This window comes from Molossus molossus, unplaced genomic scaffold, assembly GCF_014108415.1.
Source record: "Molossus molossus isolate mMolMol1 unplaced genomic scaffold, mMolMol1.p scaffold_m16_p_6, whole genome shotgun sequence".
NCBI lineage: Eukaryota > Metazoa > Chordata > Mammalia > Chiroptera > Molossidae > Molossus > Molossus molossus.
The window spans coordinates 22,174,183-22,391,365 of NW_023425399.1; the positions used below are offsets into that span (position 1 = coordinate 22,174,183).

At 50.1% G+C, this 217,183-nt stretch overlaps 6 protein-coding genes and 1 non-coding gene across 7 annotated transcripts; 2 read left to right on the forward strand and 5 right to left on the reverse strand.

Moving 5' to 3' along the window:
* Nucleotides 1-19,716: 19,716 nt before the first annotated feature.
* BPIFB4 (BPI fold containing family B member 4) lies at nt 19,717-45,610 on the reverse strand. The gene is made up of 16 exons (XM_036245730.1): nt 45,505-45,610; nt 44,507-44,578; nt 43,645-44,164; nt 42,452-42,556; nt 41,508-41,651; nt 39,665-39,728; nt 39,201-39,261; nt 37,665-37,756; nt 35,850-36,053; nt 34,528-34,581; nt 31,603-31,773; nt 29,276-29,343; nt 27,222-27,264; nt 25,821-25,884; nt 23,480-23,556; nt 19,717-19,751 (listed from the first exon to the last, which is right to left on the reverse strand). The coding sequence occupies exons 1-16, from the start codon at nt 45,608-45,610 to the stop codon at nt 19,728-19,730; spliced, it is 1,869 nt and encodes a 622-aa protein (XP_036101623.1). The 3' UTR covers nt 19,717-19,727.
* Nucleotides 45,611-53,985: 8,375 nt separating this feature from the next.
* BPIFB3 (BPI fold containing family B member 3) lies at nt 53,986-70,079 on the reverse strand. Its single transcript, XM_036245862.1, has 15 exons — nt 69,962-70,079; nt 69,089-69,245; nt 66,842-66,946; nt 66,230-66,370; nt 64,778-64,841; nt 62,923-62,983; nt 62,069-62,160; nt 61,777-61,956; nt 60,105-60,158; nt 58,001-58,171; nt 56,835-56,902; nt 56,205-56,247; nt 55,403-55,466; nt 54,800-54,876; nt 53,986-54,015 (listed from the first exon to the last, which is right to left on the reverse strand). The coding sequence occupies exons 1-15, from the start codon at nt 70,071-70,073 to the stop codon at nt 53,986-53,988; spliced, it is 1,419 nt and encodes a 472-aa protein (XP_036101755.1). The 5' UTR covers nt 70,074-70,079.
* A 7,602-nt stretch (nt 70,080-77,681) lies between these two features.
* On the reverse strand, nt 77,682-89,458 carry BPIFB6 (BPI fold containing family B member 6). The gene is made up of 15 exons (XM_036245872.1): nt 89,359-89,458; nt 88,028-88,127; nt 86,890-86,994; nt 86,276-86,425; nt 86,072-86,135; nt 85,564-85,624; nt 84,681-84,772; nt 83,710-83,886; nt 82,833-82,886; nt 82,292-82,465; nt 81,486-81,553; nt 79,961-80,006; nt 78,858-78,921; nt 78,383-78,459; nt 77,682-77,725 (listed from the first exon to the last, which is right to left on the reverse strand). The coding sequence occupies exons 1-15, from the start codon at nt 89,456-89,458 to the stop codon at nt 77,693-77,695; spliced, it is 1,365 nt and encodes a 454-aa protein (XP_036101765.1). The 3' UTR covers nt 77,682-77,692.
* Nucleotides 89,459-95,831: 6,373 nt separating this feature from the next.
* On the reverse strand, nt 95,832-117,686 carry BPIFB2 (BPI fold containing family B member 2). Its single transcript, XM_036244728.1, has 15 exons — nt 117,578-117,686; nt 115,376-115,469; nt 114,191-114,295; nt 113,343-113,489; nt 111,080-111,140; nt 109,798-109,858; nt 100,634-100,725; nt 100,232-100,417; nt 99,955-100,008; nt 99,228-99,402; nt 98,672-98,735; nt 98,476-98,521; nt 97,661-97,724; nt 97,333-97,409; nt 95,832-95,873 (listed from the first exon to the last, which is right to left on the reverse strand). The coding sequence occupies exons 1-15, from the start codon at nt 117,684-117,686 to the stop codon at nt 95,832-95,834; spliced, it is 1,377 nt and encodes a 458-aa protein (XP_036100621.1).
* A 3,989-nt stretch (nt 117,687-121,675) lies between these two features.
* On the forward strand, nt 121,676-139,592 carry SUN5 (Sad1 and UNC84 domain containing 5). The gene is made up of 13 exons (XM_036246053.1): nt 121,676-121,761; nt 122,158-122,213; nt 122,426-122,500; nt 126,041-126,107; nt 126,971-127,032; nt 130,304-130,353; nt 131,882-131,916; nt 132,511-132,619; nt 136,116-136,194; nt 137,053-137,168; nt 137,717-137,884; nt 138,411-138,497; nt 139,461-139,592. The coding sequence occupies exons 1-13, from the start codon at nt 121,676-121,678 to the stop codon at nt 139,590-139,592; spliced, it is 1,122 nt and encodes a 373-aa protein (XP_036101946.1).
* Nucleotides 139,593-151,334: 11,742 nt separating this feature from the next.
* EFCAB8 (EF-hand calcium binding domain 8) lies at nt 151,335-212,198 on the reverse strand. The gene is made up of 27 exons (XM_036244730.1): nt 212,080-212,198; nt 207,168-207,219; nt 204,579-204,720; nt 197,776-197,894; nt 195,293-195,396; nt 189,928-190,063; nt 186,219-186,324; nt 185,926-186,010; nt 185,260-185,384; nt 182,091-182,164; nt 179,732-179,862; nt 173,204-173,271; nt 172,494-172,645; nt 171,064-171,201; nt 169,577-169,690; nt 167,655-167,882; nt 166,594-166,664; nt 165,521-165,725; nt 164,461-164,673; nt 163,302-163,433; nt 160,785-161,006; nt 160,078-160,215; nt 156,983-157,151; nt 153,115-153,244; nt 152,779-152,983; nt 152,592-152,693; nt 151,335-151,616 (listed from the first exon to the last, which is right to left on the reverse strand). Exons 1-27 carry the CDS (start codon nt 212,166-212,168, stop codon nt 151,335-151,337), a joined length of 3,732 nt encoding a protein of 1,243 aa, XP_036100623.1. The 5' UTR covers nt 212,169-212,198.
* LOC118619403 lies at nt 158,039-158,145 on the forward strand. The gene has a single exon (XR_004957183.1). It is a non-coding gene; the product is annotated as a U6 spliceosomal RNA (small nuclear RNA).
* Nucleotides 212,199-217,183: the final 4,985 nt, after the last annotated feature.

The window sequence follows — 217,183 nt, forward strand, 5'->3', positions numbered from 1 at the left end:
ACCTTGTCTAATTTACATAACCTCTCTGTGCCTGCCATGGGTAACATGTAAACTAAGCTGCTGTGGAGATTCAATGAATGAAAGAAAGAGATGGGCTAGAGGACATTCAACCCATCGTTAACAGGACGTCTGCCACCTCATAAACAGGTGGTATCTTTTATATCCTTTGTGACTTGATTTAAGGCACATAGAGGGCATTTCCTCTTAGAAGCCATGTTCTAAAATAGAGGTTGCAAAACGGCAGGCTGCAGGCCAAATGATGCCCACAGGTGTGTTTTCTTTTGCAAGGACAGTCTTTTAAAATTTTCCAGTGGGCCTTCAGAATTTAAAAAGCAGGAGACTTTACATAAAAATTCCAATTCCAGTTTATCTTTAAAATACAGAAAACTGACAAGACTGCGCCCTCCTTCCCACATGGCCACTGTCAACAGGAGCCAAAGGGGCGCTGCCGTCTCCAGATGAGGCGTACGCTGCCCCGTACGCCACAGTCCCCCCACTCTCTATGGCACCCCCCAAACAGAAGCTGAAGTTGTATGTTGCAGTTCTCTTAACTGGGCCCCCTTAATAATTTATGCTAACTTCCAACCCCTCATAGGCATTGGAGTTTGTGACCTCTGTTCCAAGGCATGGAATTCCGAATCTGGGAACTAGAAAGGATTTCAGGTACCAGGCAGTTGGGTTCTCAGGCTAGCCCGCTTATCTTTTTAAACCCATATTGAAACTGGATTGGAGCACTGCTGAATTATAGCACGTACTGTGACTTACAGCACCCTTCTCAACACGAAACAATGACCTTCGAGATCGTTGATTCGGTGGTGACTGAGTTTCCAGCCCAGACTCCGGACATCTTCTGGAGGTGACCTGTTTGAAACACAGTGCTACAGAATCTGATCCACCTTCAGCTCCTTGCTCCCGAATTAAGTGAACACGCATTCCTAGACTTCATCTAGGAGCCACGCTTCGGTTTTCAGGGTAGTCCACAAAAGTCTTTGTGATCCATCAGCTTATCTTTCCCATTCATCCGTTCATCCATTCATCTCCCCAGTCACCCATTCTCCCACTCATCCTTCCATCCACCTACCCCTCCAACCATCTGCTCATCCTTCTCTTTTTTGTTCTCCAGGAACAATACTATAGTGGCGGCTCAATATTTGTTGAATAAATAAAAGAACACATGAATGACTAAACATAAGGCAGCTTCTGCTGCATCGTGCTCACGTAGGCATACGCGCGCAATTACAACACAGCGTGAGACGTGATGTGACAGAGGTCCTGCCCAGAATCTCTGCCTAGGACAGGGGCCACGCAACACTCTCTATCGGCAGGGCCACCTTCAGGGAAGACGTGTGCGTCTAGCGAGAAGCTATCCTCTTCTGTTTAGAAACCTAAGTTCCCTGGGGAGAAGCCTGGGCAGAGTTCGAAATGAGGAAAGAGATGCTATGGTGGGTCAGCTGGCATCCTGGCCGTGGTCCCCGGGGAGCCTGGGAACCCCCATGTGCCTGGCACCACCCTCGCTGTGCCCCCCAGGCGCTCAACCCTCCCTGCACAGTAGATCCTAGTGAAGACAGGCCGGCAGTTCGGCAGAGTGGATGAGACTTGGCCGGACCTGCTCTGGGGCAGTGCTAACGGCGCCTCGATGGCCACAGCCAGTGTGCAGCCTCTGAGGAAGCTGAGCAGCCGGGACACACGCGGGAAGGCCATGTGAGCGGAGTTCCCGGGGACCTCCAGAGGAGGACCAAGCTCGAGTGGCCTGGGAAGTCACCACCAGGGGGCACCTGGACCCCAGGCCAGGCCCAGTGGCAAGTACAGGAACCCTCCCTTCCTGAGCAAATGTCCTGGCTCTTCTAACAGCTTGGCCTTTGTGGGCGGGTGAGAGCTTTGTGGGCGGGTGAGAGAGGTGACTTGTACACAAAATTTAAAAAACAATGACAGCTGTTCAGCATGTATTTTTTAACTTAATTTGTTTTTGAATATATATTTTAAAAGTAAGTTAAATTAAATTCTGTGGTTTACTATATATTTTGCATAGGTAATATATTTCCATGGTTCAAGATACAAAAGAAAGAGGCAGGAGAAAAGCCTGCCTCCCACCAGTCACCCCCAGGCCCCCAGGCACCTTGCTGGATGTGTATGAACACGTCACTAAAGCTTTCTACGCCTTCCTCCGGAGATATCATGTCCACGACCGCATTCCGCACATGCAACTTAATTAACGTCTCTGAGCTTTGGCTTCCTGTTCTGTGAAATGGGCATAAGAGTGGGACCTCGGAGACCGAAAAATGGCGGCGGAGTGAACGGAGCTACACAGACCGTCTCCCAGAACCAAACTGGAATTACAACTATAACACAGACAAATCGACGGGAAAAACCAACAGAAAAGCAGCTTGCGAGGACCATACAACGAGGGGCACTGACTCCATCCCGGTAGGCTTGCGAAGGCGCGAGACGGGGCTGGGAGCGCACGGTCGGCAGCTCGGCAGCGGCCTTAGCTGTAAGCGGCGCCCGCGGGTTACACTCCCAGGCGGCCCCACAGCGCAGCCGGGACAGAGGCTGAAACAGCCACAGCCACTCACCTTGGGCTCTGGCAGAGGGAGGGCAGACTGGACTGGAACTGTGTCGGGACACTCGGGGTTTGGAGGGCTCTCGGAGCTTTGGCTGAGTGCAGCCACTCAGGACGGTGGCCACATTGCTTCTTCCCAGGGCTCTGAGAGAGGCAGCAGCCCCTCCCTCGGAGATCCAACCCCACCCTGTGGGCCATTGAAGTGTTAATTGAGGCTCACTAAGGACCAGCATCTGCCCCACCCTCGTGAAAGCCCCTTGGCTGAGCACCAGAGGGAGTTTTTCAATCAACTGACAACCCAAAACTCATCAATTAACCTAGACTGCTAGCTTCCAGGCAAAAAGCTAGAGGATAACAGTACGTTTCCTGGGCTGGCAACTTTAACCAGGAAAGTAAGACTTGACAGTGGTGTTCAACGCGGGTCCTCCCTCGCTCATCTAAACACAGGAGAGGGAGCCACAAACAGCAGAACACCAACACCCACAGGGAGAACTTGACAGGCTCCAAAGCCCAGAGTGATAGCTAAAATGGTGAAACACAGAAACAGAAGCCAAATGAAAGAGCAAACCACCTCCACCGAAGATGAGATCAATGTGGAGCAATTAGGCATGTTAACAGAGCTAGAATTCAGAGCCATGATCTTGAGGAAGCTGAACAGCATGAGTAAGGACATAGAGACACTGAAAATAAGCCAAATGGAAATTAAAAACCAACAAGAAGAGATAAAAAATGACATATCCGAAATGAAAAACACATTGGAAGGTTTAAAAAGCAGAGTAGGGGAAGCTGAGGACCGGATCAGCGAATTAGAAGACAGGGTAGAAAAAATCAACCAATCAGAAAAACAAAAGGAAAAAACTATTAAAAAACAGGAAGACAGCTTAAGAGAACTATGGGACAACTGGAAACGTAATAATATTCGCATCATAGGAGTCCCCGAAGAAGAAGAAAAGGAGCAAGGGATAGAGAATATATTCAAAAAAATAGTGAGAGAAAACTTCCCTAATTTGGTGAAGGAAGAAGGCATTCAAGTTCAAGAAGCACAGAGAGTCCCAAGTAAGAAGAACCCAAACAGGCCCACACCAAGACACATAGTAATTAAAATGCCACAAATTAAAGACAAAGAGAGAATCCTAAAAGCAGCAAGAGATAAGCAACAGGTTACCTACAAAGGGAACCCCATAAGGCTCTCAGCTGACTTCTCACAAGAAACACTACAGGCCAGAAGGGAATGGCATGAAGTAATCAAAGTCATGAAAAACAAGAATCTGAATCCAAGACTACTCTACCCAGCAAGGCTATCATTCAAAATAGAAGATCAAATAAAGAGCTTCCCAGACAAAAAAAAGCTAAGGGAATACATTAGCACCAAACCAGCACTGCAAGAAATGTTAAAAGGACTGCTGTAATTAGCAGTAGAAATGGGAACAAAAATAGAACCACACTAAACAAAAATGGCAATAAATAAGTACATATCAATAATCACCTTAAACGTAAATGGACTGAATGCTCCCATAAAGAGACACAGAGTAGCTGATTGGATAAGAAAGCATGACTCATCTATATGTTGTTTACAAGAGACCCATCTCTCAACAAAAGACTCACATAGGTTGAAAGTGAAGGGATGGAAAAAAATTTTCCAAGCAAATGGAAAGCAAAAAAAAGCTGGGGTAGCAATTCTCATATCTGATAAAATAGATTTCAAAATGAAGACCATAACTAGAGACAAAGACGGCCACTACATAATATTGAAAGGATCTATCCAACAGGAAGATATAACCTTGATAAACATATATGCACCCAATATAGGAGCACCAAAATATATTAAAAATCTTCTGGAGGACTTCCAAGGAGAAATCGACAACAATACAATCATAGCTGGGGACTTCAACACCCCGTTGACAGCACTGGATAGATCCTCTAGGCAAAAAATTAGCAAGGAAACAGAGACTCTAAATGAAGCACTAGACCAAATGGATTTAATAGATATCTACAGAGAATTACACCCCAAAACTACAGAATACACATTCTTCTCAAGTGCACATGGGACATTCTCAAAGATAGACCACATGATAGGACACAAACTAAATCTCTACAAGTTCAAGAAGATTGAAATCATATCAAGCATCTTCTCAGATCACAATGGCATGAAACTAGAAATCAACTGCAACAAGAACATGCAAAGACATTTCAACAGATGGAGGCTAAATAGCATGTTATTAAACAATGAATGGGTCACCGAGGAGATCAAGGAAGAAATCAAAAACTTCCTGGAAACCAATGAAAATGAACACACAACAACACAAAATCTATGGGATGCAGCGAAAGCAGTTCTGAGAGGGAAGTTCATAGCACTACAGGCCTACCTCAAAAAACAAGAAAAATTTCTAATTGACTGTCTAACCTCACAACTTAAAGAACTAGAGAGCAAACAGAAAGAAAACCCCAGAGCAAGTAGAAGGAAGGAAATAGTAAAGATCAGAGCAGAAATAAATGACATAGAGACCAAAAAAACAATTCAAAGGATCAATGAAACAAAGAGCTGGTTTTTCGAAAAGATAAACAAGATTGATGGACCCTTAGCTAGACTCACCAAGAAACAAAGAGAGAGAACCCAAATACACAAAATCAGAAATGAAAGAGGAGAAGTAACAACCAACACCACGGAAATACAAAAGATCGTTAACAACTACTATGAACAACTATATGGCAACAAATTCGACAATCTCAGCGAAATGGACAAATTTCTAGAAACACACAGTCTCCCAAAACTATTCCCGGAAGAGATAGAAAACTTGAACAGACCAATAACAGCTAAGGAAATTGAAGAGGTAATCAAGACTCTCCCAGCAAACAAAAGCCCAGGCCCAGATGGTTTCACGGGGGAGTTTTACCGAACATTCAAAAAAGAACTAACACCCATTCTCCTCAAACTATTTCAAAAAATTCAAGAAGAAGGAAGACTTCCAAACACGTTCTATGAGGCCAGCATAATTCTAATTCCAAAACCAGAAAAAGACACTACGAAGAAAGAAAACTACAGGCCAATATCCCTGATGAACATAGATGCCAAAATCCTGAACAAAATACTAGCAAATCGGATCCAGAAATACATCAAAAAAATTATTCACCATGACCAAGTGGGATTCATTCCAGGGATGCAAGGCTGGTACAATATTCGCAAATCAATAAACATGATACACCACATAAACAAAATGAAGAATAAAAACCACATGATCATATCAATAGATGCTGAAAAAGCATTCGACAAAATCCAGCATCCATTTCTGATAAAAACGCTCAGCAATGTAGGAATAGAGGGATCATATCTCGACATAATAAAGGCCATATATGAAAGACCTACAGCCAACATCATACTCAATGGACAGAAACTAAAAACATTTCCATTAAGAACAGGAACAAGACAGGGATGTCCACTTTCGCCACTCTTGTTTAACATTGTACTGGAAGTCTTAGCCACAGCAATCAGACATGAAGAAAAAATAAAAGGGATCCAAATTGGAAAGGAGGAATTGAAACTGTCATTATTTGCAGATGACATGATATTGTACATAGAAAACCCTAAAGACTCCATCAAAAATCTATTAGACTTAATAAATGAATTTGGCAAAGTAGCAGGATACAAAATTAACGTCAAGAAATCGACGGCATTCTTGTACATCAATGATGAACTCACAGAAAGAGAAACTGAAAAAACAATCCCATTTACCATCGCTCCAAAAAAATTACGATACCTAGGAATAAACTTAACCAAAGAAGTAAAGGACCTATTTGCAGAAAACTACAGGTCATTGAAAAAAGAAATAGAGGAAGATATAAAAAAGTGGAAGAACATACCCTGTTCATGGATTGGAAGAATTAACATAATTAAAATGTCCATACTACCCAAAGCAATCTATAGATTCAATGCAATCCCCATCAAAATACCAATGACATATTTCATAGAACTAGAACAAATACTTCAAAAGTTCATATGGAAGAGTGGGACCTCCCTTCCAAGGTTATGGTGAAGAAGGTACAGGGTAATTCATACAAGCTCTTAGCATGGTGCCTGAAATATATTTAGGACTCAATAACATCAGTTATGTTTTATCACCATCGTCATCTCCTTGGAGGACAATTTGGCAAAACTCTTCAACAGCTATGAATTATGCTCTGAGAATTGCTAATAATCAGAGATGTGAACAATAATTTATTAGTCAAGAAATTTATCACAGAGTTATTTATAATAGTGAGAATTGGGAACCACCCAAGTCTTTAACAACAGAAGAATCGTTAAAATGGACCATGGAACATCTCTGTGATGGAATATTTATTGCCATTCAAATTGGTGCTTAAAAAAGTCTGGAAAGAGGCAAGCTGCAATGTCAGTAGTCACTGTCTCTGGGCTGTGAATTTAAGTTTATACTTTAAATCCCCCCCCCCCCGAGTTTGTTACAGCAAAGCATACAAAAATAGCAGAAAAAAAGAATACATTTACTCTCATGCCCGTTTTACTGTTAGCCATGGCTAAAATGCATGCCTTAGGCAGATAGTGTTAGGAGTTCCTGGTCAATGCTAGAAGTAATCAAACAGCATTTTGCCAGTTGTTTAAAAACTACCTGCTATCTTCAGGAATTTTCTTCTACCTCTCCTTCCTAGCCATGAACAAATTACTAACCCAGGAAAATTGATAGTCAGTCTGGTATGAAAGTCCAGTTGGAGGTGGGATAAGGACGGGCCTTCAGTGAAACCTGGACAACATCAGCGTTGATGATTTTGAGCCTGCAGAATGGGGTGAGTGAGGGGAAGTGAAAAGGCAGAAATTCCCAGTCTTCTCAAAGCAACACTCAAACTGTAACATGGCTTTTCCTCCCTCCTGGCTTCTCCCATCCTTAACCCAGACTTCCATTCTGAATCTCATGCCTACTAATCCTAGACCAGGAAAGCATTAGCCAATAACTGCATTTCTTTTTTTCAGTTCATTAAGATGCTAAAGGAAAATTAAGACAGCACACGTGAAGCATCAGTTAACTGTGGTGTTGGCTTATATAACAAAGATGCTGTTTCAATCACCAGGGTCTTAAACAATAACTAAGGCAGCAGCTGGGAAGGGCTTCTGCTGTACTCTTTGCTATTTGTAATTCCTCAGAGGCTTGGACAAGCCTACGTAAATCCAAGGGATGAAGCCATAATGGGGGAATGCTGGGCAGTGAGTTGACAGTTTGGAGCAGGAAGTGGTGTCTGATGCTGCCTTCTCCATGGCAACTTTCCCAACTAGTGAGTGAGATTCTGATGCTCACAGCACCAGTGATATCTTCCAAATACTTGGCACCTTCACTAATCAATGCTTCAGGGAAACATTTTATTGCTAAAGGACACAGACTCACCAGCTGTTGAGTTTCCCAGAAGGAATTGTGCTTTTTAGAACATCATTGATGCCAACAACAGAGGCCCCCGGAGAACCCTTGCAGAGCAGGCCTTCCAGAGCCAAGGGCCCAGCTGCCTCCAGGAGGTGATCTTGCCCAGCAGGTGAGGTCCTGTTGCCCAGGAGGATCTTAAGTAGCACTTCCCTAATAAGATTCTGGTTGTTGAGAATGATGGCTCCCAGCAGCCCTGCCTGAACCAGGAGGTCTCTTTGAGGGCACCTGTTTGGTTGAGAGGGTTTCCAGGCCCCACTTGGACAGCTCCTCCTTGACCACATTGAGGAGCAGGAGGCAGTGCACTGCTGTTGACTGGACTCCTGTGTTGAGGAGCCCTGTGCTGGGGTTTTACGTAACCAAGGTCTCTAGACTGTGCTTCTCCAGTGAGACCGGAAGGGTCAGGGATGCCACGTGCAGACTGACCATGACCTAAAGATGACCTGACCTCAGACTTGCCATAATCATTATGTGACCTTTCAGAGTGACCAAAAGATACTCCAGCCCCAAATAGATCATAAATTCCAGACTGTTACCATTAGATGACTTAGCTTCAGACTGACTACAGCCAACAGATATTCCAGCCTCAAACAGACTAGAATCTATGGATGATGTAGCCCCAGAATGAGTATAATTATTAGATATCCTTTCTTCAAGCTGAACATTTCCTCCTGATGATATATCCCCAGGTCGAACATAACCAACAGCTGCTCCAACCCCAAGCTGACCATTCACCGACCCAGTCTCAGACTGACCCAAAATAGCAGATGACCCAGCTCTAGGCTGATCCAGTCCATTCATTGATCTAGTCTCAGACTGACTAAAATGACTAGATGACCCATATCCAGGCCAACCATATCCTCCAGAAGACTTACCTCAAGAAGACTGTCACCAGCAGATGTTTCAGGCCCAGGATGACCATTCATTGACCTTGCTCCAGATTGATCATTTTCTCCAGATGACTCTGCCCCAAATTGACCATACCCACTAGATGATCTATCCCCAGTCTAATCAGTCATTAATCCCACCCCACACTGACCAAAACCATCCATTTTTCCTGACCCTGGCTGGTCATCCATTAACCCCACTATAGATTGACGATAACCAGCAGATAACTGAGGCCCAGCATGACCACTTAGTGACCCTGCCCCAGACTGACCATTTAGTGACCCTACCCTAAACAGACCATAACCACTCGATGACCTATTCCCAGTTGGATCACTCATTGACCCTTCTCCAGATTGACTCACATCCCTAGATCACCCAGACTGACCATACTTTCTAAGTGATCAAGTCCCTGGCCAACCATAGCCATCAGATGACCTACCTCCAATTTGACCATAATCTCTAGAGACCTATCCCCAGTCTCACTACTCATTAACCCCACCCCAGACTAATAAAAACCACCAGTATTCCCCAACCCAGACTGACCATCCATTAACCTTGCTATGGATTGACCCTAATCACCAGATAATCCAACCCAAGACTGATGATAACTGTCAGGCATTGCTACTCCAGCACTTCCTGGAGTCACCTCTGCAGGGTGACCACTGCCTGAGACACTCACATCACCCACTCCTAGGATGCCACATTGGATTGATGCCATATGGTCAGAGTAGCCAGGGCTTTTCACACCCTCTTGACCAGACTTTCTGAGGGGAGTCACTCCTTTTTGGACTAAGGATCCTTGGCTGATCATACCGCTTTTGTCAGCAGAGCCCTGACCCTTCATCTCACTTTGACCAGGGTTACCCATATAGACCTGCTTGGTCACATGGGTTCTCCCAGCCATTCCTACTGGGGGCGTGGTCAGCAGGTTTGGGTTTCCAGGACAGAGCTGGGAGTATGCTTGATTCCTTAGGCTAGGCATTGTACTCACTGAAGTCCTCAGTGTTGAAATCCTTCAGAGGAATGTACACCTGGTGAATCTCAGGGGAGTTCTGTTTATAGAAGTGGACAGCTCGTCTGCTTCTTGAATGGCTGGTGGCCCAGCCTTCCGGATGCTCTTACTGAGAAGGCCCATGCGAACCACACCACCACTGCCAAGCAGCTGGTCATTCTTGAGCAGGCTTGTGCTCAAAACACCACCGCTGTCCAGAAGACCTCCCCTTGTACTGCCTGCTGGGCCTGAGACACATGGGTGAGTCCAAGGCCACACCCTCCCAGCAGAGACATAAGAACGAGAACTCAGCCCAGAAACAGCTCTGTGACCATGCCCCAAAAGCAGGAGAAGAATTACCCTGGCAAATTTAGAACTGAGACTCAATCTTTCGCTAGATTTTTTTGAGCACTCGACCAGAAGGAAATGACAAGTCAGACACAAGGCGGCCGTATATGGGCCATCTATTATGCAACAGAGTAAATAATGATACAGTTATGCTCTTAGAAACAGGTACTCTGGCCTCATAGCGGGTGTAGCTGCTGTGACAAGTTCCCAGGTGTTGGTTTTAGTGCTCAGGAGGCCCAGGGATTTCTGAACTTTGAAATCAGTAGGGTAATACTTCCCCTCCTTTAATACATCAATTGTTTTTGCTTAACTACTTTGTGGGATAGGTTTCTGTTCCTTGCAACCAACAATCTCTAAGGCAGAAATTAGTGCCATGAGTGGGATGCAGATAAGACAGCTTCAGGCCAGGTTGTGGACTTGAAGCATCTGAGTGGTTTCCAAAGTCCTTCATCACATGACTGGAAGCTACACCTCCGTGGTTTGTGGTTCCAAAGCCGCAGGGTAAGCCCTCACCTGCAATCTCATGGGATTTAGATCATCAGGGATTAAGGCTAAAAACATTTATTTACTCCCTTCTAAATGCAAGACGGGAAGACTATGATGAGAGAAGCGACGTGTGGTTTGTATCAAACATAAGACCTAGACAGCAGGAGGTGATCTGAAAGGGATTAGGAGCCTCTGGGAAAGGCCAAGTACCTTCTGTGTCCCTTGCAAATCTAAGCACTTCTAACGAGTCAGACTTGGTGGCAGGTGCCGGCTTGTCCAACAGAAGGATGGGATGACTTACCTGTTTGGGAGCTGGAGCCTTGAAACTGAGCATGGCTTACGCTAAGCTGGCACCAAGGGAGGAGGAGAGCCCAGCAACATGCCCCCATGTTCCTGCCAAGCACCTGTGGGGACGATGGTTGGTAAACAGGCAACACTGATCTGGGATCCAGGAGTCTGGCTTCTCGTCGGAGAAGCCATCACTTTTATGGTGGCTTAAGCAAGCCACTCGATTTCTGTGAGCTGCCGTTTCTTCATTTGTAAAACTGGTGTATCTTGGCTTGCCCTGCCTCGCCAGAGTGTGACACCAGAACGTGACACTGGAACGCTTTGTAGACAGTCGATTCCTGGACATGTAGTGCTGATAACTGCTGGTGCTTACTAAGCTGTTACGGGCCAGACATTGTGCCAAGCACCGTCTGTGTTACCCCGTCCCATCTTCATGAGACCCTTACAAGTGCTCTTTTATGACTCTGTTATTGGAGGGGCGTAAATAGCTTGCCCCAGAGCACAGAGCTGGTAAGCTGCAGTTAGAGTGTGAGGCCAGGAAGGCTGGCCCCGGAGCCCCACTGTGGTTCAGTCGTGATAGCGGTTGAAGCAGAGATGACTGTTCGCTGAGGGCCGACTCTGCGCTGGTCCCCGCGTGGGGTGCTTTCCACTCACCAGTTCACTGAATCAAGTCTTCAGAACAACCCTGAGAGGCATGCACTACCAACTTCAATGTACAGATAAAGAAATGGCCCTGGCCGGTTTGGCTCAGTGGTTAGAGCGTCGGCCTGCGGTACAGAGAGACCCGGGTTCGGTTCCCGCTAAGGGCACGTACCTCGGTTGCAGTTTGTCCCCGGCCCTGTTGGTCGTGCGGGTGGCAACCACTTGATGTGTCCCTTCACGTCGATGTTTCTCTCTCTCTCTCTTCCTCTCTCTCCCTCCCGCTCTGTCTGAACAAAAAATGCAAAAATGTCCTTGGGTGAAGATAAAAAAAAAAAAAGGAAATGGCCCTGGCTGGTTTGGCTCAGCGGTTAGAGCGTCGGCCTGCGGTCCAGAGAGACCTGGGTTCGGTTCCCGCTAAGGGCACGTACCTTGGTTGTAGTTTGTCCCCGGCCCTGGTTGGGTCGTGTGGGTGGCAGCCACTCGATGTGTCCCTTTCACGTCAGTGTTTCTCTCTTTCTCCCCCTCTCTCTCCCTCCCACTCTATCTGAACAAAAAACGAAAAAATGTCCTCGGGTGAGGATAAAAATAAATAAATAAATAAATAAATAAATAAATAAATAAATAAGAAATGGAAGTGACCTGTTTGCCCAAGGTCACTCGGTGGATAACGTCAGAGCTAGAACTATGAGAGATGGTTACTGTTTGAATTCATTCTCTTTACTATTTGGGCTGGAGGGTGAGGATGCTATGGTAGATGGCATTTTCCAAAGGTGGCCACAGCTACATATCTCTCCTGTCTTACATGTTCTCCTTACAATATTACTGATACTGCCCCCCAACTAGAGGTGGGGGTCTTTGTTCCTTTTTCTTGGGTGGGGGTTTAGGGGATAGATTCTGGTGATTGCTAAAAAGAATTCAGCACAACCAAAGTGTGACTTTGCAACAACCTCTGAGACCAGGTTATTAAAAGGATGTAGCTTCTTCTCTCTCTCTCTCTCTCTCTCTCTCTCTCTCTCTCTCTGGAGACACTTGCCCTCAGACTCCAGTCACGATGTTGTGAGGAAGCCTGACCACAGACTCTGCGGGTAGATGCTCTAACTGACGGCCCCGCTAAGGACCCAGTGAACAGGCAGCATCGCCCACTGGCCATGTAGACAAGCAAGCCTTCAGGCGACTGCAACTCCAGCCGACACCTACTCCAGCCTCATGAGGAAACCCAAGCTGGAACTGTCCAGCTGAACTCTTCCTGAATTCCTCACAGAAGTCACTGCATTTGGGGGGCAACATGTTATGCAGCTATATAACCAAATCAGATGCAAAGGACATGGTAACAAGAAGGAAGCCCAATGACATCCCTGTCATGGGCATCACAGCAACCTGCTTCCCGTGGGTGTCACCTCTTGAAGGGAGGCCCTGAGCTATATCCCTGGGTCAGTTCAGCACCAGCCAGCATGCAGTAGGCACGGATAGTGAGCATGTTCTCTGCCGGTCTCCTCCGGCTCGCTCCCATCACTGGAGGGGTGATGGGAAGCAATGGAAGGGGTACCATCCTCCTCAGCCGCAAACACAAGGATGTCCTTTTGGCAAGAACAGAAGTGAGTCAAAGTGGGGGGTTGTAGGTGGCCCAGGGTCACCTGGCAGGTCAGTGACAGAGCCAAGACTGGAACCCAGGGCTCGAGTCCTTTCTCACCAGCCCCTGGCTGCTCTCTGGGCCTCTGAGAGCGGGGAGTGTGGGGCCCATAGCTGGCACGTGGCCCTGTCACCCAGGACCTGCTGAGCTTCTCCACCAGCCCCCGGAGTGAGAGCCAGGTAAGCCCGGCTGAGGGTTGGACCTAGGACAGGGGATGGGAAGATGCCAGAGGGACTGACCAGTGCCCTTGGAGGACTGGCCACTTCTGGCTGCTACCAGGACAGAGTGGGGGGAGGGCAGGACAAGAGCTCTGCCCAGGAGGTCTGAGGATGAAGCCAACAGGTCATCTGAGCCAGCAACTTGGGCGGGGAGTTGTGACTTCCTGAAGCCACCATGAATCTGCATGTGTGTGTCTGTGGTTTGTGTGTGTGCTTTGTGTATGTGTGTGCATGTTGCATCTGTGTAAGGACTGCATGTGTGTTTGTGTGTGTGTCGGGGAGGTCTTTGTGTGTGCATCTACAAAGTTCTGGGAAGAGCCCCCAGCTTCTTTAAGGCACCCCAGTCTCCGGGAGTCCCCTGCATTCTAAGGCCGCTCCCAGTGGAGTCTCGGGGTTCTCGGGGAGCCAGTCAGCCCTCCTGTCAGCTGCGGTGCTCCTCGGAGAAAGCTCAGGGTTCCTGGGGGAACTCACACATTCCGGGGGGAACTCCGAAGTCCTGAGGCATGCTAACTGTCCTTAGGCAATCTCTTTCTGAGAGGCGTTTTATTTGTTTCTAAAGAATCCAAGGAGTGCTCAGTGTTTCCGCAGAAATACCGGTGTGCCATAGGATGGCAGCGTCTCTTAGGGAGCCACCGGGTGCTGGGGAGCTCCGGGAGCTGTCAGCATTCCCGAGGAATCTCTGCATTCCCAACCCAACTCTCCTCTGGCCAGGATTTCTCCGGAAATGCAGATAATCAGGCTCCTCCCTCCTCGCAAGGGCACCAGGAGCCCGGAGCCCGGCTGGACCTGAAGTCTGCATCGGCTTTAGCTGAAGGTCCAGCTCCGCCATCGGCCAGTGGTGGGACCTTGAATGTGTCCGTTCACATCTCGGGGTCTCAGATCCCTGCCAGGCGTTGGCTTTAGCAGTGCCTCCCTGATGGATGGGGAGGGTAACTTGCAAACTCTAAAGGGTGGTGCCCAGGGAAGGGCTGTTGTGGCCCTGAGGATGGGTCGGTCTGCCTTTCTGTCGCCATTCAGTCAACCTCAGCATGCCTCTCCTGGGGCAGAGGAATGTCTGAGCGAGAGGAGGCCTTGGCCCAGAGAGGCACAGGGGCTCAGCAAGGTCACACAGCAAGTCCGTGCTGAATGAGAAGGGACCTGGGTCCCTGAGCCCTGTGGGCCTCTCCTGATCCCAACCCTCATCCCTCCAGGCACCCAGGGTGTACCCAGTGCCCTGAAGGTGCCCCTAGTACGGAAACCTGGAGCCAGTCACAAGGTGGCCGGGCCTAGGGGCACATGGACTGGGCAGGCTGCTTGGGGAGGGCTAGCTGGTATCCTGCCCTGCCTGCAGGCTCTTTGCCCAGTTCACACCTCACTCAGCAGGAGGAAGACAAACAGCTCCGTCAGGGATGCCGGGCCCGATTCCAGGCCTGAGGGACTCAGCATGACCAGGCTGAGTCAGACCGAGAGTGCTCAGAGCCGGAGCCAAGGTGGCCCCCTCGTAAGTCCCTGCTAGTCTCGAAGCCTCAGCTTGTCCCTACCATGAAAGAGCTACGTCAGGCTGGAGATGTCCATCTGGGAGGGTTGGCAAGAGGTTCATCCACTGGGGATGGGGCAAACCAGCCTGGCTGCCGCTCTCCCCACCTGCAGCCAGCTCTTCTGCACAGTCTGGTCGTGGAACCTGCTGTGCCCTTCCTTTCTCTGACTGTTCAAGGCCTGGGGACGTATGTGGGGCATTGTCCTACAGCCTTGAAAGACACACTATGACCCTTAGTCAGAACAATCTCCACCGGAGGAAACCCCAACCCTTTTTGTACTGAGTAATAGAATTTATATAAATCCGGTGCTTCTCATGTCTTCTCCATTAAAGCAGAACATAGATACATAAAGTGCACACGTCATAAGCCCAGAGCTGGAGGAATTTGTACTGAGTGAATCTTCCCATGCTTCTGGGATGAATTGTGTCCACCCCAATATTGCTGTGTTGAAGTCCCAACCCCGAGTACCTCAGAATGTGCCTGTATTTTGGATAGGGCGTTTAAAGGAGTTAGAAGGAGGTCATGAGGGTCAGGCCTAATTCCATATGACTGGTGTCCTATAACGGGAAAAATTGAAAGGGAGGGAGTGTGGAGGGTTCAGCGAAGGGGGGGATTTTAGATACAGAGGTCAGAGAAGGCCTCACTGAGAAGGTGACTTAGAGTAAAGACTGCAGGTAAGAGAGGCAGCCATCATTATATCTAGGGGATGAGCAATGCAGGCAGCAGGGACAGCATGTGCAAAGGCCCTGGGGTGCAAGGTGCCAGTGTGTTAAAGGAATAGGTAGAAAGCCAGCAAAGATGTCGCAGAGCTAACAAATGGGGAAAGAACAGGGGATGAAGTTGAACAGGGAAGTATCAACAATATGTATTTTGATTAAAATATTTTTCAAATCTCCTTTGATTATTTACAATAATCTTTTAGGTTGTTATCATTACAATTAATAGTCATGTAAAGTCTATTAAAATTGTAATGATAATTAAAAACAGAGTAATATTTATTTGGAAATAGATGTTTTAATGAAGTGGATGGGGTTTTTTTCAGTTAGTTCTTTTATCTGTGAATTAATTTACTCGTTGCTAGAAGGAATGAATGGGAGAATGAAGCAGCAATGACGGGCCCACGTCAGTGGTCTCTTCTCTTCCTCCAAGGCCTTGGCTGAGGCTCCAGCCTTTCCACTGCAGTCCACCTTGTCCCCTCAGCATATTTAATACCAACATCAGGTTCACCTCCTCCTCAAGAACATTTCATAGCTCCCCACTGCCCACAGGAGAACATCTCAACCCTTCAGCCAGCCTTCCAGACCCCCATGTCCTGCTGCTCAGCTGCTCTAACCAGTCCTTTTCCTGTCCCCACACCCCCCGGGCTTTCCTACTTCTGAGCCTCTATCCCTGCAGTGAAGAGGATGAGAGCAGCCTCTCAAGTCAAACTCAGGCCGGTTCCTCCACTTAGCTGCTGTGTGAACTTGGGCAAGTCACTTACCATCTCTGAGCCTCCCATCCTCATCTGTGAAGTGAGGATACTACCTTTGTCCTCAGAAGGACTGTGGGGATTTCACAAGATAACCGGTGGCAAACAGCTCTCTCTGTTCCTGGCTCTTGCTAGGCAGTGATACCTGGTGCCTGCTTCCTTGTCCATCTCCTGCCTCCGTCAGACCTGACCGGCAGAAGTGGGCTTCTCCCCATCATGCTTTGCCCAACCCAAAGACCAATCCAATAACCCCAGAAGGCACAAGGTTCTTTTTACCTATGGAGCCCCAAGGTGGGGCTGTGGGTCCTGCCTCCTTCGAGATTCCCAGAGGGCTCTGAAAAGACCATGGTCAGAAGCATAAGGATGAACAAAGAAAAGGTATTGGGAAGTTTGTACTCAAACACGGGCAGGGATGGTCCAAGGCCGGAACCACCAGGCCAGATGCTGAGTCAGCAGCACACATCCCATCAGGCCTCAGGCTTCTGTTAGCACCTGTCAGCGCCCCAGAAGTCCAAGCATAGATTCCAGACCATCTGTTGCCATTAGGACTCTCAACCCCATGCTACTCTGCCTACGTTCTAACTCTGTCTTTTCCTCCTTCTCAATTTTTCCAAATACTTCCACTTTTTCACTTTGAAAGAATATCCTAGCATGTCCTCTGACTTTTAAGAAATCATAGCAAATGGAAGATGGAATGAATTATTTATAATCCAAAAATTTCCCCAAGAGTTACGAAAATTCTTTCCAAAGTTAAATAGCAGAAAAAAATTAAATGTGTAGAAGGATGTGGGTGTGTTTCGGTGTCTGAGGAAGGGGTGTGAGGAACTAAGAGGGCTGTGCTGCCCCTCGCCCAGCAGAGGACTGGGAGATAGAGCTGGAGAAGGGGGTGGGAGTAGACCAGGCTGGCGGGCAGTGGTGAGGAGGCTGGAGCAGTGGTCCAGGGAGACGTGATTGGAGAAGGAGCAGGCAAAGTAAGAAACAGAAACAAATGGGTGAATTCATGAGGGTTTTCATAGGAGGTGGTTCTAACACAGTAGGGTAGCGCAGCCATGACCCGCTGGCCTGGGAGTCGAGTTCTGAGCTCTCTGTCCAGACACTGCCCTTTCCGGTGGGATTTCCTCCCCACTAGCCTTCTCGGGGCAGGCTGGACAGGAAGTCACACTCACTTCTCTCCGAGCCCCTCAAAAGGAGCTAGGGTTTGGGCGTTACCGAGGAGACCAGGAGAGACAGAGACCCTGGAATGGGGGAAGAGAAGGGTGATTGCCTGTAAGTCCCCAGAGGGGACTGATGGTGTGTTTCCAACTCAGAAAGGTTTTCTCTGGCCACTCAGTGGTGCCTCCCTGCCCCCTTCCATCCCTGCGTATTCCCTTTATAGTCCTCAAGACAATCTGGAAAGAGCTTCTTTTTTACTTATTTACTTATTTTCTTAGACTTATTGTTTAAAGTCTGTCTTATGGATTAAAATCTAAGCTTCATGAGGGCAGAATTGATAGGCACTGAATGAATGAGTGAGTGAATGAATGAATGAGTGAATGAATGAATGAATGAGTGAGTGAATGAATGAATGAATGAACGAGTGAGTGAATGAGTGAATGAATGAACGAGTGAGTGAATGAGTGAATGAATGAACGAGTGAGTGAATGAATGAATGAGTGAGTGAATGAATGAATGAAGTGGCCAGGAATCCAATACTGAACCAAACAACCCAACAGGTTTCACTGAACAGTTACTAGGCTTTATTTCTAGAAACCAAGGATATGCTCGTAAAGAACTGATTTGGGAGCCCCCTTGCTCATTTTCGGGGCTGCGGCAGTATCTGTGCCTCTCCAGCCGGGCCCTGAAGGCATGCGGTGCCTTGTATTTCTGCAGAATTTCTATGGCAGCAGAAGCCTTGCTCCGCCTCGGCCACATGTCCAGCCTCCACCTACCCGGGAGGACACAGAAGAGTGAGGAAGACATTACTTAGCTCACCAGCATCCCTGGTTTTTCTCCCCTTCTTGGACATAGGAAAGATCACACTTCCTCCTTGAGGTCAGGCAGGGTCATGTGACTCACTTAGGCCAATGAAATGTGAGTGGAAGTGACACGCCAGCCTTCTAATAGAAGCATTGAGGTGCCTGTGTGTGACTCTTTATGGTCTCTTTGCTCTGGGACTAAACAGCTTTGAGGCCAAATTCAGCCCAGGGCTTCCTCCCGAAACCGATGAACAGAATCAATATAGCGGGTGGTCAGAGTATGGGCCCTGGAGCTAAATCACCAGGTTGAAACCCCAGCTCTGCCACTTTGCTGTGGGACCTTGGGCAAGTTGTGCATTTCTCAGTGCCTCAGTCTACCTATGTGCACGATAAGGACCATCCTGGTACCTACCTCACGGTGCTCTCATGAGGTCAAATGAGATCAAGTCCCAAAGCCTCGGTGCAGGGCAGCCGCCAGTGAGCACCCAACAAGCATGACTGTCAGGAGGACGGGGCAGAGGCTGTCTACTGTTACCTCTCCCCTGGGACCTGCGAGGCACCGACCCACCCTCTGGGCTTGGGAATACAGTAGAGGAAGGGAAGGGGCAGAGGGCCACCGAAGCTGAGCCAGGAGAGGAGACCCTGTCAGCAGGCACACAGAGCTGGGCTCTAAGGAATCCTGCTGGCAGTGTGAAGGCTGATGCTTTGGAACTTGTAGCTTCTGAATCCTGGCTCTTCCCATGGGCTGAAGAATGGCGGGGGGAACCAAGCAAGAGGGATCGGCCAAGCTGGGCGCTGAACGAAGGCAGTGAGAACTGAGTTACAGCCCCTCCTGCGCTGCCAGCGCAGGGCCCCCAGAGGGGTCTGACATTTCCAGTCATGAACCAAACCATCCTTTATCCAGTTGTAGCTACAACTGCCAGGAGCCCCCAGCACAGCCACGGGGGGAACAACACCCAGACGCAGGGAGAGGGTCCTTTGTGGAGACGTGCCCCAACTGCAGGGAAAGTGGCATCTTTTATTGAAAGGTTAAAGCACTCAGCGTGGAGTCCGACATGGAGTCCGGAAGGCCTCAGTCCTCGAGGGGACCGTCCTCTCCTGCGGGGGGCTGACCATGGACAGAATTGTTTGCCAACAGGGGCAAAGGCTGGATCCTTCCTCCGGGTGGGAGACGACTGGGAAGAGGGTCAGAGCGCTGGGGAGGAGCCTGTTGTGGGGGCTGAAGGGACGCAGGGCAGGGGACTGTCAGGCCGAGCCTTTCCAGGGCTGGTTCTGCCTTCTTCTGCGGCTGCAGCAGCATCTTTGCCTCCTGTCGCTCAGGCGCTCAGCACCAGCAGGTCCTTGGAGGGCAGACGGAACAGAGAGCCCAGTTAGTGGGTGGGGTGGCTTCTGGCTGCAGCCTCGGCAGGTAGTCACTTACTTGCCTTTGGACCAGGCCAGTCACATTCTGGGAAGCAGTAACTCTGAACAGTGGGGGCACTGGGGTCCAAGGGGCCTGAGGATCATGCTGGCCATGTCATTAGCTTGCAGGGGACCTTGGGCAAAATGCTTCCCTCCCTGCCCCTCATCTCCTTCCCCCAAATAAGAGAAGCAGGTCTGCACCCCCCTCCATATTCTTTCAAAATCCAGTTTTCATGATTAAAATGATCTATAGCAAAATAAATAAGAAAAGTAATAGATTTAACCCCTAGAACAAATAAATGCCCATAAGCTCACACTGACATCAATAATTGAGTAAATTAAAAAATGGTGGGCAAGGGACGGCCCTTCCTTCCCGCAGAATTCCAGCGAATGGGTGTAAAAGGAACTCGAGAAATCGAAAATCACCGTTAGGCAAGTACCACAGCAAGAACCTGCAGGGAAGAGCCATTGATGAATGCCAAAATTAGTGGGAGAAAGTGTGATAAAAAACCAGGATATTTGCATAACCTCGAAGGATCTCCCCAGGACGTATTTATTAGTAACAAATTGAAAAACAGTAACTTAGTGGAGAAACCTGACAGAAACCACCTTGATCACATGATCAATTCAACATCTCCAGGAATAAGCTGCTGACATCATGTGCCCCCGTCAAGCACACGGAGAAGGGCACAGCATCCCACTGGTGGCATTCTTGCCAGAAACACATAACCTCAACCTAATCATGAGAAACCAGCAGTCACATCCAAATTGAGGGACATCTCCCCAAACGGGCCTGACCCATCAGAAATGTAAAGGTGATAAAATCAAGGAAAATCAGGGAACTGTCACAGATTAGAGGACACTAAGGAGGGGTGACAACCAAATGCAAAGTGGGATCTTGAACCAGACAAAGGACATTAGTGGGAACCCCGGTGAATAAGGTTTGTAGAGTAGCTAACAGCTTTGGATCAATGATAATGTCCTGGTTTTGATCCTGCATTCTGATTATGTAAGATGCTGAGTGAAGAGTATTCTGGAACTTTCTGTACTATTTCGGCAACCTTTCAGTAAGCCTAAAATTATTTCAAAATAAAAATTTTAAATAAATGACTAGACCTATATAATAATAAGAAGAATAGCTACCATTGACAGACCTTCAAGATTCTCTGAGTCTTTCTTTAAGCTCATGGATCTCCCCTTTCAGACCCAACACCCCATTTTACATTTTATTACTGGTATTTGTGTTGTCTCTTTTATTATTCTGGAATAAAAATCCATAGATTATATAATCTACTTACACATCTATTTTAAAAAACCAGTATAATTCCCTTACTGGAATATAAAGAAGAAAAACAAGGTAAATAATTTATAATATAATAATGTTTTTTGATACAAAATACTCAAGCATGATTATTCAGGAAAGAAAAATTCATCACCATTAATTTCAAAAAGGATCTCAGGTTGGGAACGGGAGTTACAATACAGCCCCCGTTGAGAGCCACTGGTTTGAGCTGCCTCAACTGTTTCAGGACAAACTGTACCCCTCACTAGCTGGGTGACCTTGGGCATGTGGTCTACCATCTCTGATTTTCAGGTCCTTCACCTATAACGTGAGGGCAAACATCAAGCAAGGTTGTGGTGAGCCCCAAATGCACATAGAACAGTGCATGGGGCACCGTACATGCTCCGCAAATGGTAGAAATGATGATGATAGTGAATTTGTACCAATTCCATTCATATTTCCTATCCCCTTGACACTAAAATGCTGTACTAATTTAATTCTTCACCAGAAACTCCATGAAATGAGTACCGTTTTTCCGCATTTTCAGATGAGAAAACTGAGGCTCAGAGCAGTGCCGAGGTCCTGTAGGAACTCAAGAGAAGGCACCAGGACCAGCAGCCCTGTGGACTGTCCCAGAGCCTGCATCGGACCCCTGCCCACATTGCTCATCCAAGGTCACTGCACCTCCCTCGACTGTTCCCCGAAGGTGGCAGGCGGCTGCCCCCTGAGCCGAGGTCCAAGCCTGGCATGAGTGTGAGGATCTGGGCTCCCTGCACCCCGGCAAAGTACAAATGGTGCCACCTTCTGGAAAGGAAATTGTCGGTCTGGGGCAGAGGCCCTTCATTCCACTCTGTGAGTGTGTTCCAGGGAACTAAATCCTGAATCCAGAAGCAGTTTTGTGCACCAAGATGCTCACTGCAGCGTTCTGTTGGAGTGAAGACACTGATAGTGATGGGCACTTCTAGAATGCTTAGTAGGTGCCAGGGCTGTACAAGCACTTTACACACGGAATCTTATTGGATCCTAAAAGCAGCCTGAGGGGTAGGTACTGTGATTAGTCTCGTTTTGCAGAGGAGAAAACTGAGGCTCAGAGAAGTTAAGTAGCTTGCCCAGGGTCACCCGGCTGGAACTGGCAGAGTCAGGATTTGAACCCAGGCCGTTGGGCTCCAGTGCCCTCATTCTTTAACCCCAGTGCTCTCCCTGATCAAAGCCATGTTTCAAAATAAAATGCCAGGAAAACTAGAATAAAAAACAGGAAAATGTTCCCAGTGGTAATTTCTGGGTTACATATATATCTAGGAAGATGAACATGTGTTTGTCGAATCTTTTCTCTATTTTCCAAATGTCAGATACTGAGTACATGTGGTTTTTAGTTTTAATGATGGAAACAAAGCCCCTACATTTGAATTTTAAAGCACCTGCCATGATTATAATCAGCAATGACTTCAGGAATATTTACTCAAAGGCCCGTCTCCCCACTGGCGGGAGAGCTTTGTAAGGACCAGCATGATGCATGTTTTGTTCGCTGTGGTGTCCCTAGCCCCTTGCACGCTGTCTGGACACAGTAAGTGCTCAGTAAGTCTGTCCAAGGAACAGCATCACACTTCCACTTTGGGCAAACCCCTTACTGTTCTGAGCCTCAATGTTCCCATCTGTAAGATGGGGCAATGACATCTGTCTAGAGGACTAGACAAGCTTGTGCATGTGAAAAGCTTCATCTGAGGTTTTTTTTTTTAAGGAAATAAAAGGTTTATTTTACACATGTATAGCAAACTGTTAAGTGGGCAGGGGTTGTTTGTTTTTTACTGTTCTTTTTTTTTTTAATTAATTTATTTTTGTTGTAGATGTTTCTCTTTTCCCCCACCTACACACCCTCCTCCCAATCCCGCCCTCCCCTTCCCCCCTCCAGCATTGTTGTCTATGTCCATTGGTTACACACACATGCATATAAATTCTTTGGTTTATCTCATCCATCCCCCTCGCCACCCTCCTCTGAGGTTTGTCAGTCTGAACTGTACTCCTTTCTATGTCTCTGAGTCTATTTTGTCCATCAGCTTATTTTGTTCATTATATTCCACAAATAAGTGAGATCATGTGGTATTTGTCTTTCTCTGATTGGCTAATTTCGCTTAGCATAAAAGTCTCCAGGTCCCTCCATGTCATCTCAAAGGATAAGAGATCTTTCTTTTTTACAGCTGCATAGTGTTCCATTGTGAATATGTACCATAGCTTTTTTATCCACCCATCTTAACAGCTTTGTTTTGATCCCCTCAGCCCCATCCTTTGAAGGGAGAGGCCTCTGTTGCCCCACCCTTCCTTCCTTTCTCTTCCTCCTCCCGATTCCTGGGCCTGGCGGGGAAAGCAGACAGCTGTATCTCCCCTTACCTCCAAGACGTCAATGTCTGCATTGCTGAAGTCAATGTTGAGGATTTTGGGGAGAGGAACACCGGAGCCCAGCACAGCTGTGGGGGAAAACAAAGATCAGGAATAATCAGTGTGGCCAAGAGGTGTAAGCCTATGGAAAGCCACCAATATTTGCAAAAAATTCTTGTTTGTCTCGAGCCCTTCGCCCTTGCAGTTCCTCTTGCCCAGAGCACACTCCCTCACCCTTGCTGCCTGCTGAGCTCAGAGTCTTCCTGAGACACTATTTGGATGTCGCCTCCTCTTTGAGGCTTCCTCCGGCCCTGCCAAGCAACTCTGGGCTCCTGCCACGCAGAACAACTCCAGAATCCGCAAAATATTAATTCTCTGTTTCCACATCTGCCGCCTCGTCTCTGCCAGGTGTGAGTCTCTGGCAGGCAAGGACTGTGTCCCAGCATGACCCAGCCCAGGGCCAGGCACAGAGGAGAGAACAGATGTTTGCTGAAGGAAGGCGTGGGCAGGTGCACATCGGGCCCTGGCAAATGATTGCGTGGGGTGTACGATTTGCCTTTAAATGGTCAGAGCCTAACTAGACCTGCCAATTAATGTTCTAGAAAAAGAGAACGTTTTACAGACAGAAGAGAGGAAATGAGGACGGGAGGCTGGAAAGGGTCGGTGGGGAAGCTGGTAAATTGAAGTTAAACAGATTTTCTGACTCCAGCAGGATTTTCAGAGAGCTAGGACATTGTGAATGTGCCCCAGAGGAGTATATTCAGTATTTTGCAAACTTGCTTGTCCACGGAATCCTTTTCTCAGAGTATCTTTTGGACTAATTTTCCATGGGATCCACTTTGGGAATCATGGATCTAATTCAGTCTCTCACTTTTAGAATGCTAAATTGCATTCCAGTGACATCGAGGGACTTCTGCCGAGATCACACTGCCTCCCAGTGACCTGGCCGGGAAGAGAGTCCCCATCTCCTTCCTCCCCAGGCAGCCCGCCCAGCCCAGCTCCTGACATCATCCTCTCCCACTGGGGAACATGCATGGGCTTTGTGACCAGCATTTTCCTGCGATAGAGACTCAGCCTCCTCTTGTGACAGTTCCCAGAATAAGGGTCCGTTTGACATCGAGAGCTCCCAAATGAACCCCGACTGGCCCAGCTGATGCCAGCCCCCCCCCCCCTCTGCCATATAGTAGAAGTGAGGAGAGAGAGGCTGGGGCCGAGTAGCTTGATGGCTTGGGGACTGAGGTTTCCAATCCTAATGGGATTACCCAGCTGATGGCACATCTGCCCCAGCCTCCAGATGGTCCCACAGTCCAACAAGTAGCCCCAGAGGAGCAGAAGCATGTGCTGTCTATTCTATTTATGAAGTTGGGCAAGAAAACTCTCTGACTGATAATGTGGCTGCCTACAAGGCAGACTGTGGGTTAGGAAGGAGGTTGGGGATATCAGTAAGAGGGACCTTAGCTTTATCTCTAATAACTAAAATTTTTACAATAAAAATGTATGCATGTAGTCTCCATAAAGGTAAAAATAAATACACAGTTAGAAATAAGTCAGCCCTGGCCAGTGTTACTCAGTGATTGGAGCGTCGGCCCACACACCGAAGGGTCACGGGTTTGATTCCCAGTCAAGGGCATGTACCTGGGTTGCAGGTTCGATCCCGGGCCACTGTCCGGGTGCATGCAGGAGGCAACCAATGGATGTGCTTCTCTCAGGCCTGTCTCCCTCTCTCTCTCTCTCTCTCTCATTGCCCCCTCTCTCCCACCCTTTCACTCTCTCTAAAAAATCAGTGGAAAAAACATTCTCGGGTGAGGATTAACAGCAATAACAAAAAGTCAGGAACATAACAATGTGGATATACTTAATAATACTGACATACTGAACCACCCACCTAAAAATAAGGTAAATAAGATAAATTTTATGTTATGAGTATTTTGCCACAATTAAAAATAAACATATAAAAATAAATCAGGAAATATCTTGGATTGTATTGGGGGAAAAATACGAAGAAAGAAGAATGAAGGAAGTACACCCAGATGTTGAGATTAATTGCCGCGGGAGGTAAGATTTTCTTTTTTAAACTGTTCTGGGCTTCCTAAAATGTGCACACATATAATTTTTATGTACAATCAGAATTTGATGTACATGATCAGCAAAACAAAAACAATCAGCCGAACAAGAAAAAATATAGTGAAGCTGCAGATAAGGAAGTTGTTGGTCCCTGTGGCAACATCTGCATTCACAGGCTTAAATAAATCAGCTTAGAACGGAGTCCTCAGAAATGCTATGGAGGTAGACTGGCTGTGCATCAGGCATGCCCAGCGGATCAGTAGCCGCTGGCCCCCGGACCCGCTCTCACCGTTCATCGCGGGCATAAACGCCAGGTCGAAAATCTTCCCGACCAGCACCTCCATGAGGCCAACCTGCAGGGAAAGACAAGAACTCAACCCAGGCCACGGTTTACTGGGACCCCAAGGGCTGCCCTGTGGCCCAAGAGGACGGTGCAGAGCTGCTCTGGGAGCTGGTGGTCAGAGTGACTCCAGAACCACGAGCTGGACAGCTCCAAGGTGCACCTGATCCGCCCGCTCTGTGCAGGTGGGGAGGCCGAGGCCTCAGGCAGCGTGAGCTCTGGTCCAAGGTCCCTGGGCAGGCAGGGACTGAAGGAGGGCCAGTCCTTCCCCAGGAGGCACAGAGCATGGGGTCTGTGGTGGGTTGTTCTGAAACCAGGATGAGGTCATGAGGGCCCTTGGGCCCGGTAGCCAACACTCTGGTTTCCATCTCAGCTCAGCCTCCCTAGGCCTCTGAGAAGGTTCCCTTACCTCTCGGACCCTCAGTTTCCTCATCTGAAAAGTGGGCCAGCAAGCCAAGCTCATAAGGATGCTTTAGGATTATGCGCAGATCATGTAAAATGCCTAGCCTTGAGCCTCTTCATATGTGATCTCTCGTAGCTTCTCTAAGCCTTGGTTTCCACATCTGAAAATGGGAGCGAGTAGTCCTTCCCTCGTAGGGTGGTGTCAAAGCCAGGCTCAGTTCCTATATGTAGAACCCTGGCCATGGTATAGTGTCACGTGGAACTACAGTGACAAGACCACGGCACTCACCCCAGCCCTGCCTCCTACTAGCTCTGTGATCTTGGGCAAGTCACTTAACCTCTTTGTGTTTGGCTCCCTTATTTGGAAAACGGGCTAATAATTGTACCCAAATCATCAGTTTGTTGTGAGGATTAAATTTTAAAAAGCTCGTTTGCCTTTTCAAAAGTGTAACTTAGTGCCTGGTGCCAACCACTGTTGCTCCATAAATGTTCACTAATTTCACATTAAGTACTAACTTCTTTTTCTACTTGGAGCCTAGAGATTCCCGTTCTAGCCCCAGCCCTGCCAGAAACCAGTCGTGAGGCACATCACTGCCCTCCCCTGGCACCAGTCTCTCCAGCTATAAAACGAAGCTGGTGATCCCTACTCCATGGGTTGTAGTTGTTTGGGTTCGAAAAGCTCAATGAACGGGCAGCACACTGGGGATTTGACTGTCTGCACACGTGGCAATCAGCCAGCTTGTCCTCGGTCGCAAGCATCAGCTTCACTGTCAAGTTATGAAAGATTTAAAAAGAGGGACATTTCTGAAGCCTTAATTAGGGCGGGAGGCACAAGAATGAACAGAGCTGGAACAGACCAAACCCTAGAATATGAATGTCTCCGATTAGAAAAGCATGGAAATGTCATTCCCAGAAGATCCCACTCTGGGGCCTGAGCGTGGTACTTACATCAAAATTGCCCACATTTGAGGTTCTGAGGTTGAGGCTGGTCCTGTGAACAAAGTAGACAGCCTGTCAGAAGTGGTGATTGCGTGAGAATCACCGCGGGCTTGCATGTCACTACGCTATCAGAAGGCCCTCCACCAGCATCTGCGTGAGGACCTCTCTTGATCTGAGGGGATTTAATAAGAACAATGATGGTCTCCAGGTACTGAGTACTAACCACATACCAGACACGATGCCAAGGCTTTAAATACCACATTCATGAGGCTCAGACTGTAACCGCGCCACCTGCTAGCTGTGTGTCTTTGACCAAAGTACTTAACTTCTCCATGCCTCAGTTTCCTCCTCTGCAAAGTGGGTGGATGCAAGGGCTAAATGAGGCATTTCAAGTAAAACTCTCTGAACTGTGCCTTTCAGCATCCTGTGTGGGAGGAACCTGGGGCTCCAGGGCGATTCGCAGTGGCTACAGAGCTCAGGAGGAGAACCCAAGACTCACACCCTGAGCCTGTGCCCTCAGCTGCTGTTCATTCTGAGCAGGGAGGCCCGAGGCCTGGGTCCAGGGTTCCTCTCTGCACTAGGAGAATCTCAGTCTCTCTGCACCTGAATCTCACCTGCAAACCAACAGTCCTGCCTGAGAGAGGCCAGACCAGACTCGCCCATGGGGCAGAGTCAGTGGGGCATCCAGCAGGAGAGAAACAAATGTTTTTTTGTTTTAATATTTTTTAAATTGATTTTTTAAGGGAGAGAGAGAGAGAACCATCGATGTGAGAGAGAAACATTGGTTGGCTGCCTCCTGCACGCCCTCTACTGGGGACTGAGCCCTCAACCTGGGCATATGCCCTGACCAGGAATTGAGCCGGGACCTCTCAGTCCATGGATGACGCTCATTCCACTGAGCCACACTGGCCAGGCTAGAAACAAATGTTTTATTTCTTCCTGACTTCCACTCCCATCCCCCACAACACCCAAGCTCTTTCCTGCCCCTTCAAGTTCGCCCTTCCCACCCAGGCCTCACGTCGAGCATCACCTCTTACAGACTCCTGGGTGGCTCCGAGCAGTGTCATATTGTGAGTAACTCCTGTTGTTGGGCTTGACAAATATTTGTTGTAAGAAGAAAAACTTACGAACTAGGCATGTGCTGAAATTTGTACATTTAATCTATTTTCTCTTAAGTGGGAATAATCATAATACTTATATAGGATGATGTCAAGAATTAAATGAACTAAGACACACTTAGGGCTTGGCACATAGAAAGCCAATAAATAATAGTTTTTATTACTATGAGTTCTATGAGGTGGGGACAATCATCCCCGTTTTCAGATGAGAAAACTGAGTTTCAGAGAGGCAAGATCACTCGGCCTGTGTCACACAGCCCGTCAGCGGTCACAGCCCTTCTCTGTACTCATTGTGTGGCCCTGAGTAAGTAAACCCACCTCTCTGCACCCTAGTTTTCTCCTCTTTAAAATGGGAGAATAGAGCCCGGCCAGTGTGGCTCAGTGGTTGAGCACTACCCATGCACCCAGAGGTTGCGGGTTCGATTCCCGGTCAGGGCACATGCCCAGTTGTGGGCCAAACCCCAGTGTGGGGCATGCAGGAGGTGGCCAATCGATGTTCTCTCTCATTGATGTTTCTGTCTCTCTCTCCCCTTCCCTTCCTCTCTCTCTAAAAAAATCAATAAAGAAAAATAATTTTTTAAATAAAAATTAAACGGGAGAATAGAAGCCCCGCTCCACAGGACCACTGGGAGGCTCAACGAGACAACGCCGACAAGCCCCTGGTTCGGAGCCTGCACATCGTCATCACTGGCATCATTGTGATTATTGACGTTGTTATTCGTGGCGGTGGGTTCCTTCTATTAAGCTCACGGCTTCCCCATCCCTGCCTGGCTCTTGCAGTCTCCGCCCATTTTCACCTCGCAGCCTGCTGGTTTACCCAGCGCTGAGAGCCACGCCAGGAGCCCTCCGAGCCCTCCCGGTGTCCCTCCTGAGCTGGCACCCAGCATGGCAGGGCCAGAGCGGCCTTTCTGAGGGGCAGGAGCCCCAGGCCGCAAACCCCCTTACTTGTCCAGCTTGGCGTCAATCATGAGCTTATCGCCCTCCACAGAAAACATGGCCAGCAGATCTGTGTCCTGGAGGAAAGGGAAGGAGAAGGAAACGTCACTTCACCATATACTGGCCACTGCCTGCTGAGGGCTCACTGTGTGCCAGGCGCTGGCTAGGTGCTCCCTTAACACTGAGGTTTTGGTCAAACCTCCTTTTATAAGCGAGACCACCGGTAACCTCACCATGTAATGGGTTTCCCCCCTCTGGAGGGGAGGGCTTAGGAACAATAAACTGCCCTCAATTGTTGTTCACCAGTCACAGCAAGGGCTGAGTGAACACTTCTCAGAAAGACAACTGTCACAGAAGCCAACCACTGGCATGGGGTGTTTGCAAGCCTCTCCCAGCTGTCTCAGAGGGGGTGGGATGGCTGCAGCCTAGGGAACCTGCTTCAGATAAGCCATTGCAGATGGGACTGGGCATCATCACTGTCGATCATAATTGCTCCACCCCCACCCCACCTCCATGAGAGGGCATAAAAGGTCCAGATTCATCCCCCTCTGTAAGCAGAAGCCTTGTAGGAAAATCCCTCTGCTTCTCTGCCTCCTCCCTAAAATAAGATAAAATAAAATAAAATAAAATAAAATAAAATAAAATAAAATAAAATAAAATATTCTTACGAAACAAATAAAACTCCTAACAAATTCAGGTGACATTATTAGCAATAACAGTAATAACAAGCATTGGGATGCTGGAGAAGAAGCTCTGAGGACCCATGGCAGGGACTGACTGGGCATGCAAATCATTCCATCTATTCATGAGGAAATGGCTTTTGAACTGAGCCTGGAGGATAGGAAGGATTTGGCCAGATGAAGAAGAGTGTGAGAGTGGTCCAGGCAGTGGGAAGGGCATGTGCAAGACCCCGGGGCAGGAAAGAGGGTGGCATTAGAGGGACAGAGAGGAGCTCAAGGAAGGAGCCAGACCGGGCAGGGGCAGTGAGCTGGAGGACTCAGGGCTGCATCTGGGCACACTGGGTCATGGCAGTGTTCTGAGCTGGACAAACAAACATGTGGGCTGTTGATGAATACATCTCCACATAGTAGGGACGAGTCAACAAGGGACTAAATCAGGGGCAGCCATCTCCACTCAGGGTGAGAATCACCCTTTTGGATCTCTCATCTGCTGATGTAGGCCCCTCCCCCATACTGGGGCTTAGCATGCTCCCACCTCCCAGTCTAGAAGGGGCTCATTTGGTCTTCAGCCCTGGGCAGAGAGACTGGGAAGACACAGCAGACACCGAATGTCTGAGACCAAAGCTTTAACCACGGAGGGGGAAATGGCGCTTCATGCGATGCATTCCTTTAACAAATATCGACTAAACACCTAGTATGTGCCGCGCCCTATCTATGCTCGTCTCTGGGGATCCAGCAGTGAAGAAAACAATGAGCATCTTTGCCCAGCAATAAACTAACAAACAAGTGCATTTTATAATGTCAGGTTAAGGGTACAAACAAAGTCAAGCAAGGGGGAGAGCGATGGCAAGGGTGGGAATATTTTAGACAGGTGGTCAGAGAAGACCTCTCTGAGGAGGTGAGATTTGAGTGGAGACCTAAAGGGAAGCAGAGTGTGAGCCATACAGATATCTGGAGGAAGAGCATCCAGGCAGAGAGAACAGTATGTGCAAAGGCCCTGGGGTGGGACTGTGCCTGATATGTTGGAGGGAAGATTGTGGAGCTGAAAGGTCACCAGGGGGTGATCTGGAAGGACTTTGTGGGCCATTGTGAGGAGATTGATTTAACCCAGGATTGATTGAAAGCATTTTGAAAAAGGGAGCAACGTGATTTTAAGGGGATTCCTCCCTATAAAATAGTTGTGGAAATCACTTTGTATCTATTCCCTGCTATGTACCAGGGACAAGAGAGCCAATATCCTCTGTCTAGTTTCCCCTTCCTCCAGTATCTAGTAGAAAGCATACCACATAGAAGAAACACAATAAATATTGCTGAATGCATGACCAGCCTACTTTGCCACGCACTGTGGTATAAACCTGTGAGAATAATAGTAACCAACACTTTTGGAGCCCTTAAAAAATATCAGTACTGCTCTGAGCATCTTAATAATGTTCTGCTGCCTCACTCATGTGGTAGAGCTAAAAATCAAGCCCAGAGAGAGGGAGTGACTTGCCCAAGGTCTCACAGCTAGCAGTGCAAAGACAGGATTTGAATCAGATCATCTGGCCCCATAGCTAAGCTTACAGTCATTGGGGAGGGGGGGACTGTAGAGGTTTGAAGGTGTCTGTGAATTCCAAGAGACCATGCAGTCGGTCACTCCCACCCCCAGACACTCACCACATCGAGGAGGCAGATAGTGGTCTCGACGTCATTGGGTTGGGACACCACAATCTCAGAGGTGGCAAACACCTTTACCAGCGCTTTGTCCTTCTGCAGTGTCACTGAAGGTGGGTTCGGCACCTGGATCCTGATGGTGAGTGGCTGGGACTCGGGGTACTGCTGGAACACCTGTGGGTAGACACCAGGCCAGACTGAGCAGGGCCCTGGGTAGTGGGGGGTCTCACACTGGCAATTTCAGATCCAACAACATCACTTGAGTCTTACAAACCACTCGTAAAGGCTCCAACCTGCTCCTGGATTTGAGTGAGGGGCTGCCCTGTGAGAATTAAGTGATGATGGCCAGCAAAGATTCAAGCTCAATTCCTGATGCATGAAAATGCTCAAAACCTGGTACTAAGCACAGTGGAATCACCTGGACATTGACAATGTCGCTAAATTATCCCAACATCCATAGGGTATTTTTTCACCATGTTACAGATTAGAAAATTGAGGTTCAGAGGGAAACACTAAGCAAACTGTCCAAAGCCAGCAGGAGAGCTGAGACTCCAGCCCAGGTCTATGTCACTCAGAAGCCCAGGCCCTTGCTCCCTTTAGATGCCACAGTTTGGGGTGTCTCACCGTGAAGTCCTGGAGCAAGGCCACGATTTGGGGTGTCTGACCGTGAAGTCATGGAGCAAGGCACAGCCTGCCCAGGATTTGCTGGGGTCTCTGGAGACCCATAGCGAGAGGGATCTGAGCCAGTTTGTTACAAAAGCTAATTTGCTAAAGGAACAACTCATCAAATGACCAGTTCCCCATAATTGCTAAACAACTGATTTACCAAAAACTTTATTTTAAGAAACATTTTTCTTAAATATATTAAATAAGCATAAATATATGAGAAAAACCATAGTTACTTTTTAAAAAATCCACTTAACTGAAAACTGTTCCGTGTATAATGCAGTAGTGTGGGTCCTGGCCCTAAGCAGATTTCATTCATTTTCTTGAACACATTCAAGGTGAAAGTCTTTTGAACAATCCCTTGATCTATCGGCAAATTTCGTCAATTCAGCCAATTAACCACTCAGTGAATTCACCCTTTGGCAAAGTGGCTTTCCACAAATCAATAATTTGGTGAATTGGTTTTTCACAAAGGGATTTTCAGAATACTTCCTGAGGGCCTGGTGTCCGAACCACCCCCCACCCAACATACAGAGCCTAAGGGTTAGCAACAGCAGCCTTCCCAGGGACACGGAGAAGCTGCCTCGAACTCTGTCCCCGCAGCTGCAGGGGACTCGGGAGGCCCATATTAGCTCTTGTCAAGCCTCTCCTGGTGCCTTACCCCAGCCTGGGTCTCCAGGAGACACTCCTCAGTGTCTCACCTGAATCCCCCTGCTGCAGACCCAGCCCCCTTTCAAGGCCCAAGGGCCTGCACTAGCCCAGTTCTGCCATTATCACATTGTATGACTTCCCGAGCCTCTGTTTCTTTCTGTAAGATGGGCTCTCTCTTCTGGGCCCATATATGGGGGAATTCTTTTTATTTTTTTTATCCTCACCCAAGGATATTTTTCCATTTTTTGTACAGATAGAGTGGGAGGGAGAGAGAGGAAGGGAGAGAGAGAGAGAAACATCGACGTGAAGGGACACATCGAGTGGCTGCCACCCGCACGACCAACCAGGGCTGGGGACAAACTGCAACCGAAGTACGTGCCCTTAGCGGGAACCGAACCCAGGTTTCTCCGGACCGCAGGCCGACGCTCTAACCACTGAGCAAAACTGGCCAGGGCGGGAATTCTTAAAACCATTCACAAACTGAAGTGCAATGCTCATAAGAAGTGGCTCAGTAAATAAAAGTCCAGGGGTAGGGGTCCATCTGCCTCCTGGGAGCTGCCACTGCTTATGACAATAGACCCCGGTGCTCTGCCATTCAGCTTTTGACCACACGAGGGCGAGAGTAACCATTTGTTGAGTTTGGCCTCCTTTCCTGACTCCTTTGAATTCCACCCAACTAGATAAGACAGTTAAAAAAAGAGATGAGCCCTGGCTGGTTTGGCTAAGCGGTTGGACAAAAAATGGAAAAATGTCCTCGGGTGAGGATAAAAAATAAAAATAAAATAAAATAAAAAAGAGATGAAAATGTCTAACATGGCTGTAGAGTACAGCAGTGCCTCCCGCCTGTATAACACTAACTATGCTATTTGCCCCCGGGTGCAGGGTAATAGGCCTGGGACCAGGGCTGGGATGAGAACTGAGACAAGCGAGGCCTTTGCTCCAACTACCTCTGGCCGTTAATCCGACAAGCGTGCACTTGCTCTTTTATTGTTTAAATAATTTGTTATCATTAACAAGAAGAAGGGTAGTTAACATTTATCAAATACCTACTCTGTGCCTAGATTCCAATCCCAGGGCTACGGCCACCCTGTGAGGTGAGCACTGTTGCGCGTTTTCCAGATGAGAAAACAGGCTCAGAGAGAAGACATCATTTGCCAAAGGTTTTGTGGTTGGAATGTGTTGAGTTAGAATTCAGATTCATGTCTATCTGCTCCAAAGAGAGGCTTTGTCCCTTTGAAGCCACCATGCACCTACCTTTACCCTTCTAGATGAGCCTGTGGAATAGGAGTTAGCGTCCTTTTCTGACAGATGAGGAAGCTAAGGCTCAGAGATGTTAAGATGCTTACCTGAAGACACACAGCGAGGCAGCAAGGAAGGAGCCAAGGCAGGATTAGACCAGTGCAGGCCAGTCCATACCTAGAGCTTAGGATCTTTCCACCTCAACCCTCCATGCCCCTCTCTCATAAGGGTCTGGCCTCCAAGCCTTTTTTATTGCACCCCCAAGGGGGTGGAGTCAGAGCACCCCACCCCAGTGCTAAGTGTCTTCCCTTCCGACTCAGATCCTGGGAGCAGGGTGAGGCTGACATAAGGAGACACGCCCGCCTTGCATACCTTGGGAATCAGGGCTCCCAGCGTGGATGTCGTAAGTGGAGGAAGCTCTTCAAACTGCAGGACAAGAAGAGTCATGTGAGTCCCTCAGACTATGGGGACAGAAAGAAGTTGCTAACATGGTGATTAACTTCTACGTGCTCTCAAAGGACCAGGGGAGGCATCTTCTCCACCTCAAAGACCCCTGAAGGAGGTCCTACCTGTCTAGCGCAGCCACCATAGACCACAGCAGCTGTTCTGTGGTTAAGTGGACAAGGCCGGCCACTTAAGCTTACCACAGGCATGACTTAGAGGGAAGGAGGAAGACCTAGCTCTTTGTCCTCTAAAAACGTAATTCTTTATTGAAACAAAGTGGGCATCAGTGAGTCCATGTGCATAACCCAGTGTCCACTAAATGCATGATTCTGCAATACCCCTGAACCACCTGTACTTTGTCTACTTAATATCTCCTTTAAATCGGCTTACTTTTTAAAACCTCAAATACTAAAAACGTCTGTCCCTTTGACAGACATGGCAATTGTACAACTAAATGCAACATAAATAAAACAATGCCAATACCACGTGGATATTGCTGTCTGTGGAGGGCTACGGGTGTGTGTCCTGTTCTGAGTTAAAAAGAGACACTTCAAGGAACAAGAGAGGGTTAACTGTACACTGGCACCGCATGGAGCCTTTCTTCTCGATGGAATCCAAGAGTGACATAGTTCACATGGTGTCTTTTTAGAGAACATCTTGTTCTTATGAGAGACATGCTGAAGTTTATGGAGTGGAATGTCATGATGTCTCTGAAAAACTCAGATTGTTCAATGACAGACAGATAGATGGTAGGCTATTTGGGCGCTCATGTGCTGTTTTGCAATTTTTCTGAAGGCTGGAAATTTTTCAGAACAGAAGGTTGGGAGAGAAAATGAGTCTGGAGCATACCTAAGAATATTTTATTCTTACGTATCTTCTAGTTCCTTAGCATGAGTGTTTGCCAGATGAAAGGATTCTAAACATTCATATGGAGATACATATAAATGTATATATATTATGCTTTTTACAAAGGGCTGGAATAAAATGAAAGAAAATTGAATAGTGAGAAACTTTTCACCATGATCTGATGTTGTTTAATGCCATGTCTGCGTCACCTGAAACCTTCCCGGGCACCATGCTTTGGTAAACTGCCTTAACTGTTGCACATTCATGAACTGGAGATGAGCCAAGGGGTGGACTGTCTATAGTTCTCGCCTTAAAGCAATTTCCCCAAGGCCCTGGAACTACTGGATCAATTGGAAGCTGTTTGCCACCGGCCTGCCCCACCCCCGCACGGGGCCGTGACTCACCATGCCATTAGTGATGTCAATATCCAGTGCCCCTTGCTTCTGCAGGAGAGTCAGCACCGAGCCCAGGAAGTTAGCAGAAATGGCCAGTTGGGAGTTGGTGTTGTCGCCCATGGGGGGCAATTCTGGCATCTTTTGCCTGGGAGTCATGGCTGGACGCCCCAGGGGGTAGTCAACAAGTCCCCCTCCAACTTCCCCAACCAGAGTCTGGGGAAGCAGAGAGGAAAGGGGTCACAGAGAGGAGTGCAGGGAGAAGAGTTGAGGAAGGAGTCTGGAGGCTGGGTGAGGCCCTGAATCTGCCTCCAGGCAGCCTTCCTTGATTAAACTCACTGGATCTGAGTGACTCTTTCATTGATGGCCTTGAGATCTTTTTCAATCTGTGATAAAAGGGATCTCCTACAGTTCCCACTTTATGACCATTTATAATGATAGCCATGAAATATCACCACATATTTTAAATGCATGTATGACATAGATCCTTTCTCCTCAGCCCTGCTGTGAGTTAGCATGTTTATGCACCCACACCATATACATTGGTGTATCAACTCTCTAAAGACCAGACTCTTCTTCATGGCCAACAAGGCACCATATGGTCTGCCCCAGGGGCCTCTCTACCTCATTTTGAGCCACTCTGCCCCTCACCCCACCCCTGAAAAACAGCCACGAGGGAGGGCCTTGTCAGTCGCTGCTACCCCTCAGCACCCCCTCTGTGGAGACTCCCACATACTGATCCCTCTCCCACACTCTTCTCTTGTGTGTCCCAATCATCCTGAAGGTCTCATCTCGTATCACCTCCTTCAGGAAGCCCTCCATGACCTCCTTGGGTACATCAGATCCCTGCTTTAGGCTCTGATGGCCTGGGACCTTCTTTCACAGTGCTCATGATCTATACTAGTACATCTGTCTGAGTGATTCTTGTGTGGCCTGTCCCCTCCAATAGACTGCAAGCTCCATCTGGACAGAAATCTTGTCTCATGCAACACTGTACCTCCAGCCCTAGCCAAGATCCTGACACCCAGCAGGTAACCAACAAATATTTCTCAAATGGTTAGTGTTTATGAATATACTAGGTGTGCGTGTATGCAGTGCACAGGTGTGCTGTGTACATGAGAGCATGGGTGTGCACCTGTGCTCTGTTTCTGATGGAGCACATGGGGAAGCGCCCATGTTCGTGCAGCCCAGGGCAGTACGGATGTGTGTGCCCCGCGCGGTTAGGGACCAGATTCAGTGGTGCGCTGGAGCCAGCTCACACCAGCCCACAAGTGCTGAGTCCACGATCTCTTCCCAACTCTGTGTTCAGTGAGTCATGTTGGTAGCTTGAAATTGGCCAAGGTGGGAGCATTTATACCATAGAAATCAGGACTTTTTAATCATGAGAGTTGGTGGTTCATGCTTATAAGCACACCACTGGCCAGAGTCATTCCTGCAGGAAACCCAAGCCTATAGCAGTAGCTCTAGTAGTTAGAAGCCAGATTGTTTGGATTCAAATCCCAGGTTCACATTTATTAGCTGTGTGACCTTGAGCAAGTGGCTTAACCTCTCTGTGCCTCAGTTTCCTCAATAAGAGTGCCTACCTCATACAGTTGCTGTGAGGTTAGATTAGAAATGTGCTTGGTACACAGTAAGCACTTAAGAAGTGTTGGCTGTGAGTGGGTTTTTTTTTTTAACACTGCTTCTAGAAGGGCCTCCTCTAATCATAAAAGGATCCTGTTCAAATGTTGCTTCCCAGGCACTCAGCAGAAGCCTTGGGGGACCCTCGTTCCCACCCCACCTACAGGGAGAGGGCCACCTCCCCTTGTCCAAAGTTTAGGCACTCACATTGAGGTCCAGCTCCAGGAATTCCCCAGTCACAAGCGGAAGGCTGGAGAAGGTGTACTGGATGCTTCCCAGTATCCCCAGAGGAACCAGAGCTGCAGGCAAAGGTGAGAGTCACAGGGAGGTCCACTCACCCTCCCAGACACCTTCCCTCTTTGTGACCCAAGGCAGCAAGTCTCTAACTCCAGACACCATGGAAAGAGTAAGAGTTCTGGGTTCGAATTCCAACTCTGACTCTTCCTTGCTGTGTGACCTCAGGCAAGACACAGCACCTCTCTGAACTACGAATTTCTCCTCTGTAAAATAGGTTTAACATTGCCCTGGCCAGTTTGGCTCAGTGGTAAAGAGTGTCAGTCCATAGACCAAAGAGCCGCAGGTTTGATTCCGGTCTAAGGGCACGTACCTTGGTTGTAGTTTGATCCCTGGCCCTGGTCAGGGTCGTGTGGGAGGCAACCAATCAATGTGTCTCTCTCACATCGATGTTTCTCTCTCTCTCTCTCCCTCTCTTCTTCCCTCCCATTCTATCTGAAAATCAATGAAAAAATAGCCTCCAGTGAAGATTTTAAAAATAGGCTTAATATAACTCCTTAGACTATATTGTGAAGGGCAGTGAGATCCTGGGTATCTATAAGCTTTGTAAGTTATGAAGTCCTGTGCACGGGGCAAGAAGTTTTGGGGTTTTCACAGTGTGGTGCCTCATTGGAATTAGCATCTCCCTGACTGCTTGTGATGAATAGCCCCATCCTCTGGGTTCTTCCTCCCTTGTTTCTGGATACAAAGGGAGAGAATTTACCTGTCTGGGAAAGCCTTCCTCAAACTGCCTGGAATCCCAGAGACATGGGCGCACCACCAGAAAGGGCTGCCCTGTATGGCTGCAGAGGCTGTGCACCCGCTACGCTGTGGTCTGTGTGAAAGGGGGCCCTGGTGCACCCGCTACGCTGTGATCTATGTGATAGGGGGCCCTGGTGCACCTGCTACGCTGTGGTCTGTGTGAAAGGGGTGCCTGGAATCATGCAGTGCATGAACCGTCTGACCATATGGGACAGGCTGGCCTTCAGGAAGGTTCACTCAGAAATCCTGGATAGAGGATGGAGTTGCAGCCTGGCTCTGAGGACCTGGACAGTGTCCACATGTCTCCTACTACTCACTCTCCAGTCCCTCTGTGGCTTGAAGCTGACCTCCCCATTTTAGAGACAAGGAAATGGGGGACAGCCTCTTCAACTTCACACACCTGCCAAGGCAGGGCCAGGGCTCAAACCTAACTTCCCAACTCCTAGTCTAGAGCCATAGCTTTCTGGGTCCAGGCTGGCGCCTCCTACCTCTGAGACTTTGTGGAGAAATGTTGGGGGACAGGAGGAAAGTCCAGGTAGACTCTCCCTCAAGGCATCAGTCACACAGTGCTCTAAGGGTCTGAGGGTGTCTGCGCTCTCACCACCCTGAGGCCTCTTCCCTGACATTGCTGTCCCCATGCCTTTGTGGCTGGGCCCAGATCAGGCACTAGTAGATACTGGCCAATGAAACAAGGCGGGAGGAACTTACAGTCCACGAGACCCAGCTGGTCGTTGACAAGACCCAGCACGACGTCCACGATGGGGCAGAGCTGTGGGGAGAAAAAGCATGACATCCTGGTGACCGTGCAGGGGCTGCAGAGGACATGCCCGAATCACAACTGCGACGACAGCTCGTGTCTACTGACTTGCTCTGTGCTTGGCCCCGTCTTCCCCACAGATGGTAACACGCAGGCTCGGAGAGGTGACACAGCTTGGAAGTGCCGAGCTGGGGCTCCAACTCAGGCCTGTGTGATTCTCAAGCTCCATCCTTATCTCTTCACTAATCTGTCCCCTCCATGCTCCTCAGAGTCTTTCCCAGACCCCAAGAACATGCCCCAGGCCCCTGGCTCCCTCTGGGTCACCTGCATGCCCCCAGGGATGGAGGTGGGCTGTGGCCCCTCAGTCCGGAGAAAGTCTGTGCTTCTTGCTCCCCATTCCCAGATAGGTTCTTACCAGGTCAGGGAGGACATTGGCCAGGACTCGGTTCACTAAGTTGTCCACGAGGTTGGGGAGAAGCCTGAGGAGAGAGGAGCAGGTTGGGGAGGGGCTCACCAAGCTTATCTATGCTCGGGGTTCTCTCCCAGGCTCTTTCTGAAGAGTGAGAACCCGCTAGTGCTGGACAATTGTTCTGAAAGCTGGAAGGGCAGTGTACCTTCACCCTAGATATAGCCAGACAGGATATTCTGGCTTTTTGATTGACCATTCATTCACCCATCCATCCATCCATCCATCCATCCATCCATCCATTTACTCATTTACTCATTCAACAAGAAAATGCTTCCTGAGCTCTGCAATGCGCCAGGTCCAGGCTGGGACGTCCCTGATGTTTAACTGCGAATGTCATTCCCTCCTACTCACTGCCCCTCTTCTAACGGACTGTTTGCGGCAGCTTTGAGTAATCTTCCCAAAGGGAAAATGGATGTATTACTTTACCCAAGCACCAAGCACAGTATCTAGTGCATAGTAGGTGCTCAATAAATGCTTGTGAAAGGGGGGAAAGGAGAAATACTGGCTGATAACGTGTGCTCAGGTGGTCCACAAGAGAAAACAAGTTGTTGGTGCTAAGAAGATTGGGAGATATGATCCATTCTGCAGACAAGAAAACTGAGTTCCAGAGAAGAGACCCAGCCCAAGTCCTAAGTGCATCGCCCAGCTCTAACCAGTTAGTTAAGGGAGAAAGAGATTATTGATGAATAGAAAAGACACATGGATGGACAGACAGACTTACAATGCAAGTACTTGGCTCCCGAGGCCCTGTGGCGATGAGAACATGGCTATCCTAACACAAAAGTATCACTGACAACTTGACCCCTTAAGTTGGGGTCCCCCTTGACCCCAATGAACACTGCCCTACCTGTGCCCCCACTCAACTGGTAGCTAATCATCTGATGCTATGGCAGTTCGACAAAACAAAGAATTTCTTGAGATGAAATCCTAATTAGAACATGTCCCCCAAGCTTACTATGCATTTTGGTCTCCTTTTCAAGTGGAGTCACACCTCGAGGGGCCTTGCCTTGGTTCCAGTTTTCTTTGGATGACAAGGCTGGTGAGAATGCACACGTGTGTTCATGTGTGCGTGCAGGAGAATGTGTGTGTGTGTGTTGGGGGGATGGTTTGAAGTTAATCTATACACATTCAGGGCACAGAGTGTTTTCTCCTTCTGAGAAATTATCCAGTAGACCCATTGGCCCACGTGTGAAATACATGTAAAAGGCTATTCATTGTAACCAGAGGCCTCAAAGAGAAAAGCCAGAAAGGGGTCTCCCATGATGAGGGCCAGGGAGTGAAGCGAAAGGGACCCAGTTCTGAGCTGCCCCGATGTGCCCTCATCTCAGACCATCACCTGGGGACAGCGTACTGGCCAATACACAGAAACTCGAAACCTCTGTGGTTAGAGGGTGGGGACTTGGCTACTTTGTAGGGAGGATGTAATAGAAAAAACTCACCCCTGACTAAGATTGCACTGGACAGAACCAACTGGGAAATTTTCTCACGAATTGGGACACTAATGGACATAAAACCCATTAGACATATATTCAGAAACTCTTAAAATGTGTCAGATTCTGCACGAGGGCTTTACATTCATTATTTTAATTCCAAAGGGAAAAAGAATTACGCCCATTTAACAGATGAAGAGATGGAGCTCAGAGTGGGCAAGAGAATTGCTCAAAGTCACACAGCAAGGACTTGTGGAGCTGAGATTTGAACCGCAGGATGCTTCCAAAACCTCTGCTCTTAACCAAACGGTTTACCATTCCACCATCCCTCAAGGCACGCCAGGGCCGCTGGTACTCACCCTCGCAGCAGTTTGACTTTGATACCCCCCAGGAGGGTGTCACATCTTTCGATGACCAGCCTAGGGTAGCCTGTGCGGTCCATGGTCAGCCGGACCTTGGCCGTAATGTTCACCTCCACGGAGATGTCCAAGAAGCCAATGAGACTGGAGGAGACCATGAGGCCAGGGAGACAGAGAGTCAACCCCAGCTTCCAGGCAGCTCAGCCTCGCCCAGCCCTGCCTGGCATCACTCACCCTTGCTGTCCCTGCATCTATGATGCATCTATTATGCCCCTTGCTCATCTCTGGAGGTCCCAAGTCAGAAGACTTCCTTGGTCCCTCAAGTTATCTGTGAACAAATTTACGTCCCTCCTTAGTCTGTGCGAGCTTCAAAGGCTGGGAACAGGGCTTCATATATCAACTCTATGTATAAATTTTGGTTTCCAAGGTTAGCATCCAGTGACCTCACTTTACAAACACAACCTCAATCCATGGGGAGAAATCAGTGCAAAAGTCCACCCCCTGAGGTCCTCTGATCAGCACCTACAAGGAGGCAGGTGTTATTCAGGGAAGCATCTGCTTGCCTTCCTCTCTTGTGGCCACAGCCACCTGGAAAAGGAGATGTTATAATGCCCGTTGCAGGTGAAGACACTAAGGTTCAGTGACATTATGGGACTGGCCTAAGGTCACACAGCTTAAAAGAGTCAGGATTTGAACCCAGGCTGCCACCTGACTCAGCCTCCCGGATCTCAACTACCTCACAGACTGCCCTGGCTGCTGGCAGGGACCTAAAGATGACCCGAGCCCAGAGGCATAAGCCTGCACCTGCTGGTAATACATCAGAACTGTTAGTCCCCGGATTTGGGCAAAGAGGCTGAAGTGAAGGGAAGGGAAACAACCTGCCCAGGATCTCCCAGCCGGGGACATAGGGTACTGAGGTCCCCTCCAGGGCAGAGATCACACACCTCTTCCCGTTGATGGCCACACGGGTGTACAAGCTCAGGTAGACGCCCACGCCGGGCAGGAGCCGGACGGACACCCGAGGGAGGGTCAGCTCCACAATCCGCAGCCTGCAAGGACCCAGAGCGATGAGAGGGCGGTCACTTCTGCTGTGGGCCCTGCCACTCGCCTGAAAGTGCCCTCCCTCGCACCCCCCTTCTCTGCACCCCATTGAGTCCTCCTGACTCGACAGAGACCTGAGGTTCGTGGACAGAACTTAGAAAACACAGAGAACAAAGGCCAACATGCCACGACCTGTCCTCCCACCGCCCAGGGACCCACTCTTTACATTTCCATGTATTTCCTTTGATTGTTTTAAATTTAAAGGTACCATCCCTTTGGCTTGTCCCTGCCCCTCTTTGCCTGCGTCCCTCCTGCACATCATCAGATTTCAGCTCGAGGTCCTTTTCCTCCAAAAAGCCTCCCTTCTCTCCCCCACGATACACATCCTTATTTCTCCGTGAACTTCTTACCACTGTGGCAATTGTATGATTATTTCCAGGGATCTTTATCGGGAACATACGGCACCGGCCTACAAGCTCCGTTAGGACGAGAGCTATGTGTCTTCCTGGCTAATCATGGGGCCGTGTCTCCAATGCCAACACAGTGCCCAAACCAGAGTAGCAGTTCTAAATATTTTTTAATTAAACCGTGAATATGAAGAGGAAGCTAGGCAGAGTTGAAATAATATATACAGGGTTGAGCAAAAGTAGGTTTACAGCTGTTTGTATGGAAAATAATACAATAATTAATAAATAATAATGCAAGAATAAAGTCTGTCTTTCACGTACTCGTAACTGTAACCCTACTTTTTCCCCACGCTGTATGTATCATTTTAAATCCTTGGGCTTTTCCACCTAAACTGCATTACTATGATCATTGTACAGGTGGGGAAACTGAGATTCAGAGAGAGGAAAAGACTGGTCCAAAGTCACACATAAATACAAAAGGTTGAGCGGGGACTCAAATTCAAGACTGTTTAACGACAAGACCCAAAACCATGAAACAAGATTCTCAAGACATTCAGCCCTGAGGCCACGCCCTGAAGTGTACAAGGCTCGGAAAACCATCCCCCTCCAGCTCCTGGTCTAGGGGTGCTCACCCCTGTTTAGAGATTTATCACAGGGGACTTGATAGGGAAATCCTGGTCCCTACTTACCCCGTGATGCCCTGCACAGTGCTCAGGATGCCGCCCTCGCCGAGCACGCCCAAGACGCCCCCTCCTCCGAGAAGTCCTCCGTCACCAAGAAGACCACCTCCGCCGAGCAGGCCACCTTGGCCCGACAGGATGCCATCAGCTGCCAGCATGCCACCAGTGCCCAGCAAACCACCTGGGCCCAGGGCCCCAGTGGCTACCCCAGGGGGGATCTCTCCTGGCCGCAGTTCTCGCCGGTGAAGCCTGCCCACAGTTGCCACATCTTCGGCCGACTTATACGTCCGCAGGTCCCTGGGGCCACCATGTGCCCTCTCAGCACTGCGGTAGTCAACACGTCGGAGGTCTCTTACGTTTCCATCAGGCTCGAGGATTTCACCGTACCGGTATTTGCCCCCCAGCTGAGCGGTGTTGTCATTGGTTTCGATGCGACCGTACTTGTAATTACCGCCAAGCTGGTGGCCATTTGGATATTTTGGGGGAACATTTCGAACATGGAAATCATTGTAAGGAACACCACCAACACCTCGGGGGAATTCAGCGCTTCTGTAGTCATCATAATGGTGTCGGCCACCACCCAAGAGACCACCACCACTGCCACCCAAGAGACCACCACCGCTGCCACCCAACAGCCCCCCACCGCTGCCACCCAACAGCCCCCCACCACTGCTACCACTGCCACCCAACAGCCCCCCACCACTGCTACCACTGCCACCTAATAAGCCTCCTCCAACTCCACCCAACAGGTCACTGCCACCCCCTCCACCACCACCACCAAGCAGACCCCCTAGCAGACCACCTCCCCCACCACTTCCACCTCCATTTCCACCGAGCAGACCCCCCAGGAGAGGCCCGCCGCCGTCACTACGCACTTTCCCCGCGGGCACCTCTCCCAGGGCCGAGTGGAGGGCACCGCTCCGCTGCAGGGTGCCGGAGATGGCTGCGGAGAAGAGAGGAGTCAGTCAGGGTCCCTCTCTTTCTTCGCTTCCAGCCCCAGGCACCACCTTGGAGCACTGCTCGGCTCTCTGGGCCCCACTTTTCCCACAGGTGAAATGCCAACCTGGGAAGACTCTTCAGACCCAGCAGCCTGATGCCCCGGGGAGCTCATCAGCTGCTGGCTTTGACGTGCTCACACTTTAACTAGATTTCAACAGCGTTCCGCCAAACCGGGTAAATCTTCTTCCATACCCTCCCTTCCAAGTGTTCCACACTTCACAGCTGGAAAAACCTGCTTCCTCATATATTACCCCAACTGATTCCTGGGAATCAGTCAAGGCCAGAATTATTGTTCCCATTTGATGGATAAAGAAATTGAGGCCGGTGACACTCAGCCAGGAAACGGCCTCATTTTTAATTCTCATAGCAGCCTTGGCTGGGAATTGGGGCAGGGAGAGTAGAGGCAGGAATAATGACAGCCCCACTTTTGAGAGCTTTCTATGTACTGGGAGTTGTGTTACGTTTTCAAAAGGTCAACTTGTTTAATTCTCCTATCAGGCCTCTGAGATGGGGACTGTAATTACACCCATTTTGCTGATGAGTAAACTGAGGCACAGAGAACTCAAGTCATAGACTTAAGGTCACACAGTCAGTATTTGAACCCCAGGAAGACTGACTCCAAGACTCAAGCTTTTAATCCCTGCTCTCTACTGCCTCATGTCTAAAGTTCCCGTCATGGTGTTTGGCACATAGTAGGTGCTCAGGAAATAGTAATCAAAAGGAAAGGGGGAAACTAAGGCCCAGGGAAGTCACCCATCCACTCGATATAGAATCTGCCAGTGAGTAAGAGGATCCTTGGGAACTTCCGAATAGGCAGGACTGCCCTGCCCGCCCCAATGCCAACCCTACCCCCTGCAGGGATGGACTCACCATTGCTCAACACATCTTTGGTAACCCTGAGGACTGTGGTTGTTTCTTGGTGCACGCCACACACAGCGGTCACAGACAGAGCAGCCACACACCAAGCCGTCCACATGCTGGCGCTGTTTTCCTGCCGTGGAGACAGTGCTGAGGAGACAGGGTAGCAGACAGCCGCAGCCGGCCATCACCACCCTGGCCAGCAGGTGGAGCTAGGCACCGCCTTCCAAGAGTCATATCAGGATCCTGTTTATCGAGTGTCTATTATATACCTGATACAATGTGTTATGATTAGGAAGCAGAGGTTCTGGGGAAAAGGGCCCCAAGTCACACAGTGAGGCAGAGTCCAGAATTTCCGATACCACCTTCTGAGTTTTCAAACTGAACTTTAATGTGGAGATACAAGCAGACCCATTAACTAAACTGTCCCAGAACATGGATGTTTGATTATCCCTCAAGATGAAATTTTAAAATGAAGCTTCAGGGACATAGGTCATGAGGAGTCCAACCAAAGTAGCAAACTGGTAACAAGCAAGCTCTGGGGAAATCTTTCCAACATCTACCTCTTTATTTACCCACCCACCCACCCATCCTTCCATCCACCCATCCATTCATCCACTTACCCATCTACTCCAACCATCAACTCCCCCTCTTGTTCATCCATCCATTCTTCCTTTCATCCATCCTTCCAGCCATCCTACCATTCATTCACCCACTCATCCATCTACTCACCCAACCATCCATCTCCCCCTCTTCAATCATCTTATCCATCTATCCTTCCATCTATCCATGATCCAACCAGCTAACAAGCCAGTCATATATCCATCCATCCATCCTTCCATCCTTCCATTCACTCTTCCATCAATCCACCCACTTATCAACGCATTCATATAGCCACCCTTCCATGCTTCCTTCCATCTATCCATCCATTCACCCACCCACCCACCCAGAAAACACCCCTCCAGCTTCTTTGCAGGGGTCAGTTTTACACAATTTGGTTAAGATAAAGGGCTCTGGATCAGCGCTATCTGGGTGTAAGTAACCCTTAGGCAAGAGGCTACCTTTTTGAACCTAATCATAACATTGTATCATGTATATAATAGACACTCAGTACACAGCACCTATTGTTATTGTTTTGAAACTATTATTTCAGAACTTTAAGAAGTGGGTCTTCAGTTACGAGATAAGAGGCTGAGACTGGTGGGGTGAACTGCTCAGCCTCTGGGAAAGTTCATTTTGCTGCCTTATGCCAATTCCCACTTCTCTCAGTCCATCATCCCAGCCTGCCCATCACCAGCCTTGGAGAATCACCACCTCCCATCTGGGCCAAACTGTGAAATTGTTGGCTTCAGCCCCACCGCTTACTCGCCCTCTGGCCTTTTCCCTGCCTCCATTTCTCTTGAAGTTCACCAAAACCTCGAGTTTTTCTCCCCATTCCCATCTGCTCCTAGGAGAGTATCAGAGACACTCATTTACGCTAGAATATGAAGGACTAATATGTGTGAGAATGTTTTCTGTCTTCCTCATTTCATCCTAACCCCACTACCCACAGTTTTGCGTTCAAAGAGGTATCACCACCTTCAGTTAAAAAGATGGGCCTTTTAATGAGGGGCTTTCTGGAGTCAGCAAGCAGCAGACCTCAGCTTCCCCCGTCAACCTGGACACTGGAAAGGGAAGGGGCTCCTCCTTACCCCTGGGAGGTCCCTGCAGCTCAGTCTTGAGAGGTCCTGTTCACTGGGCCCTCTGCTTTGGGCCGAGTCTGGTCACAAGCCCCTTATATAGCAGCTGGAGCCTGAGTCCCAACCCAGAGAGGGAAACACCGTATAATTATGAGCGGCCGGAATCCAGATTTGCTCTGCAAATCAGGCATTGAGCCCCAAAACCACAAGGGTTTATGGTTTGTGGCTAATTCCAAGACTATGTTCAGCCCCGGATGGTGTCACATGAGCTGAGGTTTATCAGCCCCTGGTCTAGGCATATTCCTGGAGACCCCAGCTAGGCCCCAGGTGTGCAAACTGGAAACACTCCCAAAGGCATCTATCTAATTTCCAGCTCCAAGACAGGCACTGCCCACTCCAGATGTCCTGGGCAGGCAGGATGTGCCCAGACTGGACTCAGCATCTGGCTGACCCAGGTTCAAAGCCAGCTCAACCCCCAACTCACCGCATGATTTCGAGCCAGCCACTTCCCTTCTCTGTCCCTCTTGTTATTTCCATCTGTTAAATGGGCATGAACTGATCTGAGGTTCGGGGAGATGCATATGGCTCTGACTCCACATGTGGGGCTGGTGTGAAGACAGCAAGCAGCTGGGCTTCTTTTGACCTGCAGGCTTTCTCCCTGTAATTCACTCTGAGATGTTCACACATACCGCAAAGTTGAAATACTTGTACAGTGAACACATATACTTGTCACCTTACACCCACCAGCTACTTCCACCATTAAAATTGTGTTATAATTTCTTTATCACATATCTATACATCTATTGGTTAATCCATCTTTTTTATGTATTCCCTTTTTCTTTTTATCCTCACCCGAGGACATTTTTGCATTTATCTTCAGATAGAGCGGGAGGGAGAGAGGGAGGAAGAGAGAGAAACATTGATGTGAAAGAGACACATTGAGAGTCTGCCACCCACATGACCCCTACCGGGATCAGGGACAAACTGCAGCCAAAGTCTGTGCCCTTAGCGGGAACCAAACCCGGGACTCTGCGGTCCTTGGGCTGATGCTCTAACCGCCTAGCCAAACCGGCTAGGACATTTTTATGTATTTCAAAGTAAGTTGGAGACACTAGTACATGTCCCTCTAAACACTTCGACATGTATGTCATTAACAGTCTTTACTTTCCAGGTAAAATTTACATACAGTGAAATTCACAAATCTTAAATGTTTATTTGTTGAGTTTTGACAATTTTATATAGCCATGAAGCCCACACCACTGTCTCAATATAGAGCATCTCCATCACCCCAGAACGTTCCTTTCTGCCCCTTCCCAGTTGCTCCCACCCCTCAGAGGCAACCACTGCCCCCTCCAAGACCCCTGGGACACAGCTCCGACCTCTTCCTTGGCATTCAGGGTAGGTCTGCTTTCCAAACTCAGTCCTGCTTCTGCCCCAGCCTCCTGCCCCTGGGCCTTTGCACATACAATCTCTACTATCTGGACTAGCCTTCTCCAGACTCCACTGGTCACTCGTGCAGAAATGTCAGCTACTCTGGAAAGCTTTCTGTAATGACCACTAACCTCAACTCTTCCTCTGGACCACTCAGGGTCCTCTGCAGCCCGTGATGAGATGGTGTTGCTCTGGGCAAACCAAGCAGGCCTGGGCCCCACTCCTAGCCCAGCACAGGCACAGATGCCAGTGTCGTCAATGGATGGATGGATGGATGGATGGATGGATGAATGCTCTTACTTAGACTGGACAAGGAGCTCTCCGAGTCCTCCTGTTCTCAGCCCCCAGCTGCAGCCTAGGTCCTATCTCTGTGTTTATTGATACTACCTCCTCCCTGTCCCCACTAGGTCCCCCTGAGAACTCCTCTGGAGTGAGGGGGTATCTCTCTCTCTCCCTGCCAAGGCCTGCTCATGTCAGGGTGAGAATAAATGAGTTTCCTGAACTCTGTGGGGAGATCCTTCCTCCTTCTTCCCTGGAGGTGGTGGGGGCTCTGATGGCAGGAATGGTTGACATCAAGTTTGCCGACGTCACCACTGGCTCCTGGGCCAGCCCCTCTCTGGAACTCAGTTTCCCCATCTGCCATGGGCACACTAATGGGACAGGCTCAGAAGCTGGGTGCTGAGTTTGAATTCTGATGCAGGTTCTCTCCAAGCCCCTGTTTCTTTGGTATCAAGGCAGAGCCTGGAACAACCTGGGCTCAAAAGGATGTTGTGAGGGGCGAGTGACTTCATCATGCAAAGTGCAGAGAACAGGGCCTGGCACACAGTAGGCACTCAGTATTTGTGTCCTCGTCATCCCGGGTCTCCACTGGCTCCTTGTGGTAGCAAGTCTGCAAAAGCCATGAGGGCCGTGAGGGGGCGCCTCAGCCCAGGGCCTGGTCCACCTTATGCTCCACTGTCTTTAGGGTCTTGGAAGGGCTCCGGGAACAGGAACCTCAAGAGTCATGCATACCTGTGTTTCCACCTCCCGTATGCCCTATGTGACCCAGATGGCCACTTCTCCTCCAGGACCTCAGTCTGGCCATCTGAGAAGTGGGCATCATTGCACTTTCCCAGTAGGGTTTTGGCGATTACATAGGAACCTTCCAGAATGTGCCTGGAGCCTCGTGGAGGCTCAGTAAACAGCAGTCCCCTTCCAATTCCCCATCGCCTCGCACCTAGTGTGATATAAGTGCTTGTTAAACAAATATATTACCTTTTAAAACAAATGCAATGAGCCCAGCCAGTGTGGCTCAGTGGTTGAGCGTCGACCCATGCCCCAAGAGGTCACCGGTTCAATTCCCGGTCAGGGCACATGCTCAGGTTGTGGGCCCAATCCCCAGTGGGGGGCATGCAGGAGGCAGCCAATCAGTGTTCTCTCTCATTGATGTTTCTATCTCTCTCCCTCTCCCTTCCTCTCTCTCTAAAATCAATAAAGAAAAAAATGTTTAAATAAAACAAATACAATGCAAGGAGGGTGATGTGCCTCCTGCACCTCCCTCCCTCAGAGACCAATGCATACTGCAAGCTGTAGAGGGCAGTGCACACACAAAGGTGGTTATTACCAGTCATGTGAAGCTCTGTGCCCATCCTCAGTCCTGAGCCAGCCAGGCCCCGATGACCACAAGGCAGGCCTACCCCCTAGGGCTCCAAGAGGATTAGTGTAACTCTGGCGCCTCAGGGAGGTCACATGGGCTTAGCATCCAAAAGGCACCTTTGTCCAAAGCTGGAGGGACCAGGCCCTGGGAGGTGACTCACCCAAAGGTGACTCAGCCCTGCAGGGGGCCTCATGGGTGGCTCATGCAGGGGCAGCAGGAACCAGGAAACAGAATCAGTCCACTCAGCCCTCGTCTCCCTCATGAACTGTCATCCTCCAGGGCTGCAAGCTCAGCACAGGGGCTCCCTGCACATCTTGTTTCATCCCATAACCCTAAGTGGGGCGGTTCAGAGCCTGGGCTTTGAACTCGGGGGCCTGGGTTCAAATCCTAACCTCATCACTTCCTGTGTGTCCTTGGATAAGTCACTTAACCTCTCTGTGCCTGTTTCCTCCACTATAGAATGAAGGTAAAAATAGTTCCTAGAAGGGAGGGTTGGTTCAAAGAGTCAGTGACATGATGTATCTAAAGCACTTAGAACAATGTCTGGCCCTTAGTACTCACACAACAAATGCAGCAAGGGTTACTTTCATAGCATAGCAGTGAAAAGCCCAGGCTTTGGAATTAGGGTCAGAAGGATCTGGTTTGAATCCTGGCTCGGCCACCTAGGAGCTGTCAAAAGGGGGCGCTAAGCGTCGAACACAGTGTCCAGTATACAGTAAGTGCTCGAAGGAGGTTGGCTGCTCTAAAGGCTATTCTGCAGCGACAAGGCAGGTGCCACCCTGACCTTGAGGAGGTCTTGGTCAGGTGGGAGAATGGGACGGGGCAGTGACAATTCAATGTGTCAAATACAATAACAGGCCCTAGCCCTGGCCGGTTTGGCTCAGCGGTTGGAGTGTTGGCCTGCAGTCCCGAGAGACCCGGGTTCGGTTCCTGCTAAGGGCGTGTACCTTGGTTGCAGTTTGTCCCCGGCCCTGGTTGGGTCGTGGGGGTGGCAGCCACTCAATGTGTCCTTTTCACATCGATGTTTCTTTCTCTCTTTCTCTCTCCCCCTCCCACTCTACCTGAACAAAAAATAGAAAAATGTCCTCAGGTGAGGATAAAAAAAAAAATTAAAAAACAAAACAAAACAATAACAGGCCCTGCCTAGGGCACCGGGAGGTTGGAAGCTGCGTGTGCCCCGTGTATTGAGGGATGATAAGAGTTCGCCAGGCACATTCGCCAGGAAGAGGGCAGGGCTGTTCAAAGGCCTGACTACCCAGTACGCACATTCACCACATGCCAGGCACTCTCTTAATACTTCACAACTACAGTGATACCTCGGTTCTCGAACGCCTTGACTTTCGACCAAATCGGTATTCGACCAGGAGATTCGAGAAACTTTTGTCTTGGAATCCGAACAAATATTTGGAACTCGAACTTCCGAGATGAGCCGAGTTGAGCCGAATGGCGTTCATTCGGCCCAGCGCGCCTTGCTTGCGTCCTCAGTGTGAGTGCAGAGAGAGAGTCACGCTTTGTGGAGAGAGTCACGCTTTACACTGAATTGAACCCTTAGACATACTGTACACTTTTATTTCTTGTTGAGACTTATGTTTTTCTACATATTATATACAAATTAGGCCAGTAAATAGGCATTTTCTGGGGCTTGGAACGAATTAATCCAATTTCCATTATTTCCTATTGGGTTTCATTGCTTCGGCTCTCAAACAATTTGGTTCTCGACCGTCCTCCTGGAACGAATTCTGTTCGAGAACCGAGGTATCACTGTATCTCATTTAATCCTCAAATGACCTATGAGCAAGTCCTATGTTATTCCCACTTTACAGGTGAGAAGCCTGAGTGAGTCCTATGGTCCCATTTTATAGATGAGGAGCCTGAGGCACAGAGACAACTCTGCTCTGTTTCCATGCTCCAGGAGGGATTGGCTGAGGCCAGGTCATAGCAGCTGGATGCCAATCTGGGACTTTGGGTGATTTCCTGTTGGCAGTGAGAACCCACCATTGAAGGGCTGTCAGCAGTGAGACATGGTCAGATGAGGTCAAGGATGATGGGCTGGAGGAGGATGGGGGGGAAGAGAGGAGGGAGGGAGGTCAGGAGGGGCAGGTGCGGTCCTCATGAGAAATGAGGAGGGTGTGCCAGGGTCTGGCTGGAGAGGAGGCAGCAGGCGAAGTAATGGCGAACATAGACAACTAACTCGAGCCACTCATGTACCCTCAGCACTGTCCTGGATGGGAGTCAGGAGACGATGGAAGTGAGAAAGGAGTCGGAGATAAATCCTAACGTGTCACCTAGCACCTAGCACCTGGCCTGGCTGTGGCAGGTGTCAGTGATGGCAGGGTGAGTGGATGGGAGGAAAGGAGGAAGGGAGGCAGGAAAGGAGGGCGAATGGATGAGTGGGTAGATGGATGGGTGGATGGACAAATGGACGGATGGGTGGATGGGTGGATGATGGATGGATGGGTGGGTGGAGGGACATTTTTGTGTGTGCACTGCCCTCTACAGTTTGCAGTGGTCATTCTTATCAGTGGGCAAACCTCAAAATAGACTCCAACTCTCCTGTGTCCACCCAAATCCTCAGAGCCAGTTCCGAAAACTGTTGGCACCTCTTTACTCGTAAGTGCCATCCTGGAGCCATTCCTAGATCCACGGAGGCCCATCCTGAAGAGTGGGGGAGACCCCCAGTTTCCCATCACAACTCTGCCACTGTGTGGCTTTGGGCCAGCCAGGCCTCCCATCTGGCATCCAGTCCCCGTCTGCACGAGGGGTATTTGGCACAGCTTTGCTCTGAGGTCTTTCCTGCGGCCACTGTGCAGCCAGTGGGGACCCCTCTGGGACCGGGTCTCACTCATCCTTGCTTCCTGGAATGCTGGCTCCTTTTCTCTCGGGAAAACTCCTGTTCGTCTTTCAAAATTCAGCTTAGATGTCACTTCTGAGAAGGGTCCCAGAGTCAGAGAGACAGAGACAGACAGACTCAGAGACAGAATGAAAGATAGAGGTATTTAGAAAAATGAAGAGGGGAGAGAGAGGGAGAGGGACCCAGGGAGCTCGAGGCAGAGGTGGAGGAGGCACTACAAAACACAGAGGCTGGCCCTGGCCGGTTGGGCTCAGCGGTTAGAGTGTCGGCCCGTGGACTGGGGAGGCCCGGGTTCGGTTCCCACTAGGGGCACGTACCTCATTTGCAGTTCGTCCCCGGCCCCAGTTGGGGTTGTGGGGGTGGCAATCAATCGATGTGTCTCTCTCACGTTGATGTTTCTCTCTCTTCCTCCCTCTCTCCCTCCCGCTCTATCTGAAGAGAAATGCAAAAATATCCTCTGATGAAGATAAAACAAAAAGACACAGAGGCTGCCCAGGCCAACCAGGTAAGCTTGCGACACAAAGCTACAATGACTAGGGCCCAAGTCCTCTCACCTCCCTGGCGTGGGGAGGGCACCAGAGGCAGGAGCCAAGGTGGCCCCTGTGTGACTGGGGAACAGACTAGCCAGGAGATGCTGACACAGAGGAGTGGTTTATTGAAAGCCCAGGACTGGCCACTGAGGGCCCAGAGCTCTCTCCAAAGCAGAGTCCTGTGGCTGGCCCTGCAGTTCCCACCCAGGCTGGGGCGCAGCTGCAGGGCCAGAGCACCTTGGTGGATAAGGGACACTTGTACTGTCACTGACACAGGCTAGGGACTGGGAGGGAAGTTGAGGCAGAGTAGGCAGGTGGATAGGGCTCTGACAGTCAACGGGGAGGGGTAGCAGCCATCTGCCAGCCTCAGGATGCCACGGTCAGCACAACAGCATTCTGCAAAGAGCGACAGTTCTTGGTTAGGTTCTCTGAGTCCTGTGCCCACACACCTGCCACACTCCCATCTCTGCATCCACCTCTGTGCCCCTCTGTGCCCTGGGGTTAGCACTGTACCTGGAACAAGCAGGCACTCATTAAGCTGATGAATGAACAAATAAACACACGACGAATAAATGACATCCAGTGTGGGAGAGGTCACTGACTTAAGTTCAAGTGCCATTTATTCTGCTAATTTACTGGGTTGACCTTGGGCCAGAAATATGACTTCCTTCGGCCTCATCTGAGAAATGGGTCCGGAACTCTGCTCTGTCTGCCTCCCAGGACTGTTCCCAAACTCAAAGTTGGGCTGGATTGAAAAGGATTGTGAGGCTATGTCGACATTCAACGAGAAGTGGCCTGGTCTGTTAGCCACGCCGGCCACAGGCACAGGATAAGGAGGGGTAGCACATGTATTTGCCACCCCTGGACCCGGGGAACTGCGATTCTGTGAATGATCGGAGGGTCCGCCCTATGGGTGAGGCATGGGTCCGAATTCACCAGGAAAGAACTCTGAGTCATCGACATCTGCCAGGGGCTAGGAAGGAAGGAGCGATAGCACCTAGGCCATCTATCTGCCATTCCCACGTTCAGCCATTTGTAATTCCCTGAGCAGTTTAGGAAGCGCTGCAGGGCAGACCAGATGGTGAGGCCGAGCACCCCCCTCACGAGTGCCAAGCAGGGCGATCCGGAAACGAGCTGGAGGCCCATCTAGACCACACGGGCACCGCTATGGGAAACTCACCTCTATGATCTCCAGGGCCCCATTGGCAAAATTGACATTGAGAATCTTAGGCAGGGGGATTCCAGCATGCAGGCTCACTGTGAAGAGGAAGTGGTTAAAAGCAAAGATATGTGGGGGGCCAGGGTGGGGCCTGCTGATCCTATTCCACCACTTACCTTGAGCCAGCCATTTCGCTTCTTGGGGACTCAGTTTCCCTTATTGGCAGACTCCTACTCATCCTACTAAACTCAAACAAAACTGCCCCTTTTCTGTATTGTCATCAGTGGCTCCTGTCAGCGGAGCCTCCTTGGAGTTCTGTCACTCCCTTGCACACTCTGGGCCATATATTCTGACCACTTGTTTATATGACTGTTTCCCTCTGGATTGTGAGCTCAGGGAGAGGGCCCAGGTCAGATAGCTCCTGAGGCCCAGAGTCTGGCGTGATGCAGATACTAGTCAGTGTTGTTTAAATAGAAACATAGGTGCCTCAATTTCTGCATCTTAGAAATGGTGATCAACCCCCTCCAGCCTCGGTGTCTATCAGAACAAGGAAAGAGGCGATAGATTTGACAGTCCCAAGTTCAGACACTCCATGTGTCCAAAGACAGTGGAGGCCACCCATACCGTTGAGCTGCGACACGTATGCCACCCGGACCACATCACTGAGCCATTCTTCCAAGGGGGACACCTGCAAGAGCACACGGAGGGCGGGAGGTGTGGCTTCGTGGGGAGCAGTGCACCCCTTCTCAAGGAGGGAAATCCCAGGTCCAGCTGCCCCAGCCTCCCCATGCCTGAGGACACAGCTCCTGGTGGACACGGGGCCCACGGGGCTGGGATAGCCACCAGTGACCCCTGAAGGAACTCTGTGATTTAGGACAGCCTCGCCCAGGGCCCCATGAGCTTAGAAGAGCTGCCTTCCTGGAAGAAGGGTCTGTGGGGCCTGGCAGGGGCCTGTGCCCGAGAAAGAGGAGGAGGCTGTGCCCAGGTCCAGCAGAACTCCGTGCAGTCTGGTCTGAGATTCCTACCAACGTAAGGACCTTAGAACCTGAGACCGTCCTGAGATTCCAGAACCACAGAACTCTGTGAGAAGCCGGACACTAATCTGAGGGGCTCTGAAGTATTAGAACTTGCTGAGTTCAGGAGACTTATTCCTTGTGTGAAATTCCAGAATTTTGAACCTTCGTGAGATTCTAGAAGTTTACAACTTTGTAAGGTTCCAAGACCGATAGATCATGAGTTTCAGATTCACTGTCCTAAGATGACTGTTACACACACACCTGCCCCGACGGTTGTCCACTCTGCCTCGTTGGGTCAGAGCTTAGACCGGGGCCAGATCAGTCACGTGGCCCATGGCTCATCCCACCTCTTTCCAACCCACGCGAAGACGCTCACCACCGCCAAGCTGCCCGCCCTCCCAGGAACTTACATCAAAGGGGTGGGCAAAGGAAGAGGCCAGCTTGACACTGAGCCTGGTGGAGAGAAGAGAGATGTTGGGGGCCCCGGCTCCACCCACCACCCGCTGAACAGTGCTCTGCCTGCCCACCTCTAGCTCTCCAGGATCAGGAGACAGGGTGACAGGCCAATTCTGTCTCTGCCCAGCCTTGACTCAGAGACTCAGTTTTCCTACCTGTAAAATGGACCTGGAGGGACCTAACCTCCTGACAGATCATGATCACCACCTCCGACTCCGTGGTCTGGGAGCCTCAGTCTGACTCCCTGTTGTTTGACTCTGAGCAAGTGGCTGAACCTCTCTAAGGAGTGGCCCTCCATAGACTGAGCACTAGACATGAGGTGCTGATGACGCAGGAGTTGGGACTCCATATCCTGGCAGTAGTTTGTCGCCAGGGCCGGTTTTGAGCAGGGGCCGTGAAAGAAGCCTGCTCTGGGTCCTGCTTCTCTGAGCCCCAGGAGCCGCTATCCCCTCCCAGCAGGTCCTGGAGGCAAGGAGGATGCTAGTAAAACACCCGCAGCTTAGTTGGTGCACAATAAACAGAAGGAGGTTCCTGCAGATCCCTGATTCTTGTTCCTAAAGACAAGGCCCAGGACCCCATGTTACCGTTCCAGGGACAGAGAGAGGTGCAGCTTGGTAGCCGAAGGAGTCAACTGGGCATTAAAAGTCATTATCTGTAGGGGGAAAGCAGACAGAGCTTGAGGACAGGTCTACCTTGGTCAGTGGGTGAATCTCCACCATCCGCTCCCTCCACTAACCCTTATTGAGGCCCAATTGTGTGTTAGGTCCACGCTGGGCTACGAGGAGGTGACCTGAAGGTTCTGGTGTTCAAGGACTAGAGTATTAAAACTGAGGGGTGGTCTGGCCAGGTGGCTCAGTTGGTTGGAGCATTGTCCCGTACACCAAAAGGTTGTGGGGTCCCCGGTCAGGGCACATACAGGAGGCAACCCATCTATGTGTCTCTCTCACATCGATGTTTCTCTCTCTCTGTCTCTCTCCCTCCCTTCCTCCTTCCCTCTCTCCCTCCCTCCCTTACTCCCTCCCTCCCTCCCACTGTATCTAAAAAAAAATCAATGGAAAAATATTCTCAGGCTAGGATTGAAAAAAACTGAGGATGGTCCGTGTTGTATGAGAGGAAGTTTGAGGGTTGCAGGAACTTGGGGAGATCCTCAGTCCAGCCTGCAGTGGAGCAAGGGGGGCCCATGAGGTGACCCCGGGGCTGCATCCTGAAAGATGAGGAGTTAGCCAAGGGAGAGGAGAGGGCACTGCGGGTGGTGGGCCCTGAGCGAACAGAGGCAGGGCGGTGGGCCTGGTAGCCCCCAGTACCGCGGCGTAGGGCACAGGATGGGAAGGCGGGGATGCGGCAGGAGCGTAGTGAGTGGTGCTAGGCCACGGGAAGCCAAGGCACAGAGTGAGCAGGGAGGACCTGCCTCTGCCAGATATGTGCTTGGAAAACTAGTAGAGGTGGGGTGGAGAGGAGCAGACTGGAGGGTCATCCAAGAGATATCTGAGCGCAGAGAGGCTGGAGATATGGGGAGTCATTCTTGACATCCTGAGGAAGCAGACTGGACAGGCCTTGGGTCTGGTCAGATGTGCAATGAGGCAGCAGTCTAATGGGCACTTGGGGCTCAGATCAGATAATGACAAGAAAGAAGAGGGGCTTCCTGTGCTGTGCCACCCTGAGATTTGGGGAAAGGCAATCCCCCAGTGGCCTGGAAAGGGTCAGCCCTGCTCAGAGCCCAGTGCCAGACTCCCATCCCTTGGCCGCTCACCCCATTCAGCTCGAAGAGGATTTCTGGAGTCCCTGCAGGGAGGGAGTTCAGCACGTGGATGGTAGCTGGGATGGAGACTGTGGCCTTCTTGCTCTGCAGTGTGACCGTGGGTGCTTCCTTCACCCACAGTGACAGCAGGAGCTGCTGGCCCGGGGGCAACTTCCCCAGAACCTGGAGAGAGGCAGGGGCAGAGCAGGGGCATGAGGGCCGCGTAGTTGCCCCATTAATAGCATCAGCCAGTAAATCAACAAACACTCTCTGAGCACCTACTGCACCTAGGCACCATAATGGGCACTGAGGTTACAGCCTGAACCAAACAGGCCTGGTCTCAGCTCCCATGAAGCTAACAGTCAGGTGAGGAGACACCACCACCCATGGAACAGCCGAACCAGACTCCTATCTCACTCAGACTCAAAATGCCCCTGAGGCCCACCAGCCCTGCAGGATCCATCGTCTCCCCTCCTGTCGATCTCACCTCTACCACTGGTCCCTCCTCTCCAGACTCACCAATTACTCCACTGTTCCTCTAACCTGCCAGGCATGCGCCCACCTCAGGGCCTTTGCACTTGCTATTAGTTCTGCCTGGAAATGCCCTCCCCAGAGACCTGCATGGTGCCCTCCCTCATCTCCCGCTGCTCAGATGTTACCTCCTCAGTGAGACTTTGCAGAGCACCCTGTTTAAGAGCATCATCCCCATGCTGCTAATTTGTTTTTACCACTCCGTTCTCTTCCATCTCTGACACTGTCTCTTCTACTTATGTATTTGTTCAATGTCTGTCACTCCCATCAGAATGGCAGCTCCTGAAGCACAGAAACTTTTGTCTACTTTTCACCTTTGTCCATTCTGGATGCCCAGCACCTGGCACAGGGCCTGGTATGTAGTAGGTGCTCAGCGAATATTAGTTGGCTGACTGAATGAATCACACAATCAGGAAATTCTGAGTCTGATACTCACGACATCATGGAATTACAGAAGTTCTGGAAACCAGTCACAGAAGCTTGGAGTCATTTGAATGCCAGGATCTGGGGACCAGTTCCTCAAACCCAGACTCCCAGAGTTGTAGGATCAGACAGTCAGGAAACCACCAATTCCATCCTCACACATCCTCAGATTCTAAAGCCACAGAACCAGACTTGGAGCTGAGGCTACGGGGCTCTGACACTCAAGGCCAGTAACTGGAGAACAAAGGCTCTGCTTGATAGAAAAGGAGACGCAGGCCCAGGCTCCCCAAGCTGGAGGAACACGGCCCAGCTTGCTGCATCCGTGGGTCCCTGCTCCTGCCACGTGTGCCTCCTCCAAGTCCCTCTCCACCATTTATGACTCCTTCCCTCAGGAAGTGCTTCTGAATGTCTAGCTCCAATCTCATCCTTTGTCTGAGACTCCTAGGATCTTTAGCCAATGACTCCAAGAAGCAGAGGCCCCGACTATGTCCACTAAGGCTGAAATGAATCACTGCCTTCAATGATTCACAGAGTTTTTCCAAGTCTCCAAACTCAGCTTCCCTCTCCATCCTCTCTGGTGGAAACCCAGATCTTGTGGATCTCTTTCCAGTCGCTATCAGAATCTGCTATTATGTAAGGACCTTGTAGTAGTCATTTCAGCTTCAGTATAAATTCAGATTCTCACAGCTGGAAAGTGTCTGGTCCAGCCCCAGTTGAATGAACAGGAAAGCTGAGACCAGGCCCTGCAGTCTAATACTGATGTCCTCCCTGAATCTTCTCCTTTCTCTTCCCTCCCCAAGGCCAGTGCTCTGAGAATTCTCTCTGGGGACAGAAAGACCCAGACTAAGAGGAAGTAAGGCCATTGGAGGGAGGGAACCCAGTAACCTGGAAAGCATAGCCTGTCCTCTCCTTGATAGAAAAGGAGCAGCCATAGAACAAATGTCCAGTTGACTTCTGGGGCAGTTAAAATTAAAACCCTGTCCTTTCCACTCTGTTATTGGGAAAAAAAAAATACAATGTTAGCCATTCACACTTTAGTGTGAATTTAGATTCAACATTCAATTGCAGCTATCTGGAAACTGTATTGGGAAAGATTCTGGAGTCCATTCAGGCTCCTCAGGATAGAGCTACATGATCAAAGCTCATGAGAAGGGTCACTCACCTCAGGGACCAAAGCTGCCAGGTCTGTAGTTGTCCAGGGGACATTGCTGGGAACCTGGGCCCAAGACCAAATGAGAGGGGGTAGTGAACACAGAGACAGGACAGGGATCCCTCAGCACACACAAAGTAGTTTTCTCCACATCCCACCCCACCCCACCAATCACATACACATCTTTGCAAACACGCATGCTCCTTCCATTGGCCAGTGATCACCGAGTGCTCACTGCACGCCAAACACATGCGAAGGGCTTTGCGCGCCTCTGCTCAGTTCACATTTACAACAGCTCAAAGAGGTGGGTGCTCCGATTACCCTCATTTTACCAATGGGGAAGTTGAGGCTCCTCTCCAGACTCAGAAGCTGGTAAGTGGTGGCACCAGGATTTTAACCTGGGCAGGCTAATTCCAGAACCTTCAAACCACTCTGCCAGGGCTCACAATCGGAAGGCCCAGGGATCTGACCCCAGACTTTTTTTTTCATCCAAACAGTATTTTCAAAAACTATGAATGTGTTTCCAATGTTTATGAATCAGAAAATTTCATATAAATCTGCCAGTTTCTGGATGAAGTATTGGAAAATCTGATCACACTGGGCCTGTACCCTCTCCCCTAGGGAAGCTGAGTAGCAGCTGCCTGAGAGATGGAGCACAGACGCCCCGGATCACTACCGTCCTCCCAGACCTGCTTCCCTCATTCTGCTCATCGCTAATGGCCCAGGCTCCTGGGGCCCTGAGGTTTGAGACCTCTGAAGTGCACAGTCACTTCTCAGAACAGACATATTCACACAGGACAAACACAGACATACTCTGTCCTGGTCAGAGGATTCCCACACTCTCACCCAACACAAGGCCACCAACCCATGGGATAGACAGCACCTGGCCTCTGAGATCCCTCTCTCTTGTCTATTATACACACACACACACACACACACACGCTGCTCATGCACATGCATTTTCACACTCAGAGTCTCTGCCTATGACTGCCACCTCTCTCCAGCAAGAAGACACTTGCCTCCCAGCTCAGGAGCCTGTTCTAGGGCTCTCTGGACCCTAAGTGCAGAAAGTGAGTGATGGACTCCTGCACCCTCAGGCCTGGGCTGCAGATAGGGGTGGAGGGGCGGGTGGCTTAGAGCTTACTGCCTTTGGAGAGGGCTGAGACCAAGTAAATGCCTCTGGGTGAGGCTTCTGTGGGGCTGAGCCATCCAGACATTTGTGAGGTGTGAGGGGCCAGACTGGAAGCAAAGAGATCTGAGAGGCTTCAGAACAACTATCCAGGTGACCTTTGGAATAGTCCAACCCTAGTTTTCCTCTCTCCAATTCAAATCTGCTCTTGAGAAAGCAGTAGAAATATTAGTCATTCACACTTTAGTGTAAAATTGGGCTTTGACTCTGAAAGGGCTCATCTGATGCAAGGATGAAAAGTTGCCTACTTTTCACATGCCAGTTTTGTCTAATTGAAAGTAACTTCCCAGAAAGAAAGATTCAGAAGTCTCATTTAGATTTGGCCAATCAGAGGGCCAATGTTTGCCACAACAACAAAAATGGGAATGTGCATATTATATGTTTGTCTAACTGTCCAATTATAGAGAAAAGGGCTAGTGGAGGCTGATCAGTGGTGATGTATCTGCGTCATCATTAGTGCTTCTAAGACACAGCAGGGTAGGGTGCCACACTCACCAGCTCAGGGGTGATGTCTATGTCGAGGGCACCATTGGTCTGCAGGAGCCCAAATATGGTGTTGAAAAGGTACAGAGGCACGGTCACCTGAGATGTGTGGTCCTCCTTGGGAGGCACCTTGATGGGTTTGGGGGGCTTAGGGAAGTCGATGATGTCACCAGCTACGCTCTTCACAATGGGCTGCAGGGAGGGGAGACAGGGCATGGGAGGGTCTCAGAGCTGCTCACCATGTGGCTTTGACCCAGCCTCCACCCGACCCCCAACAGTGGGCAAGGCCTCGGAGAGCACTCACGTTGATGTCCAGCTCTATGTACTGGTTAGAGATGAGAGGCAGTGTGGCCAGAGAGAATTCCACAGAACCAAGAGCCCCAAAGGGCACCAGGCCTGCATCGGGAGAGGAGGAGCGAGAAAGACCCCATGAGCCCAGCCCCCAACAATCCTTACTTCCATTTATTGAGTGCCTAGCACTCCACTAAGTATTCACTTGGACATTGCCATCATCCTCATTTTACAGATAAAAGTCCTGAGGCTTAGACAGAGGAAGTCACCAGCCCAAGGCCACATAAGCCACGGCGTGGCAAAGCCAGGATTCCTGTTTTCCAGAGCTGGTGTCACTAACCACACTGCTGCCCTGCCTCTCCCACATTTAGAGACATATCTGCCCCAAGTTCTCTATCTTGATCCCTTTTATACTTTTCTAAGCCCATCTGTGAACACAAACGGCATCCATGTCTCCATAAGGCTCAGAGAGACTGGTGGCCACTGTGGCTGTGGGGCCTTGGATTCCTTATTTAAGCTCTCTGGGCCTCAGTCCTCTTGTCTGTCCAGATAATAATATCTGCCTCGTGTTTCTGACCATGCCGGACACACACAGGTGCTCAGTAAGTGGCCTGAAGTCGCCAGCAGATGAAGACCTGGTGGCTATGAGTCCCCATGCCCTGCTGAGCTGGCCTCAGCCCCGACCTCCCCCGCTAGGCCTCCTCAAAGTGGTGGCCTCGTCAGTCTGAGGAGGAAGTGAAAGGTCCCAGAATTCTGTCCCTTCTTCTTCCCTTGGTGCCCCCACCCACTGGGGTTCCTCCACCCACTGGACCCCCACCCACTGAGGTAATGGGAAGGGGTAGGAGAAGGGGGTTGGGCCCAACTTACCCAGCACAGCCCCCAGGAGCTCATTCGCCACACTCAGCACACAGTCCACCACAGGGCACAACTATGTCCGGAGGAGACAGGTGTTACAGGGACATAAGAGTGTCCCAGCCTGGCACAGGGGACAGCTGCATTTTCTATAAATGTTTTGCGATGTGGTCCCGGGGACCAGGGCAAGGCAGAATGTAGAGAATAATGGGGGGACACAGGAAGGCAGGGGAGAGGCTGGAGCTTGATGTGTTGGGAGGGCAAAGCAGGTGATGCGGAGGGCCAGTTACATGGGCTCCCACAGAAAACCTCAAAGGATGCTGGGGGAACAGGGGCAACGTACTCCAGAGGCCACTTACAGTGTATGGACAAAGCCCTCCCCTGAGGGGACAAAAGCAGCTGTTCCCTCTGAGGTCTTGGGCCCCTCCTACCATCCAGGTGGACCCCAGGAGACCTAGCGTCTGAACCCCAAAGAAGGATGCCTGCCCCCCCACCCAGAGTCAGGCCTGGGCCGGGGCATTCACTACATACACCACTGTGTGTTTACTGAAACCTCCTGCGTTATGCAAACAGGGAGAAAGGGGTTCGGCTTCCAGAATCCCAAGTCTGCGAATCACAGCATCTGAGTCCACCTGAGCAGGAACCTCAGAGGTGACCCAGTCCAACCCCTTCATTCCATATCTGGGGCTGGAGAAGAAAGGCAACCTGCCTGAGGTCACAGGTGTTCTCAAAGAGACAAAAAAGAGCTGCCTTTTCATTTAAACTTTGGGACCTCAAACCCTTTAGCCCCTGAGTCAGGCATGTCACGGAACTGAGAGACATCAAAGGGGCTATGACGGGTGGGGAAGCCAACCCGCTGGCACCAGCCATGTGACCTGCAGGAAGGAGGTACCGAGCAGCCAGGGTGGCTGATTGCACAAGAGGAGCCAGAAATCGGATTATGAAGAGACATCTCCAATCTCTAAATGTTAGTAATTAGCTCATATTTTTAAAATCTCTTCGAGGCACACAAATCCTGTCTTGCAACCAGTTGTCCCAGAGACCCTAGTTAAGGGCCACAATTTAAATGCAGCCCCCCTTGTTGAAATCCGCCTGAGATGGGCCTGGTTGGGGTCCTTGCTGTTGGGAGCGTCCCTTCTGCCCCTGAGCTTCCTTCCGATTAGCTTCTTCAAGTCCAGGGCAGTTTTTGCCCAGCTCAGGCACACACGCCCTTGCTACCTCCCAAAGGACTCACAAGAGAAGTTGTCCCATGAAGGGGGTCTGACTGCCCTGTGCTTGCTGTGTGACTCAAGCAAACCCCTTCCTTCCGTGGCCTCAATGAAATGGGCCTTTGGCCAGACCAGCTTTTCTCAAGTGTGGCTCGTGTCCCCTGGTAGACGCCAGGATGGCTGGGGCCGGCCATGGACAAGTGGCCGGAGCAGTTTAATCATAAAGTGTTTCTCTTATGAAGTAGTAATATACGTGTATGTGATCTTCTGAACATGTTTGCCGAGCACAGGGCTCCGCTGAAAATCACTGAGCGAGCCAAGTTTAATTCAAAGTTAGTTTTCAGCCAAGTTGAAAGTCAATAATAATACAGGAGCAAAGACAGAGCAGGGGATAAGAAAGGGACATGGATTTGGGAGCCAGAGAGTCAGGTCATCTGAAGCTGTAAATTTACGATTCAGAGGTCTGGGGATGGATTGTGCCAGGCCCCCTGCAGATTCACAGGTGGCACCTGGGAGGATGTGGGTAGGCCAGGACGGATTACCTGGTGGGTGTGGAAAGGAACAGCCTAATCCTGCCTGGCGCCCAGATTTACTCAAAGCTGGGGGAGGAGGGGACAGCCCTGGTAGAGCCGTCTGGCTAGCTTGGGGGCTCCCACACTCACCAGTCCCGGCAGCACCATGAAGAGTGTCTGTTCCACGACCCCAAGGAGTGGCGTAGGCAGCAGCCTGGACAGAATGGGAAGCCTGAGGGTGTGGCCATTGCACCAGGACCGCGCCAACCTGAGTCACGGGCAGGGTGGGCACTGGGGGCTCTGCATAGCTCCTATCTCCATTCTTGGTGGCGTTGGCTGGGACTTTGGAGACTGGGTTTAACTTCTGGCTCTGCCTCTGTGAGGCCCAGGGGAGGATTTCAGCTTCCCTATTTGTACAGTGCTTGCCTTACAGAGTTGTTGCTGCCAAGATTAAATGGGAGTGTATACGTATCAGGTATACAGTCTGTGCTCAATAAATATCTGTTCCTTTTGTCCCCTCCAACATTTGTAGATAAGTGAAATTTGAACCTAGAACAGCACCTGGCTTAGAGTGAGAGTTCAATGAATATTTGTCAAACGAATGAACGAATGAATGAACGAGAGGGTGGCCTGTGGGTAAGAAGTGTGTGTAGGTGGGCTCAGGTCTATTTAAAGATTATAGGGGTACAGAAGGAGCGGTAACAACCACAGAACCACAAGCAGGACACCAATGCCATCCTGGGCTCCATTCCCTCCAAGGCCCCCATAGCCACAGGAGCAGGAGAAAGCCAAGGGGATTTAAGGGCCCCAAAGACCCTGTCTAGAATCCCCTTATTAAGGCCCTTCTGGAGATGGGAACAACCCCAATTCACCCTGCTCCTGGGAGCTACAACAGAGCTGTCTAATTACTCATCACTGCTCATGGCTACCCAGCAAAGATGGGGCGGGGGTGTGCTATTAGGTCTGGAATGGAAAGCAATGGGCGAGCCACAAAGTGTGAGGTGGGGAGGAGACAGGTGCTGCCCAGGGTCGGGGTAGAGCACTGGGAAAAGTCTTGGACCTGAGTCGGGAGACCAGCCACCGCCATCCCTGCCTCCCTGCCTCAGTCTGGGTGTGTGACCTTGGGCATGCCCCGCCCCTTCCCACGGGCCTCAGTTGTCCCTGGAAGTGATCATTCAACACAAGTGTAGGGAAGGCCACTGTGCCGGAAGAGTTGGGGGAAGAGACGAATATGAAGGTGTCAGAGCCTTCCAGATCACCAAATACAGGTCCTCCTTATACAGATGGGGACCCTGAGGCCCAAAGGGAGGACGTTCCGCTGAGGATGGATCACAGAGCGAGTCAGGGCAGAGCTGGGTTTCTGGTGTGCTGACAGCAGGGACCGAGAGGCTGGCAGATCAGGAGGGGACCACAGAAGGCCCCTACTCTATCTGAGAGAGGGGACAGCAGGATCTCGGGCCTGAGAAGGGGGACACCCAGGAGTGGGTGGTACAACTGTGGGCTGAGTTGGGGGAGGCGGGACCGGCTGGAGACGGGGTGAGCTTAGGCTCCCCAGAGACCCAGGAGATGCCAACGTGCGTGGGCTCCAGCCTGAGGACTCACCCGGAGAGCAGGCTGATGTGGCCCAGGAGCGTGCTGCAGCGCTTGAGGACGAGGATCGGCGTACCCCGCGCGCTCACGCCCAGCGCCACACGCGAGGACACGTTCACTTCGGCTGCCAGCTGCAGGAGGTCCCCCAGGGGCCTGCGAGACCGACGCTGGAGGCTTGGCTAGGCCGCCAGGCCCCACCCACCGGGGCCCACCTTAACCACGCCCACCCCGGCGCTCAGACCCCATGAGCGAGTCACGTGGCCTTGCGAGTGGCCTAGTCCCCAGGTCCCCCTCTCACCCCTGCCTCCCTGTACATCCCCATCTTGCACATCCTTGTGCCTTCTTCCCCCACCTCTTAAGCGAGCCCCGAACAATGAGGTAGGGGTCTCCAGGGAACATGAAATGGAAGTCCTTGGGGGTCAGTGGGATGGAGGTCCGTGGGAAGGGGTAATGGGGTAGGATCTAGGAAGGGAGCAGTAGTGTGAGAGTCCCTTGGAGAGGAACTAGAGTGGGAGAAAACTGGGGCATTGGGGTGGGTGTGAGGGGACAGTAGAATAGGGATCCCCAGTGGGCAGTGGGGTGGGATGGGGAGCAATAGGGCAGAGGTCCCCAGGGCACACTCACCCAGAGCCACGCAGGCCCACCTTGGTGTGCAGGCTCAGCTGCACCCCAAACCCCGGCAGCAGCTTCAGCGACACCTTTGGCAGTGTGAGTTCTTCAATCTTCAACCTGGGATGGAAGTCAAGGGGAGGGCCCCCAGTGCCAGCTCCTTAGTGCCTGGGCCATCCAGACTGATAGGACCTACAGGCCCTCTTGACTGTGTCTCCCATCCCACCTCTAAGCTATAAATTCAAATGTGGGCCATTATTTCACTTATTGGGGCTTCAGTTTCTTCATCTATTGAACAGGGCAATGATACTAGGATCCACCTCGTAGCAATGCCGCAAAGACAAGTGAGATAATGTGGGTGCCAGAGCTGGCACAGCATGTGCTCAATAAAGGTAGCGTCCCCATCCTCACTGGAGGCTCAGTGAGTTAGAGTGTTCTCTCCACCCCTTCCCCGTGGCCTCAGTGCTGGTTCAGTCATTATCCCTCCACTCCCACACCCCTGGCTCAAACATGCAACCCAAGTGGATTCTCAAACACAGCTTCCATCGTCCATTATTTTCTCTGTTCCCTGGGTCTTTGCCCAGGCTCTTCCCTCTGTCTGAAACACTCTTCTCTTGAGTTTCCTTCCATTCTGCCTCCACCTGCAGCTAGCTGACACCTCTCAACTCTCCTGATTTCAGTTAGGGCATCCCCTCCTCCAGGAAGCCCTCCTGTCTGCACCTCTGACTCAGGCAGTTGCTCTCCTCTGAGCCAGTTTCCACATGCTGCCTGGGCTGCCTCCATCACTGCCCCGAGCTTACAGGATCATCACTGTTGGACTCTGCCTCCTACCGGGGGCTCTCTGAGACAAGGGCAATGTCTGGTTCATGTTTGAAGCCTCAGCCTCACCCAATGGGGGATTCTACAAAGAGAGGGGAACTGGATCTATTATTAATAACAATAATAGTTAATATTTATTGAGCATGTATTGTGTGCAAGCCTCTATTTTAGCTACTTGACACAGATTAATTCACTGGCAACAACCCCATGCAAAGCTGCTCGTAATGCAGCCAATAAAAGATAGCTGTTCAAATACCAGCTTTACTACTGACTGACAGCATGATCTTGGGCAAATCACATTGCTGCTGCGTGCCTCTGTTTCCCCATCTGTAAAATAGGGATATTGACAATACCAACCACAGTGACACGTAGTGATCCTCAAGCAACATCAATGTCAGCCCTTACCAGCTCCCTTTCCAGACATCTGTTTGCTATGTTGGGAGGTGGGCATCCATTCCCTCTTCTTCCCCGGGCAACCCATTGTCTCCTTGACAGTGACTCTTCCCCATACCCTGACTCCTGGCCGTCTGCCTTCTTCTGGGGCCCGTCATTTGACCTTCCCTTGATTCACCATCAGCCATGAACTGGTTCCCACCTGCTTGGGGCAGGCAGTATGGGCTGTGATTAAACACCCAGACCCCCACTGCCGCCACTCCCCAGCTGGGTGAGCTTGAGCAGGTCCTTTCTCTGCCCAGGGCCTTAATCTCCTCACCTGTTAAATGCACCTGATAACAGTCCTACCTCTGGATTCCACGGGAAAACTCATTTACAATCCTCAGCACAGTGCCAGTCACACAGAAAACCCTGGCTAAGCAGTATTAAGTTATAAATATTAGTTATTATGTGATTTCATCCATTCAGAAATATTTTTGATCATTTATTATGTGTGAAGCGTTATTTATGATACTGGAGACGTAGCCGTGAACAAGTCAGACAAAAGCCCTGCTCTGTAATCTAGCAGGAGAGACAGGAAACGAACCAGTGAAATACAAGGGATGAAGGGGAGTGATTTTCCCCTGGAGAACTCAAAGGAAAGGAGGGGCCAACAAAGGGTTAGTGAGGGCAGGGCTCTTTGGAGCAGACATCTGAAGAAGAGTAGGGAGGGAGCCATGCTGACCCCTGGATTTGCCCAGAGAGACTGAGCAACTTGCCCAGGTCACACAGTGAATAACTGGAATCAACCCCTGAGCTGGGACACTCAACCATAGGGGCTCGCTACCATTTCTGTCTTGCCTGACATGCAGTAGACTCATTATTTTCTGACCGGGGCCCTGGGAATCCTTATTCAGGGCTCCCCACATCACCCCCACCACCTCTCTTTAATATGCTGCCTGCCAACAAATTAAAGAGAGACCTTCTCTCCTCTATTCCCTGAACTAAGACCAGCCTTCCTATAGGGCACACAGTGGGTGGGCAGTCAAGAGGCATACTGCAGGGACTTACCCAGAGAGCTCCTTGACAACACCAAAAACCCCTCCGTAGCCCAGCAGGCCTCCTCCTCCAAGCAGTCCCCCGGAACCCAGGAGACCCTGGTTCACTGACGTGACCGTCCCCAGCACATTCTGCAGAATGGGCCCCCCGACCAGAGAGTTCTGAATTGCTGCAGAGAAGGTGGGAGAGATAGGTTCATTTTACAGATGGTGAGACTAGGACCCAGAGAGGGACAGAGACTTGCCCAAGGTTACACAGCAAATCAGGTTTGGGGCCAGTAATATGACTAAGGCTCCTGACCCTGGGACGCCGTATATCACGAAAAAGGAGGACAGAAGCAAAGGAGCAAGCACGCAGCCACCAGGGTTTGGTCACGATGGAGGAGGCAACCTCTGCTCCTCCTGGCACCCCTAGTCTAACCGAGCAGATTGTGAGACGGGCAAGACCAAAGGGACCACCTCGTGGAGGTTGGGGCAGATGGGGTGGCCTCCCTGAGGTATTTTCCATTCAGGATCGCTCTACTATTCATGAGACTATTGCCCTGGGCATTTGGACATCACAGCACAAAATGCCTAGTAGAGTTCCTGCACCCCAGAAACGTGGGACGGCTAGCACCCTCCCTCTGACCTCCTCAACCCCACTCGTCCCCATCCCTGAGGCCAACACAGCCCCACGTGGCCCCCACCCATATGCCCCAGCCCACCTCTCAGAAGAAAGTGAACTAATCACCCACGGGAGTCTGCAGGCAAACCGTTAACTCCCCGAATTCTCAGCAGTTGAGAATCACAAGCTGTTATCTGTTCCCGAAAGCGGATGCTCTAAGCGTATCGATGGGGTCATTTACACTGCAGCGGGACCCTCACAAACTATCCACTGTGGGCTCACCTTTTCCAAGTTCGTCCTTGTCAATCCGAGCGAGTGTGCCCACCGTCTCAAGCAGCCCTTGGCATGGAGTCGCCAGACCCCAGAGGAGAAGCAGGGACCACATGCCCAACATTGTTGGTGGCACACCTGTCAAGGGCAGAAGGAGGGACTCTGAGGTACTCCTTGTGCCCAAGCCTTTCCAGTCCCTGTGCCCATCACCAGCCTGGGGCCCTCCCCCTGACCTGGCACAGTTCATGTCCAGCTTCACCCCCAGAAAAGCCCTGTCCATCCAAACACAAAGTGGCTAACACATGCACAGCGCGGGACAGCTCCAGGGCACACTCCGGTCTCCGGGGCACTTTCCAAGCCTCTCCCTCATTGGACCTCGTTTCAGAGATGGGGAAACTGAGGCTAAGAGAGGGGAAGGGACTTAACCGAGGCCACAGAGCTAATCAGTGACAGGGCCAGGATTTGAGTCCAAGTTCATCTGACTTAAAATGTTTCCTTTCTCTCCTACTCTCCCACCTCCATCCTGAATGAGGTTAAAGAAAGAAATAGGACAGGACGTGAGAGCATGGTTAACTTACTAGTTTCGTAGACTAGGATTTTTCTTTATGCAGTTTCATACCTGCTCACTGAATCAAATACCCTGCTGTCCCCTCATGTCACCCTGCTTAAACCCACTGCCCACTGCTCTTGGGATAGAACACAGGCTCCTCATCAATACCCCCTAGGCCCCTGCCTTCCTCTTCGGCTTCCGGTCTTAAACATGACAGGCTCTTCCCCACCTCAGGGCCTTTGCACAGGCTGTTCCTTCTGTTAGGAAGGCTCTTCCTTTGGTTCTTTGCATGACTGACTTCACTTTTCAGGTTCCAAATACATGTCACCTCCTTGGAAAGCCCTCCCTCCTTAACCTTGTCTAGAGAAGCCCATCTGTCACTGAACCTCACTCAGAAGTTTTCCTTTTAAGGCTCATCACAATCCGCAATTAGGCACTGTGTCTGTCTTTGTTTGCCTTGTAAGCTCTCAGAGGACAGGGGCTGTGCCCAGGCCCTCCGAGCATGGGTGTGTGCTGGAGAGGGTGCCTGTGGAGGGGGTGACGATATGATGAAATCCAGCCCCACTCACTTGCCCACCGTTTGCCCTGAGAGAGCACCTTTTCTTCAGTTGCACGAAGGGATGTATGGACACACAGGGACCAGCAGCAGACCCGGCAGTGTCGTCTGCCTTCCTTAAGACTAGTGCCAGAGGGGCTCCCTGTAACCTCCGCGTCTCTCACAGAAGGAAAGGTTCTCACTGTGGGAAACCGGTTGGCTTAGAGAAAAATGGGTCCTGTCTGCAGGACAATTCTGTCTTCAGCCCACCCACCCTTGCCTTTGCCCCTCTCTAAGCCCCAGTTCTTCCATCTGTAAAATGGGCTTTTTCTCCTATCATCCTCCAGGTACCCCCATTGCCCTCCGATGGTGAATTCTTTCTGTGCCTAATATTCAGATGGGACAGCAGGCTGGTCACAGGGTCAATGGTTGGGGACCTGACCAAGGCAGGGCTGCCACAGGCTGCCTTACCTGCTCCTGCAGCTCTACGATGGGTGGGTGGGGGTTCCCAGCCTTCTGTCAGCTCCTCCACCCCCTCAGGCCTGGGGGAGGCCCTTATATGCCCACAAGGGCTCTGGAGACACAAAGGGGGCACAGCCGCCAGAAACCCGTCAATGTGTCATGTCAGAAGCAAATTGTGGTTTTCCCTGCGGGCCTGGCTAAGCCTTCCCTCTGGAGGAGTGAGAAAGGGGAGTGGGGGAGCTGGGGTCAGTGCCCAGGGGCTGCAGAGGCACCCTCCTCCCCCAAGAGCTGGGGGTGAACTTTCAGCCCACTATAGGGTCTTCCTCCAGGGTTCCCCAGGGGCCACCCCGGTAGCACAGTATCTACCCTGCCTCCCCATCTATATTGAAACTAAGGCCCAGGGAGGGACAGAAAGAGCTTAGGGCTGCTGAGTTTTCTGACCCTCTGCCCCCTACCCCAGGCCTGGCGTGGAGATGGCCCTGGTGCCCGGAGAGAGGAACTCTGGGCCAACTTGGCGGAGGGGCACCAATCCTCCCAACCCCAAGGCTCAGTGTCCCCAAAGCTCCAGGGCAGGCTGTTTTGTTCCCTTCCTGAGGCTGGTGCAGATGACAGTGGAGAGAAACGCATTCATTCCTCAGCAAGCATTTGCAGAGCAGCTGCTGTTTTGCTGGGCGCTAGGGATACAGCTGTGAACAAGAGACGAGTCCCCTGCACTGGAGGAGGAGACCAGCATAAACACAACGCAATTAAAAATTGTTCTAGCAGCCTCATTTTAATAAAAGTAGCCCAGCTGGTGGGGCTCAGTGGTTGAGCATCTACCCATGCACAAAGAGGTCACCAGTTCGATTCCCAGTCAGGGCACATGCCCAGATTGTGGGCCCGATCCCCAGTGTGGGGCATGCAGGAGGCAGCCAATCAATGTTCTCTCTCATCGATGTCTCTATCTCTCTCTCCCTCTCCCTTCCTCTCTCTCTAAAATCAATAAAGAAAAAAAAATTTTTTTAATAAATAAATAAAATAAGGTTAAAAACACAGCCACAAGTAAGTTAATTTTAATAGTATTGTTTATTTAACCCAATATATCCAAAATATTATTATATAACATTTAATCAATATAAAAGTATTAATGAGCCCTGGCCATTTGGCTCAGTGGTTGGAGCGTCAGCCTGCAGACCAGAGAGTCCTGGGTTCGATTTCCACTAGGGGCACATACCAAAAAAAAAAAAGTTTTAATGAGAAACTCTACATTTTTTTTCTCATGCTGGTCTGTGACTCCCCTGGCAGGACGAGTTTGGACTTGCCACATTGCGAGCTCTCAGTCACCTCATGTAGGTACTGGCCGTTGTGTAGGACAACATGGCTCTGGAGGGAACAGAGGAGCACATGACACAGAGGTGGTGACAGAAATAAAGTGGTGACGGGGGTGCAGTTTTCAATGTGGTGGTCAGGGGAGGCCTCAATTGGAGCAGGAGGAGAGGGAGGGGCCAGGTGGCTGTCTGGGGGAAAGCCAGACAGGCAGAGGGAAGAGCAAGTGCAAAGGCCCTGAGGCAATGTCTCCAGGAGCCCTAAGGAGGCCTGTGTGGTGGAGGGAAGTGGGGGACATGGGGCCAAGGAAGTAACAGGCTCTGCGGGTTACTATACAGACTCCCAGACTTTAGCTTTCATTTGCAACTCTTCTGTAGGTACTGGGTCAGTACCCCCGGGAAGCCCTCCTGATCCCCAATCAGGCTACGATCCCACAGCCCTCTGGGATTTTTCTCTCCCAGAATCTGTGACATGCCAGGCTGAAAGCGTGTTTCTGGGTGTTTGTGGGTCCGTCTCCTGCCGGGTGAGACAGGGAGAAGCGATGGCCTTGGCCTGGTCCCCCTCATGACCTCAGAACCCCTAAACTTGCAACGTTCATTTCAGTGACTTCAGAAACTGAGCCAGGTGCCTAAATCACACCATACTTTTAAAAAATAAACTTTGTTAAAATAGAAAGCACATACAGAGACGGGCCCAGATATCAAGTGTACAGCTCGACGAACTTTCACAAACCATGTACTCCAGAAGCCCCCTGGTGTCCCTCCAAGTCACTCCCAGCAAGGGTCACCACTGTCCTGACGGCTCACACAATGGGTCAGCCCAGTATGCTCTTGAGGGTCACAGGGGTGCAATGGCACAAGTGTGCCCCTCTGTGTACAGCTTCCCTCCCACTCGATGTCTCTGAAACCCATTCACGTGTGTGACACGATGACTCGTTCTTTGCTAAGCATAGCACTCTATTACGTGAGCACACAGGTTTGCTATCCATGCTCCTGTGTGGTCCCCTGGTTTCCCGCGGTTGGCTATGATGAGTAAAGCTTCCAAGAACATTCATGTCAAGTCTTTCTGTGGACATATATTTTTATGTTGATTTCTCTGGGCTAACGGGAGTGGGGCTGCTGGATCACAGTCGTGCGAGGACAGGTTCAGCTCTCCAAGGCAGCTCTGCCGCTGGGTCTCCACCAGCAGCGGGGAGGGTCGCTGCTGCTCCACATCCTCGCCAGCTCTGGGTGTCACAGGTATTTTTTTTTAAATATTTTTACTGATTTTTAGAGAGAGAGGGAAGGAGAGGGAGAGAGAGGAACATCGATGTGAGAGAGGAACATCCATCGGCTGCCTCCTGCAGTCCCCCTACTGGGGGATCTAGCTGGCGACCCAGGCATGTACCCTGACCAGGAATCAAACCAGCGACCTTTCGGTTCATGGGCAACACCCAACCAACGGAGCCGCATAGGTGTGTTTTTAAGGCATTTGTTTGAGGGAGGAAGAGGGAAAGCCAGCACCTAGCATTTACTGAGCACTTACTGTCTACGAGGCATTGACATGTGTGAATTCGTATAGTCACCACCATGGCTCTTGAAGTCATTATCTCCCCGTCTTACACTCAGGGAGCCGGAACTCTGCAAGGGGAAGCCACTGGTCCGAGGTCACGCAGGGGCACAGCCGGGCCATCTGACCCTAACACTCATCAGCCCGGCCTCTTGAAAGGGCACAAGACGCTATTTCAGTTCTGGTCTGCCTCGTCTTCCCCAATTCCTTCCAGATCCCACCCCAGAGGATACTCAGACCCCCACCCGCTCCCCAGCCACCTGCAAGTCTCCTCAGGTACCAAAGCTGAGTCAGGGATCCATCCTGCCCATGGGAAGGAATTCATAAAAGACACGTCTTTGCGACCCTGACTCAGCAGGCCAAGGACAGAGGGCCTGGGAACTACCGTCTTTAACAAGCCTAGAGTCTAGGGCACCCTGATGTGTAGACCTTTCGAGAGGCTCAGTGAGGGTGCAGGAAGCCAGGGAAGGGATTAGAGCAGAAGAGGGACTGGAAGAGGAGAAATACCCCTGGGCTTTAGCTCCTGGAGTGAAGGCTCTGGAGCCAAAATCCCTGCGTTCAAGTGCTGACCCTGACTCACTACCGAGTGACTTACCTTGCGGAGCTGTCGTCTCCCCATCTGCCAAACGGGCTGACATCAGAGGTGCCCGCCCTCACCTGACTAGTCTGGCTGAGAACACGCATCCTGGAAATGGACTCTGGAGCATCACGGGAGAGCACCGAGGGAGCCGAGGAGCTCGGACAGCGGTGAGGTCTCTGAGAGGCCTTCCTAGAGCACCTGAGCTGAGGGGGTGGGGCGGGGGAGGGGTGGTGATGGGTATGGATACAGATGCCAGGGATGCCGCGCGTCTTTGTGTTCCCAGGTGTGGGCTTCCTGGGAGACCCCTGGGGCTGGACAGCTGTGGGCCCAGGAGCAAAGACCTTGAGTCAGTCACTCACCCCCTCTGGACCTTGGTTTCTTTCAAGGAGGACGATGCATTCTGCTGCTGAGTGTGGTTTGACAGAGCAAGGAGGAGACTTGGATTCAGGCAAACAGGGTTCAAGTTCCAGCTCCACAGGTGTGTGTGCCCTAGGGGCTGGTCACTTCATCTCTCGAAGGTGCCGCCTCCTCATCGAAGGTTGGGAGAGTCTTAAAAGGTGACCAGTGCCCATGGGCACAGAACTTTTATCATTGCCTCCCCAGGGGGTGGGGTCACAGTGTAGGGTTCCCTTGCCAGCCTAGACCCCATGTTCTGTTCAGGGTAAATTCAAAGAGTGTCGAAAATCGAATTGGAGGCCAGAGCATCTAACCCCTCTCCCATTTTACAGACGGGAAAATTGAGGTTCAGAGAGGAACTGCAGTTTGTCCAAGGCCACAATGTGCTCCTGCTGAGAACACAGGCCTCCTGACTCTCGCAGCCTTGGGCCTTGGTTTCCCCATCTGTGCACTGAGCCTGGGGAGGTTGTGAGGAGGCTTTAGGTGGCCATGAGTGTGCTGTGTGAACAGCCACGGGTGGGATGGGGGAGTGGAAGGGGTGTCTCTGACATGCCCCAGGTCGGGCACCAGCCACTCGTGGGTTACCCAGGAGTAGGTATCTGCCAGGCCTGTCTCAAAGCTGCCATTGTCCCAGAATCGGGGAAATGATAGGTGTGGGATTAGGGCTGATGGTGAGGGACAAGGGGGTGGCCCTGGCATCTGGCCCTCCCTCCTCTGCTGCTCGGATCTGGGCCAGGCTGTACTAGGGCAGACCTGGCCACAAGGCCCCTGGCCACACCACACACCCACAGACACGTGTGCCAGACCCAGACTCCTTCCCCGCCAGGCCTACCCGGGCTCCCCACGTACAGAGACTCACCCCACAGAGACATATTTTGACAAATGCGCCCCACCCCAATACATGGCCATCACCCCAATAATTTCCAGTAGGAGGCCCCAGTGTACATTTCTCTTTCAAAGGTAAGGGTTTTTCTTTTACATTCTAGCAAATGACACAGATTTTCAGAATCCATTTATTTTAAAACGTATATTAACTGTATTATGTGTAAACACACATTTATTTACTTGTAAAAGGGGTCCATTTAAAGAACATACCAGTGTCAATCCAAGAGAGGAGATGGGGCAGATGTGACAAATATCAGAGCCGATCCTCACACGAATGTCATCTGTGAGACGTGGAAACGCACCCAGCACAGTCAACACGCAAGTGACCATGAAACACAGACCGCACCGACGAGGCCGGCACCAGAGGTCCTTCACACACACACCCACACAGCGGGGCACCTGCACCCACACAGACGCCTGCCCCGGCCCACAGGCCGTTTATACTGACACCTGCTCAAACACACACCTGGGCACACAGTCTCGCACAGCTGCCCCCCACTCTAGCACAGACACACCTGTTCACATCCCTCTTGGCCTCAAACACTCACCTGTGGCTAACATGCATGGAGCACTTACTTGGTGCTAGGCCCTGCACTACGCACTGTTCACGCTTTTATTCATTCAATCCTCATGACAACTCTGCCGAGGTTGGTACTGCCATTATTCCCATTTTACAGGTGAGGAAACTGAGGCTCAGACAGTGAAGTGGCTGAGGCAGCCTGGCACCAGATTTCCCGTCCCAGCTCTGTCCCCTGGCTTGCCAGATGGCCTTGGGCCAGTTGTCCCACTTCTCTGAGCCTTAGTCTCTGCACCTGGGAGATGAGGACAGTCTTCATCTTTCTCCACTGTTGTGAGAATGAAAGGAGGAGACAGAGGCAGCCCCCCTGGGTCTTCTACAGGTTCCCTGTGAACAGGGCCACCCTCAAGGTACCAAGATTGGGGGACGAGCAACTAAGGGGAGAGGGGAGAGGTTTGCCACTTGCTAAACTGTGCGACCTTGGGCGAGGGAGTTGACCTCGCTGTGCCTTAGTTTCCTCATCTGTAAAGTGGGGATGGCAATGTTACCTTCTTCACATAAGGCTATTGTGTGTATTAAATGAGATGGTACAAGGAAAGCCCTGAGCATAGTATCCAGCAGTTTTCAACATATGCTCAGGCTTGCCCCAAGGCTGTGACCAGCTTCCCTCAGACCTCCAGCTGGTCTTAGATCCGAAAACCCACCCAAGGGGAAGAAAAGCCACCCATCAATTTGCTACAAATAACAAAGTCAAGACATTACATGTTTGTGAGGGCCTCTCTCCTGTTTATTGCCAAGGTCTCAGCCCGGGCCTCCCCCCACCCCCACCCCACCACTTCTTGTTAAGGGAAGCAGCCAGTGTTGGTGGGGGCCAGGCCCCCTGGCTCCAATCAGGGGCTCCTCTACGCTGTGTAGCCAGTTGGTGGTGTGCTGGTGTTGGCAGCCAAATCTTGTCCCGAATCCTGTCAGTCTAGCTTCAAGTCCATCACCAGGGCGTTCTGGCAGGAGGCAAAGGGCCAGGCAGGGATGGGGGGAGCAAAGGTGGGGCCACCCAGGCACAGAATGGGATGGACCGGGCCGTGACCAGGTCATGGAAGCCAGTGTTTAAGAGGAGAGCATGAGTGAAACTTGCCCTGCGATCCTTCACCTCTCTGAACTTCAACTTTCTCAATGGCCAAGTGGGGACAAGCACCCCTACCTCCCAGAGTGGAGAGATAGAATTAGAAAAATGCACATGTAATGCTCTATGTGCAGTGCTTGGCATGCAGTGTAAAGCTCATATTTATTGAGCACTTACTATACATGCCTTTAGGTGAATTATCTCCATGAATCATCCCGACAGCTCTCTGAAGCAGGGACCCATATTATCACCCCATTTTTAGCACAGAATAATAGAGGCAGAGAGAAAGGTGAAATAATTTGCCTGAGGTGGCAGGGAAAGAGAGCCGGCAGAATTCACATTTCCTTCTGGGGATCCCCTAACCTCGGGGGGCCAGGTTCTGAAAGGCGGGGTGCTACTCAAGGGATTAGCAGGACTGTGCTGGTGGCCACTGCCCTCAGCCCCCTCCCTCCAGGTTGAGAGAGGCAGGCTTATCCTCGTCACTCATTGGCCAAAAGTGCTGACCATCACGGCCTCCCCTTGTTTCTTGCCTCACCTCTACTATGTTCAGCTCTGCCAGGTTATAATTCATGTCCAGAAAGTCCGGAAGTGGAAGTCCAACTCGTAGCACATCTGAGAAACACAGCAAGAGTCATTTCAGCCTGACTACTCTGCAGCTGACTGAGTGGCTGCCTGGAGCAGGGCAGCGGGAAATCGTGCTGTAATTGATCATGGTGTCTGCCCACTGCACAGGCCTAGACAGCATAGGCAGATTACTATGTATTAACATCCCAGGTCTGGGTTAAGATCTGACTCACGCTGTGGGGTCAAAGGTCAAAGGTTCCAAATGGTGGGAGGTGTCTTTGTCCGTAAACAGGTGACATTAAGACTCCATTAGTCTCAAAGATTCAGCAATGAATCCATTCCCTTTAGCCTCCACCATCTGGGGCCAGGGGAGGGGCTTTGAGACCACCAACTGGCATCCCTCCCTGCTGGGCACCAGCAAAACCAAAGCCTGTTGGAGTCCTCACCATTGACAGCGGGGATGTAGGCTTCTCGAAGAAAATCCGTGATAAAGCCTGTCAATTTCTTCTCCTGGGGGAGAAAGAGAAAGAGAGAAAATACCCACGTCCCATCATTCAATTCAATTCAACAAAATCTTTCAGCCTTCATTCCAACTGGGTCTGGGGACCACAGGAATGAATACTATTAGAGATATCAAATAATATGTCCAGCCTCAAAATGGCCTGACCCTGTTTAACTGTAGTCGGACGCCTTTCACCTCTGCTTAGTCCCTGTTCAGGTGACATGTGGGCCTTGGGTCATGGTGCAAGCATGGAGGAATTCAGGAGACACTGGGTGGCCTGTGGACCCCATTCCTGCTCTTATAGACAACTCAGTAGCTTTGATCAGTCATTCATTTACCACCTGTCTGTACCTCAGTTTCCTCATCTGTGAAATGGTAATATAACGGCACCTACTCACATGGCTTCAGTGAGTTTGGCTAAAGTATGCAGCACAGAGTAAGTGTTCGGTAAGTACTATTGTTAGTATTTTTAGCACCTCCTGCCTGGGTCAGGTTCTGTGTTAGGCTCTGAAGCTACAGAGATTAATAAAAAGAACAGCTAGGTTAACCAAGCCAGCTCAGGTTGCTGCTATGCATGACAATGTTGGTGTTTTCTTTAAGCCTCACCTAAGGATATCTTCCACTGATATAGAGTGGGAGGGAGGAAGAGAGAGAGAGAAACATCGATATGAGAAAGACACACTGATTTGTTGCCTCCTGCTTGACCCTGACCAGGGCCAGGGATCAAAATGCAACTGAGGTACGTGTGCTTGAACCCGCGACTCTTTGGTCCAAGGGGCAATGCTCTAACCACTGAGCGAAACGGGCCAGGGCTATGACAGTGTTTTTACAATCAATCCACGGACATGTCCAGATTCTACCCAGAAAAGAAAACAGGGAATCAGAGAGGCTAAGTGACTTTCCCAAGGTCAAACAGCAAGTCAGGATCCCCAGATTCCACATGACCTGCTCTATTTACTTTGCCTCCATTTCAGGGCCCTTCCCCGCAATCCCAAGAGAGAATAAACCTAGTCTGCCAGACTAGGCAGAAACAGCTGGGACTCTTACATCGAAGGTACCAATCGATGAGGACTTCCGGGACAGGCTCAGTAATCTGCAGAGGAGAAGGAAAAAAGGAGGGGAGAGGGCAGTCAGGTCCACTGCCCCTGGCCCTGGAGAAAGGAGATCTCAAACACTCCCACCCCACCCTGATTCAGAAGTTTCCTCTCTGCCTTCCTATCAGGTGTTTATACATCTCTGCTTGCATGCTACCTCTGATGGGGCACTCACTCTCTTTCATTATAGCTCATTCTGTTTCTCACAGCTCAAACCACTGCCTCCTCTCCTTGATTCTTGCTCTTCCCTCTGGGACCCCCATCCCCAGTCGTGTCTTTTGCTCCTGCTCAAGGCCAGGTATGTAGAGATTTGCAGCCCAACCAACTAGTTCCAGATCCTTGAAGGACACAGAGTTAGAAACCCTCACCCAGCCCTGCACAGTCTCTATCCAATAGGCACTGACTCACATTGGCACCAGAACAGGTCATGCGATGGTCATCTGGTAACTATATCATCCCAGCATCTATTCCCTATTCCAATAGCAGACTCTCCATTTTCTACTCTCATTCCAAGACAGTCAGGTGAGGCGGAATCCAGAGCCCCCAGCCTGAGCACATGACCCAGGCCTGGCCAATCAGAGTAGTTCAATCAGAACAGTCATGGTGATTAGCTTAGGGTTGGTCATGTGATCCATGGTAGACCAATGAGAAGCAGCCTTGGCATTTTGTTAGAACTATTGGATAAGAGGCCTCTCTTGTTGGGGTCACTTTGCCACCACCTGGGGAGAGGCTGCTTGAGACTTTAGCCAACAAAGTGGATAGAAAGGGCCAAGGGAAGAGTCAGACAGATTCTTGAGGGCTTCATTTGCATGCCTAGATCCAGCCATGCCTGAAAGCAAGTCTACCTCTAGAATTTTCAATTATGTAAGCCAAAAGATTCCCTTTGGCACTAAGTTAGTTAAAGTTGGAATTGTTTCTTGCAACTGAAAGAACCCTGGCCTACTACAAGCCAGATGAAAGATTAATGCAAATACAAAAATGAATGAACAACTGAAGGTGAAACTAGGATGTTGATGTGGGATAATGAATATCATGTTGGTAGCCAGAGCCTCAATGTAGACAGAGCTCTATAAATGTTAGTTGTTATTAGCATAAGAAAAGGCTACCTGGAGGAGGAATTAGTTGTGCTGGCACTGATAGGTGGCAGGCATTTGGACAGTATGGGCAAAAGCCTATTAAATGGAAAGAGGAGCGTGGGCTCACAGCCAGAGCCCACTGTGCAAGACCCTAGTGGAATAATGGCAGCAGTGGGAGAGAATTTGACAAGAGCCTTGAGTGCCAGGCTAAGACTTGAGAAAAGATCATTTAGAAAATGGGGAGCCACTGAGGGTTCTGGAGCAGGAATAGTGACCCGATCAGCCTGGCAGTGTAGGCTGGCGCTGGATGGATAAGAGAAAGACCCTGGAGCAGAAAAACAAATGGTGATGGTAATGCCCATGCAGGGGCCCAAGGATGCCAGTGTTGGCAGAGACTCCTACCTCTCCAGGGAGGTGGTCATCTGCAGCCGGTTCTCACGCACTGAGTACTGGATTTTCAGGTTGAAGTGCTGGCATGAGGGGAAGCAGGGAGAAGGCCCTCCATCAAGGCTGGTAAAACTAGAAGTGTTACCACCTCTCCAATACCACCACTGCTGCCAAGACAGCAGAGGTCTTCCTCTCTGCTCGTTCCATCTTCAGGACCTGAGCCCAACAGTATCCCCATGACCCAGCCCAGGCTCCTCATCCCTCCCTGAAGCTGGCCCAGGGCAGCACCCTCAAAAATACCTGGCACGTTTGTAGATTCCTGCACAAATCATGTAATTTCTCCAGGCCTTTGCACATCCTGTAACCTCCGCTTGGAGTGCCCTCCATCACCAGCCTCGCCAACACTAACCCCTTTCCTGGCCAGTTCCTGCTCCACCTTCAGCCTCCTGCTTAGGTATCTCCTCCTCTGGGAAGTCCTTTGTGATGTCTTCTAACTGGATTTGGGATCTCTCTGGGCTCCCATAGTCCCCTGGTTGAGCCCTTTACTGCCCTTATAAATGCTAATGGATGTCAAAGGGAGGGAGGGAGAGGGACAGAGGAGAGAAAAAGGAAGGACTAACTATTGACCCTCAGTTTGTTGATCGTCCTAGTCATTCAGTTTCAATGGCAGAGCCAAGGATCAGACATCAGGTGACAAGGTCTGGGAGGTTAGGACCACACAATTGAGATGAACTAAGAACGCTTCAGTCCATTACTTGGCTATCAACTAAAATCTCACCTTCCAAGAAGTTGGGCTTAAATGGGGAACAGATTCAACTCACAACTTTCAGGAGAAAGAGCGACACAGGAGCCTCGCCCTGCTGCTGAGCAGAGAACATCTCCAGGGTGCCACGGAGGCGCAGCAGGCTCTTGCCTGTCTTCATGGTGACCTTGGGGGGCTTGTTTATCCTAATCTGAGTCACCAAGGGCGTTGGCTTGCGATAGGCCTTAGCCACCTACAAAAACCAGGAAACTCCCCTCAGAGCCAAGCCTCAGCCCAGTGGCTTCAGTTGAAACCAGGAGTCTGTCATGAAACCAGTGATTCTCCCTTGGGCACAAGAAGTACAACATGCAAAGGCTGGGGTGGATCTATCAGGAAATAAGAGAAATGAAACAGACAACCTGGCTATTTCTATATTGGACATAGAAAGTGCAATGCACAAACACTGACCCAAAGAGTACTTTATGGAGAAGTCCAGATGATTGCCCCGGGGACCAGGGAGATGAACACTGAAAAGCTGCCTCCCCAGCTTCTTGTCCCTTTGACTAGAGGAGAACAGGACAGGGCAGGATGTGGTGATCATGGGTGGTTGGGGCACTCACTTCAGGGATGAAGCCAGACAGTGTCTCAGTAGTTTGTGGGGGCAGCTCACCAACCTACAAAATGCAAGTCAAGTTTAGGATTACTGGAGCCTCCCCTAGCCTATCCTAGCAAACATCTCCTCTGACTTAATGAGGTGTGCCCTCTGAGGGTCCCTTCATCCAAACACACCACTCGGTGAGTAAGTATATAATGAACTCCTGGGTAGCCCAGACTATGGCTTACACATTCCAATGCCCATAGCTCTTAGGACAAGGTTAAATACTAAGAAAATGTTGGATGAAAAGGTGTGCAGATAGATGAGAATGAGTGGATGTAATGGGTAGGGGTGGGGAGTGAATGGATGGATTCGTAGATGGTAGATGGATGAGGAAAATGGATAAGAGATGAGTGAGTGAGTGGATGGGAGGATCCATGGATGACAGAATGTTTATGTGGGAGAATGAAAAATAGATAAATGGGCAGGTGGATAGGTAGGTGAAAGAATGAAAAGAATAATGAATGGGGGGATTGGTGGATGCAGAGATGGTGGAAAGTTACTATAAATGGATGAGAGAATGGATGATGATGGATAAATGGGCATGGGATGGATGAAAAGGTACATAGATGGATGGTGAGCACATGGATTGGAGGATAATGGATGGATCAGTGGGGATGGATGGATGGATGGATGGATGGATGGATGGATGGATGGATGGGTAGATGGTGGTTACATGGACAGAGAGATGGTGGATGGGGGGGGGTTAATACATGATATAACCCTAAGTCAGTTCTGGCATCTCCCAGTCCTAGCATTGCCCACAACCCCAGGATAATTCTAAGAATGGACACGCCGGACAGGGGCTGCCATTACAGGGGGCGGGGCAGAGGGCAGCTCACCGTTGTGTCCTGGATGTTAAAATCCAAGGATTTCTGCAGAAGGGCAAGCTCTGCTGTGAGGAAGGCGGCCGAGAGCAGGAGCTGTGAAGAGCCTTCAACACAGTACTCAGGGAACTCGGGGGCCTCCCCAGCATCAGCGAGCTGGATGGCGTTGCCCTCTTGCTGCTGTACCACAGGCTGTGGGACCACAGAGAAGACACTCAGCCTTGGCCATGAGGGACTGTGGCTAGGGTGGGTGAGTCTCAACTCTCCAAATTAATGGCACTTAAAACAGCCCTGAGTCAGCAAGTCATCAGATGTTGGAGCCAGAGCGGGCCCCAGGGGCTCGACCCTCCCAGGGTGCCAATGGGTAGATGGAGGCCTGATAGGCTAAGGCAGCCAGTCACCAAACCACTGGTGGTTTCTCCTAGGACTGATTCCTCAAGTAACCTCAGTTCATCTGACTCTGACTGGTTGAGCCCTCATTGATGCAGAACGTGTTTTCTGTTTTATTCTCAGAAGAAAGAGGTAAGAGGAAAATAATGCAGGGCCTGTAAGAACCATGCTGGAAGAAGACTTTGCAGGGAGATAACTTCTTGCCATCCCTGGAAGATGAATCTCACCTAGTTGCCTGCAGCTCTGGAAACATGGGTGAGGTCCCCACTCTGCCACCAACTCACAGTGGGACACTAGCTAAGTCCTGCCTCCTCCCAGGCCCCAGTGTTCCCGTCTGTACAATTGTGGGGTACAACTGGGTGAGCCACACATTGGAAGAAGCAGACAGCCTTGGGGGCAGGTGTGAATGTGGAGTTGGAAAATCAGCTCAGGGATTCAGGGTTCAAGTTGCGAGAGAAAGAGGGAAAGGACCCCAGTGTTAGGAAAATACTTGCATGGGTGGGCCTGGTCTGCAAGGACCCCAGCCCCAGACAGCACCCATTACTCAAGCCAGTCAGCCTGAGACCCCAGGCCCCTGGTGACCCCCTGGTGCTTACACTGAAGTCCACTTGAATGTAGCTGGCTGTGGTGGTTGGTATGGATGTCAGGATATACTTCACAGTGCCCATCTGGCCTATGGGTATGGGGGCTGTGCGAAGAAGAGGTTCCATTTAGAGAGGTGCCAACCAAGAAGCAGCCCAGAGAAGCCAGCATCAGCCAACCTCTACCCGAGTCTGGTCTACGTGCCAGGTGTCCTGGCCCTCTGTCTGACCCAAGGCAAATTGCTTAGCATCTCTGGGCCTCGGTAATTTCATCTGTAGAATAAAGGCAGTGGTGTCTGACCTGGAAAACCATGCTCCCTCTCGTCACTCTGAAGGCATAGAGCTTGAGAGTTTGCCAAGGTTGTCACAACTCAGCTGTCACCACAGACAGGCGGAGTCAGGATTACCAGCTCTGTTTTACAGATGAGCAAACTGAGGCTTGTAAGAGTGGAGTGATCTGTCCCAGGCCACATTTTGGGCACATAAACCCGTCTTCTTCATTCCCAGCTATTGGGCTTAACTCTCCCCAACACTGGAGAGTTCTGTGAACCCCGAGACGATGGAGGTAGCAGGTGCTCTTAGCAAAGGAAAGAGGTATCACCACTATCAGGATTACTATTCAGGGTGCAAGGTGTGTGCATGAACCCATAATGGCTGCTGTCCTTGGAGTCTGGGGGGTGATGAATAGAACAATGGCTGGAGAGTTAAGAGGCAAGGACCCCAGAGTCCCTCAGGGTCTCAGGCTTCCCATCTGTACAATGGCGGGATGGACAGACCGCAGACCTCCTTTAGTCCCAAGGCTGGGCTGGGAGCAGGCACTTGAATGGGGAATGGGGCCTCAAAGTCCTCCCATCCTGATGTCCCTGTTTGGGAGCAAGGCAGAGCTAGGACTACTCACTGTTCAGGTTGGCCCACTTCCTGTTCACATACACCAGGACCGCATCAATGGCTGGACACATCTGAAAGCAGAGAAGGTGCTGGGATGAGGGAGCCCCTGCATCTCCTCACAGCTGAATGGTACTTCACGGGAATCCCAAGAGCCCTGGCGGGACAGGGACTGGAGGGGCAACTGAGGCCTCGGTCACATGGAAAGTTGATGGCAGAGCCTGGACTAGAATCCAGATCTCTTGATCCGTGAGGACCAAAATCAGTGAGGACTCATTCCCCAGTGACTGGTGATCTGGGCAGGGTTGGCAATCTGTGCATGCTATCACTTCCTAATCCCGTGCTCATGGCAGACATTACTAGATGATCACAGAACTATCTCCTGCTGAGCCAGCCACAGCCTCAGAATCCTCCTCAGCCACTGTCAGCAGATCAGGGTCAGCACCTGAGATAAATGCACCTGCCAGCCCTGGTCTAAGCTCTGCCGGGGTGAGGGGTACAGGCTTGCCCTGGGCACTCACCAGGCCAGGGAGAACTTTGTGTAGGGTGCTGTCCAGGAACTTGTTGATAACGTTAGGCATCATGCTGGACACAGAAAACGGGGACAGGGGCACAGATGGCAGGAAGTTAGGCACAGGACAAACGGGCATGGCTCAGGAAGTGGGATGCTGAGCTGGGATGGCATTGTGAGCCCAGCCTTCCTCCCCAGCTGCAGAGCCTCTCACTTGCTAGGCAGGTTGGTCTTCACGCTGACCAGGATGACCTCACAGCCCTCGCTCTTGAATGTGGGGAGACCCGTCTCCTCGTCTTGCAAAATCCGGTTGGTGGCCGTGATGTTGAAGACCACAATGATCTCCATGTTCTTACCCATGAAGCTGGAAGAGAGGGTAGGCAGGCATCATGGGCATTTCTGCCACTGTGGCCACTCTCCCTACCTCCTCTGCCCGCATTCTCCGCAGCTCTGGAAGGGGAAACGGGTCGGAGACCACCCACACAGGACAGAAGGGGGGATGGGACCTGCTTAAGGTCACAAAAGCAGTCCTTCCCCTCTTGCTTTGGTGAACTCTTACACATCCTTCAAAACCCTGCTCAGCTGTCATAGTCTCCAAAAAGCTTTTTCTGATCCCTTCACCCTACCAGTGCTCCCTCTGTCCTAGGTTAATCATTCAACCCGTGATCGCCTGTGCTCAGGTCTGGTTCCCATCCAAAGTAGGAATCAAGTTTGCATCATCTCAGACCACAGCACCCAGATGGTACACAGTAGGTACTCAATAAATGTGCATGTAAGAATGAAACAAAGACACCATTCTTTCCGCCTCTCCTCCCCTGCCATACTCACCTTTTGCCAGTGATGGTCATGCCGGTGGATACACACTGGAAGATGCCCGCCCCTGGCGTGAAGCTCAGTGTGATTACAGGTAGCTGCACATCCTTCACCTTCATACTGGGAGGGGCCAGACATCCACAGCAATGAGAACGGAGCAGGTGAGACCATGCCAGGCCCTCAACCCGCTCTTCCGCCACCTTGCTTGGGAGATCTTAGGTAAATCCCCTACCCCATGTCATAGGGATCAACTTGCCTCGTGGGGCCATCGTGAAACACAAACATGAACCAATTTGTACACAGAAAGCACTCATCATGTGTGAGTCGAGACACCTGGCTGACTGTGTGACCCTGGGCAACACCCTTCCCTTCTCTGAGCCTCAGTTTCCCCATTGGCAAAATGGGGAGGTTTGCGAGGGTCAGGGTTTCTTGCCATTGGCACTATCGACATCTTGGGCAGGATAATTGTTCTGGGGAGCTGTCCTGTGCAACTGTAGGATGTTTAGTAGCCTCTCTGGCTTCTCCCCACTAAAGACACCTCTCACCGCCCTCCAGCAAATCAAGACAACCAAAACTGTCTGCAGACGTTGCTAAATGTTCCTTGGAGGCAAAATCACCCCTGGTTGAGAGCCACCAGTCTGAGATCCAGGGTAACAGATGTGTCGCAATCTACCTTTACCTGCCCGTCCTGGGCTCTTGGCAGACCGTTCATTGGTCACAGTCCTATTTCCCGCCCAGTCCAGAGAGTGCCTCCCCAGTACATCACTCCAGGCAGCCCCTACCAATCAACCCTGTGCGGCACTGGTAATGGAACCAAGTTGCCCGACATTAGGTTGTTGATACCTTTCCAGCTCTGCCATCTGAGGATCCTTCATTCAATTGCACCTACGTTCAGTGAGCTCCTGAACCTCTCTTCCTCCCAGTAACCCTGCTCACAACAGGCAGGAACTGTCCTCACAGATGACCGTGGAGACTGAGGCCCAGGCAGGAGCGGTGACCTGCCCAGGGTCACAGGGCAAGCCAGCAACAAGGCACGGAAGAGGTCCCACATCCTGCACTAGCTGTCCCACCTGCCTTCTCGGGTCCTGGCCCGGCTCTCCCCCCCACCCTGTGCCCTCGTCATCACCCCACACACAGCCCCTCCCCTGCTCACTCAGTGATGCCCTTGATGGGTTTCACCCCCGGACGTTTCTTGCCCGCCTCAGCTGCCATCTTTTCCAGGATGTGACTCTCGTTCATAGCACTCTGGACCTCTGGAAAGGAGGGGGGTCCAGAGGGACACTCAGCTGGCCTCCTCACTGCTGTCCAGCCCTGGGCCAATTTCTGGCATCCCAGGCCCAGGCCCCTTACAAGTGGCACCACTATGTGCCCCAGAGTCACTATGCCCGCCCTCCTCCCCCGAGCTGGGGGATCCAAACACCCAGAGATGAGTCATGCCCAGTCCTCCTCCAGCTTCAAGGAGGAGACAGTCACCAGTAATGTCAATAATGAGTGACAAGGGCCATAATAAGTGCAGGCAGCTGAAGGAACAACATGGGGAGTTTGGGCCAGAAAAAGAATTGCTGGGAAGGCTTACAGGAAGAGGCGACATGTCGGTTGAGAGAGGAGTAGGGATTTTCACCAGGAAGCAAAGGGATGAAGGGGCTACTCAAGGCAGAGGGCATAGCACGTGCAAAGGTGGGGGAGTGGGGGTGCAGGGGCCTGGTGAGGGGAGTGAGAAGTACAGCATGGCTGGAGGGTGGGGAGGGACATGACAGAAACTGGAGCAGTTTGCAGGGGGCACATCATAGGGACCCCAAGCCACTCTCACACCTGGATGATTAGGGAACTCGTCTGGGATCTTGTTAAAATGCAGATTCTGTGCCTGAAGCCAAGACATTCTGATTCCCCAGGCCTGGAAGTTCCAACCCCAAATAACACTGCCCGAAACACCTCCACAGTGCTCACAGGCTAATTCCCAGAGATGGGACAAAAACTGAGCTGACAGAACTGTCATTAGCCCTTTACACCTGGATGTGACTTCATTTCCCTTGAAGTCACAGAGCTCAAAGGTGGAAAGTAAATCCCCCGGGTGATTTTAGTATATTTTATTTGATCTTGCCCGGTAAAGACTGGTCACCCCATTTTCCATTTCTTTACATTTACAGATATGCAAACAGCAGCACAGAGAGGGTAGGAGAATTGCCTGAGGTCACACAGCAAATTATTGGGTGAGCTGGTATTTGGCTTATGTCTGTCTCTCCACAGCCTACTTGTGGCCACTGACCCCTGCCATCGGAGCCAAGGAGAGGTTCCAAGGAAGCAGGATTTCCAGATGTGCCTCCAACTTTTGGAGAGAACTTGAGCAAGTCACCCTATTTTGCTTATAAGTGTATCATGAGGATCATAGGCTGCTCAAGGCCATGCAAACATGAGCCATCACTACGTACCACCTACCCTCTGATCCACCCACTCTCAACCCCCTACCTGGGCCTGCCAGCTCACCGTGGTTCATGATGTCCATGCCCAGCCGCAGCAGCGCCCGGGGTTCACCTCGTGTGCAGGTCAGTAGGCCACAGAGTGCCAGACACAGGATCTGCAGCATGGTTCTGCCTGTACCACAGGGCCTGGATTGGGTGCAGCCCGCTGGGCCCTGATTCCCCTGGAGACCTCCCATGCTCCAGGGCAGACCGGGCCCCTGGATGATCTCTGGAGGCCTCATCACTGCCTCCCAGAGCAGTCAGAGAGTGTCCAGATTAAACACAGGCCCTCTGGAGTCACCCCGGCAGGTCACTTCCCTTTCTAAGCCTCAGTTTCCTCATCTGGGGGCATGATGCATTCTGAGTAGCCTGCACTATGGGGTTGGTGGAAGGTTCAGCTGCAGTTTATCAACAGTTCAAGTGCAGCTCAGTTCCAGGCAATGCTGGGCCACAGAGGGGATTCCATCCTGGTCCTGACTAAGGAACTCCCACTCCAGTGTGGGAATGGGGGAACCCCTTTCCCCTCACCTTGACACTACAGCCAATGGCACCCCCACTTCCTCCAGCTCAGTCTCACTTCCAAAAATCTCAGCTCACAGCCCTTTAAGGCCTCTTGAGACATCCCTTCACCCACAGGGAAATTGAGGCACATACCCAAGGTCTCATTACCAGCGAGTAGAGAACTGAGTCAGGACCTCCAAACCCAGACTCTTCAAAGTTCCCATTCCACCCCTAAGCCCTAGAAATCCCTTCCTCCTACTTACCAAGACCTGAAATTCTGCCAACCAGAGCCACGTGTTTATTTCAGGTTAGAGCTGTGGATGAAAGAAACCAAGGAGGGGCCACAGGCCTGGCCTGTGTCACCCAGAAAGGCGGAGTTCCAGCTGGCCTCCTGCCGAGAGCAGGCTCCGGCCACCGAGGGCTCCACTGATCCACAAACAGAGATGGGTACCTACTTCGAGCCCAGTCATTCATTCCTTCACTTATTCGTTCATTCAACTCACACTTGTTGAGGGCCTACTATGGGACAGGCAGACCAGGCTACAAGGTAGACATGGCAGAGACAGTCCTGCTTCTCCTGAATCTTTAAGAGAAGCAATAGAAAGGGACACTGTGTGTGTGTGTGTGTGTGTGTGCGTGTGTGTGTGTGTGTGTGGTGGGGGGTGGGAGGCGAACAGAGAAGGACTCTGTGAAGAGGATATATTTAGACTGAGACCTACAGAATAAGAAGCAGACAGCTTTTAAAAAGCCAGGGCAGACCATTCGAGCCTACAATCAATTTTTGCTAAATGAAAGTATATTTCTCTCTCATCCCACTCAATGTTTAAATATCTGTCTGGGTTTGAACATAAGCAATCTTGGTGTTTCTTCAACCCCTATGAACACGCTCGTGTGCCATGGAAATGTGCCAGGCATATCCACGCCCAATTTGAAATCTCCTCAAAAATCATATCCGGAGGACTGGCCAGTTCAGTGCCGGGGTGACAGAGCTGGGAGGGGCTTGGTGGAGGTCCCCTGCAGCCCCTGACAGGTCTCCCAGTTGGAGAGGCTGAACCCTGAGACTGAGCACAGTCCTGTCCCCCCATTCCCAGGCCAGAACTGATGCCAGGTTAAGGCGATTCTGGGCAGGACTCTTTGCCCTCTTCAAATACTAAGTGGCTTAGGGTAACAGCCAGGTCGGGGTTTCTGGGACAGTCAGTGTCAGGTTTTGCTTCTGACTATGCTTGTACTTTTGCCTAAGCGCTCTCTCCCTCTTAGAATGCCCTCCCCCAACCCATCCATAACTGGCTTATCCTTCAAGTCCTAATTCCAGCCTTTGCCTCCCCACCAGGAAGCGTCCCCTCGGTCGCCAGCTGCCCCCATCCTCGAAGACCACAGTCTGAATCTGACTGGGCGCCTCCTGCTGCCCCCACTGCGTTCTTTGCTCATACATTTTTCTCCACCTGGAGTCCCTCCCTCCCCGTCTCAGCCTGGCAGGTGCTCCTGATGCTCCAACCCCTCCTTCATCCCCATATCCCGCCGGGTTGCCCCAGCTCAGCTCTGAGCTTCCGCAAATCCGGGCTTCTCTGGTCTCCCCGTGGCCTCGGATGGAGCTCAAGGAAGCTCCTCACATCTGCTCTCCTTGCTTTTGCCGAAGTCCTACAGCATCTGAAGACTGCAAGTCCAGTGGCTCCCTGTCCGGTGGGCAGCACTGGGGGGTCAGGACATAGAACGAAGCCCTGGCCCTGCCGCCCACTTGCTCACTTCCTATGTGATCTCAGCCAATTTCCTTCCCTTCCTTCTTTGGGCCTCAGTGTTCTCATCTGTATAATGACAGGCCTGGAGGAGAAACTCTCGGGAGAGTTCCACAGGTGGGGCCTGTCCTTACCTTGCTGAGCCTGGGTGCGTCCTGCAGGTGACTGACCCCTGCCTCCGGACCTGGGGACAAGGAAGTCCTTATATTTGGGAGCCTGATTAGCTGCTTGGATAATGAAGGGTTTAATAAGGCCCAGATATTATCTAGAGGCCTAAAGAACAGGAGTCCCACTGTTCACGTGATGCTCAGTCTGTTCCAACGTAAACAGCGCAGAGGATGGTGGTGGTTGGGAGACCCACGTGGCTGCACGGGGCGGATGTTGGTGGCGAGGGGAGGGCGTGGTCATCAGAGCAGGATCAGGGCTCAGGGCTCATGGTGCCCCTTCCCCTAGACCACCGCCTTCCCCAAGGCTGGGCACATAGTTGGCACTCTTGTTCCTTCCACAAACATTATTGGGCACCTGCTGGGTGCCTTTGCAGGGCTGTGGGGATGCCTCAGTGAACAGGCGGTTGAGATTCTTGTCCTGAGAGGGCTCCTGGCAGCTCCAGGGGAGGTGAGCTCTCTGAGGTCAACAACTGCAGAGCCAGGTCGTTCCTGGGAGAAAGTGGTGGAAGCCACTGAACCAGGGGGACAGGCTAGGAGGGAAGATCGGGGTTATCATCGGAGCCAAGACCTCTGGAGCGGGGATGTTGGACTGATGTCTGAGGATGAGCAGAGCCAGCTGGGCAAGGCCGGGGAAAGGAGTTTCAGGGGGACTGCCAAGTGCAAAGGGCTGGGAGATGTTGGCTGGACCATCTGAGACTCACAAGGGCCACAAAGAGCTAGATGTCCAGTGGGGTTGCTCCTGGAGGTGATTCCAGGAGATGATAAATGCTGGGGGTGGGGACTTCTCTCTATGTCCAGAGCTGGAGGGCAATGAAGGCTGGGTGGCCCCAGCGCCACACAGTGAGCTGGCCACAGAGCAGGGGCTGGAACCCGGGCCTTGGGGTGCCAGCCTCTGCTCTGCTCTCCGTGAGGCCCTTGGGAGGCCTGGCTGAGGGCACTTTGGGGAGAGACTGCTGGATGACTGAGGTTTTCCTCATCCAACCCCCAGGGAGCCCACAGGTCTGAAAGACTGAGGAAGCTACTGTGCCCATTGAGTGCGTGGGGCCACTGAGGCAGGGGTTAGGGCAAGGACTTGCCTAAGGTCAGCAGGGCTGGAGCCAGGGTTGGGACAGGGGAAGAGGACCCGGTTGGCCCAGACAGTCTCCATCCTGATCTGGGCCCTGAGCTGGAGGAAGGAGTCTACAGATAGCATGGTTTTATCCCTGCTGATCCGCCCCCAGCCAACAGGGGGCCCTGCAGGCCTCCTCTCCTCCTGCACGCACACCCACGCAGCGTGCCTCTGCTCTGGGCCCTCCTGCCTCCTCCAGAGCCGTCCTGAGGATCTGGGGGAGCCGGAAGGACAGGGGTGGGGATGGGGGGCTGGAGAAACCGCCTTGCATGGGTTCAGGGATCTGGGCCCCAGCCCAGCCACTGCCCTTACAAGCTGTGTGGCCTTGGGTGGCTCCCTCAACTTCCCGGGGCTGCTGTACTATTCTCTTTCTGATGAGGGGGCAGAATAATGATAGCAATTCTGAGCAGGAAAAGGACGGTCATACCATTCTCTGTTACCTTAAATTCAAAGTAAAGTGGTCCCAACCAAGTTTCAATGGCCAGATAGAAATAAAAATAAAATTATTTTAAGGAAACAGAGAGTCTTTCCTGAGGGCCCTTGGGAACAGAAACCAGAGCTCACACACCCGACCCCTGGCCCACCCACGCTGAATGCCTCTTGCCCCTCCAGTGCCCCACCCCCTCTGTAAGTGCCCCTGCGTGGTCACACACAGAACGGATGCTAAAACGCCCTCTTCCTAGGGCTCCTCGCCTCCCTCCCCTCCCCCCATGCTACTTGCATGTGCTACACCGAAGGTCTTTGCTGCTTGTGGTTTGCCCAGCAATTCCAGGCCAGCCCCATCCTGGCCAAAGCAGCAAGCTTCTCTGCTACCCAGGAGGCTGAACAATACCCTCTCCAGTGAGGTCTGAGCCCTTCCAAGGGTTTCCTTCCTTGGGTGCTCTCACTCAGCCGTAGAGTACTGTACCGCTTCCTTCCAGCTTACAGTTACTCTTTTCCCATAGTCCTGATTCTTCAGATTAAATGGTCCCTGTTTAAGCTACTACGTGGTTTCTACCTTCTGACTGGACCCAGACTGCCACACTCATCTGTCCCTCTCAGCAGCCAGCAGCCAGCAGGTTCCTAACTGGATGACTGACTGGTGTCCCTTAGGGATTGGGCCAATGCTCCTTCTATAGACCATCGCTTCCCTCTGGGCCCAGAGCAGGATGCAGGGACTTCATCCCCCTCCTCCTAAAAGAACATATATGATACAACAGAGTATATCATGGGTACAAACAAAGACCTAGGTGGTTGCAAAAAGTGATTGGATAAGTGGGTGGATGTGTGAATGACAGGATGGATGGATGGATGGATGGATGGATGGACAAATGGATGAGTGCATGTATGGATTGACAGGTGGGTAGATGAATAGATGGAAGGAAAATTGGATCACTGGACTGATTGCTTAATGGACCTTACATATTGAGCTCATGATCTTTTCATAGGTCATTACTACATTTATGGGCTGGGTCTGGGTCTTAAAATTTTCCAAACCACCACAGCCTTGGGCTGAGCCTATATTAAGTCCCAATAAAAGTAGGATTAATGAATTCATTAACAAGCAACCAGAAGAAATAAAGGCCATGCTGTCTCAAGCAAAATTATGAGGTTGGATTTGACAGTCTGCCCCTTTCCATTCTCTCAGCACCATCCCCATCTCCTCCTCACCACCACGACTCTGGGCTGGTTCCCAGCCTTCAGCCTGTCGCACTGAGACTTTAGGGATGAGCCTATAACCCACAGAAGGGAGAGGCTAGTGACACGCAGTACCAAAGACTTCGCTTTCTGATGGTGGAGATTTGGGCACATTTGACTCCCCAGGAAACAAAGGCAAAGCATGGATCCTATATATCTAGGCCAGAAGGAATGCTATCTCTGGCCAAGAGATTAGCTTATTGGCAGGGAGAAAATCACATGGCTTTGGTTGCCAGTGTTTGCATCCCTCAGTCTGCCCTAGGCCACCTTGTCGTGTGTGGCTCATGGGGTTTGAAGAGCTTTTGAAGGGAAAGGGAATTAGAAATGTTCAGTGAGGCATCAGGCTCAGGAGGTGGATCCTGCCTCCTTCAAACAAAAAACTCGCTCACTACCGGAGTAAACCAAAGATGGAGACGCCACATGAGAAGGTAGGAAAGTCCCTGTCACCTGAGGCTCATGACTCAAGGATAAACTCCCTGGTGGGGGTGCTGGTGAATGGAAGAGGGAACTGGACATCTTATGTTTGGATTCTAGGAAGATCGAGTCCTAGGGATCGGCTGTCATTCAGCTGTGAGACTCTGGGTGCATTTCTCTCCTTGCTGGGCCTCAGTCCTTGCATCTGTGAAATGGGACTCCGCATCCTGCCTGCCTGACTCACAGGGCTCTTATGGCCCTAGCATCAAGGTGGGCTGTGACACTGTAGAGGGGAAAAGGCATGGGGCATGCCACCAGGTAGGGCACAGTGCCTAAAGTGCCACCACCATGGCATCCGTAACTTCCAGGTCGTCTGTGTTGCTCTCCAGGGTCTTCATTCAAAATATGAGCTCCCCTGGACAAGGAGGTAATGGAGTCAACAGATAAGGTCAATAGAGATGTGGTCACGTCTTCTTCTTCTCCCATGCAGCCTCGGTGGCTCCATGGACAGACAGGACCCAAGGACTAAATGTAGGGAACTGGCCTCAGTTATACAAAGAGTTTTCTGGTTTTGGCTGGAAGTTGCAGCTCAAGAGAAGATGTTTAATGCAAGAGGGGACAGGTCTCTATAGCTTGGAGGAGCAGTTTACTCCCCACGGTGAGGGGGGTTGGAGGAAGGTGAGGAAAGAGGGAGGGGAGAAAGGAGGGAGAAGGGACAGGATGGGAGGAAGTGAAGGAGGGGAACATAGGCACACAGCAAAGATTAAACAGCCCGCCTGGGTCATCCAGCTGGCTGGAGATGACTAAGTGCGGCTTTGCCTGTTTCCTATGTGGCATGAGGCAAGAGGGTCCCCAGGCCAGGCAGCCGGTCCATCTTAGCCCTCCCAGTGGTCCTGCCTCAGTGCTGGTAGACGAGTCCACTGGATATCACCACATAGCCCTGAAAGGCAAAGAAAACCATGGGCCAAGTCAGAGGCCACTTGAGACCTGTAGGACCCCAGCTGTCCCATCAGCCTGGCTCTGAGTTCATGCTCTGTCACTCTCGATGTGTGTCTCTGGGCTCAGTTTTCTATTGACACTAACAGCACCTACCTGAAAAATGCTACCGTGAAGATGCTGTGAGACCACACAGGCAGAGCCCTCAGCATGAGGCCATCTGTTTTACGACTGGGAGTCCAGACCACTGAGTATCTTCTCCAAGTCCGAGGCTCGCCAGCAGAGCCCGGCACTATCCACCTGTCCCCTACTCTCTACAATGCTCTGCAGAAACGTCCGGGGCCTGCTGATCCTTCCTCCCTTCCTTCCTTCCTTCCTTCCTTCCTTCCTTCCTTCCTTCCTTCCTTCCTTCCTTCCTTCCTTCCTCCTTCCTTCCTTCCTTCCTCCTTCCTTCCTCCTTCCTTCCTTCCTTCCTTCCTTCCCCCTTCCTTCCTTCCTTCCTTCCTTCCTTCCTTCCTTCCTTCCTTCCTTCCTTCCTTCCTTCCTTCCTTCCTTCCTTCCTGTAGTAACTCTTCACTGAGTCTTACTGTGAGCCAAGCCCTGTGTCAGGTGCTTCAGACCCAGCTGGCTAGATTGTGGGCCAGCCACTGACCATGCCTATTTGGAGAAGTCTTAGGGGGAAATTCCTACTAATAGCCCTGGCTTCTTCGTGTTCCTTCTTGGTGGGTAGTGGGGATCACCCAAGTGCCTTGGGACCATAGTTCTTAAGTGCCAAGGAGATCCTCCCTGGAAAGACGTCAGTGGGTCTCACTGGCGGCGGGGGGGGGGGGGGGGGGGGGTTGAAGAACACACAGATGTTGGGCTTGAGGGGCCTTGGCCAAGCTTTCTGTCCTGTGCATGTCTTGTTGAGTGGATTCGGACTATAAAAGTTTAAAGTTTAAGACTATTAAACTTTTATGTCCCAGGCGAAAAAGAAAGAAGCTACAGGATCTCACCCCGGGCAGCCGTTGTGATTCAGTTTTACTCTGGGCCCACAATTTCTGGTTAGGGAAAGTGATTTTAGAAGGATCAGGGAGCCCCTTCTCCCATCCAGCTGCAGAGGTTTGTGTACAAAGCTGGAAGGAGCCCCTGTCATCCTCCCCCAGACACCAAAGGGGCTGTACCCACACAGGGCACAGAATCAAGGGACCGTAGTGGCCTGGTGTGATATATGATGAGGACTAAAGGCCGGTGAAAGCCTCCAGCAGTGTCTCTCGACATCCTGGATTCTCCATCTCATTGCAGCTAAGGGTTCATTGCGTGGTCTTGGTAGGAGCAGGGGGTACTCCCAGACCTGGCTGACCTTGAGGTCCCACCTTTTGCACTAGCAGGGAGGGAGGGAAGGAGGGGACCCCCACGTCACAGAACCCAGCCTCCCTCCAAGGGTTGAGGAGGCCCCTCTGGTCACACCCGTAGGCTCTTACCTCGCGGACAAAGACCTCAGGGGTGACGTAGTAGAGGTTGACCATGTTGGGAAGGGCAAGCCCCATGTCCAAGAGAGCTACAGGTGGGGAAAGAGAAACCGAGTTCAGCTGGAAGGCAGCAGCGGAGCACCGCCCGGGAGCAGGGGTGTGCGTGCCCCCTTTACAGAGGGAAGGTGGGAGCTTGCATGGGAAAGGAACTTAGCTAAGTCACACAGCTACTAAATAGCCATGCCAAGCTGTACTCCAGAGGTCACCCCCTTACCCTCTGAGCCCGGGAGGTAGAACGGGGCCGGGATGGAGTCTGGAGCAGGAGGAGGGCAGAGCTCACCATTGAGGTGGTCCAGCAGGGGCTCCTCAAACACGTTACCCACGACCGCCTGCACTTGATCCACCTGCAGCCGCGGAGCCAGGGAGATGGGGGACCGTAGGTCCACCCCAGCAAGGGCCCAAGAGAGATGGACAGGCAGGCCACACATAAATGCACAGTTGGACACACAGACATCAGAGGCACAGGGGGAGGGAGGAGGCAGGTCACCCTTGTCCTGGCTTCAAGCAGAGCCCAGCTACCCCCAGGGTTGGGTCAGCCTTCTGAGCATTCGGCCCCTAGGAACCGCTCGCCCTAGGGGAGGCTGAGGGACCAGCACCTGACTGACACTCGCACACGGGGTGACTGACAGCTGGCTGGCTGCCCGGCTGGCACTGACAGACAGAAGGACTGACCAGTAGATAGACTGATGGGGCATATGGACTGGCAGGCCAGCGGACAATGGGATGCATGGTGGCTAGTGTTCTAGCCATGTCACATGACTGAAGGAGCAGCCGACTCCATCTGACGCTGGCTTGTCCGATTTACCAACGGCTTCAGTGATTCTGGGGCTGATAGTTCATCCACCACCAGACAGAGAGAAAGCAGGCCATCTGACTGACCCACTGAAGAACTAAAGCTGACCGACTGGCGGACCAGCAGATAGACATCATGGGAAAGGCTGCTGATGGATGGACCACTGACCGACCACTGTCCCCAAGCACCCCAGGAGGAAGCCTGGTTATGGTGGCACATGAGTGCACAGGTACTCCTTCCCCAAGCTCGTGGCCTGCCCCACCCAGTGAGGGGGGCTCTAGAGACCCCAGCCCCACACTTACGTTAATGAAGCCCACATTGGAGGAGGCCACAGTGAGCTGGACTTCCCTGAAAGGGAAGCCGGAGGTTAGGGCGGGGGGTCCTTGTGCCACCCCCCCCATACCATGACTGCTGCATCCAAAGCTCTGTGACAGGTAGTTGTGAGCCCACTACATAGAGGAACACACTGAGGTGCAGGGTCCAGGAGGCCTCGCTTACCCCAACACAGACGTGGTCCCCTGAAGCTTCACCTTCGACACAGAGAGCTGGAGGCTCAGGTTCACTGACTGGATGAGTGGGGACAGCAGGGACAGAGGGCACAGGGCCATGTGGAACCTTTCAGCTGGCCACCAGCAATCCCACCTCCCGCTCATGCAGGTGTTTGTGGGGCACAGGCCAGCGGGGGAGGTGAACAATAACAAAAGTAACCAGATGGGGTCCTCTCGGAGAGTAGTGGGTGCCCTGAGTTAGAACGGTGGCGCAGAGGCCTGCCGGGGCCATCTTTCTCAGTCCCGAAAGGCTGCCCTGAGGAAGGCTACAACGTTTAAGCTGAAACCTGAAAGATGAGAAGCCAGCCATGCCAAGAGCCAGGGGAAGAGTGTCCTAGGCACAGGATATGACACGTGCAAAGATCCCGAGGCAGAAATATCCTGGAACAATAAGGACTAACGAGGAGACCAGTGTGGATAGAACAGAGCAATGAGGAGACTGGGGCAGGAAGTGAGGTCTCCTTGGCAGCCAACATCCTCCCCGCAGCCCCACCAGCCCACCTCACTCACCACATTGAGGGAGAAAAGGGAGTTGAAAGCCGAGTTGGAGGCCACGGCCAGGACCTCCATAAATGGCTGCAGCTGCAGTGTGGCTTTGTCGGTGTGGAGTATGGCCGTAGGCGTGGCCCCCAGCCGCACCTTGAGCACCACGGGCATGGGCTCAGGGAACTGGCGGGCCACCTGGGGAAGCAGAGGGGAGAGAGGGAAGAGGCCATCTGGCAGCAAAGGCTGGGTGGGCTCTCTACGCATCATTCTTCTGATGCTGATCAAGCCATCGTTTGTATGTTACTGGTCACAGAGGTGGGACCAGCCCAGGCCCCTGCCCTCAGGGACGTGAGTCTGACAGGGTGATGGGCGTGCAGATAGGCATGGTCTGTGCGATCCGTGCCAGGAGGGAGGGAAGCTCAGAGGCCTTGGAAGCTCAAGGAGCCTCCTGGACCAGACTAGAGGTTTGGTCCCCGCTAGGAGAGAATCCCCGAGCTTGGTTTTAAAGATGGATACGGGAAAGGACACAGAAAGAACATGACAAGCAGAGGGCAGTGTTTAGGTATTTCTCCACAGAGGAGACAAAGTGTGATGTCTGGGCAGAAGGGGCCAAGCCTGAGATGGGGGGAATGCAGATGTTGAACCCCACTTGGGATAGATATAAGCCAGCAGAGATCCCACACCCCAGAGAGCCTCCCACCCCAATCCTGGGTCTCGACCCATGGAATGACCAGAAGTATCACCAACCTCAGGGATGATCTGGCCCAGCACGGAGGTGTTCAGCCGGTTGTCATCTGACTTCTGAAATCAGCCCCCCACATCATGACAGCTTTTAGGACAGCAGCTCCCCAAGAGAGACCACCTCTTGCCTCCTCTCAACACCCATGTAACCCTTCCAACAGCCCCCCTGCCCCCCGAAGCTCCAGCCACCCCTCCTGCCCATGACTTGGCCTCTGTGGGGTCTCCCCAGGCTAGGACAGAGGCATCCCTGCCCCACATGCCCCAGACAGCAGGTTGCCCTCACCAGCTGCCCTGTGATGTCCAGGTTTAGGGCACCAGACTTCTGCAGCAGCAGGAGGGCAGAGTCAAACAGGTCCTGGGAGAGGCCTACGGTTGCCATGGCACCCTTGGTGCCCACAAGCTCTGGCAGTATAAAGGGGGTGGCGTTCACGGGCAGGACGATGGGCTTGCCCAGAAGGAAGAGAACAGCCTGTAGGGGTGGGGAGAAAAGCAAACAAGCAGTGGGGCATCAGGAGGGAAATGCCCCATCACAGAACCTGGGCTCTGAGATGCCACCCACCGCAAGATGCTACATGTCCAGCTGCCCTTCTCACTCAGCTCCCCTGCTCTTTTAGGAATCTTCCAGAACACCAAGGACTCCAGAGGCAATAAGCCTCCAGCTCTGGGATGACAGGGAGGCACTTACGTTGATATCCAAGGAAATATAGTCATTAGTGATGGCGGGCGCATTGATCATGAAGTAGCGAATCTGGGACTCGGGACCCACAGGCTTGAGGCCTAGATGAAACCAGAATGAAGAAGGAAAGATGGCATGTTGAGCATTACCTACTCATGCCTCATCTGTCCAGACACTCAATTATCTGACTGCCTTGGTCAGCCAGGCCCAGGCCAAGGAACAAAAGAGGTGGGACAAGGCCCCTGAGTAAACAAGCTTAAGTTGCAAAGTGCCCACACTCAAGATTCAGCTACTCACGACCTGTTGGCTCTTAGTTTAGACACAATTCCAATAGTTTTGGTTTCCATTTTCCCAATGTGTGGAAGGCTAAAGACCCCAAATTAGAAAGAAGAAGACAGGTCACACTAGGTACAAACACCCCCTGCCAAAGGCAAGTAGGAATCACGAAAAAGAAGGGAGTTTACATTTACCAAGGTCCAGACATTTGACTTGCACGGCCTTGTTCAATCCTCACCACAGTCCTTTAAGGCCAGGAGCCCATTTTACACACACACACACACACACACACACGCACACATGCACACAACCTCACGCACAAGGTTTGGTGAGTTTACTTGTGCCCAGGATTGCATACTGAGTCCATCTGACTCCGAATCTACATTCTCTCCCTGTAACCACACAGCCTCCTATAGGAACTCAGAAAGCACAGGCCCGGGGCCACTCAGTTCAGGAGCACAGCAGTGCCTCCCCGTGGGAGAAGTAGAAATTTTGATGCTACTTTTTGGATTGGAATGGCTAGGCTCAGAGAGATGGAGCCACTTCCTTAAGGTCACACAGCAAATGAGCAACAAGGGCCAGAATTTAACCTCATGACCTTTGATTCCAAGTCAAATTTTCTTGACCTCTTGTTGCCTCCTATTAAGGTTATATGGAGGTTTGGGAAGTGTGGTGAGTGGGGGGAATCAAGAAATGTTCCCCTGCCCTGGCCGGTTTGGCTCAGCGGTTAGAGCGTCGGCCTGCGGTCCACAGAGACCCGGGTTCGGTTCCTGCTAAGGGCATGTACCTTGGCTGCAGTTTGTCCCCGGCCCTGGTTGGTTCGTGTGGGTGGCGGCCACTCGATGTGTCCCTTTCACATCGATGTTTCTCTCTCTTCCTCTCTCTCCTTCCCGCTCTATCTGAGTAAGAAATGGAAAAATGTCCTCAGGTGAGGATAAAAAAGAAAAGAAATGTTCCCCAGACAAGGTGACTTTGAGTTGGGCCATGAAGAGTAGGTTGAACAGTGGCTGGACATGTGAGGAGGAGAAGACAAAGGTGAGCTGGTTTCTGGACAGCTCCAGCACCATGCTGAGGGTTTTAGAGTCCGAGCCTCTAGTTTCCCATCTATAAGTTGGGGACAATGTTGCCACCTCATAGGACTGTTGTTAGAAGCTTGCTCAAGAAAGCCAAGCTACGTTGACATGAAAATATTCACCGAAGAACCCACCATAATAAACATGGACCCTGCCAGGCATTCCTCCTGGCTTAATACCAGTATGCCAGCCCCGCACCCTGTCCCCACACCCCTGCACACCTGTCCCAGGCTGTGAGAGAGTTAGACGCAAACCGACTCAAAGGCAAAGCAAACCTACTGCGAAGGGCCAACAGTCACCAGCGCTGGACCTCACAAAGGCAATGACAGCCGTCTGGGAGAAATGCTAGGATTCCAGGCAAAGGCATCGGGTAGGAGAAGGTGTGCTTTAAATAGGAGCGGCTTCCAAAGAAGCTGGGGGAGGGACATACTCCCCAAGCCAACAAGGATGCATTCTTTGATCTGTGTGGAGATGGGCAGACAGGTAATTGCCAGGTGGTCCTTAAATGTTGATAACTATTTAAACTGCTGAAAAGAACATGGAGCTGACCTACTCGGTAGCTTTCCCTTCACACTGTGAGATGGAGTCCTGACGGAGCCTTGCTCAGGGCGAATAGGGGCCACCGTGCTAAGTGGACTATGCACAGTGGCTGCCAGCACCAGGACTTCGTCTGCGCTACTGGAAGGTGTGTGGGCAGTGGAGAGGTGGGATGATGGGAGTGGGGGATACATACCCCAACTCCTGCCCCTTTGGGAAGATGTTAGACACGTTCCACTCAGTGTCAAGAGCTCCCGAGGGGGATGCGAAAATGGCGGCAGAGTGAATGGAAGCTACACAGATGATCTCCCAGGACCAAACAGGAATTACAACTAAAATAAAGACAAATCATCAGAAAAAGCAACACAAAAGCAGCAGGACAGGACCAGGGACACCAGTAGGATCTGTGGAGACATGAGAGGGTGGTGGGCTGGGAGCCCACGGAAAGCAGCGGTCTTAGCTGTGAGCAGTGCCCTTGGGGATAAAATACTAAGCTTGCTCCACAGTGCAGAGCCGGGAGAGAGCACTGATTGGCTACAGCCACTCACCTGGGGCCCCAGCAGAGGGAAGGCAGACTGGACTGGAACTCTGTGGGGACACCCGGAATTTGGAGGGCACTCAGAGTTTTTGCTGAGTCGCGGCCACAGTGGACGGTGGCCAGTGTGCTCCTTCCCAGAGCTGTGGGGAAAAGCAGCAGCCCCTCCCTCAGAGATTCAGCCGCTTCCAGGTAAGGCAAAGAAATGCAAATTGAGGCTCATTAACAACCAGCACCTGTCCTATCGGCTGGAAATCCTCTTATGCAGAACACCGGGGCTGCATTCCAAGGCCCTGAGTAACTGAGACTAATAGCCTCCAGGCAAAAAGCTAGAGGATTACTGAATCTTTCCTGGGTTTTCAAATCTACCCAGAAAAGTAAGACTTGACAGTGGTGTTTAACATGGGCCCACCCAGGCTCATCTAAACCCAGTAGAGGGAGCTACAAACAGCAGAACACCAACACCCACAGGGAAAATTTGGCAGGCTCCAAAACCCACTGAGATAGCCAAAATGGTGAAACAAAGAAACAAATCCCAAATGAAAGAACAAGAGAACTCTATCAAAGATGAGATAAATGAAATGCAGCTAAGCAAATTATCAGAGGTAGAGTTCAGAGCCATGATCTTGAGGAAGCTCAACAGCATGAGTAAGGACATCAACACCCTGAGTAAAGATATAGAAACACTGAAAACCAACCAAGTGGAAATGAAGAATGACATAGCAGAAATAAAGAACACATTGGAAGGACTAACCAGCAGAGTAGAGGAAGCTGAGGACCGGATCAGTGAATTAGAAGACGGTAGAAAAAAATCAACCAATCAGAAAACCAAAAGGAAAAAACAATTAAAAAACAGAAAGATAACATAAGAGACCTGTGGGACTACTGGAAATGTAATAACATTCGCATCATAGGAGTTCCCGAAGAATAAGAAAATGTGCAAGGGTTAGAGAATATATTTGAAGAAATAGTGACAGAAAACTTTCCTAACTTGGTGAAGGAAGAAGGCATTCAAGTTCAAGAAGCACAGAGAGCCCCAAGTAAGAAGAACCCAAACAGGCCCACACCAAGACACATAATAATTAAAATGCCAAAAATTAAAGACAAAGAGAGAATCCTAGAGGCAGCAAGAGATAAGCAACAGGTTACATACAAAGGAAACCCCATAAGGTTATCACCTGACTTCTCAACAGGCCAGAAGAGAATAACATGAAGTAATCAAGGTCATGAAAAACAAAGATCTGAATCCAAGACTACTCTATCCAGCAAGGCGATCATTCAAAATAGAAGGTCAAATAAAGAAAAAAAAAGGCTAAGGGAATATATTAGCACCAAACCAGCACTGCAAGATATGTTAAAAGGACGGTTGTAATTAGTAGAAGAAATAAGAAGAAAAATATAACCATACTAAACAAAAACGGCAATAAATAAGTACATATCAATTATCACCTTAAATGTAAATGGTTTGAATGCTCCGATAAAAAGACAGAGTAGCTGACTGGATAAGAAAGCATGACTTACATATATGTTGTTTACAAGAGACCCACCTCAAAACAAAAGACTCACATAGGTTGAAAGTGAAGGGATGGAAAAAAATCTTTCAAGCAAACAGAAAGAAAAAAAAAGCTGGAGTAGCAATACTCATATCTAATAAATTAGATTTCAAAATGAAGGCCATAACTAGAGACAAAGAAGGCCACTACATAATATTGAAAGGATTTATCCAACAGGAAGATATAGTCCTGGTGAACACATATGCACCCAATATAGGAGCACCAAAATATGTTTAAAATCTGTAGGACTTCAAAGGAGAAATCAACAGCAATACAATCATAGCAGGGGACTTCAACGCCCTGCTGACATAACTGGATAGATCATCTAGACAGAAAATTAACAAGGAAACAGAGACTCTAAGTGAAGCTCTAGATCAAATGGATTTAATAGATATTTACAGAGAATTACACCCCAAACTGCAGAATTCACATTCTTCTCAAGTGCACATGAGACATTCTCAAAGATAGACCATATGTTAGGGCACAAACTAAGTCTCTACAAGTTCAAGAAGATTCAAATCATATCAAGCATCTTCTCAGATCACAATGGCATACAACTAGAAATCAATTGCAACAAGAATATGCAAAGACATTTGAAAACATGGAGGCTAAATAGCATGTTATTTGACAATGAATGGGTTACTATGGAGATCAAGGAAGACATTTAAAAATTTCTAGAAACCAATGAAAATGAACACACAACAACACAAAATCTATGGGATGCAGTGAAAGCAGTTCTGAGAGGGAAGTTCATAGCACTACAGGCCTACCTCAAGAAACAAGAAAAATTTCTAATTGACTATCTAACCTCACAACTTAAAGAACTAGAAAGCAAACAAAAAGAAAACCCCAGAGCAAGTAGAAGGAAGGAAATAGTAAAGATCAGAGCAGAAATAAGCGACATAGAGACTGAAAAAACAATTCAAAGGATCAATGAAACAAAGAGCTGGTTCTTTGAAAAGATAAACAAGATTGATGGACCCTTAGCTAGACTCACCAAGAAACAAAGAGAGAGAACCCAAATACACAAAATCAGAAATGAAAGAGGAGAAAATAATACTGACACCACAGAAATACAAAGGATTGTTAACAAATATTATGAACAATTATACGGCAACAAATTCGACAATCTAAGCAAAATGGACAAATTTCTAGAAATACATAGTCTCCCAAAACTGAATCAGGAAGAGATAGAAAACTTGAACAGACCAATAACAACGAAGTAAATTGAAGATGTAATCGAGACTCTCCCAGCAAACAAAAGCCCAGGCTCGGACGGGGGAGTAAAACGGGGGAGATTTACCGAACATTCAAAGAAGAACTAATACCCATTCTCCTCAAACTATTTCAAAAAATTCAAGAAGAAGGAAGACTTCCAAACTCATTTTATGAGGCTAGTATAATTCTAATTCCAAAACCAGAAAAAGACACTACAAAAACAACAACAACAAAACTACAGGCCAATATCCCTGATGAACAAAATCCTGAACAAAATACTAGCAAATCGAATCCAGCAATACATCAAAAAATTTATTCACCATGACAAAGTGGGATTCATCTGAGGGATGCAAGCCTGGTACAATATTCGCAAATCAATAGATGTGATACAACACATAAACAAAATGAAAGATAAAAATCGTATGAACATATAAATAGATGCTGAAAAAGCATTCACCAAAATCTAGCACCCATTTCTGATAAAAACGCTCAGCAATTTGGGAATAGAGGAATCATATCTCGACATAATAAAGGCCATATGTGAAAGACCTACAGCCAACATCATACTCAATGAACAAAAACTAAAAGCATTTCCCTTAAGATCAGGAACAAGACAGGGATGCCCACTTTCACCACTCTTATTTAACATAGTACTGGAAGTCTTAGCCACAGCACTCAGACAGGAAGAAAAAATAAAAGGGATCCAAATGGGAAAGGAGGAAGTGAAACTGTCATTATTCGCAGATGAGATGATATTATACGTAGAAAACCCCAAAGACTCAATCAACAATCTAGTAGACTTAATAAATGAATTTGGCAAAGTAGCAGGATACAAAATTAATGTCAAGTAATTGACGACATTCTTATATACCAATGATGAATTCACAGAAAGAGAAACTAAAAAAACATATATCCCATTTACCATTGCGGGAAAAAAATTAAGATACCTAGGAATAAAATTAACCAAAGAAATAAAGAACCTATTTGTAGAAAACTATTGGACATTGAAAAAAGAAATAGAGGAAGATATAAAAAAGTGGAAGCACATACCTTGTTCATGGATTGGAAGAATTAACATCATTAAATTGTCCATACTACCCAAAGCAATCTATAGATTCAATGCAATCCCCATCAAAATACCAACGACATACTTCACAGAACTAGAACAAATACTTTAAAAGTTCATATGAAACCAAAAAAGACCCTGAATAGCCAGAGCAATCTTGATAAAAAGGACAAAGTAGATGGGATCACAATACCAAATATCAGGTTATACTACAAAGCTACTGTAGTCAAAACAGCCTGGTACTGGCACAAGAACAGGCATATAGATCAATGGAATAAAACAGAGAACCCAGAAATGGACCCAAAACATTATGCTCAATTCATATTTGACAAAGGTGACAAGAGCATACAGTGGAATAAAGACAGCCTCTTTAATAAATGGTATTAGGAAAATTGGACAGCTACATGCACAAAAATGAAACTAGACCATTAACTTACATCATACACAAGAATAAACTCAAAAAGGATAAAAGACTTAAATGTGACTCATAAATCCATAAAAATCCTAGAAGAAAATGTAGGCAACAAAATTTCAGACATCATATGCAGCAGAATTTTCACTGATACATCACCTAAGGCAACAGAAACAAAGGAGAAAATGAACACATGAAACTACATCAAACTCAAAAGCTTCTGCACAGCAAAAGAAACAACCACTGAAATGGAAAGGCAACGCACTCTATGGGAGAGCATAATTGCCAATGACACATCAGATAAGGGGTTAATTTTCAAAATAGATAGAGTGCTTATACAGCTCGACAAAAGGAAGACAAAGAACCCAATTAAAAAATGGGCAAAGGAACTAAATAGACACCTCTCCAAACAGGACATACAAATGGCTAAGAGACATATGAAGAAATGCTCAACATCACTAATTATCAGAGAGATGCAAATTAAAACAACAATGAGGTATCACCTCACACCTGTCAAAATGGCCACCATCAACAAATCATCAAACAACAAGTGTTGGCAAGAGTGTGGAGAAAAGTGGACATACTATGGTACACTGCTGGTGGGAATGTAGACTGGTGCAGCCACTATGGAAAACAATATGGTGTTACCTCAAAAAATTAAAAATTGGCCCTAGCCAGTTGCTTAGTGGTTAGAGCATAGGCCTGCAGTCCAGAGACACCCGGGTTCGGTTCCCACTAAGGGCGCATACCTCGGTTGCAGTTTGTCCCCGGCCCTGGAAAGGTCGTGCGGGTGGCAGCCACTCGATGTGTCCCTTTCACGTCAATGTTTCTTTCTCTCTCTCGCTCTCTCTCGCTCTCTCTCTCGCTCTCTCTCGCTCTCTCTCTCTCTTCCTCTCTCTCCCTCCCACTCCACCTGAACAAAAAAATGGAAAAATTTCCTTGGGTGAGGATAACAAGAAAATTGAAAATTGAACTGCCATTTGACCCAGTGATCCTACTTCTAGGAATATACCCTAAGAAGCCTGAAACACCAATCAGAAAGAATATATGTACCCCCATGTTCATAGCAGCACTATTTACAATAGCTAAGATCTGGAAACAGCCAAAATGTCCATCAATAGACAAATGGATAACAAAGCTGTGGTACATATACACAATGGAGTACTATGCAGCTGTAAGAAAGAAAGATCTCTTATCCTTTAAGACGACATGGAGGGACCTGGAAAGTATTATCCTAAGTGAAACAAACCAAACAGAGAAAGACAAGTATCATATGATCTCACTTATTTGTGGAATATAATGAACATAACAGTCTGAAGAACAAGGTAGTCCCAGAGACGTGGAAGTGGGGTACAGACTGACAATCCCCAGAAGGGGGGGGGGATAAAGCACAGAACTTATAAGCACGTATGCATAGCCAATGGACATGGACAACAAAGCTGGGGACAGGGCAGGGAGGGAGGGGAAGGGAGTATCAGAGGGGGAAAAAGGAGAAACATCTGTAACAAAAATAAATAAATAAATGAATAAATAAATAAATAATAATTAAAAAAAAAAAAAAAAAAGAGCTCCTTGTCCGGCTGGTGTGGCTCAGTGGTTGAGCATCGACCCATGCACCAAGAGGTCGCCGATTCGATTCCCGGTCAGGACACATGCTCAGGTTGTGGGCCAAATCCCCAGTGGGGAGCATGCAGGAGGCTGCCAATCTATGATCTCTCTCATCAATGTTTCTATCTCTCTCTCCTTCTTACTTCCTCTCTCTCTAAAATCAATAAAGGGGAGTGAGCCCCAGGTGCCCACAGCACCTGCTCATTAACACGCCTTCCCCGTCTCTCTGCTCACCTCCCCACCAGTGCCTCCTAGAACCACCCCGTCCGAGCCACTTACACTAAAATCCTTGTCTCGGGATCTGTTCCTGGGGATTAGTCTATGACAGGGCCTTCTGCTAGTGTACTTCTGGCACTCCCTGGGTAGTGAGGCCCCTGGAAAAACCAGAGGTGGGACAGCCCGGGGCGGCGGGCAGCTGCTCTGGGTGGTGGTTGCCCTAAGGAAGGAACAGCCGCAGGGCAGTTGGGAGCAGAGCTTGAGTTCTGCTGAGGGCATGCTGAGTTGGAGGAGCCTGTGGGACCTCCAGGAGGAGGTGTCCAGGAGGAAATGGAATATAAGGGCCTGAGCCCTGAAAGGGGAAGGGGCAGAGTCCAGCAAAGAATGCGGGAGTCGTGGGAGCAGGGTGTCTCTTAATCTCCAGGCAGTGGGGGAGGCAACTGCAAATTGCATGTACTCGCCTACACACACACACACACACACACACACACACACTAAACATTCAAAGACATTCTAGAATTTTTGAGATTCCCAGATGCCATCAATAATTGTTCAGTCATCTTACAATTGGCCTCCCAGGGGTCTACCCTGATCCAGAGGCAGGAAACTTGAAGGGTCTTAGGGGCCTCAGAGGGTCTCGGAGGTCCCGTCCACCTCCCCCTGGACTCCCAGGTCTTACCAATTAAAGTTCCCAGGTGGACATTGAGGCCCTGCACGAGGTTGGAGACGCTCACACACAGCTGCACCAAGACAGAGGAGGAGGGTTAGGGCGGGGTTCAGGGTGGAGGGAGCGAGTGTGGGAAGGTCTAGGGTTCCTGTCTGGAAGCCTCCCCGACACTGGACACCAAGGCTTGGGATCCCTTCCTTCTGCCACCACCAGTGGGCATCCACAGGCACCTCCTCTGGACACTGGGAAGTCAGAGGGGAAGTTGGGGCCCACAGGTATCGAGGAAAGAACAGGACTGTGGGACACAGCAGAGGTGGCCTGGGCGGGGCCTGCTGCATCAGAGGAAGGATGCCACCACCCGCAGTGGAGAAGGGCAGCGGTCGGCAAGCCAGGCCGGGGACATTGGTGTTCTCCCGGGCACAGTGGGCAGCCAGAGAAGCGTATTGAGCTGAGGTCACTGTGACAGAAGGAGGAGCAGAGGAGAGACTGCAAGGCCGGGCGTGGTCACTGCCTATCCAGGCCAGAGCTGGTGAGGCTGGGCCAGCATGGCCAGGAGGCGGAAGAGAGGGCCAGGTGAGGCTGTGCTGCCTTTAGCACTCGAACCTCAGTCTTCTCATCTGCAAGACGGGGGGATGGCATGCCGTGGGTTGGCTTGGTCTCTACTATTGCCCCTTGAAGGAGTTAGAGGTGGAGTAGAGAGGGGCAGAGATGGAAACCGGCTCCCCGTCAGTGGGACACTGGAGCCTGGGGCACAGTCCCTCACCGAGTCAGCCACAGACAGCTAGTGACAAGAGCTAGAACAGTAACAGTGACAGCATCACTCACACTGCCAGACTGTCCCAACCTCTTCATGGACGTCTGTGCACTTAACCCCACAACCAGCCCATCTCTGCAGATGTGGAATTGGGGGCAGAGAGGGGTTAGGCAGCTTGTCCAAGGATCACAGCTGGGAAGAAGGGGAATCAGGATTCGAACCCAGGCCACATCTGGCTCCATTGTCATTTTAGCCCCTGAAAGCACGGTCCCCATCCCACCCTCTACCATGAAATTGAGGCTGGCCCAAGAAAATGAATATCCCTCCCCTACCACCCCCAAACCCACCCTTGTGTGACCCTCCCATCACTGCCCTGGACCATGGCCACAGCCTCTTGCCCACTGTCACGGGACACGTGGAGGAGCCCCACGAAGGGCCTATTGCATCGCAGTGTGGCCATGCTGCAGTGGCCCTGCAGTCACCACGCCCGCCGAGGACAGCCATGCCCTCCTGCCCAGAGGCCCGCGGGATGCCCGTTACCTTGTTCTGCAGCACGGCTTTGATGTGTTGCTGCACCAGGACCAGCAGCGCGGGGGCCGTGCTGAGGAGGAGACACACGAAGGGCTCCTGAGCTCCAGGCCAGCGCATGCAGGCCCATCCCCTTTGCAAAGCCACAGTCTGGGAGAGAAGTCTCTCCCCTCAGCCAGGGGCCAGAGATTCCCATTCCACACCCTGCACTGGGCTGGACATGGTGCTGGCACAATTGTCCCCACAGATGAGGAAACCGAGCCTCAAGGAAGAAGTCATTGGTTTCGAGGCTTTGAAGTGGCTGAGACGTGAAAACGAGGCCAGGCTTGGGGGAGACAGAGAGAGGGCATTGCAAAAGTTGGGCCCCGCCATGTGCTTGGTCAGCTGGCCCCGTGTCCACCCTGAGCCCAGCAAGGCCCGGCTGCTTCCTGCTTGGGCTCCAATTCTCCATGACACATTTAGCAAAGTCCCTTCCTGACTCTGGGCCTCGGTTTCCCCTCTGAACAATGGTAGATGGGTCTGAGCTGGTGTGTTTCAACAGGGATGCCTAGGAAACCAGCTAAAATGTTGACCCAAGCTGCCGCCCAACTCACTCAATTGTCTCCGGGGGAGTTGGGAGAATAGCATCTGTGTTTTTATATTTTTATTGTTTATTTATTTATTTTTGTTAATCCTCACCTGAGGATATTTTTTCCATTGATTTTTAGAGAAAATGGGAGGGAGAGAGAGAGAAAACGAAACGTGCATGTGAAAGAGACACATAATTGGTTGCCTCCCACACAGCCCTGACCAGGGCCAGGGATCGAACCTGTAACTGAGGTACGTGCCCTTGACTGGGAATCAAACCTGCGACCCTTTGGTGCGCAGGCCAATGCTAACCACTGGGCAACTGGCCAGGGCATGGCTTGTGTTTTTAATGCCATCAACCTCGGGACTTCCATGTCTTTGAACAACAGCCAGCACCCGTGAAGACTGTGAGGGGTGTGAGCTCCACATGACGATCATGGGACACACGCATGAAAGAATTTATACCCAACTCTTCTCTGGGGAAAAATCCCGTCTGGAATGCTCAACCCCCTCACAGCGAGCCCTGCCCACAGGTGGGACGGTGCAGACCTAATGCAGGGGATTCACAAGCAGTAGTTAGTCGGGTTGTGGGAATCTGAACTCCACCATTTGCCAGCTGTGTGATCTTAGGCAAGTCACTTAACTGCTCTGTGCCTCAGCTTGTTCTCCTGTAAAATGAGGGAAATACTTACACCCTCCTGGTAAGATTACTATGCCCTGGCCGGTTTGGCTCAGCGGTTAGAGCATCACCCAAGGACTGAAGAGTCAGGTTCGATTCCCGGTCAAGGGCACGTATCTGGGTTGCAGATTCAATCCCAGCCCCAGTTGAGTCGTGCGGGAGACAACCAATCAATGTGTCTCTCTCACATCAATATTTCTCTCCCTCTCTTTCTCTCTCCCCATTCCCTCCCTTCCACTCTAAAATATCAATGGAGCCCTGGCCGGTTTGGCTCAGTGGTTAGAGCTTCAGCCTGTGGTCCAGAGAGACCTGGGTTCGGTTCCCACTAGGGGCGCATACCTCGGTTGCAGTTTGTCCCCGGCCCTGGATGGGTCGTGTGGGTGGCAGCCACTAGATGTGTCCCTTTCACGTCGATGTTTCTCTCTCTCTTCCTCTCTCTCCCTCCCACTCTATCTGAACGAAAAATGTCCTCCGGTAAGGATAAAAATAAATAAATAAAATATCAATGGAAAAATATCCTCAGGTGAGGATTAATAAAAAGAGAGAGAGAGAGAGAGAGAGAGAGAGAGAGACAACTGTGAGACAATGCTCAGAAAGGGCCTGGACCGCACTCAGCACACGGCAGGGGCTCTGGAGGTGGGAGCTGCTGTTAGCTTTAGAGGAGGACATGGAAGGGCCGCCCGACACAGTGAGAGCTTGGCGGGTGCCAACCCCCTGCAAGAAGGGGCAGCCCTCTGAAGTCCCTAACAGAGGCATCCGCCCAGAATCCTTTCAAAAATAGTGTGTGTGTGTGTGTGTGTGTGTGCGCGCGCGTGCATTGTCACATGGCACAGGGCTGGGCAGTGGGAGGGACAAGGGCACAGGCTGCATATTCACTGTGCGGCCCCAGGCAAATCCCTCCCCCTCTCTGAGCCTCAGTGTACTCAGCCATAAGACAGGTGTAATACTGGGGGTCTCTAGGCCCATTGTGGCAACTGGATGAAGGCTTGAGTAGGAGGCTCAAGAAATGACCACAGCCCAGGCACCCACCTGTGACTGCCATCTACCACAATGGCATTGTTGAAGAATGAGAAGCAGGAGGAGATGCTGACCACGGGGGTCCCGATGGAGCCCTGGGCCACACGGGCATCAGCCATCAGTATCACCGGCAGGATTAGCTCCAGGGGTGCTGGGACTCTACAGAGATGACAGTCTTGAACCCCAGCAGTACCACCCAGCAGAGCCCATGCTGACCAATGCAAGATCCTGTAAATCCCCAGCCCAAGCCTGCCCCCCACTTGACATAGGCAGGACCCCTACTTGCATGAGATGACTCCACCTGAGTCCCCCGAACTCCACTCAGGACCACAGACATTACAGTGGCTAGGTATGAACTCCAGCTCCCCATACCCTCTCACTGCAAGACCCTGGGCCAGTCATTCCCTGTGCTGAGCCTCAGTTTACTCTTCTGTAAAGTGGACATAAGATTATCGGTACCTAGATTACAGGGCTGTGCCGAGTTTTCCGTGAGGTAGTCATGTGAAAACACCCTGTCTGGAGCCTGGCACACAGTGAGCACTAATAAAATGGTAGTTTCAGGACAGAGAAATTAAAATAAGAGGTCCCTCTGAAGGCCCAGCTCATAGTTTGACACAAATAATTCTGCACAGAAATAATTCTAATAGCTACATTTTTTGAGCACCTGTTATGTGCCTTGCATTATGAAACAGGGGATGCAATTTCAATTACAGCAATGAATCCATTTGCTGCAACCCTCATAGCCTTGCTTCAAAGACTCACCCCATTTTACAGAGGTGAAAACTGAGGTTTGGAGAAGTGAAATGCTCTGTCCCTGAAAATCCTCCTGCCCGCCCCCTGCAACAAGGACATTTACTCACCGAAAGACTTTGAAAGTAAAATTGGCTGCTGCAAACAAACGTACCCCAAAACCATCAATGAAGTTCAGTTGAAGGCGAGGTACATGGATATTCACAATCTGGATCCTGCAGGGTAGAAGTGGAGGTGACAAGACAGCTCCCATGAAACCATGAAATCAACTCTGGGGTGGGCACCCTGAGCCCATCCAGATCCACACTGCCGAGGTGTAAACAACAACTTTCTGACAATGGGAAAGATGAACTGAGGAAGAAGCAGTGAGTTCTCCATCATAGGGGGCATGCAAGCCATGTATGGACAACCAGTTTGTAGGGAAAAGATACAGAGAGGACCCTAGCACTGGACAGGGATTGGGTGAGATGATTTCTCAGGCCCTGGAGGGATTTTAGTGTCTGACTGAGGTCTGGGGAAAAAAAACCTTCCAAAATCCACAGAAGGCAGAAATTCCCTCTACACCCTTCTACTCAACAGCTTTGACTTGTAGCCCCCCAGCAATGGAAAACTCACTCCCTTCAAAGTTGTCTGTTCTGATTGCTAAGCGCTTTGCAACTAACCTATGATTTATTTATTTTTCTAAATGAAAGTCATTTTTTTCCCCACACAGTAGTGGCGGAGGGGAGGTGATTCAGACATTAAATTCAGAGTCTAGCTTTTGGAGGAAGTAGCAAAGAGTCCTGCCAGTCCTGGAGGACCAGGGGCCACAGTCTTGGTCCATAGGGCCAGAAATCTACCAATTCAGAGGCACCATTCCCTGTATCTCCACCTTGGTCCCATCTAAATCCTCTTGTGACCACTCACCTAATAGGTGGGAGTGTGTACCCTGATGAGGGAGCACTCCCGACAGACTCATTTTTCCCAGTGACGAGAGCACGCACCTACCAGGTGGGAGCACTCACCTGGGGACAGGAGCACCTGATCTGGAGGAGGGGAGCACTCACCTGGGGACAGGAGCACCTGATCTGGAGGAGGGGAGCACTCACCTGGGGCAGGAGCCCCTGATCTGGAGGAGGGGAGCACTCACCTGGGACAGGAGCACCTGATCTGGAGGAGGGGAGCACTCACCTGGGACAGGAGCACCTGATCTGGAGGAGGGGAGCACTCACCTGGGGACAGGAGCACCTGATCTGGAGGAGGGGAGCACTCACCTGGGGACAGGAGCACCTGATCTGGAGGAGGGGAGCACTCACCTGGTAGGATGAAGCTCCTCTCTACTCCAGTCCAGGAAATGTGGGACAGTGACCTTCAGGGCCCACTCGAGAGGGGCTTTCCCCATCTCAGACACTGCGGGGCAGACACAGTGGAAAGGTCTCAGAGACTGGAAGGGGCAGGCTTGTCACCAGGTGCACGGGGGCCAGGTGACTCCCCACGAGTCCTCCTTGGTGTACTTCTCACACCAGGCCTTGCCTCTCTCTCTCCCCTCACCCCCCTCTCTAAATCCTACTTGTCTACCTGCTCCTCAGAAACAATAGCATCCTTTGCCCTTTTCCAAGAATCTCATGGGGTCCCACCTCTGGAGCCTCCCCAAGACCCCAAGCATAGGGGGGGCCCCAATCAAATAAGGATGAGGGGTCTGGGAACTGAGGGCTCTGGAGTCTCTCAGGTTCTGGATGCAAATCCCTGCTCTGTGCCTCAGTTTCCCTACCTATCAATTTGCAGTGATTACAAAGGTACCCATCACATAGCGTCCTTATAATGACTTGGTGCACAATTAACGTTAGCTCTCCCTGTTGCTGTTTATTTTTGTGACAACAGTGGCCATTATTCTATAGAGCCTCCTTTGTACCCTGTTCTTCACAACTCTAGGCCGTGGGTACTATTTATGCCCAGTTTGCCAAGACATGAGGACGCCTGGCAAGGAGCAGTCAGATCTAGGCCGAGGCACCTGGCTCCCAGGGCCCTTGGATTTCCCCACACACCTGAACTGCCGGGCCAAGGGAGGTGCTGAGTTAAAAGAGAGGTGATGGTCTGCAAGAGAGCATCAGATGAGAGGTCGAGGGCCCGAACCCCACTCAGACTCACTGTGGGACCGGGGGAAGTCCCTGGCCTCGCTGGGCCTCAGTTTCCCCAGACCCAAGCATAAAGGCGGTGGTCTCTACGTTCCCAATGGCCCTCTCTTTAGCCTGACCATCTGTGGCTGGGCCGAGACTCACACCCAGACCTCTGGACTTTGTCTACACCACTCCTGCACCCAGGGCTTGAACTCTGGGGCTTTCAGAAGGAGATTGGAGGCCTGCGAAGAAGCTACCCAGCCTGGCCTCAGAGAGAGGAACATGGGCCTCCTGCCATATTTCCGCCAAGAACAAACACGGGCAGGTGCACCTGGAGGACTCTCCGGGACAAAGAAGATTCACATGGGGTAGGTGGAGAGAAGGGGACCGTGGAGGGCAGTGACCTTGTGTCCCTGCCTGCAGGCTTCGTGCCTGGTCCCATGTGCCAGTAAACTAACATGGATGACTGACCCCTTTCATCGCCTGCCAATCTGCCCGGATACAAGACCCTGGAAAGCTGTGTGTGTACCAAGGGACCCTGCTGCTTCCCTGAGCCACCGCCTCCTGCTTCCAGAAGGGCCACTGAAAGTCCCTTCTACTCTCTGGCCTGAGTCCCTCACACTGTACTCTGAGTTTGGTCTGGCCTCGGGGGAAACAGCTTCTGATTTTTCACCCCTAACCCAGCTTTGAGACCTCAAAAGCCTCCCAGGGGCAGCTGGGGGGACAGCTTTTGTCCCTCCTTGGGCCCAGGTTTCCTCACTGTGCCTTCCCCAGGGGACGGAGCCGAGTCATGACAGAGGCCCAGGCTGGGCTGGGGAGAGGCTGGTTCTTCTCACTGGGCCCCAGCAGCGTCTAACTCCAGACACTCCCCGGTACCGTGCTGGACGTGCCTTCCCCAGCACACATGTGCACACAGACACCCCTCGTGAACACACATGTACACCCCGGGAGTGCAGCCATGCCTGTACACGCTCTGCCATGCACCAAGGCATTTGCACACATGCCCATCATTAGGCACCCACCCGACGCTCCAGCACACGTGTGGGCACATCTCCACGAATTTTCTAACATACACACAGACACACAGGCCAAAGTAACCGCTCACACTGACCCACGCCCACCCCACTTAAGCCCGTGAGCACAATCATGCCGGCACACCTGCATGTTGGACACAACCTGCACCCCCACTCATGTATTCACCTACAAATATTTGTTGAGCAGCCTTGTGTCAGAAACTGCTTGGGAGCCAGGGACATGGTGACAGATAAGATCTGGGCCCTCGGGGGCTTTGACTTCCCAGATGCACACGCACACTTAGGATCGCTCACACATGCTGACATGGACTCATCCGCACATGCTCCTGCAGACATACGCGGGACAGCCCAGCGGCACGGCTCTTACCGTAGCTCAGCATGGCCCTGTTGAGTCTGACCACGGTGCCCGGCACGGAGGCACCGACCACGGGCAGCAGCAGCGCCAGCAGCAGGCCCAGCCTACATACCTGAGCCATGGCAGTCCTGGTCTCTGCCCCCCAAAATCTGTGGGCTGGAGTGGGGACAAGGTCAGGGAGCTTGTCCAGAAGTGTTCCCCACCCCAGCCTGGAGTTAAAAGCCCTGAGTGGTGATCCCAGCCCTGCCCCAGCCCACACACAGTTTGCACCTCTGCACGGGGACAGAATCCCCTTCCCCTGCCTGCTTGGTCAGGAACCAGGAGGGATCTGGCCCCTAGGCCCAGAGAAGACATGGCTTTGCCTAAGGCCACACAGCAAACTCAGGCCAGTGCAAGACCCAAGCCTCGCCGGAGGAGGACGAGACTCCCAGATAGGGAGACTGAAGCCCAGGCCCACCAGCCCTGGGCCCAAGGCTGTGTCACCTGATGCCAGGAGTCCAGCACAGTGTGACGGCCCATTCTGGGGTCCAGTTGTTCAAACCCAGGGGAACAGCTGGGATGGCTCCTGTCCTCATCTCATCCTGTGCCAGGTAAGGAATATCCAGAAAGTGAGCCTCTTCACCACCCCCTCACCCCTCCCAACCCAGCCCAGCCGAGTGGGCAGATCTGTGTCCAACTCAGAAAGAGGGAGCTAGGTGGGAAGGAGGGGCCACTGCTCAGATGGGCTAACTGAGTCCTGATGGGGAGCACGTCCCCAGAGTCCCACAGCGAAACCAGGGATGGGCCCTTCTGCAGAAGGTGGCTAAAAGCAGTATCCCCATTGAACAGATGGAAAAGTCGAGGTTTTTCCTGGGAAGAGTTCCAGCCCTACCTCAGGCAGTTCCTTGAACAGGTGACTGGCAGCCCAACCAAGTCCTCATCTGCCCCAGGCCGGTGTGGAGCCGCTTTATAAGGCTCCTGGTATGCAGGACCTACTGGGAAGCGACTGGGGAGGGACAGGTTTGCTTGTGGTTGCAAGTGTTTTCCCTGCAAACACGGCCGGTGCCAAAGCTCCTTATCCCACAGGGGCAGTGGGACTGCCACGTAGCCTGGCCTGGCTGCCAGCCCCGCGAGACCCTGGGGTTGGGCGGCTTTGGGGCCTCGAAGGGCAGGAGATCTCCGGAAGGAGGTCTGCTCCCAGTCGGGTCCCCTCATCACCCCAGCCAGGCCTGGCCAGGCCCAGGAGGGAGGGAACGCTGGAAGTCAGGGTGATGGCTGTAGTACCCTCTTGGGCCTGGTGCCTCCAAGCTGGCCCGGAAACATGACCCTCTTAGGAGGAGCAGGAGGCTGCCTGAGCCCCAGCCCAGGGACAGGCTGAGCCCTGGTCCTGGTCACGCCATGGGCACTGACCCTGGTCATAGTCTAAGCCCTGATCCTCATCAGACATGGAGCCCTAGCTCAGAAGATGACAGACAAGAGGGTGTGGATGACCCCATTTCCAGTAAACACCCCAAACTCTCTCCAAGAGCAACTCCCACTCACAATGAATTTAGCCCATTCTTTCCTTCCACACTACAAACTCCAGGCTCTGTTTACATGACCCAACATGAGTGCAGGTATGAAGAGTTCTGTGTACAGTATGTATATGTAGGCTGGTATACTGAGTATGTCTGTGGGTCTGTGTATACATGGTATTAAGTGCATGTGTGTATGTGTTCATGTGTATAGTGGACTGTTTCCTGGCATTGGGGGTGTATGTGTGTTTGTGTGTGTACATACATGTGGATATAGGAGGTGATGGTGTAACTGCAGGGAAGGCCCCTTCGTTTCTCTGTATGGCTCACCTGGGGTACAGGTTCAAGGGACCTCAGGGCCTTCCCCCACTCTAGAGCCCTCCATGGTTCCCACTGGCTCCATATCAGCCCGAATACCAGGCCCAGAGCCCAGATCCACTCTATGCTGGGTCCCCACTAGAGCCCACAGAACTGACAGAGTCCACAGACACCATCAAGCTCTCCCAAGAGGCCAGAGCTCCCGTGGAACCGGCCCTACCTCCAGCCAGTGCTCCCGTCCTATTCTGTAGGCAGAAAGGAATGAGCCGAGCCAGCTGCCCACTCCTCACCCCCTACTCCCAGCCGCAGTGTGCTTGCCAGTGCATAAGACCAGCCCTCCTGGCCCTCGCCGTAGCGGAGACAAACAGCAGACTCAGTGGACAGGGGCACAAATATTGACTGAAGCCACTCTCAGTGTTTGCTGTTAGCGTGAACACTTCCTCTTCCTCAGTATTTCCGGCACAGGGACATCGAGGGACAGCCAGTAGGCACAAAAGAGAGAGATTCTCACCAGCCCCTCCTCCCTACAGCGTGGCAAGCACCATCCGTGGCACCTGCTGTGTGTGGGGTCCGGCCTTCACGCTCGTGCCCAGCGATGGGGCTGGCTCCGCTCACCCCCGCAGCTAGTGCCAGGGACAGACCAGGTGCTTAATAAGGATTTGTTGAATTAATAAATGAGTGTGCATTGTAAGACCCTTGTAACAATTATAATGCAACACTTCAGGGCTTCCGCTTCCCAAAGTATACTTTTTTAATTGATTTTAGAGAAAGGAAGATTATATATGTGTGCATATAAAGAGAGAGACGAGAGAGAGGTGAGAAACATTGATCAGTTGCCTTCCCACACTTGCTCCGAGTGGAGATCGAACCCGCCACCTTTTTGGTGCAACGCTCCAACCAACTGAGTCACACTGGCCAGCGCTCACTAGATATTCTGGAGGGTACTGTATTAGTGTCCTGTTGCTGCTACAACAAATTACCACAAACTTCGTACTTCGCACACAAATTATCTTACAGTTCTGGAGGTCAGAAATCCAAACTGGGTCTCCCTGGACTAAATCAGGGTATTGGCAGGGCTTTGCTCCTTTCCAGAGGCTCTAGAAGACAGTCTGTTTCCTTGCCTGAGTTCCTCAGCTCACGGCCCCTCCTCCATCTTCCAAGCGGGCAAGCTGGGTTGAATGCCACCTCTCTCCTCTCTTGCCTTCCTCTTCCACTTATAAGGACCTTTGTCATGACATGGGCCCAGCTGGATAATCTAGGATATTCTCCCATCTCAAGGCCAGCTGATTAGCAAACTTAATTCCATCCGCAAGCTTTAATTCCCCTTTGTATGATACCCGACACATTCACGTGTTGAAGTTTGAGTGCACAGGCCTCTTTAAGAGACAATTATTCTGCTCACCAGATACTCAGCCTGCAATTTGAGCAACGGCCACCAGGGGGGCAAAGCAAATTCATTTCAGCTTCACAATCCAAATAGGCCCTCTCCACAGGCAGGGCTGACAGGGAAAACAATGTAACCAGACACTTCTACTCTATTATGCCACTGTTTTTCCCCAGTAAAAAATAGAAATTGATTAAAACAACAACAACACACATACATTATTTCGTAGTATGCAAAACGCTCACCAGTGAGACGCTCAGCATTATAAAATGTATTCAGATACAGCCTGAGAAAGAAACAGGCCAGCCCGACCGGTGTGGCTCAGTGACTGAGCGTCGACCCATGCAGCAAGTGGGCGCAGGTTCGAATCCTGGTCAGGGCACATGCCCAGGTTGTGGGCCTGATCCCCAGTAGGGGGCATGCAGGATGCGGCCGATCGATGTCCTCTCTCATTGGTGTTTCTCTCTCTCTCCCTCTCCCTTCCTCTCTCTCTAAAATCAATAAGAAGAGAAAAGAAGAAAGAGGCAGGCCTGGGGCACGTGGGGCGAGAAGGGGTTTGCAGCAAGAACGAGCGCAGTCTGGACTCTGCAGCCTGGGCTCTCGCCCCTGCCCCGCCCCCAAGACCCCTGCAGCACCCTTCCTGTCTTGAGGCCTTCATTTCCCCATCTTAAAAGTGGAAAGTGGGCCAGAGTGGGTTCCTCCGTGAGGGAGTTCCAGGGCCAAGCTGGAGACTAGGCAGACCCCCAACCCCCACACCCGCTCTGTGAGGTCACAGTGCCAACAGCTCGGCCTGACCTGGGCAGATTCCGCCTGGCACCTTTCAGAGTACGCTGGGAGACTGTGGAAGCAGCCAGTTCGCCCTGGCCAACTCCCAGAGAGCCCCACCACCAGTCCCTGTCCTAGAGAAGGAAATCAATGCCACGGTCCTCAAGGAGCCCCAGGGACCCATGTGACCCACCTGAAGATGTGGCCCACCCCCACAGGGATCCCAGGCCCAGGAGGTGAGGGCAGCTGCCCCTCCCTCTGCCCAGCCCTTTACAGTTTACAAAATGCTGCCCCTCTGCCCTCTCCTCGGAGGAGAGCAGGCATTACCACCTGCACATTACAGATGCAGCAACCAAGGTCAGAGAGGTTTGACAGGCCTTCCTGCCAGCAAGTGAGGGAGCAGTCACCCTTTCAGCCTGTGTTTATTGAGCTCCTACTGTGTGCCAGGCACTGGGCAGAGTGCTGGGAGCACAGTGTTGCACCTGGATTTGGGGTCAGCAGACCCTGGTCTGTCCCTATTCACAGTGAGGGTCTTGGGCAGACTTCTCTGCAACTCAGTTCCTCATTCTGGAACATGGGGACCACGTTCCTCGTAAAGTGTAAAATGCCATTGTGAATCTTGTTGGCTCCAGGGTCACCCAACGAAGCCGGATCCCCAGCAGGACAGAGGAGTCCTCAACAAATATGAGTAAGCTGGGAGGGGAAGGGGGAGCCCTGGGGTCTTCACGGGCAGCAAGGAGCTGAGGCTCAGAGATGTCAGATGGGCAATCTAGGGTCATCTGACAAGGGGCAGGGCACAGGGCAGGGATGCTCACATCAAGCTCTGGGTGGTCCCCAGGTGTCTGCAGGCACCGTGTCCCACAGGCCAGCAGTGACTTGACAGCCCTGTGTTCTCTGCAGATGATGCCTTCCTGCTGCCACTCCGTCTCACTGCCCCATCCCCAGGCCTGACTCAGTTCACACTGGGATGTATATGTACGTATATACTGAAGAGCCCCTCAGGCCAGGCTGACTTGGGGGGAGGGGGTAAGCCTGCATTGGGTTGCAGGAGAGGGAGGGACTACAGGTTGAGCTCCAGAGGTCTTCCCGTCAGAGGTGTGAGAGGTCATTCCAGCCAGGATCCCTTTGATGGTTGGAGAGAAGAAGTATGAGGGAGACTTGCAGTCTGGAGGAGGAGCTAACTGCCAGCCCTCCCCTCCTCTGACACCAGCCTGGCCACTGGGTCAAGAACACTGGTGAATTCATGGGAATGATCTGATGCAACTCACCCTCATTTCAGACCACCTAAGGATTGGTCTTCTACTTCTATGTTCATCCACCCACCCCTCCACTTATTCATTTACAAAGTCATGTATCCAACCATCTGTCCACGTATCCAGCTGTTGTTATATCCATGCATACCATTAGGTCCTTCATCATCCATTCACCGAGTCATCTATTAGTTCACCCATACTTTTTTTTTTTAATTTTTAATTTTTTTATTAATTTATTTTTATTACAGATGTTTCTCCTTTTTCCCCCATTGACACCCTCCTCCTGAGCACCCCACCCCACCCTGTCCCCAGCACTGTTGTCTATGTCCATTGGTTACACATACATGCATATAAGTTCTGTGGTTTATTTCTTCCCTCCCTCCCCCGACCCCCTCTTCTGAGGTTTGTCAGTCTGTACCCTACTTTAATGTCTCTGGGTCTATTTTGTTCATCAGATTGTTTTGTTCATTATATTCTGCAAATAAGTGAGATCATGTGATACTTGTCTTTCTCTGATTGGCTTGTTTTGCTTAGAATAATACTTTCCAGATCCCTCCATGTCGTCTCAAAGGATAAGAGATCTTTCTTTCTTGCAGCTGCATAGTACTCCATTGTGTATATGTACCACAGCTTTTTTACCCACTCATGTGTTGATGGACACTTGGGCTGCTTCCAGATCTTAGCAATTGTAAATAGTGCTGCTATGAACATAGGGGCACATATATTCTTACTGATTGGTGTTTCGGGCTTCTTAGGGTATATTCCTAGAAGTGGGATCACTGGGTCAAAAGGCAGTTCAATTTTTAACTTTTTGAGATAACACCATATTGTTTTCCATAGTGACTGCACCAGTCTGCATTCCCACCAGCAGTGTACCAGAGTCTCCTTTCTCCACACCCTCGCCAGCACTTGTTTGATGATTTGTTGATGGCGGCCATTCTGACAGGTGTGAGGTGATACCTCATTATTTTAATTTGCATCTCTCTGATGATTAGTGAGGTTGAGTATTTTTTTATATGTCTCTTGGCCATTTGTATGTCCTGTTTGGAGAGGTGTCTATTCAGGTCCTCTGCCGATTTTTTTTTTTATCCTCACCCGAGGACACTTTTGCATTTAATCTTCAGATTGGGGGGGGGGGGTGGAAGAGAGAAAAACATCCATGTGAGAGAGACACACCGAGTGATTGCCACCCACACAACCCCAACCAGGGCCAGGGACAAACTGAAGCCAAGGTACATGCCCTTAGCGGGAACCGAACCCGGGCCTCTCTGGACCTCAGGCCGACACTCCAACCACTGAGCCAAACTGGCCAGGGCCTTTTGCCCATTTTTAAATTGGATTTATTGTCTTCCTTTGGTTGAGTTGTATGAGTATATATTTTGGAAATTAGCCCCTTATCTGATATATCATTGGCAATTATGCTCTCCCATAGAGTGGGTTCCCTTTCCACTTTGATGGTTGTTTCCTTTGCTGGGCAGAAGCTTTTTAGTTTGATGTAGTCCCGTGTGTTCATTTTCTCCTTTGTTTCTCTTGCCTGAGGCATTGTATCAGTGAAAATTCTGCTGCGTGTGATGTCTGAAATTTTGTTGCCAACATTTCCTTCTAGGATTTTTATGGATTTACAAGTCACATATAAGTCTTTTATCCATTTTTACTTTATTCTTGTGTATGGTGTAAGTTGGTGGTCTAGCTTCATTTTTTTGCATGTAGCTGTCCAATTTTCCCAAGACCACTTATTGTCTTTACTCCACTATATGCTTTTGTCACCTTTGTCAAATATGAATTGAGCATAATATCTTGGGTCAATTTCTGGGTTCTCTCTTCTGTTCCATTGATCTATGTGCTTGTTCTTGTGCCAGTACCAGGCTGCTTTGATTACAGTGGCTTTGTAGTTAACCTGATATACGGTACTGTGATTCTTCCTACTTTGTTCTTCTTTTTCAAGATTGCTGTGGCTATTCTGGGTCTTTTTTGGTTCCATAGAAACTTTTGGAGTATTTGTTCTAGTTCTGTGAAATATGCTGCTGGTATTTTGATGGGGATTGCATTGAAGCTATAGATTGCTTTGGGTAGTATGAACATTATAATGATGTTAATTCTTCCAATCCATGAATAAGGTATAGGCTTCCACTTTTTTATTTCAATGACCTGTAGTTTTTTGTGAAGAGGTCCTTGACTTCTTTGGTTAATTTGATTTCTAGGTATCTTAATATTTTTGCTGCAATTATAAATGGAATTTTTTTTAAATTTTAAGTTCATTGTTGGTGTATGAGAATGCCATCAATTTCTTGATGTTAATTTTGTATCCTGCTACTTTGTCAAACTCCTTTATTAAATCTAGTAGATTCTTGATGGAGGCTTTAGGGTTTTCTATGAACAATATCATGTCATCTGCAAATAATGACAGTTTCACTTCCTCCTTTCCAATTTGGACCCCTATTATTCTTTCTTCATGTCTGATTGCTGTGGCTAAGACTTCCAGTACTATGTTAAATAAGAGTGGTGAAAGTGGGCATCCTTGTCTTGTTCCTGTTCTTAAGGGAAATGCTTTTAGTTTCTGTTCATTGAATATGATGTTGGCTGTAGGTTTTTCATATACGGCCTTTATTCTGTCAAGATATGATCCCTCTATTCCCACATTGCTGAGCTTTTTTATAAGAAATGGGTGCTGGATTTTGTCAAATGCTTTGCCAGCATCTATTGATAAGATCATATTCACCCATACCGTTATTTGTTAGTATCCACATCCAGTCAGTCATTCACCCATCCATCCTTCTACCCTTCCTCTCATTCCCCCATCCTCTCAGCCATCTTTCTATTCATCCATCTTCTAAACCATTCTCTTACCCATTCTTCCACCCATCTGTGTAACTTCCCACCTACTCATCTGTCCTGATTTCCTACTTTTTGCCTAACTCCACGCTGGGCAATGCTGGGCACCCGGGATGAACCAGACAAGGGCTCTGTCCTTGAGAAGCTCCCGGTGTCTAGGAATGGGCATTCACACATCCTAGACTTCTTTGTGCTCCTGTGACACTATTAAGTATCTATTAACTGCCGATTGCAAGCAGGACTCATCTATAGGACTCATACTCACTCCAGGATGGCATTTACCCATAAACAGAGCAGGGTTACCCTGGGCTCAACCAGCAAGTTGAGGGGATCTCCCAGCTCGTCTTCCCCAACCCTAGGGAAGTCAGCAAGTGGTTGTAGAATAAGAACAAGGGTGCAACTACTCACTGGTCTTCTGTCCTCTCTGCAGCCTGGATGACCTGCCTGGCTTGCTTCCTGAGGACTCAAGTCCACCAAGTTCTATTCAACACCTTCAGGTGAGCAAAGGCAGGTGAGGGAAAGGTGATGGGGGCTGGAACCATGCACCTGGTAACCAGGGCAGCCCTCTCACTACTTTGAACCTCCCCTTGGTCGCCAGACCAGATAAGCTATCTCACACCTGGCTTTTATCAGATCCCCTCACCCCAGAACCTACTGTAGCTCCCCAAAGGGCCTGCAGCCCTTTGAAATCCTGCCCCACCCTTTCTTTCTGAACTTCCCTTATTCGGCATCCTGCTGTGGGCTCATTGGGCCAACAAGGCTTGGGTTCTCACTCCCTGGACCCATTCTTTCTATTCACCACCACACCTTTGCACATGCTGTTCCTCCTGCCCGGAATGCCCATCCCACCCCACCCCTTCCCTTTACCCTTCCTGACCCTGCAGACTCCTCTGAATTCCTGAAGAGCCTTCCACCTCCTTCATTCACTTGAAGCTTACATTATAAATGTTTCCTTAATGTGGGGTCTGGGCTCAGCCTTGGCTCCCACCAATCAGGAGCTCCCAGTTGGGTGGGGAAGGCAGACACCAAAAAAGTGTGAGTCTGGAGGTTGTAGGAGGAGAGGATATTTGAGCTGAACCCCGAAGGATGCTCACCAAGAGAGAAGGCAGGAGGGAACGAACAGTATGTAGATGGAGACAGGGAGTGATGGGACATGGTGACCCCCGTGAGCTGATCTCTGATGACTCCAAATGTGGGGATAAGAGCTTTCTTTCCTCTGTGATGCTATGGAGCCATGAACATGGCCAGCAGGTTGGAGAGTGTGTCACTGCCCAGAGGAGCGTTTCCTCAGGGTGGGAAAGAGCCGAAGGCCAGGCAGGGGCTGGTCTGCCTCACCTTGATCCCCACTTCTGTCTTCCAGGTGCAAGCTGCTCTTCCAGAAGCTCATGGAAAAGACAGGTGTCCTGGTCCTCTTTCTTTTTGGTGCGTCCCCAGGGCCCTGCCCCATCCCAGGTGGGGTGTCCTTGGCTCTCACCCATCCTGGAGAGTGAAGGGGTGAGGGCTCTGGCACTGAGCTGGCGACACTGTCCCTCTGTGAGCCTTAGTTTCCCATCTGTCTGAGCGTTGTTATGAGAATTAAATAAAATGATGACCAAGAAAACACTTTCGAAAGCTAAGAAAAGCTTTGAAAACTGTAAAGCTCTTCCCGAACCATGCTATGGTAATTACTACTCCCATTTGTCCTTCCTGCCACCACCGTCACCTCCCACACCATAGCTCTGCTTGCTCAAGCAAAGGAATCTCCTCCCTCCCTCAAATGTAAGGGGATGGGGTGGATTTCCGAGAAATGCCTAGAAAACTTAACCCAACAAATAACATTTTAAAAAAATAACAGCAACATTTTAAAAAAATAACAGCTTTATTGAGATATAATTCACATATCATAAAGACCATTATTTTAAAATGTGTAATTCAGTCATTTTGGGGGTATTCACAAAGTTGTGTATTCATCACCACTATCGAATTTCTGGTATTTTCACTACCCCAGAAAGGAACTCCCCAGTCATTCCCCATCTCTCTCCCCACAGACCTAGCCACCATTAATCTATTTTCTGTCTTCATGGATTTGCCTATTCTGGACATTTCCTACAATATGAATTATACAATATGTGGTCTTTGTGGTTTCTTTTACTTACAGTGTTTTCAAAATTCACCCATGTTGCAGCATATTTCAGCATTTCACTCCTTACGGCTGAATGAAAGGATATGCCACAGTTTGTCTGTCCATTCATCAGCTGATAGGCATTATGTGTTGTTTCTGCTTTTTGGCTATTATTAATAATGCTGCTGTGCATGTCCCTATAAAATTTTTGTGTAAACATGTGTTTTCAGTTCTCTTGGGTATATATCTAGATGTAGAATTGCTGAGCCTATGTTTAACTATCCGAGGAATTTCCAAACTGTTTTCCAAAGTGGCTGCACCATTTACATTCCCAGCAGCAGTATATAAAGGTTTCAATTTCTTCATATTCTCACCAACACTTGTTATTGTCTGCCTTATTTTAGCCATCCTAGTGGATGTAAAGTGGTATTTCATTGTGGTTTTTATTTCATTTTCCTAATGATTAGTGACCATGAGAATCTTTTTATGTGCTTATTGGTCATTGGTATATCTTCTTTGGAGAAATGTCTATTCAGATCTTTGCCCATTTTTAAATTGGACTATTTTGTTTTTTATTATTAAGTTTAAGAGTTTCTTATATAGTCTGAAAACAAGTCTCTTGTCAGATACATGACTTGCAAATATTTTCTCTCATTCTATTGGTTGTCTTTTCCCTTTCTTTTTGTTTGTTTGTTCATTTGTTTATTTTTTGTTAATCCTCACCCAAGGATATTTTTCCACTGATTTTTTAGATAGAGTGGAAGGGAAGAAGGGAGAAAGAGAAAGAAAAACATCAATGTGAGAGAGACACATCAATTGGTTGCCTCCCACATGACCCCATCCAGGGCTGGGAATTGAACCTGCAAACCCAGGTACGTGTGCTTGACCGGGAATCAGACTCATGACTCTTCGGTCCACAGGCCGAAGCTCTAACCGCTAAGCCAAACTGATCAAGGCTTTTCACTTTCTTGATAGTGTCCTTTGCAACCCAAAATTTTTAATTTTGATGAAGTCAATTTATCTGTTTTCCTTTGTCGTTTTATTTTTGGTGTCATAGCTAAGAAACCATTGCCTAACCCAAGGCCATGAAGATTTACTTCCATGTTTTCTTCTAAGATTTTTATAGTTTTAACCCTTACATTTAGGCCCATGATCCATTTTTTAGTTAATTTTTGCATATGGTGTGAGGTATGAGTCCAACTTCATTCTTTTGAATATAAATATCCAGTTGTTTCCACAACATTTATTGAAAAGTGTGTATTTTTTTTTTAACCAATGAATTGTCTTGGGACCCTTATTGAAAATCACTTGACCATAAATGTGAAGGTTTATTTCTGGACTCTCAGTTCTATTGCATTTATCTATATGTCTATCTGCTTGCCAGTACTACCCTGGATTGATTGCTTTAGCTTTCAGGAAGTTTTGAAACCTACAAGTGTGAGACCTCCAACTTTGTTCTTTTCAGGATTGTTTTGGCTATTATTGGTTCCTTATATTTCAATAAGAGTTTTTTACAATCAACTTTTCCATTTCTGTTTTTTAAAAAAAAGTCATTGGGAGTTTGATAGGAATTGCATTTATCCATAGATGAATTAATGGGAGATATTGTTAAGTATTATTAAGGTGTTAATAATATTGAATCTTCCAATCCATGAACATGGTTGTCTTTTCATTGGTATCCCTATGTCATCTTGAATTTCTTTTAAAAATGTTGTATACTTTTCAGAGTGTAAACTTTGTACTTCTTTTGTTACTTATTCCTAAGCATTTTATTCTGTGAAGTGTATTGTAAATAAAATTGTTTTCTTAATTTTATTTTCAGATTGTTCATTGCTAATGTTTAGAAATACAGTTGATTTTTGTATACTGGTCTTGTATTCTGCCGACTTGCTGAGCTCATTTATTACTTCTGACACTGGGCAAGACACACAGTCTTGAATACTTTAGGATTCTGTATGCAAGATTATGTCATTTGCTTTTTATTTATTTTTATTGACTAATTGTCCTGGCTGGAACCTCCAGGACAATTTTAAATAGCAATGGCAAGAGCAGACATCCTTGTCTTGTTCCTGATCTTAGGAAGAAAGCACCTAGTCTTTCATAATCAAGTATAATGTTAGCTGTGGGTTTTTATAAATGGCTTTTATCAGATTGAGGAAGTTCCTTTCTATTCTAGTTTGTGTTTTAATTTAAACAACAAATAGGTTTTAAAGGATTTTATTAATGGCTTGAACAGTTAGATTTCAGGCAACACAGACATTATAAAGTGCAGGGGAAACCACCCTTTTTTATTCTCTTTGTCAATTATCCCCAGTAGGATTGGGAGAGGGGAGGGAGAAGAGACATGGATTATTTGGTTTATGTGAACTACTTTGTATATATGATATCATTCAGTCATAAAAAAGATATTACTGTTATCCCATCTTACAGATGAAGAAACTGAGGTTTAGAGAGGTTAAGTAACTTCTTCCAACGTTGCACAATGTTAGTAAGGGGCAAAGTTGTGATTTGAACCTAGATGCTTTAACTCCAGACCCTAAGCTCTTAACTTTTTATCTTAAATGGTTCATTCTCATTTCTCTGGCCCCACAGGATTCTGGATGTTTATTGTGCACTTACCATCCAAAGTGGAAGTCTGGCAGGTGAGTGTGCTCTCTTCAGGCCCCACAGCTGACTGGCCTCTCCCCAGTCAATGTCACCTCTATAAGCTCCTCTCATTGTCACCACACGTGCTAGTTCCTGACTCATCCCAGCTCCAAATCTCTACCTTTGCCATGCCACTCACCTGGAACCATCTCTCCCACCAAAATGTGACTTTCAAAGACCAGATGCAACCTGGCTAGTATGGCTCACTGGTTGAACATCGACCTAAGCACCAAGAGGTCGCAGGTTCAATTCCTGGTCAGGGCACATGCCCAGGTTGTGGGTCAAATCCCCAGTGGGAGGCATGCAGGAGGCGGCCAGCCAATGTTCTCTCTCATTGGTGTTTTCTCTCTCTTTCTCCCTCTCCCTCTTTCTCTAAAATCAATAACAAAAAAATATTTTTAAAATTTTTTTCAAAGACCAGATGCAATATTCTCTCTTCCAGGATGCCCCTCCTGTCACTCACTCCCAGAGATAACCCATCTCTTCTTTATCAAGGCCCCCACATAAAGTGGGATGGTGAGGACAGGGAACACCTTTCTCTTTCTGCTCAGGGGAGTTTGTCCTGCTCAAATAAGATAAGACCATTTGCTATGTGGATCCTGGGGAAGAAGGAGAAGAAAAACAATGGCCAGAGCTCCCTGTCCGAGGACAGCAAAGAGACTCAGAAGGCCTAGAGAGGAAAGGAATCTGATGGGTCTGTCCCTCCCTCCTTCCTTTTCCTCTTATGAACTCCTTCATCTCCTTCCAGATCCAGCTAATATGTCACCTCCTCCACAAACACCCAGGCAGAGGTGGTCACATTCCCCTCTCTGCTCCCATAATTTTCTACAGCCACAAATGTAATTTTCTGTAATCATAACTATTTTCCCAACTGTATTGGCAGCCCTTGAAGGCAAAGCCAGGTCTTATTCATTCCCACAATGTCTACCCAGGACTAGGCACAGGATTGCCACTATCAATGTTGCATGACAGGGTGGCCACATGGGAGTGTGAATGGAGAAAGAATGGATGGGAGGGTGATAGTGATAGATGTAGGGGCTGGGAGAAGTATTTGGGGGATAGATAGATGGATGAATGGAAAAGTGGATGGATGATAAAATGGATAGATAGGAGGGCAGATGGAATATATGGTTTGGTAAATGGATGAAAGATTGGATAGATGGATGGTTGAATGGGAGGGTAGATAGTTGGGATGATGAATGGATGGAAAGATGAGATAAATGGATTAATGAGAGAGGGTTAATGGATAAGGTAAGGTTGATAAATGGAAGATGGGTGGGTGGGTGGGAGGGTATATGAGTATGGATGTGGATGGATGGATGGATGGATGGATGGATGGATGGATAAACAGGAAGGTAAACTGGATTTTTGATAGACGGTAGATGGGTGGATGGACAAAAGCATAAATAAGAAGGTAGATGAATGAACAGATCTATGGTTATGGGAGAATGAATGGATAAAGCTCTGCTGGGCCCAGATTAGACCATCTGAAGAAGATTTCTTGCTTCCTCAATACCTCACCAGGATGACAGCATAAATAGTCCACTGAAGAGCTTGAGGTAAGAAGGATCTGATAAATAGTTCTATTAACACCTAAAAACCAGAGATATAGCCAGGACCTGGGATGTACTGACTTAACAATATGGGCTCTGAAGTCAGACCAACCTGGATTTAAAGCCCTGCTCCCATCCTTCCTATCTGGCTAAACTTATGCAAGACACTTTATCTCTCTGGGTCTTTGACTCCTCGTTCATGAGATGAGGCATAACACCCATTTTGCTCTGGGTAATTATGGGTTTTAAAGAAGATGTAAACTGTCTTGAATAATTCCTGGCCCATAGTTAGTGCTTAGCAAAAAGGTAGCTGAAAGAATTTGAACCAACAAGATACCACCTGGTGGCAGTATCCTTAATTGCAGACAAAATACTCAGGAATATTTGGAAGGAAAGAACTGGGTTAAAGAATATTCCAAGCAAGAGGAAAAGCATGAGTAATGTTTTAGAGATATGAACCTGGATACCTCCAGGGGTAGGCTCAGGAGAGTGGGAAAATGTGAAGCTAGTTCTTAGTGGGCTGACTGGCAGAAGTAGAGGCTGAGGGTGACAATAGCTTCACAAATAAGTCAGTCCACGTTCTCACTCCTTCCTTATAAGGATGTACCAGGAGAAGGTGCGACATCATACTGGGGAAATCCAGGTTCTCCGCGGTAGCATAAACCAGCTCATTGCCAAGCTCCAGGAGATGGAAGCCATGTCAGATGAGGTGAGATGCTGGCCATTCTCCCCCAACACCTAACTTCTCTGTTTGATGCCTTGTTTCTTGTATCCTAAGTTTTGGTGGAGCACATTCCCCAATAACTTCCTGAAAAAGCGTGAAATACAAGCTATATGTAATTTTTCAGAACTTGCATGTTTGAAATGTCTTTATCCTACCCTAACACTTGATTGATAGTTTGGCTGGGTATAGAATTATAGCTAGGAAATACTTTCCTCTGAAAATTTTGAAGGAAGTCTAGTATTGTGTTCTAGTTTATATTATTGCTGTTGGCACTTTTATTTTTGGTCCTTTGAGTGTGGTCTGTTTTTTCATCCATCAGACTTTGTAGGATATTCTTTTTTCTCAGTGTCCTATATTTAACCCACTTGGGGTGTGCTGAGTTTATCAGATTTATGGATTGATGTTTTGCAATAGTTTGAGAAATTCTTAGCTATTAGCTCTTAAAATATTTCTTCTTCCTTAATATTTGTGTCCTTTTCTAGGACTCCAATTATATCTATGCTAGATCTTTATTAATTTTTGTTGATGTTAATCATCACCTGACAATATTTTTCTATTGATTTTTGGATAAAGGGAGGGTGGGGAGAGAGAGAAACATTGATTGGTTGTGTCCTGCAGGAGCCCAGATGAGGGCCGGGGATTAAACCTTCAACCCAGGTACATGCCCTTAACCAGGAATCAAACCCATGACCCTTCAGTCCGCAGGTTGATGCTCTAACCACTAAGACAGACTGGCCAGGGCTATGCTAGACCTTTAGAATATGTTCCACATAACTGCTATGCTATTACTTGGTTTGGGTTTTTGTTTTGTTTTCTTTTCTTTTTTAGGTTCTTAAGTTTTGATATTTTCAATTCAAGTTTCTTTAGGTTAATTAATAATTCTTCATTCTGTTCTGTTCAGTCTACTGTTAAAGCTCTCCATTAAGTTCTTAATTTTATATATTGCATTATTTAGTTTTACAATATATATTTTATTCTTTTTCATAGCTTTTTAAATTCTATAGTGAAACTCTTCAACATTTCATCTGTGTTGGCCATTTTTCCTTTAATTTATTTAACATACTAGTCATACTTATATTAAAATTCTTGTCTGCTGCCCTGGCCAGTTTTGCTCAGCGGTTAGAGCATCAGCCTGCAGACTGAAAAGTCACGGGTTCAATTCCGGGTCAAGAGGACGTACCTGGGTTGCAGGTTAAATTCCCAGCCCTGGTCAGGGTCATGCAGGAGGCAACCAATCGATGTGTCTCCCTCACATCAATGTTTCTCTGTCTCTCCCTCCCTTCCTTCCACTCTATCTAAAAGTCAGTTAACAACAGCAGCAACAAATCCTTGTCTGCTAAATCTAATATCTGGATCATCTGTGGTCTCCTTCTACTGTCTGTTTTTCCTTTGAGGTATCATTCATATGGTCTTGCCTCTTCACGTCTAGTAATTTTTTAGTGTTTTCTGGACATTGTATATAAGAGAACTGTAGATGCTCCAGATAATTTTAACTGCTACCAATGAGAGGTCCTTCTTTTCTTTGTAAGGATAATGAAGGGCACTGGTCACATCTATGTTGATGTGCACTGAGCTGGTTCAGACCTGAATTACAATGTTTTTTTTTTATCCTCACCCGAGGACATTTTTCCATTTTTTGTTCAGATAGAGTGGGAGGGAGAGAAAGGAAGAGAGAGAGAGAGAAACATCAATGCGAAGGGACACATCGAGTGGCTGCCACCCGCACGACCAACCAGGGCCGGGGACAAACTGCAACCGAGATACGTGCCCTTAGCGGGAACCGAACCTGGGTCTCTCTGTACCGCAGGCCGATGCTCCAACCGCTGAGCCAAACCGGCCAGGGCTGAATTACAATGTTTATAAGATTTAGTCAGAGGTTTTCAGCTTAACCTTTTAACCTCCTGCCCATGCAGCTTCGAAAATTTGATAAATGTTCTGATGGGAAAGACTTAGCATGTGTTTGAAGCCTCTCAAGTCTCCAACCCTGTCTCCTAGCCCTGCACAAATGCAGTTTCCGACCCCAGTGGCAGCCTTCTCTCCAGGGGCAGGCTTGGAGTCTCAGCCTAGATGTGTCCATAGCTGGTTTAGTGCCCCCCAGGTGAAGCGCAGTGCAACTGTAGCTGCTCAGTATTGATTCACCACTATTTCAAGGGCAGTAGCTCTCAAAATGTGACCCCACACCCGAAGTACCAACAGTAGCTGGAAAAATGTTAGAAATTAAAATGAATGGGCCCCACCCAGATTTACTGAATCATACATGTCGTTTTAGGATGGGAACCAATCTCTCTGAGCCTCAATTTCCCCATCAACAAAATAGTCATAATCACTGCCCTGTAAACACCTTAGCTGTTGTTATAGTTACTACGGCTGCATAACAAACCACCCCAGAGATTCTGTGGGTCAGGAATTCAGACAGGACACAGAGGGGATGGTTTGTCACTGCTCCATGATGGCTGGGGCCTCAGCTGGGAAGACTTGAAGGCTGGGGGCGACTGGAGAGCTGGGCCTGGAATCATCTGCAGGTGTCCTCATTCACATGTCTGGAGGTTGATGCTAGCTGTCAACTGGGAATTTAGGGCTTTTGATTAAAACACCCAAACGTGGCCTCTCCATGTGGTCTGGACTTCCTCACAGCATGGCCGTGGGCATCCAAGAGTGAGTGTGCCCCAGAGAACCAGGCGGTGCTGTATCACTTCTTAGGACTTAGCTCAGACGTCACACATCATCACTTCTGCCATAATCACAGGCCCACTCAGACAAACGGGAGGGAACTTAAGTCCCACCTCTTAATGGCAAGAGTGTCACAGTTACACTGAAAGAAGAACATGGAATGGGGGACCTTGTTGGAAAATACAATCTGCCCAAGCTGTAAAGAGTTTAATCAAAATAATAGGCAGCATTTACTGAGCACCGACTGCTAAGCGCCCTGCAGTCTTTGTCTGGCAGTCGAGGGTAGTGACTAGGAGCTGGAACTCCGGAACCATATCGCCTGGCTCTGCCTCTTACCAGTGTGGGACCTTGGACAAGATCCTTCTGTGCAGTCCTGGCACACAGGAGTGACTTCCTAAGTCTCAAGTCTAATCCTCACAACAGTGGGAGGTAGACATGACTGTCATCCCATCTTACAGACGAGAAAATCAAGGCTCCAATGGGCAGTAACTAGCCCAATACCCCACTGCGGTAAAGGTCTGTCTGACGCCAGGCTCCCTGCCCTTAACTTCACTGAGCCTCCATTCCCACCCCGTCACCATGGGTATGAAAGCACCCAGTGGGGTAGGAGAGGCTCTGTGTCCCCTGGGCTTCCTCACAGTATCGGGACTGGGTGGTCTTTGTATGCACCAGCTTTGGCTTCCATAGGCAGGTGTGAGCAGTCAGGGGCAGAAGGTGTTCTGCAACTGCCTGTCACCTGGTGTGAACACACGTGTGGACCATGCCCTGTAAGAACACACCAGTGCACAGCTTGTGTCTTCTGCCTCTTCAGCAAAAAATGGCCCAGAAAATAATGAAGATGATTCAAGGAGATTACACTGAAAAGCCGGACTTTGCCCTGAAGTCTATAGGTAAGTGATCCGCTCCGCAGTCGGCGCTCAGAAACTCTCCAGAGGGTGGATTTCAGTTCTGGTCTGGTGCACCCACTGCTGCTGGGAAGTTCACCCTCGGAGCTAACCTCTGCTCCCCAGCTGGTTTTCTTTCATGGGGGCTGAGGTGGGGAGGGAAGGCCCTCCACCGCCGCTCCACCCGCTCACCATCCTTGCTTCAGGTGGGGAAGACTAACCACATTACGAACCAACACAGTTCCAATCAAGGCTGGGAGTGGGTGCTTTGGAAAAATAGAGCAGGTGGCTGGGATAGAGGGGACCTGGACAGAGGCGGGGGACATTTGTTCGAAACCTGGTGAGGAGGGGAGAGCATTCCAGACCAGGGGAACCTAAGTGAAAGGTGCCTTGTGAGGACTTGGCAAGAGCAGGAGCAAGCAGGGGCACGGGAGGCAGTGGGGGGGCCACAGGGCCTCCAGCTGACGGACCCAGGAGCCCTCCGGCCCAAAGAGATGTGGGGCCAGAGGCATCAGCTTAAGTCCCAGGGTCAGGGTTCCCTCCTCTGGGAAATGGGTGTAAGAACAGCCATAGTAATGACAATGACATTAGTGAGTGTTGACCCGGCGCCAGGCACTGCCGGACGAACACGGGGGGCTTAACTCATTTCAACCTCCCGACGACCCTATGAGGTGGCTGTGTCATTTCTTCTATTAGTGTTATTATTCTTAGTCCCATTTCCCAGAGGAGAACACTGAGGTCCGGAAAGGGCCAGTGACTCGTCCAGATGCATCAGGCACAGAGTCAGTGCCCAGTGAGGCTCCCCTCCACCAGGCAGTAGCCGGGCTGCTCGGCTGAGAGCCCCCCTCCCCACCTCCCATACAGGGGCCTCCATTGACTTTGGGCAAACGTCGGCCACATACAACCACGACAAGGCTCGCTCCTACTGGAACTGGATCCGGCTGTGGAACTACGCGCAGCCCCCGGACGTGATCCTCGAGGCAGGGGATGGCGGGCCCGGGAGAGTGGCAGGGCTGTGGTCAGGGGTCTGGGGCTCACCGCTGAAAGATAAGGTTGGGGTTGAGGGTGGAGGGCCTGGGGCCTAGGGCAGGGTTGATGCAGGAGACAGAGATGGGGCAGGAGCAGGGGGCAGATGAAGGTGGCAATTGATGGGGGTTGGGTATAGAAGTCAGGGGCAAGGGCAGGAGGCAAGAACAGATAGTGGGGGGCTGGGCAGCAGCAGGAGACAGGCACAGGGGTAGCGGACAGCCTGCTTCAGCACTGGCAGGGGCCCCCACCCAACTCTCCAGACTGAGGGTCAGGGAACCCTCCGGGCCCTGTCCTCACTGCGCAGGGCTAGGGGAAGACTCATCCTTACTGCCTGCAGCCAGGGGAGCTTCCTGGAGTTGGTGGCGCTCAAGCCAAGCTTTGTAGTCAGGCAGATTTGGCTCATCCAGGAGGGCAGAGGAGGTCTGGGGAGCTAGGGTGGGGTGAGGAATCCGTCCTCCTCCACCCACCCAGCGTAACGCCACTACACCTGCCCCTCCAGCCCAACGTGACACCTGGCAACTGCTGGGCCTTCTCGGGTGAACGTGGCCAGGTGACCATCCGACTGGCCCAGAAGGTCTATCTGTCCAACCTGACCCTGCAGCACATCCCCAAGACCATCTCACTGTCGGGCAGCCTGGACACAGCCCCCAAGGACTTTGTCATCTATGTGAGCACGCCCTGGCAGGGGGCAGTATTTACCTAAGGGGACAGCCTCATAACGGCCATGTTCCAGGCTCTGTGGTAGACCGCACAACTCATGCAGGCTAGAGAGGCTGGAGGAGGCTTTGTTAACACTGGGCGTGGCCAGGGTCAGAGTCAGATCGCAGCCAGATCGCAGCCTTTACAGACAGGGGATAAACAGCTACTCTGGTTCAACCCAAGCTTTTCAGGGCTGATTTAGTCCTCAGAGACCACTGAGTACAGTTTCACTGATAAGGAGCCTGAGGTCCAGAGAAAGGTAAGGGAACCACCCAAATCCCACAAGTCAATGGCAGAGTCGAAGTGGACCCTCAGCCTCTGAATCCCAGTCCACTGTTCTTTTCTATCCATTATTCTGCACTGCAACAGAATGGTCCCCAAAGAGGTAGGGAGCTCCTCATCTTGGGAGGTGTGCAAGTCTCAGCGGAGAGTGGCAGCACTCTCTGAGGGTCCTGCCTGTACCTGACACTTTTTTCTTGGTTCTGATTCTACAGGGCATGGAAGGCGCCTCCAAGGAGGAGGTGTTCCTGGGGGCGTTTCAGTTTCAGCCGGAAAACATCATTCAGACGTTCCAGCTCCAGGTACCAGGTTCCAGCTCCAGCTGCCCCGCCGAGCATCTGCTGAATGCACACTGTGTGCCGGGCTTTGCCAGGGGACCCCACTTCATCCCCCAGCAGCCCCAGGAGGTGCACACTGTCACTAACCCGCTTGACAGAGGAAGGAGCCAGGCTCAGAGGGAGGGACCCACTGCCCAGGACCTGAGATCCACGCAGCCTCTGGCAGCTCCCATTTCCCTCGTCTGCCCAGGAGCCCTCCGGGGGCAGGGATGTTGAGCAGAAGGGGCCCATCGCGCCAGGATTGCTGGCTTCAAACTTGGCATCTCCATACTGGGAGGTCCAGTATCAGAACCTGGTCCAGCCACAGGTGGGGAAACCGGTGCCTGGAGGGGAGGGAGCTGGAGACGGAGCAGGACCAGAGGAGGGGTAGCTGCTGGAATGGCCTGGAGACGTGGAGGAAAGTCTAGGCTTGGGAGCCGACACTGACCCAAATCCTGACCTAAACACCGATTCCGTGAGATCTGGGCCCTTCCCTGCCTCGCTGTGCCTCAGTTTCCCCTTGCGTGATTCCCTGGGAGAGAGACAACGCAGTCTTGCACATCGACTGTGACCAGGTGCCAGTGAGCCGTCCAGCTCCACCATCTCGCTTCACGCTCATAGCACTATGGACGTGGACGTCACCTCTCCAGCTTTAGGGACTGGGGAACTGGAGCCCAGAGAGGGAGTGAACTCAGGTCCCAGAGCACACACGTGCCAGGGCCCCAAAGCCGGGACACCTTCCTAGTCACAGTGGTCTGTCCTGGCCTCAGCACCTTCCACCCCAGCCCCAGTATCGACTTGCTCTGTGGCCTTGAAATGGTCTATTCCCCTCTCTGAGCCTCAGTTTCCCCTCATATGAAATGGGTCCCTTCCGCTCCCAAACACCCTTCTGGGCAGGCAGAGTGGGGGTCTAGGGGTGAGCTTCCCCATGTCTGTGATCTCTTTCAGAACCAGCCCACCCGGACTTTTGGGGCAGTCAAGGTGAAGATATCGAGCAACTGGGGGAACCCACGCTTCACCTGCCTGTACCGGGTGCGTGTGCATGGCTCCGTGACCCCACCCAGAGAGCAGCCTAGCTGACCCCCTACGCCCAGAGATTAAAGTTTATTCTTCATGCCCTAGGCCAAGACTGTGTGTCTTTGGCCCCAAAGAGTGAGGGTGGACTAGCATTGATGTCTGACACCACGGTTAGCAATTATTAGTTATGTACTAGTGTCGAGGCATCCTCACGACAGCCCCACGAGCCCCCACGAGCCCCCATTTCACACGTGGGGACAGGGAAGGCTCCCAGTAACAAAGTGACTTGCCAGAGGTCACAGCCAGCAAATGGCAGCACCAGGATTCAAAGCCAGGCAGTCTGGCGCCTGTACCTGAGTCGTCTCCCTTGCTTCAAGCCTAGCTCCGCCCCCGACCCAGATGTGACCTTGGGCAAGATCCAGCTTTCTCAGAACCTCAGTCTCCCCATCTGTAAAATGGGGAGAGGATTATGGCTGTTGTGCCAGATGAGGTGGGAAATGGGAACATCACTCCTGCCTAACTTGGAGCGTTTCCATATCATACGAATGATTTACTGTGTGGCATTAGGCAGGACACCCCCTCTCTGGACCTCAGGTTTTCAGGTATAAACATTTATTTCTCTTTTCATGCATCAGAAGACACCAACAAGTAAAAAGGCAACCCAAAGAATGGGAGAAAATATTTGTGAATCATATATCTGATAAAGGACAAATAACCAGATTATATAGAGAATTCCTAAAACTCAACCACAAAAAAAAAAAAAACTTAAAAATGAGCTAAGGACTTCACAAACATTTTTCTAAAGATATATATACATATATACATATATATATGTATACACACACACACACACACACACACACACAAATGGCCAATGAGCACATGAAAAGATGTTCAATATCATTGACCTTTGGGAAAATGAAAATCTAAACTACAATGAGATAATTTCTCACACCCATTACGATGGCTACTATCAGAAAATAAAAATTAGTCCCAGCCAGTGCGGTTCAGTGGCTGAGCGTCCACCTGTGCACCAAGAGGTCACTGGTTCGATTCCTGGTCAGGGCACATGCCCAGGTTGTGGGCCTGATCCCCAGTGGGGGGCATGCAGGAGGTGACCATTGATGTTTCCATCTCTCTCTCATTGATGTTTTCATCTCTCCCTTCCTCTCTCTCTAAAATCAATACAGAAAAAAAAAAATTAAATTAAAAAATAGTAAATGTTGAAGAGGATATGGAGAAATTGGAACCCTTGTACACTGTTGTGGGAATAAAAAATTTCCACCACCACTGTGGAAACCAGTATGGTGTTTCCTCAGAAAGTTAAAAAATAGAATTACTATATGATCCAGCAATTCCACTTGGTATTTACCCAAGAGAATTGAAAGCATGGTCTCAAAGAGATATTTGTACATCCACATTCATAGCATTATTTACAGTAGCTAAAACATGGAACCAACCATGTTCACCAACAGATGAATAAACAAAAAATGCACATGCAATGGAGGATTATTCAGTCCTAAAGAGGAAGGAAATTCTGTCACAGTTTTACAAGATGCAAAGAGCTATGGAGCCCGGCCAGTGTGGCTCAGTGGTTGAGCGTCGACCATACACCAAGAGGTCACCAATTCGGTTCTCAGTCGGGGCACATGCCCAGGTTGTGGGTCCCATCCCCAGTGGGGGGCATGCAGGAGGCGGCCAGTCGATGTTCTCTCTCATTAATGTTTCTCTCTCTCTCTTTCCCACCTCTCTAAAATCAATAAAGAAAAAAAAAATTTTTTTTAAGGAAAAGAGCTATGGAGATGGATAGTGGTGATGGTTGCACAGTATTATGAATTATTTTAAACAACTGAACTGTACACTTAAGAATAGTTACGATGGTGCATTTTATGGTGTATGTGTTTTACCACAATAAAAGTGGAAAGAAAAGTTATACTAGTCACTCATTTTGCATGCATAATTTTTGCCATCGCTGAATCCCACCCGTTGTAGTATTTACTTGAGAGCTTACAGAAGTGCTGAAAACAGTCTCTACTGCCAGGATCTACTATGACTCCACCCGCGGGGCTGTCGGCACGGAGCAGGACACACAGCAGGTGCTGCGTAACCGATCACCAAAACCTCCGGCCCCAGGCGGGTCATAGGAGGGAGTGACGCTGCCCCTAAGCAGGGCCTCAGAGTGGGGCAGGCTGGCCAAGCCAGAAAGGGCACTGACCGGAGCCAGCAAGGAGAGAATTCACATGGGCAGGGGCAGGCAGGTGGAGAGGCTGGCACAGGTCCAGCTGGGTATTAAAAGGGCAGATAAATCGGAAATACACTTGTTTCCTGGGAGGGCACACTGGACAGGCCCTGCTCCGGCACAGAATCCACCCCTCTAACCATCTGCCAACCTCCTCACCAGCCCCTGGAGCCTGCCCTCCAGTGGTCTCCAGAGTGTGTGGGCTCCGAGGGGTCACCCCACACGCCTGCCACTCCTTGCTCCCTCCCAGCACTCAGTGGACCTGGGAGCCACACACGCTCCACCTGGCTTTATTTCCGTAATTTTTGTAAGAACCGTTCTTGTCATTAAAAAGCCGCGCCATGCTGAGACTGGAGGAAAAGCAAACCTGTAGGCACCCTCTTCGCCCCAAACGCCCATCACAGTTTCACTCCTCCAGCTGTTCCACGTGTTTTCTTCCTCCCACTTGTCCTTTAACTTCGTTTAAAATGCTTTGGTTCAACAAGTATTTGGAAATTTTTATGTCGCTAAATTCGTCTTTTCCTTTACGGCTGATAACTTGTGCACATTGCAGGAGGGGCCTGTGCATTTCCGAGGTCACAGCAGTCCACTCCTGCATTTCCTCCTCCCGATTTTATCATCCATCGCACGTAGGGAGACAGGTAGCTGTCCTCTTGATGCGCACACACGATTTGGATGTAGAAAAACTTTAGTGCATCTGGACTTTATTTTTGTGCAGGGTGTGAGGCAAGGACCTAGTTTAATTTTTGCTAAATGAATACCCAAAGGCCACACTGCGGCATCATTATCGAAGAGTCCGTCTCTCCTCTGCAGCTGGGAAGCAGTCAATGCACAGCTTCTGGTCTCTTCTCTACTCCCCTGAGCCCCTGCCTTGTCCTGCACCCACCCTGGACTCCTCCAGTTTCTCTAGTTTTGGAATATGTGCTGGAGCAACTACCCTCCTCTTTATTTCTGTTTCTTTTTCTTTTGCTTAAATGCTCACCAGAGGATATTTTTCCATTTTTGTTCAGATGGAGTAGAAAGGAGAGAGAGGAAGAGAGGGAGAGAGAGAAGCATCGATGTGAGAGAGACACATTGACTGGTTGCCTCCCGCACCACCCCAATCAGGGCCAAAGAGGAACCCCAACCGAGGCACGTGCCCTTGACCAGAATTGAACCTGAGACTCATCAGTCCACAAGCCGACGCTCTAACCGCTGAGCCAAACCGGCCAGGGCTATTCCTCTGTTTCTAATACACTTCCCTTTCAGGCAAACTTTAGAATCAGCGCACCAAGTTGCTTTTTTTTTTTTAATCCTCGCTGGAGGATATTTTTCTATTGATTGTTAGATAGAGGGGGGAGGGAGAGAGAAACATCGATGTAAGAGAGACACAGAGATTGGTTTCAGCACCCCAGCCCCCACATGACCCCATCCAGAGCCGGGGATCGAACCCACAACCGAGGTACACGCCCTAGACTGGGAATTAAACCCGAGACTCGATGGCCTGCAGGCTGACTCTCTAATCACAGGGCCAAACCAGCCAGGGCTCAGTAGCATTTTTTAACAGCTGAACTTGAACTGGTTTTACGGACTTGTGTATGGAGAATAAATGTCTCGGCCATGTCATCCTCTTCCTGGAACATGGAACCTTCTCTCCATGTCCTCAAGTTTTCCTGCGTGCGGATTCTGCACTTTCCTTGTCAGGTTGAATGCTGGATAGTTGACCAGCTCTAGGGGGTTGCAGACAGGATCTTCACCCTCATTTTCTGTGGTCAGGGCTGCTGTGGAGGGTCTGTTGGCCCCTCGTGTACCCCTCGCCCCCGCCCCATCCTCCCTGACGTCCTCGAAGGACATTCGTAGGATCCACAAGCGGTCAGTAACGCACGGGTGTGCTCGCACCCACCCCCTCATCTCCTCACGGAACGACGTGCCCTCGCGGACGAGGAAACTGAGGCCCGGAGAGGGGGGTGCCTTCCTGAGGTCTCAGAATGCGTCCCGCGGAGCTGCAGCTCCCCCCAGCCCTTCCCACGCCGTGTCAGAGCACTGTACGTTCGGGTAAAGCAACGGTGGAACCGGAATGAAGAGCAGGGTTCCTGGGCTCTGCCCCAGCCTCCCCTGGGGAGCAGGCTGATCCCCCCCCCACACACACAGGACCACGGAGACCATCACACAGACCACACGGACGAGCAGAGCCGGCAGGCGCAGTCCACGGGAGCCTTGTTCTTCGTGAGGAACACCCACTGCATGTGACTCAGCCCCGCCCGGTTGTCAGGCTCCCCTTTATTCACAGGTCCCCTCTCACCTGCCCCACACGTGCGCCCCACGCCCCGCAGTTCACGGGCACGTGAATAGGGCAGGCCCCGAGGAATCCAGCCCCACAGGGCAGGGGCTGCGCAGCCCAGAAGGCCCTTTTCCGGGCAGCATCCTGCAGGGACACAAAGGTTGCCCTGGACTTGCTCCCCCACCCCCACTCCAGGTCCACAATGCACAAGGCTGGCTGCCGGCCTGCCATGCGGCCCACCCCCGGCTGGAGCAGAGGACTGGGCAGCCAGCCAGGGTGGGAGTCAGCAGAGCCAGAGGCAGAGCGCCAAGCCACCCCCAAGGCCCCAGAGAGGCGCCTCTGATAAGCCTACCAGGAGCCCCATGATTTGAGCTAATCTGCTAATCCCTGGACACCAGGCTGGGGAGGGCTGGGGCAGGCAGTCAGGGCCTCAGCTTCTGAGACTCAGAGTCCCCTGGACCAGTGACAAGACAGAGCACGGGGCACCACCCCTGCCTGTGCTCCCTCACTGTGTGACCTGCTCCAAGTCACCTTCTTAGTCCCCGTTTCCTCCTGTGCACCCAAGAGATGCTCCTCCTCACCTCTCCTGGCCAGAGGTGGATTAAGGGCCCTAAAATCCACTTCTCTTTTCAACCATGGGATCCAAGGGCTTATGGGAAGCTCTTGGAAGCCCGGAAGATTGGTCCAGACTCTGGAGCCCCAGAACCCCCTCTACCTCTCCTGGGTCTGTGGACACCACGAAGCTGCTCCTGCCCCTCAGTGGCAGCAAAGGACCTGCTCAGCTCAATTCTCAGGCACAGGCCTTGGAGCCGTCACCTGGAGCAGGAGGGGTCTGACCGGGAAGGAGAGACTAGGCTAGCCCCCTGCCTAGGGTCAGTGAGCTCCTGCCGCTCTATACACAGCCCCAAGTCCACGGAGACACTCAGCTTTGGCACTGGGTCTAGAGTGGGACAGGGAGGAGGGGGAGGCCTGGCACACCCCCAGGGCTCAGCATAGCCGAGCTCCCAGTGGCCCCTCCCTTCTTACCCTGCCAGTTTGTCACCATCAATGCCACCAGCTACCCTGTGGCCAAGTGATGGCATCACTTCTAGAAGGCCCCTCTGGGACAGTTCAGAAGTCCCCAGATGGCCCTTGCAATGAACACGGGTGTACCAGGCATCATCCCAGGAGGCTCTGAGACCCTGGGTTTTGCAAGGGGAATGAGCAGTAAAAACGACACATAACTAGTACCTTTCACTGACTCACCCCGCTGGGCCTGAAGCTAGTGCTTGCTGTCCATCCCCTCGGCCACTCCTCCCCGCAGCCCTGCGACAGAGGTGCAGCGGGAGGAAATGAGGGGACTGCGTGTGGCCACACAGTTCCTGAGCCGAGGAGCTGAAACTTAAGGCTGGTTGGCTTGCTCCAGAGACGCCGCTGGTGGCCTGCTGGGGAAAGGAGGGGCTGGTAGGGACAGGGGTCTGTGGTTGTGGGTCCACAGGAAGGGTGAGGCGAAGGCTTTGGGTCCCCTGCAAGCTGGCCTGGCTAGGTCTTTCCTGTAGCCCCTGTGAGAAACTGAGGGAGCACCCCCATTCCACATTGCCCTCCTGGGCAGAGCTAGGCCAGAGCAGGAGGTCGAAGTAGGTGCCACCCAAGGAAAGACTTTCTAAGAGTCCAAGTCTGCAGGGACTGAGCCCTCTGTCCCAGGAGGTGTGCAAGCCCGGATCAAGTGGGGTTACTCAAGAGCTCTGAATTCTGTGGGTTCTCTAACCTGGTTTTAGATGTCAGTCCTTCCTCCTCCTCCCGGGCGGTTCCCAGCTCTGGACTGCCTACTGAGTGCCACCCATTGAGATATTGGCATTTATTTGAATCACCAGCAGGGGCTGCTTTGATTCCTGATGAGGCTCAAAGAGATTTATCCGCCAGCCCAGAGTCGCCTAGCCAGCATGGGGCAGAACCGGGAGGCACCCAGGAGTGTTGCGGGAGGGGTAGCCAGGAGCAAGTCCTTCTCTGGCTTCCATACTGAGTGGCCCTGGGCAAGCCGCTCCCCGCTCTGAGCCTCTGCTCTGTTCTGTAAAATGGGGGAGAGACCACCCCTGTCTGGGAGTTCAGTGGGGCTTGCAGGGGCCTCGAGACAAAACCCAGTGATTTGAGCAAGATGCCTCCCCTCCCCACACTTCTGCTCCTGCACATCCACACATCACCCCGCCACCCCCACCTCCTGAACACCCCCCCACCCTCAGCCTCTGCACGGAGCTCCACCATCACCGCTCATGGCCGGCTCCTCCATGGCTCCATCTGACCGTGTGGCTCCCCAGCTGCAGACAGAGATGGCTCCCCCCTCGCCAGGAGTGACCTCCAGACCCTTTTCATGATCTGCGGGCCCTGCTGCCTGGCTGAGCTCCTCTCTTCCCAGCTTACCCAGCCCCAGCTCCCTGCGCTCCTTGACACCCGCCTCACTCCCACTGCGAGGTCCTTGTCTCTGCTGTGTCCCAGCCGGGAACTCTTCCCCAAACGCCACCCAGCTGGCTCCTCGGTCCCCAGGTCTCTGTTCAGGCATCCTCTCTTCATGAGTCCTTCCCTGACCATGTGTCCTAGTCAACCCTTGTCACTTCCCACTTCATCAGTTCTTTCCCACCCCCTGCTTTATTAGCTCCCATCAGACATTAGTGGGTCATTTTACTATTCTTCCTTGTTTGCTGCTGGTGAGGTCCCTGCGGACAGGTACCATGTTGGTCTTATCCGCACTGTGTCCCCAGAGCTTAGCACAGAACCTGTCACACAGTAGGTGCTCCATAGACACCACCGGGTGAGCAGACAGAATACTGGAGGGGTACTGAACCCTGAACTGCCCAGCAGTGGGGACCGCAGGCTCAGACTCTTGGAATCAAGAAACAAATAAGGACGATTACTTGCCACAGAGCACTGAGGTAGTGTGAGGCTCATTAAGGACGAGCACGGCCGGCGCGGCCCAGGCTCTGCCAGGTCCCGAGGGGATACTCCTCCAGCATCCTCGCCCAGCCTGGGCTCAGTGTCCCAGGAGCAGCATCCCTGGAGAACACGGTGGCTCAAATGGGCAGGAGAGGGACAGGGTGGGAAGAGGGTGGGCTGAGACCCAGCCAAGTCCCTCTCTGGCCTGTTACCCCGTCTACACAGTGGTCAGGCCGCCTCCTGCTCTTTGGCTTCATCTGGTCGGTGAGAGGTAGGAAAAGCCTCCGGAGAGGCGGGATGCTACCACTTCTCATCCAGGAGAACTGAGGCACCATGAGCTGAGCTGTCAGAGAGCGAGCCCCGATCTCCTGTGTGCAGGCAGGCTGACAGTTGGAGCGTGCTCATGCCACGGGGCTTACTTGGACAATCTCCACGGTGATGCCACCAGCTTGATATCCAAGACCATGGACAGAAGGGTCTCTGGCACCAGGTACCCTGCAAGGGTAGATTGTTGGTGCAGGCTGGGCCCAGCTGTCTTGCCTCTGGCACGACCCCGGCGAGGGATCGACAGGGGATCAAACCTGCAACCCAGGTACGTGCCCTTGACCGGGAATCAAACCCAAGACTCTTCGGTCGACAGGTCGACGCTCTAACCACTGAGCCAAACAGGCCAGGGCTTACCTTAGGACTTCTTCCTTGGCTGTTCCCTCTGCTGAAAGACCTCATCCCTACCACACACCCCAAAAGACCTGGCACTGGTCTGGAAATAGCTGCCACAAAGCCCGGGCACCACTGTCCACCACAAAAGCACCTATGACTACAGGCTGAGCACTCCGTTCCAGAGTCCCAGGCTGCTCCTTTGGGCACTGGGCTCATGAGGAACATGTGCGTGACCTGAGGGAGGGGGCCCCTGTTCCGGATCTGTCCCTTGCCCCCAGAGCACGGATGCTGGTGGCACTGTCCCCTTGGGGAACTCAGCCACACAGATACCCAGTAGCTGCCATATACTCTTGGAAGGTGCCCAGCTCACAGGCACCTGTCACTGCTCTGCCCCTTGACCTTTGTCCCTGCAATGTCCCTTTTTTTTCCAAAGTGAAGAAGTTGGAACTTATGTAGTTTAGTAGATTATGGAAGCATTCTTTTTTTTTAATCCTCACCTGAGGATATGTTGTTTTTTCATTGATGTTTAGAGAGGAAGGGAGAAAGAGAGAAACATCAATGTGAGAAAGAAACATTGATGGGTTGCTTCTGCACAGCCCTGACTGGGTATTGAACCTGCAATCTAGGTATGTGCCCTGGCTGGGAATTGAACCCACAACCTTTTTGTGTACGGGACAATGCTCTAATCAACTGAGCCACCCAGCCAGGGCATTGCAGTGTGCTTTGACTGACACAACCCCTTATTCCCACCACCTGCCAATCCAAGACCCACTCACCCTTCCAGACCCCCTGCAGGACCCACCCAGCACTGAATCCAGAACGGAACCTGGATACCCAGAGCCAGTCAGATCCACTGCCCCTCCCCAGCACCTCCGCCAAAGACCTGGGGCGCGCAGACAGGGTCTGCAGTCCCAGTGGGGAGGGACACTCCAAAATCCAGCCAGGACCAGCGAATAGAGGACACACATCCCCAAAGGAGGGGAAACCGAGGTGAGAGCAATCTCAGATCTCCCAGGGGAGGCAAACTTCGAGCTAACATCATGAGTACTTATTGGACAGTTACCCAGCACCTGCGATGTGCGAAGCACCCTGCCAGGGGTGGAAACCACGCACAAGACAGACCTTGTCCTGCCCTGGAGAAGGGGGCACGATGATGAGTAAACACACAGATACTGAGGTGAGAATAAAGCAGGGCAGGGGGTGGAGAGGACAGGGGTGCCGGGCATTAGGGGGGGCGTCCGAGCAGGCCAAGGAGGAGAGGCCATTTGATCTGCCAGAAGCCCCTCTCAGGCAGAGAGGAGAGCAAACACAAAGGTCCTGGCTGGCTCTGGGCTTAAAGGTGTCCTCCTCCTGAAAGCCCTCCTGGATTGCTTCTCCTGGCGCCACTGCATCTGCACACTGCTCCATGAGCTCCACCTGCCTCCCGCTGGAAGCCCAGTGCTCGTGCTCAGTAAGATAAGCTGGGGGGTAAACTGATGAGACGTATTCACAGGACAGACGAGTGATCTGTGTCCCCAGTGGGAAAGGGCTGGCGTTCCTCACTCTGGTGACCCCAGTGCCCTGACAGTGCTTGGCACACAGCAGGTGCTCAGTTGGTGGTGCCAGGAAACGAGGTCAGCGATGGCTTCTCTTCGAGGACAAGGTTTCCTCAACTCCCCTCGGTGCCCTTGTGCCCCATCTCCTGGTGGAAGGACAGCCACCCTCGGTCTACCAGTGGGCTCATGACTCCTCGGCCCAGCTGGGCCCAGGGAAATGTTTCTGCCCCTGGAGAGAAGTGGCTGCTCCTTGCTCCGGTGGTTAGCAGTACATGGGCAGGGACACTGCAGGCCGTACCTTCCTGCGGCTCTCACCAGCGACACGGCGGGGGCCCTAGATCCTGGAGAAGGCGCGCAGGGAGGGCTGAAGGCAGCCCTCGTGGTCGAGGGCTACACGGGATGCAGCGGTGGGCCATCTGCACATCCCGTGAGGGATGCCGCCTACGAAGCTCGCGCGCCACGGTTATGGGCTGTGTGGGTGAGAACACATGAGGCAGAGAATGTGTGTGAACGTGAGTGTGAGTGAGGGTATTGAGTGCATGTGTGCAAAGGTGCACAGGAAGAGAAAAAATGTCTAGAAGAAAATGCACCAAAATGATCTCTGGGAGAGAGAATCCAGATGGTTTTTATTGGCTTCCATGCTTTTCTGTATTTTCCTCATTTTCCAAATTCAGCCTGTGCTACTTTTAGAATCAGGAAAAAGATAAAATAAGCCATTTTTAAGAACATGGGTGCAAAAGGCAGAGGGAGAGGAGGCAGGTGCTCTCTGCGGGCAGCTGGGCCTGGGGAGAAGGGGAGGGTGCAGTGCGGTGACCAGAGAGAGGCGGCCCCCCCACCCCATGTCCTCACACCCAGCTCCTGTGTGAAACTGGCCTTCAGCACCCCACTGGGACCTCAGCTCCTTCTCACCTTGACGCTCCGGAGTCGGAGTTGTCTGCCCAGTTCTCCAGGTAGGGCCAGGGTGTGCTAGGTGTGGGCTCCTTAATCTAAGAACCTTAACCTAAGAACCGAGCCTTGCAGGGTTTGGTCCCCACAGCAGAGACTACAGTGGCCCTGGGGAGGAGGCGCTGTGACGCAGGGGACTCCGCGGCAGAGAGCAGAGGGAGGTCCCAGCTTGCAGGCTGGGAAGTGTGAAAGGGAGAAGCAAGTGGAGGGAGAGAGATGCGGAGCCACACGGTCACCCTCGGGCGCCATGGGGACACAGAGTTAGGGAGACCTCCAAGAACCCAAACCCAGGCCTGCAGCCCACCCCACTGCTCTGGCAAGCCCCCGCCCAGTGCAGCACTGTGGGCACCACGGCACAGCCGCAGTGGCACTCTGGCTCATTGTCCAGAGTCCCCACATGCATCAGAACAGGATGTGGAGCTCGAGAGGGCTGGCAGCCCAGCAGAGGCCTGGACAGTTGCCCCTGGACCAGAGCAGGACAGTCGGAGATGATGAGAGACTCTGAAGCCAGACAGCAGCAGAGCCAGGCCAGGGTGCCATCTACCACACTTCCGGCCCACCCTTGTACGAAGGCCAGAGCAGGTTGTAAATACAGGATCCCCTGCAGTGACAGAGGACAGACTCCCTGCCACCTCCAGATGGCTGCTGGTCTCATGCTTGCTGGGAAGCTGAACCAAGTTTCACGGCTCACCGCAGGGTCGTGACCCAACCACCCCTTCACCACGGGGCGTGTGAGGCCCTGCTCTGGGCTTCGGTCTACCTCAGGCCAGACAGCAGAAGTCCTGTGGGAGGGACTCTCCTCCCGGCACCCACCCAGGGCCTTGCTGGGGACATGACCGGATCAGAGACACAGCCTGGTGCCTAAGGGGGCAAGGGACACAGCCCAACCTCATGGCCTGTGGACTCCAACATCTGTGAACATTTATTTTCTTTTCTAGGACTCTGGTGAAGGTCAACGTCACCAGATAGCCAGAGCGTGGACAGCCAGGGCGAGTTTCATATCCTCCGCGCCTGACAGGGGTGAGCCAGGGACAGACAGGACCCCATGGGCCCAGTCGCCCTGCTGGAGGACAGCAGAGGCTGAGCCGCCGCAGCACCTGACGTGGAAGCCCTTCTTCGTAGGGTACAGAAGAGCGTCCTTCGGAGGCTGAGACCTGCTTCAGGGAAGAGGCGACCGGCGTGGGCGCCCCGATCCTGCAGGACGTACCTGGACGCCTAGGAGAGGACTGAGTGGGCAGACAGGGCCCCGCGGAGGCTGACTAGGGCCGCATGGAAGGGTAGGTCTGGAGCCCCGGGGAGGTGAGCCTGCTGGCCGGCAACACGGAGCCCGAGGCTAGCGATGAGAACACGGAGGAGGGGGAGTAGACGGCAGTGGGCATGGGGGCCGTCTCCCTGACAGGATGCACGTCCTTCAAGATGTCATGCGTCACCAGGCGGATAAGATGGCCCTGCTGGTCTAGGACCTTGTGTATCATGAAGTTAGGCTGGTGGGTTGGTGCCAGTTCGTTGAAGTACAGGCTTTGGTAGATCTGAGGTGAGATCTGTGGGGAACAGAGCAGGGTAGTGTAGGGGCAGGCAGCGGGCACCAGGACCACGAGCAAGCTCACAGGAAGGATGGGCCCTGGGGTCTTCCATGCCAGAGAGGTCTCCAGAGCACTCCGGTTGTCACTGGTGACCACAGCCTTCTGGGCCTGCAAGCCCACTGTGCCTGAGGCTCGTCACTCAGCCCCCCTCTTGGTGCTGGCAACAACCCTGTGAGGTTGGCACTGGGCTTCCCCCATCTTAGAACGAGACCCAGGCTGGACCCCAAGTGGGCTCAGGTGCAAGGAGCTCCCGGGTGCGCTCCCACACCTCCCCTTAGCATTAGCCAAGATGCGCTGTGATTCCATCTCCAAGAGAGGGCAGAGGCCCTTTCCACGCTGACTTCTTCCCAGCCAGGGACAGAGGAATTACTTCACTTATCCTGAGTGCCCGCCACGGAGGCAGGGAGCTCCTGTAATGCCCTGTGGCAGATGAGGAGGGAACGGGTAGGAGAGGCTGGGATCTGCCCAAGCAAGAGGCAGGATGGGGTTCAAAGCAGGTCTTTCCCAAGTCCCCGCTTCTTTCTCTCCCCCTACCATTCCCTCTGCCTCTTCCTGACTGTTCCTGGCACCATGCACCTGTGTCTGCTCGGGGGCAGCCCGCAGTATGGAGACAGAACAGTCAACACACTAGCAAACCAAAAGTCAGACTCTGGGAAATGCTTTGAAGGCTATCGGCAGGTGCCAGGCCCGCGGGGGATGCCCTCCCATAGGCCCAGTGAGGCTTGTCCTCAAGGACAAAACTGTGTCCATGGCTTCAGCCAGGGCCTTGGCAAACGACTCATCCTGGACCAGCTTCATCCTGGAACTGTCGGACTCAGAATCCTGTAAAGGACCGATGCTCCCCTCAGCCCCACTGGGGGCCCTGTGGGCACAGGGGGTGCTAATGGAGCCTCCAGCCCCAGGGCCTCGGGGAGCAGCCCCGCCCTGCCGCACCTGGTGCTTCATCATCAAGCTAAACTGCACGTTGGTGGACAGGACTCCAGGGCTCCGCGCTCGCTCCTTGGGCTTGTAAGCTGCTCCCAGCACTTTGCTCACCTGCAGGAGCCACGGGCAAGAGTGAAGGCTCAGGACTGAGAGTTGGGGGCCCATCACACCCCCTGGGCCCCCCCTCCCGCTTCACCTGCTTGTCCTTGGACTCCCACTTGTGCCAGGTGTTCTCAATATCTTCCGGGGAGCGCTCTCCAGCCCATGGGGACATCAGGGTTATCTTCTGCAGCTTGGCCCAATCGTCCGCCTCCGTGTCTGCGTTCCCGTTCAGGAGGGCCATGAGTGCGACCTGCTCCCGCCGCTGGTACACCAGGGCCTCGGCGAAATCCCGCTCCTCCCTGATGTGAGGGGCTTTCCTTCAGGAGCGGCCCTCCGCACCACAAGGCAGGGAGGCCCTCCCAGGAACCCCGAAGGCTAGAGAGGCTCCCAGCATCCCCCTCCTTGGGCCAGAGGAGTCCAGATAACTCACTGAAGCTCGGAATAGGCCTTCTTGGAGGCATGTGCGAATTCGTTCTTTTTCTCTAAGCTTTTATTCAGTTCTTGATCACCGACCATCTGGGTATCCTTCAGCTTTTTCCAAACACTCAGGCCAAATGTCCCTGTGATTTAACCAGACCCAACTCAGTAACAGTGACTGGCGTAACCTCCCACTCTGAACCCTCTGCCCCTCACCCTCCACCCTTAAGTCAACCAGCCACCTCTTACCCCTGACCCACACTTCATGATGTCCACCATATGCCGGACATTATGCTGGCTACTCAACAAATACCTGGAGGAATCAGACACTAGCCCTAGTATATACTCGAAGCTCAGGCCTAAAGCATCCTGCCCCCCATGAAGGCTGAAATGGAGAGAGAACTAAGGCAATGACAATGATTCTCAGTTGGGCTTCACCTAGCTCATGTATGAAATGATCAGGTGTCCATCAGACACGAGGTTAGGGGTGGGCTGGGGAAGAACAGGGCTGGAGTTGAAAGTAGGTAGTGAGAACATGAGTCCTACTACTTCTGGGCAGGGGCAGGGCATAGTAAGTAGTAGGTCATTTGCCTGCTGCAGAATTGTTTAAAAATTAAGAAAAAACAGATACATTTAAAAAATCATATTTTTAAAAAACACTGGAGAGCTGTAGAAACAAAGAAAACTGGATGCACTAAAAGTACAGAAAGGAAAGAGTCCTTCTCAGAAGAACCGAGATCAGGAGCTGCTTTCTTTTCTGGGAGATTTTCTGAATCTGGGCACAGGGTGGGTGAGAATCAGGCTCAGCTTAGGCAGAGGGGAGCTACTGGGTGGAAGAGAAGTGATCAGAGCTTCTGATGGATTAAGTCTAGTGGAGTCCCACATGCATCGTTCTTTTTCCCACTGGGCATTTGCTTAGCACTGGGGGAGTTGAGGGTCTGGAGGTTGGGCTAGAAAGACAGAGTGAGATCATTGGGAATAGAGTCCCACTGGAGGAAGAAGCCTATAACAAACACAACAGACTTCACTCCTGAGAAAACTGAAGACAGAAGTAAGCTCAGTCTACCTAAACATACATCCAGTCCCAACCCAGCTCAATTCCTGGTTGCGCTGAGAGGAGCAGCCCCACGCAGAAGAGAGCACGTGCAGTCTAGAAGAAAACCATATCAAGCTCACTACAGTCCTTTTTACAAAATCCAGCAAAGTTTTACTTGGAAGATTGTTTGTGTTTGTTTTTGGGTTTTTTATTTGTTTGCGTTTTAAGTTTTTAATGCAGATGACATGAAAAGACAGGAAAGTAAAACCAATAATCAAAAGAAGAAACAGGCATTAGGATCAGACCCACAGATAACTCAGACATTGGAGTTAGCCGATAAACACTTTAAAATAACTACTGTGAATAACGTTAAATAAAATAAAGAAAAATATAACAAAATAAAGGGAAAAGAGGGAGAATTTCAAAAGTGAATTGAAATCTATAGAAAAGGGCCAACTAGGTATTCTAAGAACTAAAAAACACAAAAATTAATTGGATAGATTTAAAAGTAGACTGAAAACAGAAGAAGACAGAATTAATCAGCTGGAAGGCTGGTCAGTAGAAATAGGTAAACTGGAATGGAGAAATTAAAGATGAAAAGAACAGAACAGAGCATGAGAGACCTGTGACGAAGTCCAATGTTCTAGCACACCTGCAATTGGAACCCCACAAAGGGACGAGAGAGAGAGCATGGCAAGAGCAATATTAAAGAGATAATATCTGAGAATTTTTCAAAACTAATGAAAGATATCAATCCAGATGGAAAAAGATCAGTGAACTCCAAGCAGAATAAATACAAATGAAACCACACTTAGGTACATCATAGGAAAATTTCCCAAAAACCAAAAGCAGCCAGAGAAAAAAGAAAAATTACCTTCAAATTATCAACTTACAGCTGACTTTTAAAGAGAAAACAGAAGCCAGAAGACAATGGAATGGTCCTTTTTAAGTACTGACAGAAAATACACTGCCATCTGAGAATTCTGTGTCCAGTAAAATAATAACATTTTAAGGCAAAATATGGATGTTTTCAGAAAAATAAGAGCTTAAAGAGCTTATCACTAGCAGATCAGCTCTATAAGAAACAATAAAGGAAGTTCTCTGGACTGAAGGAAGATTGCTGGCAGGACCCTAGCTCTTCAGGAAGGAATGAAGAGCAATGGAAATGGGGACTATATGGGCAAATATAAATGCTCACGGTAACATTTACAACAATGCCTGTGGGAAGTCGTCACATGCGTAGAAGTAAAATACATGCGAGCAATAGCACAAACAGCAGGGAGGGGAAGGGAAGGTTCTTGCATAGGAAGTGGTATCAGGTCTAGAGGGCACATTATAATCTACAGGGTAACCACTAAAAGAATAATACAAAAATATACAATTAAAAACTAGAGGAGTCAAACAATACTTTTTTAATACTTGATTAACCCAAAAGAAGACAGAAAAAGAGGAATAAAGGAGCAAAGAACAGATGGAATAAACAGAAACAGATATCAGATGATAGACTTAAATCATGCAAGTAATTTTATTCATATTTATATGGACTAAATAGCCAATTAAAAGGCAGAGATTGTCAACAGGATGAAAAAATAAGGCTCAATATATAAAGAATCAAGAATACAAAGAATAGTTAAGAATATAAAGTATAAAATGACAAATTTTATCATAGAACAGGAATACATTAAAAATAATCAAAAATATGTAAACCCATAAAAGAGGTGAAAATTCAAGAACACCCAAGTGAACTTAATTCAGAAAGCAGTAATTCTTTGACAGGAGGATTATTGGTCTCTTCACAAAGAAACCAACGTAATGCCAGGAAAACAAATCCTTCATAGACGAGATGAGGAGAAACCAGATGAATTTTTAATGAACTTTTAACAACCTCATATGACATGACAGATTATAATCCAGATGGTTCCAGCCACAGAGCAAGTCTGCAGCTACAACCAAGGGCTTTGAAAGACTGTTTAGCAGTATCTACTGAGGCGCGATGTATACACCTGGTGGCTCAGCAGTTCCATTCCTAGATACATATCTAACAGAAATGCATACATTTGTTCACCCAAAAAAATCTGTGCAAGAATGTTCACAGCAGTGTTATAATTAACAGAAACAACCCAATGCCCACCAATAGTCGCAAAATGAATAAATTATGATATATCAAGAACCAAATACTATTTAGCAATGAGAATTAATGAACTACTACATTCAACAAATGGCTGAAATGCACAAACAATAACATTGAGAGAAAGAAGCCAGATACAAGGACAACCTGTCGCCTTATTTCATTTATGCAAAGTCAAAACCAGAGGAAGCTAATCTCTGGATTTAGAAAACAGGATAGTGGTTACTTTTGGAGGGGGTAGGTAGAGATGGTTGAGTGGAGGGGGGTAGGGGTGCCCCAAGGGCTGGTAATATTCTGTTTCTTGATATAATGGTGGTTATATGGATCTATCTTTACTTTGTGAAAATTCACCAAATTGAACTCTTTTGGTCTGGGCACTTGCCTTTATGCATGTTATAATGTAAGAATTAAGTTTATTTTTAAGAAGAGAAAGGCATATACCTTATGAGACATATGATTTGCAAAAATATACAAAGGCGAATAACAATGTAGAGTGAGTGGGTGGACGGGTAGACAGATAGTTGATGGATGAATGGACAGACTGCCGAATGCACAATTGAATAGATTCATATCCTCTAATACTATTTGAACAAAGAAAGCTGCTGTGGCCTGAAACCCCTATCCCGAGGGATATAAGGTTTATGCCAATTTATGTTCTAACAGGGACAGAGACAGGAAGGGCCATGGGGCATTGCTGAGCTTCAGTAGGACCCATACCAATGGCATCGCCAGAGAGTCTCCAAGCCTTGATGTCCTGGTCCTGGCCAGCACTGATCACCAGCTGGTAGCTGTCCACATACAGGATGTCTGCCACACTATCCAAATGGCCCCTCCAGGTTATCAGAAGCTTGGGGGGAGTCAGGGAAATGGTCTGGCCAGCCATGATCTACAGGAGACAGTACAGGAGAATTACTTATAGCAAGACCTTCATACAGGCTCATCAGAAGGCACCTGGGTCTAGAGGAAGCTGAGCCCTCTAGAAGGACCCTAGGTCAGGGGCCAGGGTTCTAGTTCTAGACCCATTCCCGCATTAACTGTCTGGTGACCTAAGGTTTCCAGCACGTCTTTGGACCTCACTGGCCCCTTTGGTAAAATCCTAAAAAGCGCCCTGGTCGGTTTTTCTCAGCGGTTAGAGCGTCAGCCCACAGACCAGAGTCCTGGGTTCATTTCCCACTAAGGGCATGTACCTCGATTACAGTTTGTCTCTGCACGGGTTGGGGTCGTGTGGGTGGCAACCACTACATGTGTATTTCTCACATCGATGTTTCTCTCTCTTCCCCCATTTCTCCCTCCTGCTCTATCAGAGGATAAATGCAAAAATGTCCTCGGGTGAGGATAAAAAAAAGGAGATCATAAAAAGCATTTACACATTGCTATATTATTTACCAGTGGCCTCTCAACAGATTAATCCATTTGAATATAACAACATTATAGGATGTGTATGAGTTTCACCTTTTCGCAAAGGAGAAAGGTGAGTCAGAAATGCTCGGTAACTGGTCTAAAGCCACGTGCCTAGAAAGTGATGGGGTCAGGACAAGAATCCAGGTCTTCTAAAGCTATCCACTTGGGCATTGGGGGTAGAATAGGGTGAGTAAGAGGGTGAGATATCAGGTTAGGTTGTACTATGAAAGAATAAACTCTTCTTAACCAAAAAATGAGCGAACATATCCAAGACCATAATTAAATAAAACAAGATTAATGAAAGAGGACATATTTCACCATATTCAAGTATGTTAAGTCACAATAGTACACTCTTTAAGAAGAACAATGGAAGTTCTTCCTTCAGCAGCACATAGACTAAAATTGGAACAATACAGAGAAGACTAGTGTGGCCCCTGAACAAGGATGACATGCAAATTCGTGAAGTAGTCCATATTTTTTTAGAAGAAAAAAAAAAAAGAACAATGGGCCCGGCCGGTGTGGCTCACTGGTTGAGCATCAACCCATGCACCAAGAGGTCGCTGGTTCGATTCCCAGACAGGGCCCATGCCCAGGTTGTGGGCCCAATCCCCAGTGGGGGGCATGCAGGAGGCGGCCAATTGATGTTCTCGCTCATTGATGTTTTGTTTTCTCTCACTGATATTTTTTCTCTCTCTCCTTCTCCCTTCCTCTTTCTCTAAAGTCAATAAAGAAAAAAATAAAAATAAAAAGAACAATGGACGACAATAGAGAGCTCAAAAACCAACCCAAATAAAACTTTGGTAAATGATAAAAATGGTGGGAAAGCGGTGGTAACACAGAGCAGGACCCAGTGAACAGTGCTGGAATACCTGATGAACTATTAAGAGAAACTTAAATTATTGTCATATATCTTACAACTAAATAAACAGTAGACAGGTTGAAGAATTTTTTTGTAATGAAACCGTAAAATATCTAAAAGAAAGTATGAGTGAATCTTTAGCTTACCCCTGAATAAGAAAGTGATAGAAAGACGATGGAAATATCACAATGGGGAAAAAAATTGACCACAAAAAAATATTGTAATTTTAAAAGCATCATAAATGAAATTAAAAGGCAAATAACAAATTGGGGGAAAATATTTGCAATACATGTGACAGACGATGAGTTAATACCTTTTAATATATTTTTAAATAATTATACATCATTTACAAAAGATGGCTACCCAATAGAAAAATGGGCAAAGGACCTGCAGAGGCAATTCACAAAAGTATACACGGCCAATAAAATAGGGAAATATGGCAACATCTCTAATAAGCAGATATCTTAATTAAAATCAGAAGAAATCATTTGTCTAAAAATCAGCCAAAAGGGTGTTTGTTTTGTTTTGCTTTTCACTGCAAACATTTATTTATGTATTGAATGCCTTCTCTATGCAAAGCACTCTGATAGACCCAGGGGCCCTCACTCCGATGAATACTGCTAATGCTTAATACCTTATGTTGTGAAAAATAAAGCAAAACTGATTAATAAGTTGGAAAACTGTATAAACTTTCTGGAGTGAAGTTTGGCAGTACCCATTAAAAGTCTGACTTCTTTCACTTTAATTGGTTGAAGAACCCCCCCATTTTGTAGCGAATAAATGTAATCTATTCATTTCCAATGCTGGATATTACTCTGTACAGTCTTTATACCACAATTTATTTTTCCGGTCTACGTCGATGGGCATTTGTGTTGTTTCAAATGTGAAATTATTGCAAATAGTAATCCTATCAAAATTCTTATTCATATTTCTTCAAGCATAGATTTCTCTTGGGTGTAAACCTAGGAGTTGAGGTGCTGGATTATAAAATAGGCTCCTCCAGCCTTCGTAGCTACAGTTCCCCAAACAGTTCCCCTAAGTGATTATACCAATTCACATTCCTCCCAGAAGTGGAAATTCCAGTTGATCCGTACCCTTGCCAACATTTGGTATTGCCTGTCTTTAGTTTTGGTCATTCTAGTGGGTGTGTAGTGGAATCACTTTGTGGCTTTAATTTTGCATTTTCCTGATAACTAATAAAAAGGTGCTCAACTCCATTAGTCATCAGGAAAATATCAATTTTGAACTACGTAAATGTATTAACTGCTCAAGATAATACGTAAATATTTTTATTGTTTTTTTAAAAGAATGCATGACTCCAGGGCCCTCACTGTAATCATCAAAGCCCATGGAAAGTGTGTGTGTGTATTTGATGTGTGCATACTTGTGTTTACTGGTAAATGGTGACTTCTGGTTAATGAAAACTTGTCCACATCAACCAGACAACCTTGGACAGGAAACATGATAGAATCTCAGTATGAGAACCATGGTCCCAGCTCATTAGTGGAGCTCGAAGGCACTTTTTCGAGTAATTGTCCAGGACTCTTCCTACCTTCTTCTCCACCAAGGGGATGCTGTATGGGAGGTTGGTCTGGACTGGTTTAGGAATTAAGTACTGGAACTTGTTTTTTCTACGGGGTTGAGATGACTGCCCGTCGGTAGCTGTGCAATAATCCTTGATGTCCCAGATCTAGGCACAAAGCGTGAGTTAGAGGCCCACCACCACTCCACCCTGCACCAGCTCACTCTGTGGACCCCTCCCAGACCACCTCTCTTCACGTCAGTGGGGCAGTTCTTACTCACACCTCTGAGATCCCCAGATGCCCAGGGCCAGAAGGGGTCCAAGTAATCGTCTAGGTCAGACCCCTCCGCTAGTGTGCAGAGAGGGTGAGACTGGCCCAGGACAAGACACTCTTGCCTGTGTCTCACCACAAGGAGTGAAATCAGTTCTGGAGACCACTGATCACAGATAAGAAGCATAGCTGGGGGATGAGGGAGTTGTGGGAAGACAATGACGGAGCACAGGATTCACTGGGGAAGGCTTCTTGGAGGGGCCTTCCAAACCAAACCCTCACTCATTTCACAAAAGCACACTGGAACAGGAGAGGACTCCTAAGGTAACCCATTCTACTGCCCACGGTTTCACAAGTGAAACCACACCCAGAGGGGGTCGGGACTAGCCTAGGACCACCTGCGGCAAAGAGGCGGCTAAAGTTTGGCTGACGCCAGCCCCCAGGGCTCAGTGCCAGTTTTCCTCACCTTGATGTGCCCTTTACTATCCCCTGTGACAAGGATGCAGTCATTTTCATCAGTGGCCATGGCACCCACGACCACGTCCCCATTGTCTTTGGTGTCCACGGGGAACTTCCCCAACAGGCCTTCGTTCCCGTAGATGGACCAGGCGTAGATGTAGCCGTCAATGCAGCTGCTCAGGAGGGCGGCCGAGTGTGGCAGGCGAGGCCTGCTCTGCAGGAAGATGATCTGTGTGGGGAAGTGGGCCTGCTCAGCTGGTCGCTGTCACCAGTGCTCAGGGGCCTGCCTGGCAGGCCACCACACTGACCTGGTCCCCCAACCTCCTGGGAGCCCAGCAAGAATGGTGATGGGACACCACCCTTCCTACCTCACTGGTGACCAGGGACATTTTGCTGAACTATAAGCTCCTTGAGGGCAAGGATTTGTGGAGTTTTTGTTTTTTTTTATCCTCACTCAAGGACACTTTTCCATTTTTTATTCAGATAGAGTGGGAGGAAGAGAGAGAGAGAGAGAGAGAAACATCGATGTGAAAGGGAAACATCGAGTGGCTGCCTCCCGCACGGCCCTGACCCAACCAGGGCCGGGGACAAACTGCAACGGAGGTACGCGCCCTTAGCAGGAACCGAACCGGGGTCTCTCTGGACCACAGGCCAACGCTCTACCACTGAGTCAAACCGGCCAGGGCTGTGTCTTTTTGTTGTTGTTGTTCATAACTTTATCCTCAGCAATATGACGGTGCCTGACACATGGTACGTGATCAATGAATGGTTGTTGGATTTTCCTAAGGCTCAAACAAGATTTTCTAAGACCTGTAACTCGACTCAAAGCGATTTGGAGGATGAGTCCATTCACCTTCATATATCACTACAGTGAAACGTTTCTGTCTTCCGACACATTGCCAAAAAGGCACTTTAACCAAATTCTTCAAGTCTTGTTTGGATCATGCCCTTTGCTAATTCGCCCCTGTGCTCAAGTTCACCTTCCACGTCGCTCCTGGGGCTCCCGTGGGGGCCACAGTGGGGAGTTACTCTGTATGACGCGCATGCGAAGAGGGCCGCTCGCCGGCACCCACCACGCGTGAGCAGAGAGCACAGTCAGGGGTGGGAAGCCCAGCAGGCCAGACAGGGAAACTGGAGGCTCTCTGACTCGTGCTAAGTCAGAAATTACAGCGTAGCGGCCCACGTGTTCCCACAACTGTCTCTAACAACACAACCACCTCCTTTACTCTTGTCCCGAGGTCCAAAACAAAACGCTCAACCTGCTTCCCGTTGACCCGGCTGCCACAGCACCAGGAGTGCCTAAGCCGAAGACAAAGGCACGCGTTTCCCCATGTTGGCAAGTGTACTTGTGCGCTGTACACAGTGTGGACAGCACGGGCAGATGAGAAAAAGTCAAATCACCCACAGGATCCCAATAACCAGAATAATCACCAATAAGATGTTAATGCAGTTCCTTCCAGCTTTCTTACAATTACTGGTCTATAAAGACTTTTGTCACCTCTTTTAAAATTATAAGATATACATGCACGAATAGACAAATATACCAATGGGATAATAGAGAGGATCCAGAAATAGACTATAGAAGATTATCATATATAATAATGATAGAACTTTAAGACAGGGAAGAAAAGATAAAACTATTCAATAACTGGTGTTTGAATAACTGGCTACCAGTTGAGAAAGAAAAGAACAAGTAGTTTCATACATCACACCACACACAAAGTTACTTAGATGGAACAAAAGCTGACTCGAAATATATAAATCATAACTGTCTAGAAGAAAATATAAGATCACATTTTCCTATGATTATAAACCTCAGTGTGATACCACAGAGGCAAAGGATTCATTTCCAGAGCATATAAAGAGCTTGAGATTAATACCAAAAAAAATTTAAGTATATGAATAGACATTTATTTCATTGAATTAAATGACAAATATGTAACAAGTTCAATATCACAAATAATCAAAGAAATATCCCCCCATACCCCAGCACAACTATGATCTGAATTTTCACTGGGCTCACAGCAGGAACTTAGGAAACCCATGTAGTCTCTAAATTACCCTACTTTGCAGATTAAAGCTGGAAGGGGCCTAGGGGTCACCTGTCCAGAGGCGATAGCACAGCAAGAGGTGTTCAGGGCCAGAAAGGGGGAAGGTACAGGAGGAACTGAGAACAGAGATGACCCAACCCCCTCATATGTCACCAACACCCTACCAGAGCACAGGAGGGCATTTAACAGTGGATTCTGGAAATGCCACTTTTCTGCCTTCCCAGTCCAGGCCCCAAGCAGGAGGGGACACTGCTCACCTCCCTAGACAACCCCCCAAATCTGTGAAGCTTCCCCCAGACACAGCAGCCCTGAACCCAAGCCCTGAACAGTACCAGCATCTCCACCATCCTCTCCAGGCCCTGGGAGAACCAGGCTGGGCCCCAGACTCCCAAATTCATAGGCACTACATCTCCCAACCCCACCCCACTGTTCAGCCCGGCTCACACCCCAGACCCTGCCTGAGCGCGGCCCACCTTCTCCACCGATGAGTTCAACTGTAGGAACTCCTTCTTCTGCAATTCCCCCCTCCTCCGCTCGTCCTCGTGGAGGAGCGCCTCTCTGCCGGAATACATCCTCAGCTTGAGGCTGCCCGCACTGTGTGGTTTCTGGAAAGAGAAGGCGCCTCCCAGGTCATCATAAGGGGTCTCCCTGGCCTGTGGGGAACAGAGCCCAGAGGCAGGCGCTGCAAGAGCAGCCACCGGTCCGCAGCAGACACACCTGTGGAAGGCATAGCTGGTGTCTAACAGAGCCTGGGTCCGAGAGACCTGAGTGTGCTTCTGGGGAAGCCCTCCTTTGTCCTGGAAGAGACTCCCTGGCTAAAGGTGAGGATGAAGGGTGTGCACAGCCGTTGTTCCAGGAGACTTAAATACAGCGGTACAACCCTGATCCTCGGAGATGGTATGAGCGCCTGGTAGTGACACCCAGTGTCTGCCCCTTACAGCAGAACTGAGTCCCGGCAGAACTGAGTTCCAGACTACCCTGTGCCTGACAGATAGTGCGTGTTTGGGGAGGGTGGAGTTTCTCGTTCAAGTCTCAGTTCCCAGGAATGAGGGTCAGACCTTAACTGCTGAAGACACTCTGACTGGCTTCCAAGTCCCACACAAGAAATATTACTGTCTTCACTGCAGGGTCTGAGGCCAAACCCAGCGAGGAGGAGGAGAGAAGCTCCTGCACTTTCTCCTTACTCCCCCCTCCCCAAATAGGACCATCAGTCAAGCCTGGAAGGGTTTATCCTGGGGCAGACACCAGGGCTCAGAGCAGGAGGGAAGAGGTTTGCCTGCACCTGGGAGTCCAGCCTCCAGGGAGGTAAGACTTGTTGGGGAGGAAGGTGAGCCCTTCAGGCTCATCTCTGCTGGGGCAACATGAGCTGGAAGAGAGAAAGCAGCCCGGGCTCTAACGTTGGGTCTGGTATTGATTCTGCGCTGGGAAGGGACCATGGCAGCAGAGTGGGTTGGATACCATGAGCCCAATCAGGGAGGTGCCCTGCCCAGCCCACAACACTCAAGAGGAGTGAGTTAACAGACCTAAAGGCGTTGTGGAGAAAGTGCCTCCGGAGAAGGAAGAAACACGCAGGAGGGAAACTCAGGTGGCTAGAGAGGAAGGGTGGCCACCTGGTTCAGCTCTTGCTCCCACCTGCAGGGGCACAGGCTTATCCAGCTCCTTGTCTCTGGGGTGTCTCATCACAGGGGGCGCTGACGTCAGGTTCCGTCTCAGGCTGGTGTTGGCCACAGTCTTCGTGCTGGGCGCCAGAGGCTGCACAGAGGTTCTGTACGCCCACTTCTTTTGCTCCTTACAGGGCTTGCAGGCTCCCTGGCTCATGAATGAGCTGTAGTCCTCTTCTTGCACCTGTGCCAGAGCGAGAACAGCCCCTGGGGCACGGCAGTATCCCAGAGGGAAATGCAGGGTCTCCCTGGCCCATCTCCCAGAAACCAAGGCACACCTCTCAGAAGCCAAGTACCCTTAGAGGCATCAAACCCCGAGCTTATGACCCTGTCCCTGGGCCAACCTCTAGTGCCCTAAGTACCCACAGGCAGGAGACAGCTCCCATGAGGGACTCAGTCTCCCCATCTGTAAAATGGACAGTGGTTTCTAACTCTTTTTGAGGCTGTTTTTTATCTTGAGGGAAACTCCAAAGTATAAAATAGATAAAAAGCTGGGAGAAGCCCCTACAACAGCCTCTCAGCATCTCTCCCAACATGTTCCAAACACTACTAGATGAGGTGACCCCACAGGCCCTCCCAGCTTTAATTTGCAAAGATATGGCAATTCAGAGACTGTGTAAGTTTCCTAAGTCCCTGCCATGAGCTCAGTGAGCCCGGAGTGGTAATGTGTCGTAGGAACAGGTAAGATGCGAGCCATCTTCCAGGACAGAGTAATCTACTGGAGAGAACAGAACCAGTACCCCAGACTCTGGAGTCAGACTGCCTGGGTTTGATCTATCATTTCTTGGCTGTGTGACCTTAGGCAAGATGCCCAACCTCTCTGTGCTTCAGTTTCCTCATCTGTCAAATGAGGATAATTATAGAAACTACCACCTACCCACCTATCCAGCTCCCAACCTCCTCCAGAAAAAGTCACCACTGTCCCCTCTACTTCCTGGGATGCTCCCTCCCCCCTCCCCCCCAGGCCCCATGTGATTCTGGCCCACAGCTAAGAGAAAGAAGAGAGAAGAGTGCATTTCTATTGGCCACACCTTCTTAGGCAGCATGGGTGTGGGGCTCTCAGAGGCATTGAATTTGAGGACGGGCTTGAACAGATTGACATTCCACAAGAAGATGTCCCCGTTGTAGGAGGAGGTCCCGAGGAACTGGTTCTGGTACTTGGCCACGCTCAGGACGTCCTCCGTGTGGAAGGTCTGCCACTGGTGGTACTGGAGCACCGACTTGGTCTTGTGGGACCTGCACACAGGCCAGAGGCGGGAGCTGAGAGTTCAGCCTTAAAGCTCCATTGCAGGAACACTGATCGGAGGAGGGCACTCCGAGGTTGGAGCAGGGCTGAAGTTCTGCCCCGCTGACCTCATTTACTGAGCACCTACGATGTGTCCACTGTAAAGGCCCTGTCCTAGGGCTTTATGCAACTAATCTTACAGATTTGCGCCATTTAGCCCTGGCCAGTTTGGCTCAGCGGTTGAGTGTCAGCCTGCAGACCAGAGAGTCCTGGGTTCGGTTCCCGCTAGGGGCACGTACCACAAAAAAAAACAAAAAACTTCAGATTTGTGCCATTTAGTCACCTGAGTAAGGATCAGGTTTAGAGAAGGGGAAAACATTGCCCTAGAAAGGCCCTCTGAGGAGAAAGGGGCCTTGCTCATATATTTCTTCCCTCTGCCTGCAATGTTCCTACTATTCCAAGCTCCTTGCTGCTTCCGGAGACCCTCCTGCTCACTCTTCAGATCCCACTCCACCCACGAAATCCTTGATGAGCTTTTTCCGACCGCCCGAGATTAAATCAGATTTCTGACCACCCCCTCCCTCGCCATAGAATGTTTCATTCTCAGTAGAATGTATCATTATAAATGAAGTTATTTGATCTGCATCTGTATCGGCCTGGAAGCTCCAGGAGGATGGGGAATCATCATTCTTGTCCATACCCATCCCCAGCACCACCACAAAGCCCAGAGCGCATTACCTTAAGGAGTGGAGGATAAATGGTGGATGAGCAGATGAAGCACTGGACGTTACCCACCACTGACTTCCTGCCCGGTGCTCCCACCACCTGCAGAGCCAGGAATGAGGGAGCTGCCCACCCACACGCACCCTTGCTACTCACACGAAACAAGTGATTCTCCTGTTCCACCCGGTCACGTAGAACACTTTATTCATGTGCACAATGCCACTGATCTGTGGAAGGTGGAGGAAAACAGAACTCTAAGGCACCTCAGAGAAAACCAACCACTCCAGGCTCGAACGTCTTCCTAATCATACCAAGCGAGAAGCCAGCACTCTCCGTGTAACGGGAATTCTCTAGAGGTGATACCACCACATGTGTGGTTTTTTATATATTTTCATTGATTTTAGAGAGAGGGGAAAGGAGAGGGAGAGAAAGAGAGAGAGAAACATTGATGAGACAGAAAAACACCCACCAGCCACCCCCGCATACCCCTTACTGGAGGCTGAGCCCACAACCTGGGCACATGCCCCGACCGACCAGGAATTGAACCGGCAACCTCCTGGTGCATGGAATGACACTCAAACAACTGAGCCACACTGGCCAGGGACTACCACGTATTTTTCAGGGTGTTCTCACATGCCATTATCGCAATTGATGGACTTAGAGGAGGCAGATAGGGTAGGTACCCATGTCCACTTTATAGGGGATAACTGGAAAACAGACAAGTGACTTGGCTAAGGTCAAATGACTGAGTGGTAAGATTTGGACTAGTACTCAGATCCCTGACTTCTTGACCAGGTGCTCCTCTTGAGTTGGTTAAAGGACTGTGTTTTAGGGGTTAGTAATGGCCTCATGTCCCAAAGTGGGACTGCTGGCTTTGCACTATGCCACACTCACAAACTGTCCCTGTATCCCTGCCAGGCATTTCTCAAGCAGGGTTCAACACGGGTGGCTCCAAAACCCTTAAGCCACTGCTAGGCCTGTGGTCCCAAGCTCTCGTCCATGGGATCAGACGCACTTCCAAACTGGAAGCAGGAGCAGCTAACATTTGCAGAACGCCCACGAGGGACAGGTGCAGGTCAGGGAGGCATGACGCCGCACAGCCCATTGCACAGCCTTTCGGGGAGGCATACAGAACAGCGGGCCCGGAGTCACAGGAGCTGTGCTTTGCTTCTCAAGGACCCGCTGCCCCCCAACCCCATCTGATGGGTCAGACTGACCTCCAGCTTGTCTGGGTTGGGGAAGGTCAGCAGGGATTCACCAGTGCTGTAGTTCCACATCTTCAGCGTGCCATCACGCAAACCCGTGAGCAGGCGCCGCTCGGACTCATCCAGGGACATGGCAGTCAGCTCCACTTGCTGGTCGCAGGTCACAGAGAACTCCATCATCCTCTTGCCTGTCATGATCTCCCACACATTCACTACTCCGCTCACAGAGCCGCTCACCACCTGTGGGGGAGCGCACGGTCTGGGCTTCTGCAGAGGAGAGTGCCTCCTCTCCCAAGGGTGGCCTCCACCTGCAGCCCCCCTCCATGCACTGAGAAGATGGGCGTTCAGGGACCCCTGCTGTCAGATCACCCCTCTTGAAAACAGGCCTTCCTCTACTCTGAGCACAGGACAGTGCAAGCCAGACCAGCTCCTTCAGAAGGCCGGTTGGTGAAATCCCCTTTAACTCAGAAACGGTGTTTATCAGGCCCAGCCAGTGTGGCTCAGCGGACTGAGGGTCAATCCATGGACTGAGAGGTCCCAGGGCACATGCCTGGGTTACAGGCTCGATCCCCAGGAGGAACGTGCAGGAGGCAGCCAATCGATGTTTCTCTCTCACATTGATGTTTCTCTCTCTCCCTTCCGCTCTCTCTAAAAAATCAATAAAAACATATTTTTTAAAAAAAGAAAAAGAATGGTGTTTATCAGAATCTATCCAGAGAAAATAATCTCTAAGTCAGAAAAAGCTTTTTTTTTTTTCCCTCACCCAAGGACATTTTTTCCATTTTTGTTGTTGTTGTTCAGATAGAGTGGGAGGGAGAGAGAGAGGAAGAGAGAGAAACATCGATGTAAAAGGGACACATCGAGTGGCTGCTTCCCGCACGACCCCAACCAGGGCCAGGGATGAAATCACAACCAGGGTACGTGCCCTTGACCGGAATCACACCCGTGACTCATTGGTCCTCGAGCCGATGCTCTAACCACTGAGCCAAAGCGGCCAGGGCTGAAAAAAGGTTTTTATTGAGAGTAAAAGACGGTCACTCGCCCTGGCCAGTTTGGCTCAGCGGTTAAATCATCGGCCTGTGCCTGGAAAGACGGTCACTCCACAGAGTGCAACATTTTGCGGACACTACAAGCATTCCAATGCAACAGTAGTAGTGAGGCTATTTCAGACCAACCCTCCTGGTGAGAATGTATAGAAAAGCTGAGGTTGGTGGTTAAAACTGTTTGAAGGAACTGAAGAGCCCAAAGTGTGCAGGACGGTGGTGCTGGGAGCCAGAACCAGAGGGAAGTGCTGAGAGATGAGCTCTGGCTTCACATAGCCCAAGGCCACCTCTGCAGCAGACACAGCCTGCCCTGCCCAGACCCCGGGCCAGAAAAGGGGACCAAGTGGAAGCGAGCAGAGGGCCCAGGAGCCCTGTCTGTCCCTACATCTCGGAAACCACGTGCCCAGTTGTCCTGTCCAGCCCAGACGTTCCTACTCAGGACCGGGGTGCCGCCCACAGCCTGGGCCCCTCTCTTCCCATAGTGGACAAAGTTGAACTAGGGCTTCCCTGGAAAACGACGCCCAGGAACGGCACCCTGCAACTCAGGGACCCTGCAGAGCAGCTCGCCCCTAGTGTTCTATCTCACACCTGCGTGAAGAAGGCGGCCTGTCCAGAAGGGACCTGAGGCGGCAGCAAGGCTCAGAGGCATCAGGCAGTCCGCCGGCCAAGCGGCGTGCTCCCATCTCATCCTGGGCCAGCCCCTCTGCAGGGCTGCTTCTGGTTCGGACCTCGGACCTCGCTGCCCCCCCCACCACCACAGCTATGAAAGTTCACACCACCCTGCCACCTGCCCTGACTGCCCCGGGGATCTGGACTCGCCAGGAGCTCTGGGTCCTGCCCCATGTTCCCAGCGCTCCTGCCAGCCCCAGAGATGAGCTCCAGCCCACCCACCTGCTTAAAAATCTTGCTGTAGAGGACAGCGCACATGGGCATGCTGTAAGTTGTGATCTTCTCCTCGTGTTTCCCAGACCCTTCGGTCTCCATGTACCCTTTCAGGATCCCAATCTGTAATGAGGAGGGGCAGACAGCTGGGCAGTCCAAAGGGCTCTGCCCTCAGTGACAGGCCCTGGGAGAAACTTCCAATAAATTGAGACATCGAGACATCCTGACTACACACAGGCCTGAGCCTAGCAAGGCCCCTCTCATCCCTGCTCCATGGCCCTGCTCCCCGAGATCGGGGTTCCCAAACCCTAGTGTTCCTAGGACCCCAAAGTCCAAGGTCCTTCTTGTAACTTCTAAGACTATACAGCCGCAAGCTGGTATCTCCTCCTCTAGGAAGTCTTCCTTGACTGCCCCTGCCCCAGGCTAGGCTAAGGATCTTTTTCCTGTGCTCCATGAAGCACCTAGCATGCTTGTCCATCATAATACATTGCATTTTCTACTGACATTATTTGTTCTCCTTCTACCCCACAGGTTCCTCAAGGGATGGGACAGTATCTAATTAATATATTCTCTGCTCCTGGCAAAGAGCAGAGGGTTGGTAATGTTTGATAACCTGCAATGAGCTTCAAAGGTCTATTTAATTCAACAATGCTGGCAGCCAGTCTAGCACTCGGCTGAGGTGAAGGAACCACAACCTCCCATCTCAAGAAAACTGCCATCTGGGAGAAAGCCAGCCAAGGGCACAAGGACAATATGTGTGTCTGTCCCTTGCCAGGGTGGCCTGGCCAACAGAGGGTACAAGGCCTCGGTGGAGCTACCCCTAACTCTCAACCACAAATGACACCCTTGCTCCCTTTCCAGACCAAACCTTCCCACATATAGGCTGCTGGTTGCCCACGCAGCTCTCTCTGCTCCCATCTTGTCACAGCCGCCACCCTGCACCGGTAGCCCCGTCTTCTCCACTCTGCCCTGTCCTCGGGGTCGGGGTCAGCACAGGCTGCACTGGGCACCAGTGGGGTCGAGCTCACAGCGGGTCTGCACGTGAGTCTCTCCAGGTTCTCTCCTGCACAGGGGCTGCTCGGGTGCGGCCTGCCTTCCTGGAGTTCACAGTGTATCAGGAGCCACGCAAGGGTGACAGGACAGTTTAAGGGCTGTAATCATGGGGAGGCACAGGTCCAGGGGAGCTTGGATGGGGAGCTCCTAACTCAGCCTGGGGGTCAGGGGGTGCTTCCAAGATGTACAGGTCAGGAAAAGAGCAGACAGAGCAGCACCATAGAGGGTGACAGGCTGGGGGCCTAGAAATAGTCCTCCAGGAAATTCCAAGAGATGGGAGCCTCACAGGCCAGGCCTCAGAGTCTAGCAGCTTCGGCCTCACAGCGTCATGAAGAGCAGTCTGAGGAGGGACAGTCTGTGACCATCCCTCGAGGACTTCAGACCCCGCCACAGGGGCCACCCGCAGTGTGCGGCCCCCACGCGGCCTCCTGCCCAGAGCTCACTGAATAGGTGCAGCAGATGAGGCTGTTGTCGCTCTTCTGGAGGTAGGCGCTGGTGATGGGGCAGTTTCCCAGGGCAAAAAGCCTCCCACAGAAGGACTGGAGGCATATATACTCCTGCAAGTCCCACACGCGGATGTTCTGGGGGTAGGAAACAGGCAGAGAGGTCAAGAGTGGGAGGCAGCTGGCACCTGAGGCCTTGGGATATGAGCTGAGTCGGGGCCACAGTGCAATCACCCCCCACACACACACTAAGTGTCTGCTGTGGATCCCGACCCCACAACAGAGACGTTGTCTTACTCTCTTAGGAGGAAACCACCTGCCCCCAGCCCTCCCCCAGGATCTCTGCCCTGCTCGAGCAGCTGACATTCAGTGCTGGAGGGCCAAGCAAGGCAGCGTGTGCCTCTGCAGACCCTCACAGCGCCCACTCCAGCCTCCTCAAGCAAAGCCAGGTGGGATGCAGAGCCCAGAAGGCCCACCTGTCCCCAGAGGATCCCCCTTGAGTTTATCCCAGGTTGAGAAGTGTCCCTAGAGAGGCCCCCGCAGAAGCCCCTCCAGCACACTCCTGGCGTGGAGGCACGGGCTGTGAGCTGGAAAGGCATGGACTGGGGATCTACCCCCGGGGTCTGCCCATCGCTGGCCATGAGGATTTTGACAAGCCCATCCTCAGTTCTTCAGCATTGGCATGATGCCCAGGCCTGCTGGGGGAATTCCAGAAAACAGCAAGTATGAGGATGTGCTGGGGATGGTGGCCTGGGTGATCCTGAGGGTGCCGATTCTCAATCAACCAAGTCCTGGAAGACACAAACCTGTCCCCTGAAGGAGGGCATTTGGAACCACTGGCTGCCCTCCCACACTAGCCAGAATGCACCAGTGGCCCAGCAGGTGGGCAGTCCCCTGAACCAGTAGCTGTACAGAGACAAAGTGACAAGGGCCCTGAGCTGGGGAGCCCTGGGCATTGGAAAAGTTCCAGTCAGTTCCTGACAACCAGAGCAGTCGAGAAGGGGCCCCTAGGAGACCTCCAGGTGCAAGTTTGGGTCTGGGGGTGGGGTGGAGGCAGGGAAGGGCTCACATGTATTGTGTGCCAACTATGTGCCAGACTCAACACTGCTCTTTACCCCGAGTTCTCCTCTAAGCCAGTGACAACCATTCCATGAGCGGGAAGACTGAGAACCGGTAAGGAAGGCCGTTGCCCAGGACCACAGCCAGGTCACAGCTGGGCTCCCGGTAACTCCACCCAGGCATCTCCCTCTGGACCCGAGGCCTGTGTGAGACCACGAGCAGAGAGGTCGCACCATTCCCCCTGGTCCTCAGGCTCTTGCCAACTGCTGGCCCCCTGGCTGGTCAAGCTAGACCACTGTCCCCAGGCAAACGTCTCTGCAGGGAACAGGAACTAGTTGGGGGGCAGAGGGCCATGCTCACGAGGGCAGCACCTTGTCCTTGGAGATGCTGAGGAGGATGCTGCTGTTCTTGTCGTGCACCAGGATGTGCGTCACCGAGGTCTGATGTCCCTTCAGAATCCACATAGGCTTTTTCGAGAAGAAAGGGTTCCACAGGCGGATGAGGGGGTCATAGCCACCAGTCACTGGGGTAAAAAAAAATGAGTATCAGCTCTGGCCAGTGTGGTTCAGTGGTTAGAGCGTTAGCCCACACACTGAAGGGTTATGGGTTCAAGTCCTGGTCAAGGGCATGTACCTGGGTTGCAGGTTTGATCTCTGGCCCTGGTTGGGGCACATGAGGAAGGCAGCCAATCTATGTGTCTCTCTCACATTGATGTCTCTCTCTCTCTCTCTCTCTCTCTCTCTTTCCCCCTTACCTCCCTTCTACTATCTCTAAAAATCAATGGAAAGAAATATCCTCGGGTGAGAATTAAAAATTACAAAAAGAGTACCAGCCACTGGAGGCCCATGCTGGGATCTTCTCCAGGGGACAGGTATTGGATCCCAGCCAGGCTTGGCAGATGTTGCTACCATCCACACACACACACAGGTGCCCATGAGTGGGGACCAGAGTGGCAGGAGAGGCTAGACAGAGGCAGAGGCTGCAAGACCTCCTCCTTGGCTCCCACGGTCCCCATGCCTCCAGCAGCCTCACCCCAGTTCTGCCAGGCCACCAGCTTCTGCGTGACGTGAAGATTGCTTACCCAGGAAGTTCTTGTCTGGGCAGTAATCAAAGCAAAGAATTCCTTTTCTTATATTCAGCACTGAAAACCTACAATAGCAAAGAAGAAAGGCTGCAGGGCTGAGAGCGGCCTCAGGGAAGCCTCTGAGCCTAGGGTGGGGAGAGCTGGACACAGCGCGGGGGGGGGGGGGGCCAGGAGAATCATAGCTCTCCACCCAAGAGGAGGAGCAGCCCTAGAAGCCCTGCCCAGAGCACACCCTGCAGCTGAGTCTGGGCCTCAGGTCTCAGCTCCAAGCCAGCAGCTCGGGAAAGGCATGCACCCCTCACCTACAGATAGAGCGGCCGCAGCAGCAACCGCTTACAGCTGTTACCACATCTGCCTCGCTCCAGGGCACACTTCACTTGATCTTCACCTCAACTATAGTGGGGCAGGTGTCTCCCCAACCACAACACAAGTCAAAAGGGAAGGGGTTCCAGGGTCAGGGGAAAGGGAAGAAAACTCCAGGGTGTCATGCTCTTACTCTGTGCTGGTCCCAGTATAGGGTGCTGTCTCGTGTGTTACCTGGACCCCTCATATAACCCTGAAGAGTGTCACTGGCTCTGTGCCACAACGAAGACACAGAAAGGAGACTGGGCAGTGTGGCTTAGTGGATTGAGCATCATCCTACGGACTGAGAGGTCCTGCTTTGATTCCCGGTCAGGGCACATGCCCAGCTTGCGGGCTCGATCCCTAGTGTGGGGCGTGCAGGAGGCGGCCAATGGATGTTTCTCTCTCACGTCGATGTTTTGTTATTTCTCTCTCCCTTCCTGTCTCTCTAAAAAATCAATAAAAACATATTTAAGAAAAAGACACAGAAAGGAGAAGTTAGGAGTCTGCACAAGGCCACGAGCTGGTAAGGTGGGAGGTCAGGATTCGGAGCCAGGGTGGCCTTCGCAGGAAGAGGCAGGAGGCTCAGCTCCAGGAAAGGAAGAGGTGTGCAGGGTGGGAGGGGTTTGGAAGGGCCAGGGTGACCCAGGCGGGTTTGTGGGAAGGCCCAGCAGTCCTCACAGACCCAAGAGCCCTGGAAACTCAGTGCTTTTGCACATGCTGTTTCCTATTATCCACATATCCGGCCCCGCCAGCTTCATCTGCTTGAACCCTCCCTTCAAAACTGAACTCAGAGACCTCCAGCTCTCTAATTCAGCATGCCCCCAACGAGCTTGCTTTTGAACTGGCTTCTCCACCACTCCCTGGGGGCCTAAGCCTGTTACCTGAGTGTCACCCTGGAGGCTCCCTCTCCTGGACTCCCCCACATCCCCACAGCCCTGGCCTCTGCTTAGTTCAGGCCCCCCCCTTTCATTTCTGTCAGCCTCTTCACCTCTGTCTTGCTTCCCTCCAATCTGCTCTCCCCTCCACAGCAGGATTCCTCAACAAATCAAAATGTCAGGAAGGACGATTGAATACATGCATTTCATTTATTGTCAGACCAGATACTTCCTTCACAACACCTACATGTTCAGAGAAACCTTCTGGAAGAATGATCCCAAAACGTCACTAGAAATGACTTCAGGCTGATGCACCCACTCATTCACCAGAGAGTTACTGGCTCCCACTCCCTTCCAGGATTAACAGAGGTGTAGATATGAGGCCCTGGCCTTTGCGGAACTTCCTTCTAGAGGGAAGCAGCATGAGCAGTCCATGAACGAGACAGGGAGACGGACATTTAAACTCATGGCAAGTCCCGCAGGAAATAAGCCGGCGGCTTTGACAGGACCACTGGAAACCAGGTCTGCAAATGGCTGAGGAGCAAAAGGGCCTGGAAGGTCAGAGGGGATGCAGTGTGCAGTTCAGATGGGAGATAATAGTGGGTCAGCCCACTTACACAGCACAGGTCCTTCTGCCCCAACCCCAGCTCCTCCCACAGATTCACTGCTGGCTCCAACCACCTGGAACACTCAGCTCAGGCCAGCTGCTGGAAGTCAGACCCTTGGGCCCGCAATGCCTTGGAGGTTGAGGCCCACGCCAAAGGCAGAGTTTGGGTTGGCAGTGCCAGGCCCGACCTGCAGAGGCTACACCCTAGCAGGCCATCCCCAGGGACAGAAAACCAGCAAGCAGTCAATGGCGCCACCTGCCAGACAATATGTGTACTGCATTCAGACAGGAAGGAAGGGTGTGTGTGGGCACATGTTTATAAACATGTCCTCCAAGCAACCCCCAAAATATATCTCAAATCCCTCTATCTCCACCAGACTGTCGACTGCAAGCCACCATATGTACCCTGGATTACTAGTGACATCCTCACTGCTGTCCCCATCTCCGCTCCCGCCCATACACACTACTTGCAACAGAACAACCGAAAGTATGTCAGACCACGCCATCCCTCTGCTCAGAACCATTCTAGAACCCTGTTTACATCTGATTCCAAATAATTGTAAAATTATAATTTTGAGACGCTTGGAGAAAGATTAACTTAGATTAGGTACTAGTGATATTAAAGTATTATAACAGTGCCTCTACTCTTGTGTGTGTGTTTGAAATTTTTCATAATAAAAAATGTTTAAAAAAACAAAAACTTTTTAAAAAAAGTATACCAGGTAGAGAGGAGTGATGCAAAGGCCCTGGGGCAGGAGCCTGAACAGGAGGCTCAGTGTGGCTGGAGTGGAAAGGTAAAAGAGGTGTTCAGGAAGGCAGCAGGGCCCTATCATAGAGGGCCACAGGGCCACAGTGAGGTGATCCCCTGATAGCCTCCTGCTGTTGATATGCAATAAAACAAGAAGCTGAATGAAACACATATCACAGACATGAGGTAATACTACCGCCGAAGCAGAGAGATGAATCTCAGCCAACCCGCTCCAAGCAAAATCCCACCACACTGCCCCCAGTAAAAGTACTGAAGCCAATACCGAAACTCCCACCACATCAGTTTCTCCAAGGCCCCTCCTCCAATCCTTAGCTCAGGACTTGGTGGGAATGTGCACAGAACACTCTGGTTAACAAGACACTGTACTTACAATAAGGCCTGGGATACAACCCCATCTCAAAATTCTGCTCAAGCCAGTCACCTCCCCTCCCTAGGCAAGTTTTCAATCTGCAAAACGAGGAACTAGACCACCATCCCAGGATTGGACTTCCCTCTGGAAAACAACCAGGACAGGAAGGAACAGACAGAGATGGGGCCTAAACTGCCCTCAGCCTCCCCACTGTACCTCACCCAGCTGCACCCTGTTCCCCCAAGACAAGAAGGCTACAGCTCATTATTAGGGAGCAAAATGTCACAGACTCAAAGGCCCCAGGGGATAAAGAGCTGGGGCAATAAGAAAACTGTGGAGGCGGATAGGACTTCCGGTCAAGATGGCGGCATAGGGAAACGTAGTATCGCGTTCTCCCACAACCACATCCAAGTTACAACAAAACTACAGAACAACCATCATCCAAAACCGCCTGAAATCAAGCTGAATGGAAGTCCTACAACTACGCAATTTAAAAAAAAAAAGGCAGCTACATCCAAACCGGTAGGAGGGGCGGCGGCACGAGGGGTGGCGGCAGCGGCGCAGCGGCGGTGCTGCGGCGCGACGGGCTGGTCCCACACCCAAGTGTGGCAGATAAAAATCAGGAGGCTCCCGTGGCTGGGAAGGTCCTTCCTGAGGACTGAGGGGTCCCCGTCCCACACCAGGTGCCCCGCTCAGGTTTCCAGTGCCAGGAAGAGAAGTCCCCATAACTTCTGGCTGGAAAAACCAGCAGAAACTGAGGCTCAGGGAAGCTGACCTGGCTGGAGCCACAGGCAGCTCCCTAAAGGGCCCGCGCACGGACTGGTCGGACTCTCTCCCTCTAAGCTCGGAGGGGAGGCAGCTCGAGGGGCACCAGAGACATACAGGGAAGAACTGAGCTGTTTGGCACTGGAGCGAGGGCTGGAGAGGGGGCTTTCTCGGGGACAAATGTGCTGTAAGAGGCCTTTGTTCCTTTGGTGAGCCCTTCCCTGGGGCGGCAGACAGTCGCCATATCTGGGACTCCAGCAACCTGGCTCAAACTGGTAGCCCCGCCCTGCTGACTCCCTGAGGCCCCGCCCTGCCCCGCCCCACACAACTTTCAAGCCCACCCAAGCTGTTGCTACTTGCTTAACCATAGGATTGGCCTGTCTTGGATCCTGCTTCAGGTTTTTCCTAAATTCTTTCAAACGAGCAGCATCGGGTCTCAGCGAGCCCCATACCTCTCATTAAGTAATACACAGAAACAAACACAGGGAGGCAGCCAAAATGAGGATACAAAGAAACAGGTCCCAAATGAAAGAACAGAACAAAACCCCAAGAAAAGAACTAAGCGAAATGGAGATAAGCAACCTAACAGATGCTGAGTTCAAAATACTGCTTATAAGGATGCTCAATGAACTCAGTGAGGGCCTCAAGAGCATAAAAAAGTACCAGTCAGAAATGATCGCTGCACAGTTAGAAACGAAGGAGGCTTTAACTGAAATAAAGAATAATTTACATAGCTTCAATAATAGAGTACGTAAATCCAAGGAGCAACCCATCGATTTGGAATATAAGGAAGCAAAAAACGCCCAACCAGAACAGCAAAAAGAAAAAAGAATCCAAAAAAATGAGGATAGTGTAAGGAGCCTCTGGGACAACTTCAAGCGTGCCAACATTCGCATCTTGGGGGTGCCGGAAGGAGAAGAGAGAGAACAAGAAATCGAAAACCTGTTTGAAACAATAATGGCAGAAAACTTTCCTAACTTGGTGAAGGAAACAGACATACAAGTCCAGGAAGCACAGAGAGTCCCAAACAAGATGAACCCCAAGATGCCCACACCAAGACACATCATCATCAAAATGCAAAAGGTTCAAGACAAAGAGAGAATCCTAAAAGCAGCAAGAGAAAGGCAGCTAGTTACCTACAAGGGAGTTCCCATTAGGCTGTCAGCTGATTTCTCAGAAGAAACTTTGCAGGCCAGAAGGGAGTGGCAAGAAATATTCAGAGTGATGAAAACCAAGAACCTACAACCAAAATTACTCTATCCTGCAAAGCTGTCATTTAGAATCGATGGACATATAAAAACTTTCCCAGACAAGAAAAAGTTAAAGGAGTTCATCACTACCAAACCGTTATTATATGAAATGATGAAGGGTCTTTTTAAAGAAAAAGATAAAATGTATGAACAAACAAAATGGCAATGAATACATATCTATCGACAATGGAATCTACAAACAAAATGAACAGGAAGAACAGGAACATTCTCATAGATACAGAGAACATTTTGTTGGTTGCCAGTTGGGAAAGGGGTTGGGGGAATGGGTGAAAAAGGTGAAGGGATTAAGAAGCACAAATTCATTGCTAGACTGACAAACCTCAAAGGGAAAGGGGTTGGGGGGGTGGGAAGAAATAAACCAAAGAACTTATATGCATAACCAATGGACACGGACAATAGTTTGGGAAAAGGTGGGAGGGGGGCGGGAGGGGGGAGGAGGGGGTCAATGGGGGAAAAATGTGGAACATCTGTAATACATTTTACATCCAACAATAAAGATGTGGAAAAATAAAATAAATAAATAAATAAATAAAAATAAAATTAACATGATAAAAAAAGAAAGAAAGAAAACTGTGGAGGCGAGGGAAATCCAGCTGGAAGAATCCTCGGGAGGAAGTACCTACTGTAAGTGCCGAGTGAAAGGTGAACACAGATGATAGAACCGGGACTTTTGAAAATGGAGTGAGACAATGGGGTGAGAAAGGGGAGGGAGAAATCACAGGATTCCAGCTTTATTTATAATGCTTTAATTTTTTACAAGGACAATGTATGTACCTGCACTTGTGTGAAAAGGTTGATTTTAAAGGGAGGGAGGGAAAGGAAAAATTCACTTTGGGGTAGAAGAATCTAGAAGGAAGGAAATAATAAGAGCTGCCAGTCACTGAACACACACCACACATCATGTTCAGTAGAATAACCCTGGAGGTAAGTGAGGTAAGAGCAGTTATCACCCTTTTGCAGACCAGGAAACAGAGGTGAAGCCACCCGCATTCACGCCTTGGGTCGGAAAATCGTTTTCTGGCTGCCTACGTATTCTGCGTGCAAGCTTCAATGCGGACTTTCGTCTATCAATTGGTGGGTGAAAGCGGCCCTGTTTGAATTTTGCTGCTGGTGGCAAAGCCAGAATGATGCTGAAAAACCAGACTCCATAAAAGTTCTCACAAGAAAACACTGTGTTAATGGATGTGGTGGCAGATGCTCATTAGACTGATTGTGGTGATCATTTTGCAATATATATACATATTGAATCGTTACGTTGTACACCTGAAATAGAATGTTATGTCGATTATGTCTCAATTGAAAAGCAAACCCAGACTCCAGAGCCCATGTTCTAACCACCACAGCTCACCATGGGCCACAGGACATGTCGTGCTTCCCAGACCTGGTGTGATTCGTAGGACACAGTGCTGCTCACAAGCAAGGCCACTGTCCCGGAGGTGGCCCACCCTCGGCAGGGATGTCCCCTTTCACATGAAGTGAAGCAGACCCCCCACCCACCACCCTCCCAGCCCCATCTCCTTAGCCTTGAGAAAGGTGCTTCTTACTTGGGGTTCTCGGAGGCTTTGGACGGCAATATTACCAGCGCCAGAGAGGATTTCTCGATGGCTGAACAGGAAGCCACCAGGTTCATATGGGGAAGGAACCTGACCTGTTGACACCAGTTGGAATGGAGAGCCTGGGAAGAGAGCGGCAGTGATGGAGGACCCAGCCCCTAGAACATGACAGGCGCTGGGGCTGGAGCAGCCCAGAGATCGCAGAGTCCAGTGTCCTTCCAGTGATCACAGCTCCAACAAAGAGATGTGGCCCACAGCCCTAGCCCAGGGCCTGGGACCAGGGTGTGTGGCCATCACTTGTCAGTGAAAAGGCTGCTGTCTCATGAACTCTTGTGGGTCATTTAGAGGACGGGCAAGTCAGGTCCATACTAACATTGTCTGTCGCCCCCTCCCAAGGTGGGAGAGAGGATGGATTCGAGTCCTGTTATCCGAGGGAGCCCCACCACAGGTTAACCTCCGCCTCCTGGCCCCACCCCTCCCTCGGTTTTCCAGGACATGGTGTGGAATGTATGAGAACATTATCTGGTGCCATTTGGGCAACAAAAGGCTGAGACCCACAAGTCAAGGGGGTGGCCTGGCTGATCCACCTCCAAATGCTCTGGCTCCAGCCCGTGGTCTGACTCAGTGCGCGGCTCCCAATCCAGAGATCTTCCTTCCCGGGACAGGAATGGGAGAAGTGAGTTGGAGGGGTCCTCAGGCCCTGAGCCAGGTTTTGCAAGCCTGTCTTGCTGAGTGTCACAGTGGAGGCACCGAATGGAACCTGGGGCACTGAGCAAGTCAGAGGGAAGCCAAGCCCAGGAAGAGATTCCCGTGGAAGATGGAGAGAAGAGTGGTCGTGTGGGGGTCTCTGAGAGGCTCCCAGGGCCTGAACGATCCAACCTGCTCCAAAAGAAGCATGGAGCAGCTCTGGACGACCCAACTCAGGCTTCCCTGAGTGTTGGATTTATTCATTCATTTGTTTAACAAACGGACTGGGAGCCCACCAAGCCCCAGGCACTAGAGACAGAGAAGAGAAGAGAAGAGAACAAGCTAAGTGCCTAGCCTCATGGAACTGTCCCTCCCATGGGCGTGGCAGGACAATGGAAGGACAATGCAAAGGTAAGAGGTGGTCAGCTGTGATATTGTGATTTATAGTAAGAAATATGGATTTGGTCTTTGTCCCTGATTCTAGCACACAGCTCCTAAGACCCTGGGACTTTCCTAAGTAATAAGAGCTATAGTGTTTTGATATTCACAAGTCCCTTTCAACCACATTCAGTTTATGTTAAGAAGGTGACTTTTGGAAAGCACCTGAGGATGGGGGCTGTTACCAGGGGAACCAACCATGTGACTGGAGAGTTGGAACTTTCCGTTCCAGAGAGAGAGGAGAGAAGGTTGAATTCCATGACCAATAGCCAATGATTTAACCAATCAGGCCTGTGTTATGAAGCCTCCATAATGTTCAGAGAGCTTCTGGGTTGGTAAAAGCACAGAGACTTGGGGAGTGGCCCCTCGGAGAGGGCACGTGCCCTCCCCCTTCCCTGGCCCTGGGCAACTCTTCCATCTGGCTGTTCCCACACAGTATCCTTTTATAAAGTAATCAGCAATCTAGTCAGTAACATGTTTCTCTGAGTTCTGTGAGTCGCTCTAGCAAATTAATCAAACCCAGGGAGTGAGGGGACCGCAGGAACCTCCTTTCTACGGCCAACTGGGCAGAAGCAGGTAACAACCTGGACTTGTGAGTGGCAGCCGAAGCGCAGGGCAGCCTTGTGGGACTGACCTTACCCTGTGGGGTCCGACTACCTGTGTTGCACTCTAGGACGCCCGGCTGGTGCTGGAGCTAAAGGCAGAGGCGGGCAGCCAGGCTGCCCCGGGCAGGTTGGTTAGGAACTGAAGGAAACAGGGAGGAGGGCACACAGGTACCTAGAGGAGGAGCATGGCAGGCTGAGGGGACAGCGCGTGCCAAGGCTCTGAGGTGGGAAAGGACTTCGTGGGTTTCAGAAAGAAGCTACTGGGGGATTTTGAGCAGAGCAGTGACGTGACTATTTCCATCTCTTTATTCCTCTGGCTGCTGGAGAGAGCACCGAGTGGAGAAAGTACAAGGCAGAGCAGCTAGTAGCCACTGCAGCCATCCGGGAGAGAGGTGGTGTCTGCAGGGACCAGGGTGAGCCCTGAAGGCGACGAGAGAGACGGCCGAGCCTGGGACGCAGAAAGGGCTGGGAGGATCCAACAGCCGCTCCACCCTGTTCCTGCAGACCCAGCCCCACAGCCTCAGACTGAACCCAGGGGGCAAACCCACTCTGCATTTATTTTTGACAGTGTGTGTACAAATAATTACCATGGTAACAGGCCAAGGAAAGTTACAACTTACCTTCAGCCGGTAACTTCTATAAAAAGGGGACTTCTCGTTTAAGAGCTTCTGTATGGAAACACTGGTCCAGTGATCTGAGGGGAGAAAACCGAGGTCCACATCACCAGTCCTCCCCCTTTGCCAGATGAGCAAGACCTCAGAAGACACCTTGAGTCTGTTTGCAGTTCCTCTGTGTCTCAAAAGCCTTCTCTGTCCAAACGCTTGTTCAAGCCTCACTGTGTCCTGGTGAGTTCAGCAGGAGTAAACTCATCTCCCAGAAAACAGCCCCCAAAGGTTAACACTACTGCCCAGGGTCCCCCCAGCACACAGCAGAGCCGGGTCCAGGCTGCCAGGTTCCCCACTCTCCCCAGCTGCTCCACTCTAGACAAGCTGATTCTGTTAGGCAGCTCCAACTTTGCTGAAGTGGAAGATGAATTGTGGTCCTAGACTCTGTTCATTCTGAAGAGTCATTTGGGAGTTGGCCAGGATGCTTCAAATGACATGCCCCCCTGCCCAGCAACCACCAGTTCCAAGAAGAAGTTGCTTGCGTGCATTGTAAACCGAGCACGTCAGGAGGGACCACACTAGGCACAGCCCTGTCCTCGTGGAGCTTAGGGTCTCCTGGCTCTGGAACTCTCCCATGGAAGGCTGCTGAGGAGCCTCTGGGGAAGCCCTCTCAGGCCCCGGTACCAGCTGCGTAGCTTGACATAGACGGGCAGAGGCAGCAGTGACTTGGAACAAAGCAGGGATTAGGAGGTAGATCAGTTTGGACTCAGGTTTGAGAGAAACTTCCAGGTAAAATAGAGAAAAGAGAGAGGGGATCCAGGACCTTATGCCAAGCATTTTCTGCTGCAAGGCCCTCGGCCCCTTCTTGCAAGGGCAGGAAGAGCTTGACAAGGAAATCCCAAGGGATGGAGTGTTGCACGAGGTCACTGAAATGGGGCAGGCTCTGCTGGCCCGGGAGGAAGGAAGCTCAGTTCCAGCTGGGCTGTGCTGTGAGCATGTCTGGCTGCCTGTGGCTCCCACTAGGCCCACTAGGCTGGGAGCGCCCCACACGGCAGGGGAGGCAGTCACTGTGAGACAGGCCAGGACGCCAGGACAAGTGGAATAGGGAAACCAAGACAGACAGCTGAACAAACTGACAGAGCAATTTACAGCGGACACAGAAGGTCACCTCCATAGAGACAACATCTAGGCCTCAGTTGTATTTCAGCTCCAGGCCCAGAAAAGCAGCAAACAGGCGGGTGAGGCCAGGACCAGCTACAATGACTAATGCCCCCCTACCCTGACACTGACCAGTCAGCGACAACCAGCCTGAAGGGGCACACCTAGAAAACTGATGAGTATTCTGTTGAAATCCTCCCCTAAGATTCCCACCTGCGAGAGAAATAAAGGCCTCAAGACAAAGGACCCAAAGCTCTCACCTTCCCAGGGCATGCCCACACCCCCTTCTTCCCCTCAGGCAGCATCTCCTAGACTACAGGACCCCTGAGGCTTGCAACCAGAGCAGCAATGGGCAGTGGCCGTTCATCCCAGGCAAACCCCTGACCCTGTCCTTAAGGCCCCCTATTCTCTGACTTAGTGAGCCAAAGCAGACCAACCCAGGCTCATTTCCCCAGCCCCTTCTTGTTTCACTATCTCCAGCGTCAATAAACATCCTCTAAAAGTCACCTGGACTCGTGCTGTGAAATTTTTCCTGCACGAAGTCAAGAACCCACACACTATCACCCAGCCCTAGGCAGACCCGCTCAGGTCCAGGTCCCGTTTCCGGTGACAACTGGACACTTACTATGTGCCTCACACTATGTGCTCTCCTTCCATCTCTCAGCAAAGCCATGGATGGGGTGTGCGCATCCCTATCTGAATACGGGAACTAAGGAGAGGTTAGGCACCTGGATTAAGGTCACACAGAGCTGGTCCAACTCCTCCCATGTCAGCATGCTGCTGGACCTACCTTCATGTTTGTCCCCAGCCTTCAGTCAACATGTGACATAGAAGGATGTATATCCAATACTCCAGCTTCATCTGCTCTCCACCACCCTAATTTCCCATCCATCACCTCAGTTCAAAGACCACCATGACCCCCCCATGCCAATTCCCAGGGTGGCACAGAGCAACCAGGGCAGGGGCTGATGAGGCAAGGACACAGCAGGGTGTCAGCCCACTGCTGCATCCCAGGCAGGATGCACTTTCTGTCCAACCAGCGGGGAACACTGCCCCCAACAAGCTTGGTAGTGGGTGTCACCGAGGCCTGAGAGCCCTGGAGGATGTCCCGTTCAGAAACTGGGACTGGAAGCTCAAGGGACTGCTCTGGTGTTCTGAATGGAGGGGTAAGTGTCCCTGTGGGCTGGGGCCCCAGCTGGACTAGCCTTCCTCTGGGGGGAGCAACCTGGAGGCCTGACATTGTGCACTGAGGGTTGGATCCAGGTCAGATGAGTCCCTGACTGCCCCAGGCCCAGGTCCTCAGCATCTAGTGCTCCTTGGCAGAACGTCCCAAACAGCATCCTTCAGCATTTGGTGAGTTTGCTATACAGCTTAGGTTCAAGTGCAGACTCTAGAGCAGACCACCTGCTCAGATCTCAGCCCCACTTACCCCGGGGGCCTGCGCTCCACCCCTCTAGACCTCTGTTCCGCCTCTCTTGACGGGCTGTGACCACAGCAGCTCCTGGCAGTGGGTGGGGGTTACAGGAGGTGATGCGCCCAAGGCACAAATGTCGCTGTGCTTATTCATATTCATGTGGATCCAGGCTCCACAGATCCCACTTTCAGGGCAGCCACTCTACACCCCTTCCCACCCAGAGGCAGCTCACAGCCAAGGAGCGCGGAACCCTCCACACAGTGATGGAGGAAGTAGCACCGTCATCCCAGGGCCCAGTTGAGTGGCTTCTCCAAGGACACACAGCTGCCATGGGTTCATTCTTCCTGGGATGAGGAGGGTCCTGAAGCCCCCCTCACCTGGCCCTTACCTGTACCTCCCATCTTCAGAGATTGCCCATCTCCTCACCCCTCTTCTGTCTCCTGCCGTCACCCCATCTCCTCGCCTCCCACAGGCTGCTCAGAGCTGAGCATTCAGTGTGGTTGCCTGAGCTGCTGAAGGAGCCAGGGGCTCTTGAGCAGGGAGGTGGGGAGAGGGAAGAGCACCCCAGGGCAGAACCATCCCCCCCCACACACTCTTCAATGTGTTAGCTACCCCATTTGGAGGTCCTGGGGAGGATTCGGGGGTTGAACAGCCCATTGGCCACATTGTCAGAGGTGAAGACGATGACGTTGCCTTTGGTGTCTCCAAAGCAGAACACACCTCTGTTATAGTCAGACCTGGGAAAGACAGAGCAGAAGAGGCATGGGGCCGGCTGGGCACACCCAGCTGTAGTCCTGTCCCCTGCCCAGCGCTCCGATGCCACTGGCCACTAGGGCTCGAGGACAGCTCTTGCTCTCAACAGCTGACAAACATGGGCCCAGCCGCCCAGATCCAGACCATCGACGAACCACACCCAAAATAAACCAGCATTATTTTTCAAAGCAAAATAAATGAATCTCTGGTCCTCTGGCTGCTCCTTGTCAAGTCACCCCTGCCGAAGGACTGTGACATCTCCAGAGTCCCCACACACAGATGGCAAGCCTCTGCCACACTTTGGTGGCTCACTCGGTGGGAGAGGAAGAGGAGCCGACAATGACTCTGAGGTCTGAGTGACAATGAAAGGTAACCCCAAGAGAGAAGCAGCTTGGGGGGAAGAGGACAGGCACACAGGGTGTGAATCTTCCCAGAGCTGTTTCCAGAGAGGCTTTCTGAGGGTCCCCACCCCACCAAGTAAGGTGGCCGCAGCAAGACCCTGCACCAATCTCTCACGAGACTCACCAGTAGTCCATAACCAGAGCACAGTTGTCCAGATCGATGAAGGTGAAGGCCCGAACACACTTAAGATTACTAATATCGAAGAACTCTGGGAAGAGACAGAGGAGAGGCACTCACAGAACCCAAAGCCACATCTCAGGCCACAGGGTCTCTGGTGACACTGAGCAGTCACCACCCGGCAATACCCCCAGAGGACTTTAATCCATGCTCAAAGTTGGCTCAGCGACAGATCTCCCCAAGTGCAGATGCATGACTCCCGAGGCCAAGCGCAGGTGGGGCAGCCGCCAGGGACTCACCGATCTTCTGATCAGTAGATGCTATCGCAACCAGGTTCATGTTGTGGAGACACACCATGTCGATGACCCACATCTGCTGGTTGTGGAACGGCTGGGTCTGGTTAAGCTGGCCAGAGACAGAGCAGAGGAGACCTGGGCTGGGGAGACTTCCCCAGGAGAGCACACCGGGGTCCCCGTGAACCACCCCTGCCACCTGAGGCCCTGGAGCCAGGCGGAGACCTGGTCATAGAGCCCAGCGTGACCACCAACTACTAATAATGAAGACTTGGATAAACTCCCTAACCTCTCTGAGTCTCAGTTGCCACGTCTATAAAATGAGCTTAAAATACTGATTATCTTTACAACCCCTTTTGAGAGCAGTTTGACAAGCTAGCTCATCAAAGTTTTTTGTTTTTGTTTTTATTTTTGAGCAGCAAATCAACACCTACAATTCAAAGAGGTTGACTCTGGGCCTCAGATAGTTTTTCTCAGTCCAGAGTCTTTTTTTAAAATACGTTTTTGGTTTTTTTTCTTTATTGATTTAGAGAGAGAGAAAGGAAGAGGGAGAGAGAAAGAAACATCAATGAGAGAGAACATCGACTGGCCGCCTCTTGCATGCCCCCCACTGGGGATCGGGCCCACAACCTGGGCATGTGCCCTGACCAGGAATCGAATCGGCGACCTTTTGGTGCATGGGTTGATACTCAACCACTGAGCCACACCGGCTGGGCTTAAAATATGTTTTTATTGCCCTGGCCAGTCTTGCTCAGTGGTTAGATCATCGGCCCACGGACCAATGAGTCACAGGTTTGATTCTGGTCAAGGGCATGTACCTCGGTTGCAGTTTGTCCCCGGCCCTGATTGGGTGGTGTGGGAGGCAGCCAGTCAATATGTCTTTCTCACATCAATGTTTCTCTCTCTCCCTTTCTCTCTCCCTCTCTCTCCTTCCCTCCCACTCTCATAATAAATAGAAAGAAAAATATGCTTGGGTGAGGATTAAAATATATATATATTTTTTTAAATATGCTTTTGGTTTTTTCTTTATTGATTGAGAGAGAGAGGAAGAAAGAGGGGGAGAGAGATAGAAACATCGATGAGAGAAACATCGATCGGCTGCCTCCTACATGCGCCCTACAAGAGATTGATCCTGCAACCTGGGCATGTGCCCTGACTGGGAATCAGACCCTTGACCTCTTGGTGCGTGGGTTGATGCTCAACCAACTGAGCCACACCAGCCGGGCTCATAAAAGTTTTAAATGTGCAGTTTGTAACCCCAGGATCCATTTCCAGGATGCATCTATGGATGTGTTCACATATAGTCACAGAGAAGTATAAGAAGGGACACCACTCAGACATTCACAGTGAGGGAGCTCTATACATACCGATAAAGAATAGTTGCCAAGATATATTATTAAGTGAAAAAGAAAGGTGAAAAGCAGCATAATAACGTGCTACCATTTGTATATTTAAAAAGAAAGGGGGTGGTGTATGAATAGGCTATCCATGAAAGAGCACCCCAAAACTGGTTGCAGCAGTTGCCTCCAGGGAGAGGAATTAGGGTCTGGGGAAGACTGACTTTCTAGTATCAGCCGCTCTGTATGTCTGAACCCACCCCCGCCTCCGGCCAGTTTTACTGAGATGTAACTGACATGTAACATTGTGTTTGTTTTGTCTGGATCCTGTTTACCGCCTGCGCTGTCTGCTGGTGAACTGCTAGGAGAACCCGTCCTGCCAGCTGTGAGCAATAAATGGAATCGTGAAAGCTGCAGCATGGAGTGTGCTGCGCAGCACTTGGGGGGCTTGGCAGGAGCTTGGCAGGCTTGGGTGCCCTTCCACGCTCCGGTGCCAGCCTCACTTAACGCTTGTACAGACAGAATGTGGGCTGGCACGCCAGGCGGGGATGCCATGAGCAAAGGCATGTCAGCAGAAATGAACTGCTGTGTCCAGGAGAAAGAGGCCGGCCCGCCAGACTTGGGCGGGAGGAGATGGGACAGGACTTACAGGTGGCCAGCTGAGGACCTTGTATTTTACTCCCTGAATAATAATACAGGTTCTGAGTGAAGAAAGAAGAGGGGCTTCCGTCCGGGGAAAAAAAAGGGAGGGGACATTTTAAGGCAGCTCCTGTAGGTGGATATTCAGAAAGGATGGCAGGGGCAGAGGTAGGAAGCAGAATGTTCCAACAGACTCAGAGCCCCAAGAGCAGAGGCCTGCACTAATGGCGGGGGCAGTGAGGACAGTGAACCAGGGTCCCCCTGAGGCCCCTCTCCTGACCAGGGCTGGGGTCTAACCTACACACAAGGGAGGTGACTGTAACACCCATCACCCCCGTGTTCAGATGAGAGACTGAGAGCCCGAGGGAGTTTCAGTGACCTGCCTGGGGTTGCACAGCTAGTAGGTGAAGCCCAGCCCCAGCCCCAAACTCCAGGGCTTTCCACCCGCATGACTGTGGGTGTGCAGCCGATGGTCCCGGTGCCTGGTGACTCACTCTTGACAGCGTATCCTTGAAAGCAGCCCCTCAAGGAAGAATGCCCAGGTCTCCTGGACCTCCCGGGGGGCCTTCCTCTGTCCTCCTCGGCCTCCTAGGCTTTGGCCCTTGAGGGGCACAGAGGTGACCGTGCAGCAGCCATAGCCAGGAGCTCAGGTTATAATGTGCCTTCCCCCAATTAACACACGGAAAAAAAGAGAGTGGAGTGTGCCCAAAACTCCAGCCTCAGGAACATGGTACAAATCACACCCACCCACCCCACCCCCAGACCTGGGCTAGAGCACCCAGGAGAGTCGCTGGACCTCTCCAGACCTTAGTTCCCACCCTAGGCAACTGGGAGGTGGTGGTGGGGGGGGACCATCCAGAACCCCCTGCCCCAAGGCATAACACCTGATGCGACTAGAAAGCACTGCACAGGCTGAGAAAGCTCTCATGCTGCTGGCAGTATCTCAGTCAACCTTTCTCCTCAAGAAAGCTGTGCCTTCCTCATTCGCTAGACTGGCCTGGCAACACAAGTGCACAGTGGGTTTGCCTGAGTGTTTATCCCTCTGCACTTCAGGATCTGACGGCACCAGGACAGTGATGACGTCGGCTTATGTTCCTCAGGTGCTTGCTCAGGCCTTCCCTGCTCCAAGCACCACACATGTACTCTGTTATTAAGTCCTCCCACTGCCCTGTGAGGGGTACTATTACTACCTCATTTGACAGATGAGGAAAATGAGGCTTGGAGAGCTCTAGAGTAATGGGTCCAAGGTCACAGAGCTGGAAGGTGTTGGGCTCTAAGCCAGGCGGTCGGGCTCCAGCGGCCAGGCTCACGGCCCCTGTGTTGTCCTGCCTGGTCCAGGCAAAGGATTTGAATCAGCAGGATTGGGTGATGCAGTGGGTGTAACAAAGGAAGGAAAGGGGGCCGATCTCCGACTCGGGAAACTTCCACTGAGATGGGGCCATAGGAGAAGCCTGGTGAACAGGGAGGGCTACAGTGACATTCGGTTTGGACAAACTGGGTTTGAGGTATCTGTTGGACATCCAAGTAGAATGGACATGCAGGTGGAATCTTGCTTACATAGGAGAAATCTGAGGCTCACGGTTCCACAGCAAAGCCAGACCCTGGACCCAGGAGCTGTGACTGCAAGTGCGGAAGGCCTAGTCCACAAACCCTGAGAAGGAGCTGGCTCTGGGCCCAGAGCGTGGAGGCAGAGGCCCTCTGACCACCCCATCTGTGCTCCACGTGTGGGCCCCACTCACCCTAAAGGAGCTGACCAGAGAGAAGGACTCTGACCAGAACTGCAGGATCCCGTTCTTGGTGACAGTCAGAAAATTCCCAATCTTCTTGAACCGATGGATTAAAAACTCCACTTTCACAACCTCACACCCATGATTCCTATGGGAGGTAATGAGAAAGAGAAGAAACAAAACCAGAACCAAAACACAGAGGAGGAAGGATATCTGATACCAGATATCAAGTTATACTACAAAGCCACTGTAATCAAAACAGCCTGGTACTGGCACAAAAACAGGCATGTAGATCAATGGAACAGAACAGAGAACCCAGAAATCGCCCAAGACAGAATGCACAATTAATATTCAATAAAGGAGGCAAGAGCATACAATAGAGAAAAGACAGTCTCTTCAGTAAATGGTATTGGGGCACAGCCAGTGTGGTTCAGTGGTTGAGCACTGACCCATGTACCAAGAGGTCGCCGGTTCGATTCCCAGTCAGGGCACATGCCCAGGTTGTGGGCCCTATCCCTAGTGGAGGGCATGCAGGAGGCAGCCAACTGACACTCTCTTCAATGTTTCTATCTCCCTCTCCCTTCCTCTCTCTCTAAAAATCAATAAAGAAAAAAATATTAAAAATAAATGGTGTTGGGAAAATTGGACAGCTACATGCAAAAAAAAATGAAACTTGCCCTGGCCAGTTTGGCTCAGAAGTTAGAGCATCGGCCTGCGGTCCTGAGAGACCCGGGTTTGGTTCCTGCTAAGAGCGCGTACCTCAGTTGCAGTTTGTCCCCAGCCCTGGTTGGTCATGTGGGTGGCAGCCACTCAATGTGTCCCTTTCATGTCGATGTTTCTCTTTCTCTCTGTTCCTCTCTCGCCCTCCCACTCTACCTGAACAAAGAATGAAAATATGTCCTCGGGTGAGGATAAAATAAATAAATAAATAGCCCTGGCCGGTTTGGCTCAGCAGTTAGAGCATTGGCCTGCAGTCCAGAGAGACCCGGGTTTGGTTCCCACTAAGGGTGCGTACCTCGGTTGCAGTTTGTCCTCGGCCCTGGTTGGGTCTTGTGGGTGGCAACCACTCAATGTGTCCCTTGCACATCAATGTTTCTCTCTCTTCCCCCCGCCCCACTCCATCTGAACAAAAAATGAAAGAATGTCCTCGGGTGAGGATAAAAATAAATGAATGAATGAGTGAATGAATGAATGAATAAAATAAAATAAAAAATAAAAAAGAATTTACTTTAAAAAAAAATGAAACTAGACCACAAAATTATACCGTACACAAGAATAAACTCAAAATGGATAAAAGACTTAAATGTAACTCATGAAACCATAAAAATCCAAGAAGAAAATTTAGGCAAAAAAATCTCAGACATCATATATAGCAGATTTCTTACTGATACATCACTTAGGGCAAGAGAAATAAAGGGAAAAAATAATAAATGGGACTACATCAAACTAAAAAGCTTCTGCACAGCAAAAGAAACAACCATCAAAATGAAAAGTGAACTCACTCTCTGGGAGAACATATTTGCGAATGATACATTAGATAAGGGGTTACTATCCAAAATATATAGAGTACCCATACAACTCAACAAAAGGAAGACAAACAATCCAATTTAAAAATGGGCAGAGGACCTGAATAGACACTTCTCCAAATAGAACATACATATGAAAAAATGCTCAGCATCTTTAATCATCAGAGAGATGCAAATTAAAATGATTGAGCGAACACCTCACACCTGCCAGAATGGCTGCCATCAACAAATACTCAAACAAGTGCTGGCCAGGGTGTGGAAAAAAGGGGACTCTAGTACACTACTGGTGGGAATGCAAGCTGGTACAGCTACTATGGAAAACAATATGGTGTTTCTGCAAAAAATTAAAAATGGAACTGCCATTTGACCCAGTGATTCCACTTCTTGGAATATATCCTAAGAAGCCTGAAACACCAGTCAGGAAGAATATATGCCCTATGTTCATAGCAGCACTATTTACAATAGCTAAGATCTGGAAACAGCCCAAGTGTCCATCAATAGATGAGTGGATAAAAAAAAGCTATGGTACATTTACACAATGGAGTACTATGCAGCTGTAAGAAAGAATGATCTCTTACCCTTTGAGATGACATAGAGGGACCTGGAGAGTATTATGCTAAGTGAAATAAGCGGGTCAGAGAAAGACAAGTACCACATGATTTCACTTATTTATGGAACATCATGAACAAAATAAGCTGTCGACCAAAATAGATCCAGAGTCATGGAAGTAGGAAACAAACTGACAAACCTCAGAGGGATGGGGGGTGGGGGTGGGAAGAGATAAACCAAAGACAAACCAAAGAATATATATATATATATATGTACATATATATATATACACACACACACACAAAACCAATGGACACAGACATTAGGTTGGGTAAAGCTGGAGTGGGGTGGGAGCAGGAGGAGAGGGTCAATGGGGGGGAAGGGGAGACATCTGTAATACTTTCAACAATAAAATAATACTAATAGTAATAAAAAAAAAAAAAGAAAAGAAAAAATAATGACAGAAAACTTCCTTAACTCAGTGAAGGAAACAGACATATAAGTCCAGGAAGCACAGAGTCCCAAACAAGATGAACCCAAAGAGGCCCACACCAAGACACATCATAATTAAAGTACAAAAGGTTAAAGACAAACAGAGGATCTTAACAGCAGCAAGAGTCTGGCTGGTGTGGCTCAGTGGATTGAGTGTCGTCCCATGGACTGCGAGGTCCCGATTCGATTCCTGGTCAGGGCACATGCCTGGGTTGCAGGCTCGATCCCCAGTAGAGGGCATGCAGCCAGCAACCAATCGATGTTTCTCTCTCTGTCTTAAAAAAATCAATTAAAAAAAAATTAAAAAACAAAAAAAGGCCAGTGTGGCTCAGTGGTTGAGTGCCAACCCATGCACCAGGAGGTCACCAGTTTGATTCCCAGTCAGGGCACATGCCCAGGTTGTGGGCCAAATCCCCAGTGGGGGGCACGCAGGAGGCAGCCAGTCCATGTTCTCTCTCATCGATGTTTCTATCTCTCTCTCCTTCCCCCTTCCTCTCTTTCTAAAATCAATAAAGAAAATATATTTCTGTTTTAAAAAGAAGGAGAACTCTTCCAACCCTCTAAACATGGGGGCAGGGGAAGACTGAAGCTCTCCTTCTTTAAAAAAAGCAGCAAGAGAAAAGCAGTTTGTTACCTACAAAGGAGCTCCCATAGACTGTCAGCTGATTTCTCAAAAGAAACTTTGCAGGCCAGAAGGGAGTGGCAAGCAATATTCAGAGTATGAAGAGCAAGAACCTACAACCAAGATTACCCTGTCCTGCAAAGCTGTCATTTAGAATCAATGGCCATATAAAGAGTTTCCCAGACTACAAAAAGCTAAAGAAGTTCATCACCACCAAACCAGTATTATATGAATTGTCGAAGGGTCTTTGTGAAGATAAAAATATGAACAATAAAATGGCAATACATATCTATCAACAATTGAATCTATAGACCAAATGAACAAGCAGAACAGAAACAGATTCATAGATACAGAGAACTTTTTGATGGTTGCCAGATGAAAGAGGTGTTGGGGGGCATGGGCCGAAAATGTGAAGGGATTAAGAAGTAAAAATTGATTGTTAGACTGACAACCTCAGAGGGAAGGGCGTATGCAGGAAGAGATAAACCAACGGACACAGACAATAGTGTGTGGAAGCCAGGAGGGGGGTGGGAGCAGGAAGGAGGGGGGTCAGTGGGGGGAAAAATGGGGACATCTATAATACTTCCAACAATAAAAATAAATTTTTTTATCAAAGTAAAAAAAGAATAATAACCCAGTCACTGTGAAATTCTAGCACATTACCATCTCTGCGGAAGAGAGAGGGTGGTGCACGTCTGGACACGCTGTCCTCTCCCTCCTGCTCTCAGCCCACAGCTCTGTCCGGATCCTCACGAATATTCTATCACCCCTCTAGCTGTCACCTCCAGTTCTGCCTCTGCTGTCAGGGCCAAGAGAGTGTGAGGAATAGACACGACAGTGAGGAGAGCCCGAGGAACTGCCACCTCCTGGAGTCTTGGTCTCCTCATCTACACAGTGAGCACCTCCACCTCCTAGGACCGCCGTGCCACCAAGACGGTGCGTTTGGTGAGCTGGGCCAGGCTCAGGACAGGGTAGCCAACCTCGAAGAGCTACCTTTTCGTGAAGGCAATTAGGTATTATTGGCTATTTTCTCCACAAAGCCGGAAATGTTCGCCAGGTTTGTAGGTTGAGCGTATAAACAGGAGAACATAGGGGCAAGCTTCCTGACATTTTTGGTTCAGGCCTTTTTAGGACCCTTGGAAATTCAAGTGTCCCGAGGAAATAGACCAGTGAAGCCTTGGCTACCTCGAGCAAAGTTTTGATGTCAAAATGTAAGATTATAAAATCTTTCATCATTCCTATATATGGGCTATTTCTCAACTAAATCTTGACCGAAAAAAATTTTTTTAAGGAACCCTTTCATGGTTTTCATTTAAACCACCTTCTCTAGGTTGCCGAGGGCAGGGGCTTCCTTCTAGTTTGTGGAGCTCCCCATCGCCCGCTCTGGGTGTGGTTCCCTGAGGACAGACCCCCATGGGCCCTCCTAACCAGGCCACACATGCAGACTGCCACACCTTGTACACAGGACCTGGCTCCTGGCTCCAGTCACCTGCACCGGGCAGCTGGTGCTCCAACCCAAGTTGTGCTCTGGGAAGGGAGCCAGTGGCCTAGGGGCAGCCCAGCCAGCCTGTGCTGCTGGAGTGCTCCTCACTCCTGGGCTGTTTTGAGGGGTGGGGACTGACAGGCCAGAGCATAGAGGATGAGGAGCAGTTCCAGAGGACACGGCAGGGGAGGGGCAGCAGGCGGAGCCAGCAGGCAGGGTCAGGCAGAAGGATGGCAGGGACAGAGCTGCAGGCTCCAGGAGTGACGGAGGGCTGCTCCAAAGGTGGGAGGAGCCGTTTCCTGCCTCCACTGTGGCTCTGACTCCCTGTCACCTCAGGAAAAGCTGTCCCCACTGTGTGAGGCACCTGTGTCCTGTGGATAGCACTGCCAGCCCCACTCAGCACCGGCCCCAGGAGGAAGCAGAGGAAGCTTGACAGGTGGCTAAAGACTGGCAGAGAACCACCCCACCACTTCCATGTTACCTCTCTGAGCCTTAGTTTCCTCATCTGTAAAATGGGGACAAATCACTTACCTAATGCTCATGCCCACCTACCCAGTTGTGAGGCTGAAAGGAGCTAAAGGACATCAAGCAGCAGACCCAGTGCCAGACCCTGGGTGGGCCCTCAGGGACTTAGGAAGGACATTAGCTGCAGGGCCAGCGCAGTGGTTCAGACCCACCCTTTCTGCCCAGGGAGAGGCTCCTTACAGGTGGATGATCCTCATGGGCAAGTAGAAGTGCAGGTGGTACTGGATCTTCCTCATCAACTCCTTTCCCTGGAACTCCCGTATCATATAATCCACACAGTTCGACTGCCTCGGGAGGAAACGCAAGGCAGGGAGGGTGTGGCCCAATCATCTGAGCACTGGGCTTTGGGAATCCAAACAGCTTCCAGTGTTCTCCCCCATCTCTCCCAGCCCCTTCCAAGGGGCTCTGCGAGCCCCACCCAGGCTGGCAAAGGGAAGCTGCCTAGCAACAGAGCTGCTCTTGGATTTGCCTGGGTGAGAGGCTTATTGGCCAGCATTTGTGAAGAGAGCGGAGAGCACTTCTGTAACACGGTCAGCAAGTTCCAGCCTCTGTCATCTCATGGCACACACACTAATTATGAAAATTCTGCGGCACACCGAAAAATGTTATATTTTTTGCCAATCTGACAAAAAAAATAGGTATAATTTTAATTCGTTCACGCAGGACGGCTATTGTGTTGGCTGTTACTTTTTTGACACGCTAAGGCAGCAGTTCTCAACCTGTGGGTCGCGACCCCTTTGGGGGTCGAACGACCCTTTCCCAGGGGTCACCTAAGACATAACAGTAGCAAAATTACAGTTATGAAGTAGCAACAAAAATAATTTTATGGTTGGGGGTCACCACAACATGAGGAACTGTATTAAAGGGTTGCGGCATCAGGAAGGTTGAGAACCGCTGCTCTAAGGGGAAGGAGGTCAGTGCCCTGACTAGACAGTCAGGTGTTGCGTGTTTTTACAATTCTTGCAGCGCACCGGTTGGAATCGTTGTGCTACATGCATCGTCACATCACTTCCACACCTGGGCATCTCACCTGAGTCTGTTTATTCACACACACACCCCCCACACACTTCATGGATAGTAAGACTGTGCCCATGTACGTATAGATTAGTTGCCCCAGATCATCTATCATGTTAACAGCAAGGGCCCATGAGCCAGGCCACGAGGGCAACTCTAGACTCTATTGCTAGCCTCATGGAAATATGGCCAAGGCTAAAACGAGCTACCAGGTGAAGCTATGACAAGAAATAGGGAGTTATTGAGAAATATCATTGTGTCAATGGCAGAGAATGCGGGAAACATGTTTATTATAGAATATTAAGGGAAATGAAAGAAGAAAAATAACAGAATGTAGCCCTAAGCCCAGGGGGAGGTGCGATAGCGCAGTTAACACATGGGCTCTTGAGGCGAACTCCCTGGGCCTGAGACAGCCTGGCTGCTCACCAGCTCTGAAACCCTGGGCAAGGCTCCTAACGTCTCTGTGCTTCAGGGTCCCAACCTGTCAAGTGGAAAAACAGTCACCTACCACATAGGACCCCTGTGAGGTTTACGTACAATAACACATAACGTGCCCAGCCGGTGTGGCTCAGTGGTTGAGCGTCGACTCATGCACCAAGAGGTCGCCGGTTTGATTCCCAGTCAGGGCCCATGCCCAGGTTGTGGGCCCAATCCCCAGTGGGGGGCATGCAGGAGGCGGCCAGTCGATGTTCTCTCTCATCGATGTGTCTCTCTCTCTCTCCCTCTCCCTTCCTCTCTCTCTAAAATCAATAAAGAGCCCTGGCCAGTTTGGCTCAGCGGTTAGAGCATCGGCCTGCGGTCCGGAGAGACCCGGGTTCGGTTCCCGCTAAGGGCACGTACTTCGGTTGCAGTTTGTCCCCAGCCTGGTTGGTTGTGCGGGTGGCAGCCACTCGATGTGTCCCTTCACGTCGATGTTTCTCTCTCTCTCTCCCTTCCTCTCTCTCCCTCCCACTCTATCTGTACAAAAAATGGAAAAATATCCTCGGGTGAGGAAAAAATAAAATAAATAAAATAAAATAAAATCAATAAAGAAAAAAAATTTTAAAAACAAACAAAAAATAATAGTATGTAACATGCTTAGTACAATGCCCGTTATCATTTTCATCATCGTGACATCTCTATGACACTTCTTTTTTGTACTCTTCTGTATTCTGTATTCTGTGTTCTTAAATGCTGTACAGTATATGCTTATTGTAGACCACTTAGAATCAGAAAAAAACAAAAGCATTATTATTAATACGCTCTAAAACTCTGACAATTTTGGATTTAACAGCCACAGATGTGCCTGTTCCTGAGTGACCATAAAGGGCCACGAAACGGTTGTGGCAGCGGCTGAAATGCCCTCAGCTGGTGAGCTGCTCACTGCTGTGTGCTCAGTCCGTCTCCTGCAAGGGCACTGACAATTGTCATACACCCTCTTGAACCCCAGGAGGGGAATGAGCTATGATGAGCCCACAAGAGTCTCAGGAGGGTGCCCTCAAGGACTCTGAGGGTTCCTCTATCCAGCATGCACCCCAGAATCCATAGGAGGCTTTCTGATGTTGTGGCTGCCCCCATATTCAACCCTCCATGTGCTTCACTGACCAGCCAAGGCCTGTACCCTCCAGCCTCCCTCCAGCTACCTGAGGCAGCAGGGGTGCCCTCCTCACCCAGGTGATGAAGCCATTACACTCTATGTCCACCTTCAAAAACAGCGCCTCTAGCATCTCATCTGACATATGGCCCAGAGTCTTCTTCATGACCTTGATGAAAGCCTCCCTGTTCAGGCCTTCAAGAGAGAGAAATATATCATCACGACCCATCACCGGCCACAGGGTTCTTGAGTGTCCTGAGCTGAGGGGGACACACAGAGGATCACATCTGCTGGGCCGTCTGTTGCATCGTCTGTTCAGCATTCAATCATCCCACACACCTGCTGCACACCTTCCACGCAATAGCACTAGGTTGGCCTGGCTGCTGGGGAAGGGGGATCAGGTCCCATTTTTCAATAAATAAGACAACCGGCATTGAGACAAAAAAAAAACCTGATAAAAACTTTTAAAAAAAGTAAATAATGGCAACAACGAGGCATAAATTCAAATGTATAGAGGGAGAGGTGAAGCGCATCTTTTAAAGGCAATTAAAATACGAACTCTGGCTGGAGGAGACGGTGGGAGGGCAGAGCAGGAGAGGACAGGGGTAAAATATCTCCCGTGCTGGGTTTCATGGCTCTAAGGGACTCTGCAAATGAAGCAATAACCTCCATCTAGATTTTTTTAAATGATCACAATATTTATAAAGTGCTTCTAAAAGCCCCTCCATCCCTGGCTGGTGTTGCTCAGTGGAGTGTCATCCTGTACACCATCAGGGTATATACCTGGGTTGTGGGATTGATCCCCCATCAGGACATGTACAGAAGGCAAGTAATCAATGTGTGTGTGTGTGTGTGTGTGTGTGTGTGTGTGTGTGTGTGTGTGTCTCCCTTTCCCCTCTCCAAAATCAATAAGCATAAATGAATAATAAATTAATACACCCCCCTCCAAGTATTTGGAGTCCTCGCCGCGGCCTAAAGGCCAGGCATTATCCGGCTCCTGTCACCCTCACCTCCCACCACAGTCCCCTGCATTCTCTGCTCCAGCATAAAGTCCCCACAGTTTCTCACACCACCGAGCACACTCCCACCTGAGAGCCTTTGCATTGTCTGGTTCCCCCACAGGGAAGCCTTCCTGGGGACTATCTAAGGAGGTTCCCCCGACCCCACACCCAGCTCTACCATCCTGACATCCCTCATCACCACCGCAGCCCATGAGCTCTGGGAGAGCAGGGCAGAGCTGTCCCTCCGTGACTGGTCCCCGAGTGTTTCTGTCGGCACGAGGATGCGATGGTGATGATAATCAGGTGCCAGTCTCATCTGTGTTTATTCATACTGACCACCTAATGGAGGGAGGGGCTCGCGAGGAAACTGGCACAGAGAGGCAAGGCCCCATGCCCAAGGTCACACAGCTGGGAAGTGATGGAGCCTGAGGTGAGCCCAGCAATCTGGCTCCTGAGGTCCTGCTTTCACCCCACTCTGTGCTCCTCATAAAACACCCAGCACAGTGCTACAGCTGTGGTTATTATTTATTGGTAGATTAAGGAATAAATGAAAGCCTAAACAAAACATATCCTGCTTAAAGAAGGATTCATCTTATTTATCTGAAGCTAGAGCTAAGAGGCTTAGACATTTTAAGTGGCTCTTCACGGTCCTTCCGTGTACAACATGGACATCAGATGACGGTGCATGAGCAGCAGCCTTCCCCTCAGGCCAGGGCTGGGAGTCAAAGCGCCTTTGTGCAGCATTTAGTGAACAAACTCCTCGTGAGAGAGCTCCAAGGACCAAGTCCTTTCACAGTGTTTCGGAAACCATAGAAACTGTTTACTGCCATGTTATTTTAGTATATTTCTCATAAACAGTATATCAAGTTTCTTTGAGAAAAAAACAAAGTATTTTAGAAGGGAAATGTAGCCCAGCCAGTGTGGCTCAGTGGTTGAGCATGAACCCATGCACCAAGAGGTCACCGGTTTGGTTCCGGTCAGGACACATGCCCAGGTTGTGGGCCAAACCCCCAGTGGGGAGCATGCAGGAGACGGCCAGTCCATGTTCTCTCACATCAGTTTCTATCTCTCTCTCTCTCTCTCTCTCTAAAATTACTGAAGAAAAACAATTTTTAAAAAAAGAAGAAGGGAAATGTGTGCCGTGCGGGCCAGGGGAGAGCCCTGCTCGTCCCCTTCTGAAAGGCAGCACTCACCCATCTGACCCACGCGGGTAGTTGGAGGCTCTCGAAGCCCTGGCCAGGGGGCTCAGTTAGTGGGAGCATTGTCCTGTACACCAAAAAAAAAGGTGGCAGGATCAATTTCTGGTCAGGGCACATACCTAGGTTGCAGGTTGAATGCCCGGTTGAGGTGTGTTTGGGAGGCAACCGATCGATGTTTCTCTCTCACATGGATGTTTCTCTCTCTCTCTCTCTCTCTCTCTCTCTCTCTCTCTCTCTCTCTCCCTTTCTCTAAAACATCAATGAAAACATATCCTCAGGTGAGAATTTTTTTAAAAAAAAAAAGCTCTCAAAGCTTGAATGTGACAATATCACTTCCCTGGGGGAGTGGTCGCTACCAGGATCAGACAGCAGGGAACTTTCTGGGGGTGCTCCCCGACTTCTGCCAGCCCACTACACTGAGCCAACAGTGACCTCGAACCACACCCCGTGGTGCCTTTGTTTGTCTTGGGACCTCCTCCCTATGAGCAGAGACCCAGCCACCGCTCCTGCCTCCCTGGCAGCTCTCTCCTCCAGGCTCTGTGGCCTGCCCTGCCCCATCACTGTGTCCGCCTCTTCCCGTCACTGTCTTTACTGCTTGAAGCTCTCGAGGGACCTCATCTATTTAGCCATCTCTACATCTCAGGAGAGAATTTCTCTCCCATGTCCCTGACTCTACTTCCAAGTGTCCCCCTGGTGCCTCCAACTCATGTTTTAAGTCCAACGCATCTTTCACAAAGCTTGCCCCACTTTCCTGTGTTTGCCGCCTCTGCAATGGCAGCACCTCCCCCAGTCACCCAGGCTGAAAACCTGAGGCGGGTTTCAATGTCCTCCCTCCTAACTCCTCCGAAGGACACTGTGACCCTAGAACGGAGGCACCCGATGAGGACAGAGAGGCACTGGGCAGCTCGAGGATCTGCCCGCGGACACGCTGAAACCGAAGCCGTCCCTCCTCTCTGTCACAGTCTCCACTACCCTCTGTAGGGCTGAGGCTCTTACAACTAAGCCCTCCCAATCTACCCAACCTCCTCGCACCACAACGCTTCCCTTTCTCAAGCGGGCCTAGAGGTGTCACCTGCCCATCAGCCCCACTGCTGGAGTTCAGGGCCCCTCCTGACCTGAGCCACCCCCTCCATGCCCCCTCTCCCCGCCTCTCCCCAGGACACCCCTCTGCCACTGCCTCCCGGACGGCCTCCTCCCGTGTCCTGGGGCTCCTGCCTCACCGTTCCAGCCACACCGTTCTATTCCCAAGTGCCCCACCCACCCCTTTTGCTCCCTCTCTCTTTCTTTCGTAATGCCAAGCGGTAGAATTATGGACTATTACCATATCATTAGAAGCATTTTTTTAAATAAATGCTATGTGAAAAATATTTAAGTAAAAAAAAGTTTCCCAGCCTCCCCTCTGCCTTCTGGGGGAAATGAGCACGTGCTCCCCAATGATCCCAGAGCCATCACACAGACGCTGCTGCGCTGCACGGTCACACCCTTCCTCCCCTTCCTCTGACATCGGGGTGCCGCGCACCGTGTGGGCTGCCCATGAAAGCACAGGCGTCGGTGTCAGTGCCCCGGGCCACTCCATGTGGGCGTGTTGCTGACTTACGTGAGCAGAGACAGGCTGCAGGCACCATGTACACAGCCAGGGCACCGCCACCAGCTCTGCGAGCTTCCATGAGAACTGAGTTAAATCCCACAGAGGCCTTACAACCCATAAAACTCTGTCCTGACACTGATTTTCATCACGCCTGGCAGTGCTGGACAAAACGTCTGTTGGGGACACTGTGCCACTGACGTCCACCCAGAAGCACCTGCACAGAACGTAAAGTCCACGCTGGCTCCAGGCGTGAAGCTGCAGGGCCCAGCTCAGTGTTAATCCCTCAACCCCTGAGCAGCCTGCAGGCTCCACCAGGCAGACCCCCCAGAGGTGCTAGGGCTGTGGGCACATGGACACTTTCAAAACCTCCCAAAGTGCCCTGGCCAGTTTGGCTCAGCAGTTAGAGCGTCGGCCTGCGGTCCAGAGAGACCCGGGTTCGGTTCCCGCTAGGGGCATGTACCTCCGTTGCAGTTTGTCCCCGGCCCTGGTTGGGGTCGTGCGGGTGGCAACCACTTGATGTGTCTCTCTCGCATCGATGTTTCTCTCTCTTTCTCTCCCTCCCACTCTATCTGAACAAACAAACAAACAAAAAAAATGGAAAAAATGTCCTTGAGTAAAGATTTTTAAAAAAAAACCTCCCAAAGATGGGTGGGCACTCCCCTTAAAAATCCACAGACCCACCTCTAAAACCTTGGTTCAACCAACAGAAAAACTAAGGCCAGGAACGGGAACTTGCAGAACAGGGAGGAGAGCCCTGTCCTCTCCATTTTCCACCAAGGCAGGCACAGTTGGTCAGAGTTCCCATGCTCAGAATCTCTGTTTTAAAGACTTTTGAAAAACAATCCTATTTCCCTTTACATCAGCTAAAGGTGAATTTTCCTTTCTTCCTTTTAAAACCATGACCAGTTTTTGTTTGTTTGTTTGTTTGTTTTTTGGTATGTGCCCCTAGTGGGAACAGAACCCAGGACTCCGGTCCGCAGGCCAATGCTCCAACTGCTGTGCCAAACTGGCCAGGGCCATGACCAGTTTTTTTTAAATGAGGAACCTCTCTTTTACATTAATATGAAAAGATTACCCAGACATAGTAGGTAAAAAGCAAGATGGGAAACTTCGGAAAAATCATTTTTTAAAAACCAAGGAACAGCCCTGGCCGGTTTGGCTCAGTGGTTGGAGCGTCAGCCGTGGACTGGAGAGTCCTAGGTTCAGTTCCCGATAGGGGCACATGCCTCGGTTGTGGTTTGTCCCCGGCCCCAGTTGGCGTCATGTAGGTGGCAGCCACTCGATCTGTCTCTCTCACATCAATGTCTCTCTCTCTCTCTCTCTCCCTCCCTGTCTCCCTCCTGCTCTGTCTGAAGATGAATGCAGGGGTGTCCTCAGGAGAGGATATATATACACACACACACACACACACACACACGGAACTGACAATCATGAGGGTCCTTTTGCAATGTATAGTGGTATATCATCACATTGTATACTTTAAATGTATCATAATTTTATTTGTCAATTACTCCTCAATAAAGCTGAAAAAGAAAAGAAAAGCAAGGAGTAAGTAAAACAGTGTGGACAGTAGGCAGCCACTGCATATAGAATAGGGGGAAGCAACTCTACCCGCTCTGTGCTTGCCCAGCAGAGGGAGACATTTCTCTGTATAATAAAAAGGTATCATGGGAAATTGCATTTTGACTATTGAACTGCATGACTATATTACCCATTCAAAACAAACACAATAAAAATTGTGGCCAAAGCTGGCACTGCCCGGTTACTCCAAGACACAATGGTGGCAACTCCTGGCTGCTAAGCACAAACACAGAAGAACCTCAAGTGGGAATCATCTCATCTTCAGGTCAGACACAAATGGTCTTATTTGTAAATGGGACTTGTTATCCTTTCCTGCCCACATCATAATGTGCTGTAAAACTCAAAAGAAATTGATGGGGTAAGTAGACAGGCCCCCAGCAGTGGCATTCATAATTTAGTGGATATAAATGCCTTTAAGTATTCTTCTTATTTAATTTATGTGTATCATCCCAAGGGGGGGGGGGGGATCAAGGTATAAAAGAAAATGTTTGATGTACAAAAGATATTCTTCATGATGTTATTTAAACTCAGTAAGACCTAAATGTCCAAATATAAAGTAATGTCTTGGTCAACCAGTAGAACACACATTCATTGGTAATGATGGTTTGGAAAACCACACAGCAATGTAAAAAAGCCCGTAAGGTATCAATATGAAGAGAAAGAGAGGGTCTGGAATTACATATATAGTACAATTACAGACATGTAAGAACATACATAGCCATAAGTGGCAGAGGCCCCATGATGTCCACCTCCCAGCGTTCATCCTCTCCTGTAATCCCCTCCCCTTGAATGTGATGGGACCTATGACTCACTTCTAACAAATATGGCAAAGGTGATGGGATGTACAGGACCATGTGTACACGAGTACATGAATATGTAAGATTGTAGCACTTGTCTTGGTTAAGTTTCTATTTCCCTAGTTGGCTTGAGCCTTGAAATCAGCCATGTGGAGGACCCCACAAGGCCAGGAACTATAGGCAGCTCTAGGCACTGGAGGCAGCTTCCAGCCAACAGCCAGAAAGAAACAGAAGTCCTCAGTCCTGCAGCTTTAAGGACCTGGATGCTGCCAACTTGAATGAGCTCAGAAGTGGATCTTTCTCCAGTCAATCCCCAGATGACACAACCCCAGCCATCACCTTTATTGCACCATAGTGAGACCCTGAGCAGAGGAGTCACCAAAACTGAGATAATAAATATGTGGCCATTTAAGTCAGTAAATTGAAAATCTTTTTACACAGCAATAGATAATAAGCCATACATATAAAGTTGTTTTGAAAAATATATGCCAAAATGCTGACAGTGGTTATATTTAGGTGTTTGGATTAGGAATATTTTTTTTCTAGGTCCCAAATAGCCTCTAATATGCTTACAAGATTTATATAACAATAAAAAGTTTTAAAGGATACACTGGATGCACAAATGATTGTCAAGTCTGAACCCTCCACACACCACAGTACTGGGTCCCACCCTGTGCAAAAGCCAAGAGACTAAGCCCACCGTGCAGCTTTACCTCTGGCTGAGTTTACGTCATCCTCAAATATTTTCTCCATCTTGGCCAGGTGTAATTCGGTAAACAGCAGGGGCTCATGTTGGAAGTCAGGCATCTGGCTAAGGCTGACGGATGATGTCGGGAAGCTACCTGGGGTGGACGGCTGGAACAAATATGACCACAAGAACCAGGGACTGAGAAGGTGGATTTCCTGTCCCGGACATTTTTAAGCACATCTTATTGAAAGAGAAACCTTTTGGGGAAAGACAACATGTAGTATTATGTTGTGTTACTTACTGATACACACAAGTCTTGACCTCATTCAGACCTAGGAAGACCAAGAAAGATCTAGATGCTTCTCTGACTTTGGCAGTTCCCCTTTTACAGATGCCCCGACTTGAGGCTCAGTGAGGTTAGCGGACACAGCCAAGGTGTCACGTCACACATAACAGGACTCTAATTTACAAGGTGCTTCAGTTCAGTAACTATATTGTTTCAAACCTTCAGTGGTCAAAATTCAATGCCCCATGGAATCCAGCTCCATGTTCCCCAGACAATTTGATACGGTCCTGACTAGCCCAGACACCCCCCGGGTCAGATCAGATCATCTTCACACACACGGAAGGTCATGTAGACCCCTCCATCCAGGGCTCACAGCTTCCTCCTCCTACTCACCTCCCACCATCCCCCCAAAAGCTTTCCCCACCCCTCTATCCCTCAACAATCAACAATGCTTCCTCTCTTTATCTCCTTCACAGGACTCATTTTGATACTTGGCATAATGCTTCAGGTCACTAAAGGCTTAGGTCCTCAAAGTCTGCCTCCCCCAAAACACTGCAGGTATGGACTATACCATGATAGTCACTGAGTGCTGCTCACTGAGACGCACTGCTTTGAGCTTTTGGGGTCAAAAAGACTTCGGTGAATGTTGGACTATTCAGTCTCCCACCAAACAAGCAAAATGTTCATCTCCTGTAAACTTTCATTCATTCACTCATGGTTCACACACATTTGTTGAGTGTCAAATACTGTGGACACGCAAGTGAACAGAGTTGAGACCTGCCTTTATGGAGCCAGGCAGATGAGCTAGTTCATGCTCTCCCCAGCCACGCAGGCCCTCAGATTAGAAATTTGAGCACCATTTTTGGCTCTTCCCTCTTCCCTGCTATATATTCTGACTGTCCCTCTTGTTAGTTCTTACTGATCCATCTCCTGTACCTAAACCCTCCTCTTACACATCCCTGCCCCACCCCAAACCCTGGCCTTTTGCTGGAACAAGTACAATGTCCTCCCCTAACTGAGACCAGGGTTCGGCCTTCCCTCCCAATCCACCTCCCAACACTGGCACAGTCATCTTTCTGGAAGGCAAATCTGGTCATCTCTGACACCTTCCAGGCTACTCCCACCACCTCCAACTACTGCGTGTGGCATTCAGAGTCCTTTGCAGTGCAGCCCTGACCTGTCTTTCTAGTTTCAATGTACACACCGTGGTCCAGGCACACTGAGGGTTCTCCAGCATCCCCAGACATGGAAAGCAGTCCACTTTTATCACACTGTTCCCTCCATGTAATACAGACCATCTCGCCTAGAGCTGAACTCCCACCCATTCCTCAAAATCTGGCTCAAATGGGTACCTCCTCCAACGAGTCACCACTGCCACCTCTGTGCTCCCAAACTCTTTGTTCATATCTGCAGTGCATGTGTCTTATTGGTGCGTCTGTCCATACATGTAGACGGCAAAGGCTAGAATTCTGCCTGGCTCCCTACTTCCAAGCTAATTATCTTGGGCATATCACAGCACTTCTCTGAGCCACAGGTGTCTCTGTCAGCAAAAGAGATCCACAATACCTACCTTGCAGGGTTGTGGTAGGATTTAAATGACAGCCCGGCCAGTATGTGGCTGAGCATTGACCCATGCACCAAGAGTTCACCAGTTCAATTCCCGGTCAGGGCACATGCCCAGGTTGTGGGCCCGATCCCCAGTGGGGGGCATGCAGGAGGCAGCCAATCAATGTTCTCTTTCCTTGATGTTTCTATCTCTCTCTCCCTCTCCTTTCCTCTCTCTCTCAAAATCAGTAAAGAAAAAAAAATTTTTTTTAAACATTTAAATGACCCCTGAACACATGCAAAGTCCCAGCGAACCACGGTCACACAATAAATAGTGGCTCCTGTTATTACTCCTCTTATGGGAGCTCTTTAAAAGCAACAGCATATTTATCTTAATTTAATCTTAATTTATACTAATTATCTCTATAATTCCCCAGCCCCAAGCACATACTAGACACGAAATACTCATCTGGCTTGATAGTAATTTGTACAGCCCATCACACCATTATCATAACTGGGCTGAAGAGAAGTAAGTCGAGTGGGTGGAGAGGCTGCCGTTGGGTAGCTCAGATTTGCTGCATTGAGCCCGTGCAGTGCTTTGAAAGGAAAAACCAGCCTGCCTCAGTGCACACTTCAGTCACCTACCTGGCCTTGGAAACGTCTGAGTTTGCAACCCCTGGTGAGAGACTGAAAACCAATACAGACTTCTATTCTAGGCTAATGAGTGATGTTTGGATGGCTCTGGAACACCCCTTCTGTCACCAGCTCTGATGGTTTTCTTACCTCCTGAGGGTGAAGACTCTTTCTTAAGTCCCCAGAAGACAATGGTCTTGACCTAGAATAGGGAATCATAGTCACTTCAACGCCAGTCGTTGCAAGAATCACGTGGGAGGCTGACCTAGCTGGGTCACAGGAGGGTGGAAAGGAAGTCAGGGTTAAGGCAGGGGGTGGCTGTGCGGCGCCATGGACACCCCAGAGCACATGTGATGGGCAACCCTTTTCCCACAGGGGCTTCTCCAGCAGGGAGCTTTTCCAGGCTGACAACTGTGGGTTTTCTTTCCCCTGATGGAAAAGAGTTGTCCTACTGAAGCCTTGGGGCTTCTCGAGTTACTATACCAGGGGCTTCTGAACCAGGGTCACCCTTTTTTTACAGAATTCAGAAGGGCTTAGGAGACCTTAGGTGACCCAACTACAATTCACAGATTAGGAAAGTAAGGTCTAGGGGTGGGCCTGTGTCCAAAGGGTCAAAGACATGCCCCAGAGGGGAAGCAAGACAGGCCCCTCTGATGCCCCCCCCCTGATGCCCTTGGAGACAGGACTTGGGGAGAGGTGACAGAAACCTCCTCACAGTAGCAAAGGGTCAGGGGAGAGTGTGTGGGAGATGTCTGTTCCCCGGAGCTCTGCTCTGAGAACATAAAGGACGCGTTTGCACTGGGTCAGCAGCAGCTCCGTAGAATATGGACGACAGCGAGTCCACCTCTTCAGCAAGTCCCACCAGCAGGAATGAAGAGGGTACTCTAGGATGCCGGGGGAATGACCAGGAAAGAGTCAAGCCCTACTCATGCTCAGTACAGAGCAAATGAGCCAGCTTGGTTTGGCAAAGGGCTCCTGGGGGGGGGGGGTAGTGGGGGAGAGGAGAAAAAAGGAAGTAGAATAGGAGGCTGACTAGGCTGAAGGGCAGTTATGAACATTTATCAGCATAAGATGGAAGGAGAGAGGAGGAAGAAGGAAGACTCAGCAATAGTGTTCTAACCTAACAGTGTCTCGGCAGCAGCTCAGATGTTAAGGACCAAAGGAGAGAGATGAGCCAAAGGAAAGATTTGGAAACCAAGAACCAGGGTAACTGAAGGAAATGCCAGAAACATTTCTAGAAAAGGAAGCAAAGAGGAAAGCGGCCTAATGCATGCTATGCTGAACTGTTCAATTAGAAATAAAAAAACAAATACCCGGAAATATAGGGACTGAGTGGCTACATTTAGGAGATAGAAAGGAGGAGAGACACAGGAAAGACAGGATGAGTCAGCTAGGAGGATGGGATGCTTCAGAGTGGGCCGCGATGATAAGAAAAGGAAAAGGCCACTGAACACAGCCATTAAAGGTCACCAGTGAACAGAGGCCACAGAAGTGGATTTATAAGTCTGTTTCTGGTAAGTATACGCACATGTATGTCAGCACAGAAAGACAACCTGGGAAATTATGCTCCATGTGTAACGGCAGTTATTTCTGGTAGGTGAGATTATAGAGAATTATTAAATCTTTTATTTTTTTTTTTAATTCAAAAAAGGTCCATGGCAATCTTTAAAATTTATTTCAATGGTGTGTAGCGATTTAAATCACTCATTTGTGAAAGCCCATTGTACAAGAGTGGTTGCTGCAGCACTGTTCATAGTGGCAAAAATAAAGTGAATGGCTGTCAGAGGATGATGGCTGAAAGGTCAATACACATTGCAGTCAGAGCACTCCAGGGATAAACATGACCTTCAGCACCAAGTAGGAGGGATTTCCATGAGATACGAATAACAAAGAAAAGATGCTAAAGAGTGTATGTGATGCCAATTTTTTTTTTTTTTTTTTTTTTTTATCCTCACCTGAGGACATTTTTCCATTTTTTGTACAGATAGAGTGGGAGGGAGAGAGAGGAAGAGATAGAGAGAGAGAAACATCGATGTGAAAGGGACACATCGAGTGGCTGCCACCGCACGACCAACCAGGGCCGGGGACAAACTGCAACTGAAGTACGTGCCCTTAGCGGGAACCGAACCCGGGTCTCTCTGGACCGCAGGCCGACGCTCTAACCGCTGAGCCAAACCGGCCAGGACTGATGCCAATTTTTATAAAAGAATGACAATTAGATATGTGTTTATACAAGAGGATCACTGTGTACACACATATACTACATTTGTAAATAGGACTACCCCTTAAAAATTATGGACAGGAGTGGCTCAGTGGATTGAGCATCGTCCAATGGACTGAGAGGTCCTGGTTCTATTCCAGATCAGGGCACATGCCCAGGTTGCAGGCTCAACCCCCAGTAGGGGGTGTGCAGGAGGCAGCCGATTGATGTTTGTTTCTCTCTCACATCAATGTTTTTATCTCTAAAAAAAATTATGGGGCCTTGGTCGCTTTGGCTCAGCGGTTAGACCCAAGTTCGGTTCCCACTAAGGGCATGTACCTCAGTTGCAGTTTGTCCCCAGCCCTGGTTGGGTCGTGTGGGTGGCAGCCACTCAATGTGTCCCTTTCATGTCGATGTTTCTCTCTCTCTCTTCCTCTCTCTCCCTCCCACTCTATCTGAACAAAAAACAAAAAAGAAGTCCTCAGGTAAGGATAAAAAAAAAATTATGGGGACAAGGCAAGAGAACATAGGTCCACACAGCAAGTCTCATCACTTTAAATGTTTATGTAAATATACTATTGAACAGCCCTGGCCGGTTTGGCTCAGCGGTTGGAGCATAGGCCCGTCGACCAGAGTCCTGGGTTCAGTTCCCACTAAAGTTGCGGTTTGTCCCTGGCCCCAGTTGGGGTCATGTGGGTGGCGACCACTCAATGTGTCTCTCTCACATTGATGTTTCTTTCTTCCTCCCTTTCTCCCTCCCGCTCTATCTAAGTGCAAGAATGTCCTCAGGTGAGGATAAAAAAAATAAACACACACACACAATTGAACAAAATATTCCATTCTCCTACCTTGATAAATATACTTTCAAACCAACCTGGAAGGCCAGCTTCAAATTCAGATTTTTCTAAACTCCTCAGCTCAGTGACAGAATTTGGCAGTTTGGGGAAAGCCAGCCACTATGCCCTCGGCCCATCCCCACCCCCTCTCTGTCCTGCTCAAGGGGCTTGTGGATAGTGGAATGTACATGGACACCCCAGCCCACACTTCGGGCTGTACCTCCCCCTCACCTACACTGCTCCACAGCTACCTCAAGCCTAAGGGGGCTGCCTCAAAACTGATGCACTGGGAAGCACATCCCCACAGACCCTGGTCAGGTTCAAAGCCATTTGGGTAGGAAATTCCAGTACTTAGAGCATGGGGGGAGAGGAGCCTCTGGATGGCCATGTCTTCTTTAATAAGTGGAGAGGGACAGAGCTAGAGGGCCCACAGCCTTCTTGCCTGGGACTAAGGAAAGGATTGTACTGTCAGTATGTTCAAAGTCATGAGTACAGAGGAAAAACATGGAAGGACACACACTAGGGTGTTAATATAGGTTATGGGGAGTTGGGGGCTAGTTTGACAACAGGCGGGCAAAGAATAAATACAAAAAAGTCTGCACTAACCAAACGCACGTGTATCATCACATTTATATAAAGCAGGAAAGCATGGGTATGTTTAAAGAAAATGAGCATGTTTTATTTTGCTCCAAAATCTTGACAATTAAAGTAGCGTCACCAGTGAGGGAGCAAAAGGCCACCACAGTCTCTGGTGTGCCACAGTCAGGACCCACCATGGTGTTCAGTGGTATTACTAACGATCATGCAGAACCGGAATCAAATCAGGAGAAATAAGACAAACCCAAACGGCAGGCCAGTCTACAAAATAACTGGGTTTTATTCTAAAAATGTCAGTGTCGTGAAAAACAAAGGCGGCTAAGGAACTGTTCCAGATTAAAGGTGACTTAAGAAAGCCAACAACTGAAGGTAATAAGTGATTCTGAACTGGATTCCAGACTGGGGGGCGGGGAGGAGCTCTAAAGGCCATTAGGACCATTGGTGACAGTTGAGTATGGACTCTACATTCTCAGCTAATACTGAATTAATACTCCCTGCTTTTGGCTGCTATACTGTGGTTAGTAAATATACACTTGAGTATTTCAAGGTAAAGGGGCATTGTGTCTAATTTATTCTCGGATAGTTCAGCAAACATATACAATGAAAAACCAAATGCGGCAAAATGTTCACAATTAGTCAATCTGGGCAAAGAGTAGTTCTTTACACTATTCTTACAACTATTTAGAAAGTAAATATACACTTGAGTATTTCAAGGTAAAGGGGCATTGTGTCTAATTTATTCTCAGATAGTTCAGCAAACATATACAATGAAAAACCAAATGCGGCAAAATGTTCACAATTAGTCAATCTGGGCAAAGAGTAGTTCTTTACACTATTCTTACAACTATTTAGAAAATGCTATTTAAAAACTAAAAATTTTATGAGAGAAATGTGTTTAACCAGAAGAGAGAGAACTCTATGTTCATGGACTGAGGCAAGAAGTAGAAAAAAATATTGGTGGAGGGGAACAGAGATATTCGAGAGATAAGAAAGAGAGTAAGAAGCTGAGAGAGGTACCAGTACTCCAATACCAATGAGAAGAAAACTTCAGGTGTAGAATAAATTTCTATTTAGAATATAGAATGAGTAAGATCAGGGAAAGCCACATCCATTGGCCCCAATCTATTCCCTAAAGTTAACCTGCTCTGAGGTCAGGAGCCAGTAATTGTACAAACCTGGACACAGGAGTGGAGCTTGGAACAGCCACTAGCACTACATGCTAGGGATGGGAGGAGAATAATTGGTTTACTGAATAATTAGTTGGTAAGAATTTGTAGGGGCAGATGACTTAAGGCCAAAAGCAGGTAAAGCTGTCCTGGAAATGGGTAAGAGATGCTCTCCTGTTTGGCCTTTGATCTCAGGCAAATATATGTTAGGGCCCAGGTGTCTAATCTTTCAGAAAGGACTTTATCCCTCACCCCTCACTCACCCTGGCCCAACTTGATCTCCCGAGTTAACCTCACTGGCCATATCTGACAGAGACTTATCGGTTTCAGACTTCAATCTTGAGAGAGACATCTTGGCAGCTGTCCCTACATCCAAAGTAGCTCCTTTACAAAGTTGCCGTGGAACTCTGGGGGCTTCCACCTAACTTCAGTCAGCTGGCCACACTGAGAACCAGGAAATGAGACAGCATTCCATGTGCAGAACACAAAACAGAACATCAGAATCCATCCCACAAACCGTAACAACACAGCCATTTTTCATCCAATTTGAGACATTCTTTTTATTGAAGAAGTTGAACTTACAGCAGACAAGTGACAGGAGCTACAGCACACATCGCCAGGACAAATATGAGTACAAAACAACCCGTAGAACAAATACAGCACAGAATGCCCACCTCTCATGGAAACTGTGGAAATGCCAGGGAGCCTGATGATAAAGCAGGGTTCACCAAAACCAAAAGGCCAACTGGCCCCTACAGTTGGGACAGGAAAAGGTACAGCAGCTCTCAACATGTTCTCTGTGTGAGCGCCAGTTCTTTGAAAAGAGGAGGGCTGCAAGGGCATTGTATGGGAGACGGGAGTCCTATCAACCCAGACTTCAGGGCAGGCCCGGACTTCGTGCAGCGCGGTTCTCTCTTGGTCCATGGCACAGTACAGCAGGCTGAGTTGGCCAAAGGTAAATCTCTTGGGAATTTCAACCAGGGACTTGGAATCTAGATTTAAAGATATCCAGCTAAATCACATTTCATGATGACCTACATGTTACCAAAATGTAAATGACCACCACACAAGACACTCCCCAGACCTACATCACAAAGAGAACACCCACATACAGAAAAAAACTTCTGCTCCCATTTCACCAATAAAGATTTTGTCACACTGTAGAACATTAAAAGTAGAGTGGTTCAATGAAATGTCATAAGATACAGGTCTTTTAAAATCAGTTTTAATAAACTAGGTCTTAAGCTAGTAGGGTTTATTTTTTAAAAAACAAGACTGATGGTCCTTCACTTGACTGTTTCCCAGAGTGGGGTTTGTTTTGTTTTGGTTTGGTTTGGTTCAGTGCTTTCATTTCCAATTCAATGTTATTGTTTCTACTTACAGTAGTTCCCGCAATTGATCACTATTTTTATATAGGCTAAATATGCTAAATTCTATTATAATAAATATACTTTTCCTTCCCCGGGAAGAAACATGAGAAAAAAGGAGAAATATTAAGATGCATTCCTTCTGGTAAGGAAAAGTTTTAAAAAACTCCTACCTTAAAAAAAAAAAAAAAAAAAGGTAGAAAGGGAGGACATTGGGAAGAAAAAATTTCCTAGACAAACTTCTACACAAAAGTAATTCTGAAAAAAAGGTTCCAAGTCCCACTTGAGACTAGTTCAGGCACTATCTGCCAATCAATCCTAAGGAGATCCTGATCCCTAAGAGCGGAGACAGGCTGCTGCCAAGAGGGAGCAGGTCCAGCTGACGGGCTGCAGGGACACAGACAGTTAACTGCTCCAGGGAAGGCACCTCCACCCCACTCAGCAGCAACGCCAATATTTTCCTCTCCAGCTTTACCACTATGGATTTAAAACGTCAACACTTGTATCCTAAACCTACAATTATGTCAATTATGCCTCAATAAAGTTTTAAAAAACAAATTTGTATCCTCAGCTTTTATGTAATTTAAAAAATTGTTTAATATACAACTTAGTTTGCTGAATAATTAGTTTGTAAGAATTTGTAGGGGCAGCCCGGTCGGTGTGGCTCAGTGGACTGAGCATCGTCCCATGGACTGACAGAGGTCCTGGTTCGATTCCTAGTCAGGGCACATGCCCAGGTTGCAGGCTCGATCCCCAATTCGGAGTGTGCGGGAGGCAGCCAATCGATATTTCTCTCTCACATCGATGTTTCTATCTCTCTCTCCCTTCCTCTCCCTCTAAAAAATCAATAAAGACATACTAAAAAAAAAAAAAAAGAATTTATAGGGGCAGATAACTTAAGGCCAACAGCAGGTAAAGCTGTCCTGGAAATAAGTCAGAGGTACTCTCTCCTATTCGGCCTCTGATCTCAGGCAAGTGTATGTTAGCCAAGAACAGAGGCTTTTTCCTTTTCAAACACAAATAAACAAGATAGATTTCAAAATGCCATAATTCAAGAAAATAGGCAGATTCTCAATGTGGCTACTTACCTATCTCTCCCCACCCCCCAAAAAAGAAAGAAAAGTACTTCTTTTTTTCTTTTTTAACTTCTTTTTTTCTTCATTAATTACTTTTTTAGAGAGACAGGAAGGGAGAGGGAGAGAGAGACAGAAACATCGATGGGAGAGAAAATCGATTGGCCACCTCCTGCATGCCCCCACTGGGGACTGGGCCCTCAACCTGGGCATGCCCTGATCAGGAATCGAACCGGTGACTTCTTGGTTCATGGGTCAACGCCCAACCACTGAGCCACACCAGCAGGGCAAGAAAAGTACTTCTTAAAGATTGAGGGGGATACTGAGAATCAGAGTGTTAAAAATTCTTAGGACATTTTAAAAAATAATTATTTCACTTGACATTGAATTATTATTTATTTTTTTAACCTTTAAAATTAATAGGGAGGGAGGTGTACATACACACAGAGACAAGCTTGGACTACCTATAACTACCTGTAAAACACAAATCATTTATTTCATTTTTCCAAGCAGCGTTTAAAATATCAAAGTAAAAACAGTCATACATAATTACACATAGTTAACTCTCACACTATTTTGTAGAAAAACATATAAAATACTCCCAAAATGGCAACATCAGATTAGAAACCTTTAGAATACTAAAATCCACACGACCTTGAGGTATGCTGGATCTTTAAATCACTAGAACTACTTCAAAATATATAAATGAGACTCTTTATGAGAAACATAAATAGCAACATGATAAAATAACTGTGAAGCAAGCAAGAGAGGAAAGAAATATGAAGGTCACTCAAGCTCAGGATGAACCATGACAAACATGGGTACAATACATCTAGATTCTCGCATTAAATGGCAATTCGGGGATGTATGTTAGCAAAGCCCTCCCCGCAGCTTGCTGCAGCCTGAAGAAAAACCAAACACATTTTGTTGAACTACTTACTTCTGTCAAAGCCTCTTCTTTTAGTGAAAACTTTTACTAAAAACACAAAAGCTGTACACTTTACAATTTCATTGTCAATGATAATTTTTTCATAATGTATCATATAAAATGGGTACAACTGATGCTGAGAAACACTGCTTTTCTCTGAACCAAACTGTCCCTCAACCTCTGATGAAAATTGGCCTCCAGAGGCAACAGTTGCCAAAACACTGGGCACTCCCCCACTCTTTTCTGTCCCCCACTCTTTCCTGCTCCAGTATCCTATTGGCTTTCACAAACCCAAGTAACATTTTCCTGGCCCAGAAGAGATTTGGGGAAAACCATTCTGTCTCTGAGCCAATGAAAAGCCGTGTTCTATAGACCAGGAATGCAGGGCCTGGAGGAGGACCCTTGCTCAATTCCTGGTCCTTGGACTCCTGGCCATAGAATTTCCCCTTATTTATTTGGTGAAGGTCAGAGAAGGGCTCTAGACACATATTCCCTTTATATAGTCTATCTACCCCACTTGTATGCTTATTTATCGTTGAACTTAACTTTAAGAGTCTATACTACAAGTTGTGAATCATTCGTTAAGGTTGAACCTTAGAAACTCATCTCTGTTCCCACTGGAAACTATTAAGAGCCAGCCATAAAGCCAGCTTTGTTAAGACTTTCCCTGATGGGCCGAATCTCACCTACCAGCTTCTCAAATCTCATTCTACCATCAAAACTGAAAGTTAAAGACACCAGTAAATAGAATAAATTACTCTTCCTCCTCTTCCTCATACCCATGTTCAACCTATCCCCACCAATAATTCCTGCAGACTGTGAAAAACAAAGTAAACCAGGAAAAAGTTAAAGGAGAAAAAAAAAATTTTTTTTTGAGATAAGACATCTTGCAAAATTCTAAACTGACAGATCACTTTGCAATTCTAAATCTATCTCCTGACACAAAGTTCTCTAGACTTTGGTGGCTAACCTGGCCTGCTTTCAAATGGTCATAGGTCAAAGATTTGCCTCTCCCCATCTGCAGAAACATGTCTGTGAAGGCTATTTTCATTTTATATTTCAAAACCTCAGAGCCCCCAATAAAAAGAAAATACTGACTATTTAAATTTCAATTTATACGTATATGACTTAAGATCCTGGATTGAGGGGCCTAGAACTCCAACTCAAAGGCTAGACATGCTTACCCAGATAACCAAATTAATGAAACTATTTGACTACAACCTCAACACAAAATTTCTGTGCTCCAAGGACTAAGGTAACATTACTTTCCAGTTCAGATTAAACCAAAAGGTAAACAGACTTTCACAAATTATAACTGTGTAACAATCTGGCTCAAGTCTTCTGGACTAATGGTTCTACAATTAAATTCAATTGGAAAGTACAGAAACCCTCCCTGGGTTTTCTTTCAGACAAGGACTTTGCATACTGTTATACTTTCACATATAAAAACTATGAGAAAAAAAGCACCAAGTGTCAGAAATAAATATGAACTCATCTGGTTCTTAAATATTTTATAAATGAAAGGTGTGAATTCAAGAATATGACATCGTCTTAATTTTATATCAACAGCAAGTATCAGACCAACAAAATGACTGGTCATTCACAAACACTGACCACAGGCTCAGACTCAGCTTGGTTCAGAGCAATTATTCCCACCCCCTCTGTTGACAGCAGTCAGATGTGGGTCACCCACATACTAACAAGCTAATCTGATTAGGGTGATTGTGCTTAATGCCTAGATTTTATTTGTGGAGTATGGTAAACTACTATGAACATCACAAAAGGAGCACCTAGTACCAAATCTTAGAAACAATCCTTAAAGAAAAAACCTCTCTAGTCTCTTTGGTTATAGCAAAAGAAAATGCTTCCTTTTGAACACCATATTACATTCTTGAAGAAAAAATTTTTAAATCAATAAATCTGAATTATTGAATCTTCATTTTAAAAAAAATGATGGAGTGCGTGTTTAAACCTCAATTTCACTTGGGGAAAAACGGTG

Coding starts and splice junctions, on each gene's coding strand:
- BPIFB4 (XM_036245730.1), bottom strand. CDS start 45,610: ATGTGGACGGCTTGGTGTGTGGCTGCTCTGTCTGTGACCGCTGTGTGT. Junction 41,652..42,451: donor GTGGCCATCAACGGGAAGAG/GTGTGTGATCTC, acceptor GGTCTCCTCCAG/TCTCATTGGCTTCTTGGACA. Junction 34,582..35,849: donor TTGACATCACTAATGGCATG/GTGAGTCACGGC, acceptor CTTGTCCTGCAG/TTTGAAGAGCTTCCTCCACT.
- BPIFB3 (XM_036245862.1), bottom strand. CDS start 70,073: ATGTTGGGCATGTGGTCCCTGCTTCTCCTCTGGGGTCTGGCGACTCCA. Junction 64,842..66,229: donor CACATCAGCCTGCTCTCCGG/GTGAGTCCTCAG, acceptor CATTCTGTCCAG/GCTGCTGCCTACGCCACTCC. Junction 54,877..55,402: donor ATACGTGTCGCAGCTCAACG/GTATGGGTGGCC, acceptor TCCTCTTCACAG/TGAGCCTGCATGCTGGAATC.
- BPIFB6 (XM_036245872.1), bottom strand. CDS start 89,458: ATGCTGCAGATCCTGTGTCTGGCACTCTGTGGCCTACTGACCTGCACA. Junction 86,995..88,027: donor CCCATCAAGGGCATCACTGA/GTGAGCAGGGGA, acceptor GGCCCCTCCCAG/TATGAAGGTGAAGGATGTGC. Junction 85,625..86,071: donor ACAAAGTTCTCCCTGGCCTG/GTGAGTGCCCAG, acceptor CTCTGCTTTCAG/ATGTGTCCAGCCATTGATGC.
- BPIFB2 (XM_036244728.1), bottom strand. CDS start 117,686: ATGGCTCAGGTATGTAGGCTGGGCCTGCTGCTGGCGCTGCTGCTGCCC. Junction 109,859..111,079: donor AAGCCGTGCTGCAGAACAAG/GTAACGGGCATC, acceptor GTCTTGGTGCAG/CTGTGTGTGAGCGTCTCCAA. Junction 97,410..97,660: donor CCTGCTGGACCACCTCAATG/GTGAGCTCTGCC, acceptor CCCCACCTGTAG/CTCTCTTGGACATGGGGCTT.
- SUN5 (XM_036246053.1), top strand. CDS start 121,676: ATGCCACGGTCCTCAAGGAGCCCCAGGGACCCATGTGACCCACCTGAA. Junction 122,214..122,425: donor GGAGTCCTCAACAAATATGA/GTAAGCTGGGAG, acceptor TGTTCTCTGCAG/ATGATGCCTTCCTGCTGCCA. Junction 126,108..126,970: donor GTTCTATTCAACACCTTCAG/GTGAGCAAAGGC, acceptor TCTGTCTTCCAG/GTGCAAGCTGCTCTTCCAGA.
- EFCAB8 (XM_036244730.1), bottom strand. CDS start 212,168: ATGTCTCTCTCAAGATTGAAGTCTGAAACCGATAAGTCTCTGTCAGAT. Junction 182,165..185,259: donor CCCCAGGACCTCCAAATGGG/GTAGCTAACACA, acceptor TTCTCCCCTCAG/ATCACTGGACCAGTGTTTCC. Junction 153,245..156,982: donor ACTCTCTGGCGATGCCATTG/GTATGGGTCCTA, acceptor GTTAAATCACAG/GGACATTTGGCCTGAGTGTT.